The sequence below is a fragment of the Lepidochelys kempii genome, chromosome 9 (assembly GCF_965140285.1).
Source record: "Lepidochelys kempii isolate rLepKem1 chromosome 9, rLepKem1.hap1, whole genome shotgun sequence".
Lineage (NCBI taxonomy): Eukaryota > Metazoa > Chordata > Testudines > Cheloniidae > Lepidochelys > Lepidochelys kempii.
The window spans coordinates 9,766,038-10,011,201 of record NC_136388.1 but is presented as its reverse complement, the minus strand read 5'-3'; the positions used below and the strand labels follow the sequence as shown (position 1 = coordinate 10,011,201).

Genomic DNA, 245,164 nt, shown 5'->3' with positions numbered 1-245,164 from the left:
GGTTTTCTCAGTGCACTGGTGAGCCATCACCTACACTAGCTGTCTATTTTCCTGGTTTATTTTAAGGTGTCAGTTTTGACTTATATATCCCTAAAAGGCCTGGGACATACCTATCTCTATCCCCATACAGTACAGCCACAGCTGTACAGCCATTTCTAAATGGGAAATACCCTGCCAAAACCCCCCTTGTCTTTTATATCAATGAGGGTTTTGGCAGGGTATTTCCCATTTAGAGCTCTGCTCCTTCTGGAATTTGCTCCCTCCATCTTGGGTTGTAATAGCCTGAAGTTTGTTAACCCTTTGTTGCCCCTGGCTTGCATGGCTGGGGAGAGCTCAAGTTTTTCCAGGGTGCCTATATCTTAAAATAAATACTCTTTGTTTTATAAGGCAGAACTAATGGCCAGGAAAATTATAACCAATGAAAAGAAATGCTTCAAGTAAGTAGTCAGTAATTAAGTAAGTAATGCGGAATTCACTGCTGCAGAAGGACATTGTGTCAAAAGTGGTAAATATGATTTGATATTGTATCTCGGTTTACGTAAAGGTAATCCAATCTAATCTCCTAGCTCAGAATGTAAATTGATACCCCGCAGGAATCAGGAAGGAATTGTTCCTCAGGAATGATAACTAACATTTGATTAAGTATGCTGATATCTTTCTCCTTCTGCTCAAGGGACAAAGGGCAGTGCTTTTGGAACAGGAGGTTCTGAATTCTGCCCTCCTGGTCAAGATATGCAACCTATTGGCAAGAGTGATGTTTCTAGAGAGTTCTAGACATGTTGCAGTAGCTCAGTGGATCAGGCACTGGACTGGGATTTAGAAGCCCTTTATTTAATTGCCTGCTCTCCCACTGGACTGCTGGGTGACCTTGGGCAGGTCCATTGCATTCTCTGTGCCTCAGTTTCCCCATCCATAAAATGGGGATGTTACTTGCCTCCCTTGTGAGGTTATCTGAGATCTAAGGATGAAAAATGGTATACAGGACATAGGTGTTTTATGACTACATTTGACTTGTGTGTCTTGTTAAAGAAATGTATCTATTGTATTATGCAAGACACCTCTTCAAAGCTTACATTTTTTTTAGACTCCATCACTTTTTGCCATCCTGATGTTGAACTACTGTATCCCCGAAAGCATGTCTGTGTGCGTGGGGTGTCTTGGTTTTGATTTAGGATATCTGCAACCTGCAATCTTAGTGCAACAGGATTTGCCAGTCAAGCATGGCAGGAAAACAAAGGGACAAATAAGATGCAGATTCCTTTACATGCTCTCCATCACAAAGTGACCCCCCCTCCCCCAAAAAAATCCTTTTGCATCTCGTCTGCTTCCTGTTGGTCTCCTGTCATTAGGCCTCCATTCCCACAGCCATCAACAGTTTGCTAACATGACAAAAAAAATAAAGAACGCTTGATGCCTGGAGCAATCTTGGCAGCTCAGCCCCATTCCAAATGTGTTTTCTTAAGCATCACGGACATTTTTTTTCTTTCCCCGTCTTTATTTTTCAAGTCCAGACTTGACTGCTAGCGAGCTGGGGATTTCTGTGGTTGTGCTTGTCATGCTCCAAGTTTTCTTTGTTTGACAATGTGTGCAGAGTGTTGGTCACCCTCTCCTCTTACTAGATAGAATGCACTGGGATGAAGAGTCTTAATTGCCATCTGATGCCCCACTGAGTGTCAGAGTACATGGGGTATGCATGCTGCTCTTTAGTTTGGGTCATTTGAAATGATAGATGTTGGAGGATGGTAGATTAGCTTCTGTTGAAATCCTAGAGGCTGCCTATGTAGGTAAATGTCATCCAGTGCTCAGCAAATGCATTCAGTTGAAATCAACAAGACCTTGGATTTCAGACCTAAGTGACCACTAGAAGCACTGACAGCTTCTGCCCATGGCATAAACACTGCAACCTAATGGCACTTTCTGTAGCGTGCGCTCTCCCATCACTCCCTGTCTCCTCTCCTATTTATAACATTCCAAACTCTACCCAGAACACAAATACATTAACCTCCATTATAAGTGTCTTGTTAAGCAATTATATTATGATCAGAAGTCAGGGGTAGAGCTGGGTGAATAAGTTTTATGTTTAGGCTCAGTGGCAGCTCTGAAAAATAAAAATACAAATGTTCAGGTCAAAGTGAATCTGAATTTTTTCAGAATTTTTGGTGAATCAAAAAGCTCTGGGGTTTAGAGCTGTTCCAGAGTGGAGATTTGTACCTGGGTCTACCACATCTCAGGTGGTTGCTCTAACCACTGGGCTAAAGGTTATAAAAAGGGAATGTGGTGGCATCACCATAGCCACCTTCCTCCTTCCCTTTCCACCACCCCCACCTTGTAAATGGCTGGAGGGATTCATGTCCAATTTGCAAATAGTTGCAAGTTGATCAAAACTGCATTTCCCTCCCCCCGCCCACCTCGCTTTAGTGAATAAACTAGTCCTCTGAAAAACTTCACCCAGCTCTAGTCACGATGCTGTTTGACTGAGCTGAGTCACACAATCTTACTGTTTCCTCTTGTACGGAGCTTGGATTATAAAGTGTGGGATACTGATGGGGGAGATGCAGGACTTGGATATTGCTTCTCCTTATTGCAGTGGTGGGTAACTTGTCTAAGAGTTTTTCCCAAAAGAATCTTTTAGAGGCAGCGTGGTCAACTGTACAGTGTGCTGGGCTCTACCATGGACCTGCTGTTTGATCTTGGACAAGTCACTTCCTATCTCTGGTTTCCTCTTCTATCCATTGTGTCCTATCTATGTAGTTTATAAACAATTTGGGGAAAGGTCTCTTGCTATGTTTGTGCAGTGCCTTGCATAATGGAGTCCAAGTCTTGGTTAGGCCCTCAAGGTATTACTGTAATAATAATAATTTAACATAACGGTTAATAGTATCGAATAACAGCACCATTGTTCTTTATTTTAAATGGAAAATCAGTACAACAAAAAGGCTAAGGGAAACAACCATGTTTTGATTACACTCAAAATGATCAATAAGGTTATGAGAGTGGAGAATTATTTTTTCCCATTTTGTCGGTAGACCTTTCTCACTCTGTGCTAAGAGTTACACTCCTGTTTCTCCTAACTTGTAGAGCCAACTCTGCAATGGGGAGCATGTCAGTTAGAATTTAAGAAGCGTCTGATTTTGACATTAAAATAAATTAACCGAGGTTACATTGCTCTGCTGCTGCACCTGTTCCACTCATACACAGAAATGCTAGTGTGCGCTGTGGGGCTGCTTCACACTGGTGAGATTGGATGCCGTGATCACCCATGTGTTGATGAAATTATCCTTTTATCAGTAACTCCAGGTGGGATTGCTTCAGGAGCTGGAAAAATCCAGGAGGGGCCAAAGCAATGGTTTTCAGTGCTGGATGCTCAAGACAGCAGAGGTGAAATGGCCTGTTGCCCAAGTCCCGTATTTTTGGCACACGCAGATACTCATATTTGCAGTCCTGTGTCGATTGAAGCATCTGAATGCAGGCTATGGATGTGCCTGTGTTTCAATATTCAGCATTGTTGTCTTCTAAAATGGGATGTTACTGGCTTGTAGAGCTCTACCCAACTCCCAGTGGTTTCAGTAGGAGTCTTTCTATTGATTTCAGTGGGAGTTGGATCAGGACCTTAATGAGAATATCAAGTGGGTTGTAGGAGGGGGACAGAGAAAGGAAATGGGAATGAAGCAACGCTGAAATAAGAGTTGGATGCCTGAGCAGCCCAAGAGGAGAAAATGAAGACAGATGGGTCGCTTATGTAAGCGGGGGGATAATCCCGCTCTTGTGGGGAACTTTCCTGGCTTCTGGACTATCCCAGTGAAGTGGGCTAGCGAAAGGATCTGAGCCCTCGCTCCCACTTCCTTTACCCAGTGGCCTCCCTGCCCTTGAGGACTCTCCTTCCACTCTCCTGTCCTCAGAGTAACAGCCGTGTTAGTCTGTATTCGCAAAAAGAAAAGGAGTACTTGTGGCACCTTAGAGACTAACCAATTTATTTGAGCATGAGCTTTCGTGAGCTACAGCTCACTTCATCGGATGCATACCGTGGAAACTGCAGCAGACTTTATATATACACAGAGAATATGAAACAATACCTCCTCCCACCCCACTGTCCTGCTGCTAATAGCTTATCTAAAGTGATCATCAGGTGGGCCATTTCCAGCACAAATCCAGGTTCTCTCACCCTCCACCCCCCCCACACAAATTCACTCTCCTGCTGGTGATAGCCCATCCAAAGTGACAACTCTTTACACAATGTGCATGACAATCAAGTTGGGCTATTTCCTGCACAAATCCAGGTTTTCTCACATCCCCCCCACCCCCATACACACACAAACTCACTCTCCTGCTGGTAATAGCTCATCCAAACTGACCACTCTCCAAGTTTAAATCCAAGTTAAACCAGAACATCTGGGGGGGGGGGTAGGAAAAAACAAGAGGACACAGGCTACCTTGCATAATGACTTAGCCACTCCCAGTCTCTATTTAAGCCTAAATTAATAGTATCCAATTTGCAAATGAATTCCAATTCAGCAGTTTCTCGCTGGAGTCTGGATTTGAAGTTTTTTTGTTTTAAGATAGCGACCTTCATGTCTGTGATTGCGTGACCAGAGAGATTGAAGTGTTCTCCGACTGGTTTATGAATGTTATAATTCTTGACATCTGATTTGTGTCCATTTATTCTTTTACGTAGAGACTGTCCAGTTTGGCCAATGTACATGGCAGAGGGGCATTGCTGGCACATGATGGCATATATCACATTGGTGGATGTGCAGGTGAACGAGCCTCTGATAGTGTGGCTGATGTTATTAGGCCCTGTAATGGTGTCCCCTGAATAGATATGTGGACACAGTTGGCAACGGGCTTTGTTGCAAGGATAAGTTCCTGGGTTAGTGGTTCTGTTGTGTGGTATGTGGTTGTTGGTGAGTATTTGCTTCAGGTTGGGGGGCTGTCTGTAGGCAAGGACTGGCCTGTCTCCCAAGATTTGTGAGAGTGCTGGGTCATCCTTTAGGATAGGTTGTAGATCCTTAATAATGCGTTGGAGGGGTTTTAGTTGGGGGCTGAACCCCAACAAGGCTGGGCCCAGGATTCCTGAGGGGCTCGACCCCCAACCCTGCTGTGGTCACCTAAGACAGGGGCTAGCGTGTCCCCACTCCGGGGTACTCATCTGCACTGGGCACTTCTCTGACCCACTGACCATTACATACAAGTTAAAGCAAATGCAAGTTATTTAATCCACAATTAGTTTTAAAAAGAATAGGGAAAAATGGGAAAGGTTAAAAGAAACACGTCAACCCGCTCTGTGGCAGGGAACATCACAAACAGCATCTCTGAAATGTCAGGGCAGTTCACAATCTGCTCCTTGTAAGTCCCAGGCCCCTTCTCAGCCCTGGCTGTGCTGCAGGGATACTGTGGGTTGGACACTTGCTCTGGTGGTGGCCACACGCTCTCAGGCACTAAGTGGTAGGACCCTTCTGCCCAGTGTCGCCCCTGCCCTGTCGGGGTTATGATCCAAGCCTGGCCTGCAGAGCCTCTTGGCTGAGACGTCTCCCTGTGCTGGGCCTGCTGCCCAGGGTCCCCCTCGGTCTCCCCAGCTGCTCACCGCACCCAGCTCTGGACTGCTCCAGCCCCAGCTCCACCGCTCTGTCTCTGCACGGCTGCTGCTGCTCTGCCTCCAGCTCCCTGGGCTACTTCTTTGGCCCCTCTGGCTTTGGTTGCTGCAGCTCTGCTCCCAGGACAGGTCTGCTCTCTCTGGGCTGTGCCTCTGGCTTTGGGGCTGCAGCTCTGCTCCCAGGACAGGGTCTGCTCTCTCTAGGCTGCTTTTCTGGTCCCTCTGAATCTGGCCCAGCTCTGCGGCCCAGCTCTGCTGCCCAGCTCAGCTTGGGCCCCTGCTTTCTCCTTAGCTCAGCCCCGCTCTGTCTGACCCAGGCAAATCCAGCTCACGCGGAGGACGGGACCTCCTTGGCCTCCTGACTGTCTGATTAGCCTGCCCACCCTGTCATTCAGGCTTACCTGGAGCATTGGCCTCTCCCCATTGTTCCTGGGGATTATCAGTCTCAGGGTCCTGGTTTAGTACCGGGAGCTAGCCAACCAAAACATTCCCACTAAATGTTCGTAAGGGGGCAACAGTTCCCTTACACTTAGATTGGAAGGCCTTTGGGATAGGGACCATCTGTTTGTACAGGGCCTAGCACAGTGGGGTTCTGATCCATGACTGAGGCTGCTTGGCACTACCAGAATACAAATAATAAGTAATAATGAAATGGGCTTGAGCTGCAAAGCTCAGATCTCATTTTTCCCAATGTGGAGATCTAGAGTTTAGGTTGGGCTCACATCTAACGAAAGAACTCAGTCTCCAGATCTTCATGCTATCTGTAGAAAAGGGTGCTGTATAGGAGAGAGCAAAGCAGACTTAGGGAGAAGAAAAAAGAAAGCAATGGCTGAAGTACACTAAAAAGTAGAGCTGAGCAGGAAATGACCTTCCCATCCCATGAAAATTTGAGATTTCAGATCAGGATGAAACCTTTTTTTACTCCTCTTGGTCTGCTCAGTCAGCAACCTTTTCATCTCCGCATCATCCAGCTCTTCATTCTTGAAGAGAATCGCTTTCAACTGTACACACAAACTACAGAAAAGAAAGTTCTCTAATATAACACCAGTCGTTAGATGGCTCCTTTCCCAAAAGCAGCTGTTGGGAGCTTTCTTTCAGATGCTTATTAAGCACCAGCCTGATCACAGTAATCAAAAATGCGCAGAAAAGATTCAGTTCATTCCTGGGGAATGCCACTGGTGTTACATGAGGGATTAATTTGGCCCAGATCATTGTTTCTGAGCTGTATTGCGACTGAAGGGTTATACTTGCAGTACTGCCAACGCTTGAGACTTTATCGCAAACGTCCAACAATATTTGCATCGGGTCCTTCGAAAAATTTTCAAATGAAAAGACATTTCCAAAATGTTGAAGTGGGATACTTCAACAATTTTGAAAGTTCTTTCAAAATTGTTTTGAGTCAAGAAATTTGTTGAAATCCACCCTTTTCCACAAAAAGTTTTGGTTTTGACAGATCAGCATTTTTCAACAAAAAGTGTTTGTTTTCACAAATTCCTGACTAGCTCTACTAAGGACTAGTTGGAGGACCACGTCCCTCATGTTGAAAGATGTCATTCATAGGAATACCTACGTTCCACACAGATTTGGTATCCCCTTCCCTCTTAATGCTTGAAAATCATTTACATTGGAAATAGACTCATGAAACTGGAGGTACAAAATGTTACTTGCACTGAAGAACTATGGGACTCGTTCCTTAAGTTTCCACAGATGATTGTTCTGTGTTTCTCATTTTGGGTTTTTGTCATGCATGATGTCCTACATCTGAGCCACAGCAGATTGAGGTGTGGGTGGCGCACAGGAATAAGGAACAGGAACCACAATTTAATAAGCCCAGTGTTGGAGAGAATGTAATTTTAAAACACATTGTCCCAGCTAACTGATGCTTATAGCTGGAATCCAAAGACAAGGGTTTATACTTGGGAGAAACAAATATATATTGATTGGCCTTCTAGGCAAAAACAAAATGCCAGCCCCTATATCAACACATACTTTTAAGATTTTCACAGGTAGGGGATTGCTATCATCAGCCCAGACAAACCCTTCTCTTTGCTCCCCAACATGATAGCAACAGTCAATACACTGAGCATGCACAGTGGATTGTCTTTTTTCCATATATTCTGCTTTTTCCATGTGGCCACAGGAGATATATGGCTTGAGCTTGCAGATCAGGGGATGCAGGTGAAATCGAGGGCTAAAATTCATGTTCTGCTATGCCACAGCATGCAAATGGTGATGGTAGCTCCAAAGCCTGCAGAATTCCTATTGCTAGCAAGTGCATTATTTCCAACAAATCATGAGATTGGATTAAAACTCATGAGACTTTTCTTAATAAAAATACATTTTGGGTTTTCGGGTTTTTTTGCTTTCTGGTTTTTAAATTTTTGGGGTTTAAATGGGTCAACTTTTCTCTGTAACCCTGAGAGCTAGGAACATTTTTTTTTTTTTAATGAAAGCTGCAATTTTTACATATTCACATAACTCCAGGAGCAGGAGCTTCAAGAGAACAACCAAATATCACAAGATCTGTAACACTGCAAGTACAACCTTTCAGTTGCAAGACACCTCAGTAAAAATGATCTGGGCCAAATTCATCCCAAGTGTAACTTCAGTGGTGTTACTCCATGCATGAATTGAGCCTCATTTGCCTTTTCTGTGCATCTTTGATTTCTGTGATCAGGCTGGTGCTTATTATGCACCTGAAAGAAAACTCCCAACAGCTGCTTTTGGGAAAGTAGCCATCTAAAGACTGGTATTATGTTGGAGAATTTTCTTTTCTGTAGTTTGTGTTTACAGTTGAAAGCAATTCTCTAAGTCTTGAAAAGGATATAATTATTTGCTTTTACAATTAAATCCATATAAGGGGCGAGCTATTGTTGCATGCTCTTTGAAAACATGCTCTCTTTTGATTACTGTGATATTATTAATCAGTTAATTATCATCACTGAATTAAAATAAAATGCCCAAGTAAACAAATGCCTTTTCTGTAAGGAATGTATTTGAACTCTTTTGTGTTTTTGTTTTGGTTGTATTTGGTTTTCGTTGTCGTCTTTCTGGTTCTTACAGATGTGGTGCATGTCTCCCTGTCTCTGCAGAGCTCCCCCAAATGACAAACACGTGTGCATGCCTACAACTCTCGGAGATTGTGCAGGCCTCCTAAAGGTTGATGCTTTTGTAACAATTCCATCAGGCTTCACCACAAGGTATTTGTCTGTCAGCAATGGCCAGCTAAGTGATTAGCTGACACAGCTACTCACTATATGGGTCACTGGCAGAACAGACAGGTTCAAAAATACAAGACATTAGTTCCAAACCCTCCTGAATGCCTTGCCTATTTCATTAAGCTTTAAGCTCGGTTGTCTTGTGCAGGCAAAATAACACATGTTGGCACTTAAAAATAAAAATAAGCTGTTTAAAAATAGCAAACTGACCCCCTGGAGGGAGAGAAATTAATTTTTGAGGGTAGGGATTTTGTTTGTTTATTTTTGCCTCCTTTATTAGGGCTAGGCTGTATTTCCTATCTCTGTGGAGGGTTGAAATGCACCCCAGTTCTCCATTCTGAACATCCAATGTATTTATCTGAACCAAACTTTTGCCCCATGACTGCATTACATTTCTTGTCAATTTTGGCCTTAATTTTTGCATGCCATGTATATACCTCAGTTCTACTAAAACACAGACCAGCATCCCCCTTCTCTTTACTGCATACATGAAGTTAGTGCTAAGAAACAGATCCAGTATTTTAATTCCTAGAAACAGTAGATAGCTAACACTCAATTTTAACATGAGTTTTTTTTATCATTTTAATCTTTACACCCACACCCTTCCAAATGCTCTTCACTCAAGCACAATTTTTAATGAGTGCAGGACTGACAAGTATTGGCGACACGAGACGCAGATGGCATTTTAGCCCTTGAGATAAAGAATAGGTGTAAATGAGTGTTATGATTGTATACAACGAGCACAAATGCAACAAACCACCATAGGAAGTAGATAATAAGCAAAGTCTCTATGGAATATAAAAATCTATGGTATAACAGAGAGAGATCAGTAATCGAACTAATGGACTGAAAGATGGACAGCCAGTTTTCATTATGACGGGAAGGAGAAAGCAGAGTTGCTTTCCTATTAAAGCTGCATTTCATGCTGAAGTGGGAAGGTGAAAAGTTGCCAGGCATTTAATGTTTAATTTTTTTTTTTAGAATTACCCTAATGCTATTCAACATCAAAGTTTCATAAGGGCCTAGTTTCTTGGATTGCCTCCTCTGCACTCATATATGTGAATTTCTCTTGAAGTGGTAATGGCTGGTGATGAAAGCTATGGGATGGACTCAAGGTGATCCTGCTGGCCAAAAAAGTTGCACAGATGGAGGAAGTTAAAGAGCAGGTTTCATGAAATATAAAAGAGGCAAGTGTGATTGAAAGTCGGGGGATATATTTAGATGGAACAGGATCATATCCTAGTGCCTAGTTTCCATGGTGTCAAAGTCTTAGCTAAATCCTTATATCATAAAAAAAAGTAGACAGAAACATTCTCTCTTAAATTTCGATTATGTGTCAGAAGGGCAGTAGGATTTGAAGATCTTGTCAACAGACAAAACGGAAGAGTATTATCCTGTTGTGTAGGATTCAGCACAAAAAAGATTACAGCTCAGTTGACCACAAATAGAAATGCCAAGAGACACGAGCCGAAGAATAAACTGTACAGTGTGTGGAAAGGACTTTAAATAACTTACACTGGGCTTAAACTATCCAAAAAATATGTTCTGTTAACATTAAGGGTTTGACTTCAGCCTTTAAGAGCAAAGGAATTCAGAGTTCAAAGGCAAAATATCTGTCCCGTTGTGCCTCTGTACGTCAGCCCATTGGGATGGCTTGTTTGCTATTGCACTACAGCCATGTATGAAAATAATTCTTACTGGCAAAAACTACATTTTTCCACTGGTTTTGCAGAAAAACAATTTTTTCATCAGCTTTTTTCCCACCCATAAAAGTAAATAAGCACAGGTAAATAACACAAATTTGGGTCATTGTTTTTCCAATGAGAAAACAGCATTATTACTTTGTAAAAGTGGTGACCTTTTACCAAGAACCAAACTGACAAACGTCAGCATCTGGCACACTGTGATTCTGGGTGCTGCCGAAAACGAATGATAGCCCTGATTCTGCAAATATATATGCACATGCTCATCTGTAATATGCCAGCAGCCCCATCATTAGGACAGCTCACTCCATAAAGTTAAGCATGTGCATAGGTGGTTGCAGGATTGAGGACAATAATACATGATTTGGGGCTCAAGCCAACTATTACTGAAATCAATGGGAGCAAGATCATACCCTGCCTCTGGGAATATAACAGGTGGTGTTTGAGCTGAACAAAACTCATTCTTGGTTCAAATTCACAAAGTCTAACAACAGTCACATACTTGTATGATTTTAGCATTTTTCATCCAAGATGCTGCAAGTGAGGCACAGAGAAGATTAAGTGATTGCCCACTGTCAGACAGTGAGTTGTGGAAAAGCTGGAGAAAACCCATAAGCAGTGACTCCTGGTCCTTTTATCTAACTCCTATATCACCCTGCCGCCCTAGTCTATATCATGGGGGAAGGGGGATATATAGCCAATTAAGATACAACTTTTAAAAAAGGACATCTTTTGAGTGCTTCCCCCAAAAAAGAACCCCCCAAGAAACTAAAAATGCAAGGTTTCTGTATATAGTTGGTGGCCACATTTTCCCCATGGTTACATTAGTTGTTGCACCATTGCAAATGAGAGCAGAATTTGCCTCTTTGAATTTCTATGGTACTTCTTTAAAAGTCCTGGTTCTGCACCTTGCTGCTCAGGGGAACAGGCGTTGTCTCACACAGATCTGATTGCAAGATGGGTGCCTTAATGTGCAAGCATTCAAGTCAAACCAAATTTGATTTTAATTGACAAGAATTTTAAAAAAGTAAAACCACAAGTCAAACTCCCTCCCAGCCTGAATCCTTGCATGCCAAGTTTCAGACCTGAGTATATTTAAATTTTTACGGCCAAGCTATAAACCCTTGCAAAAATCTTATAATGGAAATGCTGACAGGCCCTTAACTACAGCAGCGCCAGCAGTCGCCGCTATAATAAAGATATTGCATGTTATCAATAATCCTCTTTTTGGCTGAATCCCTGCATTTCTAAAGAGAAAGGGCTTACTGACTTGACAAATCTATTCTATAAACTTTGTCTCGGCAAAAGAAGAACCCTATTGACAATGCAACTGAGATCAGGGAAGGCACCGCAGCCTGCCTGACTGCCAGACAGCAGCGAGCTGAGTATCAAAATGTGGCACTTATATTTTTATCTCTGCCCTCTAGAAGTGGGGAAGGAAAAACTCTTTTCTCTGAACAAGACAGAGTCAGCTGAGTTATACAAAGATTGAGTAAACTGCTGCTCTAGGCCACTGGGATGACTTTGATATGGAGAGAAAGTCTTCATATGCTGCTTTCCACTGGGCAAAGTTCTCCTAATTAGGGAGTGGATATGTGTGTTTGTTTACATAATCTAAATAAATATACCCCTGTTTCTTTGGCAAAGAGGAACAGGATGGTTCTTCCTTCATCCTGGACTAAAATTGAATATGCTAATACTTCTATTTAAATAACAATACTTATAGGAAACGCCAGCAGAAATGGATGAGATCTCAAGAATGACTCTTTTTATTCATTATTCTTTCTTTTTCCAGTAGGAGTTATTCTAAAAAGATGTATTTTTAGTTTGGCTAGATAGTGGATTTCACATCCATTACGTTATGTCTCATGCTTCACTTACTATACCCTGAGGCTGCTCAAAAGATTGAAATACTGAGTGAAATCTGCTAGAGTGAGGACAATGGATCTGATTTATCAAAGGGAAAAAATGTGTATAGTTGAGGTCTGATTCTTCACTGCTTTACTCCACTATGTATACCATTTACACTGGTGCAATTCCATTAGAACCCCCTTGGGTGTGGGGTTTTGTTTTGTTTTCAGATTTAGCAAATCAAGATGGCAGTCGTACTTGCTATTTGCCCCTAGCTGAATAGTAGCAAATAACTGTTGAATCTCCATATGGACAGGTATGTGGAACCTTTCCCCCAGTGGAACAGAACGGGCTGGATCTTCATTAAATGTCTGTTTTCCTGTGAATGCAGCAGTCTGGTGCCATGTTTTCTCTCTCCTGCATGTACTCTGCACTTGAATGGATTTAAAAGCTACACAAACAAGCACTCTCCCCTTTATCATACACCGCAGACCATGCAACCCATCCCCCCTTAGCTCTGCCAGCTTTCCATCACCCCCTTAACTGCCCTTCTGCACATAACCTTCTGCTAAACAACCGTCTTCCAGCACAGCCAAGTATATACCAAACATCAACTACTACTAACGGTGGGTGGGGAGGGTGTGAAAAACTTTCGGGTAAAGAGGCGTGTGCAGAAGGGCGAAAGGGGGACATGGCGAAGGTTGCAGTGTATGGTCTGCAGTGAGTGCTTAATCTGTCATGAAAGAGGTGCCGGGGCTCAAGTAATTTTTTTTACATTTATAATGGATGCAGCAAGCCCACAGGTGCCAGGGCTATGAACGGCCGAACCCAGAGGTGCCGGGGTTTAGCCTTGGCGGAAATCCAACACTGTCTGCGGTGCACAGTAGTTGTGGTGAAAAGGTGTGTGCTTGTGTGTGGAGGAGTAGCAGGGTTGGGCTGGTAGATGGATTTATTTTTCACTTCCTTGCTCTTGTGGGTTTGTGTCAGGTAGGGTGTGGGGATAGCAGCCCGAACTGCTTCACAACAAAGTTCTTTGTGTATTCATATACGTAGGGCAAAATTTCAAGTGTTCAGTATTGGCCTAACCATTGCTTTCAGGGGCAACAGAGTTAGGCCGGTGTTGGATGTGTTGGAAAATCCCACCCATAATGTGTATGGTTCTCCTTTATCATACCAATGACAGACTTTCCCCTCATTTTACCCAAAGACTAACGCTTACACAAAGCAGAACAGCAAGGATCACGTTCTGCCCTCCATAACAGCTTACCATGTGGAACCAAAGGCATCACGATGGGTTCCTGGTTCAGACAAGCAACATGGTCTGTGATTAGGGTTTCTAGCTGGTATGGTAATACAAATAATAGGGAATTTATGTGAATGCCATACTGTTTAAGTAGCATGTGAGTTTCATAAAGGACTTATGAGTTCAGTTCATAATATGAATAATGGTCCATTCTGTATATTACAGTCCATGTACATACGACATACTGGCTAGAGGTCTGCTCTAACTCCCATGGATGTTAAAACTAGGTCTTGATTTAGATAGATCTGGATCAAGACCTGTGTATAATACATGAAATATATATGTCCTTTCCCCCAAGGACTTATTGGGGGTAGCTGAAGGCATAACGGCAGGATTTGATTCTAGCTGCTCAATTTCAGCTGCATGATCCAGAGATATTTCTTAATGTCTTTGTAGAGAATATGCTCTAGAAACTGAGGAGAATGGAGGGAATAACGGAAGTGGGAAAACTACTTTGGGACAAATAAAAAGTGACTGAAAATCTGCATAGGAACTGACTCCAATCCCTTTGTAGAGGCTGTGAAGAAAGCACAGAACTTTTTTTTAGATTTGTATTTCACTCTCTTCCTCCTGGTACATTTCCTAGTCTGTGGGATGGCAAGTGGAGGTACCCCAAAAACGTGAGGGAGCTGGTGACTGCAGTATGTCTAATTCAACCAAGGAAGTACTGAAAGTCTTGTTAGGGAGCCTGGTCTAAGGACAATACTCTGTTCACTGTTTCCGCTAATGGCGTGTAGCTTCCAATAGTCCAGTTGAGCCCCGAAAGTCCTAGCTTTGGAACACCATCCAAGGGAACTGAAGCCCTGATCAATATCTCAGGGCTGTAGCAGTGGGAAGGCTTCTCATGCTGTTCTCTGCCCTCACCCAGCACTGCACTCCCCTCATGCAGGAGAAAATCCCATGTAGGGAAGAGGATGACTCGAAGTCTTTAAACTTAAACTCTGACATGTCTCACGTTCTCCATGTGAGATGACCTTTGACTGCTGAGAACTGAGGGGGCTTTCTCCACAGGAGTTGTGCAGCCAAGACCCTAAAGTCTAGTATATTTGCCTTTGAGTTTTGAAGACTAAGACTATAATTAGGAGGTGCTTTTGATGGAATTGACTAATGCCTTTTCTCCCAGAAGACACGCGTCGGGTTAGTACAGGGGTGGGCAAACTTTTTGGCCCAAGGGCCACATCAGCGTTGCAAAACTATATGGAGGGCCAGGTAGGGAAGGTTGTGCCTCCCCAAACAGTCTGGCCCCTGCCCCCCTTAGAATACCTGACCCATCCAACCCCCCCACTCCTTATCCCCTGACTGCCCCCTCCTGGGACCCCTGCCCCGACTGCCCCTGGGACATCCAACCCCCACTGCTCCCTGTCCCCTGAGTGTCCCAACCCCTATCCACACCCCTGACCCCTGACAGGCCCCCTGGGACTCCCATGCCCTATCCAACCCCCTCTGTTCCCCATACCCTGACCGCCCCCCCAAAACCTCTGCCCCATCTAACCGCCCCCTGCTCCCTGTCCCGACTGCCTCCCCTAGATCCCCTGACCCATCCACTCCCCCCTGCTCCCTGTCCCCTGACTGCCACCCCAGGACCCCCTGCTCCCCGCCCCCTTACCATGCCAGAGCCAGCCACGCCGTTGCGCTGCCTGGCAAGAGCAGCTGGCCAGAGCCTGGCAGTGCAGCATGGCACACTCAGGCTGCGGGGGAGGGGGAACAGCGAGGGAGGGGCCGGGGGTGAGCCTCCCCGGCCAGGAGCTCGGGGGCCAGGCAGGACGGTCCCACGCCCGGATGTGGCGTGCAGGCTGTAGTTTGCCCACCTCTGGGTTAGTAGGTAGTAGGAGATCAAATGTGAAAGTTGTGAGACACCAGCAGTTACAGAACTGGAGATTCTGCACTGGCAAACCAATAGCAATTGAAAATACCATCACAATTTCTGAATGATTTACACTGCTCTCGAATTTAACTGACCACACAGCACTGAGCGAGGAATGGATCACTTGGCACAAACAAGCCAGTCTTTGCAAAATCCTCATTCCAGAAATCACTGTTGCTATTTTGGGAAAGGCACAAGAAGAGTGGGGGGGCTCTCCAAAGTAGATCAGAGTTTCAAATGGCAAGGTATAAAACCCTTTATCCACTGTGATGGGGCAAGGCCAGATGGCTATAGAAAAGTACTGGGAGATAGATATATTAGCTCCAGGCTAAACAAATCCCTGGAACCAGGATAAGTGAAATGGCAGCTGCTCCAGGTCAATTAAGACACCTGGGGCCAATTAAGAACTTTCCAGATGGCAGGGAGAAGGCTAGGTTGATTGGGACACCTGAAGCCAATCAGGGGCTGGCTGAAACTAGTTAAAAGCCTCCCAGGTAGTCAGGTGGGTGTGCATGTCAGGAGCTGCGGGAGGAAGTTGTGCTGTTGGAGAGACTGAGTAGTACACACCATATCAGGCACAAGAAAGGAGGCCCTGAGGTAAGGGTGAAGTGGAGCTTGAGGAAGTGAGGGCTGCTGTGGGGGAAGTAGCCCAGGGAATTGTACATGTTGAGTTTCTAAAAGGTCAGCTACCATAGCTGATGCTATTAGGGTCCCTGGGCTGGAGCCCAGAGTAGAGGGTGGGCCCAGGCTCCCCCCCACACACACTCACCTTTGCCCCCGATTAATCACTGAGACTGGGAGACAACAGAGACTGTGCAAGGAAGGATAACTTCCCCTCACTTCCCTTGCTGGCTTATGATGAAAATGGCACAGTAGACTGAGACCCTTGTCTCTAGAGAGAGAAGGGTTACGTGGAGGGTTACAGTGAGCCTCTGAGGCTAGCAAAATCCACCAGGAAATGCGGGACCCATGGAGGCAAGGACAGAGCTTTGTCACACCACTTATAATGTTTTAGCAGTTGAGGAGGGGAGTGGGGTAAAAGGTGCAAGCACTGGGAAGAATTTAATAAAACCAGGTTTCAGAGTAACAGCCGTGTTAGTCTGTATTCGCAAAAAGAAAAGGAGGACTTGTGGCACCTTAGAGACTAACCAATTTATTTGAGCATGAGCTTTCGTGAGCTACAGCAAGTGAGCTGTAGCTCACGAAAGCTCATGCTCAAATAAATTGGTTAGTCTCTAAGGTGCCACAAGTCCTCCTTTTCTTTTTAATAAAACCATTAACCAAACCATACTTCCGGGATGTACTTTTACCCAATTCTTTCCTCTTATGTTTGATTCATCATAATTACACACTTAGAATCTCTGCCAGAGCCTTTTTTATTTTATTTTTTAGACAGTACCAATAGCTAGGTCTTATTCATGTTTAACTAAAAAAAAGTCTCTCTTTTTTCTTCCAGGGTAGTGAAAATATTGCACCATCTGTTTCACACAATCTAGTCAGAAAAAAACTAACTTACTAGATTTTTAGATCATTCCATATGTATTTAACAGATTAAATCATCTTTCTACATATAAACCCTCCCTCACGAACTATATACGTTTTACACGCACACTTGCACATACACAAACACCCCTTTTGATCCATAAGTTTTATCACACAACTCTTAACACTGCAAAATGTGTCTACACGATTGTTTTGTTTTAAATGTTTGAAATCCACTGTGCCTTCTTTTCTTTTTCCTCATGGGGACTATTTTGTGTCAAAGTATACATTTTAAGTCTAGGTAAAGGTGTCTAGGTACCCTGGAGATGAATACTCTGGAAATGTGTGACTGTGGTGGGGGGCGGGGGCGGGTAGAGTTATGTATGGTTGGTATGTAAAATAGATGGCAGCCCTCAGCATTAAAACGGATGCTAGCCATATCATCCTTAAAAGAAATTTCTTCCTCAAAGGGTTAAAAGGCTCAGAGCAATAAAATATTCATCACTGACAGTTTTAAGAAGGTAAAAGCATTTTCCCCGGGGGCATCTTGTGGTGCTGTAATCTTGCCTTATGCACAGTTTCCTATCTCTCACTTCCTTCCTCATTAGGTTGGTGTTCGGATAAAAGAGTAGAATGGGTCAGGAGGTCCTGTTCCAAGTAATTAGAGAGTTGCTTCTTTTATCTAAGTGTACCTTGTTAAAGTATATCAGTGTCAGCCAGGTTAATTGGAACTTTAATACATAATTGATGTTAATTTATGGCCCTTTTTGTTCCAGGATGCTCATGAGGACCCTACACTCAGGATACAGTTTTCTTGTTATTAATTATATACAGAAAACCAATATCCCCATGGGAAGAAACCAATGTCACCCACAATATATAAAAGATCCAGCATATCCATTAGAGTTATGCAGATCTTCTGCTCCTAAACCTGAGCTGCCTAGTTTACTGGTAATTCATGATTTACAAAAGCTTCTATTCAGTATTGGCTTTAAAAAAATGTAATTTCTGCTCTGGCCAGTTAACTCTGAGTTCAGTGGACCTACTCCCAGTTTCTACCATTGTAAGTGGGAGGAGTAAGATTGGACTCCAACATTATGGATTATTCAGTTAGTTTCATACATTCACAATCTATTTTCTCCCTGAATTTACAGTTATCCATTTGGCAGCAGCAACACCTTGGAAACTGATGAAATAGTGTACAAAACAAATTTTAACAAACAGTCCGTTTTAAGATCAAACCTAAGACCCGCTGTTAATTTCTATACCAGTCAATACACTATATAAATTCACTAATACCAGCCAAGGACCATCTCCAGCAATAGGTCATAAGAAAACAAGAAAAAAGAACTAGACTTCAGCTTTCCTATATTTTTTTCCCCCCTCCAAGCTCCAATTTACTCTGTTTCTGTCTTGCTTGGTTGTGAAATTGCACTGTGAGTGGCCTAAAACCCACCTGGCTCTGGTTTCTTGTTCTATTTTGGAGTGCAGGCTGATTGATTTGTCTAGATCCTAAGGCTCCTTCATGCAAACTTGATCAGCAAAAGAAGCACAAATACTGCCTTTAAATACCTACAAACTCAGGGCCATATGCCACCTTTCTGAAATCCCATCAGAGGGGAAATAACTTGTTGCATCGCTTCATGAACTGGAGTTGGGAGCCCCCAGGAGGAGACAGCAGGAGCACTGAAACTCTACAGATCCGCTTGTCCTAAAGGATAGCCATAGACTCAGCCCTGTGAATTCCAGGACATCCGTAGAGACGGCTCAGACCCTCTGCAGGGAGTCCTCCTCCCCGGCAGGAGCCATGCTGCCATTGCAAGAAGAAAAGGAGTACTTGTGGCTCTAAGGTGCCACAAGTCCTCCTTTTCTTTTTGCGAATACAGACTAACATGGCCGTTACTCTGATGCTGCCATTGGTTCACCCTGCTCTGTGTGGGCCTCTTTCCACCCCTGATATGAACAGAAGGTAGCTGGTGCTGGTCTGCCCAATACCAGCTCCCATGTAGATATCGTAATAGAAATCTGTGTGTGAGGAGCACACAGTGTGTAGAATGGCTGCTTCCCCTTCTCTCTATCCCCATAACCCATCACTCTAGCCCAAAATCTGCAGTTCCCCAGCCTCAGTGTGCATAGGCTCCCTTTGGAGGCAGAGTATTTTTTAGAGAGCCATGCTTTACCCTTTTCCCAATTTATCCATGTTTGGGCAGACTATCCTCCATTTTGATTCCCCTCTCCAGCAAGGAATGCATGGAGAACATGGTACTTTCAGAGTATGGTGCCCTCAAACTGATGGGGATGTACCCAACAATACCTTGAACGCTTACCATTCCAAGCTCAGCGAGAGCTTATTGATGCTGCTGACGTTCACTTTCTCCTAGAATCTGCCAAGTTTCAGACTGGAAAGACACGCTAACCCTGTACAACTGGTTTTCCCCTTTAATTTATATCTTGACTCATTTTGCTCTCGGAAAACCAGCTGTGACATAACATAACAAGCCTGTTGTGGCTCACGCTGGAGCATGACACAAAACATGATGTGTCTAGTTTCTTTGGAACCTTTCTCAGATCAGGTATCAGCCCCAAAGAGGTCATTTTAATTATCAGATGATTAATTAATTAGAGAGTTAATTGTCAGACAGATGAACCCAAAGATTATGTAGCACTCTCCCTGTATGTCTGTGATACAAAAGAAAAATTTTATGGTTTTTTTTTTTAAGCTGAATGAATAGAAAGAAAAGTGCTCAAAGTTTTTTTGGACATCCATTTTGATGATTTAATGGTTTGAATTGAAGCCTTTTATGTGAGGTTTGTGTAACATTTCTTAGGTATTATTGCATCTTATTGCAGGCAGACCTATTGCAACAACTGGTTGAACAATAACAAAAAAAATTGTGATAATTTTGCAAGTTAGAAATTGCATCTTGGTTCAAATACATTCCCGCCCCTTTTATTCTCCAATACCCAAAAGTTTATGCTAAGCAGCTTTTGTCTGTACAGATGCATGGGGCAGAGCATGGGTTTGTGTGAATAGGCATGTTGCATGAGAACACGGTGATTTGTGCCAGAAGTACTTGCCCCATTATCCCATGTGGATTTTCTTTGTGGGTCTGGAAGTGAGGTAGGTAGGAGGCATTTAAAACCAGATAATTCTGATGAAAATGCAGCAGTGATCAAAGGGAAGAGATGGGGCTAGGAAGGTGGATGTTTGAGGAACAAAAAGAAAAGTCTGTTGCTTAGTGATATTTTGTGCTCTAGCCCCTGAGCGTGCAGTAAAGTCTTTGAAGTGTGGCCAGAAATTGAGGCCAAGAGATCAGTCTCCTGGGACAACTACCCTTTAGGCCTACCTCTGTGTATGGCAGAAGAGTAGGTATATGTCTGTGCAGCCACAGAGTCACCAGTGGGAGGACTGTCAGGAAAGTTTGGAAGCTGGCAAGCAGCTCCAGTCAGGAAAGGGGCAGGTCCTCAGCTGCCCAAGTATCAGCAAGGAGAGCGGTAGCAGCTGCAATGTGGTAGAGTGGAGGCCTGGCACTGAGGCAATTAAACAAAAATAAGTGACCAAGCTACAGAATATAGGACTGCACATGTAATCGCTGTGTCAGTGACCATGGAGACGAGGGCTGAGGAGATCAGTGTATGCAATACCCTTGATATCGTTCTATGATGGCTATATAGGTCAGTGTTTAATGCGGCAAGCGGGACTTCAACCTCCAGCTTTCGTATCCACATGAACTAGCTTCCCTTTACTCAATCCTTTCTGGATGCCAGCATATAAACAGTAAGCCTCTTTCACAGGTTTATGCAATTTTTAGACAAGATGCCATCTTGAACAGCTTGGTTAAATAATGCAGAGTTGTACTGTGCCTTGTTAAATAGCTTTTAGGATGGAGTGCAGGTCTTAGCTTTAAGAGAACTAAGTGTCCACATTTTTTTTAAGAATCTGAATACTTAAAAGTGTTTTTTCTCAGGAGGGTTAAGGTTATGAGAAAAATCCAATAGACATCAAACAGATCTAGACACCATTACAATTGCATGAAAATCTCTTATGGCTTTTTATCGTATTGCTTTGTGCAAGAATTTCCTGAGAGAGCACTGAGCAGAACTGATTAACCTCACAGAAACTCCTTCAGGACTCAATATTCTCAAAGGAAAGTTACTAACTGGCACCGAAGGCTCTTACTGGCCTGTAGTCTGGAAACCATGGACCAGGAGTTGAACCAGGTGTCCTTCAAATGCAAGGTTTCAGTGTGGTAGCCGTGTTAGTCTGTATCCGCAAAAACAACGAGGAGTCCTTGTGGCACCTTAGAGACGAACACGTTTATTTGGGCATCAGCTTTCGTGGTTTTAACCCACAAAAGCTGATGTCCAAATAAATGTGTTCGTCTCGAAAGTGCCACAAGTCCTCCTCGTTGTTTCTTCAACTGCAAGTAGCTGTTGATGTAGTAGGGTTTTTTTGGTAGTGACTGCAACATATTTTCATGCATGCATGTGTCCCTTAGTACACTTTACTAGAGACGACACTCCACATGGTTGATTGTTGCTGCTTCAAATGGTTCAAAATCAATAGAATCAGAAAGACAGGAGTGCATTAGGGCCGCAGAAACAAAAAGAGAAACATTTGAAACCCTATGTGACCCTTATGCCTATTGCTACAAGAGAGATGTCTACCCTGCAGCTGGGAGCATGCCTCCCCGCCCAGACAGACACACCCGCTAGCTCTGCTCAAGCTAGCACCCTAAAAATAGTGGTGTGGACATTGTGGCCTGGGCGACTACTCTGGCTAGCCGCCTGAATATGAACCCGAGGGGTTGGGTGGACTTGGGTGGCTAGCCCATGCCACAACATCCACAGTGCTATTTTTAGCACACTAGCTGAGCAGAGCTAGTGCATTTGTCTACTTGGGCTAGAAGGCATGCTCCCAGCTTCAGAGTAGACATACTCATAATGATTTCTGCTTCACTGGTGTGAAAACTGAGAGATCTTTGCCTCTCTTCCTCGGTGCGATCTACCTATGCCACTGTGGCAAGTGATGCCGTCAGGATAAGCAGTAAAGGACAACAATCTTAAATGTAGGGATTTGTTTCTTTCTTTCTTTTTATTTATTTTTTTTTTTAAGAAGTGGCTGGGAACCCACAAGTCCCATGAACTCCACGCTAAGCTGTAGGCACTTAGCACTGCTGAAGATTAGGCCGATAGTGTTCAGCTACGGTATGTACATAGTGCTGCTACAAAAGCTGAGGGCCTGCTGGTGCAACCCTTGCATTGGTGATGACACAAGTAATCCTACCAATTTAAAGGCTGTACAGTTGAGCCCTGAGTTAATATAACATGTGCTTAGAATATGATTTATAACAGGGTCTTCTAGCTCATACCTGATTTTTAATGGCCCTGAACTTGTGCATAGAAAACACAGGTGAAATATCTAGCCACAGAGCTAGGAGTAGAAGCGTTGACAATTTAATCCTGGCTGAACTCCGCCTTTCCCATCTCCTCACTATCATTTTGTTACTCCTGTTGTCAAATCTGAAATTAAATTGGAAGCTCCTTGGGCGCGGGCCATGGCTTTTTATCTGTACTTGAAGACACCTAGCATGCTCCTGGCTGGGTGCTGAAAAGTAACGAAAAGAAAATGTTTAGGAGTAGATTGCCACAGACCTCACTTTGCGACAAACAGGAGTCCAGTGCCACCCTTATTCCCCCTGCTCACATTGCGACTGACTGGGGGAGATCTGGGGATGCTCATCTGATACTGTCCCCAGCAAGCAAGGAGGAGGGGAGGGGATAGAATAGGGTGGGCAAAGGGAGGAGCCCTGGGTCTGGCCACCCCATAGTAGCTTGCTGGGCCCATGATGAGGAGTATGTAGCTCCACACACAGAACTGCAGGGACTTATTTTTCCCCCCAGGGGGAGACTTTGTGAATTTGTGAGTCACAGTGTAGCCCATGATTATGTATCATGAAGAGGCTGAGTGCTGTATACTGATATTGAACAGGCACATCAGATGCTTTTGGAGCCCTGGGTTTAAAACTTGCATGGAATATGTGCAGCAGTGCAGAGGCTGGGATAATATTTCTACTGTCTCAGGTTAGAAAGACCTGCTGATGTGTGGTGGCAATCTGAAAAACCATTGGCTCAGATTCACGGCTGCTGTAACTCCAGTGAAGTGGAGTTCCCTGTGTCATGTTTTCCACAGGGGTGTCTCCCTTAGTTCTGTGTTACTGTAGCCGTCGGTGAGAGAGAGAGGCACGGTTGGAGCACTAGAATGGTTGCCATAAACTCCTGAATCTTAATCTTGATTCTCTTGCTAGCTTTGAGTAAGTCCCTTAACTTCAGCATCCCCATCTGTAAAATGGGTTAATGGCCGTTACTAACTGCATACATAGTAGTTAGGATTAATTAGATAGTGCTTTGAAAATGAGAAGTGCTCTATAAATATGTTGAGATGACCAGGCTGCCTTTTTACAAGTGAACACCCAGGGGCACGCTGAATGTTCAAGTAATGTACAATCAGGCCCTTTACCCAGCGTTGATTCCCCACTTGCAGGTGTCATCTTGCTTCTGACTTTGCAATGATGTCTGCAGCAATCAGTTGCCATGCCTCCAAGGATTAGAGAGAGGATTATGACTTCACTGGGGGGAACTAGCACTGGGGTAAATGAACCCTACAGAAACAAAGCTCCTGTTTTCCTACAAATTCCCTTAGTGATCAAAACAAGAGAAGGGAAGCACAGACAATCGAATGTACCTGCAGCTTTGTCTCTAAATACAACAGTTGGATTGGTGTGGCAGCGAAACCATAAATGGGAATTGCTTTGCTCTTGAGCTTGACAGAACTGCCATTAATAATGCTGATGTATTCTTATTGCGTCGTGCAGTAGGGACTGTGGAGTCCAGAATGAAAAAAAAATCCCCATCTATTCACGGGCCTGCCTAAGACCAAAAAAAATATAAACATTTGGTTTAAGGTGACCGGTTCTTAACCAGTCCATAGAGAAGTTTGAGGAGACTTGCAGGAAGAGGGGATAGATGAGACAGTTTCCCTTAAAAACAGCCAACTCCAGCCATGGCCAAACAAAACTGACTAATCAGTGATACTCCAGGAGGGTCAGAAAATGTTGGAAAGACACCACTTTTCATGCCGTGAGAACAGCTCCTGGTAAAGCTCTGTCACCCAGAATAAAACAAGCCAAGTGGGAAAATATTTACACCCCAAACTAACCACATTAGAGCCCTGGACATAAGCCCCTCACAACTGTCAATGTGGCTGTGGAGGACCTTTCTGGCTGTTAAACACCTTTTGATTTCACCTCGGGGACAGTTAAATCATGAGGTTATACTCGTCATGCACCATGGACTGCTGCTCCCTCAGGTTTGTAATGCTTCATTCTCAAATTGCAAACCAATTAGAGCTGTTTTGTTTTCCTGGTTACGTGAAATTCCAGTGTATGCTCCTCCCGGAGCTGCATACCTGTTGCAATGTGTTTACACTACCCAATGAGCATTGATCAGATTGCAAGTGCTTCATGCTGCAAACTGTGCAACAGTCTGATCTGAAATTTTATTTACACTGACTCTGTAGCTTTCAAATTCCTCATCTTCATCTCTTATAGGTGAACATTGCAAATGCTTTGGAAGCCACACCACTAAAATGTGAGCAAACTCCTTATCTATGTTATAAATGATGCTATATTGCTGTAAGCCGGGGCTTTAAAACAGTAGTCTTTAGGCTCAGGAGGTATGGGTTGGGTTTTGGGGGAGGTTTTTACGCCATATGCTAATAGATTTAGACTGTAGGTATTTTATAATGAAGTACTAATCCATGTACATTGTAAAAGCTAAATTCACCCTGCAAGAGTTCTGTGGTCCTGGGAAAGTATTGAGGGTCTGAATGAAATTTTCTGTAAACTTCTATTTCTGCCATAAAACTGCGAAGTTCCAAAAAAGGATCTGTTTACTACCCTTTTGCAAGTGCCATCAGGAACATTATCTGAACTGACTTTTGCTCACAAACACCACTGTAAATATTCCATTAATTATATGTACCTTTTTATCACAACATACTTTAGAAGCTTTTTTGCAATAATTTACATAATATAAGGAGCCAATGTCTAGTTCTGAGCCTAGAGCTCCCCTTAGTGGACTGAGCTGTGCATGCAGTTTATTAAATATATTGCTTCTAAGGACCTAAGATCACAGCTAGCTATTAGAGACAGAAATGACCCGATTTGATTATCCAATCCATTTCCCTAGCAATACTGGGTTGTTAATATAAGCCCCATTCTACAGATAGGGAAACTGAGGTTTCTTACGTGAAGTTTCTGTCAGAGCTGAGGAACAGATCCTACCTCTCTTGACTGCTACTTCCATCATTTAGCCACAAGACCAACAGTTCCTCCAACACAAGTCTCTGTTCAGCAACAACTTGGATTTCTATATTGGTCGTAGGTCAGAGACCTGCCCATTTCAACTGCTTTGGTTCCCATGCTTGATTCAGAAGCCCAGTTGCCTTCCTACATTAAGCTTATGCAGTTGGTGCTATTGGCACCAGTGACAGCTCTCTCCTTTGCCAGTAGATTTACAAAGTCAAATCTGCCCCACAGAAGCCAGCAGAGAGTGCAAGCAAGTGCTGGACTCAGATGCGTGGAGTGCTCTCTGTCAAAGCGAGGCAATTTCTGTTATCCTCACTGTCACAGCTCTCCACTGGCTGTGATTTAAACTCATAGCTAAGATGATGTGCTACTGACTTGACTGAACGAGCAGAACATGAACACTTGCGAGCGATCTCTCAGAAGCAGAGTGACCACAGCAATGTAGAAAATGACTCTTGTAGGGAAAAATGCATAGGGGTTATAGAATAGACACTGACTAGATTCTATTGCATGGCCTAGTGATTAGAGCATGGGACTGGGAGTCAGGGCTTCTGCATTTTATTCCTGGTTTGCCAAATGACTCGCTGTTATCCTGGTTAAAATCTCTAAACCTCATTGTGCCTCGCCATTCCATGTGTAAAATGGGTATAATTTAGCTACCTCACAGGAGGTAAAGCTTAATTAATAAACATAGTTTATTAGGCACCTCAGTAAGTGGTCTGATTTTCAAAAATGCTGAACATCTGGCAATTTCCACAGGAGTCACCCTTTCTAAGGGGGAAAAAAAAAAGGCTTGACCTAATGCTTTCAGAGTACTCGCTCCTGTCTCTGCTGGAGTCCACAAACAGCGGCGAGACCCTTTTACTGGTAAAACACACCCCATGCAATCTAGTTACCATATTAGTTTCCACCATCCTTATACACTATATAACTTCCGGAAGAGCAGTCTCTCTTTTCCTGCTTCCCCACCTTTCCCACTTCCTTTCTGTGCCTCTTGTGTCATCTGCCATGTCAGCTGCCTAATTAGCCTCTTAGTTCTCCTCAGCCCATCAGTGAGGCACAGCTCTTCTTACTGAGGTCTGCTCTGGAGCAATTCAGTAGAGTTGCAGTGACTAGAGTGCTGGATCTGCTGCTGTTGCCCAGGCCTCTGTCACAAGCACAAAACCCGGGGATGAAAAGTGATATGAAAGAGTTAAGTATTTTTTACCTGAGTGAACTGAACTATTCAAGTATTTACAATGGAAAACTCATCCATTACTCATCCAATCGGGGCACAGAAGCACACTATGATTTGTACGTCCAGTCAAAACTTTTGTTCTTTATTTGTACTGCAGTAGCACTTAGAGTCATAGACCAGGGCACCCCTTGTGCTAGACACGATATAAACACGGGACAAGACGATAGTCCCTTCCCTGATGAGTTTATAATCTGAAGTAGCCCACACATTTTGAGTCTCAAATTACATATAATTTTCCTGGACAAGTGAAGAGATGTAGCTCATGGCCTCTGTCAGTTCTTTCTTTTGAATTATTCAGATTGTTTCACTGTGCCTTATCTTCTACAGGATCTATTTTCATGCACAGTATCCAGAGGAAATGGTTTATTTTTACAGATTTGACTCCTCCAGTGTTGGGTTGTCTTTGTGTATCCGAGGCACAGCATTGGCCTCCATCCTGTGAGGTGATGAACACCTGCCGTGTGGACTTCAGTGAGGAACACGGGCAGCTCAGCACGTCACAGGAGCTGTTTATTATCTCACAGGATTGGGTCCCCTTTTTGTTATTAGTTGGCACTCTGCTTGCACTATATCTTCCCTTTCTACATTGTTTAAGTATTGTGAGCTGGAGATCCAGTGGCAGACATGCCAAACCTATGAAAAAAACCACAGAAATTGGGCTTGTTTCTGGCTTAATTGGCTTGTGAGTTGCTTGTTGGCTAGTTTTTAGCTTGTTGCTTGTTATAGCTTGTTGTTTCTTTTTTTTGATTGGCTCCCGGCAAGCAGGGGCAAGGGGATGGAGAGAGTCAGGGGTGCACATTGGGCCCATCACAGTCCCAGACTGCATGCCGGGGGAATATTACTCACATAGCGTATTGGGGTTCTTAGGGATTGGCTTATTTTGGCCTTGTTTTGAAATGGGATTCGCTTGATTTTTTGGCTTATTGTGAAAGTCGCAGTGCTTATTTACCACTTGAAAATTGGCAACTGTGTCCAGTGGTAGCATAGCAGCAGTAGGTATGATAAGACACACATCTGTATTACAGGTTTCAGAGGAACAGCCGTGTTAGTCTGTATTCGCAAAAAGAAAAGGAGTACTTGTGGCACCTTAGAGACTAATAAATTGGTTAGTCTCTAAGGTGCCACAAGTACTCCTTTTCTTTTATCTGTATTACAGTGTTGCATGAAGGAAGAACTTCCAGAAGAAGAGATGATTCTATTCAGTCTGGCCATGTCTTGGAACTTGTGTCCAAACAGGCCTGGCTCAAACAACTTGTAAATGGGATTGATGGCATATTAACAGATGGGCATCAATTTAGAGATAAAAGAGAGTTCATTGTCATCAGACTTGTTCTGAGGAAATTCAGGATTCCCACTAACCTATAAACTTTGTAGGAGTTGAATATGCACAAGATACGAGAGAGACAGAGAGATCTATGCCCAGGGTAGTGCAAGCTTCCCTGCCTGTGTATCTCCAGGTTCTGGTAGGGAGGATGTAGGTTTGGTCTCCATGCCCATTCAGTACTGGTCTTCTCTTTGGAGCTACAATTGTGTTGGGTTTGCTATGCAAGGCACCCAGTTGTATGTACGATTCCACCACCTAATGTCATATGGGTGACCGAGTAGCTATGATGCTCACTCCCTGCCAACCTAGACTGAATTTGGACCAGTGACCTACATGCAATTACACCATGCCCCATTCCCAATTCCCTAAACTATCCAGTCCCCACTGACTCTTCAATGTGATCCTCTTTCCCAAAACAATCTGTGCCCATATGATGAGACCTACTGTTAGGATTTAGGTAGTGAAGTAAGAGTAAACATCAATTTTATCTGAAATAGTGGCAATATTGAATTAGGTCCCTTTTTAGGAGTGAAATCTAAAATAAGTTAGCGGTCTCCCTGAGGCCCAAACCTAAGGTCTAGATTTGGATTGGAGTCTAAATTCCCCAATACCTGGGAATAGCCAGATCTAGGGTTTCCCTCCCAGCCCATCTCTAGAAAGGCCATTTGCATGGCAAAAGCATATTTTTGACAAACATGCAGAAAATTAGTAGCAGCTAAAGTCTGACTGAGCAGGTGATTTTGAAGGGTGGGGGTGGTTTCGAGGGAGGGAGGATAAGATCTTGGCAACGTCACTACTTTTGATAAACTTGTTTTGTTTAATTCCACAGTTTGAATATATGTTCTATCAACTTTTCATAGGCATTTAAATTGCATTTCATAGCCAGGCTAAGGTGTGTGTTGTTAATGCAGGATGGTGGGAGGTGTGCTCGCAAATCCTGTTATCAGATAATGGGATTAGCACGCATACCTCCTGAGCGCTGCTTTAAAAACTTACTTCTGAATCTACATATTCAGCGCCTATACCAGCCACACTATGGTACAACAAATAAAAGTGCTGGGGAAGCATTCTGAAGGCCCTCTATCGTGCTTATGATTATGCAGCAGTGACGGCAGGCTGAATGGAAGACAAGCTCTGGCAGCATTTAGTCTGGTGGAGGAGGTGAGCTCTGGCAGGACTGCTGAGGGGAAACAAAGGGGAAAGATCTCTTTGAACAGGAGAAAATGATGCAGTGATAGAAAGAATGAAGGGCCTTTTCCTGTCCCAAGTGGATTCAATTCTACTATTAACTTCAGTGGCAGCAGCAACAGACTCAAGGCGGGGGGAGGGGGAGCAGAAAATAGCTAATTTGAGGGTTTGGTGGGCCAAACCCAGGAGTTCTCACGACAGATTTTTTTGGTGGCCTCAGAGTATTTTTCCTAAAATACTTAATTAGCTTTAGGAAAAACAAATAAATAGGCCCATCAAAATCATGGTAATTTATTTTATTGCTCGCTAGGTAGTCTGCTGCTGTGAAAAGTGATATTTGTTTGTATGTTAATATTTTTCACAGCCTCCCAGCTAGCTACTAAGTCTGCTGGGAAAAGTGATATTAACAAACATACAAGTATCACTTTTCACAGCAGACTTACTTAGCCCTGGAAAGCCCGGGGACAAATTAAGCCCTGGATAGGGAGGTAGCTGGATAGGCTGCAGGAGCCAGGGGTGATCAGGGGTGGGGGAGGCAGTGGGGAGACAGAGTCAGAGCCTGAAGCCTTGGGGACAGGCCCCAGGAAGGAGCTTGAAGCCCTGGAGCTGTAGCCCAAAGCCCTGTGGCCAGGGGATGGGGCCCTGCGGCCAGGGGACGGGGCCAGAGCCTGAAGCCCCACGGCCAGGGCTCAGGGATGGAGCCCAAAACAAAGCTTGAAGCCTGAGCCCCACCACCCCCCGGAAGGTGGGGAACTTGCTGTCTGTCTGCTCCTCCAGCATTGTGGGGCAGGGGCAGGGCCCAACCCCTGCTGGCAGCCCCAGCAACCAACACCCAGGCAGCACATCCGGGAGTAACAGAGAGTGGGAGGGACAGCTGCTTTGCCACCCCAGTCACTGCCCATGTGGCTGTGGCCGCAAGAAAAGCCCCTGGTGGCTGCATGCAGCCACGGTGGCTGCATTTGAGAAACGCTGGCCTAACCATCAGAACTCCCATCAACATTGTCCTGTACAGCTGCCTTTTCCATGCCACAGCCCAAATCTGCCCTGCAGCACAACAGAAGCTCCCTTAGCTATTTCCCCTCGCCGGGTCAGACCTGCAGTGGAGTATTACCAACAACTGATCTTGCGTTCTTTGCCCACCTCAGAATTCCCATTAACTTCAAGGCCTTCTACCATTAGCCACACGTAGTTTACGGTTGGCAGCTTTTTGTATATGTAAGAACTGTGGTGATTATTAAAGGATTAATCTGTTTAGGAGCAGTTTTCTAACCTCACGATCTGGTCAGCTAATAAGAGCTTTTTCTGATGGTGTTACACCTCCTATCTTGTATCTCACTGGTTAGGTGTGTTTAGTGAGTGGAGTTTTGGTTTCTGGATTTTTTCTTAACTGCCCAGAAATACATATTGCATATTTACTAGTGTAGCCATTCTATACAATCCTTTCCAACAATGTTAGCCTAAAAAATCATAATCTGACTTGTATGTGTATTGATTACACATTTCTGTTTAAGATAGAGCTGGTCAAAATTTTTCTGACAAAGTTTTCTCATAGAAAAATAGGGTTTATTTGAAAACTACATTTTATACAGGAAAATATTAATTTTTGACAATTTCCTCAATTTTCTACACACAAAAAAAAAAAGCTTTTAAACACTTCCGGTAAATGTATCCCACAATGTGGAAACAAAACATTTTGTGTTTTCCACACTGACTGTTTCTCAACTGGGAAAAGTGTAGGGGAAAAAAATAATTTACCTGTTTCAAAAACTTGTTGCAGATAAACTGGAGTTTTCATAGGAAAGATCCTGTTGTTTTGTTTTTTTCACCCAGTTCTAGGATTAATCATGAAGCCTGAACCTAAACCAAAACCACAGAACCAAACACCTGCAAACATGAAAGTCTTAGAAATAAAGCATTAAAAATCCAGATCTGTATCTGAACTTTGTAACATGGACCCATATTTACTTTTTTAACAACTGACTCTTTGGTTCCTGAAAAGCAGAGATTACGAAATTGGTTCACTGTTCAAAGAATGTCCTACAATCTGCAGAATGAATTGGACTGTGTGCGAGGGGGAGAGAGAGGGTTTAACATTCTTATGGTGCATCTGTTAGTTTGTCTAGTAAAGAACATGTACAAGTTCGAAGATTATTAGCATGAAAACAGTAAAATATATTGTGAAACAGGATGCAGAGTCTTATGGGGGAAGAAGATTAGTGGATTTTGTCAAAAGGCTGCTGCAATAAAGGATGTACCAGGGTTTTAATAGCATAAGGAACTTACTCAGTTTATGTCTCCGTATATCTAAAGCTTTTGACTGAGAATTATAAAGCAGTTGAAGGGATTTGGACACACATCTTCCACTAATAGAATCAACAAACTGCCACTGGCTTAGAAGCTGCCTAGAGACTGAAGAAATCCAGATCCGGCTCCAATTCGAGATCCCAACTGTGTGACTCAGACCTATCTCTGTAACTGGCAAAACCAGAAACCAAGTTCAAATGCTTTTAAATTTGGGGGAAACTCTTATTCAAATCTTAATCCAGATCTGGATCCAGACAGTAGCTTGGGCCTAGGTGTATTATACACCAAAATAGAACAATGACTCCTGATACCCTCAAACTCTGGGGCAGTTTTGATCTGCATGTGAATCCAGAACGAGAATGTCACAGCTTGGGCCCATCTTTACTTAGAATTTGTCAGTGGTAGACTCCAGTTACTATTGATCTGTTGCTATGAGGCCAAATCCTGAGAAGGACAGCAGAGGGAAGGCCCAGAAAAACAATCACCAATAAGAAGCGCTTACCTCAGATGTGAAATTCACGTAATATATATAATGTCTCCCTTTAGTAGCTGTCCTGAGGAGCTGCAGATACTTTAGGAAATGTTCATTATGTTCCAGCAGCAGTGCTCACACTGACATAGGCACTAAAGTAGATATAACTCATGCTTTTCACATCATGGAATCTATGATGTCAAAACCGCCCCTGAAAAAGCTACCTAGGTGGGCTCCCCATCACAGGGGTTCCTTAGTGAAGGGAAAGATGCTCAGTGAAAACCCAAGGTTTCATGACACAGTATTGAAACGAACTGCTCAGAGCTCCCTAGCAGGATATATGCACTCAGACTTAACAAGAAAAAGGGTATCGCAGATGAGTTTTCTCTGAATCCTCCCCTTCCCCCCATAAAGGAACCAACATTCTAAATTCATAAGTTTGGGCAAGTAAAACGCCTGTTAAATTTCTTGCTTTTTAAAATGAATATAGATCTTTTGAAAGGTGGCAACCTTTTTAAATTCTGGGATGGTGGGTGGACTCCACAAAGAAAGGCTCGCTCCCTCAGAGGAGGGCGAACCCACAGAACCCAGAACTTACCCAAGTCTGGGGGACAAAAAGTGAAGATCAGTAAGGGGGACATGGGTCATTAGGGTCAACAGCCCTGCAGAATGAAGAACTCTATTTATCCTCTCAACAAACACAGCACAGAGCTTCCCCAGCATTGGCCCACCAATATGCCACAACCCCAAACTGCAGGGAACACCGGTAGGGATGGGATGATAATTCAGTTTCCATCCTTGACCACTTTGCTGAAACCACCAAGCAGGGTGCTAGTTGCGGAAGTGGTTGTCCATGGACTCTTGTCTACTAGGAAGGGCACTGGGATTCATGCCTCATTTCACATAGGTATCTGTGCTGCTCTTGGATGGTAACTATTTCCAGAGCTATGCTGCTCTTGATGTGGAAGGTCTGGCTGTGACAGGATGAATTCCTAGAGTCACCGTAACGTTGCACTGCTGAGCACTGTACTCTTTATAGATGGATGTGACTGCCAAACGAGGCCCAGGGGGACAAGTTCAGTGTAAATGAAAATACTGCTCTCTGCCCAGCTTTGAAATGGGAACATCAAACAGAATGAACAAATGCTTTCTTCTTCCTTAAACCCATTTGTCACTGCTTGTATGGCCAGCAATGGCCACATGGCATCCTGTCTCTGGCACTGTCTTAGGGAGTGGTGGCAGCAAGGAGGAGAACACATGAGAAACTGAAAGACCCCATGACAGTCCATTCAAATGGGCCATCCTGCTGGTGCCTGACAGGATAGCGCTGGGCAGGAAGCCATACTGCAGCATACACCGCTGATCCGTTGCAAAAGAGCAGGAAGCAGCCATGGCTATTGCATGCCACAAGCAGCAGCATGTGCCACTAGCTGGCTAGGGGTCAGCCATTCCCCTTACTTGTTAAACCACAAACCCTTTTGGGTTGTGGGGATAATTGATACCAGCCAGTTCAGGAGCACATCTGCCTGGCCAGTGTTTGTATGGGCCCCAGGTTTAGTAAAGCGCTTAAGCATACACATAAATTGCCCTCTGCAGGACTTAAGCCTGTGATTAAATGATTTGCTGAATCTGGATCTAGAATTCCAATCTGCATGCTGTGCATTGGGAAGATTATTATTATAAATGATCTTTTATTTTCAGGCAAAAATCTGCAAAACTCCAGATTTTTCATACAATTCCATCAGTGTCTGAGTCAAAATGTAATTCAACTCCAATCTACACCCCAAATATTGTAATGATATTGTTTAAAATATTTCACATAGCCCAGCAGGATTAGCTGTAGGATCTCTCCTGTTGACAAATATTTTCACTCTTTAGGCTCTGAGATCTTAGGAATTGTTCTAGAAGCCATAATGCGGTGGGGAGGTGGGGGGGGGATGTTAATTTGAGTATAGATCCCTTGTTGAATAGATCCAGTAGGCAACACTGCCTGCTGTGGGAAACTGTCCTGCTTCTTGGTTAAGATTTGGTTCTGTCAGAAATGCCTGTATAGATTTCCCCACAGAAAGAACAGAGTATTCCCCTGCGTGTGAATAAATCCAGCTCAGATGTACTAATTTTTTCTTCACTAAATACCATTTCCAGTGCAGTGAAAGTATCTTTACTACCATACTTTCTAACCCTGTATTCGATGTATTGGGGGATTTTTGCCTGGAAGAAATTTCTCTGATTTTTCACTAGATGGTGCTTTAATATCTCTTTACTGAATGACAGTGCTTTTTGGATTTTTTTTTAAGATGGAAATTCAGTCACACTTAGAAAGAAGTGAGCAGCTCAACTACTTCTACAGCAGTAAGTCTCCGTGGCCTCTGCTAATAATATTATTTTGCTTTACTGAAAATGGCAACAGCCCAGAGCAACAACTGTTGTCCTAGCTGGGTGGAAGGGGAAATTCCTATATATGCTAATGAAAACTCATAGAAGAATTCCTGAACTCATGTATTTATTCTTGGAGTATAGCCAAAGTACGTGTTATGAAGCAGTTTGTGGCAACATACTGTCCCTGATTTTTAAGTTTGCAGGATATCTGTGCTCCAGAATAACTTCCAGCCCTTATGGTTGAGAAGAGAATTATCAGCATTCCTACTCACAGACATAACACCTCCATGGTATCTGGAGACAGCGCTGCACTGATCTGCACCTCTGGCACCCCTGCTTTCTCTCCACTTGTCCTTTTGTCAATGTGTTCTGTGACCTACCCCTCCAGCCAGAACACTTCTCCAGACCCATCCCCTTCTGGGGTATCAAAAGTCTAATGTAATACATTCCAATCAACCATAAACAAAAAATATCCTTCTGCCCCTTTGTTGCCTGCGTCCTGTCTGTGACTTTTACTAAAAATACCCATGACAAAATCTTGGCCTTTCTTATGAGGCCCAGGTTTCTCATCATCTATCAGTCACTGCACAGTTGGGGAGTGTCTAACTTTTTTTTTTCCCTTCTCTGGCAGGTGATGGGGGAACCCCATCACAAGAACTTCCAAAATATGAACAGAATATAAACTGATGACTGAGACTACAGACAGCTTGAAACAACAGCAGTGAAAGAAATATGAACTCCTACGATTCATCTTGATGTGTGTTGATGCTGAGGCCTAATGATGGCACTCCAGATGTTAACATTCTCAGCGGTTTCAAAGCTGATCATTTTAGCAGACTCATGAGGGTAACAAATTTCCCCATTAAGTCTGGATGTTCTGGCGAGGTGTATCAGAATAACTGGTCACGGTCACGTTTTGCTGCAAGGAGAGGGAATGAGGGATTCAACTACTACGTCATATTTAAAGTCACACCTACAACTGCCCATAAATGGAGAAAGAAAAATCACCCCTTTCTCAAGTGCCAAAAACCAAAACGTAGATCCACACCTTCCGGTCCCCGCTCCAGCTGTCAAAACTGCCAATGTTTCCCCCATAGCTTCTATGCATTTCCAAGAGCATAATTCCATAGTGTTCTAGAAGGAGAAACGGGGACTGCAGAAGGGGGAATACACAGTTAGTGTTTCTATCAGTGATAGATGAGAAATCCTGAGCTGCAGAGGGACTTCAGTGTGATGGAGGGAAAAATAGACTCATTCTACCAAATCTACACCTCAGGTACCACGTGGGTGGGGATGGGGTTGGGGATGAGAATTGAACGCCACATTTCCTAATGAACTTACACGGGTGAAAAATGTGACCGCTGCAGTCTGATGTGGGTGACATTTAAGAGCCTGTTTACCCAGTTAAAACTTCCTTCTGCTCAAGAAGTTGTTTCCCCCCCATATGCGGCACAGCTAAACAGCTTGGGAAAGGCACTTTTGTTTTAACACTGCAGAGAGATGATGATGATATTATGTGGTGGTGTTGACAGTGCTTAATTTGTGGCAGTTCATAGCCCCAGCATCTCATGGCTCGGCAGTTCATAGCCCTGGCACCTCTGGGCTTGCCGCATCCGTTATGAAAGTAAAAAAATTACTTCAGGCTCGGCACCTAATTGCTTGAGCCCCGGCCCCTCTTTCCTTACAAACTGAGCACTAGGTGTTCTAGAATCAGTTGTATGTGACCGATTGTCACAGAAGACCCATAAAAGAGTCTGTCCAGTGCCCAGTTCAACGGGACCATGACCTAACTTTATTATAGTAATACAAATGATAAATAATAACAAAATAACTAGATAGTGCACAGGTCAAGTATATTTCTTCAGGAAATCTGAGACGGCAAATAATATTTCCAGTCTATTTTGTTCTAAATTTAAGCTACAGACACTAGACAGCCCAACAGCCAAAATTCAACCTGCCCTTCAAGCTGAATTCCAGACTTTCATGAGGTGTGTTTTTGTTTTTGTTTTAAACAGAAAGACCCTGCCTTCCTACCGAACAGGTGAAATGTTAAGGCCTCAGGTGAATGCAGTGAACATTCTGTTGTAAGAGAGGGTTGTATATTCTGCCTAAGACTGCATCTAAGATTTATCGTCCAAAATAACGTCTGACATCCTTGAGAGCACCAGAGCGTCTGAGATTTGTAAGCTGTTCACCTTTGTTCCTTCTGTGTATACCAGCATAGCTCAACTTGGGTGTCATTTTTCAGACTCTGCTTGCAAAATGCTTATTTGTGCTTGTTGAGTCTGAAATGATCTGCCTGCTTTGTGCAACTCTTCCCAGTTAAGGGCATTCTCAATTAAATGGCTTCCATTACATGAGCTTCTTGGATGTACTGATTTACAGTGATTAATAATGTATTCTGGGAACTGCCCAAACTGATGGATGAGCCTTTAAAATCCAGCCTCTGCCCTGATCTTTAGTCAAGCAAGTTCTCCTCTGTGGCTTTTTTTTTCCCCTCTTATTTTCTCGTCTCATATTGAAATCATTTATTTGGTCATAAAAGCTAACGATGGTATTGCTCGCTCATTGATCAGCTGATTTATAACTAATAGACTGCCAGTTTCCAGTGTCTCCTAAACTGTTCTGGAAAAGTATAACTTTGCAGCTGGACTGAAGGAACAGAAAACAATGTCACTTGAGGAAAGCAATGCAGTATTGATAAAGGGGTGATTTCTAATATGGATCGTTGTATAGGGGGGAAAGGTTGATTGGAAGCCTATAATGTAAAGATCTGACTGACCTCTTGCTTACATTGTCATAGCTCCTTTGTCAAGGGCACCTGCAGAGTTGGTTGCTGCACCGGAAAGGAGAGAGGAAAGTTATCCCAAGGTAATTCAGAAACAAACATGTATCACAGTTTCAGGGACATTCTTTAAAGTGGCTGCTTTGCATTTATAGAACCCACTTCCCAGGGAAAAATACTTGAACAATCTTGATTCAGGGTGGGATTTTTCAAAAGCACCTCAGTGGTTATGTGCCAAACACCCATGGAAAGTCAATGGGGCTTACGCACTTCTGAAAATCCCACCCTCAGTCTCACAACCTTCCTAACAGGGACCCACAGCCAAAACCAGACACAGTTCATTGCCCCCAGCTGATTCAGCAAATGAACCTAGCCTCCTGGTTGTGCCTGCTGGAGTCCTCAGCCATTCTTAAGGGCCTGCAGCAAGCCTGGATCCCTGGCTACTCAATGGCATTCTATGCCTCTAGCTATGTTTCTGGTCTTGTTCCTGTTTCCTCCTTGCTCCCAGTTCTTGTTCCTGGCTCCTGCCCCGGCTCTGGCTGATTCTCTGGTTTTGAGTCTTAGCTCTGGCTTCCTCCCTGGACTTGGTATTTGTTTCCAGACCTGTGGCTTCTGCTTTCCAGCTCTTGACTCTGGCTCATTCCCTGGGTTTAGTAACTCCAATCCCGATTTGGGTTTGGGCCACTAGGCCTGGTCACCCCTGTTCCAACCAGTAGGCCACCCTCCTATCTTGAGCATTAGGCAAGGCCACTGACAGCCTGGTCCTTAACACTCCCCAACAATGAGATAGGTAGGGATTGCCAGATCTATTTTACAGATGGGGAAACTGAGGCACGTAGGCCCAATGATTTGCCTATGGTCACACACAAAGTCAGTGGCATAGATAGAACGGAACCCACGGGTTCTCACTTTGTTCCCTGATATAATCCTTGCACATCACTCCTTCTCACAAGAAAATATTTTTATTCTTTTAAACAAATCTTCCATTATCTCCCAATAGCATCACTAATATCCACCAAGCTACAATTGTATTTTACATCCGTTGCCTGCCTTTCTGAACCAGTGATAATTTCCCAAAAGATTGTCAATTTACAGCATGGAAATTATTTAAAACATTTAGGATGTGTCAATTTTGTTGCAAACAACCCATGAAAATAAACAGAACTGAAGGGACCTAAATCAAAGATCTGGACTTGAAAGGATAGAATTGCTTCCAGTCATCTACCTGGAAGGAGGGATATTTGATAGCGTTTCCTCTGCTCTGCCACCTGGTTAAGGATGAATAAGTGAGTAACACAGCCTTTGTGGTACAGCTAATTACCTTATATGTTAGTTCATTCTTGTGAGCTGGTTATAGCTGGTAACTGTTTCCAAGCTATTCAGTTGTGTTCTGATGGGCAGCTGCAGTGAATATGAGAAATAGGCTTGGAGGGCACTAGGTTTCACCAGCTTTTTTTATCCCCCTGAAGTTGACTTGCTGAACCCTTCTCCTTTTTTGAGAATTTTTTTTTCCTAGAATGGAGATTCCTCCAAAAGCCCCAAGCAAACTGACAAAAGGGACTGCCTGCCCAGAGTAAAGGATGATGAGGAACTGCACTTGTGCAAGAACAGGTCGGAGCACTAATTGAGTCTGCGTTACAATTCCTTGCCTGCTCTCCCCACCTTGATCTTGGAGGAAGTAAGGGTTGCATTTGTAAATGTATTTAGGCAACTAAAGATGGATAGAGGCACCTAGGGGGATTTTCAAAAGTATCCAACTTCATCTTTAGACACCTAAATTTCTGGCCCCAAGTTACTTTGCCCTCTTTCATGGAGCCACCTACTTCCCCTTGTGCACCCAGCCAGCTCCTGGGGCTGGAAGGTCAGATGAGCAGAGCCAGGGCTCCTCCCTTTCTTCCTCTGACTTACTTGTATCAGTCAAATAGCCTATGCTTTTCCCACTGCAGAGTCACAATATGAGCACATCCAATCAGAGGAATAAGGCAGGGCCTTACTGCCTTGTGCAATCAGGTAAGGGCTGTGACAATCTCTTACTTGAGGAGGGAGGGAATATTCCATGCAAGTGAAGAGGACATAACTATAGTAAGAGGGACAAATACAAACAAAGCCACATGGTTCCTCTTTCTCCCAAAATCCTCTGTGCAAGGGCATAGTTTGAAAAATATCAATCTGCCATATAATTGTAAGATGAGTATTGTCAATGGTCATCAGCATGTCCTGATGCTTACATTGTCACATCATCTCAAGATATTACCATATTGATGATGGGCAGTTCCAATGGGGTGCTATTTATGTGTGACAAAAGTGACCTTGAGACTTGTAAACCACCAGGTTTGGTAAGGTCACTTGCAAAACCTGGAGTGAGGGCAACCCTTAATTTATAGGATCTGGACCCTCTACCAGAATAGTGGTTATTGCTAAATGTTGTACAATCTAACTGGAGAAAATGCATATAATATCAAAGTAATTTTTAAAAACTTCCCATTTTTGTACCAAAAAAGCCATGTTTTAAAGGTCTTATATACATACAGATAAAGGAAAACAATAGTACCTGTAAATTTGGTTATGATGGCCCCAGGTAGATTTCAGCAACATCAAACTGCATTCTGCTAGCTAATTATCATTGCTATTAAACATCTATCTTAGTGCAAAATACAGTTTAGGAGCTTTAGGGCTCAGACTAATCAAGAAGCAAGATTAACCACTGACGCAGGTCATCTTTTCCATAATTCAGTTAATACAAAGCTGCTACTCGTTGCTTTTTACCACACAATAGTTTATATTGGAAAAAATAAAAGGATATTCTCCGGTCTGAAATACTGGAGTAATTACATTTTTATTACATGGGGATCAGTCCCTGTATACCCATTCCATTGCAAACAAACTAGCTGTATAGAGGACAGAGAATTAGATTAAATCCAATGATGTATCTTCTAGGTTATACCTTTTATAAAAAGTGCTACATGGTTCCACCTTAAGTGCTCAACACATTGAAGTAACATTGAAAACATTATGTATTTGTATTACAGTAACACTTACACCAGACAATTGTGCTAAGCAATGTACAAATATATAACACATAGTCCCTGCCCCAAAGATCTTACAGTCTAAGAATTGGACAAAAGGTGGATCTAACAGACAGATGGGGAGCAACGACAGTGCAAGCTTCTCCATGCTGCCTTAACCAATGTGCCTCAACTGTGCAGTGGAGCCTCCCAGCCATGAGGTGTCTTGATACTCTTCATTCATGCGTAAAGCAAAGGAGGACTTGTGGCACCGTAGAGACTAACAAATTTATTTGAGCATAAGCGTTCGTGCGCTACAGCTCGCTTCGTCGGATGCTTAGTCTCTAAGGTGCCACAAGTCCTCCTTTTCTTTTTGCAAATACAGACTAATGTTGTACCAATAAAATAAAAACCAGCAGGATCTTATTAAAGGGAAAAAGGCAAAATACCACATTTATTGTGAATACAGAAAGAATCATAGTAAGCAGTTAGTTATAGCTATAACATTCCATTCAATCTCATATTTATTCACACATTCATTCATACAAACACACACACACACACACACACACAGGTTCTGCAAGGTTGTTATCATAGTTACCAGCCTTAGAGTTGCTCATGCCAAGCCACTGGCCAGGTGGCCTGGACATGAGGAGGGAGCAGGGCCTTGTCAGATGCTCATCTGATGCTCCTGGAAGTTGGTTTGCAGAATCAGACCCCAAAGTTCTCACTTTTTAGAGTCTATTTTTATAGGAATTTCTTCCTATGCCAGTCTATGGGAATTGCTTCATCATGCTGTTGCTGAATCAATCAGCAGATAGCACATTCCTGACGGCTCCAAGATGTTATCTTGTTCTTTGGTTCTCCCATCCTTGAGGCTGTTGGGTGGATTCCAGTCTGCCCTCCGGGGGGTCCTCTGGTTATTTCCACTTGACGCCTTCTTCAGCCGATGGACACTGGATTCTTAGGCTGGCACCTCCCTGATCATTCAGTTATTATCCACACCAAGCATCCATCCACATACATCCTCTATCTCTATTTTAATCACAATGGTTAATACAACAAAAGGGCAGGGAGTCTCTGGGTGCTGTTTCTGTTGTTAGAGTATTGCTTTGAGTCTCTCGCTCTGTGAATTGCTTTGAGAACAGACTCTGTCTTAGAATGTACTAACACAGTTAGCAGCTTGCAAGTTTCACACATAGAGGGAGAGAAAGTACCAAAAACCAAGAGACCTCTTAATTAGTAATACCCTGGAATTTAAACTCTGGGGAATCAAATTCATTTGTGATTTTAATACAGAACTTCTTTAATATGATCCAACACTAACACTACTGTGAAACCTTTCATTCATGCTTGTATCTCTTTGATGGGAGTGCCAGTTGTAACAAGGACGTGGGACTGAACCTAGGACATGACGCTGCAAACCCTTGTTCGCTTGAATATTCCCATGGAACTGAATGGAACTACTTACTGGCCTACAACCTCAGCTGGATTCATACCCTTAACCAGGACATGAAAGGGTCTGGATCCCATTACCAGTTCTCTGAGCCATCTATTCTTCCAGCCTTTCGCTGTTATGAGACTGTTCTCCACGCTAATAGATCACAGAAATGAAGAATGAATTTGCAATAAGTCAAGCATTTCTAATTTCTTATGTGTTCTGCTTTTCTGATTTGAAAGACCATTACAATCTACTTCAGAAGTTGTTGTTGCATCCATACTAGAGACCCAGTGAGTCACACAAAAAGCAACTGTACTATTTGTATAGGTTCTTCATATTATGAAAAATATTCTTACAAGCTCAAACTTTTTATTATTCAGTTTTTTGTAAATCATTACTAATTGATCTTTATGAACTGATTCTCCTCTCATTTCCACTGGTATAAATCCAGAGTAGCTCCATCTAAACCAATGAAGCAGATCCTCAACTGGTGTAAATCAGCAGAGCTCTGTTTTTTGGTGTTTTTTATTTTGTCTTTTGTTTTGAGGTATGCTAGTTTACAATAGCTGAAGATCTGGCCTGACAGCATTATACCTGTGCAATACCATTGTGAGAGGAGAATCAAGCCCCTGAATACAGTCAGCATTGACACTCACAAGATTAGGGAGTAATTCACACTCTTCTTGAATTACTCAAACAGGTATTTTAATACCCTCTTTGTCTAGTTTAAATAGCATTAAGGTTGTGACCCTAACTGACAAAAGCAAGGAAGTTCAGAGTTAACATTGTCGTTAACTTCCCCTGAGTTGGAAAGATGCCTCCATGACACAGCAGTGTAATCTAAGGACACAGAGGCAGCCGTAGGTGTTTACTTCTTTTTGCTTATGACTGTATAGATCTCTGATGTTTGTATAAAATAATAGACTTGGTTTTGCTTGTGAATTATAACCCATAAACTGATGTTTGAAATGGACTCTTGTGCAGAGGGCCAGATTCTGATGCCAGTTTCATTACACAGTGAAACTACACTGGATTTATATTGGTGTAACTGAGACTAGAATTGGGCCTGATACCTCATTCCTTGGACACCAAAACCTCCCATTGATTATTTTTGTGGGACTTCTGGGTGTGCAAGGAATACATGATTAGGCCCTAAATCTAATTAACTTTCCAATTACTTGATCTAGAGTTATTTTTAGTTTATCCTGACCTACCTGTATTGTCACTCTGTTTACAGTGCTTTGATAAAATAATTCAATCAGATGTGCAATTACACAGCATAATCCATAAAGTAGTATCGTGTGTAATAACACATGCACAGCCGATCAGATAGTTGACCAGTGAGCAACCATCTTCTTCATTTGTGGTTGTTAAACTTGTCATATGCAACTTTGGATAATGTTACATTGTGTTGCATAACTCGGGAATAAAAACAAACGAACAAACTCCCCATTGCAATAATACACCTTAATGTTTATATGCAGTGTTGTTATAGGCGTGTTAGTCCGAGGATACTAGAGAGACAAAGTGGGTGAAGTAGTATTTTACTGGACCAACAAAGAATAAAGAAGTGGTCCAATAAAAGATACTACTTCACCCATCTTGTCTCTCTCTTAGATTTATTGCTTCTAACCACCTTCACTGTATGTTGTTTGAAGTGCAGAAGAAAGAGTAAGAAAGGTGCATATTCAAAAATAGTACCTCAGCTAACAGAGCGGATCCCTGCCTGCCACATCTTCTTACTTTCCTGAAAAATGCAAGATGACAAATGTCAGACTGCAAAGCCAGCACAGATGTCGGCGCACTCTGGATTCTGTTGTACCTTCTGAATCGTTCACTGAATTGCCAAAAAGGGACTTTCAATTATTACCAGCAGGAGAGTGGGGTGGAGGGAGACAAAACCTTTTCTAGTGATAAACACCCATTTTTTTTCATGGTCTGTGTGTATAAAAACATCATCTGTATTTTCCACAGTATGCATCCGATGAAGTGAGCTGTAGCTCACGAGAGCTTATGCTCAAATAAATTGGTTAGTCTCTAAGGTGCCACAAGTATTCCTTTTCTTTTTGCGAATACAGACTAACATGGCTGCTACTGTGAAACCTGTCAATAGAAGTTATGTGCCTAGCCTGCTTTGGTGCTCTGTAAACCCTATTAGGCACCTTTGGCTTCTAAATACTTTTGTAAAGCTGGATCTTGATCCTGCATTTGCTGAAGTCATTGGTAAATTGAAGAAATATTAGCAAGACAGGTTGCAGAGTAGCAGCCGTGTTAGTCTGTATTCGCAAAAAGAAGAGGAGGACTTGTGGCACCTTAGAGACTAACTAATTTATTTTGAGCATAAGCCTTCATGAACTACAGTTCACTTTATCGGATGCATAAAGTGGAAAATACAGTGAGGAGATTTATATACACACAGACCATGAAAAAATGTGTGTTTATCATACACATTGTAAGGAGAGTGATCACTTAAGATGAGCTATTACCAGCAGGAGAGAGGGGTGGGGGGAGAGGAAACCTTTTGAAGTGATAATCAAGGTGAGCCATTTCCAGCACATTTCCAGGAGTTAACAAGAACGTCTGAGGAACAGTGTGGGGGGGGGGGGGGGGAAGGGAGGGGAGGAATAAACAAGGGGAAATAGTTTTACTTTGTATAATGACTCAACCACTCCCAGTCTTAGTATTATAACATTCATAAACCAGTTGGAGAACACTTCAATCTCTCTGGTCACTCGATTTCTGACCTAAAAGTGACTATTCTTCAACAAAAAACCTTCAAAAACAGAGTCCAATGAAAGACTGCATGTCATAAATATAAAGGGAAGGGTAAACCCCTTTGAAATCCCTCCTGGCCAGAGGAAAAAAACTCCTCTTACCTGTAAAGGGTTAAAAAGCTAAAGGTAACCTCGCTGGCACCTGACCAAAATGACCAATGAGGAGACAAGATACTTTCAAAAGCTAGGAGGAGAGAGAGAAACAAAGGGTCTCGGTCTGTCTATATGCTGTTTCTGCCGGGGATAGACCAGGAATGGAGTCTTAGAACTTTTAGTAAGTAATCTAGCTAGGTATGTGTTAGATTATGATTTCTTTAAATGGCTGAGAAAAGAATTGTGCTGAATAGAATAACTATTTCTGTCTGTGTATCTTTTTTGTAACTTAAGGTTTTGCCTAGAGGGATTCTCTATGTTTTGAATCTAATTACCCTGTAAGGTATCTACCATCTTGATTTTACAGAGGTGATTTCTATTTACTTCTATTTCTATTAAAAGTCTTCTTGTAAGAAAACTGAATGCTTTTTCATTGTTCTCAGATCCAAGGGTCTGGGTCTGTAGTCACCTAGGCAAATGGGTGAGGCTTTTTACCAAACCTTGTCCAGGAAGTGGGGTGCAACGTTTTGGGAAGTATTTTGGGAGGAAAGACGTTTCCAAACAGCTCTTCCCCAGTAACCAGTATTTGTTTGGTGGTGGTAGCGGCCAATCCAAGGACAAAGGGTGGAATATTTTGTACCTTGGGGAAGTTTTGACCTAAACTGGTAAAGATAAGCTTAGGAGGTTTTTCATGCAGGTCCCCACATCTGTATCCTAGCGTTCAGTGTGGGGAAGGAACCTTGACACTGCTGAATTGGAATTAATTTGCAAATTGGATACAATTAACTTAGGCTTGAATAGAGACTGGGAGTGGTTGAGTCATTATACAAAGTAAAACTATTTCCCCTTGTTTATTCCTCCCCCCCACTGTTCCTCAGACGTTCTTGTTAACTCCTGGAAATGTGCTGGAAATGGCCCACCTTGATTATCACTTCAAAAGGTTTCCTCTCCCCCCCACCCCACTCTCCTGCTGGTAATAGCTCATCTTAAGTGATCACTCTCCTTACAATGTGTATGATAAACACACATTTTTTCATGGTCTGTGTGTATATAAATCTCCTCACTGTATTTTCCACTTTATGCATCCGATGAAGTGAGCTGTAGCTCACGAGAGCCTATGCTCAAATAAATTGGTTAGTCTCTAAGGTGCCACAGGTACTCCTTTTCTTATTAGTATGACAGAACACCACTCAATTTTCAGATCCCCAGGCTGAATTCTTATCTATATTTAAACATACAAACACAAAAAGAACATTATTAAGTTTATGAAGCCAAGCCCTCAAAAGTTAGGAAATGGCAGAATTCAGGTTGCCTGTGTAACCTTCGTTTGGTCTCTTGTGTATATGGATTATGATGTGATCTTTAAGTACATGATCACAGGACCCCGGCCTCATTCAGAGCACAGGAACAAAAAGGTCACCAGAAATTTTTAACAAAGGAAAAACAATGTATTTTTCTTAGCTTTTTCTTGGAAACAGCTGAACTGTTTGGCTGAAATTTTCCAAAAATTTCAGCATGAAACAGACACCTGGCACAGGAAGTTCACCCTCAAACTGTTAAAGTTTGGCAAAGTAATAAGCAACTGTAAACAGGGTCTTATAATGGGAAGTGTCGGGCAAACCTTAATTGATGGAGCTACCTTCTCTGTCTCTAATAGGTACTTATGAAGCCCGCCTCTCACTATAGATAGTCTGAACACTGAGTTTACAGGTCTGGTGATTACAATAAACAGCTTTTGCTTTGTAAAATGGGCTCTTTTTTTATCTGGAGATCATTGTAAGAAAATAAGGGCCAAAGGTACATAAGCTAAAATTTTAAAATTAAGCACACAGGTCCCAATTCAGCAAAGCACTTAATCATGTACTTAAAGTCAAAGTCAGTGGTATTTAACCATGTGCTGAAAGTCATTCACTTTACTGAGTCAGGGCCTTAAATCCATATTTAGGTATCTAAATTAATAATAATTAAGACCAACCTCTTATATAAAACTTTTCATCAGTGGATCTCAAAGTGCTTTATAGAGGTGGTCAGTATCATATCCCTATTTTACAGATGGGGAAATTGAGGCAGAGAGTGGTGAGTAACCTGAGATTCTACATATGCTTATGTTAACATCAAACCTAGATCCTGTTGATGGAACACATTCCAGAAGACTAAACTACAGTGATGTGAAGTGGCTGAAACCTCAGTCACTGGGAGCTGTAATAAGCCAGCACAGGCCGAAAAGTAATTGTAGCCAAAGCACTGAGTGTCTGCTGATTCAGTGCTCTGACACATCTCTCATCATCAGTGCTCTTAAAAGAAAATGGTTGATTCTGTATCCTTTTAATTGACTCATTATTTTAACTGATTAGCCACTTTAAAAGCTTGCCCAGAGAGGTCTGTGCACTTTGACAAATCATTCTGAATACAAATAAAATCATCTTGTTGTTCACATGAATGATAAATGCTTTTAAAACCTTCAATTTATTTTGCTCAGCACTCAGATTACACTGTAGTTTCATGCAAATTCAGACAAATTTAAACTTTTTTTTCCAATCCAGTTATCAAACAGTAAATAAAATAAACTCCAGTCCACTCCCGTTATAATACCAGTCTAATGAGCAAAGTGCTTTGCGTGATATAAATAAGTGATGCATTGAGAGTAAGAGAGAGTTCAGTGCAGTAAGAAAGTGTTTCCCTCAGCCTCACAGCAGACTGAGTGTAACAGAACAGAGAGCCATGTAACTTTGTGGACTTGATTCTGCTCTGCCATCCACAGGTTTTACACCAGTATAACTCCATGGGCTTCAGTGGAATTACTCCTGATTTACACAAGAAAGGGAAGTTTCAGAGTAGCAGCCATGTTAGAATGGGAAGAGAGCCAGGCCCTGTGTGTTACAGGATGTTGAGATCCTTCAAAACTGTGATGTTAAATTATTACATGTGTGTGCTGGTTTGGAAATGAAAGGATTATTTACATTAGAATTACCTCTGTTCACATGTGGCTGAGTTCTGGCAGGGGTTCACACAGGTGTAGGCCCAAAAGGGTTAAAAAGATGGAGGAAAACAGCTGAGCACTTGATAATCATTGTACTGCTAACTTGGGGGTGGCGGTGAAACACAGCTGCATGTGAGGTTTCAGTATAAGAACAAGAGTTTCTCAAGGGGGAAGAATCAACTTAAAGTTCTGTGGTTGGGATATGACTAAACTACTCTGTCTCTGAGTTGAAATAGTAGCAAATGTGTATTGGAACATGCACTCACCTGTTTCACAGACCTGGTAATTAGACTTTGGAGCCCTGTAGCAGAGGTGGGTATTTAGACATAGACAAATATTTGGCCTAACAAAGTGACATTAGGTGCATATATGACTGAAACCTTTGGGGGATTATCATTTCATTGAGGTAGCACTAAGAGATTGCAGAATGGTTATGCTAGACACTGTACAAACATATAACAAAAAAGACAGTTCCTGGCCTGCTATGGAAGTTTTCACAAGGAGCAGACAGAATTTGGCCTTTTACTTTCAAGATGAATTCTGTTTTGCACAATGACAGGAGTATTATATGAAACAAACATGGAGCTAGTCTGGCAAAAGGAAATCCAGTATGCACCTCATCGTGCCAGATATGGCTTCCGCATTGTGGGGCAGGGAAGGATTCTGCCGGGAGAGAGCAGAGAACGTTGCCAAATACACCAGAACAATAAGCTGGGGAAAACCAGGTGGGTGAGGCAACCTCTTTTGTTGAACCAGCTTCTGTTGGTGAAAGAGACAAGCCCTGTGAAACTCAAAAGCTTGTCTCTTTCACCAACACAAGTTGGTCCAGTAAAAGACATTACCTCACCCACGTTGTGTGTCTCAGATCGTGGAACCACCAGGGCTACAACACCACTGCAAACAAGCAGAGGAAGAGGGTCTTAAGTTCTGTGAGGATCTCCACTGGAGCCTGTTGCTAGAGGCTGCGTTGAAGATGAGCTCATCTGGCGCGTTCCCTGGCTGTCCAACTTGTACTCCTTCCCCAGCCTATGGTGCCCACTTTTGGAGACGCAGCTGGCTGCCTGTAGCTAAACCAAGAGGCCATGGTCACTTTCCCCCAATGTAATCTCTCTTCCTGGTGAGCTTTTCGCTAGTGAGAGTCTGTATCTGGGTCTTCAAAGAACTTAGCCCATCATTTGCTTGTGTCATCAGTGCTATAGTTTTAGTATAATTATAAGCTCACTCCTGTAGAAGTGCCCTCGTTTATCACCTTCACTGGGCCTCTGAGCCAGGCACAGTTCCTGGAATAGCTCCATCCTCGTTATTTATAAATACTGTACAGAGTACAGCTACTTTGTGGAGGTTTTTGAGGAACTATATACCCAAAAGCCTGTAAAAAATGGGACTGGTAAATTGTGTTCAGACACCAGTAACAAAGACCTGACAGAATTATAGAATTCTCTTGTGAGCATAATGGTTTGAAAACTTCTGCGCTAAATGGAAGGCCAAAATCTGGGGGAGCACATAACCCCAGATGGCCCCCACACGTCACCTCTGTTCTCAATTAACTGTATGAGTAGCTAATTTTGTTCCCCTCCAATGTGCGTTACTTTGCACTTAGCAAATTGAATTTCCTCTGCTGTTGTGAGCTTCATTCACCTACCTGGGTTAGGTCCCTCTGAAGGAGCAGACAAACTGCAGGACAAACAGTTAATGACTATTTTAGTCACTTGTGATTAGAGCTGGTCAAAAAATGGAAAATATCTTTGAAAAACTTAGACAATTTTGAAGTCCTTTTTAGTCCACAGGTTGCAAAAAGAACCATCGTCATGTATTCAAAAAATTTTGTGAACTTTTTATCAAAAATTTTCAGTTTCAAAAAAAAAAATGGGGGGGGTCTTTTTTTGTTGCCATCGCCTCCCCCCATTTTCCTCCCCCCATTTTACCCTTTAAAAAAAGGACAAGAAGAAAATAAAAGATGAAAATAGGGAAAACCATAAACTAAAAGAATGCTTTTGTTTGTTTGCCAGTTTAATAATAAAAAAAAGTCACGATTTTTAAAGAAAATGTTAAGGCCATTTTGAAAAACTGGCCAGCTCTACTTGTAATACTGTAGTTTTTACACTTTACCACTAACCACAGTCCTGTTGAACTATTCAGCCTGCTTCTGATTATATATCCTTGCTGGATTTAATACCATCCTTACAGCAGGTGCAAAATCTGCAGAAGAACTTGAACAATTAGCACTAACATGATTCTTGGGGGAAATGGCAAGTGACTATATAATTTACTCAGTGGTGTATTTGTGCTTCTAATTACTGCTCAAGCAAAATATACACAGCACGTTGCATGACAGCACAGTGTAAAGTGGGTATATAAACTGAGCATATATACATCAGTGGAAATACTCTGCAGGATGACAAATGAAGTGCAAAATGCTATTGTTTGTTTATCATTGGTAGCATGCTTAAGCATTCAGTAATCTGTGTTTCAAAACGTAGCCTAATGTTTTCAGAGGTGTCTGTCATCCTGTTGATAATTCAGTTGTGCCAACATTGGGAAGCTAAGCAAGTAACCACGATTGCAATTACCAAATTTTTTTTTTCTTTAATACAGCATTCTTTCTTCACACTAGTGTCAAAACCCAGGGCCATGTTAGACTGGCCCTTGAATAAGCACAATAAGGGAGCACACGTGCAGCCTTCCCACACCTCTTGTATAGCCTGCACAGGTGCAGATCACAATAGCTGTCCCCACAAACCTCTGCTTACTGTAAACTACTTTCTTCCCCTGCCACTTCCCAAACACACTGCCCGAGAAGGGAAAGGGAGAAGTGAGGAGAAGACAAAACCATGGCCCTGCCTCCTTCCACAGTAGTTTATGGAATGGAGCTAGCACACGAGAGAGAACAATCTGCATCATCCTCATTAAAAGGTAGAATATTCTCTTCTGCCAGGCACAGAATACCTCAAGAGCCAGAGTCTCTCCTGGTGCACTGTCAGGAGAGGTGAACATTTACACCACCCTCTATTTAGGGTTGTATGTAAATCACACAATCTAGTCCGTAACATAGGCATCATGTGATCCGGTCATGTCATGTGATGAAACTATGCTTTGATGGAAACTGTTATATTACATTACCATTCTGAAGTATCGATGATTACACCCAGAAAACAATTGTGGCACCTTTACAGATTTTTCAATGACTTGATCATCTGTTTATTTATTTATTGCTACTCACTCTTCCTTTAAACACTGCTCCTTTTCAAGACATACAACTAATTTTTTTTCCCACTGAACGTATCCGATGAAGTGAGCTGTAGCTCACGAAAGCTTATGCTCAAATAAATTGGTTAGTCTCTAAGGTGCCACAAGTACTCCTTTTCTTTTTGCAAATACAGACTAACACGGCTGCTACTGTGAAACAACTAATCAAGAAATTAAAGCTGTGAGAATAATCCGAGGTCTGGAAAACCTGCTTTACGGTGAAAGATTTAGAAAGCTCAATCTATTTAGCTGATTAAAGAGAAGGTTAAGAAGTGACTTGAGCATGGTCTATAAACAGGGTTGGAAGGATTAGATTTTTATCGGTAAACATCAATTTCACCATATACACACAAACCAATGCAAAACAATTTCCATCGATAACTGAAATTTACAGATAGGCAAAGGAAGACAAATGCTGCTTGTGAACCTATGAGAGTTTGATTTTAAGGATATTTGCTTTGTATATTTTGACATGGAATGTTGATGGTTTGTCTTAATGATTATAAAGCTTTAACTTTTTGGAATCTCAGCCTCTACTGTCATTAACTGTTGTCTGCCCCTCCCCTGCATAATTTCCCATAACTGTGAAAATTTAAATTTATAAAAATTAAAAATGCTTAAACCCATCATGTTTCACAACTGTGAAAATTTCAGTTGATTAAAAGTTGAAAAAAATGCTTAAAATTGATTTTATCCATCAAAATTATAAAATAAAAATTTTATTGGGCTTGGCATAGTTATAAGTACCTATATGGGAAGAAGACCTCTCTAGGTAAAAAACCAAGGGATTATAAGGCCAAATGACTGGAAGCTGAAGTTAGATAAGGTGCACATTTTAAACAGGGTAATTAACAATTGGAACAAGTTACCAAAGGATGGGGTAAATTCTCTATCACTTGAAGTCTTTAAATCAAAATGTGTCTCTCTTAAATATGTTCTAGCTCAACCACAGGATATGGGCTTGATGTAGGAATCACGGAGTAAAATTCTGTGGCATGTGAGATCATCTGATGTGACCTCCTATATCGTTATGGCTTTGCAAGCTAGGAATCTATAATATTATGTACAGCTACCAAAACAACTGTTTGAAAAACTAACATAGTAACTCTATAATACATCTTTAAAAGAATATTAAAAGGTGAACTGCAGAGCTAAAATAAAAGTAGAATTAAGATGAGAAATAAGGGCCAAATTTCTTTACTCAGCAGGCTGTGGAGAAGCTCAACACAAAATAAATTAAGAACTATTTTTCACCCCCCATTCTGTGAAATCCTCTGGCACTTCCTGACTTGTTAGAGACACCTAAGCATGCCATCTTTTTATGGCACCTCTGACACAGCTTGGCCAGTGGGGCTAATGGTATCAGTGATGTCACAACACAGATTTAAAATTCAAGCTGAGTGAAAAGCAAAAACATAAACAAGCAGCAGTATAAGGTAAAAATAATTTGAGGCCAGATCATATCCTCATAGAAATACTCATGTGGGGACAGGAAATTCCATGAGGTTCCCCAACAGTTTCCTTTGAATTCTTCCACTGGGGCTGAGGGGGGATTTTGTCTCCTGCATAGAACGAACCCATGGTTCAGCCTGCTCGCAATCCTTGTGGATCATCAACCTGGAAACCCTGAATCTTCACATATGCTCTGACCCCCCGCAGTTCTGTACCCACAACCTGGCACTGAAGCTTCACTGGAGCTGTGCAGCCAAGAACTCCCCAGCTGGCATCTACCACTGGAAACCTCTCATTAAGGGGGCTCCCCAGCGCAGCCAGGGTTCCTCAGGAAAGTTAACATAACTTCTGCTTGCATTATCTTTCTGCTGGGATTTGTGCTGAATATCAGGTTGAAGGTGCATATCCCCCACTGGCCCTGATCCATGCCTGCACACTCTTTCCTAGCCCCTCACCATCCATATCTCCCTGAAGCCACACAGAACCCTCCATGGGACCCAGCAAATGAGGCCACAGACGCTGAGCCCCCTCACACACCCCATCTGCACATGGTGGTTGCTCTCTCTCTCTGAACACAGATCCAAACGGTACAATCTGGCCTTCATTAATACAGAAACAATTTTTAGAAGCTAATCTAGTACCAAAGCTATGGTTATCTGTCTGTCGTTGGGACTTTAAATATGGTAATGTCATTCTTAACCTGCCAGTAGAAGGTACAGTCTGTGTACTAATTTATAACATTTCCAAAGCTATGTATTCTTGCAGAAGCTTTCTCAAGTGTAGAATTACATGCCTGACATTTAATGATAGATCTACTAATACAGTACATACCATAAGGAACTGCAGAATACATTAAAATGAATGACCTTCTTCTGAAAAATGGGATATGACATCTACCCACCTTATCTGTGGTGGGACTAGTCGTGATATAACTTTAATTATGTATGTTTGTGGTTATTTTATTTCTCTAATTTATTTACTAATTTTGATTGATTTTGGTTCTGTTGAAAGTCTAGGGACTTTTAAAGTGTATAGAATGCTCTTCTTTTCTGTTTTAGTTTGTGTTTTTTATTATAAGATTTAAAGTTTAGTATCATGTCATAGTGTTTGGATGCAAACTGTCCCAAAGTTTGTGGATATTCAGAATCATGCTTTTTGATTTGGCCCTTTATATAGGAGCCAGATGCAAAATTTAGACCTGGATCTGAACTTCTGCTGTTTCAGATGTATCAGGATATGGTGTTTGGATTCAAGCCTATCTCTAATAAAATCAATACAGTTAGATTAATAAAAAATATATGTCTGAAACCTACTATAAGTTATGGAAGTCAAAGACTCGGATTCTGATCTCATTTATACCTCATTTATATTTATTTTGCATTGGTGTAACACCATTGACATTCATAGAGTTACACCTGATTTACATTGGTGTGAAAAGAATTGGACCAAATAACTTTTATTAAAAAGTCCATCAAAAATTATATAAAGCATGCGTAATGTATTTCTCTCTCTATGGACTTCAGCCATGCTTACTTACTATTGCAAACCACTTCTATTTAATTTGTGTCTTTAGTACTCCCTTGGCATCTGTAAGTACCTCTGCTCTCAACTCCAACTGATGCAGCTGTATCCATATCATGAAAAATTAATTAATCTGTTGCAGAATTACATCTTGATTGTTTCTGATTTAAGTAGCTCAACAAGGTATTCTAAAAGTAAAGACATGTTAAAGTAAATCTGCTTTTTAAAGACATTGGCACTTGGCTAAAAACCAGAACAAAGAACTGTTCTGTATACATTACAACAACAGGTTTTAATTACAATCTGGATGTCCACAGTTCTGGACTGAAATACTTGCATTTCTTTAACCCCAGTAATGGAATCTCTAGATCATTTGTTCAAATCAGGACTCAGTTCATGATCAAAAGTGTTGCCATCTGAAGATGAGTGGCTTGTGGTATGTGAAATGAATTTTGGTGTGGTCCTCGGTGGACTGGTATCCATATTTGATCACTAAAATTAGCAATGATTGACATATTTTTCTACACCGTCCTAAAAGAGACCAAGAATGGAATGGACACTAAGAGCTGGACTAACCTCTTTAGCCCTAGAGGTATAGTCCTTCCAGCTCAGTTAGTCCTAGAGTGCCCCAGTGTAAGCAAGTCTGTACTTCTGCTGCCTATAATGTGCTTTACTTGCTTTGTGGTTACAAAGGACTTCACTCCCCAGTGCTGCCAACCCAGCACCATTCATCTACTCTAAAGTTTACTCAAGAATATTCCCGTGATGGAAGAAACCAGCAGAACTGTTTCCCAGGTGCAGGACATCACCTTAAAGGGCACTGGCAATTAAAATAATTCTGACAATTTGACATCTCGACTGGAACATGATCCTGTGAATTAATCTACCTTGACAATCTGTTGGTGAATATTTAAATAGGTTGGCAGTCAACACTAGAACTGTGGAACATAATATACATTGACAGCAGGAAGGAGCAGGTAAACCCGATAGCCAAATTAAAGTGTAAATTGCATTCTTATTAGCTGAATCTCAGTATAAAAATTCAGTCCTCACATGAAATGAAATAATAATAATAATGAACGCTTTCCCTTTATATTGTGCTTTTTAGCCAACAACTTTCAACAGGAAAAGAAACCCATCTATTTGTTAAAATGCAGATTATATGCTGCATTCATTCCTTTGGCAAACCACCCATTCACTTAAACAGCAGTTTTACTTGATGAAAGATTTCATGATATGGTCCTCAACCTTCAACTCTTATTCACATGAATAGTCCCAGACAACTAGTCGATACTCAATTATTCACATGAATACAGATTTCAGGACTGCACCCATAGTTCTTACAGAACCGTGTTGTAATTTCCAATAGTCCAAAAAATCAGGTAGCAGGACACAAGACATTAACCTATAGGTTACTGATTCTAACCCAGCTCATGCCAGTAATGTCTAAAAGGTTTTGGCATAAAATGGCTGTTACATGAACGTGCTAAAGTTTCCAGTTTATAGGTATCTATTTCACAAAAGTGATCGTCACAATTATTTCTTGTACCTTTATTGGTCTCTCTGCAGAGCGGCTAATAGCTGAATGGGAGTAGAGACTAAACAACTCCTTCACCAATAAAGATGGTCCCTAATAAAGCAAGTTGGAAATAGTGCATTTTATTCTGATGAAAAAGGGGGGTTTTCTAAATGAAAATTTTTGTTTTATTCTAAAATTGTTAGTTTCAATAGAAAAAAACAAAATGTCCATGAAGTTTTTTGAAACCGGACCCCAAATTTTTGTTTTTTCTGTAAGTTTCCATGGAAAATATTTACTAATTTCTCATCAGCTCCAGGCTCTACAAAATCTGATAGTGTTCTACCAAAGTGCCTCTATGAGGGAGCCTGCACTGTCATTCTCTGTGCTAGGCTTCTGTTCTGGGAAAGAGAAGACTCTGAACTCCGGGGCCCTCAATCCGATACTAACTCTGCTAAAAACAACAACAACAACAAAAAGTAAAGTTAGCAAAAGAAGGAAAGATTGTAAATATTATTACCTTAGTTCATATCTCAGCTACTGTATGTGAAATCTAAACTCGTATACAAACTAGGTCACCCCAGGTATATTTCTGGCAATATTCAAAAAGACTAACTCAATTGGCACCGCACAAATGGAGCTGAAAGGACATCATTAAAAATGTACAAGATAGAGAATTCATTTTGACTATATCAGTTGCAGGTTTTTCATATGGCACCCGTCCAAAATCCAAACAAAGGGTAACACAGCGAATCAACAATGGCATCGTCCATATTATTCATTGGGATTGATGCATTCCTTTCCCAAACTAAAATCCCATGTACCTCAGAAAGCACTGAGCTTACTTTTGAAGGTTACTTAGTCCATTATATTGATAACTCTCTGTGGTTTTTAAGAACATAAACAAAATACAAGAAAACAGAAAAGCCTTAAAAACCATGAAACCAACAAGGTGCGTGAATCACACTACTCTTTCATTCTGTCAGCTGCTGTTCCCCTTTCAATATCTGTAGGGCCTTCATTTTCAGTTTTTATTTTATTTAATTTTCCCTGGGAATTTATCGTTATTACCACAACAACAAAAACAGGTGAAAATCAGTGCAATAAACTATTCATAATTTTTCTGGCTAAATACTGGGGTTTATTTTGGTGGAAGGAAAGACTGGGGTGTGGGAAGCATTCAGTAGATTAATGTTTTGAAATCCATTCATCAATGTGGTTTGCTGCAGAACTAAGAACTCAAACCACAATGCCATCTCTGAGTTTAAGAAAACAATACATCTCTAATCCCCACGTAAAACTTTTCATTTGAATAAATAGTTTACTGTTGTAGACTTAGAACTATTAGCCTATAAATATTTACATTTACTAATTGGCCCATACCATTTGAAGTGTATACATTCAACTTCATCCTTTTTCTCTTGTTTTTGTTTTTTAAAATTTTCAACTGCTTCCTTGTCTTCTGAAACTTTTTCTGTTACAGATTATCATTTTCTTCCCATTTTAGTGTGTCAAATCTTGAAACTGTTATCTGCGAACAGCTTGAAATGTGTATGTGGTGGGTGTGAGATTCATCAGTATGTTCAGATACACACACACTTCAGAGCTTGTGTGCGTGCCTGTTTGTTTATTGTGTGTATCTTCTAGACTAATACATAACCTTACTTCAACAGACAGCTTTGCATATACACACAGACTAATACATTATTGTAATATATAGATCTCATGCAATGTATTGCATTTCCCTAATAAAACAAGCTTTTTAAAATAGATATGAATAATGATACAAATGTAGGGTGAAAATCAGAAAAAACTGAATAATACTTTTTGTAAAACCCAGGAATTTTTCAGTAAAAATAGTTTTAAACTGAAAATGAAGGGGCTTAAATATCTTTCAGCTGTAAATTGTAAATATAGGCCTCAATTGCATATCTGTATTTATGTCAGCACTGAAGCACATGCTTACATCCACCCCTTTTTAGGACAGCAGTCCTGCTGAAGTCAGTGGAACATAAGCATATGTTTAAGTGCTATCCTTTAAATAGGTATGTTTTCCTGAATGGGTGCCTTCGTTTTTAAGCTCTTTGTGGCAGGGACCTTGTCTCTACTGAGCGGTAGGTGTTTTACAAACAAGTATAAAATCCAAAACCAAAATACTTGAGAACTATTTATTCAGAAGGTTTCATTATTAAATACAATTGCTTAATTGACTTATGGCTTCATAATCCCTTGATATATGTAATAGTGTCACTGTTTAATCCTTCAGCCTGTATTTTGTGGCTCTGCTTGTTAAATGAGCATAAGACAAGATAATACTACACATCATGCTTCAAGGGGCTATTTATGCAAGGTGACATAGCTACTAGAGATGGGTGAATACCACAAAAAAGTCCATAAATATTTGCATGAATTTTTTAAAATACATGTGTGTTGACTGTGTTTGGTCCCTTTTGTGTTCCTTTTCCAACATGTTCTAGCATACAAATTGACCGCAGAAAACAGCAAAGTTTTAAACAAGTGTTGGAGAATATTCACAGGACTCATACATTCGAAAATTCATAAACGTGAGTATTCACAGCAGAAAACTGTTTGTAGGAGTTATGTTTATGCAGCTAGGGAACAGAAGAACCATGTGTCTAAAGGAACCAATACAGCTCATATTTTGAATACTTGCAGTGAACTTACAGCACAAGAATTATTCACCAGTGGCTCAACACCAACTCCCATTGAGGCTAATGAGAATCATCCCACTGCTCTCAATGGGAAGTGAACAGACCTCACAAGTAGTTTGGCAAATAAGCTCAAATAACTACCATATGCGAAAATCATACGCTGTTTGTGCACAATCTGCAAACAGAAAGAAGCTAAATTAATTGAATAAGTTATTTATTGTGAACCCATTTACTTAACTCTGCTCATTAGTTCCTGTCTTATGCTCCTTCACACCCTTTGCTAATCAGTCATCATAAAATACTCCATTTTATTGTTCAAAAAAGAGACTTCCTCACATAAGTATGATCCAAAGGTATAAAAATTGCTATAAGAAAGTAAAAACTACTTCTTATATATATATTTTTGAGTAATAGGAGACATTTACAAAGCAGGTAAATTCCAAAATACTCAGTGGTGATACTTGGAAAGTTATTCACTAGTCTCTTGTTGATTTGGAATTCAGCATGTAGTGTCTGATCTTGCACAGTCCTGAGCCCCTCCTGGCCATTGCTCAGTGAATCAATAAAATCAACTCCCACCGTGTCAGTGGGACAAATCTTAAGATCCTTACTTAATCAAACTCCTGTTGATATCAATAGGAGTTTGAAGTCAACTGGAATTTGACTAAGTACTGAGTCAAAACTGTGTAAGGGCCTCTGGGTTTGTGCCAATGGGCACTTCAGCTACTGGGGCTTAACATCTCATTGGATCAGGTCCTAATATAGCAATAGCTTCAGTAGAATACCATTGCCCTGTTTCAGTTTCCAGGACACTAGGGAAGCAGGACAGAAAGCTACTCCCGAATGATAACAGGACCCCTCATTTAATTAAACCCAGTATCAGTTGAACACGCAGGCTTCCAGACAAAGGTGATCAGTTCGGATAAGAAAATAAAAATATCCAGGGAAATCAAATATGGGAGAGCTGTAGCTTTAGTGCTGTAGCAGGACTCGATGGAGAAAGTGAGATGGCAGAAAAGGGATTAGGATTGCTTATATACTTACATAATGTTTGGCCTAAATTTGATTACAGTACTCAGTAAAATCAGTATCCACCATGTACAGCAAAAGAAATTAATCTGCATCGGAATCATGCCACACGGTTGCATAACTAATTCAGCAGCAATTGTAAAATGTTTAATTAGGTAATGTTTGTGCTGCACTTTGAAGATGTAAAGCATTGCATACATGCCACATAGTAGCAGTAACGTTTGTTTTGTATTTCTGCAATGGCAATAATAATAATTTTCACATACAGAGCAACATTCCTGTAAAAATCCCACCCTGCATTACAGTTTGTTTAAGCCTCACGTGTCTGCATGGGCAATACAGTATTCTACTCAGTTTATCAATGGGTACACCAAGGCACACATAGTTTAAGGTCCAGAACAGTGGCCTTTAATTTTGGGAATCCAATTTTAGATACATAGGGTTTGTCTTTAAGAGGTGCTGAGCACCTGCCGTTCCTATTGATTTCACTTGAAGCTACTGATGTTCGTCATCTCTTAAAAACAGCTTCCATATCTCTAAAGTTTGGCACCCAAAATTAGAGACAATTTAAAAAAAAAAAAAATCTGGGCGAATGACTTTTCCAAGCCACTTGGATAGTCAAGAATAGGAATAGGATCAGGAGTGCCCTGCTTATTAGATAATACAGCCTCTCCTGGAAACTGACCCTTTATACACAGAAACACTGAGCTAAAAGTCACCCATTAATTACGGTCATCTGTGCTAAAGGCCAGTAAGATCACATTCCCCACAGTTACACTAATTATGCTGACACCAAGAATATGAGCCAGAAAAATAGCCCATTTACTGGGTGTTATTAAAAGGTTTCAGTAGCTCAGAAAATAATTATACGTAAAGAAAGGTGGCATACAGTGTCTGTGGAAGGGTGTGGAATGTCTGGTTGTGACGCAGTGGGAATGTTCTTAATGGTTTTTCTGAGTACTGTGTGGGTGCCTCAGTTTCCCTTTGCAGTTCTTAAGTATCTAGGTGGTGGGATAAGGGGTGTATGATTGTTGCAGAGCCCTAGAGGGCAGTTTGTTCAGGGGGCTGCACAGAGAATGGCCACACCTTGTCTCCTGGCAACTGATGGCCTGGGCCCCGCTTCCCTGCAAAGGCGCCAACTGAAGGTGTTGGAGAACAAAGAGATCAGATGACCTCCTGGCCCCGGGTAGACACAAAGGCCAGAGGAGGAACCTGGAGAGTGAGTTTGGAGCTGGCTGGGGATGTGTGGGGAGGCGCAGACATAGTCTGACCTCCCTGCCCCATGTTTGGAGCTGGCTGGAGATATGGAGGGAGGCCCAGGCCCAGGCGGGGCGCTGGGCTCCCTGCCCCCCCAAGTTGGACCTGACTGAGGGGTCCTGTTTCTTGCACCTACAAGCTCTGTTTTAGACCATGTTCCTGTCATCTAATAAACCTTCTATTTTACTGACTGGCTGACAGTCACAGTGAATCGCAGGAAGTGGGGGTGCAGGACTCCGTGACATACGTGCAACAGCAGCTCTGAGAAAACATGACGACACAAAATGTACTGATGGAGGAGATACCTATGACCTCCAACTGAACCAAGTAGTGGGAGGTAAAAAATTTCATATGCAAATGTCTGGGGTACACATTGCTAACTTACTTACAAATTAAAACTAGATCGCTTACATCTTTTCACACCGCTTAATCTGAAACCTGTCTTTATCACAAATTCTCTGGCAAAGAGCGCTGGACAGTGGCGGCTCTGTGTCCGTTTTAGTGGAGGCACTGAAATTTGTTTTTTTTAATCTTATCTTTTCCTTCATTGCTCTGCCCTGGCTGGCCAGTTATTCGATTAAGTCGTGACACTCTGGAGCCTCCTGCTGGAATGCGCACGGTGCAGCTAGCACAATGGAGTGGCTGCAATCCTTTGTGCCAGTTTTGAGAAGTTGGTACAGGGCAACAGCCACTGTATACCAACTACATCTTTTGCACCCCCTAAAAAGGGAACATAATATGACATGAGCTTCACCTTCCCCACAGCTTGTCTTCCTTTCTTTCTTCCTCTTCAACAGCTCTTGCCTCTTTCTCCTGTCACAGATGTTTTTCGTCTGCTCTCCTCATCTAACCCCTCCATTGTCCCAGTTACCCCATCCTATCTCCTGATCTTCCTTGTGCCCACTCTCATCCCCTCCCTTACTCTTCTCCTTGACCTCTCATTCTCCTCTGACTCTTTCCAGTCACAATACAAGCATTCTTACGTTTCTCTGATCTTAAAAAACGCACTGGAATCCAGGGACCCATTGGTGCCAACTGGCAGAGGGGGGTGCATAGGGTTTTACAGGGATCTGCATAATAGTTCGTCAAAAGCTGGCATGTGAGAGAGCCAGAAGCCCACTGCTGGTCATAATCTTTGCAAAATATACTTACAGATAATATTTAAGGAGTTATGTATCTATACTAAAAAGTATGTTCTTACAGTTTTGGAGTTAAGGTAGGTCACCAGGAGATGACAGACCTCCTGACTGAGAGGCACATTTCCAAGGTAACTGACACTTATCTCCCTGTCTGGCCATTTGTGTATTTTATACTTCACATAGTTTGCGTGTTTGGATACTGAGCCAGGCACGAATTGAGAGATTGTGAAACCTACAAGAGAGGAAATCTACAGGAAGAAACCAACAGCAGTGTCATGTTTATGAATAAAGACAAGGAATTGATCTGGTATATCTTAGAGTGCAAAGAAACACACTGAATCCTTTGCTAGGGAGGCAAACTGACCGTGTGTATGTCTCATGAAAGAAGGATCACAGCCTGCCTGGCTGTAAAGTACTGCAGGGATTGTGGGTGAGCAATACTTTCAGACATGAGTATCTTGTTAATTAAGTCTAGGCTCTAGAATGTGTTGTGATTTTTATTTTATATGTAACCATTTGTTTCCTATACTTCCACTTCCTGCAATTTGAATCTCTATGCTTTGTTAAATAAACTTCTACCTGATTTCAGTATAAACAAACGTATGTGCTGTGAATTAAGCAGAGTGATGATTTGGTAAAACTGGTAAGCTGGGGTATAGTGCTTCTTTGGAAACAGTAGATCAGTAAATACTGCAAGTGTCCAGTGAACCAGAGGTTGCATGCTCCAGGGAGATGCTCAGATGGCTCAAGGGTTGGAGTGTGTCTATCACTAATCTGTAGAGTGACAGTGGGACCTGCAAGGCCTAAAGGAGAGTGCTTGTGTTGCCTTTGGCCATTGACACTGGGGAGATGACCCACAGCAGGCACAGACGACGCTTCCTCACACTGAGGGCAGGTGGTACCAAGGTGCCTCACAACCTTGGGTGCCCCTGGAAAGCACCACACCCACTCTTGACCTCACTTGCTTCTCCAACTACTGCCCCATCTCCCTTTCATCTCTAAATTCATTGCACATTGATTACAATCACTGTCTGAAGTTCCTCTCCTCCAATTCCATCCTACATTCTCTCCAGTCTGGCTTCTGGCTCTTGCACTCAACTGAAACTGCTCTCACCAAAGTCTCTTTTTCTACCTAAAGATCAGAACCAGTACTCCATCCTCATCCTCCTTGAGCTGTCAGCTACCTTTGACACTGTTAACCATGCTCTTCTTCTTGAAATCTTGTCCTCTCTTGATGTCCATGACTCTGGGTCCTGGTTCTCCTCCTATGTCTCTGATTGCTCCTTTAGCATGTCCTTAGGAGGACCAACTTTCTGTGGGGGTTCCTCAGGGCTCAGTCCTTGGTCCTTCCTGTTCTCCCCATACACCTTATCTTTGAGTAATGTCTTCCACAAACCAAATTAAATTACCATCTCTATGCTGATGACTCACAGACCTGTCTCCTTCTATCCGAACAACTCTCAGTCTGCCTTTCTGACATCTCCTTGTGACTGTCTAGTCAACAGCTCAAGATCAACATAGCTAGAACAGAGATCCTAATCTTCTCCTCCTCGCAACCTCCTTGCTTGATTGCTATGGACACCACCATCATGCCAGACACTTAGGGTCATGACCTGCACATCAGATTTTCAACTCAGATCTATTTTCTAGGTCCTCATATCCAAGCTGTGTCTAAGTCTTGCCAATCTTTCTGCATAACATGTCTAAGATACAGCTTTTCTTATCCATCCACACAGCTAAAACTCTGCTCCAAGCTCTCATCAACTCACATCTAGATTAGTGCAACATCCTTCTGTGATGGGTTGTACCCCTTTTTGGGGTGCCACCTGATGTGCTGAGCCCACCCGTTCCACCAGCCTGGGCTCCCTCACCATGTTCCGCTGTGCCAGGCCCTCAAGCCTTCTCCAGGACAGACACACTGGTAGGGATACACCCAGCTGCAATTGGACACAGAGACACTAAGATCAGTTCTGTGTGGGAAGAATCAGATCAGGGATTTCCCAGCACTCAAGTGTACACCTCCTTTGAGATGTCAACCCAAAATTATATGGTCTTACACTGTATAGAGATCTATACAGCGTAAGCTCATGAAAATTGCCCCCTCCCTCAATGTGGAGGAAGATATACACAGCTTTCCCCCCACCCCTTTATGGATTGCAGAAATTGGGTTTTGGAATAAACAAAGAACAAGTTTATTAACTACAAAAGGTAAATGTTATGTGACTATAAGAGATAGCAAACAGAACAAAGCAGATTACTGAGCAAATAAAACAAAAACACATAAACTAAGCTTAATACACTAAAGAATACTGGCTACAAATAATAATTTCTCACCCTAAATGTTGTTTCAAGCAGGTTGCAGAGTTTCTTGAAGGTAAACTGCACTGCTTGCAGCTTGAATCTCCAGGTATTCCTTTTACAGGTTGATCTGTCTCGCCTGGGCTCACTCCCTACCTCCCCCAGCTTAGTTCCTTTTGTTTCTTCAGGTATTTTCAGCAGTCTTCCTTCTTGTGCAGAGAAACAGTTGAGAAGAGCCTAGATTAACTCACTCCCCAACCTTAAATAGGATTCACATATGGCGGCAATCTTTTATTTCCTAGCCCACCCCTTCCAATGGAAAAATACCAGCTCAAGATCGGCCCCTGTACCAGGTGACATGATCACATGACCTTGCAGTATTAAAGTAGCATCCCAGGAAGCGTCTCAGGAAGGTGAGAGATTAGTATCTTCAAAGTTCTGTTGTCCTTCTTAATGGCCCATCCAGGCTGATTGCCTACTGTCTGGTGGGAATTCCCCCAAGCACACACACAGTTGTATTGCTACATAGTCAATATTCCTAATTTCACATACAGAAATGATACATGCATACAAATTGGATAATCACATTCAGTAAATCATAACCTTTCCAATGATACCTCACATGACGCATCTTGCATAAAACATATCTTAGTTATGTCATATTCTTATCATAGCAATACTTTTTATGATGAATATGGGGTGCAGTGTCACATCTTCTGTCTGGTCTTGACAAATGCGATCTTGCCCCATTCCTATCCATTCAGAATGCTGATGCAAAGGTGCTGTCCTCTTTTCAAATGTTAAGGATTATCCACATAGCAACCTTAACTGAGATGCTACAGTATGGAAAGACCTCCTTGCAAGAATATATTATGATATGAGCTTTCATTAAGCAATCAGAATACTGAGATATGTCCTATGCTGTTTTGCATAAGAATAGGGGCTGACTGTAAAATACTGTATGACACATTCATCCACTAACTGGTGCTAATTATCAGATTATAAAATTTACAGGAGGGCAATTATAAAATTGTACCACTATGACACCTATATTCTTACAAATCATTAAAGAATCTGAAGATTAACCCATATTTCATATAGATATCTGTATTTCTTCTTCTTCTAGCCTTAGTTCCATCTACATGGGGTCAACTCTTTTTGAGTTTTTCTTCTCCATTCCCATCTGTATTGAAACGGTTCCTTGGAAATGCTGCAGCTAATCAAATCCTTTTCTATGACATCCATCCATCTAGTTTTGGGTCACCCAACCTTTCCTTTACCCTCCACTTCTCAGTTGAACACCCTGTTTCCTAAATACTCTTTCAAACTTCTTTTCACATGCCCAAACATCTAATCCTGGATTCCCTGATCTTTTCTATAATTGATACCGTCTTCACACTTACTCTAATTCATTTGTTCCAAACATGGTCCATTCTTGCAAAACATCCATTTTTAACTTTTTCCTTTCCGCTGTATTCAAGATCTGCTCCTGTGTCTTCCTCAGTAACCAGCAATCAGAGCTACAGGCATGCACTTTTGTAACTATCATCTTGTAGATCTTACTTTTCAATTTGAAAGACATTTTCCTATCACAGACCAGTCTGCTCACTTCTCTCCATTTAGTCCATGCCTTTCCTGTTCTGCATATAAGTTAGATATCTGTATGTACAGTGTATAATTGAAAAACAATATTAAGTAGCATAGATGGCAATTAATTGCCAAATACTAATATAACCATTTACAGAGTCCTATCTTGCAAGGTGCTGGGTGCCCTCAGTTCCACAAATCAATGAGTGTTGAGAGGCTCAGCACCTTACAGAACTGGGCCCAAAATTATTAGAGATGGGTAAATGTTTCTTTAAAGAGCTAGAGCTTGATTCTCTGTTCTGGCAGAACTATGCCTAATGTAGAAATGCAGGGAGAAGAGTGCTCTAACCTATCTTTCCACTGCCTCTATTCTGAGGTTCTTCAACTGACATAGGAACAGCCTTAGGACAAAGCCGAAGGTGCTCTGATGTGCACTCAGCTGCCTATGACCCTTAGGGGCCATTCTGGTAGCTGGGATTAACTAGAATATAGAACCCCCATCCCATGCCCACGAATATTAATTGAAAGTGGCTGTTACTTATCTGTTACAAATTTCCTACTGTGTGACCAATAGTACCCCAGTTCTGCCATGAGCTCTGTACAGATGAACTCCTTCACCCATGCCTGAAGGGAACAACTTCTAGGATTAGGGCCCTTAGTGATCACAACTGACAGTCTGAGGTCCACAGCATTTTAATTTTAATAAGGTTTTATTGAACTGTTACCAGGCTGGGTGAGAGTTCTGTTAATCCCAAAGATCTGTGACTCTCCTTTTGTTTGCTAGTAATAAATTAATCTCCTCAATTTGCCTTGTTATTAAATCAAATTGAGCAGATAAAAGTATATATATGTTGTGTCGGGATAGCAGTTGAAGCTTTACACTGTAAAACAGATTTTTCAAGTCTAAAAGCAGTAGTAGGGGGTGGGGTAAAGCAAAGGATCCAGCTTCCAATATACAAGAGCAGATGTAGCAAAAAGAAATGAAAAGATAAACTCTGTTGCATTTATATAATCTTGTAAATGTTGCTATTTAAAACACATATTACTTTTGTTTATCAGATCTTATTTCTTGCAAGCAGCAAAAAAGCAACAACAAGCTCGACAGAAGATTTTATTTTTTAAAAGCTCTATTCATTTGATAAGAGTCTCTTTGTACTTCTTCCTGAAGATTGATTGCCCTAGGCAACGGTCTGCATGTGTATTTAGATTCAGGGCCTTGTGACTGGAAATCAGCCACTGATTATCTATATAATTGGTGCTCCAGCCAGGTAATTGAATGCCTGCAGAATAAGGATGTGTTAAAGTAACCCTGTATCTCTGATGCAGACTTTTTGACTATGCTGTGATGCTGGCAGACTAGGTGCCAGCTCATTCCAAGGACCCTAGGCCTCACTGAACACTGACAAATACATAGGTGAGGCAGACCGGTTTCCTGCTATGTGTTAGCATTGTTAAAACAGATGTTAAGTTGATAAGACTGTCTTTAGACTTGATGAACTGATTCCAGGATGGTGTATATATTGATCTCATAATCTCTGTAACCCATGATATAAAGTTATATTGATTGCACTGTAAATCTCTGTAATTGTGTAACTCACCAAACAGGAAAGAAGCATGAATGTAAAGGGCTGGTCCTGCACACCAGAACACCCACTGAAACCACATGAGCCATTGCAAAACATCGAAGGACAAAGACTTTGTTTATTGCTCCCGCACACACCCATGAAGAAGGGACATGCACGTGAACTCATCCCATAAACTTGAACTCTGGGGGAACAGAATATAAATCAGGGGTGGTCAAACTTTTTGGACCGAGGACCACATCTGGGTGGGGAAATTGTACGCAGGGCCAGGGCACGTGGTTGGGGTGCGGGAGGGAGTGCGGTGTGCAGGAAAGGGCTCAGGGCAAGGGATTGGGGCAGAGGAGGGATGTGGGGTGTATGAGGGGGCTCAGGGAAGGGGGATGGGGTGCAGGAGGAGTGCAGAGTGCAGGAGGGGGCTCAGGGCAGGGGTGCAGGAGGGGGTGCGGACTGTGAGAGGGAGCTGAGGGCAGGGGGTTGGGGTGCAGGAGGGGTGCGAGGTGCAGGCAGGAGGCTTAGGGCAGGGAGTTGGGGGGCAGGATGCAGGAGGGGTTCGGGCTCCGGCCCAGCGCCACTTACCTAAAGTGACTCCGGGGTGGCAGCAGTGTGTACTGGGGACAGGGCAGGCTCCCTGCCTGCCCTGGTCACACAACTTGCCACTCCAGGAAGTGACTGGCACCACGTCCCTGCATGGCCCCTGGGGGAGGGGGGCATAGAGCTCCTCGTGCTGCCCTTGCCACACCGCTAGGTACCTCCCCTGAAGCTCTCATTGGCCGCGGTTCCCCGTTCCCGGCCAATGGGAGCTGCGGGGGGCAGCACCTGGAGGCAAGGGCAACGCATGGAGCCCTCTGCTCTCCCACTCCCCACCCCGGGCGCAGGGACGTGGTACCGGCCACTTCTGAGAGTGGCGTGGAGCCTGCAGCACCACAGGGGGCAATCCCGCGGGCCGTAGTTTGCCCACTCCTGATATAAATACTTGAGACCAAGGACCTGTATTGCTATGCTGCTTGGAATTTGGAGAGGGCAATACTTCTAAGCATAAACAAGGGATCCCCAAGCTGCTTAGATTGGGTTAGCCCTGAAGGACATATAGAACTTGCATATATAGCAACTATTACCACTTTTTGGAACCGAAGACTGTAAACTCATTTGCATATGTTTACCTGCTTTTATTTTATACATAACACTAATTTTTTTCTGAGTATTATAGGATTGGCTACAAGCATCTTTAGTTTGAGATCTGGGGTACAATTGACCTAGGGTAGGTAACTGGTCCTTTGGGACTGGCCGTAACCTGAATATTGTTGTGATTTTTGGTGGAAGGAGCCATCTGTCATGGAAGCAAGCTTGCCTAGGTGGGTACCCAGAGTACCCAAGGGGACTGTCTGTGACTCCATATTAAGGCTGTTGTAATGCTTGAGGAGCTCACGCTTGATACTTGATTGGTGAAATCTAAGTATAGAACACACAGCCAGATTGGAGTTTGTGGCCTGTTTATTAACAGTCTGCCCTGAGGTTGTCACTCATGGTCATGAGCCACTCAAGACAGTTTGACCTGTGGATCTGGAAATAAAATCACTAGTGTTCTATATATTTAGTACATAGGTTTTTTTTTTCAATTGGCATCTTAGTTGCCAATATAAATTTTGCAGATTAACATTTTCAAGAATTACAAAGTTATTAATTTTAAAATGAAAAAAACAAGCATTTTCCAGTGGGAAAGCATTGGATCCTAAGGAATCTTTACTGCCCCTGATACCGGGGCCCGCATCACTCAGGGCTGTGTCCTGCAAGTTTTTATGCATGCTTAATTTTATACATGAGTAGTACCATTGACTTCACTGGGACTGCTAATGTGCATAAAGGTTTGCAGGATTGTGTATCTGAACTCTAACTTCTTATATTTAATTTTTGAAAGTGTCCTTTTATCATTATACATTTTTGTTAATATCAGCGGACAGTGAAGTCCTCTGTTACTAAGTAAACAATTGAAAGCATCTTCCCCATGGATTGGGAAGCCTAGTCAAGCGGCTAAAGCATATGACTGAGGTTCAGAGTATCTGGGATCTTATTCTTTCCCTTCAGGATAGTTACTCATGTTGAAGTCAAGGTGGGTGGGACCTTTGTTCTATTTCTTACTTCAACACAGATTTACTGTGCAAAGTTGAGCAAGTCTTCAGATCAAAATGTTACAAAATCAGAGGCCACTTTTGTTCTCAGGCTATATCTACACTACCCTGGTAAGTCGACCTAAGTTATGCAGTTTCAGCTACATGAATAATGTAGCTGGAGTCGACATAGCTTAGGTAGACTTACTGCAGTGTCTACACTGCGCTGGGTTGATGGGAGACACTCTCCCTTCGACTTACCTTATTCTTCTCGCTCGGGGTGGAGTACCGGGGTTGACCAGAAAGCAATCTGCGGTCGATTTGGCGGGTCTATCAACCCCCAGTGCATCAATTGCTGGAGCATTGATCCAGCGGTTGTGTAGACGTAGCCTCAGTTTTTGGGTGCCCACATCCAGACAGCTGAGGCTTCATTATCAGAAGTGCTGAAGACTCACTGCCTTCTGCAAGTCAGGCCTTTAGTGTCTAAGTTGAGAACCCCCAAAAATTATGACCTGAAATCTCAGGCTCCGCTTTTGAAAATTCTGCTGCAGATCTTGTTTTACTTCAGTTTTCCTCTTTGGTAAAATGTGAGCCACACAAGTGGTATTGTGAAGCTTAATTCATTAAGATTTGCACATTGCTTTTGAACAACTCAGAAGGGACACTCCAGAAGTACAAAGTTTTATTTTTCTCAAGGGTAAATTTATTATGATGGATCAAGTGTTTGCTTAATATTGTAAAAGGTAGAGTGTTCAGAGCCTGTTATGGTAATTAATAACTTAATTCCACTAATGCACTTTCTTCCACTAATTTTTACTCCATTTTAAAGCAAAATATATATAAGTGATGTTGGAATCAATTAGTTTGTCAGGTGCTTTCAAGTTATTTTTGATGCAGTGCACTGCTAGAGTAACCTAACAGGAAGTGAAGAATATCTTCATCTAACCGAAACTGCAGGTTGAAATGTAGGCTTTCAGAATGTTGCTACTCTTATTTGAATTTGCTAAGGATATAACTAACGCTCTCATTCTTCAGAAAAACACTATGATCTTTAATAACTAGTGGTCAGGACCTTGTTTTTACTTCTTCCCTGAAAGACACCAGCACAAGAATGCTGATCAGATCAGTTAAGCTTTTGGCTGGAAGCTCTCCAATACGACTGCTATCTGGGCAATGTTCCACAGCTGTGAAATCACTTTGGTAGTTCAGAAGTGGATTGATTTAACATTAATTTAGTTTGTAATACTGTTTGAAATTCAACTTTGCTGTATTTGAATCTTTTCAATAATACCTAGCATTTAATATAGAACTTTACAAAGTTTGAGGTGCCTCTAATAAAAGTTAAGGATAAATATTTTTCTAATTATAAATTCATATCCTTAAAACTGCATGGGAGAGGAGAGATCTCACTACTCAAACCATCCATCAGCCACACTAAATGTCCAAAATAAGTTGTATTCTGCCTAAATCTCTAATCAAACGCTGAAACCTACACAAAAGATCTGTGACAAATACAGTCATCATGCAATACTGCACATTATTGTGTTGTACTAAAGTGGTAGGCAGGACTACATTACTCCTGCCTCAGCACAACTGGACTAGATGATCTCTCAAGGTCCCTTCCATCCCTACATTTCTATTATAGTAATTTGGAACTTCAGGGTAGCAGCAGGGATAGAATTCAGATCTTCCTTCACAGAGAACCTTTTTCTATTTTAATCAATGACAAAGCTCTCCTTGACTTTAATGGGAGCTGGATCAGGTCCCAAAAGCCCAGGCTTTTACTACTTAAAATAATCCTCTTTTAACTGTTTGCAGTAAAGAGCGTTGGAGCAAGTCCCTCATCCTACAAATACGTATGTGCGTATGGTTAAACATGTAAGTATTTGGAGGCTCGGGGCTGAATACTGTATTTAATTTTCACAATTAGACGTTCTATTTTTAATAGAACAAAACAGAGATTTCATGGAGAACATTACATTTTATGAAAATGTGTTAATATCCACTTTTAATCAAACAGTAATTTTTTTTTTAAACAGGCTTCTATAAATGTTTCAGTACAGATTAAGATGACGAACCAGTCAAACTCTCCACTGCATCACACTACTTTATACCAGGTAGTACAACAAAAAGGAGACGCAGGCCTAAAGACTTTCAATTTGCTTTTAAACATCCGATGAAGTGAGCTGTAGCTCATGAAAGCTTATGCGCAAATAAATCTGTCAGTCTCTAAGGTGCCACAAGTCCTCCTTTTCTTTTTGCGAATACAGACGAACACGGCTGCTACTCTGAAACCTTTTAAACATTGCTATATTAGTTTGAATAATTCCCAGAATTCTGCAAAACACACATTTAATAAAAAAAAAAAAATCAAACACACAGGCTGGCATTTCTACTCCAGCAAAGCCGAATGTTTTATTTTGCTGCAGCACATTGTACAGATGTAACTTTCTCTTTTCTCCATTTAACTTCTGGTCCCCGCTTCTTTCCCTCTTCCCCATGGTTTGCTCCCTGGAGGTTGCTATACTTTGCCTAACTGCTTCCTCTGCTTTTGGCCAGCTTCTTCCCAGCTTTATTACTTATGGTACTGTAGTGTTTAAGAGCCTTAGTAGTGGACACGGACCCCATTGTGTAGGCCCTGTACAAACATAGCACAAAAACACAGTCCCTGCCCCAGACTATACAATTAAGTGTGAGAGAGCGGACAACAGCTGGATGCATACGGGGGGGGTGGGGGGGAGTACATGGAAACAATGAGACAGTTTCCGTCAGCATGATAAGCAGTGGTCTCAGCACAGCAGCTGTTTACTTCTTGTTGAGGGTTTTGTAGGCATCACCCCAAAGGGGGTTTTGAAGCAAGAGGGGTTGATTTTTCAAGACGCTGAAAGGGAGCGTGAGGGGCAGCACAAACGCACTGGTTGGAACATGTTCCTCAGCAACCCCTGTTCCTCCCCCAGCGACCCCCACTCCAGCTTCAGCTCCCGCCCCCTCCTCAGCTTCAGCTCCCGCCACCTTCTTCGGGACCGACTTTCCCGCCGCGCCCCGCCCCGCCCCGCCTTTCTTCAGGCCCCGCCCCGCCTTTCTTCAGGCCCCGCCCCTCGCTCTGTGTTGCTGCTCCCGCGTCATTTCCTGGAGGCGGGGCGGACCGCAGGGAGAACCTGCCTCGGCGACCACAGCGGCTCTTTGATGGCGGCTGTCGGGCGGCCGCGGCCCCGCCGGCTCCGGGTGCTGGGCGGGCTGCGCCGCGCCTAAGCAGGCGCCGCGTCTCTGCGCCATGGGGAGGCGGAGCAGCGGCGGGCGGCTGCACTGAGGCGGCGGGACCGAGCGGCACTTTCGAGGGGAAACCCCACTCCGGGACCTGCAAGGCCGGGGGGATGTTACGGTGGATCCGCCAGCAGCTGGTAGGTTCCGGGCCGGCCGGAGCGAGAGGGGCCGGGGAGCGGCCGTAGGGCGAGGGGGGCCGCCCCGCCCACTGGTAGGCGGCGGGGGCGGCCGCCTTTTGCCCTCACCTCAGAGCCGCTCCTGAGGGCGGAACTTTCCCGCCTCGCCCCTCCACCAGCCCCACCCCCACGCTTGCCCCGTGTGCCTGGACCCCCGCCGGGCCTCCGGGGCGGCTGGCCCGCGGGGAGCCTCACCTCAGGTCCCGCAGTCCCCTGTTCCGTCTGAAGCGCGCCTGGCCCGAGCCCTTCCGCCCCAAGCGGGGCCGCGCCGAATCCAGGCGTCTCCCGCGGCGAGCGAGGGTGACTGGAGGCAGGGCTGAAGTAGTCCGGGACTCTCGCTCCTCAGCCTGTCTCACAGCGAAGGAAGTCAGAGGCGGGCTCCCCCTCCCACCATGGCAGGCGTGGTGCACTTTGACGGTGGTTAAGGAAACGAGCGAGTCTTTCCTCCTGAATGCGGGATGTGTATAAAATAGGGCTCGGAGGAGTGAAATGTGGCAGGGCGGCTGAAATCGGGGTGGATTTTTGTTTTGTCTTGAATAAGATATGTTCCTGCAGCTTTCAGAGTAACAGCCGTGTCAGTCTGTATTCGCAAAAAGAAAAGGAGGACTTGTGGCACCGTAGAGACTAACCAATTTATTTGAGCATAAGCTTTCGTGAGCTACAGCTCAGTTCACTGGATGCAAAGTGAATACTTCACTGGATGCAAAGTACGAATACGGACTAACGCAGCTGCTACTCTGAAAAATGTCATTTTCAGTGGCTGGACAAATTCTGGGACTCTCCTTTCCTAGCACAACACCTTTGAGTCTTCTCTTTTGAATCCTTGCCTGTCCCAGTTCTCAATACATGGGCTCTTAGAAGCTGAGATAACTGAATGAATAAGATTTTAAATCTGATTGGTAACCTAACATAAAACAAAATCTTCCATTTTAAGTCGGACACTCCTGATTAAAAACTGCATTATGACAGACTAGTGTAGAGAGACTCCTTCAAATGAGCAAGAGTTGGTATGCCTGTTGCACAGTACTGATAAGAACACAAGGCAACTGTACAGTAATACACACATTCTCTGCCAGTTCAGAAATAAACATAAATTGATGTTTGCTGTCTCCCTTTAAATCATTTGTCAATAAAATAAGTCAGCAGCCCTTGAATGCCTTCCAATTCATAATGCAAAGTGAAATGCAAACTCCCAATTAAATAAATGTTTTTGGAGTGTCTTGTGGGTAGATGCTTCTATTATTTTTAAACACTTATTTCATTGCACTTATCTTATGGATGGCATGCTTTATACAACATGTTAGTGTGGCTAGAGCTTCTCTTATTTATTTATTCTAGTTTGTTTAATTGCAAGCTGTCGCTTTTTTATGATGTAAAGAAAAACAACGCCAAGACTGGCTTGTTTGTGGACATCATTTGCTTTTTTTGAACTAGTTGATAGTCATGAAGAGACCTATGTTTTAGATTATTTCTGATTTAATTATTTGAAGCATAGAGCAGCCAGTGACACTATGATTGCCAGTTTGACTGTTTTTATTGCTTTGGTGTGATGCTGAAGTTTTATGTCCCTGGAAATTAATTGTTTTATCTCTGTTCTGGATATACACTTTTGTTTTATTGCATCCACACGCAAAAGGTTTACTAGTCTGTTTGTCTCATCAAGAATGAAGACTTCGATGTAGTGCAGTTGTCTTTCATGTTTACTGTGAAGATGGGATTACTGTAGAGCCTGCCTGTAAATAGGTTGGGTTTTTTTTAAAATGTCTAGTCTCTCACACTAAGTGTACCTTGAAATATCAGTTCTGGATATTAATATATAAGATATGGTTTTCTTTGTTCTTCAAGTGCACTGTAATACTGAGCAGTTCTTCAAAGATTTTTAGTCTTGGAGTAGAAAGGTAAATTGTGTCATAGTCTGCATGCTCAAGATGATCCAGTAGATTTAAGGTAACTGCTTAAAGTGTGGCTAAAAAGTGACTTTATATGCAAAACTTATAGCGCTATCCTAGATTTTTAATTACTTAACCTGCTGTTTATTTTTAAAGTTAGACGTTGGGTTGTCTGAGCCCACAGCTCAGTCACTGCAGGTATTGAACTTCATGTTGCAAGCTGACAATGGCAGTTTTCTTAAGAAGGTCCTTAATATTTAAAATACTGTAAACTAAAAAATAATCAGGTGAATTAAAGGTATTTTTTCAGATTATCTGAAGATGAAGCTGTGATCTCTCATTTCTATAAAAATAATAAATGGCCCATAAGATTCATTTTATTTGTAGTTTTTGTCAATGTTACTATGTCACTGTAAAACTTTATTCTAAAAGTACAAACATCTATACCACAAAATTCAGCTAAACAGTTATGTTTTAAAGAATGTTCTGAAGAAAAGAAGGGGTGGCTGGTCAACTTTGCTTTAACAGTGGAGGAAATCAGGAAAAGAGGAATCATGATGTAAGGGGAAAAGGATTGGGTTGAAAAAGGGTGCTAAGAAAGCAAACCTGAATGATGGGAAGGATGAGTCATGTTTCTTTTTCTTTTGTTTTTAACCTCTGCATGAGGTTTCATAAAAACTCCTTACATTGAAATTCAGTATATGCAAGCTGCCAGTCTGCATTCTCTCACAGCTCGCTCCCTCACTGGTGCCCGTACATACATATTGATCTAACTTTTTAATGTTAATAAAGGTTCAGCAAACAGTTCTATTAGAAGAGAACATAGTAGTGCTGAATAGCTGGGGTGAAATAGTGAGAAGGTATTAGGGAAACAGGTGAGCTGCAAGAGAAATAGTTTTGATTGTGCCATGGATGGCATAGAGGTTCAAGGAGAACTGGGGCTATTGTGGGGAGGTAGAGGCAGAATCTAATTTGATGTGGGTAGGAGGAAATATACTTTGTTTTGGCTATCTGCTGCACACGTGTTGGGTGTGGCAATGGGTCTTGAAACAAAGTATGCCTGTAGATGGGAAGTTTGGAACCTTGAGTGTCTGAGTGAGCCTTATTTCAGTGAGTGGGAGTACTGAAATAAATATGAAAGAAGAGTATGGAAAATAGCAGGGAAGCAGTGTGGGAATGGGTATCAGTGGACAGGGCAGATATCCTGCTAAGGCTGCATCTGTGTAGATTGTATGTGAATATAAAGTTAACAATTTTTGTTTTACTGACAGTCCAGTACTGCCTATTGTTACTGGTGAAATATGCAGAAATAGGATCACCGTAGTACCTGAACACCTATGTGCACAAGGAGAACAGCAGGAAGACTGGTGTGCCCTGAGATGTAGGAAGGATGGTAGGGGAAATGGGTTACTGATAGAACCTGATTCTTAGCTGAAGAATTAGATAGTAAATTCCTCAGAGTGGTGACTTTGCCTCATTTTTGTCTGTGAAGGTCTATGCAAACCTCTAGTTTTGTATAGCTAAGTCATTGGCCTAGATCTCTCGTGTTGGGAGGGCTGTGGAGCCCTCATGACTGGGAAGGCCATAAATAGAAATTAGCAGTAGCTTCTCAGGAGGACTGGATTTGAAGAGACTGAAAATGTAGTGTGTGTTTTAAAAAAAAAAAAAAAAAAAAATGAAAGAAGCAGGAGAAGCAACAACTTTAAAAAATGAACACAGTACAATGTATGATGAACTTATTAGCATTCATCACCATGAAGAGAGTAATTGTTCTACTCTGTCCCTCTGGTCTTTCAAGGTGTGTGTGTGTGTATACACACACACAAGTTTTTCATTATGGTGTATGAACATGTATGTTACCTTTCTAATGCACATGAACAACAAGCATGAGGGGGTATAAACAGAATAATTTGGAGAACTGTTTTGCAGAAAAGGAGAGAACAATCCAATTTGAAAACACTTTTGTTGTCGAGATGTAATCTAAAACTATTGTTTTAAAATATAGTTTTCCTTCAAGATAATGTTAGTATATTGCTATACAGTATTTCTCACAAGCCTATAAAAACTTTGCAGAATTGCAAAACTGTACCTATATCTGCATTAATATTTATACATTGTTTTGAATATGTTTTCCAATTAACTAGTCCTATAAGATAAGTGTTCTTAGAGATATTATTGATGAACACAGAGCAAGATAATGTTGGTAAGACTAGAGGTCAGTGTTCAGTGTACACACATGAACCTGTAATACCAATCACTAAGTTCTGTTCTGTTAGGTACTGTGCTAAATTTCTGCATATTACATTAATAACTCTCTGCGTTGTTAGCCTAATTAGTAAAACTTTAAAAAATGCAGTATCTTCAGTTGTTTTCATTTACATAATGCCAACATGCAACAAGTCATGAAGTAGGTTTCTAACTAGGTTATGCTACTAGCTGCCAGTTAACGTATATACTGGGTGTGTGGGAGAAGGAGGTGGAGGTGAGACCAGCGCAGTCAGTAGTGATAGGAATGGGCTATGGAGCGAGGAATGTGCTTTGCTATCTTGGAAGCAGCAGCAAAGATGCTGGTGCCCTCACTATATCTAATCTTTTGATTACACACACAGTCGGTGGGTGGATTTGTTGAGGATTCATTAATTTCATAGGTGCAACCAACTCTGCAGAAAAATGCAGCCAGGCTGGTAAAGAGCAGTTAATAGAACACTGCATTAACACAAAATGAAAAGTGTCACTTTGCTTTTAAACAGTAATGATGGTACTTTAAGACAATACATTTTTAAAGTTCTACATACTTCATTTGAAATGCTAGTGTTCTGGAGTGAAATATGTCAAATTTGAAAGCAGTTTAGTTAGTAATAATTTATAATATATTAAACCAAGTGTTGTAGTTCAAATCTTGCATATCTTTGAGTATTTAGATGTGAAAAATCAGACAGGTAGCCTGTCAGAAATTACTCTGATTTTTGGTGTAACTGGCTAAAAGATTTTTTTTTAAGAGTATGTGAATAATTTGAATATTTCCCATTGGGTTATTCAGTAGATGCTAAAAGAAAAGGAGTACTTGTGGCACCTTAGAGACTAACCAATTTATTTGAGCATGAGCTTTCGTGAGCTACAGCTCACTTCATCAGATGTTTACCGTGGAAACTGCAGCAGACTTTATATACACACAGAAATCATGAAACAATACCTCCTCCCACCCCACTGTCCTGCTGTTTCCTTTCTGGCAGGCTCTAGAATTGCCTATTCTTTGGTTTATATGTGATTGACCACTCTGTTGCATCTAAGTGAAGCATAAATATAAGTTTGTCATCTAGGATACTTGTTTCTCTTTTATCCAGAAGTGAATAGAAGATCTACCCAAGCATATAGGTGCAGTATGCGGAGTCAGATTCCTAATAAATGTATATTAATTGGTTTCAGAGTAACAGCCGTGTTAGTCTGTATTTGCAAAAAGAAAAGGAGTACTTGTGGCACCTTAGAAGCTAACCAATTTATTTGAGCATAAGCTTTCGTGAGCTACAGCTCACTTCATCGGATTGACTTTCCACAGTATGCATCCGATGAAGTGAGCTGTAGCTCACGAAAGCTTATGCTCAAATAAATTGGTTAATCTCTAAGGTGCCACAAGTACTCCTTTTCTTTTTGTATATTAAATATGTTCCAAGACCAGGTCTACATTGTAAATGTACATCAGTATAAGTGTGTTGCTCAGGGGCGTGAAAAATCCACATGCCTGAGTGATGCAGTTATACTGACCTACCTCCACTGTAGATAGGAGGGCTTCTCCTATCAACATAGCTACTGCCTCTCACGGAGATAGATTAACTATGCTGATGGGGAGAAGCTTTCCCATCTGCATAGTAGCATCTTCACTGAAGTGCTATGAAGTAGATCTGCCCTAAGATGTTCTTAATCATGATTTTGAACTAAAAATGTGGTTGAGAGAGGATGCCCTAGGACAGGAGTGGGCAAACGATGGCCTGCGGGCCACATCTGGCCCACCAATTGATTTAATCCGGCCCTCAAACTCTTGCTGGGGAGAGCGGTCTGGGGCTTGTCCTGCTCCTGTGCGCCAGCCGGGGAGCAGAGTCAGCAGCTGCTCTGCGCCACTACCAGAAGCAGTGGCATGGCCCCTCTCTGTCTCCTATGTTTAGGGGCATCCAGAGGGCTTTGCACGCTGCCCCCTCCCCAAGCGCCATCCCAGCAGCTCCCATTGGCCGCAGTTCCCAGCCAATGGGAGCTGCAGGGGCGGTGCTGGTGGATGGGGCAGCGCATAGAGCCGCCTGGCCGTGCCTCCGCACGGGACCCAGAGTGGGGATACAATGCTACTTCCGGGAGCTGCTTGAGGTAAGCACCTCCGGGAGCCTGCACCCCAACTCCCTGCCCCAGCCCTGATCCCTCTCCTGCCCTCCAAACCCTTCAATCCCAACCCAGAACACCTTTCCGCACCCCAAACCCCCATCCCAAGTCCCACCCCAGAGCCTGGAGCCCCAGCCCAGAGCTCCGTCCTGCATCCTGAACTCCTCATTTCTGGCTCCACCCCAGAACCTGCACCCCCAGCCAGAGCCCTCACCCCCCTCTTCACCCCAACCCCAATTTAGTGAGCATTTATGGCCTGCCATACAATTTCCATACCCAAATGTGTCCCTCGGGCCAAAAAGTTTTCCCACCCCTGCCATAGGACATAGCCAAGGATATAGCCATCATGTTGCCAATTTGGAGTTAACTGTCTAGTTTTGAAAAGAAAACCCTGTTTTAAAAAAACACAAACCTTCCAAAAAAGCAACCAGGAATATTATTTTCCATGATATTTCTTCTTTGTGGTATGCCTGAGATTAACTGGTGTATATCAGGCATTTATAAGGCATGGGATGTCTTATTCAATAATCATTATATTATGCTTGTCTCTATACAGCGAAGTACTACTGTAGTTCGCCTGATCCAGTCTGGATGAACAAGCTGTCATGAAGCTGTGGCTTTGAATATAAAGTTGTAGAAATGTTAATCCATTTATAGCAAGGGTTTATGTTTTTCAGGGTTCATTAATTTAGTTTTTCAGGTTTATTTTTCACAATTTTGACTTTTATGTAGAAGTCCAAAAATTAGGGAGCTTGGGGGCTTTGTCTTTGAGTATAGTGTAATGAGTAATCTCTTTTTCTAATGTTCTCTCATGCACTTTAATGTAGTACTGTTTCAAACAGCGCTATACTGAAGTGCACAAGGTAGGGTTGCCAACTTTCTAATCACACAACTGAACACCCTTACGCCGTCCCTGCCCCTTCTCCGAGGCCCCGCACCCCACGCACTGCATCCCCCCTCCCTCTGCTTGCTTGCTGTCCCCCACCCTCACTCACTTTCACCAGTCTGCAGCAGGGGGTTGGGGTGCAGGAGGGGGTGAGAGCTCTGGCTGGAGGGAGGGGGGGCACGGTGCAAGCTCTGGGGACAAGGAGTTTGGGGTGCAGGAGGGCTCTCCAGACTGCGGCTGAGGGGTTTGGAGTGCAGGAGGGGGTTCAGGGCTGGGGTTGGGGTGAGGGAGGAGGTGTGGGCTCTGGAATGGGGCAGGGATGCAGGAAGGGTGTGGGGGCAGGGAGGGAGTTTGGGTGCAGGAGGGTAGCTCAGGGCTAGGGCAGGGGGTTGGGGTGTGGGAGGGGGTTTGGAGTGTGGGCTCTGGATGCAGGTGGTGCTTACCTCAGGTGTCTCCTGGTCTGCAAGCCTAAGTCAGGCTCCCTACCTATCCTGGCTCCACATGCTGCCTGCAGGCGCCGCCCCTGCAATTCCCATGGGCCGTGGTTCGCAGCCAGTGGGAGCTGCAGACCAGCGATGGGGTGGGGGCAGCATGTGGAGCCCCCGTGGGCACCCTTGCGCCTAGGAGCTGGACATGCCAGTCGCTTCTGGGAGCCAGGGTCGGCAGGAAGCCTACCTTAGCCCAGCTGCACCACCGACCGGATTTTTAGCGCTGACCGGAGTCACCAGGGTCCCTTTTTGACCGGGCATTCCAGTTAAAAATTGGATACCTGGCAAACCTACTAGGGAGCCTTCAGTGCTTACCAGCAGTTTCTACATGGACAAATTCATAGATTCATAGATATTTAGGTCAGAAGGGACCATTATGATCATCTAGTCTGACCTCCTGCACAATGCAGGCCACAGAATTTCACCCACCACTCCTAAAAAAGACCTCACACCTATATCTGTGCTATTGAAGTCCTCAAATTGTAGTTTGAAGACCTCAAGGAGCAGAGAATCCTCCAGCAAGTGACCCGTGCCCCATGCTACAGAGGAAGGCGAAAAACCTCCAGGGCCTTCCAATCTGCCCTGGAGGAAAATTCCTTCCCGACCCCAAATATGGCGATCAGCTAAACCCTGAGCATATGGGCAAGATTCATCAGCCAGATACTACAGAAAATTCTTTCCCGGGTAACTTGGATCTTACCCCATCTAAAAACCCATCACAGTCCATTGGGCCTATTAATTAATTATAAATTAAATTAATGCACAACACATCAGTGTGTTGTAGAAATCACACCCCCATAATCCACATTGCTGCTCTATGTAGAGACAAACCTTTAGATCAATTGTTTTCAACCTTTTTTCATTTACGGGCTACTAAAAAATTTCAGATGGAGGGGCGGACCCCTTTGGAAATCTTAGAAATAGTCTGTGGAACAAAGATTGAAAACCACTGCCTTAGATACAAGTCACTATTTCTGCTGTTTTTCTGGTGTTTGTTGTGTAAACACCAATTTAATTTTTGTTAAATCAGGGGTGTTTTATCAGTGTTTATTGGTTTTATGAATATTTATAACTGTGTGTGGCCTGATTTGGCCATAGTGCTATTTGGGCAGTGTTTATGCATGTTTGTTTTGATAAGTCATTGCAATGTGAGCAGCTGAAAAGAATGGCAAACTTGTGATACTTTCATTAAACTGCCCTGCAAGAAGTCCTTTTGAAAACCCCCTGTCAGTGAGAAAAGCTCTCTGGATCTCTTTGCTAGCTGCTGCTCTGTGGAGTTCTTGAGCGTCTCAAGCTATTATATTCTTCCACTATTCAAATGAATTTAAAAAAAAAAAATCTACCTAGGAGCAGATCCAGGGAAGACGCTGAGAGCTACCTGGACTCTAAACTTTCGCAAGCAATAATCCAAGAGTACCAGCATGCTGCAGTTGGCAGAGTGTCTTCTTCCTGTGTCCAGCAAACCTGAATATTATCATGCACTGACAATGCATTTGACACTGTGCAAGACATGAATCAAGACAGTACCTGCCCTAGTGGGCTTATCTAGAAAATGGACAAAATTTATGGCGCAATCCTTAGGAATAAGTCAGTGTTGTGTGTTTTTTAAAATATAGTTAAAAATAATTTTCCTTTAGTACTGCCAGACTTAGATATTGTAACACATTCCATACTTTTGAGAATGGGAGTTGCAGGGTGATTGAAGACTCTTTTCATATTGGTAATTGACATTCCTAGCAGGCCAGTCCAAACTAGGAGTTTTATATTTTTCTCCTAGCAGACGGACACAAGAAAGGGAAAACCCCTAAACCTTCGTGACATCGTTCCTTGAAAAGGGTGCTGTAATATACGTCTATGCTTTATTTCCTGTATCCCTACATGGGGAGGAGATTATTTTTCCCCTACCACCTGTACTATTTAGTTATCTAATTTAATTTTAGTAAACTTCTTCATCTAGCATCTCAATTTAGTGATTATTACTTGGTTCTAAATTTTAGTTGCTGCTTAGCAAAGGTTTTCTTAATATATCATTAAATGGGCTTTCATCTAGTACCATACATACAACGAGCAAAGCCTGACTTGCTGGTAAGAGATGGGAAGGGGAGGTGAATCTATGTGTTGGACTCTATTTAGACTTTTTGAGTAGGGTGGAAGGAGTTATGAGGTAATTCGCATTTTTTGTACAACCTTAGCAAGTTGAATAGCATTTGGCCATATTGCCTATTTTGGCACTAAAGGCCTTTCATAGTAGTTTCATTTTGTCACTAAGTAATTTCACTGCTTTTATTTTTTATACATTGTTCTTATTTTTCTGTATTGTAGTGTAAGTGCTATATTTTGAACTAAAACATTATTAAGGATTCTTAATTTCTGAAGTCATCAAAAAAATGTCTGATTGCTCAGGTTTCAGAGTGGTAGCCGTGTTAGTCTGTATCAGCAAAAACAACGAGGAGTCCTTGTGGCACTTTAGAGACTAACAAATTCATTTGGGCATAAGCAGCTTCTTTGCATTGCCTGAGCAATGCAAAAGTGGAAGAATCTTGCCACCCCTGCTTAGCTGAGTATTCCCTCGGCTCAGCTTCACCAATTCATAGCTGGTGTATGATCGATCCCTCACAGATTATAGTGTTGTAAGTTACAGCAGCTTCTCGGCTCCTCTAACTTGTGTTGGGACACAGGCAGCATGAGAATCAGGGGGCTATAACCAATGCAAACAGTCTTCTTCGTGGATCTCCACACAGGAGAGAATCTGGCCCTGTGTCTTTGAATGGGCACATTCTGTCACCCAGTGAATATGTTGTCTTTTAATCATGTTACAAAAGTTGAACTTGCTGAGTATTTTCTCCTTCTAATTTCTCTTTTATTTTCTGTTTTAACTGCTGGCCAGGGTTTTTTTCAGTACAGAGTGTTCCAGAAGCATGTAGCAATGGTCCTATATTCAACCAGCTATCTGCTCCACAGAGAAACATCAGTTGCCTGCCTCATATGACTTGTATCCCATTTCATAAAACTCTAAATTTTAAATGGACTTGCAGAGCAGTGTGATTTTTGATGAGATTATTGTTAAAGAGGAGTTTCAAAACTGAGATTGGAGATTCTGGATAGGGTTTGGCATTTTAATTATATACTTTGGGGTTTTTTTTTTTCCACTTGTATCTTGTCTCATCTTTTGCTCTAGTCATGAGCCTCTTCTAAACATCAATCTCTAATTGTGTCAAACTTCTTTGGTTTTGATTTTTGTGACTTAAATGATGGATACTTAAACCAGTGACTATAGACTGTGACTATTACATAGATTGCGTGGCTCTGTGCGCAAGACTCCTGCATTGACCCAATCCTATCAAGTAGGTGTCCACTCTTAAGTTTATATTATGTTGTTGGCTAAAGTATTCACCAAAAATGTTACTCTGATAAAAATGAAGAATTTCTTGTACATTCTGGCCTATGCACACTATACCAGTAAAAATAAGTTACAGTAAATGGTTGTTCTACTATGTAAATTTGCTTACAAGGGAGGAGCTAGTTTTCAGTTTTGTAAAGCTTGAATAATTTAAGGTAGTGCCAGTACATCATTTTAAATCAGATTTGCAACTAACTTCCAGAACTTGGAGAAGCTTGTTATTGTTGCAGCTGCAGTTTCCAGTAAGTTTTAATTTTAAAACTTAGCTTTAATAGATTATTTAAGAGTACCCAGCCTGGGATGGGGGAAAAGCACCCTCTTAATAACAGTCAAAATATTTGAACCACAGATCAGTTTTTAATAGGTTTCTGTTATAACGTATTTCTAGTGATTAATCGTATGGGGTAGTGCCAGAAGGCCTCAATCTGGATCAAGGTTCCAGTGTCCTAGGTGAGTACAATCATGTAGAAACACATAGGCAGCATCAGACGTGTTAGACACTTTATAGTCAAGTTACAGGATAATGTGTTTGTCACAAGGAGCTTAGTCTAAACAGATTACTTGTAGATGAGAGATGCAATATAATAAAAATCAAGTTAATTTGTTAAGCTTATCAGTTTTTTCTTTTGTTCTTGAGGATCTCTTTGGTGAAACATTGTGTTTTTTTTCTTTTTTGAAAGGAGTCCTAGGAATTAGAGGCTTCATGGAAGAATGATTTTTAAGGTGGGACTTGAAGGAGAAGGTGGAGACACAATGCACTGGCTTCTTTTGCCTGGATGACAGGCTTTAAATAGAAGCTAAATTCTTGAGGGTCCCAAGAATTTCAAATTCTTGAAAAATGAGTAGTTGAAGTCCCTACACCTAATCATGTGAGGTTCGAACAAAAAATCCATTATACACTTCGAAAGTAAAAATTAATAACTGCACTAAAAAAAACCATAGAAAGCAGAAAAATAATTAAAGGATCACTGTTAAGGTGGGCAGTCCTAAAGTATAATCTTCCTTTAAAATAGCATGTTTTCTTTTGTACTACTGTACGTGGACTATTATATTAGTTCTCAGAATGGAAGGTGTGATGTATGAAAAACGCCATGTACCCAACTAGGTGAGTATATGGTGACAAACTAGGGCACTGGAGTTTACTGTTCTATAAAATCACTGGAAGATAAAAAGAACTATACATATAGTATACTCTAGCATATACAAACAAATACCTACTATACTTGGTCAGTCCATTTTGTTCTAGTGTGCAGGTAGGGTATTTATCCTGCAGTTAGAAAGCCTAGATAGTGTTTTTTGGATGAAGATAAGTATATTTAAAGTCCAGGTCTAGCAATGAACCCTTTTCTTTTTTTATATGGATTGACACAATGAATCCTAACTGACTCTTAGAACAAATATGTTAAGACAAAACTTTGTTTTACTAGGCTGTTATATATTCCTTAAGTATCTTTAAATACAAGGCCAAGGGAATATCTTTCAAAAATGTGAAGGTATGACCCAAATCATGCAAAACATGTATTAGCTTAATTCAATGTTACTGCAGTCTGGATTACAATTTAATTTTTTTTCTTTGAAATTACAGGCAGGTGTTCTTTGTATTATTATTTTCCCCCTATCATTTAGTCGAATATGCTTGCAACTTAAATTCTTGTTTCATTTTCCAGTGGAGGTGGGAGGAAGATGCAGAATATGAAATAATTCCTTTGTTATTTTAATTAAATTGAAAGAATCCTAACTTGCAGCAGTCAATAGTGAATTATTTGTGTCTGGTTTCTCTTAACTCTGCTGTTGTGTCCTGTATAGTTTTGACACCGTTTAACTAATTCTGTAGGAACCTGGCATTGATATCAATGCCTTGAAAAGGCACACAAAATCCTTTAGTTGCTTGCATGAAGACTTGAGAGCCAGCAGATAAGAGCGGTAAGAGTTGATCTGACAAAGCAGTTCTGGAAATACAAGGTCATTTCTGCTAGCAAAGTACAGGTGACAGATTTGCAACTAGGCTACATTGTTTTATGTAAATTTTTCTTTTCTTACCTCTCTTCCGTTGAAAGGATTTTAGGGAAAAACAAACTGTAGTGAGAATGAATAATAGGAATAACAGCAACAGTATCGTTTTTTAAAAAAAGTCTAAACTTATCTGGCCTCCAAAATTGAACAGGAATTTTTTTGTTTGTTTTTTCTTTAGGATCAGCTAGGGGGAATTTTCCTGTAAATGAAGTAAGAAAACCAGCGGTTTAGGGACATTGAGAGGGGGTATACCTTCAGCATGTTACATATTTATCTTCTGAAATGTTTTGTTTTTTATGAAGAAAATGGGAAAAGATATTTGTTCCTATACTACCAGGAAGCTTAAAATATTTTAAAAATTATAATTCTTATTAGGTAGCGTCTAACCCTCAGAGAACAGCGCTCCATCTGATATTAGTGCATTGTATATTGAAGACTAAAATTAGTATTGCCTTTTGTCTATGCAACATATGAACTTCAATGTAATAATAGACCGGGGTGGCCAACCTGAGCCTGAGAAGGAGCCAGAGTTTACCAATGTACATTGCCAAAGAGTCACAGTAATACGTCAGCAGCCCCGCATCAGCTTCCCCCTGCTCCCAGCGCCTCCCACTCACCAGCAGCCCTGCCAATCAGCGCCTCCCTGCACCTCCCGATCAGCTGTTTTGTGGCGTGCGGGAGGTTTGGAGGAGGAGGAGGGGGAGGAGCGAGGGAGTAGCAGGCTCAGGGGAAGGGGTGGAGTGGGGGCAGAGCCAAGGGTTGAGCAGTGAGCACCCCCCAGCACATTGGAAAGTTGGCGCCTGTAGCTCCAGCCCCGGAATCGGTGCCTGTACAAGGAGCCGCATGTTAACTTCTGAAGAGCCACATGTTGCTCCGGGGCCACAGGTTGGCCGCCCCTGTAATAGACAATTGCTGAGTAACTTTCATATCATAGAGCTGGAATTTAATTTTGGTGGGTTTTTTTGCAACTAAGTCTTCAGTTTATTATTGTCCAAGGCATGTTCCTCCCTCTTTTTATGCATGTATAACTTTATTCTGGTGAAAAGAAAAGGAGTACTTGTGGCACCTTAGAGACTAACCAATTTATTTGAGTTTAAGCTTTCTACCCAGAACTGTTAATTTCTCAGGATATTTAAATATCAACTTGGAAAAAAAAGAGTAGTCACAAAATGCCAAGGAAAGTTAAGGTTTAGCAAGCCTTGGGGAGGAAATTGTTCACGGACATGTCTGAAAGTAGCACATTGTACTGATATTTAAATATCATCATGGTTGAAATGCTGAATTAAAAACTGAGACAAAAGTGGCATGTTGATAAAAGAACAGAATAGGCTCTGAGCTAAATGTTAGGTGACAGTGCATCCTTTATCAAAGTATATTAAAAGGAAGAACTAAATTATTTTCCTTTGAAATTTGTTGAGCAATAACCATAAGTGCAGTTGCCGCTATAATTTGGCCTAAATTCGAAAGCTCTTCATTTCTTGTGACTGTGTCTAGGAATTTTAATCAGGGTAAAATCTTCAGCTCTCCCTTTCTGTGAATGAGGGAAAATCTGAATAGATTTTGGGGGAGAGTAGGAACTGCTTTACTTATTTCCAACTAAACATATTAGTCTAAATTATCTACTAAATTAAGACAAAATATTGGAAATGAGAACTATAAAATGTTTTTGGTGAGCCATTCATAAGTGTCTGTTTGAATGACCCATAGGGACATATAGTAATAAGCTTGTTGAGTAACACTGGGCTGCACAATTAGAGGATTTGTCTGGGATGTCATTCAGAAGTGAATAGGGCAAAATTGTTCTTTAGTTGGTGTTATCAACGTTACACGTAAATACTGTGACAAAGCTCTGTCCTTACCTCCATGGGTCCCATGTTTCCTGGCAGATTTTGCTATCCTCAGAGGCTCACTGTGACCCTCCACGTAACCCTTCTCTCTCTAGGGACAAGGGTCACAGTCTACTGAGCCATTTTCATCATAAGCCAGCGAGGGAGGTGAGGGGAAGTTATCCTTCCTTGCACAGTCTCTGTTGTCTCACAGTCTGTGATTAATCAGGGGGCAAAGCCGGGGGGAGGGGGAGCCTGGGCCCACCCTCTACTCCAGGCTCCAGCCCAGGGACCCTAATAACATCAGGTGTGATAGCTGATCTTTTAGAAACTCGACATGTACAGTTCCCTGGGCTACTTACCCCACAGCAGCCCACCCTTCCTGAAGCTCCACTTCACCCTTACCTCAGGGCCTCCTTCCTTGTGCCTGATATGGTGTGTACTACTCAGTCTCTCCAACAGCACAACTTCCTCCCGCAGCTCCTGACATGCACACCCACCTGACTACCTGGGAGGCTTTTAACTAGTTTCAGCCAGCCCCTGATTGGCTTCAGGTGTCCCAATCAACCTAGCCTTCTCCCTGTCTTCTGGAAAGTTCTTAATTGGCCCCAGGTGTCTTAATTGACCTGGAGCAGCTGCCATTTCACTTATCCTGGTACCAGGGATTTGTTTAGCCTGGAGCTAATATATCTATCTCCCACGATTTTTCTATAGCCATCTGGCCGTGTCACAATACATACATGAAATGAATGGAAGTGCATCCCCCTTTGTGGTTGTGCGTCTGTCATGGTATAGACCCAACAAGGTAAATGAATTTTTGCGCTATGAAATTGATCTCTGCAAGTGAAAAAGAGCTTGAAATTTCATTCTAATTTTAAATTAGAAGAAAGCTCATGGTATGGCACAAATTTAGATTGTCCTTTGTCCCTGTAGAAATTTTTCTGACTTTCAACACACAGGATGATGATAGCTGCCTGATAGTTGTGGGAGGAGTACACAATTGGATTTTTCAAGACAATATAATTATTCCAGATGTAGGAAAGATAGGTGTTGAAAGAAATGGATTTTTTATTACTGAGAAGAAAAGAAGGCATATTCTTTTATTCTTTCATATGCTTAGAAACCATGCAAGTCTTTCACCATATAACATGAGAGACACTACAAGAAGGATGTGAAAAAATTGGAAAACGTCCAGCGGAGGGCAACAAAAATGATTAGGGGTCTGGAACACTTGACTTATGAGGAGAGGCTGAGGGAACTGGGATTGTTTAGTCTGCAGAAGAGAAGAATGAGGGGGGATTTGATAGCTGCTTTCAACTACCTGAATAGGGGTTCCAAAGAGGATGGATCTAGACTGTTTTCAGTGGTAACAGATGACAGAATGAGGAGTAATGGTCTCAAGTTGCAGTGAGGGAGGTTTAGGTTGGATATTAGGAAAAGCTTTTTCACTAGGAGGGTGGTGAAACACTGGAATGCGTCACCTAGGGAGGTGGTGGAATCTCCTTCCTTAGAAGTTTTTAAGGTCAGGCTTGACAAAGCCCTGGCTGGGATGATTTAGTTGGGGATTGGTCCTGCTTTGAGCAGGGGGTTGGACTAGATGACCTCCTGAGGTCCCTTCCAACCCTGATATTCTATGATTCTATGAGCGCAAGGAAATATTAGAATAATAACACTTAACATTCAAAGTGCTTTGTGTATATTGGGTAATATTTTCAAAAGTGGCTATTCAAATACCAAATTTTGTGTGCCTAACTTGAGGCATGTTAAATGTGTTTGATTTTCAAGAAGTGCTGAACAGCCACATTCTGAAAATAAGATACCTTTCAGGTGCTCCAAGGTGAGCATCCAGAAATTGCTAGTCACTTTTGAAGATCTTGGCCATTATCTAGTTATCACACTCTTCTGGGAAGGAAGTTGTTATGCTGTAGATGGGGAAACAGGTTAAATTATTTGCTCGAGGGCACAAAGGCGACTGAAGATAGCACTGGGATAAATAATACCTAATTCTTCAATCCCAGTTGCAACGGTGGTGGCACCCATAAAATAAGCTTTTTTTTAAAAAAAACAGACATAGTTTAAATTTTTAATTTTAGAATTACTTTTGCATGAACTGTCATTGACAGTTCCACAATTTTTTGTTTTGTCCAAAGCTTTATTGGAAAATTGACAGGAACTTGTGTAAGGATCCATAGTTCCATATAAATGCCAAAATCCCTTCCCCAGAATACTAAAGAATTAGAGCAAATGTACTGATTTGTGATAAGACTTGAATAGATCTATTATTTACTGATAAAATTTAATGTTCTACATTATGAATGACCTTTATAAACAGTCATTTAATTCTTTATGTTCTTCTTTGCTATAAATTCTCATTTGACTCTAATGTTAACAAAACATAGTTTAGAAGAATTCTCAAATCTGTATTTTAGTTATGTATCCTGAATTCAAGCAGTTAGAGAAGTGTAGTATGGATAATTGGTTAATTTATATTACATGTGTGGTTGTGTTATACTGTACCTATTTAATGTTCTTCTAGAGAACTTAAATTTTTGGGTGGGGGAGAGATAGAGAAAGGTATCAGATTTCTGTTGGAAAAAAATTTGTAAGAGAAAATAGCTAAATTGTATGTGTATGCTGCCATATTGATTAAGGTAAAAACTTTTTTTACTATTGCTGCAGAGGAGTTTAAATGACTTAATGCTCTATAGAGTTTTAGGAATACAGTTTTGTTTTATTTTAAATTATGACTTTTTATGCATACTTTACAATCAGTCCTGGTTACCAAGAGGTCTGTGTAAACAGAAGCAGTCTCCCTGCTAAGATTGCTTTTTTGTTGTTGTTTTTGTTTTTAGTGATGTCAGAAATCCATTGTTTGACATCAAAATTATTTCCATGGCAAAGCTGCCAGAGTAAAGTGCAGCATCATTGAATGACCCTGAAGAAAGAAGGGTGGATCCAGAAGAAGCCTTACAGGGGTAATTTAGACAGGCAGTGGAGTTCTGCTTAAACTGGAATTCATCCAGGTCATTTTGGTTAACAGCCTTACTCTTCTTTTAAAAAAATTTAAAAAAAAAAGAGAGTCTACTAAACATCATCATAGATAGCAGTACGGTTTCCCAAACAGCATGCTGAGTTATTGTTCTCTTTTTCAGAATAGAGTACTGCCTACTGAATTTTCAGCCTCACTTCTTGGAACACCTGTGTTGCCCTCCAAAATGTCATCTGATCTTATGAGATACAATGTGAATTGGTTACAAAATGTAGTAAACAGCAATGATAGAGATGAGGAGGAAGAGGAAATTGCAGAAATAGTGCAAGATTGCTGCTGTGGATCTTTAGAACAGGAAGGAATATAGCAGTAGTTCTTTAAAAGAACAGGAACAAATTTGAATGAAAACACATAAGCCTGAGGGTACCTGGGGTTCTTCACTCTTTTTTCTGAAAAAACGAGCATAAGCTTTCATGAGCTGTAACCCACTTCATCAGTTGCATGGAGTGAAAAATTCTATGCATGGAGCCACTGAGTCAATACAAAAAATAATTTTCCTTCTGTTGATACTCACACCTTCTTGTCAACTGTTGGGAATTGGCCAAATCCACCATGATTGAATTGGCCTCGTTAGCACCCCCTCTCCCCCCACACTTGGTAAACCAACTCCCATCTTTTCATGTGCTGTATATTTATATCTGCCCACTGTATTTTCCACTCCATGCATCTGATAAAGTGGGTTACAGCCCACGAAAGCTTATGCCCAAATAAATTTGTTAGTCTCTGAGGTGCCACAAGGACTCATAGTTATTTTTGCTGATACAGACTAACACAGCTACCCCTCTGAAACTTTTTCTAGTTCTTGACACTGTGCTTAAAATTGCTGCAAGAAAGGTTTTTCCCTCCTCTATAGTAATCTTTGATCTGCCAAATTTTGTTTGACTTTAGTACACCAATATGCCTAGAAAAATTATTAGCTGGCTGTGTGAGTACAAATCTGTATAGACTGAGTATATGTGAGCAGATCCTTTCCTGATATAGGAAAACTAGTCATCTAAATAAAATAGTTTTCAGAAGATGGATTTTCTTACTCAGTTTTTTTTTTTAATTTTTAAAAAATCTGAATAGGTTCAGCAATCTATAGGCAGATCAGTGGACTGTTTCCCAGAGGGCAAGAGTTCAGATCCCATGCATCTTGGGTCAGAATTCCTCCCCTCCTTAGGGAAGTGACCTCTTGCAATGGTCTCAAGTTTATTCTCTTTTTGTTAATACGTAGTGGTGTTGAAGGGCTCCTGAAGGAGCTCTCTTTCCTCAGTTAGTGTTGCTGTTGTGCATGTCTTCTGAGTAAAGGAAGAGTTTCCAGATAAGACTTTGCCCTCTTCTTTTTTCGCCCCATCCACTTACACATGAAATTCTGAAATTGCCTTGTTTCTTTTCTATAACAAATTAGAGAGTCTCACACCTTTCTCACAGGAGTTTGAATGATCATCAGTAGGAGAATTACTGATGGAAGGTGGGAGATAATATAAGGTGCATGTAACAGGGCACAGGTTGGCCCCTCTATCTTCTGCCACTTCTGCACCCACAAACCAGCTGGAGACCTCTGCTTTGGTGCAGTCACCTGTGCTCTTTATTTACAGTACAAGTTCCCACCACCTTGTAGCCACAGACAGCATCAGGCTTACAGCCTCAGGGACTGCTAGCTTCTGCAGCCAGCCAGGGAGAGTGGCTTCTATCTCCCTTTCCTGTCCCCTGGTTTCCTTCCTGACAGCCTTTATGTAGCCCCTGGCTAAGGAGGCCGGCAGCTGTTCCCCATTTGCCACTTAGGCCTGGACTCAGCCAGCTCCAATTCCCCTTTCCTGATTGGAGCTGGCATGACAAAGAGCTGGTTCAGGGTTTCCTACCCAGCACCCTGTCACACGCCTCTCCCCTTATGAACTGCCACGTTCGTCTTTCGTCGGCCTTTCCGCCCCCCCTTCCGGTGGGGTTCATCTGCGGAAATCGCTTCCCCTCTTTCGGGTGATCATCTGCATCATCTCCCGGGGGATTTCTTCATCCCCCACCCGCAAAAAGTACACTGGTTGGGGGGTGGATGTCCCCATAGCTCTGCTGCCACCCACAGGTCCTCACACCAGTCGCACCCCTGCAAGCATCCCTTATCCCTTTTTCTTCCGGTAGGCCAATCCTGACCTCCTGCTGGGCACCCTGGGCCTCAGGTTCTCCCAAGCCACCAAGTGGGGTCCCTGTCTCTTCTCCTGGGAGCTGTGTTGCAGGGAGCTCCCGTTGCCCCTTTTTCCTCTCTAAGGGGCTTTGGCTGGCCATCTCCCCAGTACCTCCTTCCCCTCTGTCTACCCTATCTGGGCTCTGGTGTCTAGAGTTCTCATGTTCATTACCCTGTGGACCTTGCTCCTCTTCCGCCCCGGGGCTTCTCAGTTTAGGGGTCCCTGCCCCCTTCCTTGGGGAACCTTTCTTTTTGCCTCCCAGGGGAGGGCCCCAGTCCATACCTAACACAGTGGGGTAGGGTAAACCCCCTACTACTCCGACCCGCTTCCATGTAAAGCTGCCCCGCACTTCTAGGGGCACCTGGGCCACCAGGCAGTATCTCCTGTCCCTGTGGAAACATTCCAGGGCCATCTGTGCACCTGGAATTATCCAGTGCGGTTTTATCAGCCCCCTCTGGACGAGCAAACAGGCTGAAGCTGTATCCACCAGGCCCCTGTATGGTTTCCTCCCCACCCTCCCCGGGAAGGTGGACAGCCTCTGTCTCCTTGTCCATCCTCCAGTATTGGTCCAGCCACAAAATTCGGCCCACCTATATTCCATATCTGGGCATTCCCCATTTTTGTGTCCTGGTTGCTTGCACAGCCAGCAGACAATCACGCTGGCTCTACTGGGAGCTCCTCGGGGTTCCTCCTTCCTCTCGGGGCATTTCATCTTCTTCCCCAACTCTCTGTCTTTATAGGGTCGGCCCTCCCTTCGGGAAACGTCTGCCTCTGTGTAGTCCTCAGTCAGCTTGACTGCTGCATTGACCGTACTTGGCTGATGTCACCTGACTCGGATATTCTCGGGGAGGCCCTGTAGCAATTGTTCTAGGATGAAGGCGTCCATTATCTTCCCCACCGTTTGTGCCTTGGGCCTCAGCCAGCGGGTGGCCCAGTCCATCGGTTTCTGGGCTAATGCCTGGGGCCACACAGCCCCTGTCCATTGGGCAGACCTGAACGTTTGGTGGTATTTTTCCGCCGACAGGCCCACCCAGTCTAGGATGGCCATCCTCACCATCTCATAATTCCAGGCCTGTTCCTTACTCAAGGCCATGTAGGCTGCTTGAGCTTCTCCCGCCTGGTAGGGAGCCAGCCGTAGGCCCAGGTTGCCCTATCCCTTCTGGTGCCTATGGCTATCTGATTGAATGTACTGAGGAAAGCATCCGGGTCATCTGCCGGGCCTATTTTATAGAGTTCTAAGCCTGGTGGCTGGGTGCCATCCCCTGCTGCGGGACTCACCATTTGTTGCGGGAGTTGCTGCCGCATGCTGGCCTGCTCTCTTATAAAGTCCTGTAGGCTTTTCTGCTGTTTTGCCTGCCAGGTTAGCAAGGCCTGTCTCTCGGCCTGGTGGGACTGCTGAAAGCCTTCCAGGGCCTTCTGCATCTGCTCCTGCTGTTTGACGAGCCATTGCAAGGTCTCCTCCATCTCTGGGCTGCCAACCACATCCATTGGCTCAGGATCCCGCACAAGCCCCCAGAGATGGTCTCCTCTATCTTCTGCCACTTCTGTGCCCACAAACCAGTCAGAGACCTCTGCTTTAGTGCAATCACCTGTGCTTTTTATTTACAGTACAAGTTCCCACCACCTTGTAGCTACAGACAGCGTCAGGCTTGCAGCCAGCAGAGGAGAACGGCCTTTAACTCCCTGGCTCCTCCCTTTCCTCTCCCCAGCTTCCTTCCTGCCAGCCTTTATGTAGCTCCTGGCTAAGCAGGCCAGCAGCTGTTCCCCGCTTGCCACTTAAGTCTGGGCTCACTCAGCCAGCTCCAATTCCCCTTTCCTGATTGGAGCTGGCATGACAGAGGGCTGGCTCAGGGTTTCCTAGCCAGTACTCTGTCATAGTGCACAATATTTGTACATCACATGATGGCAGATAGTATACAAATGATAAATTTACTGTTCAACAGCAGATCCGTAAATATTCCTTTGTGTGTTCTATTATAAAGTTTGAAACATGGCTGCTGGTGTGTTGTACGCTGGCAAAGAGTTTCATATTTAATCAGTCTTAGTTGAGAGGATCATGACAGATTTTTTGTTTCAGGGCTTGTGCTGCTGTTTCAGTTGGCAGTGTTGTAAAATGTGTGTGTTGGCTTAATTGATAAGTGTTGCAATTTGTTAAACGTAATGCTTCTTTAAATAATAGTAGATGGTAAGGATAAAAAGTGTGATAGCTTAGCAGTGGATAACATCCACCTTCCCCAAAAAACTTTGGCTGTTGAGCTAGCATGACTTTAATTCGGTTGGCTTTTTTTCTTGGCTTGCATTTTGGGGGGATCAGTTGCACAGTTCTATTGTAGGTACCTTTTCCTCCTCTTTCTCTTTCGGTTTCAGAGGAACAGCCGTGTTAGTCTGTATTCGCAAAAAGAAAAGGAGTACTTGTGGCACCTTAGAGACTAACCAATTTATTTGAGCATGAGCTTTCGTGAGCTACAGCTCACTTCATCAGATGTTTACCGTGGAAACTGCAGCAGACTTTATATACACACAGAAATCATGAAACAATACCTCCTCCCACCCCACTGTCCTGCTGGTAATAGCTTATCTAAAGTGATCAACAGGTGGGCCATTTCCAGCACAAATCCAGGTTTTCTCACCCTCCACCCCCCCACACAAATTCACTCTCCTGCTGGTGCTAGCCCATCCAAAGTGACAACTCTTTACATAATCAAGTCGGGCTATTTCCTGCATAGATCAAGGTTTTCTCACATCCCCCCCACCCCCATACACACACAAACTCACTCTCCTGCTGGTAATAGCTCATCTAAACTGACCATTCTCCAGGTTTAAATCCAAGTTAAACCAGAACATCTGGGGGGGGGGGGGGTAGGAAAAAACAAGAGGAAACAGGCTACCTTGCATAATGACTTAGCCACTCCCAGTCTCTATTTAAGCCTAAATTAATAGTATCCAATTTGCAAATGAATTCCAATTCAGCAGTTTCTCGCTGGAGTCTGGATTTGAAGTTTTTTTGTTTTAAGATAGCGACCTTCATGTCTGTGATTGCGTGACCAGAGAGATTGAAGTGTTCTCCGACTGGTTTATGAATGTTATAATTCTTGACATCTGATTTGTGTCCATTTATTCTTTTACGTAGAGACTGTCCAGTTTGACCAATGTACATGGCAGAGGGGCATTGCTGGCACATGATGGCATAGATCACATTGGTGGATGTGCAGGTGAACGAGCCTCTGATAGTGTGGCTGATGTTATTAGGCCCTGTGATGGTGTCCCCTGAATAGATATGTGGGCACAATTGGCAACGGGCTTTGTTGCAAGGATAAGTTCCTGGGTTAGTGGTTCTGTTGTGTGGTATGTGGTTGTTGGTGAGTATTTGCTTCAGGTTGCGGGGCTGTCTGTAGGCAAGGACTGGCCTGTCTCCCAAGACTTGTGAGAGTGTTGGGTCATCCTTTAGGATAGGTTGTAGATCCTTAATAATGCGTTGGAGGGGTTTTAGTTGGGGGCTGAAGGTGACGGCTAGTGGCGTTCTGTTATTTTCTTTGTTAGGCCTGTCCTGTAGTAGGTAACTTCTGGGAACTCTTCTGGCTCTATCAATCTGTTTCTTTACTTCTGCAGGTGGGTATTGTAGTTGTAAGAAAGCTTGACAGAGATCTTGTAGGTGTTTGTCTCTGTCTGAGGGGTTGGAGCAAATGCGGTTGTATCGCAGAGCTTGGCTGTAGACGATGGATCGTGTGGTGTGGTCAGGGTGAAAGCTGGAGGCATGCAGGTAGGAATAGCGGTCAGTAGGTTTCCGGTATAGGGTGGTGTTTATGTGGCCATTGTTTATTAGCACTGTAGTGTCCAGGAAGTGGATCTCTTGTGTGGACTGGACCAGGCTGAGGTGGGTGGTGGGATGGAAATTGTTGAAATCATGGTGGAATTCCTCAAGGGCTTCTTTTCCATGGGTCCAGATGATGAAGATGTCATCAATATAGCGCAAGTAGAGTAGGGGCTTTAGGGGACGAGAGCTGAGGAAGCGTTGTTCTAAATCAGCCATAAAAATGTTGGCATACTGTGGGGCCATGCGGGTACCCATAGCAGTGCCGCTGATCTGAAGGTATACATTGTCCCCAAATGTGAAATAGTTATGGGTAAGGACAAAGTCACAAAGTTCAGCCACCAGGTTAGCCGTGACATTATCGGGGATAGTGTTCTTGACGGCTTGTAGTCCATCTTTGTGTGGAATGTTGGTGTAGAGGGCTTCTACATCCATAGTAGCCAGGATGGTGTTATCAGGAAGATCACCGATGGATTGAAGTTTCCTCAGGAAGTCAGTGGTGTCTCGAAGGTAGCTGGGAGTGCTGGTAGCGTAGGGCCTGAGGAGGGAGTCTACATAGCCAGACAATCCTGCTGTCAGGGTGCCAATGCCTGAGATGATGGGGCGCCCAGGATTTCCAGGTTTATGGATCTTGGGTAGTAGATAGAATATCCCAGGTCGGGGTTCCAGGGGTGTGTCTGTGCGGATTTGATCTTGTGCTTTTTCAGGAAGTTTCTTGAGCAAATGCTGTAGTTGCTTTTGGTAACTCTCAGTGGGATCATAGGGTAATGGCTTGTAGAAACTCGTGTTGGAGAGCTGCCGAGCAGCCTCTTGTTCATATTCCGACCTATTCATGATGACAACCTATCTACAACCTATCCTAAAGGATGACCCAACACTCTCACAAGTCTTGGGAGACAGGCCAGTCCTTGCCTACAGACAGCCCCGCAACCTGAAGCAAATACTCACCAACAACCACATACCACACAACAGAACCACTCACCCAGGAACTTATCCTTGCAACAAAGCCCGTTGCCAATTGTGCCCACATATCTATTCAGGGGACACCATCACAGGGCCTAATAACATCAGCCACACTATCAGAGGCTCGTTCACCTGCACATCCACCAATGTGATCTATGCCATCATGTGCCAGCAATGCCCCTCTGCCATGTACATTGGTCAAACTGGACAGTCTCTACGTAAAAGAATAAATGGACACAAATCAGATGTCAAGAATTATAACATTCATAAACCAGTCGGAGAACACTTCAATCTCTCTGGTCACGCAATCACAGACATGAAGGTCGCTATCTTAAAACAAAAAAACTTCAAATCCAGACTCCAGCGAGAAACTGCTGAATTGGAATTCATTTGCAAATTGGATACTATTAATTTAGGCTTAAATAGAGACTGGGAGTGGCTAAGTCATTATGCAAGGTAGCCTGTTTCCTCTTGTTTTTTCCTACCCCCCCCCCCCAGATGTTCTGGTTTAACTTGGATTTAAACCTGGAGAATGGTCAGTTTAGATGAGCTATTACCAGCAGGAGAGTGAGTTTGTGTGTGTATGGGGGTGGGGGGGATGTGAGAAAACCTTGATCTATGCAGGAAATAGCCCGACTTGATTATGTAAAGAGTTGTCACTTTGGATGGGCTAGCACCAGCAGGAGAGTGAATTTGTGTGGGGGGGTGGAGGGTGAGAAAACCTGGATTTGTGCTGGAAATGGCCCACCTGTTGATCACTTTAGATAAGCTATTACCAGCAGGACAGTGGGGTGGGAGGAGGTATTGTTTCATGATTTCTGTGTGTATATAAAGTCTGCTGCAGTTTCCACGGTAAACATCTGATGAAGTGAGCTGTAGCTCACGAAAGCTCATGCTCAAATAAATTGGTTAGTCTCTAAGGTGCCACAAGTACTCCTTTTCTTTTTTCTCTTTCGGGTTAACATACATGTATCCCCAATAGTACTTCCTCAGCAGTAGTGTGAAACTTGCATGAGGCAAGTGGGGGAGAACCCCAGTGGGAGGTCAAGTTCTCAGATCTGTTCCTGACTGTCATTGAGTACTCTGACTTTGGCTAAGCTACTTAAAATTTCCCCCCATGATTTTTAAATTCAGTGGATGATTGTGGGCTCAGCTTCTGCCTGATGTAAACAGCACAGTTAAAATCCCACTCTCCAGGTGTCAGCTGCTTGCTGAGTAGAATGTTTCGCCTCTGCACTACTTGGCTTTTGACAAATAGACTGATTGATGGTCTGGAAGGGGGACTTGAGATCCTTTACCTCCTTTCTCTTTGGTAGAAGTGGATAGATGCAGTGAGGAATCTCTCTTTTAACCACTGTCAGCCCCCAGTATCCTCTCATTGGTGGTGGTGGGGGGAGGAAGGCTCTTGGGTTTTTCAAAGAGTAAGCTGCTTGAGTCCTAAAATAACAACTGCTAGAGTAACACCTCTTTCTTTCTTTCTTTCTTTCTTTCTTTCTAATAAAGCTGTCTCTATAGCAGTGCTAGGAAAGAGAGAGGGAGGTGAATAGTGGCTCCTCAGCGAGAAGGCAGAGAGTAGCTTGGGAACAATAGTACTTTGGGCTTAATGCTTTACAAAGGTAAATAGGCTTCATAATGTCCATTTTTAGTGATGGTGAAATAGAGGCATCAGAGATCTTGTGACTTGTCTAAATCAGTGTTTTAAGAACTTTTTTTCTGGCAACCTAGTTGAAGAAAATTGTTGATGCCAATGACCCAGTGGAGCTGGGGATGAGGGGTTTGGGGTGTGGGAGGGGTCAGGGCTGGGCCAGAGGGTTAGGGGGTGTGGTTGAGGGCTGCAGGGTGGGGCTGGGAATGAGGAGTTCAGGGTGTGGAAGGGGGCTCTGGCCTGGGGCAGGGGGTCAGGGCTCTGGGCTGGGGGTGCAGGTTCTGGGATGGTGCTGGGGATGAGGGGATTGGGGTACAGAAAGGGACTCTGGATTTGGTGGGGGGCTCAGGGCTGGGGCAGGGGATTGGGGTCTAGGCTTACCTCAGGCAGCTCCTGGGCAGCGGTGTAGCCGGGGTGCAGAGGCAGGCTTCCCGCCTGTCCTTGAACTATGCTGCGTCCTAGAAGTGGCCAGCAGCAGGTCCAGCTCTTAGGCGGAGGCGCTCAAGCAGCTATGTGTGGCTCTCGCCCTCAGACACCAGCCCCTCAGCTCCCATTGGCTGGGAACCGGCCAATGGGAGTGCAGAGCCAGTGGTCGGGTCAGCGTCCGGAGCCTCGTGGCCCCTGCACCCAGGAGCCAGACTTGCTGCTGGCTGCTTACGAGGCGCAGCACCGTGTTGGAACAGGTAGGGACTAGCCTGCCTTAGCCGGGCCGCACCGCCGATGGGATTTTTAATAGCTCCCGGTTGGTGGTGCTGACTAGAGCCGTCATGACCCAGTGCCTTACATTCCGCGACCCGCAGTTTGAAAACCACTGGTCTAAATCAGGAAGGGTGAGATCTTGTATCCTGTTGGTCCCAAGAAAACATGCACTCCTCTAAAGTGAAACTAGGGCCTGGTCTGCACTTAAAAATTAGATTGACCTGGCCATGTCTCGGGGGATGTGAAAAATGTTGCACTATACTTAGGTCCACCTGACCCGCACTATAGATGCAGTTAGATTGATGGAAGAATTCTTCTGTTGACCTAGTTATCATGTCTCAAGAGAGGTGGATTAACTACACTGAACTACAGAAAAAAACACTTCTTTAGATGTAGGAAGCATTTGTGTTGCTAGAGCGCTTGTAGTGTAGACATAGCCCTAGGAGTGCAGTAACTGGCTGGAGAAAATAGCTTTGAAGTGTGTGAACTAGTGGGGGAGTATGTGTGAGATGGGATGGAGAAAAGAAACAGGACCCTACTTCTTATTTTGGAGGGAATCATATTTTTGGCATCCTGTAGAATAGGGAGAGGAAAGATAAGATCGGGGTGGAAGGAGAAACGCTAGTAACCTCTTTCATTTAAAAACAAAAACTCTCTTCTCTTTCTGTTTCCATTTCTGTTGAAATATGGTTGATAGCCACCTTTGTGAAGGGCTCTAAGAGCCTCAATGAAAGGTCCTATTTGAATCCAGGTATTACTCTTATTTCTTCTTATAAATTTATTGTGCTGTGACCTTTTGTACTGCTATAGAAGTATTAATATGCATAAACACATGACCCAGCTGACAGATGAGAAATTTTGTGGGATTTTCATGCTTGGTTAACCTTTTAAATATGCAGAATGGTACACCAGAAACTTTGAATTCCTGATCCTACATTCACTTTTAAATCCCTATGCAAAACATTTTCAATTGAAAATCATACTTCAGTCCATTTTAAACACAAATCTTTTTACTGTATGACTTAAAGAGCTTAAGGAAAGAAACAACTACCAGCAAACGGAACACTACTACATATATACTGCCTTTATTATGGATTGAAGGCATTGGCTTCATAGTTAAGGTTGAAGCTGGGCTTCCATACAAGCTCACTACCCATTCTAAAATCTACAAAAAAACAAACCCTATATTGGAAGGCTGGATGTAGGACTTGGCTGAATTGTTCCTGGAAAAAAGTAAATGACTCAGACAAAGGTTTCCTCAGCTATACCACCCTAAAAATAGAGCTGTAAAACAGTTCAGAGAGGGTTTTTTTCTGCTACTTTGAAGTGAAAACAAAGGAGAGATGAAATCCACTTTATTGGACTCTTCTAACAGTTATAGTGCTTAGGACCTAAATTTAATCGATTTTTAAAGTCAAATTACTGAAGTTAACATTTTCTTTGGTAATGACACTAGGGAGTCTGAACTTAGATTTGCAAGAGTGCTTTGATATCATATACTAAGTTTACAATTTTTTAAAATGAATCTAGTTGTTGTTCTTGTAGAAAGACACCTCGGAAATGTTTCATGAACGCCAGACAGGCTTATCAATAGGAGACATGAGATTTCCCCGCCCCCCGAGGCGTACATGGGAAACTGACATGTTTCTTAATGCTTAGTGGGGCCTCCTCAGGAGGTCTAATAGAAGGGGGATTATGCTCCCCTTATCTCTTTCCCCAAAGAATCCAGTTCTCATCCAGTCCCGTCTTCCTGAGGCTCTCCTGGGATTTATAATGGTGGGTACCCTGCTCATGCATAACTTAGGAGATCTGCAGATGGCTGAGAAGAGGGGATAATATCCTTAATGGTGTTCTTCCCTTCTTGTGGATCTTCTGAGGTCTGCAGGTGGGGACGAGTCCCAGCAAGCATTAAGAGGCTCACTGGGAGCCAACTCCAAGTCTTTGGCTCACTGGAGCCTGCCACATCCACCTGAGCTTGTGGGGGGGGTTACCCTGACCCCTTATGAACCTAATGCTGAGAGGGAGTGCTGGTCCCCAGTGGGCCCAATGATACTTATCAAGTGTTTCTTCCTCTTTCCCCTCCTCCAACCCTCCACAAACCTTAGCAGGCTTATTATTTCTTAGTGAGCCTGTTTTGGGTTGCTGGGGTGGCGGTTGTTACGGAGTTGAAGAGCCTCTAAGGGTCATGGGGAAGTTGGGAGCAGGTGAGGGAGTCTTCACTCCTTGGTGATTCCTACATTGGGCCATAGTAGAGTAAGGATGGGGGGGAGGAGGAGTTCACTCTTCATGACCTTGTCAGTGTGGACTGAGAAGTAGCAAGAGAAGTAGTGAGATTTTTTTCACCACCACCCTTTCCCAGTTACATTTTCCTCCATTCCTTTATACATCAGAAGTCAACAGGAGAGGAGCCCTTAGCACCTAGTCTCTGCAGTCTCTTGAGGATCTGCAGAGTTTGGCAAGATGGGCCGTTTTGAGGACCTTAAGTAGCCTACAGTTTCAGGGCTCCCCTACACAGGGCTATGGGTGAGTACTTTGGTTATCCGGAGGCATAGTGACTAGCTGATTAAGGCCCTAATCCTAGAATGACTTCTGCACAGCCACAGGGATCCACTTGCACAGAGTTCATTGCAGGGTAATGGCCAAAGGGTTTATACAGTTTTTAGTTCTGTTTTTGTAAACTTTAACATTCTTGACAGGTAATATTCAGTTAAACCACTGAGTCTGCACCTTAACCTTAATGAAGCTTTTGTGTGATGAATTTTATATGTTATCACTTGTTGTGTTAAAAAGGTTACATTTTCTTCATGGGTTAGCTTTTGTTTCACAGTGCTTATTAGAGTCTTGGCAAGTGTTGCTAAAGAAGAAACTTTAGTTTCTAAACTTCAAGATCTACAAAACCACAGCTGAATAGTTTGGTGAAAGCAATACACAGTTCCCTTTTGTGGAGGTGTTTAAAATTATGTAACACATAAATGTAAAAATGTAAAATGTAAAAGTAATAACCAGATACCATTCCTGTTTGTTTTAAAAATTGTATGTCTTTGGCTCCTCCTTCAGAGATCAGTGTTAATGGTTACTTATGTTTTGCTGTGGTGTTTAATGACAATATTATTTATTCTGTTTATTTGTATGTCTTTCTGAGAATTTTCTGTATTACTTAGTTGAATTCAAGTTCTGTCCATGGAAGAAAAAAAATCAGTGACCTGTATTCCAGAGGCAAATGATACATCATCTACTCCTGGGTGAATTCTGTGCCATTACGTGCACACAGAATTCATGTCCCCTGCAGATTTTTTTTTGCTTCCCCGCATAAAAATTACTTTCTGATGGGGAGGCAAAAGGAAGCCACAAGAGCAGTCACGCGCCCCTCCCCAGCAGTGTGGGCATGTTGTTTTGGGCACCTAGAGCAGCCACTGGGGAAGTAAATCACTGTAGGGGGGAGGGAGGGGCTAGGGACACCCAGGCCAGTGGCTTCTACCCTGCACTGGGCTCAGCTGCTAACCCCGGCAGGACTAAGGATTTGCTCTTCCCCTGCAAGGAATGGCCAGGTCCGATTCACCCCCAGAAACCTGCCCCAGCTGCAGGAAGCTCCACGCCCTCCCTTCCCGCTTCCTGCCCCCATCGCTCCTCAGCCACTTGGGGAGGGGGTCACTGTATGGGGAGCTGCTCCCCTGACAGCCCAACCCCTGTGCATCCCCTGCCATACCCAGACCCCACTGTCGAGCCTCACCCCCTGCATCTGGAACCCTCCTGCACTCAGACCCTCAGCGAGCCCCTGCACCCAAACCATTTCCCAGTGAGACCTCCCCCACTTGAACCCTCACCCCAAAGAGCCCCACCCACCCTACACCTAAACCACCCGGAAGAGCCCCCTGCCTCACTGAGCCCCAACCAGCTTCACACGGAACCCTATCCCATCAAGCCCCATTCAACCACATTGCACCACACAGAACCCTCTCACCCCACACCTGGATCCCTCCACACTTGGATCCTGCAGGATCCAAGTATTGTGGGGGAGATTATTAAAAGCACTATGGAAAGCTGGGTGTCTAACTTCCCTTGTGGCTTTGAATATTCCTCTGTGTATTATTTAATGTCCGTAGTTTTAAAAAAAACAAAACCAAGTAATGGCATGGTGAGACCATTTTATTATCAGAATGTCACCAGTTGTTATCTACTTTGGGAGTTTGCTTATTCTGCTTTTGCTACTCTCATCTTTTCTTTCTTTCGAATATAACTTCTTCAGACTAGAGACCAGGGCTTTATGTGTGGAAAGTGCCTAGCATTTTGTGGTTGCCATGCACCTTCCAAACAAAACAAAAAAAAGAAAAAAAATCTGTGTACGTTTTTCATATCTACCAGGTACGTATGCTTTCTTACTCACAAATATTTCAGTACTTAATATAGTTTAGTATACTTTAGTATAGTTTTAGAAATAGTTTAAGAAGTATTCATTCACAAGCTCCAGTTATCCAAAATATTGGTATTAAAAACATTCTTCTATCTTTTGTTCTCTGTCAGCATTCAAACAAAAATCCTTTCATTATCATTCTGTATTTTACCATCTCAAATTCATGCTTTTTAAACTTGTCCCTTACAAAGCTCTGAACAGCTTCTTCCTCTCTTTTGTTTCCTATATATGTTTCTAGTCCTTTCCCAGGACTAATCCCTTTGTGTATGTCTACACTGCAAAAAAAGAACCCATGGCAGTGAGTCTCGGAGGCTGCGTAAACTGGCTTGTGCTACAGGGCTAAAAATAGCAGTGTAGATGTTTTAGGCTCAGGCTGGAGCCCAGGCTCTGGGGCCTGCCACCCTCACAAGGATTCAGACCCCAGGCTCCAGCCTGAGCCCGAACATCTACACTGCTATTTTTAGCCCCACAGCACTAGCCCCATGAGTCAGTTGACCTGAGCTCTGAGACCTGCTGCCACAGACTCCTCCCTCTCCCCCCCCGCCCCCCCCCCGTGTAGACATACCCTGTGTGTTCTTGTCCTAGTTTTATCTTCATACCTTCTTTCTTGCCACTGTACATAGAACAGACTCTCACTTCTTGTCTGCCAAAAGTTTATTCTTCTTCAAATCTTTTTGTAAAATCTTCCTAAATTGTTCTTGCTCCTTTCTTTCTGCATTAGCTTCCTTCATGTTTTCTGAAGTAAATTAAGTTCTGCAGTACTTACCCATCTTTGTGTATAGTGCTTTTCAGATCAATGAATGAAAAGCACTGTGTAAGTGTATGACAAAACACTCAGGATTAAAGTATTTTGATTTTTATCCATGTTTTGTTGCATTTATATTTATCACATTGTCCATCACATATTTTTGCTGGCAATCAATTTCATGCTTACAAATTGAGTATGAAGGGATAGAGCTCTAATTGGTTTTGTAAAGCACTGAAAGAAATTTTAATATGACAGTTTTCAGAATACTTGACATTGCTTCTTTAATTTTAAGGTCTGATGCCTTTATTACCTATGATTATAGTTTTAAATCAGTAAGGAATCCTCTTTGAGTTGTTTTATTGCAAAAGGCCTCTTTATTCCCGCTACAGTTTATAAAGCAGAAGAATTGAACTTTTCAACCCTATCTATATTACTAGTGAGGCCTTGAAAAACATACCCAAATTTACTGGAATGAGCCTACCAGAAAAGTGAAAAAAATCTTACCTAAACTGGGAATCTGTGGAATACTACAAAGAAGAAATAATGAAAAACTTAGAGCATATGCTTATATTTTGCTCTGTGTTGCTTGTTTTACCTTGTTGGGTTTTTAAATTCAACACTTCTGTGGCTTTATTCAGGTTTAGTCTTGTCAGATTGTCCCCTTATTTCTCCAGTTCTCATTTGGTGTTGGTTTGTGGTTATTTCTGCTGGATTTGGACTAATTAATTGTTGCCTTCATTTCTTTACCCAGTTTATTCCATGACTTTTGCAGATAAAAAAGCTAGCGTTAGGCTATGTGTATTCTGTGATACCTTGTTGTTTGTTACTAACGTCCACATGAGATGTCTCCCGTCGTCCGCTGAAGGGCAGTCTAAACCAAGGGTTCTTAAACTTTATTGCACCGCCATCCCCTTCTGACAAAAAAAAAAAACAAAAAAAACTACTACACGACTCCAGGACGGGGGACCGAAGCCTGAGCCCCAGTCAGGCAGGGGGGCACAGCCAAAGCCCAAGGGCTTCAGCCTCAGGCAGGGAGTCTGTAACCTAAGCCCCACCAACCGGGGCTGATGCCCTCGGGCTTCAGCTTTGGCCCTGGACAGTGGGGCTTAGGTTTTGGCTTCAACCCTGGGCCCCCAGCAAGTCTAATGCCAGCCGTGACAACCCCATTACAATGGGGTTGTGATCCACTTGGGGTCCCGACCCACAGTTTGAGGACTGCTGATCTAAACTGATATTTGCTTTCCATCAGACCCAAAGGAAGTGTAAGGGCTACCTCAGACTCCCTCTGTTGGCTTTAAAAATCTACTCCCCCACTCTGCAGTCCAGTGCTGAGGATCTGGTAAGGGAGCCATAAAGGAACTCTTAGATATCACTCGTCTAGTTAAGCCCAATGCCAAATTTGTAGGATCAGAATTGTATGAAGTCTGAAAATATGGTGGAAAAGAAGTTCTTGGTGCTGAGACTTCCTCAGTAGTAAGCCTTGCTAAGAAGGCATGGAGCTGTGACTTGTAATCAGCCGCTCAGTGCTGAGATTCTTCTTCCGCAGGGCAGACTCACCTAAGCATTTCCCAAGAGTGGAGATGCATAAAGGCAGTTATTGAGGGGGAGAGATTTGTTACCAGTAAGAGTAGTTCTTTCCCCTTCTTGTCAAGTTGTTGTCTCCCGGAGTGTCTTTCTTTCCATAGCACTTGTAGGTAGGTTACACAGCCTTGCTGAGCTTGGGAGGTAATGACCAGCCCTCTGGAAAATTGACCAGAATGGTCTGACCTCAGTGGCACAAATGGCACCTGTGCCACTGTGAGTCCCCTCTCACCCCCATCCCTGCCTTGCAATTTTGGTCAGGATGTGTCCCCAAAATAATTTGGTCACCTTTCAAATTGTAGGATTTGGCCACCAAATTTAACTTTCTTGACGCATAATGCTTGCTGTTTCCTTGTGAGAACAGGCAAAAATGACAGAGCAGGCGAAAAGCAAGCTTAATCCCTGCAAGGAGGGAAATGGTTGTGGCATGCAGGAACAGACGGGGTCTCCTTCAATATTTCAGATGGCCAAGAGCAGTCTCGTAGCAGACTCCTGGTACTTGTCCCTGCTCAGCTGTTGGAGCAGCCATTGCACTCAGGCACTGCTGTCCTGTCCCCCTCCACCCACTTTTTTGATAGTGAGTCTTCCTGACCTACTACCAAAACTAGGGCAGCAACAGATACTGGTGTGGCTTTGCTGGATCTGATTCCAGAGCAGCTGCCAGTGTAGGCTACAGCAGCACCAGAAGTAGGATCAAGCTCCCAGGTGAAGTATCTGCTCTTTGAAGAGGCTTTGTAGAGGAGGCAGCACTATGGGATTAATTTTCACTTCTAAGATTTGTCTAACCCTGCTCAGCAAGTCTACAAAACACAGTGCTCCCACTGTTATCATTGGTGGACCTGAATTGGTGGTAACAGTGGGAAATTTTAGAAGATAAAGTCTCTGAATGTAAGCAAGGCTTTTATGCTCTTTGAGGCAGGAAATCATTTACTTACTTGGGAAAGAGGGAAAATAATTTTTCCACTGGTCAGATTATTTTTTTCAAACTTGAACCATAGCATTGTTAGTGTGACTCTCTTCTGTTTGTTTAAACTTTCTTATATGATTCAATTATGATCAACATTAGTATGGCTTTTAAAAGTACGGCTTTGAATATCTTTAATTTCCTCCTGTATTTTGGTTTCCATTTTTGCTTCTCTCTGCCTTACTCATACCCTCCCTCAGCCAAACTGCCATTTCTCTGTTTTGTTTTTTTCTGGTTTTACTGTGAGACAGTAACTTTTACCCTCATTTTTCATAGCCTGTATGTGCTCTTTCTTCTGATTCTTAAGATTTTTTTGTGATGTGTCCCCCATAAGGAATGAACACACTCCACATAAATTAAGGTTGTTTTCAGTTGACCATGTCAAATTTTAAACACAATAGGAAATTAAAAAAAAACACAAATTAATCAAAATGCATTTAAATGACATTAAAAAGCAAGCCTCCTAACAGCAAAATAATATATACTTTTTGGCCCAGATATGTTCATCTTTGTGTCCAGTTCATAATCTGCTATTCTAAGACTCTTGTTAAAATTTGGATCACAATTTCAGTTTAAAGATTAGCAGAATTTTGTGTGCCATCTGTGATCTGAAACGATAGTTTTGATGTAAAATGTCCTGCCTGTTGTTCAACTGATTTTTACTTTTACCTTTCAGGGTTTTGACCCACCACATCAAAGTGATACACGAACTATTTACATAGCAAATCGTTTCCCCCAGAATGGCCATTATATTCCTCAGAAATTTGCAGAGAACAGAATCATTTCATCTAAGGTAAGGATCCATGTACTTTGTCAAAAATATTTGATAAAAAGTAAACATCACTTAGGATGTTGTGGAGTATCTGTGCATCTGGTAGTGTGATGTGTTTTCACATCATTTAAAACAGCAAATGACTTCAAAACCAATGTTTAAAAAGTGAGGCCCCTTCTCCTCCTCCTCCTCTGCTCCCATCACCCTGCCCTTCAAAATACAAAAGCCTGATTGCACACTGACCGACCGTCTCAGGTAAAATTCCTCAGAAAGAAGATGGGTCTTGAACCATGAGATCCACTGGCAATTCCCTGTATCACCTCCAGATATTTACATCTGTACTTAGAGAGGGCATCTCTCAAATTGTCAAGCCTGTTATGTGAAAAAGAGCATGTTAGTGTAGAGAACATTGAGCTGCCCACAGAGTTTCCTTTTTGGTGCACAGTCTGGCCGTTGGTGGGGTGAATGGACCTAATTGGTCAGAATAAATATCTTAGTTGACTGGATGGTAAGAAAGCAATGTCTGCTGCTGCAGCAGCCTCAGTAAATCTTTCCCCCTTCCCAATAGCCATCTTGCAACCAGCTGATTGGCTCAGCAGAAGGGAGAAAGCAGTCCCCAGGGGAACCACTCTGACACCTCTCCCGCCCTCCCACCCACCCATGCATGTGCGCGCACACCGATACGTAGGAAGGTATCTTCAGCTGGCACTGCTGCAGCCAGCACAGCTACCTCGATGCCTGGGCTTCTCCTAGCTCCTGGCTTGTCTACAAGAAGGGACAAGCCTTGGCTCTGCCTCACCCCAAAGACAGAGAAGAGGGTACAGCACTTTGGGAAGAGGAGAATGAGACGGTTTTGAGGGATTTGTTGGGGAGAGACTGGGAAGAGATTGAAAAGTTTTTTATGGAAAATTTGTGCAATGTCATGTTATATAACCCCACTTCTCTTTTCTTTTCAGTATACGGTGTGGAATTTTATTCCAAAAAATTTATTTGAGCAGTTCAGAAGAGTAGCCAATTTTTATTTTCTTATTATATTTTTGGTTCAGGTAAGTTGAATAAAACTTATAATTTAATGAGAGAGACTCCATAGTCGGAATATAGAGCTGGAAACCAGGATTTTCTGGGTTATATTCTCAGTTCTGCTACTCATTCTCTGCCTTGTGCAAATCACTTAAACTCTGTCTCAGTTTTTTCATCTATTTTTTTTTAAAGGCACAGTAACTATTTCACAAGGGTGTTGGAGTCTTAACTACTTGGACTGCACTGGATTTAGGCTCAAATTTGAAATACTATTTTGAGTATTTGCAGCTACATGCCCTTGTAGGCAGTCTCATCATACCATCCTCCCCCATAAATTTATCAAGCTCGGTCTTGAAGACAGTTAGGGTTTTTTTGCCCCACTACTTCTTGGAAGGCTGTTCCAGAACTTCACTCCTCTGATGACTAGAGTTACAAAGGGATCTCGCAAAACTGGGTGACTGGGCAACAAAATGGCAAATGATAAATGTTGATAAATGCAAAGTAATGCACATTGGAAAACATAATCCGAACTATACATACAAAATGATGGTGTCTAAATTAGCTGTTGCCACTCAAAAAAAAAGATCATGGAGTTATTGTGGATAGTTCTCTGAAAACATCTGCTCAGTATGCAGCAGCAGTGAAAAAAGCGAACAATGTTAGGAACCATTAGGAAAGGGATAGATAATAAGACAGAAAATATCATAATGCCACTATATAAATCCATGGTACGGTCACATCTTGAATACTGCATGCAGTTCTGGTTTCTCCATCTCAAAAAGATATATTGGCATTGGAAAAGGTACAGAGAAGGGCAGCAAAAATGATTAGGGGTATGGAGCAGCTTCCATATGAGGCAGGATTAAAAAGACTGGGACTGTTGAGCTTGGAAAAGAGAGAACTGGCTAGGGGCAGCATGACAGAGATTTATAAAATTATGAATGGTGTGGAAAAAGTGAATAAGGAAATTTTATTTACTGCTTCACATAACGCAAGAACCATGGGTGGTCAAAGGAAATTTAATAGGCAGCAGGTTTAAAACATAAGGAACTACTTCTTCATACAGTGCACAGTCAATCTGTGGAACTCGTTGTCGGTGGATATAGTGAAGGCCAAAACTATAATGGGGTTAAAAAAAGAATTAGATAAATTCATGGAAGATAGGTCTGTCAGTGTCTATTAGCCAAGATGGTTTGGGATGTAATCCCATGCTTTGGGTGTCGCTAGCCTCTGACTGCCAGAAGCTGAGAGTGGACAACAGGGGTTGGATCACTTGATGATGGCCTGTTCTGTTCATTCCCTCTGAAACACCTGACATTGGGCACTGTCGGAAGACAGAGAACTGGGCTAAATGACCCATTGGTCTGACCCAATATGCCCATCCTTTATCCTCTTGGAAACTTGAGAGCATCATTTCTTTTCCTATCTGCTTTATCAAAGTAGATTTTTATTTACTACTGTTCATGGTCCACTTGGTTCTGCACAATCTTTGTCTATGTTACAGTATTCTTCTTGGTATAAGATATGTTTCAAGGCTGAAATCCTGTCTGGCTGTGTAATAGCAGAGCACAAGTTCTCTCGCTCAGACTGGAATTTGCCATATTTTTTTAACTCTGGTAAATTTGAGAGTGTAAAGATCAAGGCCCTGCTGTTGCCCAAGCTATTTTCTCTAACCTTTAACTTTTTAAAACTCTCTATGCAAGATTTATTTGGTAGTGCTTCCCAAGGCAATGAGTTAAATTTCAGGTAAACCTAATAAATTTCTTAAATTAATATTAATGTTTTCAATAACTGTTTTCCCTCTGTATCCTTTCTCTGCAGCCCTTTAATACAGTTAGTTTATCCTGTAAAGTAGCACTGTTCCTGCAGTAGAGAAAAACCCATACAGGCTCGTGCACACATGTTTAGTGTTTGCATTGAAGTTGGCACCACAACAGTGGTAGCACAAATTGTAAAATCTGCAAGGTTCTCTTATGGAAGACAGAAAGCAGTACTATGTGCAAGGGGATTCTTTAATTTATGTGCCAGAGATAAAGCCTTAGGAAATTTGTGCTTTCAGTTTTCAGTCTGAATTTAAGATGTCTTTTATCCTACTTTTTTTGTTGTAAGCTAGTTCTTTGTATGGTGTAAAAAAGCAGTTTCATATAATATATATCTTAACTCAACTTGGTAGGAGAAAATAAATGTAGTATGTCAGTATTGCCACCTTTTAGGAGAACTGCGTCTGACATCAAGGGGAGTTTTGCACTAGAATGACTATAGAATATGTAATAAAGAGCCTCTCTGACATTTTTGCTCATGTGGTGTAAAATAATTTTGCTCATGTGGTGTAAAATGTTATTGCCTTTGGTTTTGTAAGATTTTAAGAATAATCTGGTACTAACATTATCCTCATTCTCTTTTCCTATAGCTTATGATAGATACACCGACCAGTCCTATTACAAGCGGATTGCCATTGTTCTTTGTCATAACTGTAACAGCCATAAAACAGGTATGAAATTAGCCTAAATAGCATGATTCCTTTTTAAACAGTTTCTTAATCTTTTCTTTAAATAGTGTAGTCAGGATTTGTTAGACACTCTAAGCGGTAAAGCGCACACATAGTTTCTAGAAAGAAATCAGTAAATGTGTTTAAAATGTTGCCTGCTAGAAGCTTAAACTGGGGAGCTCTGCTTAGCTGTCAGGCACCCAATGGCTCATTGTAACATCCTTAAATGCACAGGAATGATTGTCAAAAGACATTTTTGTCTAGACTTTGTATATCAATTGTTATAAGACCATTTCCTAATGCCTCTCACTTATTCCCTTGGCACACCTCAGTACACATTATAAAGGAATCCTCGTACATAATACAGACCAGGAAAGAGACTTGGGGTGGGTGATGCATTAAAAGTATCTGCATGTTGTTTGGCAGCAGTTAAGAGAGCCCCAAGAGCAGCATAGAGAGCTTTTCTTGCCAGTGTAGAATGGTGCCCTAGGCAGGAAAAGCTTAAGTCCTCCCCTGGGGCAGAAATCTAGGCATTCACACAGCTGTCAGATGATTGGAGGTAATCACTTTACAGTTACATATTGATTAGAGGCAGAAAATCAATTAATATCCTAACCTTACAAAAATATTGTTTGTAACCTAAACAAAGAGATCTGACTATATTTCACTATCCCTGAAGTATATTAATGCTGGTAGGGCTTTTGGCAAGGCTTAATTGTTACCTGCAAAATAGGATTAAAATTCAACAACTCGAGATATCTGAGCCATTACTGATTATCTTTGAGAAGTCATGGAAGATGGGAGAGATTCCAGAAGACTGGAAAAGGGCAAATATATAGTACCCATCTATAAAAAGGAGAATTACAGACCAATCAGCGTAACTTCTGTACCTGGAAAGATAATAAAGCAAATAATTAAGCAATCAATTTGCAAATATCTAGAAGATAATAAGGTGATAAGTAACAGCATGGATTTGTCAAAAACAAATCATGTCAAACCGACCTGATAGCTTTCTTTGGCAGGGTAACAAGCCTTATGGATGGGGTGAAGCGGTAGACGTGGTATATCTTGATTTTACTAAAGCTTTTCATACTGTCCCACATGACCTTCTCATAAATAAACTAGGGAAATGCAACCTAGAGGGAGCTACTATAAGGCGAGTGCAAAACTGGTTGGAAAACCGGTCCCAGAGGGTAGTTACCAGTGGTTCAGAGTCATGCTGGAAGGGCATAACGAGTGGGGTCCCGCAGGGATCAGTTCTGGGTCTGTTTCTGTTCAATATCTTCATCAATGATTTAGATAATGGCATACAGAGTACTATAAAGTTTGCAGATGATACCAAGCTGGAAGAGGTTGCAAGTGCTTTGGAGGATAGGATTAAAATTCAAAATGATCTGGACAAACTGGAGAAATGGTCTGAAGTAAACAGGATGAAATTCAATAAGGACAAATGCAAAGTACTCCATTGAGGAAGGAACAATCGGTTACACACATAAAAATGAGAAATGACTGCCTAGGAAGGAGTACTGTGGAAAGGGATCTGGTGGTCATAGTGGACCGCAAGCTAAATATGAGTCAACAGTATAACACTGTTGCAAAAGACAAAAAAAAACGAAACAAAAAAAACCCACCATAATTCTAGGATGTATTAGCAGGAGTGTTGTAAGCAAGACATGAGAAGTAATTCATCCACTCTGTTCCGCTCTGATTAGGCATCAACTGGAGTATTGTGTCCAGTTCTGTGCGCCACATTTCAGGAAGGGTGTGGACAAATTGGAGAGAGTCCAGAGAAGAGCAACCAAAAAAGGTCTAAAAAACATGACCTATGAGGGAAGACTGAAAAAATTGGGTTTGTTTAGTTTGGAAAAGAGAAGACTGAGAGGGGACATGAAAACAGTTTTCAAGTATGTGAACGGTTGTTACAAGGGTGAGGAAGAAAAATTGTTCTTTACCTCTGAGGATAGAACAAGAAGCAATGGGCTTTAAATTGCCGCAAGGGAGGTTTAGGTTGGACATTAGAAAAAACTTCCTAACTGTCAGGATGGTTAAGCACTGGAATAAATTGCCTAGGGAGGTTGTGGAAAGATTTTTGGAAATTTTTAAGAGCGGGTTAGACAAACACCTGTCAGGGATGGTCTAGATAATACTTAGTCCTGCCACGAGTGCAGGGGACTGGACTAGATGACCTCTTAAGGTCCCTTCCAGTTCTACGATTCTGTGAACTTCAGAATTATATGCGGAATTCCCCAAATGGCAAGGGTAAGACGGTCATTCAGGATATGAAATACTGAAGTGATCTTTTTCTGTTTGTGTGACTCCCCACCATTTGCTGCACCCGTTTCAAGACACATCACAGAACTCCATAACTCTGTTAGACTGGAGCCAATCAGTTGCAACGTTGCAGTGGAGGGAGTAGAGGGAAGAGAAATAGTGCCTCTTAAAATTAGGGTATTAAAATACTTCAAGATGGTATGATATTTTAAATCCAGTAAGTTTTTGTGACCACTGTAGGCTGTCTCCAGTCTGTAGCAGGATTCCATAGTGTGTGAGGCATCACCAGCATGTTGTGGTGAAGTACTGTAGAGCAAGCTCTTTATCATGAAAATGCAACTTACAATGTAAAAACATTTTTGTTACATAACTGCACTCAAAACCAAAACAATCTAAAACTTCAGAGCCTACAAGTCCACTCAGGCCTACTTCTTGTTCAGCTAATTACTAAGACAAACAAGTTGGTATTACATTTCCAGGAGATAATGATGCCCGCTTCTTATTTACAATGTCACTTGAAGGTGAGAACAGGTGTTTGCATGACACGTTTGTAGTCAGCATTGTAAGATATTTATGTGCCAGGTATGCTAAACATTTGTATGCCCCTTCATGCTTCGGTCACCATTCCAGAGGACATGCTGATGATGATCGTTAAAAAAAAAGGCATTAATTAAATTTATGACTCAGCTCCTTGGGGGAGAATTATATATCTTCTGCTGTGTTTTACCTGCATTCTGCCATATATTTCATGTTATAGCAGTGTCGGATGATGACCTAGCACATGTGTTCGCTTTAAGAACACCTTCACTGCAGATTTGACAAAACGCTAAGAAGGTACCAGTGTGAAATTTCTAAAGATGGCTACAGCACTTGACCCAAGGTTTAAGAATCTGAAATGCCTTCCAAAATCTGAGAGGGATGAGGTGTGGACCATGCTTTCAGAAGTCTTAAAAGAGCAACACTCCAATGCGGAAACCACAGAACCGGAACCACCAAAAACAAAAATCAACCTTCTGCTGGTGGCATCTGACTCAGATGATGAAAATGAACATACGTTGGTTCGCACTGCTTTTGGATCACTATCGAGCAGAACCCATCATCAGCATGGATGCATGTCCTCTGGAATGGTGATTGAAGCGTGAAGGGATATATGAATCTTTAGCAAATCTGGCACATAAATACCTTGCAGTGCTGGCTACAACAGTGCCATGTGAACACCTGTTCTCACTTTGAGGTGACATTGTAAACAAGAAGCAGGCAGCATTATTTCCTGCAAATGTAAACAAACTTGTTTGTCTGCGTGATTGGCTGAACAAGAAGTAGGACTGAGTGGACTTGTAGGCTCTAAAGTTTTACATTGTTTTATTTTTTATTGCAGTTATTTTTGTACATAATTCTACATTTGTAAGTTCAACTTTCATGATAGACTGTACTACAGTACGTGTATTAGGTGAATTGAAAAATACGATTTCTTTTGTTTTTTACAGTGCAAATATTTGTAATAAAAAATAAATATAAAGTAAGCACTGTACACTTTGTATTCGGTGTTGCAATTGAAATCAATATAGTTGAAAATATAGAAAACATCCAAAAATATTTAAATAAATGGTATTCTATTATTGTTTAACAGCACAATTAATTGTGACTAATTTTTTTAATTGCCCAATTAATCATGAGTAGTTTTTTTTCTTCACTTGACAGCCCTAGTTCCTAATGTGTATTCTTTTTAGCAGTTGTGTTGCTCAGAAACAAGAGAATTTTAATGGCACTGGGATTTACATGACCCAAATAAGCCTTCTCTTCTTTCTTCTTCGTTAGAATCATAGAATATTAGGGTTGGAAGAGACCTCAGGAGGTCATCTAGTCCAATCCCCTGCTCAAAGCAGGGCCTACCCCAACTAAATCATTCCCAGCCAGGGCTTTGTCTAGCCAGGCCTTAAAAACCGCTAAGGATGGAGATTCCACCACCTCCCTAGGTAACGCATTCCAGTGCTTCACCACCCTCCTAGTGAAATAGTGTTTCCTAATGTCCAACCTAGACCTCCCCCACTGCAACCTGAGACCATTGCTGCTGCTTCTGTCATCTGCCACCACTGAGAACAGCCTAGCTCCATCTTCTTTGGAACCCCTCTTCAGGTATTTGAAAGCTATCAAATCCCCCCTCCCAACCCCCCTTCTCTTCTGCAGACTAAATAACCCCAGTTCCCTCAACCTCTCCTTATAAGTCATGTGCTCCAGCCCCCTAATCATTTTTGTTGCCCTCCGCTAGACTCTCTCCAATTTGTCCACATCCCTTCTGTAGTGGGGGACCAAAACTGGACACAATACTCCAGGTGTGGCCTCACCAATGCCAAATAGAGGGGAATAATCACTTCCCTTGATCTGCTGGCAGTGCTCCTACTAATACAGCCCAATATGCCGTTGGCCTTCTTGGCAACAAGGGCACACTGCTGACTCATATCCAGCTTCTCGTCCACTCTGCAGGTCCTTTTCTGCAGAACTGCTTAGCCAGTCAGTCCCCTGCATGGGATTCTTCCTTCCTAAGTGCAAGACTCTGCACTTGTCCTTGTTGAACCTCATCAGATTTCTTTTGGCCCAGTCCTCCAATTTGTCTAGGTCACTCATTGTTCCACACCCTTAAAGAATTGGGTTAGCCTTCTGAGTATTAGTAACATAAGACTGTAAACTTGGAAACACAGAATACGGTACTTCGGGTTTTTTTCTCCATTCATTAGTCATGTGTGGGATCGTCCAATATCAGGTCATTTTTTAAATAAAGTGTTCTGTTTCCAGGACACTCTTTAACCCGAAAGAAGAAAAATCTCATTCAGTGGCTGAATTAAGAGTATAATTGGGCAAAATGCTTATATTTTATGTATAATAAACACCATGTATGGAGGTGATATCAATTTTATAAATTAAGAACCAGTTGATAGATGATAAACCTATCATACCCCTTTGACTGCCTCAATAAACTTTCCATAGAAATATTTCCTCTGTCAACCCCCCCCAAATTAACCCTAGTCCAAGGTTCAGGACAAGCAAGATTTAGTTCTGTATCAGTAACAACTTTTTCTATATGTGAATATCAAAACATTCAGGTCCAATATCTTGTGGCATTCCAAGGCCAGAAACAATCTCATTGGGGTTGTGATATTCCCAGCATTTCAGTGAGACCCCATACTCCCTTCTAGGTCTGCAAGGTTCCAAGAAAGCAGACTGCTTTGTCATATTTTTATGTACGGAAAAGCAATAAAAATAGCTTTCCAGTTTTTTTATGGTTGCTTCTGACCTCTGTATAGTTGGAATCATGGTAACTAATATCCGCAGCTTTGCAGGTGGAGAGAGAAAGATGAAAATACACACAATAAGGCTTCTAAAAAATCCTCTAAAACATCCCTAAAGCAGATTTCTGTAATATTGCATATGACAAGTATAGAATATATGATGGTGTATAAGATGTGGTATAAATTTATAAAGATACTGAAGGTAGTACTTTAGAGTTGGTTGGCTGTTTTGTCCATTTGAGGCAAAGTAAGGTAATGAATCTGTTTTTCAAGCGTCAGTGGAAAGTGACTTCTCCATATTAAATGAAAATGCCCTTGAATATTTGTCTCACTGAATTTACTATGTTATCAAAAGTACACTAGATCTTCACAGAAAACTGTGACCTTTGCTTTAATCTTTAGAAGTAGTTGATGAACACACTTTTAGTACTTTGAGTAGCATTCAGCTTTTTATATAGAAATGGTAAATCTGCTGCAGGCTTCGCTTTTTATCAAGTCAAACTTTTTTAAATGTTCACATCTGAATTTTATGCACAGCTGTGAGCTTGCTTACTCGCTCACCAGGCCTACTTTGAATTGAGAGTACAAGACACATATACTTGTGAATAAAACATTGGTAGAAAAATTATTTAACAGTGAACCATAGCCAGAGTTAACCAAGAAACAGCAAAATACATTGCTGCTAAGAATTACTGGCTCAAGAACTTCTCTGTTATATACTTAGATTTTAAGCTTCTTGGCACAAGGACTGTCTTTTTGTTCTGTGTTTGAGCACCCTTAGCACAATGGGGTCCTGGTGCATGACTGGGACTCCTAGGCAGTACATTAATACAAATAATATTAACATTAATCTTAGTTAGCCGTTTAATTCATATGAATGCTGGACAATCCATTGCCTCCAGCATATCAAAAGTATCTTCCAGGATATACCTATTACTGTCTGTCCACAAATTTTTTGGGAGATGTACAAGTAAACAAGTAATATATTAACTGATGTACAAAGAAAATATAAAACAGGACATGTACCCTCCTTTGATTTTTTGAATATCTGGAGGGGAAAATGTTGGATTGTCTTCTCTATTAAAAATCCAGGTTGATTAGTCACTCTAAACCTTTGCCCTGGTACACTCTGGATGAATTAAGACTTTGTACCTGACTGTTTTTCTCACATACGCTGTCATTTCCACTTGCTCAACAAAACATGAATGTCAACTCCACACCATAGAAGTTAAAATCTCTTTACAAGAACAGGTGCCTCGGCTGTTGCTCAGAAAGATGCTAGAGCAAGCTCTCTGGGAATTGCATAGTTTAACAGAAAAGGGGGTTATTTTAATAAATCAGTAAATGAGACACTGGGAATGATTGTTTCTATTCCCTACTCAGTTGCCTTAATCCACTTAGACATTGTGAGGCTCTCAGGTTGCATGAGCAGTTGTTTTAACTCTTCTTATGGAACCTTCACCGCAGATATTTGTTTTAAAATAGTAATAAGATTCCATAATTCTACATTACATGTGCTATGTTTTTTTTATCTTTATTTAACAAATCTGAAACTAGTGAAAACCGAGGGTGCTTCGACTGCACAGTGATGGGTGCAGTCGAACCTGAATAGAACAGAGGTCTGGTGACATGCTTTTGGTCACACAGCTGGTTGCTTGTTTGCAAAGCTATGGTGCCTCAAACTACTTTGTTACTCTTAGAAAAGTATATAGCTGTTTAAAATATAACATTCAATCTTGTATTTCTGCAGGGGTATGAAGACTGGTTACGACATAAAGCAGACAATGAAGTAAATGGAGCTCCAGTTTATGTTGTTCGAAGTGGTGGCCTTGTAAAAACTAGATCAAAAAACATTAGGGTATGTATCTAGTAACTAGCAGAAAACAGTGCATTTCTTCTTTAGAACTATAGTTATGCCAGTTCATTTCAGCAAAATGCTCATTTGCTGCATTGCAATTTTATGGTGGTCTATTGCATTATAATTTTGAATAACTGTTAAAATTAATTCTTAATCTATTCTTTTTCAAAAGCATACTCTCATTTTTGTTTATCTTTCAGGTGGGTGATATTGTCAGAGTAGCCAAAGATGAGACTTTCCCTGTTGATCTTGTACTTCTGTCCTCCGATAGAGTGGATGGTTCGTGTCATGTTACTACTGCTAGCTTGGATGGAGAAACTAATCTTAAGGTTGGTAATCTAAACATATGCAGTTTTCTAGTATGAAATGCAACGTAGAAATAAGAGTCAAATCAACTTACAGCCTTTGCTAACTTAGTAAAGGCCAGCGTCCTTAAATTTCTCTGTTAATGACTCAAATAGGAGGTTTTGTGTGTCTAATTTTACTTTTTTTAAACATTTCTCACAGCTCCCACAATGTGCTGCAAGTATCAGGGGGTAGCTGTGTTAGTCTGTATCCACAAAAACAACAAGGAGTCTGGTGGCACCTTTAAAGACTATCAGATTTATTTGGGCATAAGCTTTTGTGAGTAAAACACCACTTCTTCACATCTGAAGAAGTGATGGTTTACCCACGAAAGCTTATGCCCAAATAAATCTGTTAGCCTTTAAGGTGCCACCAGACTCCTTGTTGTTAATGTGCTAGCAGTTTTACTAAAAGTAAAGAGAGTGTCTAGGTTCTGTACTTATCAAAATATAGTTAATTTTTATCTTAACTTATTTGAGCACATAGCAAGGCTATTTTTAATATCACGATACGTCATAATCTGCTGTTTTACCTTCTTGTGCTACACATAAGATCTTATTCTGCCACCCTTACTCAAACTGAGTAGCACCCAACCCCCCATTGAAATCAGTGGGCTTACTTTTTAAGTAAGGTGTACTACTCAGTGAGAGTAAGAATAGCAGAATCTGACCTTTAGTTATTAGGTGTATCTTAATATATCAGAACTGTAGTATCCCTGTTTATTTTATTTTTTGGTTTGAGCTGCAGTATATTAATAGGACCAAGAACCTTGCTTGATCTGGTAATGTAAGAAATGTTATAAATGGTAATTAACTTGGCCAGAAAAAACCCACATTAATCACTTTTAAGGAACATTATTGCAGTACTTTAAATGGTAGTTTGCAGTGTCATAATGGTGAAACATCTGTCAGTATACAAGATGTGATGCTTTCATATACAAAATCCATGACCCTTTTCAGGGTTCCAGAGGCTTTCCTTGACCAAAGAAATGCCAACAAACTAGTACCTTTCTGTATCATTGAGAAATTCTCATATATAGAGATGTGTGTTTTTTCAGACTCATGTTGCAGTCCCAGAAACAGCAGTATTACAGTCAGTTGCCAACCTGGACACACTCGTAGCTGTTATAGAATGTCAACAGCCAGAAGCAGACCTATACAGGTGTCATTTTATTCTTCATAATTTTGAAGTTGATTTAAACGCAAAATTTCTGATGGTGGTTAATTATATGGATCTTGCTGAGAGGAAAGTTTCTCTCTGTGTATTGTTGTACATTTCAGGTTTTATTAAACAAATGTCGGAGTTTGTATGTAAATCCCTATGCTGCTTAAAGCTGCAAAAAGGGAAAGAGCCTTCTGATTTTTATTGTTTACATTTTAACTCCAGCATGGTTCTACATCGCTTGTTAAGCAGTAAATTTGTTCACAACTTTTAAAAGTAATGGTGCTTGAGCAGGAATTGTGGAAAAAGACGAGCTGTACATGGTTCTGCCAAAACACTTCAGTCCTGAATATTTAACTCCCCTTTCTTTGGTTATAAATTAAAGTGTCTCAAATTGTGTGATTTTGTTTTGATTTTCTACTAAGACCATATACCCCAAAATTTACTTTCATTTACAGCCTAAGCAAGATTTGAACTGTTTCCCAGTAGCAAAAGAGTAGTTTAGTAAACCCTTACTACACCAACATGTCTCATTTAAAAGCTACTGTCAGCAAGCAGTGTAATAGACTTTTTAAAAGGGTGTTTTCCTAACAAATGTATGCTATGTGTAGGTCTATGACCCTGTAAATATTTCTTACTCATAGCATAATAGTAACATTGCATGATTTTTGTATTAATGACTAGCTTTAATAGAAGCTGATTACTAAAATGAATATACATGAAAGTTATCATATTATGTGGACAGTAGCTTATTTTAACTGAGTATTTGGATCCTTGTGGAATTTCAGATTCAAAACATGAATGTATATTTGCTTAACTAGTTATTGAACACTGAATCTCAAGTGGATTGTAAAGGTCATAGAATTAGTGATGTCAGTAAAGAACTAGTAAACCAATGATAGTGAACTTTTACAGTCATTTCATATCAGGGTGTTATAAGGCATACAAAATATTTTTGACATTTCAGTCACCGAAGAATTTGAAAGTAACTGGATAGTTTATTCATCTACTTTGTTAGATGTGAAATTACTATTCATTTCAGATGAAAAATATACTGGTAACTTTGCCTTTTTTTTTTTTTTTTTTAAAGGAATTATATTTCTTGATTGGAACATGTAATCATTTGGTAGGGGGAGGTTCAACCAACTTAACAAAAGATATTTTTTTATCTGATTTCATAAATTGAGTTGTATGGGTTATTTCTAAAATCACTCAGTTCATTTTCTTGAGGGGGGGATGATTCATAGCTCTTGTTGATGACTTCTTGAAGCATACCTCAAAATTATCACCAAGGTTAATGTATTGCCCATTAATAAAACAGACTGTAAATCAAGGATGGGATATTCTATCTGGCGCATACCACATTTATGTCATGCTTTCCTTGCATTAATGAAATAAAGACTTTTTTTATATTGGAGTTTGTACACCAACATTCTGGCATATGACCTTTTTTCATAGATTTGTTGGAAGAATAACTATAAGTCATCAAATTGAGGAAATTGTGCGGTAAGTAAAATGTTTGTAAAGCTAACTTAATAAAACTTTAAAAGCTAAGCTAAGGTGATCGAACATGACCATCATAAAATTATCATGGAATGGAAAAGGGTAATAGTTTATTATCCAGATGCTACTTCAACTCCATAGTAAAGGTTGAGTCAAGTAAAACTAGATTAGACAGTTGAAGTAGTTAAACCTAAACTTACTTGTTTTCCAAAGTTTAGTTTATAGTAATTTTAAGTGTTAGTTTCACCACTTGAATTAACTTGCTTTTTGTAAGGTTGGCATTTGAATGTTTTTAAAATGTGTGTATGAAGTTAGCATGTCATATTTGTGAGAAGTGTTGTAACTTACAATTCTATGTCTTGTAATGCAGTAGATACCCATGGCTTGATGATCAGAGGCACGGAGCACTCTCCGCTCCTGTTGCAATCAGTGGGAACTACTGGCTTATTACCCTGCTGGGGCTTTTTTTTTTTTTAACATTTAATAAATGTGCACTATCACTAGGTATTTAACTACTTAAATGTTGCAGAGCATATATATGCACAACACCTGTGGTAGTGAACATGCCTGGTGTAAGAGGTTTTCCTGTCCGTTGAAATAAATGGAATATGCATTTAAAATGCGGCAAAAATTATCAAAAGGGTCAAGCAGTAAAGAAGTTCAGAGATTTAAGACTGGATTTTCAACTGATATTAGCTCCCATATAGGCACCTAAAAGAAGTGCCCAGAGTTTCAAGAGTACTTAGCGCCCAGATTGAGAGTAGAGCTGGTAGGTGTTGAGACCTCTTGAAAAGTTGGTCCTCTCTATCTTTAAAATGTGCTTTCATACATAATAGATGTATTCATTAACAAACCAGTTCCTTCCTGTGACTTGTTTGATATTTTAATGCCCAAGAAGTTCATTTTTAATTGTTTTTGTTGTTCAGGCATAGGCCTTAGGGATGAAAGATCTATCTTCTGTCTCCACACTTCATTTGAGACTTTGGTCAAATCATTTATTCACCCTGTACTTCAATTTACTCATCTTTAAAACTGACATGTTTACTGAGCTCACAACCAAATTGGGAAGCTTACTTAATTAAATTAACGTTTAAATAAATTTTTATATCTTCAGATAGAAGGCACTATATAAGTGCTCAATTATAAACTTGTTAAAGAGATTATTCAGTTAAGTGGGAAAAGGGCCTTAAAAAATCAGAACCAGTTAAGAATGAACTTCTTGGACTGGTTCTGATTTTTTTTTTTTTTTATTTTTTTAAGGCCCTTTTTCCACTAACTGAATAACCTCTGAAACAAGTTTATATTTCAGCACTTATATAGTGCCTTTTATTGGAAAATTATAAAAATCATTATAAATGTGAATGAAGTGATGCTCTCAATACCTCTGTGAGGTTGGTAAATATTATGTCAGTTTTAAAGACGAGTACATTTGAATAAAGGGTGAATAAATGATTTGCCTGAGCTCTTTTCAAAGGTCTTGCATGAAGTGTGGAGACAGAAGACACATCTTTCAGCCCCAGAGCCTATGCCTGAACAACAAAAACAGGGCATTCCCAAAGGTTTTCTTTCGGTTGCTACCACATTTGCAGGTCTTCAGAATATATTATTGCCAAGCTTTTCATGTTCAGCTCCAGGATTAATCTCAAAATTAATTCAGTTGAAAAGTATAGCAGAACCAGTTTAAACCATGTGTGATGACACACTTACAGCTCCACCAGTAGACAGAGCTCATATCTCTTTACCATCAAAAAGAAACCAGGTTTGCTTGTACTGCACTGATTGAACTATGTATTCTGAGCTAGCTAAACTGCTTTTATTGACTGTAAAACCATTTGAGTCCAGCAATATGGATACGGCTTCTTAGGAGAACATAATTTACCTGAACATGTAAAATCTTCTCTTCTTCAAGTGTACTATATTGCTTTTTTTTTCCATTAAAACTTTGCAAATCGCCTAAGAAATATTTACATTATAAGAAATTTTACTCAGGTTTGGGTTGAATTCTTTCTAACAGTGATTTTATACCGGAAAAAAATTAAAGCAAATGTCACACGCTCAAGTGCATAATTTGCACATACAGTTACTGTAGTTGTAGATGCAACTATGGCAATTGCTTGTGTAGCTACAGTTAGTCTAGCATAAAAGTCTGTCTTTTGAGAACAGTTTTTTAAATCTGGGTTATGTTTTCAACTGAACTTGAAGGATCAGGTATTTTGTTTATGTAAATGGTAGTCATGAGCTATTGTTGCTACTGGTTATGAAAGAGTGAAAAATCAACACTAAACTGTACAGGAGGCTAATAAGCTGTACATTTTAGTGTTTAGTTTTTAATTCTGGTGTCTGCCTCTCCACTGGAGTTTTTTTCCATTTCAATTTCTGTTGGAACCACTTCAGGCAAAATAAGGAAATTTTACTTTTTTTGCTTGACTTTAAGCTAACTTTTTTGACAATTTCCAAAGATGGTCCAAACACTGGGATGGAACATATACATACCACTCTTACCTTAAATTAACCTTCCTGATAACTACAGCTGTGCTTTCCACAGCACCAGTTTCAGCTAATACAAATTAATTTAAAGGGATCCTTAGAATTCAAAATGTGTTGATGTCCTAGATTTTAAAAATAGCCATTCTTAAATATTGTGTTTTTAAAAAAAAATGCTGATGTATCTGTTTCTTTTTAGACCTCTTGGGCCTGAAAGTCTGTTACTTCGAGGAGCAAGATTAAAAAACACAAAAGAAATTTTTGGTTTGTAGACATCGAAACATTTTTAACAGTGTCTTCTTAAAACATGTTGATGAATTGTGGCCTAATTTTCTCCCTCATATTGAAGATATTTTAACAGTCCTACTGGGGGTTACCTGTAGATGGGGTATGATTATGGCTGAAGGGGAGGAGACTATGACCAGAGAGCCCTGTGGGATATCAAATTCTGTCTTTGGGTTTAATAATGGAGTAATGAGTCCATTAGATAGGTGGCTCTGACACTGCTGTCTGTTTCCAGTGTTTAAGACCTACTCTAGGGCATTTATATTCTGATCTCTATACCCTTAATTAATATCAGGGAACAGTACAGACCTAACATTGAGCAGTATTAGCAAGTGCTAAAATTAATTCCAAAACTCTGCTTTATCATCACAAAATGCCACCGAAAAGTCTAACTAGCCTCACCATGCTGTCTGAGTGCACATTACAAGTAGCAACCCCTCTAATTTTTGTAGAAAATACCAAGCTGTACCTGAACAGAAACTGAAGTATTCTGTGTTTTTCAGGTGTTGCTGTGTATACGGGTATGGAGACAAAGATGGCATTAAATTACAAGAGTAAATCTCAGAAACGATCAGCAGTAGAAAAGTATGTACTGTATGTGTTATACTGTCTTATTTATGTGTAGAATCTAAACTCGGTGTTTCAGCAGTAATTAAAAAAATTAATTGCCTATGTTTTTGTCAGTACATAGACAAAGAGAGCTATTGTAAATGCTAGGCCTTCTGCAGGCTGGTGTAATTGTAATTTAAATTTCATTTTTTAATACTGGTTATCTAATTTCATCACTTCATTACTTACAGCTTCATTTTGCAATAGTGTGCAAAACTAGTTTGATTGCTCGCTCTTACAAGGAAGGATTAGAATAATAAAAATAGGTCAGTTTTTCCTCTAAGGCTGTGTTGGGCAGTCCTCACACAGAGACTTTCTAAGGCCATAATGCTACTCCAGAGTAGGCAGGAGGAGATTATTCAAGAGATGTGAGGTGCTCCTTTCACCGGGGGTTTGGAGTCTGTGTTTTACAGTAGTCCCAACCGTTGTCACTCTCTTGACACATCCTTTATTAGGAGGTTGCATCCTGCGCTTGCAGTGGGATGAACTCAGTCGAAGTCTTAATTTCTATCTCCTGAATTCTGATTTTCTCCCCTTCTTGTTCTGTGTGGGTGCTTGTCCCTGTTACATGGTCTGCGGTATTATTAGAGAAGATGCAGACTCTGAAAAGAATGTCTCCTCAGGTGTATATGGAGCACTAACTATCTGAAGATACTGGAAAATGCAGTTTGCCATGAAAAAAGTATTTTTTGTTTAATTTCTGGAAAAAATAATTTACCCAGAAACATTATGTGAGGGATATTAACTCCTTATACAGATTGCAAGTTCTATTTTTAATTCTTGGCTTGTTGTCTTTCCAGTCTAAAAGGCTGTTAAATGTACTGTTTTGACATAACTACAAATGGAACTCCTTATACCAAATTTGTCTCTTAAAAATATTTAATTTGTTTTGTCTGTGCAAGTTGTTAAAAGTGCAGGCTGTCCTGCTGACATTCTTTTACAACCAAAGAGTTAATTACCATTTATACTCTATCATAAGCCGGTTCATTTATAAGCCGACCACTCCAAGATGAATAAGTAAAAATGGAAATTTTTTATGACCGATTCATAAGCCGACCCTATAATTCAGGGGTCAGCAAACTTTGGCTCTCGGGCCATCAGGATAAGCTGCTGGTGGGTCAAGATGGTTTGTTTACCTCGAGGGTGTGCAGGCACAGAGGTAAACCTAAGTAAACAAGGTGTCCCGGTGTGCCAGCTGCTTACCTTGATGGGCCAGGACAGCAACTGGTGGGGAAATTTTTTGAGGGGGAGAAACTGGGGATTAGGGGAGTGCTGCCTAGGACCCCCACACTCTCCCCATTCCATCCCTTCCCACCTTATCTGGGGAGGGCCAGGGGAGGATGTCTCTGGCCTGGCTGGAGCTGCTCCGGCAGGCCGGGTGCCACAGCCTGCCAGCCCCAGAGCTGCAGCTGCTTCGGAGGCTGGGGGGAGAGCAGCGTAGCCAGAAGCAGAGAGGCTCTGGCCCCGCCTCTTCTCTTCTGGCTCTGCTGGCTGTGCTGCCTCTCCTTGCCCCCTCTGTTCGGGGGAGGGGCTGTGTCCCACCTCTCCCCCCTGTACCCGTTCATAAGCCAACCCCCTTCTCTGGTGGTTCCCTTTTTTACTTAAAAAATTCGGCTTATGAACGAGTATATACGGTATACTAATGTAGTCAGACACAAACAAATCTGTGGGATGCACAAGAAGCTGCTGTATCTTTCCCTCCCGTCGTTTAACATTTCCCATGCACTGACATCAGCTCTGACCTTAATTGACAGGGTTGAAAGGTGGTCACTGTCCAGTCAAGGTACTGACAGGCAATGCCGTGGAACTGCATTTTCAGGTAGCAAAAAGGGAGTGGCCTTGGATTGGATTTCTGTATTGGTCTTCCTCACTTCCTTCATATTCTGAAGTGGTATTCGGAAGAGAGGGTGTCCTTGGAACAAGGATAATAAAAGTTAATTCCCAAAACTCCAAACAGCACCTGTTTCAGGAGACAGATTTTGATAGTGTTACACCTTAATCTAACCTTCAATTTACAATAACTGCAGAAATCTACTGTAATTTAGTATACATTCTAGTCAAATGTAGTATTCCATTCCTGTTTGCCATTGTTTCCATTTGTCGCATAAAAACTTTTCTGTTCTTTGAAACAGACACACTGAAAATATTTGCCAACAAAACATTTTTTCATAGTTAAAATTTAACATTGCTTTCATACATTAAGGAAAAAACAGAACAGAATACACTGAAATAGTATTTTTGTGTCCTCCTAGGTCTATGAACTCATTTTTGATTATCTATCTAATAATCCTCCTTTTTGAAGCAGTTCTGAGTACAATCTTAAAATATGCATGGCAAGCTGAAGAAAAATGGGATGAACCTTGGTATGACCAGAAAACTGAACATGAAAGAAACAGCAGTAAGGTAATATGTGGTTATGTAAAACTACATATTGAGTAAATACACCCATAGATACTAATAGTATGTCTGAACCTGAGAATACTGCCATTCTTGGATTTAGGCATGGCAGCTGCATAGTCTTTCATAGATATAGTTGGAAATCAGTATTGCTTTAATTTAGCCTTTGGAGGAATCCAGCTTTAGTTTTAGTCCTGTTTCTGAAGTGGGGGAGCACAAACTGTCATTTCCTAGACTTTTTGTTTTTTTTGGCAAGGCCTAGTTTTTGATCGTTTTGGTTTTTCGTAGGGTATATTCACAAGGCTCTGTCACAGGATTCTGTGTGTTCATCTCACATTGTTTGATGGTATCTTGCCCATCCTTTTATGTTAAAACAAAGGCATTTTTGGGATTTTGCCTATTTTGTGCACTGCCTGTTCCTGTGATTTTTATTATATTTTTTACTTTGGGAAATCCTGTCATGCTGGTATTCTTCAAGTAACTTCCCTTTGCCTGTAATTTCACTGCTTTGAAGACATTGCCAGACAGAATTCTCTTCCCTTTAGAGTTTGAAGGAATTCTTTGAAGAGATGTTCCATTGGATCTTATAGTTTACATCTCTGGAGGATATCCTTACTTAGTCATTTTTTTACTTTACTTTTATTTTAAATTTCTGACTTGTTTTGGGGGGCCTCCTGCTTCCCATGCACTTCAGGAGCTTATAGGAAAGTTTGAGAGGGGTTGAAATTTTCAGAGGTACAAACTGGAGTTAAATGCTCATTTCCCACTTACTTACTTTGGGAGTTAGGCACCTAACTTGCCTTTGTAACTTTGGAAATCTCCCCTCTAGACTCTAAGGCAGTGGCAGTTGGTGTGTGCTGACTAGTCATCATACAAATATGTAAAAGGATCCAAATTGTTGGATTGAAGAGAGTTCTCCCAAGTTTCACACTGCTGCTGTAAAATAAAATGGAAGGAGATATGAGGAGCTCTCATTCAGGAACCTACAGCTAATGTATTGGTACCTTTATTATAACACGTGACTTTCCCATGGGTTTATGATGTGAATGTTCTTCCAGATTGAACTGGAAAAACATAAACATCTCTTCCTGGATGTCACTTTTTTGTAAGTTACATTTACTGTTAAGTTGGGTGTTAAACTTATCAAATGCTCTTGTACTAGCTTTAAAACAATCTTATTTTAAATTTTAATTTTGCAAAGTATTAATGAAGATGTTTCAAAATTGCTTAGTGACCATCATTTTAGGATCTAAAACTACTGAAAGAATCTCCAGTTTTTTGAAGTAGTCAGTCAAGTAAAGGTGTTGTTTTTTTCTTCTTCTTAATTTGTATAAAGTAGTTGCAATATAAATGAGAAGAACTTCTGGAGCCATTGTAGTGTGTTGGGGAAAAAACAGGATAAGTATTTACTAAGCCATTCGATCCCCTCATCCTCACCTTCAAGGCTATATGTAACCTTGCCCCTTTCTTTGATGTCATTTCCTCCTACTTTTCCCTCTTAATCATCTCTTTTTCACTTTGTTGCTCCCTTTATCTTTCTTCAGTTCTTATCAGCCACCCGCCCCTTTATATCTCCATTAAATATGAAGTTTTTTAAGAATTCCTTCTAGCTTCTGCCGCTGCCTTTTCCCCCAAAATATCTTCACACCCTCCATTTTCTGAGCTACTACACTGTACCATGACTTTGTTTATCGTGTTTCTTAGATTTGAAAATCTTTAGGGCAGGGAGCCTCTGTTTTGTAAATCACCATGTAAACTTACAGTGCTGATTAAATAGTTATGCCAACATTCCCTCGTTAGGAAGAACACTTATTTTTATTAGCAAAATATCTACTACATTTCCACTCTATTCCTGCACATTGTTCTCCTACTCCAGTATATTTCAATGGAGTTAAAAGGTATGTTTCAGTTCTTCTTGTCTCAAATATCCCTTTTTAAGTTTTCAGACATTGGTAGGAATTTCCTCAAAGATAAGTTTATTGCTGAGATTGTCACACTAATTATCAAGATAATACTCAAAGAAACTAAAATTGCATTTCATCCTTGATTCACACCTTTTTCAAAGTATGACTGAACTATGTTGTCGTCCTTTAATATAGAAATTTCTAGCTTCTGTTACTTTGTAAAGCTACTTTAATGTGATCTTCAATATCAAGTGTAAATCATGAATACTATAGATAAATGGGTAACAATGTGGAATATCTGTTGCTTTTAACTTGTTTTGCCTTCATAACTTGTGGATTGTTAAAGTTTGTGATTGGCTGTTTTGTGCAGTATGTGATGTGAGTTGGTCACCTCAATCCAATTCCTAAAAAAAAGTGTTTGCATTACAGAATCATCAGCACACTTAATATTGCACCCTCCTTTACAGTCTCAGCAGAGAAGACATGGATTGATGGGCTTGAGAACTGAAATATCCTCTCATCACTAAAGGCAGTCTGTCTGCATCAGTCTTAAAGACACATTGCTGGGGCACTATGGTGAAGTCTGCATTGTTGTACCTCTTCTGTGTATATATAGAGGACTTCAGTCTCCTCCAGTACAGACAATCTGATACCTTTCATAATGCTGAAACACACTTAAGTGACCAAGTTCCGCTTAATGACTCTGATAATCCTTTCCTTCTCTCTCTCTCTCATAGATTCTGAGATTTATTTCAGATTTTCTTGCTTTTCTGGTACTTTACAATTTTATCATCCCTATTTCGCTTTATGTGACTGTTGAGATGCAGAAATTTCTTGGATCTTTTTTTATTGGCTGGGATCTTGACCTCTATCATGAAGAAACAAACCAGAGAGCACAAGTAAATACTTCAGATCTCAATGAGGAGTTAGGACAGGTAACAATGATGTTCATTTTTTACTTTTTGTTTAAATATCAGTGTTAAACAGTAAGGAAAAGTATTAGTGACTTCATATTGACTCTATTTTGAGCAACTCATAGGAGTTTGAAAATAAGATCTGCATATCTGACATGATGGCAGAAATACATATTTGAAGTCTCTTTTAATGTTAGCAAAATAAGTTTGTGATATATGGGGAGATGGTAATAATTTTTCTGTATTAAATGTACTTTATTCCAATTTGTTTTCTTTTATATTACCCTAGGTGGAGTATGTGTTTACAGATAAAACTGGTACACTAACTGAAAATGAAATGCAGTTTCGGGAATGCTCTATTAATGGCATCAAATACCAAGAGATCAATGGCAAACTAGTTCCAGAGGGGTTGACTGAGGATTCCCCAGATGGAATTAGACTGAGTCTTGTAAGATTTTATTTTTCTTCAAACTGAATAAATGCTGATGAATATTTCAGTTTAAATATTATTTCTTGGTGTGTTACGTAGAAGAAGAAAAATTTCTGGAAGGATTTCTGGTAGTAAAAATGGTTACAGAAAGAGTGGTAGATGTAAGGCAGTTTGAGAAATTTGATTTTTTAAATACCTTATTCTGTGGTACTGTAGAGTAATGCATCTTGTTTTAGAAAGATAAACTTGGCTTATGAACTGCTCTGTCTTTTTATAGATGAAAGAGGAAGAGCTTTTCTTGAAAGCAGTCTGTCTCTGTCACACAGTGCATATCAGTGCAGACCAAACCGATGGCATTGGTGATGGGCACTGGCGTGCCAATGGAATAGTGTCTCAGCTGGAGTACTATGCTTCCTCACCAGATGAGAAGGCTTTAGTTGAAGCTGCTAGCAGGTGAGTTCTAAGGCCAAAATTGTGACCGGCACAGCATGGCCAACAGCAGCTTCAAAAGTGAACAGGGAGATTTCACGGCCCTATGGCTAATTACTACAGTTTACTGCAAAGGGGTTTTATATATACCACACACCCACACACACCCCATCCAGGCATTTTTTTATATAGAGAAAGTTTTACTTCTGGATTAATTGATAGAAAGTAGGCAGCCCAGGGACATGGTCAATGGGGTCTCTACACATCGCGGTTCCACTGGGCCACTTAGAAACTTAGGCAGCTCACATCCTTCACAGGTAGACTATGATTATTAGCCTTCTAGCACAGTCTTAGACTAGATTAATAATGAGGCACTGAGACATTGCAGAATATTTTAATAACTGTTACAATTAAATACTTAAATACTCTGGCTGCAAATGTCTGTTTTAATTCTCTAGTTTATAATACTCCAACCTTAAAATTGGATTGCTGTTTAATACTTTCATTAGTTATTTTAAAAATAAGTTAGGATACGTTACCAGGACCTGTGAACACTTTGAATCAGTTGATCAAGCTTAAACAAAGCAGACTGTTTTAATTGTCATATCTGTGTTTTGTTAATATTTAGGAAGATGCTGGTATTGCTGAAATGCAGTTATAATTAGGCTTAGCAAATTAGTCTGTTACGGAATATGTAAAGTGTATGTTTAGAATAATAAAGCACATAGTATACTTTAAAGTAGACTAGATCTGTAGAAGATGTAGAAACCCCCACCCGATGTTAAACATTGGGTGGTTAAAAACATTTATAGAAACTAATTCTATCAAACTTAAATGGAGGGCATATTCCTCATGTTACTATGTTTCATACAGCGTTGCATCATCTTTACTACAAAAGAGGCATAGAAGTAAAGAGTATTTTTAATTTTCTGGAAATTAGATCTTTTTTCAGAATATGTAATACTTTTGCATTATTTAAAAAATGGCTCTTCCACAGACTCTCATGTTAATGAAAATAGTAGGCAAACCTGGTTTTTTTTGTTTTTGTTGTTTTTTTGCACATTTTAGAGTTGGTGTTGTATTTACTGGAACTAATGGGGAAGGTATGGAAGTGAAAAGCCTTGGAAAACCAGAAAGGTATTTCTTTCATATCACATTTATTGTGGTTCTCAAAGGACAGAACATTAATTCATGTGGATTAGTATAATATTGTACTTTTATATTATCTTTATCCTTCCTAGCTGGAAAGCACAGAATATTTTGTTCCTCTTGCTTTCCCCATAACTCCCTTTTTCTGAAACCTTTGCATATGATGTCCTTGAAATGGTAGTATTCAGTATTTTTTAATGAGAATTAAATGCATGTAACAATGGAAGGCGTGTGGGTGTGTATATATGAAGATGGCAACTGTCATACATGTGCATATTGATCATGTCTCAAATTTTTCAGCAAGCAGTTGAGAATATATGGATATTTGCATTCTCTGCGTTATACCGTAGAATATTTTTTCTTGGTCTGATCTATCTTAGTAATAACATGACTGAAGTCAAAGTTTTCAAACCTCTTAACTTCCTTTGGAGCTCTTAAATAACATTTTCAAAAGTGACTTAGACACTTAGGATCGTAAATCTTATTGAAAGTAAATGGGCCTTAGGTTCCTAACTGACTTAGCACTTTTCCAAATGTTACCCCTTAAGTTAATACAAGATAAGGCAGCAAGCTAGCAGCTGAAAGTAATTTCCAGACCCCAAGCTAGTATTCAGTAAACAAAGATTTCCATTGGGGAAAAAGAACATGGCGGGGAGGGATAGCTCAGTGGTTTGAGCATTGGCCTGCTAAACCCAGGGTTGTGAGTTCAATCCTTGAAGGAGCCATATAGGAATCTGGGGCAAAAATTGGGAATTGGCCCTGCTTTCAGCAGGGGGTTGGACTAGATGATCTCCTGAGGTCCCTTCCAACCCTGATAATCTAACTTTCGCCAGACAGAGGCTACCAGTACACCACTGCTGAAAAATAGCAGGTGAGAAAGCATGTATAATAGTCCCCATTTGTACATAGTATAGTTCTTATAGAATGTCTGGAGCAGAATAGGGGTTTGGGAGACATTTTTATAACTTGTATTTAGCTGTTTCCTACTGGCATTTGTTTCTAAGAAAAGCTGCTTTCCTTTCCCCTCTGTCTCCCCAGGTTTAAATTACTTCATGTTTTGGAGTTTGATCCAAATCGTAGACGAATGAGTGTCATCGTAGAGAGTCCCTCTGGTAAGCAGCCAGATCTTGCTCAAAGTTGTAATTTGTAAACTGCTAAATGGTGCATATGCTCAATTTTTACTCTGTTTTTTCTTAGGAGAAAAGCTCTTATTCACAAAAGGAGCAGAATCTTCCATTCTTCCTCACAGTAGAGGGGGAGAAATAGACAAAACAAGGATTCACGTAGATGAATTTGCTTTGGTAAGTCAAAATGTTCAAGATCTAAACCAACTAATAGATCTTGGTTGCTCGTGCTACTGCTCAGAAAACATAGTGGATGTGTACAAAAGAACTGTGGGCCTCTGTTATGTGGAAGGGGTATTGTATGTATGTGGCACAGCCTTTGCGAGATCTGAACCTGACACCACTAAATCAGAACAAATGAGTATGTCTTCTAATTTGGTTTGATTGATAACTCAGTGTAACTTATAAAACAAAAAAAAATTGATTTATAGTTTAAAACTCATTCAGATTTAAATTTGGCAATTGCATCCTAAGAAGTCACTGTTACTTAAGCCAGTTGGGAACCCATTCAGTCCTTTTCTGGCTGCTGTCTTTTAACCAATCCCCTTGAATCTCTGGTCAGCTCTTTTTGTTCCTTCCAATTACAATATGTAGGGTCTTAAAGCTGCATTAGTGGCTTAAACCAACCAAAAGCCTTAGTCTTGAACAGATTAAACCACTCTATCTAAGGCTTTAGATGAATTTAAGATGTTTATGCAGCTTTAAGGCCCTAGGTAGGTTTAAACTAGGAAAAATGTTCAAGGAAACATAATTTAGGGCAGTGCTCTTCACTATTTTTGAAGTGGGGGCAATTTTGGGGAAAAACCTTCAACATGAGAGCCACACTAGCCTGACACAGATGGTTGAACGCATGTCCGACACAGACGGTTGAACACTCTTTGTTGGTTGATATGGTAATATTACAGTTATTGGTAATATTGCTTGGAGTGCAGGAGAGGGTATGGGGGGCTGGCTCTTGGAGGGGGCTCAGGGCAGGGGCTTGGGGTGCAGGAGGGGGTGAGGGGTGCAAACTCTGGGAGGGAGTTTGGGTGCAGGAGGGGACTCCAGTCTGGGGCAGAATGTTCGGCTCCAGGAGGGGGCATGGGGTGCGGGCTCTGGAAAGGGGCTCAGGGCTGGGGCAGGGGCTTGCGGTGCAGGAGGGGGCTCAGGGCTGGGGCAGGGGCTTGGGGTATAGGAGGGGGCATGGGCGGTTGGCTCCAGGAGGCTGCAGGTTGGGTGGTGGAAGAGCTATTCAGAACCTGCCCCGGGGAACAGCACTTCCAGGAGCAGCTTGGGGCCGGGGCTGCCCAAAGTAAGGGACCAACCTGCACTTGTGGCCCCTGGAGGGGCACGTGGCTCTGCGTGCTGTCCCTCTCTGCAGGCACCGCGTCCACAACTTCCATTGGCCACAGTTCCCTGTTCCTGGCCAATGGGAGCCATGGGGACGGTGCTTGCAGGCAGGAGCAGCGTGCGGAGACCTCTGCTCCTCTCCTTACCCCTAGGGCTGTGGGGGGCGTGCTGGCCACTTCTGGGAGCGGCGTGGGGCTGGAGCAGTCAGGGAGCCTGCCTTAGCTGCAGCCTCACTACCATCGGAGAGCACGATTTGACAGTGAACTTCACTCAGGGTCCACGGGAGCCACCACTGGCTCGTGGGCCGTGCAGGAAAGAACACTGATTTAGGGGGACTAGTCAAGAGTGGAGAGGCACTTACATGGGGAGAAATTCTAAGATTCCATGAGTTCAAATGCCAGCAATTTGCAGGTGACACTGAGCTCTATTATTAACATTTTTATGCCAATGTCATCCTTGCCCCCATCTCTCCGAGGATCTAGGAGAGGAAGATTTGACTGAAGCTATACCCAAGCCAGGTAGAGGTTATGTTTGTAAGCAACAGGAAATGCTTAGAAAAGCTTCCAACCACACTGAGATCGTCTGTTGAGGGAATTTGTTCCCAAATCCTCAAAATAGATCACAGTCTGAGTCTTTCTAGACTCCTCAAGGATACTGAACTCTCATATAGTGCTGGCTGCGAAACTGACTAATTAGGAATCTCTAGCCTATTCTTTCCAATGACAGCTTTTCCTTAGCTGAACACTTTTGTTACCATCACACTGTACTACACAACTCAAAATGCATGTACAATTTTCTCATACCTGTGAGTATAATCTGCAGTGCTCTGTCACTAGTCAACATTTGGCCTGCTGGTGCTTTTAAAGTCAAATACATTCCTTCTGCCTCTTCCAGGCTTTCCATTATGTTTCCTTCCCTCAATGTCTTCTAGTTATTTATTTTTTGTCTTGTATGGTGCTGAGTGCATTTTTGGCACTTAACCAAATTTTAGCTTGGTAGTAGTAATCTGCCTTATCTAAAGCAACTGGTCAGTTTTTTAAGGTGTCCATTATGTGTATTTTTATAGGATATAAATATTGTACTTGTACTGCTTTTCATATGCTTTTAAATCATTTTATGAACATTATTATCCCTGAAAACGTACGACATCTTGTTTGGTTGCAGAAAGGGTTAAGAACTTTATGTGTAGCCTATAGAAGATTCACAGCTGAGGAGTATCAGGAAATAGACAGACGCCTTCATGAGGCTAGAACTGCCTTACAGCAACGAGAAGAACGACTGGCAGATGTATTCAACTTCATAGAAAAGGATCTGGAATTACTTGGGGCTACAGGAGTAGAGGACAAGTATGTTTTGGGACTTCTGCTGATTTCTCTACAAAAACAAAGCAAGCTTCTGTTTTATAATTCCATGATGGTGCACCCTTCTTTGTAAAATTGTCCCGACAGAGTAATAGATGGCTACTTATCTTCACTTAAATAAATGCACGCATACACTCAACGAAGTCTTAAATGTAGTAAACATGTTTTGCAACGTGAGACTTGGTAGTTCCAATAGCGTGCTATGTGCTTTACAGACAAGTTTTCAAATGTCTACCTTGTAAAGTGCATTCACAGTCAGACTGACTTAAATGTATGGTAAGGCTTCCAGATGCCTCCTGGGAAAAACCTGAAAAGTGAATACTCTTGAGGCCCTTCTACTTTTATGCTGTATTTTTTAAAAACTGTTTTAATTAGTCTCAAGATAAATTCTGATGATTCCCAATTTGAGGTCATAATCTCTTTAACAATAGATTGCTGAATAAAGTACTGTGATTTGTGTAAGATTATAATTTCAGGGTGCAGATAGAACTCTAAAAGGTTTTTCATGTATTTTATGGAAATATTGCTAAAAGTAAAAGAAAAATAGAAAAAGATACTGAATATAGGAAACTAAAACTTTTCTTATAAAAGATTTTTTTTAAATATATACAGAAGATCTCAGCTTAAAAGGCTTTACTGCTGCAATTTTGAAGTCATTTCACTTAGTAGAGGTAAACTTTAGATTGTACTTTGCTGAGGTCTTGATTAGACTGGGTGGAAATGAAATTGGCTGAATACATTTGTGAATAGTGTTAGGAAAACCCTTATTGCATCCAGATAAGCCAATTTACAGGTTAAATATCCTACCATATCATAACTGCCTATTTCAAATGTGATTGTGTACCTTTTTATCACACGCTTTGTTATAGTTAAATATTAAACCCAATCATAATGTGGACTGTTTCTTTGTAGTGTGTTCTACCAGTTAGTGAAGATGTTCTCTATTTTCAGACTCCAAGATAAAGTCCAAGAAACTATAGAGGCACTCAGATTGGCTGGTATCAAAGTGTGGGTGCTTACTGGAGATAAGCATGAAACAGCTGTCAGTGTGAGTTTATCTTGTGGACACTTCCATAGGACCATGAACATCCTTGAACTTGTACAACACAAATCAGACAGTACATGTGCAGAGCAGCTGAGGCAGCTAGCCAGGAGGTAAAGTACCATATGTGGCAATCTGAATGATGTTATAACTCTGGATTATTTATTTTTTATTTCTCAAGTTTTATGACAATTAGTCATTTTAGTTTATTTACATGCCTAATATATAAACTTACTCTGTTACTAATAAAGCTGTTGCTTCTGAAAGTCTAAGAGACCTTCTTTTTCTCAACTTGTGTGATTATTTGTTGTGAATATAGTACTTGCTTACTGTAACTAAATTAAAATACAATGTTGTTTTCAATATAATAATGACCTCTTTTTTCTGAATAGAATAAAGGATGATCATGTAATCCAGCATGGGCTGGTTGTGGATGGGACCAGCCTCTCTCTTGCACTCAGGGAACATGAAAAACTGTTCATGGAAGTTTGTAGAAATTGTTCTGCAGTGCTGTGTTGTCGCATGGCACCCCTGCAAAAAGCCAAGGTAAGTCAATATGCAATATTAATGGTTGTTTTCAAATATAAGAATGTTTAAATTTGTAAACTATATTGCATTGATTATGATGACATCCTGCATTCCAGAGCTTACTCTAAAGTTAAGTATTGTGAACTTCTTCTCAGAAGAATAGTTAGTATACCTGAAACCAGAGGCATATTGCATAATAAAGGTTTGGTTCTCAAGCATTGGCTTAGCAGTTTGGTCATCTAACAGCATTGTCTTTATTATTTACCTATTAAGTCTGTTTAAGTGGTGGTTCTGTCATTTGGGCAGCTGTATCACAGTGAAAAAGGAGAACATGAAATCTATGTGTAAAATTTAATTTCTAAATCTGTGCACCATTCACATCAGTTAATTTAACAAAATACCTCTTAGTAAGGATCCATGTGCAGCAGCTGCTCTAGTGCTACATACTGTACAGGACATATTCCAGTAGGTGGCTTCAAAGTAGCAGGACTTATGTGAACAGCCTTGCAGCCACAGCAGAGCAGTGGGGGATGCCGTTGCTAGTATCGCTAATTAATGAGTACATGGACAATTAAGCGTGATCAAATTAATGTCCCAGCTAAATTTGGACAAGGAGCCACTACAGGTCACTATTCACTAGAATTCCTGTAGCAGCATAATGTACTGGGTTTTGCTCATTTCAGATATTTCAACAAAAGACAAAAGGAAAACATTCTAGAAACAGTCTTCTTACAAATTTTCTTGTGTTTTTTGTTTTCTGTGAAGTGTTTGTAGGATATCGAAGTGACTGTGACACCTACAATACTTGTAATTACTAGTGTTTTGAGTATCTCAGCTCTTCAATGCTATTTTAGTAAAGACATAAGACTTTCTCAGTTACTGCTGACAGGAAGAGAGGCCAGTTCTATTAACCAGTAATACGGTTGAGACTCCTTCAAGGAAATCATTTCCATCTCACCTCAGTAGCTAAATGGAGAACTCTTCTTGGATTAAATTGGAGAAGCTTTATGAAGAAAGTACATCTGCAATTGTTAAAAGGTGTAAAAGATCTGGAAGTTTGTGTTTGGAGGGGGGAAATGAGGCCTAGCTTCTGAAAGAATAAGATCTCTAGTGGTAATGTGCCTTCAGACTTCCTTTTTTTCTCTGAAGCTGTCCTGATTTCACGTCTACTCATATTTAGGTCTTCATTGAATTTTGTTCAGCACAGTTTTAATAAGCTGCTGGATATTCTACAACAGTGGGTAGTGGCATCTCTCTGGCTGGCTTGGTCCTATCAAGCACATGAATGAAGTTTGAACCTACTATGATTCTGTTCAGACTCTATAGAAGAAAGTGGTTGCAGAAGTACTGGTAACTTATTACCACTATCCAGCCCAGAAATCCAGATGTTTCCAAAATTACTGTCATGGGTGAAATGTCATGTTTGGCCTTGGCTTGTAAATGATCCTCTCAGGAATTCCTTTGAGTAAATGGGAGCATGGCTAACCATCATGATAGACCTGTTGCTCCTGAGAGAGATTATTTTTCTGCTTAACGTAATGGGACTGAAAATGGGTGTATAATGTAAGAAAAAAACGTTGTCTAAAGAGAATCAGACACCTTTCCAATGTGGAACTAGTTTCTGGCCGTTGTGTAACATTATACCTATTAAAGGATACATGGAAATCAAAACAATTAATTATGGACCTGTTCCAATGTCCAGTGAAATCAGTGGGGTTCTTCTATTTAAGTTTCTGAAATCTCAGGAGAGGTTTGTTTCTTGATGATACGATTCCCCACTGGCTGAGATTATTCACTGGCCTGATGATGATAGTCATATTACATATTTTGCTTGACTTGAAATTTTTGTTGCCAGCCTGCATCTTCAGAGCATAGCTATCTTCCAGTTTGGGATCAATACCTGTTTAGTTGCTTTTGTATCTGTGAGGTACTTATTCTTGGCTACCAAAGAAGGTAGGTGGCAGCCAACAAGAATATTTTTTTACATCCTCTAGTTCCTATCTTCTCCTGCAAGTAGAACTTCCTTATTTATTATTTCCTTAGAACTTATTTCCTGCATCTTATCACAACCTATGTTAAAGTATTTTCTGATGGAACTGACTTGCCTTAGCCATCGAAACTAGTCAGATTACTCTGAAATGAGTACAGGATGAGGATAAACATGTTTTGTGGCAGCTTACTCTAGGCCTTTAAGGTTATATTCCTTCATTCATCATGCCATTCCTCTGCTTTCTTTTGCCCCGAGTGCATATTGATACATCAGGGAGTTGTACGATTTTCCGCTGGGAGATATTTTCTGAAAAGGCTTCTGTCTCCACATCCAACAACTTGAAGGCTCAGAACATCTGTAATTGTGTTTGTGAGGTTTATCCCTTTGAGCTAAAGCAGCAGTTCTCAAACTGTGGGTTGGGACCCCAAAGTGGGTTACAATCCCATTTTAATGGGGTCCCCAGGGCTGGCATTAGACTTGCTGGGGCCCTGGGCTGAATCTGAAGCCTGAGCCCCAGTACGTGGGGCGGAAGCCCAAGGGCTTTAGCCCTGCATGGTGGGGCTCAGGTTACAGTCCCCCTGCCTGGGACTGAAGCCTGTGGGCTTTGGCCCCCCTGCCCAGGGTGGTGGGGCTCGGACAGGCTCAGGCTTCGGTCCCCCCCTTGTGGGGTTGTGCAGTAATTTTTGTTGTCAGAAAGGGGTCGCAGTGCAATGAAATTTGAGAAACCCCTAAGCTAGAGCACTCTTTCTCCCCTACAGGAAATTAATCATTCATTGTTTCTTATTGGCAATGTGTCTGTTCCAAGGAATGCTTCTCAAGTAGGAGTATTCCTAGCTCTGGTTAGAGGGTTCCTGTTCAGAATGTGTTTTTTCTGTGTGCAGCAACGGTTTTTGAGGACCGCTGTTCTCAGGAATGCACGTAATTCTTGCATCCAAAAATACAATAGCGTTTCTCCATTTTACCTGTTCTGCAGTTGTCCTGCCCAGTAACTAAACTGGGACCACTCACTACCAGTAGACTTATTTTGCTTTGAAAAAGGAGGAACTATGTTTGTTAGTGTCATTCTTAATTGGCATTCCTGACGACTCTTTGACTTCTCAGATCATATTGGTGGTTATCTGTCTGTCCTTTTAAGGTATGTTTCTTATATGAACTTATCCTTTCTTGCATCCCTTCTAGTACGTGAGAAGGGTGCAAGATTTTCTTACAGCAATGGTATGTTCTTCTGGCACGGCACATCCTTTCCATTGTCTGTGCTAAAATACATATTTGATTACATTAGCAATTCCTTTATTGCACTGTACTTAAGTAATCTGGGGACACATCTGTACATTTGTGTGTTTTCCTTAGCTGTACTCATCATGGTTGCTTCTGTGGAGTATCTCACAAAAGTTTTAGCATTCCCTTCCAGGTTTCCTGTGTCTCCTGTTACATTACTAGTACCTTTCTAGGTTCTAGCCTTGCAATCAAAGACATAGGGGCTGCACCTCTCCTCCTGCACAAACCAAAGGCTGTTCAAGCTTGTCTAGAGGGCTTGGTCACACCCTTTATCCTTACACTAGACTCTCTCTCTGCCTCCATTGGTGCAAAGCAGCAGTTTAGCACCCCCTTCCTTTTCTATTGCAATCCTTAATGGTAGAGCAGTCCAGTTGGAGCAAACTGAAGATCAAGAGGTGCTTCATCTGCAAAAGAGACCTTTTCAGGAGTCACTTCTCTCCTAAATTACATGGAAAGGAGGAGTTTGTTAATCCTTTTCCATTAGCTTTTCCACTTAAGAATGAATATATATATATATACACACACGTCTTTTGGATGACTTTTTTAGTATATACCCCCTACTACTCAACTTGATACTAATGAAAAAGATCATATACAAAGGAATGTAGGGCAGGCCATATGTTATTGCCTTCATTTTGAGCAGTGTTGATCATGTCTGTGGCCGTTTACCACCTATTCAGGTATTCCTATGCTCTCCTGTTTGTTGTAAGAAGTTTGGGAAGTCTCCAGGATTTTCTGAGTTATAAGAAACATCCTTAGATTATTTCTGGCCCCTTTTATGATCTGGTGATTATTTGGTGGATACTTCCCTTCAGCTATATAGTCTCCAAGAAAAGGAATCCAGTTAATACTGTAGGTTTCAGAGTAGCAGTCGTGTTAGTCTGTATTCGCAAAAAGAAAAGGAGTACTAGTGGCACCTTAGAGACTAACCAATTTATTTGAGCATAAGCTTTCATGAGCTACAGCTCACTTCATCGGATGCATTCAGTGGAAAATACAGTGAGGAGATCGGATGTTCCTGTTAACTGCTGGAAATGGCCCACCTTCATTATCACTAAAAAAGGTTTTCTCTGCCACCCCTCCTCCCCCGCCACCCACCCACTCTCTTGTTGGTAATAGCTCATCTTAAGTGATCACTCTCCTTACAGTGTATATGATAACACCCATTTTTTCATGTTCTGTGTGTATATAAATCTCCTCACTGTATTTTCCACTGAATGCATCCGATGAAGTGAACTGTAGCTCACGAAAGCTTATGCTTAAATAAATTGGTTAGCCTCTAAGGTGCCACTAGTACTCCTTTTCTTTTTAGTTAATACTGTATTTTCAGAGAGATGAAATGTATTGTAATTAAGCTTTAAGAGCTGAGGGAACATATTCAGTCCTGTCAAATTATATGAAGCTAAATTCAGAGAAATTAATCTCTCCTTAAATCTGTACATACCACCAGATAAAAGTTTTCTCCATAACCTACTCTGCATAATCTTGAGACAGTATTATCAGGGAATTCAAATTTTGGATTATTCCCTGGTTGCATTTTCAATTTTCCCTTTGTTCAGTAGGTATGGAATGTCTGTGTTCATCCTAGTTATTTTGTATGTCTTTTTATGTGATAAAATACCCATTTTATAGTAGATATGTTTTTATATTATAGTTTTTTAATCAGTAGCCTGTGAATTAATATGGGAAAATTGTGCTATATTCTTTTCCCACCCATATTGAAAATATGCTTTTCTTATGTTGTGTGGGATGATTTATGTTATACAGTTCAACTCCAGGATCCAGTTGTGGTTTTTTTCCCCGTCTTTTTTCTTTTCTTATATTTCAAGTTTTTTAGCATTCAGACTTTTTTTCGTTTGCCTGTATTATGTATACACAGCATGATCTGATGGATGAATGAGTCTGGTTTCATAGTCCCCATGAAAACTTTTAAGAGAGTTAACTCTGTAGGTAACCTTTGAAGGTACTGTCTATCTGTTGCTCCCACTCCCTACTTGCATGAGAAGTAAAATTCAGTATTTTGGTTAGGTTAATAGTTGTAAAAGAGCAGATGGTTATGTGGGGTGACGGTTGTGTGTAATAGCCTGGAGGCGTGTGTAATTTCTGATTTCAGAGTATGTCCACACTGCAGTTGAAGGTGTGATTTGCAGCTCAGGTAGGCATGCCTTGGTTAGCTTTAATGTAGACAGCACAGCTTAAAATAGCAGTGAAGATGTGTCAGCATGAACAGTGTAGCAACTCAGGTGTGTACCCAGAGCTACAAGCAGCTTATACAGCCTGTGCTGAAGCATGTGTCACCAGGTCTTCACTGCTGGATTAAAGCTCACATAGGTATGCCTACCCAAGCTGTATTCACATATTTGATTGCAATGTAGACATACCTTAAAAGTTGTTCAAAAGCAAGAGGCTTTTCCAGTAGAGTTATGAATTTGTGACATGTCCACTTATGTGACGTGCTGGAGATACTCTTATCCAAGCATGCTTATCCCTGGGGTTCACTAGTGGGTGCATTTATTTAAGCTGCTCATGAATTAGTGACAGATTTATAACCTGAAAAACTAATTTTGAAACCTCCCCTTCCCTTCTCTTTTTTTTTTCTTTTTTCTCCTCCCTCCAGGTAGTACGACTGTTAAAAACATCTCCAGAGAAACCTATAACCTTAGCCATTGGTGATGGGGCTAATGATGTAAGCATGATACAAGAAGCGCATGTTGGCATAGGTACCTGACCTTTTTCAGAACTTTCACTTGATATAAATTACTAAATTTGTGTTCTTTATAAAGCATTCTACTGTATGTAGAATTAGTCTGTACTTGTACTTTTAAACTGCTAAACTTTAGCCATTTTTACACCTGAAAATAACAATACATCAATCTTCCAATCATTTTTAAACACACTTGCAGTTGCATGTTATATGTCAGAATTTCAGTGGAATCTAAAATGTAAGACCATTCCCTTCTGAAGACAATATTTTAAATATCAATAGCTTGTGTCTGTTATATGGCACATTAGAATCTAGGCCCCCATAAAGTATTGTTCTCTTAATTATCTCCAGTCGTTACTTAAGACACTATTAAACGTCTCTTGACACAGAATTGAAGCTATTCTCTCTATATAGGTAGCTAAAGTTTTGCCACCATTTCTTCTGTTACTACACATTGAACTTTAATTTGACATTGGTTAGTCACACCAATGTTTTCTTTCCATATATCTGTTTTTCTTGAATCGCCATGTTGAAAGGGGACCTTACCCAACGTCTAGTGAAAAGAATCCAAAAATTTAAAAATCATTTAGTTTTATGTTTCACTAATAGAATAATACTTTATCAAATAAGACTTCAGCCCATTTTACTAATCCATCTCTCTACTTTTTTGCAATATATAAATAGCAAAGCTATTAAGATTTAGATTTGGATATAATTACATGCTGCTTTAGATTGTCTTCCACCTCTTATCAAAAAGTGCTTAATTTTCCGTGCTGATTATATTTATTTCCTAAATTGCACCTTAATCTTGCCCATATACAAAAATGAAAGATAATAAAAAGAAGAGTAACATGAAAAGAATGAAAATCTTATTTCTGCAGTCATTTCTTCAAATCCTTCATTTTCATTCTAGACTATTCTGTTATATTCTGCATGAATAAGAGAGGTTGATTTTGCCATTTAAAAAGAACTCTAACAATCCTTTAATCATTTTTTATCTGGAAGTCTCTTGTAAGGCATCGTTCAGGATGCAAAAGTCCATTCCTGGGGTATCTTGGTTTGTATCTCATTTCTCTTACTTTCCTCATTTCATTCCTAAACTAACAAAATGTAACAAACTTTCTTCGCAAGGGGGTTTTTACTTGGTTTCTTTTCTAATCCTTTTTGAAAGGTCCTACTGGGACCTATGCTATCTGTATCCATTAAGAAAGCTATCTATTCAAAATCAGTATGGATTAATGGAGGTTTGCATTCCAAACATAATAGTTTTTCTGTTCCTTCGGCTGTTGCAACACGTGAACTGTTAACCCCAGATTTTTAAATTCCTGCTTTGTTTTATTTTCAACTTGTTTCCTCCTCTGTACACACCTGAGGAATTGTACTTAAGGCACTAAATTGCCAAGCTGTTATAGAAATGGAAAAGATTATCTTCAGCCAGATTCTCAGAGGTGCTCAGCACCCGTAAGTGGGGGCATATATGGGAGCTGAGCTCTTGAATTGTAAAATGTAGGCACCTCGGTTAAATAGCCAAATTTTCAAAACTTCATTAAGATATCTAAATAGGAACTGCTGGATACTAATGAAAGTTTGACCCCTAGACTATACTCAACCCCACACTTCCCACTGCCAGTGCAGAATTATACTTTGTCCAGTCTAGCTTTAAATGCTTCTAAGGAAGAGGCATTCTCTCTTTCTCTTGAAAGTCTGTTGCCGATCCACAGTTAAATATTGTAGATTTCACTGTTAAGACTTTTTTTTACTCTTACTGAGCTTAAATATTCTTTTCCTTAACTTCCATCCTCTTTTTCTGGAGTGAAAGTGGGTTATGACATACATGTGCCACTTTTCATTCTGTAAATCTTTGCATATAAACTAATCCCACTAGCCTCTTAAGGATTTCTGTAGCACCACCACCCTAAGAGTAACTGTAGGAAGAATTGTTGAAAGGTCTTGAATATCCTGATGCTCATCTAGTAGCAACTCTTTCTGTGACAAGAAAAAGCTACACAATGTTAATTTATTATGGTGACTGTGAAGAGCACAGGACAGCCTGCTTGAGAAATATACCAAGTAAATAGTAGATCGTCATCTATTGTTATAGTATGTGGTTAGTTCACATAAAAATCACGTAAGGAACATGAAATGATATACACTTGTCCAAGTTCCATTTGTAATTTGTGCAAATAATTCTAGCAGTGATACCTTTTACAACCTGTTTTTAGAAAAAAGCATCTCTCTAAAACTGAGCATAATAGGTAAATTCTAGGGTAGATGGTAGATTTGCACATTTTAAGTAAAAGGGTTTTTGTGATTCTGTATGCTTTATTGTTGCTGTGCGTTCCCTTAACATATTTCTTTGCTATAAACTGTCATTCAAGTATAAATACAGTAGTATTTTGGTCTAACTGGTCCAGGGGCCTTGAGTGAAGCTGATTCTCTAGTTGTCAGAAGTGTTACCTCCTATTGGTATCAATAGCTACTGGAGTCTTTTAAATGTGAAAGTGTATAGAAGATGTATATTTTCATCAATTTACTTTTTCTGCAGCGTTTACTCTAATTTCATTTATATTTTATGTCCTAAATATTACAGGAATCATGGGGAAAGAAGGAAGGCAAGCTGTAAGAAACAGTGACTATGCAATAGCAAGGTTTAAATTCCTCTCCAAGTTGCTTCTTGTTCATGGCCACTTTTACTATATTAGGATAGCAACCCTTGTACAGTACTTTTTTTATAAGGTAAGTCTATTCAATGTGCCATTGATGTTCAGTAGAACTAAGCATTCCTTTTCCTAGCATAAAATGTGTCTCAGACTTTAATTCTTGCAGTTAAATCATCAGGATATTAAATATCTCCCATTTGGGACTATCTGGGTGTTATACAACAGAGCACACCTGAAATGAGAGACCCATTTTGCTTCAGAATTCATGTGGAAAACTGCCCACTGGAAGTATCTTTTAATATTGTGGCAGAGTTCACCTAGGCCAGTGTGCAGCTGTTGTTACTTTACCAACTTGAAATCCAAGTAAATTTTAAAATGAGTTAAAAGTCATCTTGGGTACTACCCTGAGCCCAGTTCGTTCCTCTGTCAGTTTTTGTCATCTACAGTCATCTTTTCCTATTTTAAAAAAAAAAAAAAGTTTATTCTTCTACAGTCGATTGTCCCTTTTGTATTCCAATGAGGGATATGTGCATGTGCCCTTGTATTGCCTTGTGGTTTAGCCCAAGGCAATAAAGGGCAGGCCTGACCGACCGCATCTCCAGTTCCTTCTCAGTGCCACGTGGTCCAAGTTGGAGCTTCTGCTGATCTCTTGTCCTTAGTGATGCACTTTTGAAAATTTTTACCAAAATACTTCTTATTTTTTTTATGGTTGTAATTTGATAATTCCTTGGGACACCACATTGGCATTTTTTCCCACCAAATTATTCCTTCCCACACCACAGTTCCTAGGTCTGGGTTCTGGAGTATGCCAAAGATGCCAAGATTCAAAGTCTGTGCTTTCTGCCCTGGCTCATTTTCCATCAGCGACAAATGCCTGTACTGTTTGGGGGAAGCCCACATCACCTTCAGGTGCAGTATCTGTCTCTCCTTCCCTGCCTATCCATGGGAGGGCCAAGCTCTCTACCTCAAGAAACACCTCACGGAGGTTGCCATGGCGCCAAAGTCAGAACCTGGCCAGGGAACCCCCTTTGTACATCAGCCTGAACAATCCAACAATCCAGCCTGTACCCCCTACCACAGAGCTCCGTGTGGATCTGCCGGAACCAGTGCTACAGACTCCAAGTCGGGGTCTAGCCATCAGCCACAGAAATATGTGGAGAAGCATAGTAGTAAGTCTTCCTTTAAATCCAAGAAGGACGCTGCATGGTCCACAAGTTCCAGGCGTGGAGGAACTACACATTCCACGGTGCAGAAGAGAGACGGGAGGCCACACCGCTTGCCAGATCGACCGGTCCCAGCACCAAACCCCTCCAGCATCCTGTGAATTGTTGGTCCTGAGACGGATCCCTTTACTAGTTCCAGTCCTATCAATACACGGGTCATACCGTTGACTCCGGAGAGACTCAGAAGTGTTCCCAGCCCTCACAAACTGTTGGCTCTGGAAGGAGCCAGGTTTCTGCATGTTCCAGTGCACTCACCTCTGCAGAGGGCTCCATCTCCTTCCCAACATCTCCCGTCTGCTGGCCGTACCTCTCTTACACATCTTGTTCTGTTGGTACTCCCATTTGTGCAAGATTCCGACTCCTCTGAATCTGAGGGATCTGGACGTTTGGCACAGTGTGCCGCTTCCATTCCAGAAACATGACTACCAGAGGGTTCTGGTGGCTCTGTGGCAGTTTCCCCCTTTGCCTTACCCAAGAAGCAGATATCCGGCTCCTTGGGCACAGGTACAACAATAGGATCAATCGGGTTGGCCAAATTGGAGCTCCTTGCCCCAGTATTCGCCTTCGGAACAGTCTTGTCTGGCTTGTGAGAACTCCTCGGTTTCACCGCCCTATCTTTCATCCGGTAGATGTTTGGAAATGGGGTTAGACAAGGCACCGATCGGCCCGGCTCTGACAGTAATGGGGGATCCAGGGAAGATTCCCTTTGTCGTCTCCAGACGCGGCTGTGTCGTCGACACTGACCTCCCTGCTAGACGACTATCGTCAGTTTCAAGAACTCCTATGGAGAATAGCCAATACCCTTGATACCCCACTGGAAGAAATGCAGGACACTTACCACCAGTTACTAGACATTCTCCACACATCAGTACAGGCAAGGGTGGTCTTATCCATCATTGATGGGTTTCTTCAACCAGCACACATCATGTGGCATACCCTGGCCACATGTGCATTGACCGGAAAGAGGGCCAAGAAAAGGTACTACATTCTCTCCCCCCCCCCCCCCAGTCAGAATTTTTATTTTCACACCCTCCACCTAACTCCATGGTAATACAAACTCTGCTGGAGCAGACCAAACAACAACACCCATGCTCCATCCAGCAGACTGGGAGCGTAAGAGACTGGACCTCATGGGTCAGAAGGTCTTCTCCTTGACTGGACTACAATTCTGGATCTCTAACTACTTGGCACTGATGGCCAAGTATACACTCTGGCCGGATGGAGAAATTTGAAGATAAATTACCTCAGCAGGATCGTACTCAGTTCCAAGCAATTTTACAGGAAGGCAAGTTGGTGACCAGGACCATACTTCAGGCTGCAGTTTATTCAACAGACACACCCTCTCTTGTATTGGCAACTGGAATTGTCATGAGGAGTTAATCCTGGTAACACTCCTCCTCAGGTTTGCCTAGAAAGGTACAGAACACAAACAAGGACCTTCCCTTCGGTGAATCACACCCCTTCAACCAGAAAACTGATGATTTCTTATGCTCGCTTAAAGAACCAACTTATGATCCTGGGGTGTATATACACTGGCACCAAAGAGAAAATGTTATTACCTACCACCAGCCCAGTGCTATAGAACTCCACACTTCTACCACCAACAAGCCTACTAACCTTTTCAGAAGCAGCCTAAGGTACCCAGAACCCATCCACTGTTCTGGCAGCACAGACCTCCGCACAACACACTAAGTCATAGCAAAAGCGATATTTCTTAGTGCGCCTAGAGAGACATCAACCACTCCGTACACTGAGCTCTTACCCTCCACCCCTTTCAGGGATCGTCTCAAACCCTTTCCACTAGCTTGGAGAGCTATTACAACAGACAAGCAGGTCTTGGACATCGTTCAGTGGAGCTACACTGTGGTGTTTATGCCGACACCTCCTCCACATCCCCCACCCTGACCACCCAGAAGAGGTTTCTCTCACAACAGTATTCTTACCCTAGAGGGTGGACTGCCTTCTGCAGAGAGGAGCAGTGGAGCCAGTCCCTGCAGCCTTTCAGGACACAGGATTATATTCCAACAATTTTCTGGTACTGAAGAAGAAAGGTGGATGGAGACCAATTTTGGATCTCTGACACCTCAACCGTTTGATTCGCAAGCCATAATTCCATGTGGTCACCCTTGCAGCCATCATTCCCTCACTGGAAAAAGGCATATGGTTTACAGCTCTATACATGTAAGATGCCTACTTCCATATTGGCATACATGCGACCCACAGAAGGTTCCTGAGGTTCAAAATACACTAAGTGCACCTGGTATTGCTCCAGGGGAGGACTCGGTGCTCACTCTCTGGGCAATGCTCTGGTCATCAGTTGGTCAGACCAGACGAACTACACCTTCACCCATACACAGACTCCTATCCCGCATTCTCCATGAACTCTGGCAGGAGAGAGCGTCGGCCATTCTGATCGCTCTGTTCTGGCCTCGCTAATTCTGGTTCCCTCTTCTCCACATATCTAAACAACCTCCACTCCTACTACAGACATTTCTAGAACTGCTGAGACAACACAACATTTGACTCAGGCATCAAAATCCATGGATACTACACGTGACAGCATGGGTTTTGGATGGACACCTCCATTAGCACGAGAATGGTCATTAACAGTGCAAGACATCCTCTCGAATAGCTGAAAGGACTCCATAAGGTGATCGTATCAGGCCAAATGGACATACTTCACCTGCTAGGTCCAACAGTAAGGTCTTGCACCCGAAGCTGTGCGCATCCCTGTGCTCTTAAACTGTTTCCTCCTCCTGAAAACCTCGGGATGTGCTCTCAGCTCTGTCAGAGTGCATGCAGCCACCATTAGTGCTTTCCATCCTTGAGTGGAAGGGCGTTCAATTTTTACCCACCCCTTGACTGCCCGATTCTGGAAGGGCCTTTTGTGTAAATATCCACTCATTCAGCCTGTTGTTCCCCAGTGGGACCTCAGCCTATTTCTTATCTCTTTAATGAATGCTCCCTTTGAACTGCTGGCCTCCTGCCCTCTCTCTCTCTCCTCTCCATGAAGGTTGCTTTTCTTGTTGCTATTACCTCAACAAGGAGGGTTGGTGAACTGAGAGCTGTGATGGCACCACGTTCCATAAAGACAAGATCTCACTGCGACTGCATCCCAAGTTTCTGCCAAAGGTGGTTTCCCAGTTCCACCTCAACATCTGACTACCTTCTTTCCAAAACCACATGCCTCAAATGAGTAATGGCAGCTTCCTTCCCTCAATGTGTGTACAGCCCTACCTTTTTATCTACAAAGGACAAAGCCATTCCAGAAGTCTTCCAGGCTATTTGTCACCATAGCAGAGAGAATTAAAGGACAGGCCATTTCCACCCAGAGAATCTCTAAGTGGGTCTCAGGGTTCATTGCACACTGCTATCAATTGTTAGAGCACTCCCCTGAGATGGGATATGAGCCCATTCCAGGAGTGCGCAAGCATCAACCACAGCCACTCCTCACGACATGCCTCTTGTGGACATGTGTAAGGCGGCCACGTGGAGTTCAGTACACACCTTTTCCTCTTGCTATGCTCTGGGACGTGATTCTGTGATGGACACCTCATTCAGCACAGCAGTCCTCTGCTGTATGATTCCACCATCTTCCTCGCACCATCCTCTCTAGGTACTCCTGGTCAGTCACCTTCAATGGAATACAATAGGGACTAGCATTTGAAGAAGAGGAGGTTACTTACCTGTAACTGAAGGTTCTTTGAGATGTGTGGTCCCTCTCTGTATTCTAGGCCCACCCTCCTTCCCCTCTGCTATGGATCTGTAGGTCTGTGGTGAAGAAGGAACTGAAGACAGTCGGTCCACCCCACCCTTTATCACCTCAGGCGAAACCACAAGGCAATACAACGGCGCATGTGAAGGTCACTGAGCAATACTACTTTGAAAAGCTCTGGCTCTGGGCACATGGTGCATGTGCATAAGCCTCAGAAGAATACTGATAGGGACCATATATCTCAAAGAACCTCCACTCACAGATAAGTAACCTCTTCTTTCCTCTCTTGCTGTGTGAAAGTGCCATACCAACAGGACACTGACTATAGAGGAGTCGGAGTGAAAATACTCTGCACAAAGTGCTGTTAAATGCCCAAGTAAACAAGCTGGGATGGAAATTGAGATTTTTTTTTTTTATTATTATTATTATTATTATTATTCTTACATCTTTCAACAAGGGCTTGTCTACACATAGGGCTGGTCTATACTAATGCTGTAAGTCAACCTAAGTTACGCTACTTCAGTTATATACGTTATGTAACTTAGGTCAACTTACAGTGGTGTCTACACTGCGCTTTGTCGACAAGAGACACTCTCCCGCTGACTTACCTTCCGCCTCTCGGGGAGGTGGAGTACAGATGTTGATGGGAGAGTGCTCTACCATCAACTTAGCTTGTTTTGACCAGACCCGCTAAATCAACACTGCTGCATCGATCACAGAAGTGCCAATTTAGCCGGAAGTATAGACAAGCCCACACACAGTTTTTTGTATTGCTGTACCTATATCTGTTTAGAAACCTGTATCATAGAATCATAGAAATATAGGGCTGAAAGGGACCTTGAGAAGCCATCAAGTCCAACCCCTTCTGCTTAGGTAGAACCAAGAAAACCTAGACCATCCTTGTCAAGCATTTGTACAACCTATTCTTAAAAACTTCCAATGATGAGGATTCCACAACCTCTTTTGGAAACCTATTCCAGAGCTTAACTACCCTTAGAGTAGTACCCTTAGAGTTAGAAAGGTTTTTTTCCTAATATTTAACCTAAATCTCCCTGGCTGCAGATTAAGCCCATTACTACTTGTCCTACCTTAAATGGATATGGAGAACAATTTATCACAGTCCTCTTTATAACAGCCCTTAACATATTTGAAGAGTATCATCAGGTCCCCCCAAGTCGTCTTTTCTCAGAAGTAAGCATGCCCAGTTTTTTTTAACCTTTCCTTGTAGGCTGGGTTTTCTAAACCTTTTTTCCTATAGTTAAAGCAATACAACCACTGAGTCTGGACACAGTTATATCAGTGGGAAAGGTGTTTATATTGGTGTAAATTATTCTCATAAATATATTGAATCTTAGGTGATACCTGTGAGAATAGTAGATAGTAAGATGATTATGTTTAAATTGAACCTTAATTCAAAAACAAGATCTGGTGCAGGGTGAAGCTTATTACTTTGCTTTCCAAAGTGGAATGCCCGCTTCATAGAAGTCATTTTTTTCAGGTCTGAGTGTTGGGGGCATATACATTCTAGGACTAACAATCCTTTTCATTTTTGTTTTTCAGAATGTATGCTTTATTACACCACAATTTTTATATCAGTTTTTTTGTTTGTTTTCACAACAAGTAAGTATTTGATGTTTAACTTCTTTGTATATGGGAGGGGATGTTAAATGACTAGATAAATGGGGAGGAAAGCAGTAAACTTTCTGCAGAAATTTTGTACGATTTGGCAGCTGAGTAGGAATTTTTCTTTTTGTAAATTGCATATTCTTTAGCTTGTTGCTTTATTCTTTTTCAGATATGCAAAAATATATTAAATGATATGATTTTATTTCCTTTATCAAAAATGTCTGCTGGCTTTTAAAAATAATCAGCCACCTGTTTCTTAACATGGCACTTCAAAAAAAAAAATAGCTTTCTCTTCAGAAAAAGTGTCTGCTGTGTGACAGCTACTTTCCCACAATAACTGTATGAATCAGTAGAGCAACTTCATGGATATTTTATTTTTCTCTTTCACCTCCAAAGTTTGTCACTTCTTTAAACTGAATTGATGAGCTTGTTTTTCCCATGTCTAAAGAGAACATAATTGTGGAATGAATAAAATTACACTATTGACAACCCATTTTCTCTGACCAAAATATCTCATTTTTTGAGGGCATTTTTAACTCTTTGTAGTGCCTTTCCCGCATTATGGACAAATCAGCTTCTGCTGTACAAATGATGGACTTCAAGTGAACGCATTTAAGTATTACCTTAAAAATAGCCAGCCTCCATTTTAATGTTAATGGTCAGTAAAAAGCAAGGTAATTTTCTAGAACAAATCTAAAAAGTTCATTATGTCAGTGAGTTACTGTTTTCCACCCCAATTAAGTCACTTCTGCTTATCTGTCGTAAATTATTATATAGCTGTACGGAGTTTATAAAATAGCAGTTGCTAGAGGTTGGGGATCTGAACTTTTAAAGCTTTGGGCCATGCAGATTTCATCTCATGGGAAAGTGGTCTGGAGGACAGTGTGGAGCAGAATTAGGCACTAGTGGCTGAAGATCAGAAAACTGGGCCAGTGATGGAGGTCTCATTGTTGTCTCTGCACCACCTCTGACATCAGTTCCTGCACAAATAGCAGATTTTATTGTTAACATCATAAGTAGCTTGTTTGTTTTTTTCTTCCAATATCTAGTACATAATCATAAGGCTTTTAAAAAATGTAATGGTTTACTTTATGCACCAAGATTTGTTTAGGTAATTGGTTTTTGCATTTGAATGTCCCTGCTTTTATTGCTTACATGTAGTTTGTGTGTAAATTTAATCTTCAGATTATGCCAGTTTCACACAGTCTTCAACTTTACAAATCTTTGATTAGATTGTTTGGATATCTGTCAAAGCCAGTCATGTCACAAATCAGAGCTTGTGGGAAAACACACATCCTCATTCTCCTCTCCGCCCCCCCCCCCGGCACGGAATCAAAGGAGAGCTAAAAATCTCTCTTGCTCCCTCTTGGGAGTATAAATTCTATTCTGAAAACACCATCCCTTAGTATCCTGAAGACTAAGGCCAGGTTTACACTATAAACTTACATTGGTATAACTGCGTTACTCGGATGTGAAAAATCCACAAACCTGAGCAACACAGTTATACTGACTGTGACCCGGTGTGCTTGGGGCAGCCCGCACTGGAAATGCGAAGGGCAGGGCAGGCTTCAAAAGGGAGCGCAGATACTCCCAAGACTGGTGGATAACACTGAAATTAAACCTCCCAACCAGTCACAAACTGTGCTTCTGATCCCCACACTGGTTATCAAGAAGCAAAAAAAGAAATCGCACAGCCCTCTTATTGCATTCCAGTTCTCCGGTTCCCAGTTAATACATAGGTCCCGTACAGTGAGATGTTATTTTAAAAACTCTGCTCACATATACAAAATGTTCTGCTGACCCCAAAGGGTAAGCCACTTTACCAGCTCAGTATAGGTTTGGATCTTACCCAAAATACCACATTGTCAGCCAGTCCTTTAGTGTCTAAAACTAAAGATTTATTATAAAGAAAGAACAAGAAGAGAGTTGTTAAATGGTAAAACAGTCCTATACATACAAAGACTTCAAAGTCCATATATCAGGTTCCTAGTAGTATTGGTGAGTTTGCTGGCTTGAAAGTCCCTCTGGAGCACATCCACAGCTTGGATGGGTCATTCAGTCCTTTGTTTAGAGCTTCATTTGTAGAAAAGTTACTCCAGAGGTAAGAGGCAGGACTGAAGACAAAGTGGAGAAGATGCAGCTGCCTTTTATAGTCTTTTGCCATGTGGCCTGTGCTTCCTTTGTCACAAACACAAGCTGCCTAGCACATGGCTCGGAAGCCTTAGAGTTCTGTCCATAGGCATGCCTTGCTGAGTCATAAGGTGTATCCCTTGCCTTCTCTCAATGGGTCAGTTGTATAGCTGATGGTCCTTAATGTGCCATCAAGCAGGCTATGCAGTGCTGATGCCAAATTATCTGGGGATGTCACCCAGAAGCATAGCACAAGTTTTGTAATACAGACATACATACATATCCACTTAAATGTATACCCCAAAGGAAAAAAAAAGTAGTAAGAGAACCAGAAAAGAGCCACTGTGGCTAAACAACAAAGTAAAAGAAGCAGTGAGAGGCAAAACATCCTTTAAAAAGTGGAAGTTAAATCGTAGTGAGGAAAATAGAAAGGAGCATAAACTCTGCCAAATGAAGTGTAAAAATATAATTAGGAAGGCCAAAGACTCAAAAAGTAATAGCAAAACAAATGTTAAGTACATCAGAAGCAGGAAGCCTGCTAAATAGGCTGCTAGTGGGGCCACTGGACGATCAAGATGCTAAAGGAGCACTCAAGGACAATAAGGACATAGCGGAGAAACTAAATGAATTCTTTGCGTTGGTCTTCACAGTTGAGGATGTGAGGGATATTTCCAAACCTGAGCCATTCTTTTTAGGTGACAAATCTGAGGAACTATCCCAGATTGAGGTGTCACTAGAAGAGGTTTTAGAAAAAATTGATAAGCTAAACAGTAATAAGTCACCAGGACCAAATGGTATTCACCCAAGAGTTCTGAAGGAACTCAGATGTGAAATTGCAAGACTACTAACAGTCTGTAAGCTATCATTTAAATCCGCTTCTGTACCAAATGACTGGAAGATAGCTAAGGTGACACCAATATTTAAAAAGGGCTCCAGAAGTGGTCCCGGCAATTGCAGGCCGGTAAGCCTGACTTCAGTACCAGGCAAACTGTTTGAAACTACAGTAAAGAACAAAATTGTCAGACACATAGATGCACATTGTTTTTGGGGGGAATAGTCAAGATGGTTTTTGTAAACGGAAATCATGCCTCACCAGTCTACTAGAATTCTTTGAGGGGGTCAACAACCATGTGGACAAGGGGGATCCAGTGGATATAGTGTATGTAGATTTTCAGAAAGCCCTCACTAAAGGCTCTTAAGCGAAGTAAACAGTCATGGGATAAGAGGGAAAGTTCTCTCATAGATTGTAACTGGTTAAAAAATAGGAAACAAAGGGTAGGAATAAATGGTCAGTTTTCAGGATGGAGAGAGGTAAATAGTGGTGTCCCCCAGGGGTCTGTACTGGGACCAGACCTATACAACATACTCATAAAAGATCTGGAAAAAGGAGTAAACAGTGAGGTGGCAAAATTGCAGATGATACAAAACTACTCAAGATAGTTAAGTCCCAGGCAGACTGCAAAGAGCTACAAAAGGATCTCTCAAAACTAGGTGACTCGGCAACAAAATAGCAGATGAAATTCAGTGTTGATAAATGCGAAGTAATGCACATTGGAAAACATAATCCCAACTATACATATAAAATGGTGGGGTCTAAATTAGCTGTTAACACTCAAAGAAGAGATCTTGGAGCCATTGTGGATAGTTCTTTGAAAACGTCCACTCAATGTGCAGTGGCAGGTAATAGGTAATAAGGTAATTAAATAGGTAATAAGACAGAAAATATCATATTGCCTCTATATAAATCCATCATACACCCACATCTTGAATACTGCATGCAGATGTGGTCGCCCCATCTCAAAAAAGATATATTGGAATTGGAAATGGTTCAGAGAAGAGCAACAAAAATGATTAGGGGTATGGAACAGCTGCCATATGAGGAGAGATTAATAAGACTTTTCAGCTTGGAAAAGAGACGACTAAGGGGGCATATGATAGAAGTCTATAAAATCATGACTGGTGTGGAGAAAGCAAATAAGGAAATGTTATTTACTCCTCATAATACAAGAACTAGGGGTCACCATATGAAATTAATAGGCAGCAGGTTTAAAACAAACGGAATCAGAGTGGTAGCCATGTTAGTCTGTATCAGCAAAAAAAAACAAGGCGTACTTGTGGCAGATAATGCACAGTCAATCTGTGGAACTTCTTGCCAGAGAATGTTGTGAAGGCAAAGACTATAATAGGGTTCAAAAAAGACCTAGATACATTGATGGAGGATATGTCCATCAATGGCTATTAGCCAGGATGGGCAGGGATAGTGTCCCTAGCCTCTGTTTGCCAGAAGCTGGGACAGGGGATAGATCTCTTGGTGATTACCTGTTCTGTCCATTCCCTCTGGAGCACCTGGCATTGGCCACTGTCGGAAGACAGGATACTGGGCTAGATGGACCTTTGGTCTGACCCAGTATGGCCGTTCTTATGTTCTTCTATCCATAACCCAAAATACAAAGGTGATACAAAACACACAAATGAGATTATCATATCTGGCAAATTGTAACATCTTTGCAGATATCTTACATGGCATATCTGGCATAACTCATTGCAATTTTACAATATTGGTATTCATAATATCCTAAAGTGTTCCCCAGATTCCATACAACGTCATGCTGATCTAACCTCCAGAGTAGACAGCACTGTTTCGATGGGAGGGTTTCTCTGAGCAACATAGCTACCGCCTCTCATAGAGGCGGCTTAGCTATGCTGATTGGAGAAGTTCTCCCTTCGGCGTAGCGCCGTCTTCACTCAAGCACTACATCGGCGCAACTGCACCAGTGCAGAGGCGCCGCTGAAGCGTTTTTAAGTATAGACCTGCCTGAACTTGGAAGATTACTTCACATTTGCATAGGAAAAAATGATCACAAATGTCCAAGCTAGAACTTGCTTAAATTATTAATTCTTCGGGGTAGGGGACTGAGTTTTTGTTCTGTTTGCACAGTATCTATCACAATGGGGTCCTAGTCCATAACAGGAACTCCTCGGTGCTACAGTAATACAAATAAAAAATAATTGTAATAGGATTTAACACACAGTGGAATGCACTTTCATGTATACACTGTATATTAAAACAGATTTAAATAGTGCAAATTCACATGAGATTAGGTGGATTTGCTGCTACTGTTGCTTTTATATATCTGTTCTGAAACTCTTTCCACTCTTTCCATTTTTGTATTTAAAAACTTAAACTAATTAAGTGTACTTCCATTTACAGACGCTCTATGACAGTGTGTACCTGACTTTATACAACATTAGTTTCACTTCTTTGCCTATTCTGATGTACAGTCTTTTTGAACAGCATGTTCACCCTCATGTGTTACAGAGCAAGCCAACACTCTATAGGTATGCATACCCTTTGTAACTAAATGTGGACCTAGTAGAATGTCAGTAGTAAAACTTACTAATAAAGTAAAATAAAGTGATGTCTTCTGTAGTTATAGCTTAATGTGCTAAAATTACTGCATTTGCTTAGATTCCCCAGTATTTGTATAACTTAACAGCCTTCAAGAAAAACTTGTAAAAATGACGTTTCCAATATTAGATTAGTTTCCAAAAATAGTTTTTGTGATTCAACAGCCACATCTGTTATATCCATTCCCATGTTAAGATTTGAAAAGACTGAACTCTTCTTCGAATGATGGTGGTCCCTATTGTATTCTACTGAGGGTTCACACATGCGAGCCATGCATCCGGAGCCAGAGAATCTGAAAGCAGAAGTGTCCATTGGTTCGTGCATGTGTTCTTGCTTCTCCTCCTGGTTTTGTCTGAGGTGATAAAGGGTGGGGCGGACCGACTGCATCTCCAGATTCTTCTCACCATCGCATCGTCCAAGTTGGAACTACTGGTGTCCTCTCGTGTGTGACACACCTTAAAAAGTGTAGAGTTGTATATCATTTGATTTTCTTGTACTATTTGCTGATTTTACTGTTTTAACATAGTTTTAGCTTTTTAGTAGTGTTTTCGAGTAGAACTGAGACTTTGGGGGAATCTGTTTACTGGTTACCCTTCCCACCCACATACCCACGTGTGGGTACTGGATTATGCCAAAGACTCATGGATTTAAAATCTGTGCCTGCCTGCCTTCTCGATTAGCGACGAACATCTGTGCTGCCTCTACTGCTTGAGAGAAGCCCACATTTCATCCAGGTGCGGTATCTGCCAGTCTTTCCCATGCTGTACCCGTTACTCCGTTGGTCGGACCAAATTAACTGCGCCTGGCCTCCTTTACCACTCCTGCCACTAACACTCCACAATATCAGGCAGGAAAGAGCCACAGTCATCCTGATCATTCCATTCTGGCCAAGACGATTCTGGTTTTCCAACCTTCTCTGCATGTCAGCTCGCGCCCCACTTCCTATTCCCACTTTCCCTGAGCTGCTAACATGACACAGTGGCAGCATCAGACATCCCGATCCACAAACACCTAAACTCAGAGCATGGTATTTGGATGCGGGAATCTGCTCTAGAACAAGAGTGCTTGTCGGAAGTGCAGGACATCGAGCAGAAGGAAAGAGTCCACTAGGCATTTCTACCCGGCCAAGTACAAACGCTTTGCCTCCTTGGCCGAACCGAAGGTGCTTTCCCCAGAGGAAGTGGAGATTCCCCTTCTTTTGAATTACTTCCTATCCTTAAAGATATCAGGGCTTGCCCATAACTCTCTGAAGGTCCACCTAGTGGCAGTCAGCACCTTCCATCCCCCCAGGGAAGGATACTTCCTATTTACACATCCGTTAACTACTAGGTTGTGGAAAGGCCTCCTCTGAACGTTTCCACCTGTACAACCTATTGCTCCCCAATGGGACCTCAACTTTGTCCTGTTGACACTGATGAAACAATCCTTTGAGCCGCTGGGTTCATGCTCTATGTCCCTTCTTTCCATGAAAGTCACCTTCCTTGTGGCTATCACTTCAGTGAGAAGGGTAGAGGAACTTGGGACCATGATGGTGGACTCCCCTTTCACCACTTCCCATAAAAACAAAGTCTCCCTGTGCCTATATCCTGAGTTGCTACCAAACTTCATCTCTGTTTCATCTCAGCCTTGCGTGCTTTCTTCCCAAAGCCAACCATCCGCTTGCCTGCTTTCTTCCCAAAGCCTCATGCCTCAGAAGAGGAACGACAACTTCACTCCTTTGACGTACGATGGGTTTGGCCTTTACCTGCAGAGGACAAGATTGATCAGAAAGTCCTCTAGATTGTTTGTTGCAATAGCAGAGAGAGTTAAGGGCCAAGCACACAGAGAATTTCCAGATGGATTTCTGGGTGCATTATACTATGCTATCAGTTGTCAGTACTGTCTCCACTCCTCAGGGTGAGGGCCCATTCCATGAGAGCCCTGGCATCCACCATGGCCACCCTCCACAATGTGCCACTTAGAGAATATGTAGGGAGGCCACGTGGAGTTTGGTACATACCTTCACTATATGTTACGCCTTGGTGTAGAACTCTGCAGTGAATCCTTCGTTCAGCACAGCTGTCCTCCACTCAACCATTCCATCCTCATCCTCACACCCTTCTCCAAATTAGGTACTGCTTGTTAGTCACCCGAGGTGGAATAGAATAGGGACCATCACTTGAAGACGAGGAGGTTACTTACCTGTAACTGGAAGTTCTTTGAGATGTGTGGTCCCTTTCTATATTCCACATCCTGCCCTCTTTCCCCTCTGCTGCGGATCTGTTGGATTTGTGTTGGTGAAGGAACTGGAGACACGATTGGTCCGCCCCATCTTTTATCACCTTGGACAAAACCATGAGGCGAAGCAAAAGCACATGCACGGACCAACAGACACTACTACTTTCAGATGCTCCGGATGTAAAGTGCCCTCAGTGCAATTCAGATAGGGACCACATGTCTTGAAGAATCTCTAGTTACAGGTAAGTAACCTCCTCTTCTCAATCATTGTCGGCTCACATCTAAAATCAGTGGTGGGGCTGCAGGTGGCAATCCTTGCAGTGAAGGGCAGTTTGGGAGAAAACAGTGTTTATCCTTGTGTGACTCTCTTCCTATTGTCTCTCAATCTCAGCCTACCCCCTCAAATCTAGTTGTTACTATGTGCCTCATTCCTCTGCTCTCTGCAGTTTGTGCTTGTGGACTAGAATTCACCTAGTGGAAGCATGTGGTACTTCATTCTTCAGCACACTAACCGCATTACACAGTTGTGATATTGTTGGTGGTGCTTAGTCCCTTTAGCTTCTAATGATCAGCTGACACTTTCTAAATTATATTTAGTTATTGAAGGTAGTTTTGCGTATTGGAGACAGAAAAATGTACTGTAGCGAAAACTAAATTCACTCATGTCATCTCCAAAGATGTTTTAAGTAGAACCATCTGTCAAAATTTATTTTGTGGCGTTTTTTATTTGTATCAAGTAATAAGTGAAATAAAAGTATATAGACAAAATAGATGCTCAGATTCTACAGTAATGGGAGCATATAAGTACCCATAAAGAAAATACAATGCAGATTAAAAAATCTTTTAGCCAATATTTGATAGTAAGGTTACAGGGCCTAGGAGGCAGATCCTGCCACCCTGGGGAAGGAGGAACTTCGTTGTCTGCCATTCAGATACAATTGTCACTGACATTCCTGTTAGCAACTTTTTAATTGGACACCTGTCCACTAGAAAATGGGCTGAGACCAACTTTTTTTAAAAATGCTAAGTGGTTAAAGCGGGGTACTCGGAGTGAGAGAGCTCCCACTGATTTCTCTTATGGCCTGAAGCATATCATTTAACCTTTCTGCCTACGTTTTCCCATAAAATTGAGATAAAAATAATAGTCCACTCACAAGGATGTTTGTAAAGGTGATTTAGAGGTTCTTGCCTAGATGGGAAATAAATCCTATCAGTGGTTTCAAGGTTTCCAGTTACCTGTCCCTTAAATAATTGTTTTATTTCTTTGCATTTTTTTAAAAATGCATCTCAGCAAAGTTAGAGAATGAATGTTATTGTTTTGAGTAAATTGCAGTTTCAGTAGCTAGCTGATCGGTTATTTGGAGAAAATTTGAAATCTAAAATTTGTTTTATTTCCACAGAGACATTAGGAAAAATGCACTCTTGGGCTTTAAACCGTTTCTTTACTGGACCATTTTGGGGTTCTCCCATGCATTTGTTTTCTTCTACGGCTCATATCTTCTGATGGGAGAAGACACTTCTCTGCTGGGAAATGGCCAGGTAAAATAGTTCACAAATAGCAAGACAGTGTATTCAGTGATTTTTTTAATTTAATATACTCTGCACGGTTTCTGTAAAATTAGTGTATTCTAGCAGTGCAAAAGTCACACTGTATTCAGTAAATGTAAACAGTAAACCAGTAGACTTCTTTTTTCTAGACCTTAAGAATACCTTCTACGCTGAATAAATACAAAATGTGCTTTACCATTATTCCCTTATAGGCAGTAAAAGATCCTGAAATTAAAGTGAAGTAAATGCAGCAGAACAGATCATTCATATGATGATCTGTTGCTCCTTGGCTAATACCTGAATGTTTGTCCAAAATAAACTGATATCCTAGAAAGATCCCTGCTCATGGATTAGATTCTATCTGCTTTATTTCTAATATAGTAAATAATTGAAATGTTGAATCTTTGGATAGTGATTATGAAATACCATTGCTGTTCTATCTAATTACTGAACATCTGTACACTTTCTGGTTACATAACTTTCCCTTTATATAAGCCAGTGACAGTAGAATCACAGAGTTATGAACACTTTGGGAATGGAGGTTGATTGTAATTCTGAAATGTTCATAACTCTGAACAAAAATGTTATGGTTCTTTCAAAAGTTTACAATTAAACATTGACTTAATACAGCATTGAAACTTTACTATGCAGAAGAAAAATGCTGCTTTTAACTATCTTAATTTAAATGAAACAAGCACAGAAAGTTTCCTTACCTTGTCAAGTCTTTTTTTTAAACTTTCCCTTTATTTTTTTTAGTAGTTTACGTTTAAAACAGTAATGTACTGTATTGGCTGCTTTTTTGTGGGGGGAGGAGGGGGTCTCTCTTGTTGCCTGATTGCATACTTCCATTCCAAGTGAGGTGTGTGGTTGACTGCTCAGTTCGTAACTCTGAAGTTCTGCTCTATAAAGCAAATGTTCATAAAAGCCCAAACAAACAAAAACCCACAAAAAAATTAAATGGATTACTGAGTTTTTATATCACATGAAAACCTGTAATAAAATGTGTTTGAACTACCAGTGAATTATGACTAAAGATGACAGAGCATTATATAAATACCTCCACTCTTGGAAGTACAGAAATTCAAGCATTAAAAGAGAGATCCTTCCAGATGAGCATTTCTGGATAATGAATAAAAAACCCTGTGCAACTCTTAATTGTCAGAGTAATTCTGCATAATCGTATATCTTTATTCCAAAAAAATTGTCCCCCTCAGAGCATGTGCTGAAAGGCTTCTTTTGAAGTTGTTGCGGAACCAACATATTAGGATTCAAAATGTCATCGTTTAACATCTCTGTAACTTGAAGTCTTTAAATCATGATTTGACCACTTCAGTAACTCAGCCAGAGCTTTTGAGTCTATTACAGGAGTGGGTGGGCAAGGTTCTGTGGCCTGTAATGTGCAGGCGGTCAGACTAGATGATAATGATGGTCCTTTCTGGCCTGAATGTCTAACAGGACTCCTTTTGGTTCTGTGTAAATAATGAAATTTTAGACTGGTTTGGTGATTTAAACAATTTTTCAAACTCTTTATTCACTCTTCTAGCTAGTCTTTTATAAATCATTTTGACAGATTTGATAGTCTGTCGTTAAATTTATATGCGTGAAGTGTAAATAGTTTGTTTTCCAATAACATGAAGTCTTCAGCAAAGAAGTGGCTGTGGTATCAATGATGAACTCTCCTTCAGGGTCATGAAATGGAATAAGAGAGTCTAGTTTTCAATACTTAAAAGTGAAAATATGTCAGGAAGACTAAAACTTTTGTTTTAGTAGAATTAGTAGTATTTAATCTTTAACCTTTTTAAATTACAGGACACTAACACATCAATTCTTGGGATTTCTTTTTTTACTGCTAGACCAAAACAAGAAAAACAAAACCAGATTCTTCTAGAATCTGTCCAGGGTCAACTGGCCATTGTCCCTTTACCTCCATCATTACTCAACTTGCAGTGTGTTTGATACTAATGGGCAACTGCTGCTTCTGTGGGACTAGCATTTAGCATCAGAAAGTAGTGTTTTTTCTTACAGGTGGCTGTACAAATTAGGCATTTCTTACGTTTAATTACCTACTACCTTGTCCTCAGTGAGATTCATGCCTTGTGTACCTTAATTGTTGAATGCCAAATAACAGGAGAACTAAGTCCTATCCTAGAAGTTAGATTTTTTTTTTTCCTGCAGCAAATAACTTCAGCAAAGAGGACTGTTCGACTTAGTAAATTTGTAATGGAATATAGATCTCTTCTCTATGTCACTGATTCAAATTCTCCCCATCTCAGTGACCTTTTTCCATCCAGTGGCCAATGTGAAATAAGTTGGTGGTCTCTTTCTGTGATGATGTGGGGAAACTCACATTTCCACTATCCACATGCTACCTGTTCTATGAAGAAAGAAGATTTCAGTCTGTGAGGCTGTAACTGAGCACCTTTCACATATATACTTTGTAAAATAAATGAATTTCAGTGCATACAGTCATATTCTTTTATCTTGCAGTATGGCAGGTTTTTTAGGTCTTCCAAATGAGTGCTGCCACTGATGGCAGGAATTGTCAATCTGTTATATTCTGTATATGTCTGTCATAGACTTCTCATTCATTCTTGCTCAGACCTCAGTAAAACTTCCCTCCATAGCTTCCATTTATGGCAGTCAGGTGCTAGAAAAAAGACATCTGTTAAAGTTATTGAATGTTCCCATAGTCTTAAAGATGCCTTATTGTAAGAATGTGAGCTCTACCCCAGCTTCCTAAGCAAATGATACATATTTTCTGGTGAATGGACAATGGCCAAAAATATTTTGTGTGGCTAAAGTCAGAGAGAACGTGAAACAATTGCTAAATTCTGTTTAGAGAGAGCAGAATTTAGATAGGGTGCAGGCTGAAAAGTTAGTGGTGATAATACAGCTAGCTAGAGTACCCATCCACTTATGAGATGTTTGACAGAGGCATTAAAATAGTTGAACCTCTGAGCAAAATATCTTTACTAATTGAGATATGTATTTTCTCCTCTCGTGTAACATAGTAAAGACCATATGACTTTCTGCTTGTGCATTCATAGAGACCTTGCTTTTGTTGAATTTTATTGAATGGAAAAAGTTTTTCAATATAGCTTTTCCCCACTGGATCAATCCATTTCCGAGCAGTTATTGGTTCTGGTACATCTAAGTGCCTAAGTACAGACTTAATGGTAGACTTTCACAGCACCAAACGGAACAATTTACTTCGTATAGATACAACATATGGTTAGCTTCTAGAGCAGAGTATGTAAATGTGTGTTTTGAGGTTTAATAGCCTTACGTCATGACACGCTGTACTTCAACTTGATTTTTTAGTTCTACTTTTTCCCCCCTTTTTTCATGCTGTGCATGTCGTCAGATATTGAAACCTAACAGGCAAATGGTAAGATTTATGTTAGAAGAAGAGAAGGTGATACAAAATATTGTATCTGGTATTTCACAAAATTAAAGGATGCAGCATCTACTCTCTAAATACTTTCAAAAATAAAAATGGTGGCAAGAATTTGTTAATTTTTTGCATTGCAGCTATACAGCCATCAAGGGTAGTGTAAATTAAGACACTTTTTTTCATGGGCCACTCATAATAGCAGTAGTTTAATCTCATGGTTACCGAGCTGAAAGTTTATTTTTCTTCCTCATATAGCAAGGCACTGGGTGTAGGGGGGTCCACTTGAGGGGGGTTTTTGTTTTTAAAATCAGTTCTCTATGACAAGGGCTGCAACCATGTTAATCCTAGCTTTCTAGTTGGTGAACTAAACTATCAAATTCCAAAGTGATGAATTTGGTTGCATATCTGCAGGTAGTGTCTTCCTGCACTATCCATGCTTGCCTACTTCTAATGAATGGTAAAGAAGTGAAATTGACAAGAATTCTGTTCTCTGTCTTAAAGTATTTAGAGTGTCAGTCACCATAGCCTCTAGGTGCTGCAGAGTCTCTTCAGTTTCAGTACCTGCTTGTTCATGAGAATAGTACAGGCAGGCAAAGTAGAAGGGTGATATGTGTTTGTGAAGCATGTGGGTACACAGTTGAAACAAACACAGCATCCTCACCTGTTGTTAGAGCTGGGATTTTGACGTTGGAGAATTTGTTCCAAGGTCTGATAATTTAGTATATTGGGACGGGATGATGAAAGCGGTAGATTCTTTAGAAGTATTTTAGGGTTGGGATTAAATTTTCATTTTATCAGCCTTCGAGAAAAAAGTGTCTCTTTTCTTAATGTTCTCTTTGAAGAACATAACAGCACCATTATTTTTGAATTATGAAGATTGTGGTTTGGAAAAACTAAACCTTCCAATGATGCTGCATTTTAAAAATAACCTTTAATGTTTAAACTTCGTAATTGAGGAGTTACTGCTTTTACACTAAAGTGGAATACCTTCCCATTGATAGTCATGGCTAGCTGGATATTCACACATAATTGGTTGATTAGTAACTTCATTTTCCTACCATCTCATTTTTGGTTTGGTTTTGTCATCCTCTGCTGTAGATTTGTGGTGGTAAGGAAAAAGATTCCTTACTAGTGGGGTGTACATTTTGTGACTCTTAATAGGAATTATATTTTTTCTTTGCTTGTGGTTTGTGCTTTACCCTTCTTGCTCTACTAACTATACTTAGTGAACAATCACAGGTTTCATTAGTGTAGCTGGTTTCAAATAGCTATAATTTATTACAACTGCTATAAAATGATTTTGTGCAATGACTTCTGTTTTTGTATTTTATTTAGATGTTTGGAAACTGGACTTTCGGTACTTTGGTCTTTACTGTTATGGTTATAACTGTTACAGTGAAGGTACAGTAGTATAATATTTACTCTCCATTTTGGGAAATGTGGGCAAATACAGAATAATTTGTCAGTTTAAAGTTGGTTTTGATACTTATGAAGAATGGTAAATAATTTTTGTCTCTCAAGGAAACAGGAGGTAAAGAGGGCATTAGGGTTAGTTTCAGTCATGGCTTAAAAAGATTCATTTCATAGCTTCGTGTGTCTTGAAACGATGTTTACTGATTAAGTTTGAAAGTAAATCCAAATAATTTGAAAGTAATGTTGTCTTTTCATATTAATGAAGTAAAACAACGTAGATTAATTTTCTAAACATGTTCTTTGTTTTTTAGATGGCTTTAGAGACCCATTTCTGGACTTGGATAAATCATTTTGTTACGTGGGGCTCCATTGTATTTTATTTTCTATTTTCCTTGTTTTATGGGGGAATTATCTGGTGAGTGATTTCTCCTTTTGTTTGTGTATGTGCATAAAACAGGAAGATAAAGTAGAACATTGCTTTTAGTGTTTGATAGATCCTGCACTATAGCTATTAATTTCTTCATACATTTAAAACAGGAAAGGAAATGCCAATCCCAGCAATGGATTTTTGCCCTTTTCTTCAGACCTAGAGCCTGTTACTCCTAACATATAGTGTGTAACTTTGCAGCCTTGCATGTATTTATCCCTCATCTGAAGCAGACACATCTTTATGCATTTTAGAACTCTTGAAATTCTTTACGTTTTTTCTAAGTTTACTAGTTTTCTGGTTAAGTGAAACTGTAGTCATTTTGTGTAACAACCCAAATTTTTCCCTTAGAATGACTGTGTTTTCTAAATCTCAGCATCCTCATACTGTTTCTGGAGACTCTTTTTTACCTGCTACAATATTCCATGGATGCCATTCTCTCGAAGGCCATCTACCTCTTTCTGAAGAGGCTTCTGGCACCTGTTTCCATAGATATGAATGCTGAAAAATTTGGACCATTTTCTTTGTAAATACAAATTTTCACTTCACCATGCTGCACAATGCAAGGCTCACTGTATCTAATATGGAAGATGAACTAATTAAATATTTCCCAATTAGTTCTTCATAGAATTTAAGGCTTTATAATTTCTACATAATGTTGGTTTAACAATCAGAATACTGTAAAGACTACTCTTGTTAATCATGTCCCTTTTAAAAATCCTGCACTGTTCTCATTTCTGGTTCTACAGGGATGTGCAAATTGCATATAGCTCTATCAATATGGAACCTTACACAGCTGTGGGAAATCCATGACACATGGGGAGGCAATGTTTCTTAAGGGGCAGCCTTAAGGTATTCCAGGAGCTCCAAAGGAGCCCTTTCTCTTATAGAGGCTGCTGCAGGGATTAATTAAAACAGCACATCCCCAAACTTCCCTAGCCACACTCTTCTCCAGCCCACACCATTCACTTTTTAGCTGCCCTATGCCACTTTCAATTACTAGACTCCCCTCAGTGGACTTACCGGTGCTGGGGTCCTATACTCTGACTTCTTGTGGTGGATACCATAAAACAGAGATGAATTTAGCAAATTAGTTTTGTTTAATTTGTACTTCTAATATTTTCCTCTAATTATCCTTCTCTGATTTTTCAGGCCATTTTTGCATACGCAGGACATGTACTTTGTATTTGTTCAGCTGCTGTCAAGTGGTTCCGTTTGGTTTGCCATAATCATCATAGTTGTCACTTGTTTGTTTCTTGATGTTGTGAAGAAAGTGCTGTGCAGACATCTACAACCAACAAGTACTGAAAAAGCTCAGGTAACGTTATGTTTTTATATAGAACATGGTCAATAATTAAAAGAAGAACTTTATTAAATTCAATCCTGTAATCGGATAACCAAATAATCCTCCTCTGAATAAATGTCAAAATATCACTTCCTCTGCAAGAATTTAAATGGCTGTGATGCTTCAGTATGTAAAATAGTGCTTTCATTTGAAAGCTGTCATGGGATAAGGGGGAAGGTCCTCTCATGGTTTGGTAACTGGTTAAAAGATAGGAAACAAAGGGTAGGAATAAATGGTCAGTTTTCAGAATGGAGAGAGGTAAATAGTGGTGTCCCCCAGGGGTCTGTAGTGGGACCAGTCCTATTCAACATATTCATAAATGATCTGGAAAAGGGGTAAACAGTGAGGTGGGAAAATTTTTAGATGCAGATGATCCAAAACTACTCAAGGTAGTTAAGTCCCAGGCAGTCTGCAAAGAGCTACAAAAGGATCTCTCAAAACTAGGTGACTGGGCAACAAAATAGCAGATGAAATTCAATGTTGATAAATGCAAAGTAATGTACATTGGAAAACATAATCCCAAATATACATATAAAATGATGGGGTCTAAATTAGCTGTTACCACTCAAGAAAGAGATCTTGGTGTCATTGTGGATAGTTCTCGAAAACATCCACTCAACATGCAGTAGCAGTCAAAAAAGCAAACAGAATGTTGGGAATCATTAAGAAAGGGATAGATAATCAGACAAAAAATATATTGCTTCTATATAAATCCATGGTACGCCCACATCTTGAATACTGCATGCAGATGTGATCGCCCCATCTCAAAAAAGATATATTGGAATTGGAAATGGTTCAGAGAAGGGCAACAGAAATGATTGAGTAGGGAACAGCTTCCGTATGAGGAGAGATTAATAAGACTTGGACTTTTCAGCTTGGAAAAGAGATGACTAAGGGGGCATATGATTGAGGTTTATAAAATCATGACTGGTGTGGAGAAAGCAAATAAGGAAATGTTATTTACTCCTTCTCGTAACATAAGAACTAGGGGTCACCAAATTAAATTAATAGGTAGAAGGTTTAAAACAACAGAAGGAAGTATTTCTTCACACAACACAAAGTCAACCTGTGGAACCCTTTGCCAGGAGATGTTGTGAAGGCCAAGAGTATGATAGGGTTCAAAAAAGAACTAGATAAATTCATAAAATCAATGGCTATTAACCAGGATAGGCAGGCATGGTGTCCCTAGCTTCCGTTTGCCAGAGGCTGGGAATGAGCAACAGGGAATGGATCACTTGATGATTGCCTGTAGTGTTCATTCCCTCTGGAACACCTAGTATTGGCCACTGTCGGCAGACAGGATACTGGGCTGGATGGACCTTTGGTCTGACCCAGTATGGCCATTCTCATGTTCTTATGAAAAGGTAATTTAATTTAAATTATGTAAACCTATTTAATGCTATCATGAGATCCAAGTATAAGTAAGGATTTTACTCTTGCAAAGGATGGTAACTTTTGTACTAGAACTAATAAACCATTTCTGAATAAAGCGAACCTACAGACTTGCTGGAACACAAACTGTTCAGTCTTTAGCATCGACGTTTGTAAAAGCATGCCAGGATACATGTTTTGTAAAGAGGTGCGCTGCTTTAAGGTTAGTTGCGAAATTTACTCTTGTTGTTTTCTGAGGCTGAACAAAGTCTCTGGAGATGATATTGCCTTTGAGTGGCTGCTACAATGTAATGATGTGCAATAGTTTAAATGATTTCACTAGCATGTAGTTTGGCAAAATAGTTTTATAGCAAATATTCGTTAAGATTACTATACCGAAATACATACTTCTCTATTATATGCTGATAAAACATTCTCCATAATATAAATAGGGTTCCATAAAATCTTGGTTATGACTTATGCCTTATATAGACTATTTGAGTAAAGGTTATTGAGTTTAATAAAACTGTATTATAATGCTAGAAGGGACCACCGTTGTCATATAGTCTGACTTGCTGAATAACAGATCATAGGACTTCCCGAATTAATCCCCATTTGAACTAGAGCATCTTTTAGAAAAACATCCTATCTTTATTTAGAAATTTCCAGTCCTGGAGAATCCACTAGCCATTGGTAAGTTGTTCCAATGGTTAATTACTGTCATTGTTAACAATTTGCACCATATTTCTTGTCTGAGTTTGTCCAGCTTCCAGCCAGTGGATCTTGTTATACCTTTGTCTGATATATTGAGGTACCCTCTGTTGTCAAATTTGTGTTCCCCATGTAAGTACTGATTGATCTAGTCACCCCTTAATCTTTTCTTTGATAAACTTAATAGATTGAACTGAGCTCCGTGATTCTTTCACTGTAAGATATGTTTTCCAGTCCTTTAATCATTCTAGTGGCTCTTCTCTTAACGCTCTACGATTTCTCAACATCCTTGAATTGTGAATGCCAGAACTGGACATAGCATTCCAGCAGTAGTTGCACCAGTGCAAAATACAGAGGTAAAATAACCTCTCTACTCCTACTTGAGATTCCCCTGTTTCTGCATCCAGGAATCACATTAGCCAGCTCATGTTCAGCTGATTATCCACCATGACCTCCAAATCTTTTTTAGTCTCCTTGCTTTCCAGGAAAGTCCCCTATCTTGTAAGTATGGCCTAAGTTCTTTGTTCCTAGATGTATGACTTTACATTTGGCCATATTAAAACACACATTAGTTGCTTGGTTCCAACTTACCAAGTGATCCAGATCGCTTTGTATCAGCGACAGGTCGTCTTTATTTACACTCCCCTAATTTTTTTTCATCTGCAGACTGTATCAGTAACAATTTTATTTTCTTCCATGTCATTGATAAAAATGTTGAATAGTGTAGGGACAAGAACTGAACCCTGCAAAACCCTAATGGATTCACACCTACTTGTTGATGATTCTCTATTTACAATTACATTTTTGAGACATTTCTTAGCCAGTTTTTTAGTCCATTTAATCTGTTCCATGTTGATTTGGTATCATTCTGGTTTCTTACTCAAAATGTCTCGATACCAAGTCAAATGCCTTACAGAAGTTTAAGTATATTACATGAGCACTATTATCTTTATCAACCAAACTTGTAATCTCATTAAAAAAATCAAGTTCGTTAGACAAGATCTATTTTCAATAAACCTGTGTTGACTGGCATTATTTATATTGCCCTCCTTTAATTCTTGATTAATCAAGTCCTGTATCAGCCACTCCATTATTTTGTCTAGGATCGATGTCACAGGCCTATAGTTATCCAGGCTGTCGCATTGACCCTTTTAAAATATTGGCACCACATTAACTTTATTCCAGTGCTGTGAGACGTAGCCAGCATTCTAAGACTTAATAAAAATCAACCGTAATGGTCTAGAGAACTCTTGGATACAAGTTATTTGGACCTGCTGGTTTTAAAATGTCTGACTTGAGTAGCTGCTGTTTAACATCCACTTCAGTTACTATTGGAATGGAAAATATTTCATCAGCAAATGACAACATCATCTGGCTTTTTCCCAAATACAGAACAGAAATATTTATTGAACGCTTCTGCTTTCTGCATTATTGGCACTTCTACCACTTCCATCTAGTAATGCACCAGTTGCATTGTTACAGGATTCCTTTAGTTCCTAACAGACTTTATACACACACAAAAAACAAAACAAAAAACTTATTTTCCTTAACTCAGCTAGCCATAGATTTCTGCTTATGTCTTTTTTCTCCTCTTATGAAGTTCGTAGCTTCTGATTTCCTTTCATTATAATAAATCTATTTTTAATCTCACTTAATCTTTCAGTAAGATGTTTTTTGCCATTGTGATTGCATGCTTATGGGCCTGGCCTGTCATGTTACCTAAGAGAGAAGTATGATACTATCTCACATTTTTCCTGTGATAGTCTAGGTATGTGTTTTGGTTAGTGCATTGTATTTCTCTTTCTCCATTAGTACTGGGCAGTTTGGCAGCATCTGCATTAGTGCCACTGCGTTCTGCAGGAGTACCTCTTGCTGGGAAACCCCAACTCTGGTATCAACTGCATTAGACCATCAGCTAAACTTTGCAATAAAATCCATTAACTGTTCTGTAATTTTTAATGGTGGTAACAACTTAATGACTGACTAGCTGCTTTTTGTGTGTGTGCATGTGTGTCTTTAGAGGTGTAGTTATAGTCAGAAAAGTAAATTTGCAAAAACAGGACCTTACTATTTCATGGGTTTTCTCCTGCATACATTCATACATATACTCACCTTTTTCAACAGTTGCAATCTAAGGTTCAGATTTTGCCACTCTTTAAGAGCAAGTTCTTGGGACTAGTCTGAGATCATGAAATCAATGGGAGTTACTATGGAGTAAGGAACTAAACATGAGTAAAAGGGTGACCATTTTTTTTTCTACTTATTTTAGTTAGCTGTATTATCATTAAAGCGGTGCGGTATGGGATTGTTTTCAGGTTTGTACATCACTATGTTTGTTAAATAAATTCCAATTACAGAATGTTTTTACTGTGGATCTCAAAGCAAAGAAAATAACCCGGTTTGACTTTCAGATCTCACGTTGAGTTGGTAGGGATGACAACTAGAAAAAGTGTTGTTGTTTTTAAAACTAAGCAAATTTTGTATGGAAGCTATTGAGAGAATAAGTGGAACTCCACATTTCCATTGTAAACTCACTTTTCTCAGTACAACTGCATCTTACACGTGGCTGAATTAATTCCTGTGTACTTGCATCTTTTAAAAACAACTTAGCTCCCAATAACTGAGACTCTATGTGATACAGCAAAGTAAAACTAGTTTTAGGTCAGGACAAGGAAATAGATTATATGCAGTAATCACAAATTTTTAAAAATGGAGCTGTAGGGCTTTTATCACCTGCTGTCTTTCACCTTTAAATTCTAAAATATTTCACTGGGAGAAGAAATAAGCAAGCTTAAAGTACATTTTCTTAACTTGGTATGCAAGGGATAATAATTGTCCTGGTAACTCTGAAAATGAGTCAACAGATTGTCTCCATCTTTTTAAACAGAGATAATAGTTTACTTTGGAAATTATAAATACTAGTATCATCAAAATAATCATTCCCCAAAGACCAATTATTTTCTGCATGTAGTTAATTGTTTAGACGTCATGTAAGATCTGATAAACTTCTGCATGAGAGAAATAGCTGAAAAATAATATACACTGTTTCTGAAAGCTGTCTTAAAATGTAAATGTTAAGGTATTGTAATCGGGAACTACTGTATAAGAAACTCTTAGTTTTACTGCATTTTGAAAGCCTATTTAATTAAAAACTTAGCAAAATATGTAGTATGGCTTTACACTGGGCTTTCATAGTGGGACAAGCATGACTTCCCCCCCCGGTGTACTCTGCATGTGTATAACTTTTTGCCATGTTCCAGGATTTTCTGCCTGATACTACAATGAAATCATAATTCTGTGTCTGGCTTCTGTCAAATGACATGGAAGTAATTGCTTTGAGCTTTTGCATTTATAACTCTATGTGGGATCACATAGGAAGAAATGGCTACTGTGGGGGGACAATCCCAGTCAAAATATACATCTTTTGGTAAACAGCAGAAATTACAATATTAATGGAGTGTCAGGAGAGTCTAAGGACAGCTGGAGAAGTATGCCCCAAGTATTTCCAGGGTTTTTTTCGCCCATTATGAAACTTTTTAAACATGGCAACGGTGAAAAATAAATGATGTTGGTGCCGGGAACAATCTTGCAAGTGTCCATTTCATGTGTGTTCTGTGTATGAAGTATATTCCAGTAAATAACAGAATGTCTTTTAAAATCCTGTCCTGTATCTTTCTCTTAGAAAAATACTGTTACTTACTGACTTGTATGTTCCATCCCTTCTCTGTCCACTTATAGATGTACTCCAACAGAGTTGCTTTAAGTGATGAGTTCATTGCACTGCAGCCATTATCCAGGGCAAGGAATCAGCTGAGCAGAATTAGGTAGAGTAGGAGGGACAATTCCTCATCAACTCTTATGCATGTTGAAGGTCAACTAACCAGCATTGAGAGAAATGGGAAGAGGCATGAATATTAACGTGGGATGAGAGGCAGTATCTATAGTGGAGATTCATTCTATTTGGCATCTTTCTTGGCTTTGCTCGGTGTTTTTTCAGGCCAATTGCTTCTCATAAGTAGCATGTACTAGACAGTCTTATAGGAGAAAATCCCTAGCATGATGCTCAATTTGGAGAATACAGTTCTAGTCTTTCTTGCATCCATTTTTAAAATAACCACAGTTTCTAGCATGGTTCCAGTGCTCTTGCTTTGTGTAGTCAAAATTAACAGTGCTTTCTGCATGTTGGATAAATACAGCTTCATAAGACCACAACAGAAAGGTCTTTGTATTTTAGGCAGCAGTTTCTTGCCAGTTGTTTGCCCGTTTTAATTTGCTTTCGCTTGTGCCATAAGAGCATAGAACATGTCTTTTGCTTGGGTGTAAATATACATTTGTGCATCAACTAAGACTCTTGCTTTAGTTTAATGCATCTATCAAGTGAATGTTTATTTTCAATGTATTATGGATGTCTGTGTCTCAAGATATTTGGGTGTAAATTGTATGAAATATTCAAAAAGACTGAAGTTTGCCTGTCTGTTGTCTAGGTAAAGTACTAAGATGCTGGAACTTTTATAATGCACTCAGTCTCAGAGAGTGCAATGCTATAGGACTGCAATTTGACATTTTGAAAGAATAAAACATGCACAAAAATAAATGTTTTAGCTTGCAATAAAGATTAAGGGCCAAACCTTCATCCCAGCCTTATACAACTTTTGCAGCAACAAAAAATTAAAAACACAGTTTTGTTCATATAGTATTTGATTGTCTAAGTCTGGGATGGTGCCTGTAAATCAGGACTAGGACATCCATGTGACCTACATTGATGGAATGGATGTACATCCTTCAAAATAGGGGAAAAAGAGAGTAAAGTGACTTATGCCAAGGTAATGAATGCTATATTTTAAACAAAGAATTGCCACAGTTAACACCTAAAAACCTGAGAAATCTCAGTTGCAGACTCTGTGGTTCGTCTGCCCGGGTGAGTGACATCACCACAAAGAGAAATTTCAAATAACAATTCCATTCTTTCCCGTTATTACCATGTGATGGTACTTGTAATACGACTCACTCTAGCAGGAATACCAGGAAGTCTGCAACTCAGATTTCTGAATATCATAGGGAGTTAATCTTGTTGAAATTCAGTACAAAATTAACTTCTGAAGGAAGGTAAGTTGGCACTTACCTTCCATCAGGTTTTGAATGTGGTGGCAAAAGTTCAAAGTAAGTTAGTATATATGGTCCATATGAGTAGCGCAGGCATCAGCAGGTCTTAAGAGTTCTTCTATGTGGCTTCTCTCCTATAGACTTCACCCTGTACATGAAAATTGTGTGTAGTGGGGACATTCTAGTTGGGTGGCAAATTAAGATTTTGTACAGCAGAAGAGGAATCTAAGGGACAGGAAAGACTTTTTTATCCACACGGAATGCTAATGCGTGAAGTTTTAAATCTAGGAATTAAATGTTAACACTTTTTATTAATGTGGATAAAGCTCTGTCCTTCCATGACTCTGTCCCCACCCTCCTCAAACAATTTTGCTGTTGCCCCTTGTTTTCTCCCCTATCTCCATGCACTTCTACCTTTCCTAAAGCCCTCCATTGCAAGACTACAAGAGTATGCCTCTGTAGCCTCAGGTTTTAATGACCTGAACTGCTACTGTTTTTCTGACTCCTGTCTGATCCTTGTTTTTGTATTCACCATTATGTCTGCCTCTGGTCAGTAGCTGCTGCAGCAAAGCCTGGGGCCAGGAGCAGGTCAATTTCTATTAAATTTGTATTGTACATATTGTATATATGTTGTAATTCCACTGGTAAACCAGCCTTTTCCTCACCCTTCAGTGCCCCGCCACACACACACTAAGGGTCACCACAGCATCTCTTCTTAGCATGACAAACTTAGATTATATGCTCTTTGGTGGCAGGGACGATCTTTTTGTTTTTTGTTTGTACGAGGCCTACCACAGTTGGGCCCTGATCCATGACTGGGGCCCCTGTGGGCTGCCACAATACAAATAACAAAAATTATTTGGTGTTTGTAGACCATCATTTTGGAGGTACAACTGAGCAAAAAGCTTAGGAAATTTTTTTTATTTATTTATTTTTTAAAGTGGCATTTCAAAAGTCTCCCTGGCAAACTTCAAAATGTCTTTTTTCTAAATTTTGCAAAACTTTCTAGAAAAACTAACCAAGGATGAGATGTGGCATTTGAAATTTCAGGGGAATCAGTCTCTTGTTGGGGTGACTAGGAGAAGGTAAAAATGGGGCTCATAATGGGAACCTACTTTAAAGCTTCATTGTGGTGTTGCAATAACCATCTCATAATCTATTTTAGCTATTTACATAGCATAGATTATATTGGTATCTACGGCCTGGCTTCAGCGAAGCACTGCTTAAGCATTTGCTTAACTTTAAGCACATACTTAAATCCATTTCTTTTTAGCAGAGCACATAAGCATATGCTTCAATGAGATATAAGTGCTTTGTTGAACTAAAACCTGCAGGTGTCATTTGGCATACAGAAGACCCAACAAAATGGGAAAAGAATTGGAAAGACCCTTTGGACAAAAGCGCTAGTTTTAGACCTTTATTTGGGGGAGGAAGGGGTCAGAATTGAAAATTACTCATCTACATTCTTTGTAAGCCTTTAATTTGTTGACAAACTATACTCCTGTGGTAACGCTGATGTGCATCAATAAATAATTTTGTGATTTGTATAACTTTGATAACTTGAGAAAGTGATCATCTCTTCCTGCATAAGCAAATGTGCACTGTTCTATCAAGAACAAGTCAGTAGATTAAAGATTGGTTTAAAGATTACTGTTTTGAATTAAACTGATTGTGGTGTTTTATAAGATTTGTTGCTTTTCTGTCCTTCTAGATGGAAGAGGATAAGGGTTCAGTCAGCTCAGCATATGACTTTGCTGAAAGCAGGCACAGAGGGGAGGACAATAGGCAACTGCTAGCTGATCCATCTAGCCAGCAGGACAGTGCTTGCATTCACTAGGTAGTACTCCCACTGTACCCTTATGTATAGTCAGTCTTGGAATCATCTTTGAAATTCCCATACTTGTGATATTTACAAGGAAACTTACATGATGGCATGTTTTTTGTTTGGGCTTAACGGATTGAATCACTAATTGTAATACATAGTATTTAATTTTTTTCTTGATTCATTCCATTAAAGTTATCCATTCCCCTGGAAAACATTTGCATTACAATGATTTAAGATCCTTAGCCCTAAACCATACCTTTTCAAAACTTCTTTGCAGCCCAGAGATTAGTGTTCTCAGTTTTTTCTCTGCATATGTCAATCTTTAAGCAATGGCTCTTCCTGCCAGTTGCAGCCCAGTCAGGGATACACTTAGGATTGCCAGAGACTTTTTTGTTTTAAAACTATCTGTGCTCAGTACTGTCCACCTCACAGCATTCTGCATTGTTATCTTACCTGTTTTTGTCAGGTCTTAGTTTGGTGTCACACCCAACTATGATCAAATTTTGCACAGATATAAAATTGGAGAGGAAGGCTAGAGGAGATATAGGCAGTGAGGGGACATTCTGTATTAAAGTTAAAATCCTTATTCAGGAAAGGGATATAAAGAGAATGGATCCTAAACCAGGCAGCCAGTGCCATCATATTGAGTTTCTTTTTCTATTGTCTCCTTTACACTCTCCTAATATTACTTTTGATGTTACTAAGAGCTAGTTGGTACAGCTGACATAAGGAAGGTGTGGATTTGGGATTGCAAAGAGATCTCTGATGTTCACAGTTTACTCTGGAAGTACTACTTATAATGCTTCCACTCAGTTTTTAGTCTTTAAAGTGGGAGGTCTGTGGATTTAAAATAGCAAATATTAATTCTTCGCATTTATCTACATACCGGATTTTGGAAGGTCACTATTTTCAAATAGGTGGTATTAACCCTTTTAAGTCATGGTAAAACATTGACTCCTTATTAAGCCACTATTGTATTTCACAGAAACTGAAGGCAAAATTGATTTTAAGCTCATTAGAAATCAAATATTTTCATCTTAAGTAGATTTTTTTTATTTTATTTTTGCCTGTTTTTCAAAAATCCCCCCTTTCCATTGCAGTCATTGCTTTTTTTTATAGATATTATAGGCAGTTCAGAAATACGGGTGCATTATACATTAAAGATTGCACAGACAGAGCATAGGATTCTGGCATTGAGGGAGACCAAGATAGTTTTATGCACCTTTTATACAACCCTTCCTACCAAATTCTGGTGCCAACTGTTTCATCCCACAAGTGCAAATTTGTGCAGCCGCTTGGCTACTCCATCTTTGTGTCAGCTTGTAACATTCTCCAGTGATACCCAGCCATTATGCCAGCTAGGGATCATTAGAGCGCATTTGCACCCTGACTACTTCCCCAACATGCACCCTCTGCCAGGGGCTAAGGAGGCCATAGCTCTGCACCACCTGGATATTCCCTCAGCTGATTGGTGAAGTCAACTTTATGGCCCCAGAATACCGCAGAGGCCAGGTTCTGCTTCATACAGTATATATTAAGGGAAGAATCAATTCTGTATATAAAGATCAAGATTATAGAATGTGAAGTTAGCTTGCCACTGACCCAAAATTAGGGGTTATATGAATCTATTGCTAATAAAAGACCTGTTTCCGGAGAGACTAAGACAAAAATATAGGTACCTATGCCTCCATGAGTGTAGTGAGAAAAGGGACATGTATCATGCATGAATAAGTAATAATGGAGCTCTTTCATGTGTGATCAGATAGTATATAATGTTTTCCAATAATTTCTATGAGAGAGACAATTTGCCTTTAACTTTGAGCCAATTATAAGTAGAAATCTCAGCTCTTAATCTCTTTCATGAGACTTTTTAAAGCCCCTCTCCTGTGATTTACTGAAGCACCTTCTGAGAGGTTCTCTGTCCTCAACTCCTGCTAACTTCTGTTAATTTCTATATCTAAAGTGAGCAACATAAATTTGTAAATATTTGAATGTCCTTTTTGAAATTTTTGGAGCCTCAGAATAACCGATACATATCGTCCAGTCAGGAGGTACACTTCTGTATATTATTCATCTCATTGCATTGCATCTGTGATGTTAAGTGACTAATACAGTTAATGTGTTCTTCCCCCCTCACTGAATTTGTATAACTGCTTAACAAATAGTTTAATTTGGGTTATGTAGGTAGCTTCCCCCATCACCACCCTCAATAGATTTGTGTACCCTTTTAGAAGGGAGAGGTAAGCTGAAATGCATTCAAAATACTCTCGCTCCAGTTTTTCTGCAGTGCTAAATATTTGGAATTTTATGTGTGCTGCAGTGGAAAAATACTCGGATGAAGTGTAGTATGAAGGAATTTGTTAATAGGTGATTTGTAATAAAAACATCTTCCTAAACTCTCAGTATAACCTCTTTCAGTTTATTTTAGTCTGTTTTACGCATACTAATAAACCTTGTTGTGTTCATTCATAGTTATACTAACGTTCAGCTTTTCCTTATTCTTACGTGAATATGATTGATGTTAATTCTGTGTTTAAATTCAGATAAAAATCTGTAGACAACCTTTCCCCTCCAAAAGTGAGAGGTTAATTCAACTCTGTATCACAAGCTTTAATAATGGCATTCCCAAATTCCAATCCATATACTGGGTTTTGTAAAGGGAGGTTTATCTGGCATCATAGATGGTAACCTGGGATAAAATTTCAGAGTTATGTAAATAAGACAAGAAGGGTAGGTAGAAAAATTTACTCCTGACGTTTTTGTTCATGATTTAATGTTAGCCTAAAATAGTAAGTCTATTGCGAGTCATGGAACCTGACTTCCTTCAGAAAACTGCGTTCTGCAGTTCTTTTTGAATTGTTAAAACTGTTATTTTTAGGCAGGTTGCCACATCCCCAGTCTCACTTATTCTAAACCCTTTTTTTAATTATTATTGGGGAGGGGGAAGATATTTTGAATGGGGACAGATCTTGAGCTAGTGTAAATTGTCATAGTTCCATTGATGTCAATGTGGCTATGACAGTTTCTACTAACTGATGATCTGCCCCTATAAGCGTATTACAGGTAGAGCATTATAGCAGATGATTTGCCAGCCAGGTTACAACAGTAGTGGGAACTGGACATATTTTTATTTGCTGGGTGCTTGTGTGGGGTCAATGTTAAACAATTGCCATTTGTTCAATAAGCCATTTATTTGTTCAAACCTTGGCCACACCGAAGAGCATCTAGATCTCCATCTGTATGTTTCACATGGAGAAAGCAATCTTTCTAATCGAAGGTATCATTATGATTTTCCTATAAAATAGAAACATATTCTATTAACACTATTGAAATTTAAAATCTAGCCTTATTTAAGCATTGCCTGTGATAGCAGGACACTTTTGTCACAAGAATCCACAAATACTAATTCTTCTCTCTTTTTTCACTCCAGCTTACTGAGACAGGTTCAGGTATCAACTGCTTGGACTCCATGTGCTGCTTCTCAGATGGGGAAACAGCATGCGCATCTGTTAGAAGAATGTTGGAACGACTAATGGGAAGATGTAGTCCAACCCGGGTCAGCAGGTGTGGAATTTCTCTCAATAGCCTTTGCTGCAGACGATTCTCCTATAAACTGGAACCTGATGAGCCTGCAGCTATTGATGTCTAGCAAACCAGTTGCAGGTTTTGCGTAATTAAACAGGAAATGTTATTCTTTATAGGCTTTTTTGATCCTAAAAGATCCATTTCTTGCTTACTGGGAGTGCTTTCGTTAGGAAAAGGAAGAAAATGTTTTTTCAAGAAACAGAACTCTCTTCAAACTTTTTGTTTGGTCTTTCTAGTATGAGATCTTGTGTTGTGTATATATGGTATTTTCTCTGGGTTTGTACATCCTTCTGTTTAGAAGAACAAACCTCACTGTGCTGATTGTTTTCCTGATCCAGCTTTTTGCCTTCACAAATCAAGTGTTGTTTGTAAAGTCAAAAGGCTTTTCCTTTGATACTTAATGTATGTCCTCCAAAATAGTCCTAGATTAGCTTGAGTTACTTCTAAAGATATACAAAATGGTCGTATTTCCCCCAGACAATAACTCCATCATTAAAAGGAAAGTCTTTAGACTTTTCATCCATTGGTGGTTACTAAAATTAAATATTTTTTTGTAATATAACTTTTATACTCTATTTCTAGAAACCAGCTAATTTACAAAACAAAGCCTTCAAGTTGACTTAGTTTTAAGGATTTTTCTGTTTGTATCAAAAATGTCAGCAAAATCATGGGTGCCATTTAAAAATATGTGCTAAACATCTTCTTGAATTACATACACTAAAACACACATTGGTGGAAGAAAAACATAAGAATTATCAGAAATATTTGTAACAAGTAATGCTGACATCTTGCAACAAACGTAGCCGTGAAAGAAATTTAGAAAGTGATTTTGAGATCTACTGAAGTGAACACTTTCACATCTCCCCATTTCAAAAAACTCAGAGAACTAGGTAACAAATATGGAGGTATTTGGGGGTAAAAATAAAAAACCTTTTGTACATCATAGTCTGTCTTTTGCTGAATGATATCATAGTCCTCCATTATTCAAAAGCCAAACCTGGAAAAAAATTGCACTCTCACATTTACATGGGGTTTCCTTTAATATGTGAACAGCTGTCTCTTTTCAAGTTAAAGGATGTGATATCATTCATACAAAATAAAATCTTCTATGGGGAATTTATACTGACATGCATTGTCAGTTATGATTTTACCTTTAGGTGTTGACTTGGTATGTGGTACATTTTCAGTTTTAAAATTCTTGTGTTAACACAGTGTCTGTGATTCTAATCATCTTCTTTATTCTGGCTTGCTTATGAAATTTTGTTAGTTATTTCCATAAATCTAGGGTATAATTATGCAAAAATATCTTGTGTATAAGAAGGAACTGTTTATGATCAAGTAAATTTTTTTAAATCAAAACTCTTGCTGTATAGTAAGCAGGCATGATGTGTAAAATAAACAGTTGAATAGAATTTTTAAACTACAAGATGAGCATTTAATTGGTCTAAAATCAACATTTCTGTAGTGGTTCCTTTAGGTATATTTTCACTTACTGTTATCTTCTGTAACAAATGAAAACTATGTGTTGCAAATTAGAAACTTTTATTTTCTGTGCTGCTTTCTTTGTTCTGATGTCACCTAATAAGTGATGCGGTTTTTGGCCAAAAATTTGTTTATTGTGCAGGATCTCATAAAGGTAGGTATAATTATTTTTTCATTCTGCTAGGCATCTAGATTTTTTTACAATTTCCTCCCTCCTCCTTCAGTGAGATCTATTAATAATAAAAATAAAATATCATATTTGACAGAATATAAAGCACTTTTTCAATATTGTGCTATTTCTCAGGTTACTTGTCTGTTAACGCTTGTCATCTTTTTTTCCTAACGACTGTACCGTCTGAATAATTTTAGGGCCTGAAAGAGAGTTGTTAAAGCATTAGAATGAACATGGCTTCAAACAAATGACTATGCAAAACAATCTAGGTGCTAGTCAAAGGGCTTTAGGAGTTCCATGGTTGCTGCTGCAGCTCCAGGGTTTATATTGAAGTGGCTCTTCACAGCCCTTTCAGTTTCACCTTATGACAGTAACTGAAAAAGAATCTGCTTGCTTTATTTATTACCTGTTTGTCTTCTGAGTGACTCCAGCTCCTTCCCTTTAGCATTTCTTTTTAAAATCTAGTCTAAAAGTGGTTGGAGGATGTATTTACGTTCTTCCCCTCACTTCCCTTGCAGTACGTGAAAGTTGCTGAATACTTTTGTTGAACATACTAATTATGTAAGTCACATAAAACAGTTCTACCAGCTGTGAAATACTGAAGGTACAGTTAAGTACTTTTAATCCCAAAATATATTTACTGCTCAGTATTAAGCTTAGATGAGGCTTGGGTACAAATGCAATTTAGATTTTACTAAATAGCTATTGTCTTTTAGAAGATGCATGCAATCTCGAATGTAATAACTATTGTATAATGTTACTGGTGGTGTGAACCAACTGTTCTATTCCATCCCAGAGGTAGCTGAATATCATTGATGAATTAAGTGATACCTGTATATATGTAGCTTGTAAAAGTGCTTTGTAGTGCTTTGTAATGAAAAGCACTTTTCCAATTCTGTTGATATAGATAGCTTGTGTTTATATACAATATGTGCACCTAATATTCTGTCAAATATGATAATGGGATATGAAATTAGACATGCTATCAAATTTTGGATGGGAGCCATTTCTTTTGATCTCAAGGTGTACAAATGCTTGGAGTAGAGGGCAACTGGCATAAAGTATTGCAGTTTTATTGTTTTTTAAAATATAATCAAAATACATTTTTCATTGTTTCATTCATTTAAAATAAAATTGAAAGATTGCATGTTTCTTGCAAATCAGTAAAATGCATTTCTGTCTGTCTCTCTTCCATTAAACTGTCTGTCTACTCATCAGCCAATAGAATATTAAAAATTCTGGATCACACATAAGTTCTTATGGTAGAACCCATTACTGAATGATCTGGACCTGTCATTAGCCAATACACTTGTCAAGGTACATGTGTGTACTATTTTGGAGAAACAGCAGATTTCTGACAGAGGTGGGCTTTGGAGCATAAATTGTTTCCACTTTATGGCCCTCTTCCTTCTTACCCTTTATTTTCAACTTTTAATCTAATATGTTGACTTTAACAATCCTGCCAAAGCAGTGGCCTATATATAGGATTTATTCATCTAGGGAAATAACTTACTCTTAGGTGAAAAACATTGGTAGATCAAAAGGCAATGATAGTTTGGATATTTTTTTCACTTGTCATACATTTTAGTTTAAATCTAGTACAGCCAATGGTAAAATATATCTTAATGGCTATAGTTAAACTATTAGATGAAATTTGTTCCAAGTTAAGTTGCTCACAGCATCAGTATTAAAATATTTAAATAAAACACCAATATATTAGCATACTGCAATTAGCTATTTGTGTACTGAGAGGATTTGTTAGAATGATCTTACTATGCCAAAAATAAAATGTAGTATTCACTCTGCCTGATTTACATATATAATATTGAAGTTACCTCAAAAAGCCTAGAAGCCCCATATAATTTAAATTTATAGCAGATTAAATATCTTTTTAGTCATGGTATAGTGAATTTTTAAAATAAATAGTCTGTTCAGAAAATTCAAGAAATAGTTGCTACAGCATATTTTTGAGGGTTTGAATGAATTGCGGGTGTCAGGATGGAATTAACGGACTACAGTTTTAAAGAAAGGAATAATTTGCTTTATGCTCTTAGACCTTTTCTCCTCTCACCTAAAATTATAGGTTCCTAGTCAGCCAAACTTTTCTTTTATTGTTACTGTAGATCATGGAGCTCATCGGATCCCTACTATACCAACGACAGAAGCATCTTGACTCTCTCCACAATGGACTCACCCACTTGTTAACGAGCATTTGTTAGTGCCTGGTGGAAGCCATATGGTGCTTACATATTTATAATAGGTTATGCATGAGTTCAGTGCTGTATCCTCTGTCCTAGAAAATGTGCTAGCACAACAAAAACATCTAAATACAAACCTCGTGGTCTGTCTTGTAGCATAGCAAAACATACATGTGAAGGATAATCTCTTCCACTACATTTTTCTAATCTTATAACCAAATATTTGTATGCTTTTTCTCTGCCCATTTCCTCTTCGTGCTAACACGTTGGAATCCTGTGTTTGACATTTTATTTGAAATCTCAAGGTGAGGCAATGACCAAATGTTTCTGTTCCCAAGTAATTGATTTGAAGGTATGAACTTATTTTGAAGTCTGATTTTGTAAATTAAGCTGATTTCCCCCCCCCCCCTTGGGGGGAAGAAAATTTTTTAATTCTAAATTTGTATTGAAGCTTCTTGTTATGCTAACTTCTTAGTTTACAAATAAACAAAACTCTTGTTTTTTCCCTGGGCAAGTCAATTAATTAATATATCACTTTAAAAAAAACCTGAGCTGGTGAATTAGCTGTTAAGAGATGGAAATACCATCCGCATATCTGTACTGGTGTACAAATGGCAATATACTAGTAAAATATGACATAGCCCTTTTCAAAGTGGTGACAAAAGCATAGCATTGTGCACCCTTCAGGTATAATAAGAATCTCATGTTCTTTACAGGTAATATTTAAGAGCCAGTCATTCTCGTCCATAACCATTACATCCTACATGTTTTAATAACTATTATTGATCCTGACATGGAAAAATAGGTGGAAAACATGTTGAATGGATTGTACAGTTGTCTCGCTAGCATACGTATTGAAAATTTAAAGGGTTTAATCCTTTTAACATTGTTGCGGGGTTGCATGTTTTATTTTTAATATATTTATATTTGTTCATACTGTACTTTCAAGATTTAATTAAGCATTATCTTCATATATCTGAAGGATCTGACACATTGATGGCAATGGTTTGATATACAATTATCTCAATAAAAACAAAGTGCACAGATGCTACTTTGGACAGAATTATAAATTTTGCAGCTACATTTTCTGCTATAAATGTGTCTGAGTTCTTGGGTTGGGTAGGAATTTTTGTGAATACGTGTGTGTGTGCGTGTGAGAGAGAGAGAGAGAGAGAGAGACTAGCAGTAGGACTGAATCTACTGGCAGTAGAGAGATACAAAGAAGAAAGATGCAGGGTATCCATCAGTGAGATACACGGGATACTTCTCAATAGGATGTTGCTAGAAACCTGGTGCCCTGGGCCCCAGCACTGAAGCCAGGAGCGACGCAGGGCTGAGGCTCGCAAACCTCCCCCCAGAACCCAGGAGCAGTGGCAGGGCTGAAGCTGGGAGCCCCTGTGCACTCTCCCCACCCCCGGCTTAACCTGGGAGCTGCACTGGGAGCCCCTTGTGCCCATACACAGCCTTTAGCTATCCCCCTGCCTGCACCCTGAGCTATCCCCTGCCCAAACACAGCCCCTAGCTACCCCCTCCCTGCACCCTAAGCGATTTTCAAACTTTTGAACGGAGTCCCCCCTTTGAGTTATATTTTTTGTTTCCGTCCCCCCACAGCCCAGACAGGCTGGGTGGCCTCCTGAGGGAGTTGGGGGTGGAGGTGGCACAGGACAATGCTGTGCGGAGCTGGCTCAAGCCCTGCCAGCCCTTGTCCCCCCCACCCCCCGTATAGAAGTACAACTATGCCCATGCCCCAGGGTCCCCCACTGGCCTAGAGCCCTGTGCTCCCACCCCCACCAGGCGCTGGCATTTTCATAGCATGTTGAGGGGGGCCTCAGCAAGAAAAAGGTTGAGAACCCCTGTTTTAAATCAGCCTCTGGCTGCTAAGTCCCATAAACAAAATTTCTGCCCCCCTGAAAAGGAGAAGGAGGTGTTGGAAAGCTGCATCCACACTGGCAAAACTCAGACCTGTAATGATCTACCAGCGGTGGCAAAGGCGAATGCTGTAGCATAGGCAGTGGGCACAGACTTTCTTACCTAATCCAAGGTAGTGTAGACAAGGTGTGTAGGCAGGTGGGGGGGGAAGGGGGCAATTGACCCAGTGGGCCACAGGGCTCCTAGATGTGTGCAGGGTGGTACCGGCGAAGGTTGGCGAGCATGTGGAAGCCCTGGCCATGCTGGAAGAGCGTGCCCGGCAGCTCGCTGGGCCCCAGCCAGCCCAGACACAGCACCACCCAAATGTCAGGCAGACCGCGGCTTGTGCATGTGTGCACCAGCTGCCGCACATGGTCCGGCTCCGCGCCCATATGGTGACACCCCACCAGGCCTGGGGGCCTATTGACCGTTCTGCCCTGGGGCCTGAAATTGCTGTCGGGGGGGCCTGTGTGTAAGGTGGACAACACAATGATCTAAGTGCCTGCCCCTGTCTACACTACAGCTTCCATTATTGCTATCACCTGTTCAGCTGCATTAGCAGTGAATTACATGATTGATTTTTTTTTTTCATAGTGTAGACACAGCCTTGGAAGCCCTCTACACTATGGGGCATGGGCTGCTGCAAGAGAGAGATTGGTCTCCATTATTCTCCTCCTCCCCAGCTTTCCTGGATTCTGTGAACTATAGGGGAGGAAGTGTTAAGATGTTTCCACTGCTGTTCTCAGATTTTTGGGTCATCCTCACTGCTAACTCCAGTGCCTATCTCTGCTGCTGTTTATGGCTTTCCCAGCAATGCAGCATTTTGGTTCACATCTTGAATCTTCATTTTTGCAACAATAAAGACTAGAAACTTAACCGTTAAAAATTAGTTTAAATTCTTTAGCAACTGGCGGATTTATCAATATTCAATTGTATACATATACTTGGAAGTCTGAGTTAAATACTAGCACGGGTTTTGTCAGTGGTTTCTGTTCCTGAGACGCACAAAAAATTTATGCCATGGTTATCTGTGAAATAATCTTAGGCCACATTTTCTAAACAACTTCTCCTCAGGTATCTGTTGTTTGCAACTGTTACCTTTGTGTGTTAAGCCATTCTGCTTCACTTCTCAAAAGTAGCCGTGTCTGTCAAGGTCATTCATTCCTTAGCCAGCCCTCAATGGTTTTCAGTGTTGCCATATAGTTTTTCATTAGTTCTTGTGATTAGTATGTCATGTTTTGAAATCTAAATTATGGTAAATGGTTTTATTAAAAAAAAAAAGGGGGGGGGGGAATGCTTTGAAAAATAACCCTGCTCCAAGCATTTACAACAATTCCATACCACACATATAATGTTTTGACTTTTGTGGTATGAATAAAAGGTTGAATACATTTGTGCCAAGCAAGCAAAATGTTTATATTTGAAGAGTAATTTACCTCCATTATGGTTTATTAAACCTTCCACCTCTTCCTGCTTCCCCTCCCTTATCAGTGTGTCTAAGGTTACTGAAGAAATATGTATTTAAGCAATTCAGGAAGAGCTTAAGAATTTATATGTCTACCCCAGGTACACTTCTCTATTTGGAGAAAAAAAATTTCAGTAATGCTTATTTCTCATTAATGGAAATATGTAATTGGTTTGCATAGAATACAGAATTTTTATCTAATGAATGCTTAGGAGGAAAAACAACAATATTTTGTAATGTACCACAAATAATATAGAATTGGTTTTACTCAAGAAAAGTTGTTTTTGTATATACCTCTAACTGTTACAGTATATGCGATATGCTAGTTCTAGATTCGCTAGTATGTGGAATTTTTCACAAAGCGAAGTTAACCAAGTCTGTCGTCTTCAATTATCCAACTGTAACTATTGATCTTTCTGATTGAGAACATGAGGAAAAAGAATGTACAGTATAGAGATGTGTGTAGAGTTACCTTTACTCTTGAAATCCACAAAATGAAGGCACATGCAAAGGATTCCTTCTGGATTTTCCTTTTAGTGCAATAAAGGCTGCTCCAAACATTCTTAACTCACAGTAACACAAGTGATATTATTTTCATTCTTATTTTACTGTGCAGTATTTTTGATATCCTGGATGGAAGAGAGCACTTCCATAGCCACCTTTTAAAACTAGATAGAATTCTCAGCGAATCTTAATACCTGGTATAGGAAAAAGTCAATTTTTCAAGAGCATATATTCTTTCATGCAACATTTGGTGTCTAAAGCATACCGTGTAGAGACTGGGAACTGGAAATGACATAAAAGTCTGCTTACATTAAAAACACTTCAAGCTAAAATATAAATATTACTTAAAATACCCATTTAAATATAATATTATAGAGGGAGGCCACATAAGTGAAGAGAGGAAATGTTGAAAACTTTATCGTTTCAAAATGATCTCATTTGCTGGTGGAAAATGGTTATTTAAAACCGATTACACAATTTACAATACAAACGACCCAACTGTCACTCCTTAGTAGAAATAATTGGTAATTCTTTCAAACCCTTATTTTTACAATCGGATAAAACTGTTGTGTGTGTGAAAAGTCTCATTTCTAGTACGAGAAATCTCGCATCATAAAGCTATTGGTAAACAAGGATAGTCCATAGAAATTTTGATTGGCTGACAAACTCTCTTTTAAGATTAGGCTTTATGTACTCCAGTTGTATTTGTGAAGTGCAGTATTCAGAATTACTTACCATGTATGCTACCAAAATCATTTGTTCAGGAGAATCCTCTATCTTGCTATATTAGTTTCTCATTTTACAATATACAGTAGTAATGTGGCTATTTAACAGAAGTTAACCCATAGTAACTAATTGTTACTGCATTATCGTATGATCACCATAGTTTCTAATGGAGTTACATTCCTAGAGTTGGGTGATCCATTCATAATGAAAAAGTTGACTAAGTTATCCCTTTTCCCGTCACAAATTATCTACGGACAGACAATTTACAGATTAGTGTTTTATGCAAACATTTCAGTCTACGGCTGGTTTGCAAATTCCTTGCTTCTACTGTTTGTTTTCTAAGGTGTGTGATTTATCACCTCAGTCACTTATCTGGTTTCTTCTCCCTTTTTTGGGTTACTTAACTTTCATGAACAGGGAAAGGGAAATTGGAGATTTTAATATAGCTGTGTGAAAACAACTGCCACTGATCTTCTCGCAAACACATTCACAAAAGTACTTGCAAGTCTCTTCATTTTCCACGGAAACATTCCTGCAGCTAAATATCATTCATACAGATTGCAAAGGCAGTCAAATGAAAAATACACCCCAGGTGCTATCCACATTAATCCATGCTTTTCACTAGCATGTTCTCCATCACTTCCTTGAAATATTCACCTAGCTCTAGCTATTACCATGGTATAATGCAAGTGGTTTTGCAGTAATTGTAGACAATTGACATTACCATAGACATGACGTTTGTTTGTTTGTTTCCAGTATGTATAAATGCATGGAACTTAAATAAAGTCTGACGGGCTTGGGGCAAAAAGGCATCTGATTATATAGTACAAAAAGGTATTTGAGAGCACCCTAAAAATATTGCTAATTGTAACACAGAATTATTTAAGACTCTTTTTAAATGTGTCTAAACATGATCTAATGTAATAGCAAATACCATTCTTTATAGTCAACATTTTTAAAGGAAATTGTTTCGTACGTCAAAGGAGCCTGGTTGATTGTATTTTTCTTATCTTGGCCGTGGGATAAATCGTAATACGTTGCCCATGCTTCTTAAATATATACGTGCAGAATACTTTAAAAATGAGACTTTCAGGTATAAATAAAATGTCATTACTACACCAAAGAGTATATTTTTAAGAAAAATGCTTAATTATGGTCCCATTAAATGCTTCAATTCTTATGCACATGTAGAAACAGTGAATAAACTCTCCCCCCCCCCCCTTAAGAAAAGCATGATCAAGTGCTGCTTGTTTTGGGGGGGAAAACTTGAATGATACTCACGCAAGAAGTACTAGCTGCTGTGTTGCGATTGCTGCGGTTAGACAGTAATGGGCATTAACAACTGGAAACTAGCGATAATTAGTACAAAAAATTTCAGACCACAAACACTGTGCTGCCTCTAATGTTCTGCTTGACAGCAGAGTTAATACAGGGGGTTAAATGTACAGTTCTGTTAGTGAAGTTGTTTTTAAATAGTTCATGGAAATTATATTTATTAAATAAAACTTTCACTTTTAGCTGGGTTGGTTTGTGTTTAATTGTGTAATTAGCTTTGAATTATGTATATTTTAATGCATTTATACTACACCATTTATGAGCATGATTTCATAACCACAGTTCTGTCTTTAAATTGCCTTTGAGCTATTGTGAAAGTTACTTTAAAATCTTAATGCTCCATAGCGTCCTCTCTTGTCTACATTTGGGAGTTTTATTTAATCCCTCAACAGCCTATTGGTGCACCTACAGCAAACGGAATCTTCAGTACATCCTTCACCTTGGAGCTGCTAATTTTTCTGGTAGCCACAAATCAGCATCCAAGAATTGTAACAAAGAGAAGTTTTGTTGTCTGATAGCTGAGTCCTTTTTGTTGTTGCCAGCATTCTAGAGTAAGTAAAGTCATCTGCAAACTCGGGTATTAATTTTGTATTAACTTTATCTTCAAGACAAGTTTACATTTAGCAGAGCAGCTGCTTTTGTTGAGTTTGATTTGATTGTTTTGTTTTCTTGTACTGAAACTTTCCCTGAAGTTTCTTATAGTGTGCAAGCAGACTCAAAACTTCAAAAACTCTCCTGGGCTGCATTAAAAATTTAACAGCTCCTTTGTCCCTTGGCATCTCCTACCCTTTCAAATAAGAACATGCTGTGCATTGAATCAGGAATACACTTCAGCCTTATTTTGTATTGCATCTTTCATGCAAATTATCCCTCTGCTCAAGAACTGTATATCCTATAGAAACTTTGATTTCAGGTTGAATTTTAAGATGCGTAGAAGGAGAAGAGGAGATCCATGAAAACTGTTCCAGCTGACAGGAGTAACAAAGGTGAAGCTTTATTTGCAATCCTTGTGCCAGGATTGTGTAACGGAACAGAGAAAACCAGTGCTAGATGACCACTCAAGATGGCTTAGATGAAGTCACATGGTAGGCTTATAAAGCAAACAAGCCAACTGTGAATTAGAGCCTGAATTGGTGCCACTCTGGAGAGTATTATAAATTTTGCAATTGCTGGAAATGCCACACTTCATTTTTTTAAACAAAGCAGAGGAAATTGTCTGCTGAGAGAGTCTTCAAAATATAGCCTATTTTCTGTAATGTTAATAGAGCTAAATGGTGAAAGTGGCAGCCTATGAATTGCATGTAAATAGCATCTTACTATACAACACAGACAAAAAAAAAAAATCATAGAACTCTTCCATCTCAATAAGGGTGAGGGTTTTTCCCTTACCCAAATACTAATGAGCAGGTGCCCTAAACTTTTGAACCTTGGTATATCCTAGTAGGATGTGCTTTCATTTTATAAAGGGGAGAAGTATGGGTAAGGCCAGCAGCATAGGTAAAGGGGTGGATAAAGATAGCAGTAGAGGTAGTAAATTGGATGGTAATGAACTGGAGACAAGAGAGAGGAGACTTCAGGGCCACATGTGACACAAATTACCAATGGCAACATTTGAGCTGTTAAGTGAATGGGAGATGTCCACACACACACACACCACCTTGGGCAAGAGGCTGCTCCAGACTGAACAAAACCCTAAAGCTCCCAGGGAAGACTGAAAAAAGAAAAGGAGGACTTGGGGCACCTTAGAGACTAACCAATTTATTTGAGCATGAGCTTTCGTGAGCTACAGCTTGCTCTAACACGGCTGTTACTCTGAAACCTGTCACTATGCAAGGCACTGCATTTAGCCGTATGGAGTGGAAATCTATCAACTGCATGAAAAAACTTGTACAGATACAGACAGACATCATCTTCCTTTCCAAATGCAAACAGATGGACATCGTACCAAAAGGACTGAAGGTAAAAAATCCATTACAATCTACATACCAGCCTATGCTGACAGCGTGTGCCACACGCTCTCAAACCGATGAAGTGAGCTGTAGCTCACGAAAGCTTATGACCAGATAAATTGCTTAGTCGCTAAGGTGCCACAAGTCCTCCCTTTCTTTTTGCGAATACAGACTAACACGGCTGCTACTCTGAAACCAGGGAAGACGGAGGGAGCCAATATTAGAAGTGGGAGAGATGAGATCTCCCCTGCGAAGGTGCATTCAGCCCTGATACGGCTCCGGAGGCCAGCCTGTTGTTTGTTTGTATTGCAATAGTACAGAGCAGGCCCAAGTAGAAGTGGGAAACCCAGTGCAGCAGCAGCTCTGCAGAAGAACCCTGTAAGTGATTGACGTGGCTGGGAACAGCTTATGGTCTAAATAGACAAACTGAAGAGGGGGGTGACTATGCAGCCAAGAAGCAGTGACAGACGGTTGGGCCTGGTTTGTTGACTTGGGAGCCTGGGGGATGGTGAAGGGAGGGGTGATTTTTAAGGGTGAGATCCCAGTAAGGGGTATGTTACTGAGAGAGCGAAGGGGGGGGGCACTGTGAGGAAGAAAAGGGAGAGGAAAGGTCTGCAAGTAGAGGAATGAGGCGGGGTGGGAAAGGGACAGGGTCATGCTGCGGGTAAGCAGAAGGTTGAGACAGGCACGCATCAAAACAGCCCAGGACCCAGGTGGCTGGGGGGGGTGCTGCTCCTCTAAGTTTGTGGGTCTGCTTTCCCCTGCACACAGGGCAGCGCACAGCTGGCTGGCACTAAGTAACCCCTCGCCGTGAAGCTGCTGGGGTAGCACTGTCCGTGAGCTCCTGAAACAAGGGTGCTGGGGCGTGGGCAGGGAGCAGAGGAAGTGGTCACACAGGTCTTTGGTCCCTTACCATGCATGTGGGGCGTGTGGCCTTAAGCCCTGTGCCATCAAATGCTGCCCCTGCCTGAGAGCAAAGCTTTGCCCTACCTGTCCCTTCCCCACAGGCCAAGCCCAGAGCAGACCATAGTACCCACCGAAGATTGCAACAGCCGGGCATGGGAGGTGGGGAAGAGAGGCATAGCTGGGCTCCCATGCCGGCACTAGGGTGACCAGATCCTGGGGGCTCTGTCTTATACAGGCAGCGATTACCCACCCCGCTCTGGAATTGCCACCGGAGTTCGTGCACTACCTGCCTTCCCTACAGAGGCTTGGGGGGAAGGGGGGGGTTAACCTAAAACCTGAAGAAGGAAAGGGGCTCGGCCGGGGGGGGCGGGGGGGGGCCCTCTGCCCTCTGCCCTCCGCCCTCCTCTTCCGTCTGAAGCGCCACCCACCGCTCTGGACTAAGCCTCCCAGCCTGGTGGTGAGCACATTCCCCACCCCCGCCCAGCACTGGACCAAACCTGCCCCAGGTCAAATGGAGAGTCCGGGGGGGGGCCCACAAAGACTCTAGTTATCCCTGTACCCAGGGCTAAGGTTGATGCAGGGCCAGCCGGGACACACAGGGCATTTTTTTTCCCCTTCAAAGGCTGCCAAGAAGTGTATTTTACAATAGTCGGGCCAGCTGAAAGGGCCCTGAGGCCACCAACATAGTCTGCACATGCGCAGCGAGAGGGAGGCGGCTCAGACCCTCCACCATGTTGGTGTCCCCAGGTGGTCAAAGACAGCATGGGCAGAGTGCCCCAGGCCAGCTCTTGGCTGACCCACTTGTCTGCGCTTTGTCAGCCCTTTTCCCCTCAGCCTTCACTTTCAGGTGCAGCGGAAGCCAGCCACAGCTGGCATGGCATGTCCCATGAGACAGCACGAGCATCTCTGAGGGGGTCCAGGGAAAATGCATAGGATGCTGCGGGCCACATGGCAGGGAGTCACAAACTTGTGTTGGGTTAGGTTAGGCTGGCCGGCTCACTGTCGTCTTTTGTGACAGCGTCCCATTAGCTGTGTACGAATTGGGGGTGAGGGGGTTGGCTAGAGAAATAACAGTGCTGTGAGGCAAGACAAGTGATACTTAGGCAGTAGAAAGACTGTCTTTAATGAAAGAAGACTTTGTACCGTATCTCATTCTTGCCCCTCTGTTTTTCATTTTCTTTGGGCCTCGCTCTTACTGACTCATCAGTACGGGAAACTTTTTGCTGTGGGAGTTAGACCGTGCTTTAAAACTTGATTTTTCAGGAAACTACAGCACGTAGCATCTGCGTGAGGCAATACAAAATGGCCAGTTTACTAGTGTCTTATCACGGTGAGAATAGTGTGCTCAAGGTATATACGGTTTGGTCTTTAAGCATGCCTCAAGGTGGAAGGATGGATCATAGTCCAATGTCAGTGGCAGGCTCTTGCTTGACTGGGCATCAACATTCAAGTATTTCCCTTTCCCCTCTACCCCGTGGCATATGGAATGGGAGGAGGTACATGATCTGTGAGTACCAAAAACATTGTGAAGCGTGGGGAAGAATGTTCAACGAGGAGATGTCTACGCCAAGCTTTCTCCCTCAGTTCTGTGTCCTAGCCCTTCTGCACCCTCCTTGAAGAGGAGACCACCTTGGTCCTTCCTCTTCGGCATCACAGAATATCAGGAGGTCATCTAGTCCAGGCCCCTGCCCCCGCACCCTAAATAGCCCCCTCAAGGATTGAACTCACAGCCCTGGGGGTAGCAGACCAATGCTCCAGCAAACCACTGAGCTATGGCTCCCCTCTTGTTTAGCAAATGGTAGAATAAAGCAGAAACTCATATAATTTTTACTCAGCTTTAACTCCTTTTGACAGTAAAACTTTAGCAAAGGTAGAGACCTATAGTTTCAGATCCCCTCTTCCCCCTCCCCCATGCACACGCACTCTTCTCCAGCATCACTTCTTTGTCTTCAATATGACTGATTGAGGCAATCCCTGCACCTGTTGGTTGGCCCTGTATAGCACCCCAAGGGGAAGAGTTATAGGTCTATAGCCCAGCACCAAGAGAAGAACCCCAGCGGGGAGAAGAGGAAGGAAAACATCTCTAAGAGCCCCACGTCAGGAAGCCAACCAGCTAGCAAATGCTGGACGTACATAAATCCAGCTATACTGCAGCAGTTGTAGAACTGAAGAAAAAAAAAATTACCTTCCCCCCACATCAGAGGCACTGCATGTTCTAGCTCGTCTTCAATCAATCTTTAGACTATTTGAAAATCAACTTTGTTCATGATTAAGGCTTTGTGTTTTTCATGGAGGTCACGGACTCCATGACTTTCTGTGACTTCTGCAACAGCTGGGGTCCGGGGGCCACCTGAGCAACTCAGGCAGCCTTAGGGCTAGTCTACACTGGCAAGGGGGAAGGGCTGCCGCGGAAGCACTTCAACATGGCTTGGGTAGTCATAGCCGAGTGCTGGGAGAGAGCCACCTCCCCCAGAGGAATAGCTCCCAGGGCTGGGGCCCTGTCTACACGGGCGCTTTACAGTGCACAAAACTTGCTGCTCTCAGGGGGGTGTTTTTTCACTCCCCTGAGCGAGAAATTTGCAACGCTGTGAAGTGCCAGTGTAGACAAGCCCTTAGTCATGATATTTCAACCCAGGACATGATTGTACGGGACTTTGCTAGACAATAGAGCACCCTAGACAATGTCACTTAACCTAAAGCTCTGGACACTTCCCCGAGGAGGAGGGCTGGAGAAGTAGCTCCCCTATTCACGCACTAGAGACTTTTCCAGACACAGGATTACAGACATCTCCATATTAGCTACTAATTATTTGAGTGGGTCTGATCACAACACACCCACACAAAGTCCCACCCAGGAAAAACGTTGTCTAGCTCACGGGGGTAGAAATGCTTCATACTGTCCAAAATATATTTAAAGATCCAGGAGCAGGAAAACAAGTCAACTTCATCAAAGTGATTACAAGTGCGATGCCGTCTACACTGCTCCCCAGAACCACAGTGGAATCTGTGTTGAACAGCCCTAAGGCAGCCTGGGAGCTTAGCATTTAAAGTGGTGTAGACTGCAAGATCTTTGGGGGTAGAGATACTCTTTTCACTGTATCTGTATTGTGGCTAGCACCATGGGTCCCTGATCCTTGATTAGCAGTTACTACTGTGAGTTCTACTACTAGTAGTAGTAGTAGTAGTAGTAGTGAGTTCAAACAAAGTTAGGAGATGAATGGGCTAATGAGGAACGTAAGCATGCGAGAAAAGGCCTTGTCTGTAACACACTTCAACGTGAAAACGCTTGAAGTTAAAGCCGTGCACTCTGGCACATGCAAAATTAACGATTACAAACAAAATTACTGACATCAGAGGAGGAACAATGTCTGAACTGCCACTCACGTGCAGATTTAAAACATTTCAACAAAGGGAGAAAGAGTTAAACAAAACTGGAAGACAGAAATTTCTGATTGAGGACATCGCAGAGGCCTGGCGAAAGGCAACCCTGTCAGCCTGATACAAAAGGTAACTAAGGACCTGTTAAATAGGCCAAAAGAGCCCATTATTGAAAGTGTGCATCAAGTCTTTGCTCGCAGCAAGCAACACACCCAGAAATAGTTGTCAAAAAGCATCATTACAAGCAGGAGAGCAGAGAGGTCACAAAATACAAGGCTTCTGGGACCTGCCTGCCAGGACAGTCAGGGGCAGGAAGGGAGCTACTTAACAGAAGAAAGATATTGGGACATTGGAGAGATGAAGGCTTCCATTTAATCTTCTTCTAATCTGTTCTATGCTTTAAGCATTTTGAGGCAGGAACTTTTTGTTGTTGGAGCAACGCCTAGCAGAGGGAGGTCCTGGTCAATGACTGAGGCTCCTAAGTGCTACCACAATGCAAATAATCATCTCTGACTTCCTGTTGTTTTTCTAGACCATCATTTCAGCTGGGACAGACAGGGAAGTAGGGAGCCCTGCCCTTCAAACCTCCCTTCCCTGCCTTTTTCAGAGCCATGAGTCCGAGCTGTCCCTGCCTTTCACCAGGGGCCCCGTCCATTTTTCAGTTTAATGAGGAAAGTCGTTATCTAGTTTCTGTCCTGTGCCCTGTAAAGCAGTGCTCTCAAACTCTCCAGACAACTGTACCCCTTTCGGGAGTCTGATGTGGGTACCCCCACGTTTCACCTCACTTAAAATCTATTTGCTTACAAAAATGAGACAAAAATGACAGCACGCTATTACTGAAAAATTGTTGACTAATTTTTAACCATATTATACAATAAATCAGTGGGAATAGAACTATTGTACTGACAGTGTATAGGCTGTAGAGTAGTATAAACAAGTCATTGTAGGAAATTTTATTTTGTACTGACTTTGCTAGTGTTTTGTTTTAAAACTAGGCAAATATCGATAAGGGTTGATATACCCCCTGGAAGATGTACCCCCCTCTGCATACTCCCAGAGGTACAGATACCCCCAGTTGAGAACCACTGCTCTAAAGGCAAACCAAGTCTGGAACGCTGACTGTTTGAAGTGTCAACATGTTTTATCTGGAGATGTCAAGATTTTCAGTCTTCAGCCCAATCTTTGGGAGAGGTGCAGAGAGTAAAGGCACATGCAGTAATACTGGTTAACTAGATTAAAACTTCAAGGAGTCCGGTGGCACCTTAAAGACTAACAGATTTATTTGGGCATAAGGTTTCATGGGTAAAACACCACTTCTTCAGATGCATGGAGTGAAAATTACAGATTCAAGCATGACATAATGACACATGAAGGGAAGGGAGTTACCTCACAAGTGGAGAACCAGTGTTGACAGGGCCAGTTCGATCAGGGTGGATGTAGTCCACTCCCATTAACAGATGAGGTGTCAATTCCAGGAGAGGCAAAGCTGCTTTTGTAATGAGCCAGCCACTCCCTATTCAAGCCCAAATTAATGGTGTTAAATTTGCAAATGAATTTTAGTTCTGCTGTTTCTCTTTGAAGTCTGTTTCTGAAGTTTTTTTGTTCAAGTAGAGCTCCTTTTAAATCTGTTCTAGAATGTCCAGGAAGATTGAAGTGCTCTCCTACAGGCTTTTGTATATTACCATTCCTGATGTCCGATGTGTGTCCATTTATTCTTTTACATAGGGACAGTCTCCTTGGCAAAAGGGACCCACTGTCAGGGTTCTAATTGTCAGGACACTATGATCTGGACTATGATCACTTCCTGGGCTGAAGGAGAGGAAACCTCCGCAGGCCTCTTTTCACTAACCATTACTGGACTGACAACTATGTTTTTGTCAATCCAGTTTCAGCCATCATGCACCAAGATCAATCTTCAAATAAACTCCCCACTCATTCCATAATGGGAGTGCAAAATAGAACACAGGACTAGGGTACATGCATGTGCACAGCCAACTCAATTACATTAAGTATCAATTGCTGCATGATTTTCACCTATTTAGTTAGTGTTATCTTTCATTAACAGCAGGAGCTCTCAGTAAGTCGGATTGTTCCTGTTGCCTTTTTTGACATTCCTTTGTTTGAATGCCATAAAAGCTTTGTTGGGCACAAAGGGGAGAGAAGGCAGAACTACAAATGCTAATTATTGGAAATCTTTGGCTCAGTTAGACAGATTTTTCACTTGCCATTTATGTGATGCAAAGTCACTACCCATTAGTTAACGCTCATGGTTGTTTTTGTTTTTTTAATATATTTCTTACGGATACTCCCTACACGTGGGAAGAGGGAAAGCCGGCTCCCCTGAACAGCACGGCTAGAAGAATCACCAGAGTCATCCTGAAGAGAAGACTAAGGGCTGGCATGTCATTGGCTAAAATGAGAAGAGCCTGAGAAAACACATTTGAGATAACCTAAGAATCATCAAGCTTCACTTACATTGAGGTCTTATATGGCTCCATTTGCAAAATGGTACCAGACTCCTAGGGAAGCACATTCCCAGCTCACTAGAACCAAGGAAAGAAAGGATTGCCTCATTGTATCCCATTTACCTCCCATTGCCACCACTAGCTAGGTTTTACTATAGAAAATATTTGTACTATTGTAGCACCTAGGAGCCCTAGTGATGGACCAGAGCCGAGCCCAGCAGAGCCGAGCCCAGCCACATACACAGAACAGAAAGACACTTCTCATCCCAAAGCACTTACTCGTACCTTGGTCTCTTATTTTTTTTCCAGTATATGTGACAGAAGGATTTGAAGACACCTTTCGACACCGAAGCCACATTAAACTCTGCTAAAAAGCTAATACTGTTGAAAAAAGTAAGAGTATCAGGACGTTGCTTCTTTAAAGTATCTCTTTTAAAATAAAGACACCAGCACACACCGTTATCCCTTTTTAGATCTGAGAGAAGGCTGAGAAGTGACTTAATCATGGTCTGCAAGTACCTACGGGTGAAAGATTTCTGATAGTAAATGGGTCTATCATTTAAGGGCATAATGAGCTCAAATGCTTGGAAGCTAAGCTAGACAACTTCAGAATAGAAATAAGGAATAATTTTATTTTATTTTTTAAACGAGCGCCTGTTGGAAACATGGGAACAACTTACCAAGGGATGTGATGGATTCTCCATCACTTGAAGATCTTTAAACCAAGACTCTCATTCTAAAAGATATGCTCAGACAGAAAGGCTTGAGGAATAAGTGAGGTTCTCTGACCCCCTGTGCTACGCAGAAGGTCACAATGGATCATTACAATGGTCCCTTCTGGCTTTACAATTTGCTAATCGCTCAGAGATTTTTAATTTCATTGGAAGTTAACAGCCAGTGAATACTTTCTATTTAAAAATGGGAGTTCTCTCCAATTAAGTGTTTACTGATACTAACATGACACCACAAGTAAGTGTTCCTATTAACATACAAAATAAAACTTTTCCAGATGAAATCTAACTTTCTCCCAAGTATGCCTTTTATTAGATTTCTGTAGAGGTCAGATAAGCTATTGGCACCCAGTATTTAAAAACCTACTGACAGTCAATGTATCATGCTCAAATAAAATCTACAGAGACTTCTTGCAAAATTATATAAATAAGTGTGAATGACAAAAGTTTATTAAACGTATTTTTAAAAAATTATATCTTTCTTAAATAAGGATTTCTCAGTAAGGATTTCATTGTAAAACAGTTTTGAAGCAATTCATAAGTTACTTTATTTAATAACAGGTTGCTCAATAAAAAAAAGTCATTTACTTATATACTGTAGTCTTCAAACCAGCCATATTTAAACAAAGTACACTGCATGTACTTATGGTATTGTCCATCACACACTAGTTAATGTCAATGCAGCATAGCTGGATAAAAATAGCTCCATTTTGTAGCTGTAAACATTTAGATTAAGTGGCAGGCAAGATGTTGTATCAGTTCTTAGATCTTTCCCACCCCCCCAAAAGCTTGCCGTTTAGTGCACGTTTTATTCAGGACATAGTATTCCATTTTTTTTAAAAGTCTAGAAAAAAGTTTTACAAACAATACACTAAAACAATGCATGAGAAGATTTAGTCATGGCAATTTCACTGGAGCTTTATTGCCTCTATTGGTAATGAGAGGGATTTGTAAGAAATTACATTGAACTTACAGAGATATGCAGATGATGTTCTTTACTAAATATAATCTTGATCTTAAGTGTTTTATATCAGGGCACGTCTAATCTTGTACATTTTTAATGTATAAAAACATAGATTACAAATTTTAAGTGTTTAACCCTTTTTTTGACATTTGGCAAAATGAAACTGATCCATTAAGGGGAAATCATTGTCAAATTGAGGACTTAAGCACTTATGAATTAAAGCAATCCAAGTAGGTAACTGTTTGAATTCTTTAAAAAACAAAACAAAACAAAACACACCCCACACGCATATATAAAGGAAGAACACATGGCCACATGTCTGAGCACTTTTCAATACAAAATATTTCCTGTAACCAGGCATTCATCCTTAGAATAACCACACTGTTAAAATCAAGCTTGTTTCCAACTAGAGTCATTTGTTTCGTTAAATTCTAAGATGCCATTACAGCATGAATAACCTTAACTTTTCTGCTACATAATTATCCAAAGCTTTATGTAAATGTATTTTTGTTTTATAATTACACAGTAATTATAAGTGTGTAGTACCAAACTGATGACAACACTATTTTGTTGAAAAGGTCTCGCATTCATAAGGAACATTCTTTAAAAACAGCATGGCATTATGCCACTAACCAATATCAGATTTTTGTGAAGGTCATATCTGTATTGGGATAAAAGCTAATTAGAGCTCATCTCAAAACACAGCATACTTGAACTAATCAATCTGAAACTGTACCAAAACCCTTAAGACAGAAAACAGCACGCATATATACCTTGTAAAGTTTTCATAATTCAAGTCCCCCATTGATATTTACACAAAATTGAAAAAGGAAATACTGAAAGCAGCAAAACAAAAATCACACACATTTTTGGCATAGCCAATTCCAGCAGCTGGAGTAGAAATTTGCAATGCATTTTGTAGAACTGTATTCTTGAAATAAATGCATGACCGGACTTTGTTAAAAGGGCACCGCTATGAGGGAAAGCCTGCCTTTTAGTCAACTTCAAAGCACACAGGGTAAAAGTTTTAGCAGTTTAATACTTAAATTCTTCCTAAAATCTTTTTAGCATCTGCATAAAAGTGTACTGCTGTTTTAGTGCAAGTTCCACTTACTAATTTCAACAGTAATTACGACCTTAACATGGGACTGGCTGGAGTATTCAAGTAAGTACCCTATTCCTAATAATTACTATAATTTTTTTTTTTAAAGACATCCTCGTTTGACATTTTCTGGCTTGTTTTACAGAAGTTTTTATTTCAAGAAAACAATAACCTCTTCTTCATAAGTCAGCAACTGAAGAGTGAAAAAGCATTTTCAGGATGAAAGCAGTTCAAGGGCTCCTGTAATGTTAAAAAGCACACAACAAGATAAAATCCTGCTTTGAAGTGAAATCAGTTCTAATTTAGTTATGTGCAGTGAGACAAATTGAAGTAGTAGTGATCAACAAAATAACGTAAGGAAACAAAAGAAGCCAGGGTAGTATTTTGCATCTGATCTATGCTTGTTTTAGAAAGTTTTACTTTTAATATCTGTAATTGGCAACCACAATGACCTGTGAAAATCCCAAAAAAGTAAGTAATTGAGAAAATGGGCTTTGTCCATAAAGGCAGTACCTATATGTTGTAAAAATGTAACTTAAATGGCCCATGATAATCACTTCAAAACTCAGATTCATATCAGATTTGCCACCCTCTTATAAAGCAGGTTCATTTGTTATTTCATACCGCAACCATCAAAACCCATGTCTGAATTTAAAATACTGTATTGTGTACAAAACATAAGACACAAATTCAGTATATTGTTCAAGTTTTAGATTTCCACACAAATGAAAACACCTTCCTGGACAGACAGACAAGCATTTCAAAACTGTAATGAAATCTGATTAGATAATAATCTAGAGACTATTAGATTCTGTTATGCACGTAGCGTGTCTCAATGAAGCTCACTGGAGGCTGACTATAATATTAAACCAGGAGTGCTATAAGTGCACAGTAGTTGTGTAGTACTTCAACTCTTTTCAAAGACAGTTGACATACAATAAAACCTTTCGTATAGGCACCTAGATTTTCCAGTATCAACATTCTTGTTTTTGTTGGTTGTTTCTACAATTGTTTTAATCAGATACTCAAAACTCACTTAGACAATACCTGTAACTGCCATGAAAGAAAAAAAAAAAAATCGGACCCAGTACACTTAAATATATCACTCTTATAGGAAGTGCTATCAGTATAGTCTTTGCAACTAGCCCAAAGTGTATATTTAAGGAGTTTAAAAAAAACAAAACAAAAAAAAAAACATTTGTGATGTTGATCTGTATAATGCAGATGCCAAACCACAGTTGTCTCATGAAGACAGCATTGTGCTTTATGCGAAACCAGAAATCTCAAAATAATCATCATAAAGCTTCTAAGACTTATGGGAAAGTAAACAAAGGTGGTCCACAAAAATATGATGAAATCCACTATGCTGGAGTTATAACTGGCAAAAGTGGTTCAGACTAGAAGAGAAGCCCAAACCACCATTAGATGAATGAATGATATGGTCCAAGATGTATCCTTAAAGGTTTGTCTCAACCCTCAACCCTTATAGTGAGGATTGATCTTCAGTTCAGTCCAGCCAGCAGAAATTGACTGTGCAATTTTCCGTTGTATTTATTTGTACAGTCTATGTACATTCTAGAAGGGTCCTTTAGTGCTACACTGTCGTACTTTTTGTCCCAGCAATTTGAGGGCGTGCAAATTCCACAAAGTCATCAATAAGAACCGGCCATGCCCCTGAAAGCAAAGAACAAGCAAGAGCACATAAGAAATCAGATCAACAAATCCCCCTTCTCCGCCCCCCGCTTCCCCCCAATGTAGAGCTATACAGTTTAAAAAAACCTCTTTAAATCAAAACAGATTCTTCACATATTATCTTTCCTGTTTAAAGTTTTAAATGAATAAACCTCATTTGATTCTGTTTCTTGAGATTTAAGATCTGATTAATATTTTTTTCATCAACTGAGACCTCCCCCATGCCAACACACAATTTAAACATACCAAATTTTTCAGGTACCATGACATAACAATCATCTTTTTTTTTTTTTTAAACCGAGAAAAACTGGACAAAAACTCCTTTCAGAGACAATCAACATGATAATTGGCCTGAGGGGGCGGAGAGTAGACAGCACAATCTCCACAGCACTCATCTCACCTGGCTGACCAAAATGGGAACCAAAACTCAAATCTGGGTCTCCAGAATGGCAGCAAGTGTGAAGGAATTCTAGTAACCGTGACTGCACGCACCGCCCTAACAGCACAAGAGCAGCAAAATAATTAGCGCTCACAACAGGGTTCCACATTACTGTCATGTTCAGATGCTGACATCAGCATGCGTCACCACATTTCAAACAAAAAATTTGCTGCTAATGCAGATACCTTAGGTGGCCGGTCTTGAAGAAACCCTTGCAGATTAGAGGAATGTACCGGATGAAAATACGGTGCACTCAGTGATTATCCAATTCTAAATACTACCCCCTTCATAGGCCTTTCATTCTGTGTGCGTTCCCACCTTCATTTAAATAGAAGGTCGGAAATGCTGACAAATCATAACTGGTGGCTAAAGAACAAAAAAAACCTGTTCCTCTGCTGAGGAACAGCAGAAGCAGAGAAGCCATGCAAGGATATGGGGGGGGCATGAGGGGGGGGAAGAGAAGCACCATTAGTTGATTTGTTGGAGGAAGCAAGAACTGGGAAGGTAAATTTATTTTTATTTATGTGTGGTAGAGTTGGAGACAATTTGTTTTATGCGGGGAAGAGCTGATTTTGGGGGGGCAGGAGAGTGAAGATGTTAAAAATAAAAACAAAAAAGTAATCTCCTGGCTTTGGGAAGGGGCAGCACAAGTATTTTTTATCTGTGCTAGTAGGCTTAGTCCTCATCAGCTACGTGGCAGAGAACTGCTTCGAACCCCAGGAAAAGTCACATACTGTTTCGCAGATGTTCTGTTTGCGAGTTATTAGACAGATTTGCTACCCCAGAGACACACTGCTAAATGTATTATCCACAAAAACACACACACACAGAAACTGATGCAACAAAATGTAAATACTACCTTCCTCATCATAATTAGACATATCATCTGCTATCATTGTACTGAAGTCTAAAAGAAGGTTCCAGGTATCCTTAGGTATTGATCTTTTATGATGTTCCTATTTGGGGGAAAAAAATCTGAGTTTAAAAACCATGAACAAAAATTAATTTTAAAGTCTGAATATTCAATATTAAATCCCTGAGTATATGCAAGTCACCCTCAACTAAATTTTTTACAGTATTTGCCAAAACTTTCAACATCTATGCATCACAAAAGAATGCTCTGTCAAAATAAGTTATGTGATCTCTTCAAAGACTTTAATACACATGGATTCATCTTCCACAATAAAAAAAAACCCAAAAACTTATTGCAGCCCAATTTATATTATATAATAAGGTTTAAACTTACCAATAAAAATTTGTTCCACAAGTCTAGGAATTTAAATCTTCCATTAAGTACTAAATTCCAGTAGGCTATAGCCATTTCTAAATCTGTAATATTAAAAATATGTTACTCCTATAGATATATTTGAAATATACATTTTCTCCAAGCCTGATTGGACTATAAACTAAACTAATGAAGGTGAAATAAAATTCACTCTCAATGCAAGAATACTCTTAGGTTCTTTCAAAAATGTTTTAAAAAGGTAATGAAAACTGAGGAAACTGGTGGGTTTGTTACAGATGAACTAACCCTCAGATTTAGGTATGACCCTGGGGCATACAAGACCTGAAAATGTATTTAAATTGTCCAGGTTAATAATTACTCTGCCCAAAGCATACAACAGATTTTTCAACTTCTTTTTACTGTAACTTAGCAACTCAGTCCCAACTTTGCTCTACACAAAAAGAGATACCATTGACTTCAATAAGAGTTCCACATCATTTGCTGGATTAGGCTCCTTTAATCATATTTAATCAAATGCAATTCCCATAACCTAGTTTGCTATAATTTTATTTTTAAAGCAACTTTGTTACAGGTTTTAGAGTTGCAAAATGGTCTTGTCAAATTTTCAAATCGATAAACAGATTTCCTTTAGGACAAGTATCCCGGGAAAGACTATGTACATTAAGTGGTTGTCTTTATGATGGCCAATGTGGATTCCTGCCCGTTTTAAGTCTTTTTTCAGGGTAACTTTCAATCTCTCTCTATTTTGAGTGGGCCTGTATTTCTCAAAGCCAGGAACAAATCAGGACTACTGAAGTATGTGCATGTACCCAAAAACAACTTTATTTTATATCATCAATTAAGAGAGAATAAACTCTTCAAATGAACATTCAAAAATCTCAATACCACCCAGAGAGAGAATCACTGTCAGCCTAACTGGATCCACCTTCAAAGTGTCCACATCCAGAAAGTCTTACATCTTCTGGAGTGTACCAATTTGTTTTGTCCATAATCAATCCATACTTTAAGAAGTAAAAAGCACAGGCACACTGTTAGATTACTCTTTCAGACAAACCAATGAATTTTTTAGAATAATATTAAAGACATCTAGATTAAATATGTTTTTCTGCCAATATGAGAACCTATGCTGGTCACATCTGAAAATTCTTACTGACTTATTTCCTGTGCTGAAAGTCTCTCCCCCTTTCCCAATAACTTTAACAGTGCTCCTCTAACAAGTCTAATAGAGCAATCCACCTCATCATAGCCCCTCCAGACAAATACAGAGTGAAATCGTGGCCCCACTGAAGTCAATGGGAGTTTTTCCAGTGACTTCATTTGGGTCAGGATTTCACACAAAAGATATAAGTTGAAGGCTTCCGGAGGCAGATCAAAATTTTGATCTGATGTGTTTTGCTGATGGACACGATATGCCATTATAGTTGAAAATACCAAGGCTGCACTAAAACTTAAGAAATTTGAGTCTATCCCCACTTACTGGAGGAAGTTTCAGATATTAAACTGATGCTACACTTAAATCTTAGTTAAAAAGCTACTGGTGCCTTTCCAAGAAATACACACTTTATGTTTGGCTGGTCACACTACTTGAGGGTAAGAAGTTAGAAAAAGTAAGTATTACGATTTATAAAACGTAGTAGGCATACCAGATAGGTAAAAGCTGTCAAATTCCACGCACATTCTAGTGCTCTACAAACAAACAGTAATAATGAGCTACGCATTTCAATTTGCCTCCACGAGAACCATATGTTATATTCCTGTGGCCAATCAAGGACATTAAAACACAATTCTAATGGAACGAGCAGCTTTCATTATTCTTAAACCCAAAGCGAAAAAAAGCACAACCAACCAAACTTTTCCTAAGATAAAGGTTAGGACATGCATTAGTAACTTCACGGGAAGGAAGACATTTTAGGAAAATAATGGAAAGAACAACTGTTTAAAAAAAAAAAAAAGAAGAAGAAGAAAAAAAGTCAGGAAATTCAGATTTAGGAGTACATTTTTAAAACCCACAACAAAGAGTATGGAAACAGAGGTAAGGTCTCCCTAATAATCATCAACATCACAGAACAACAATACCAATGAACATTCCTATCTTCAGACTGTGTGCTTCATGTGTCAATTGTTGCATTCCCTGTTGTGATGGTGTAACAGATTAGTTCAGTGGTTCTCAAACTTTTTTTCCCCCGCAGACCACTTGAAAATTGCTGAGGGTCTCGGCAGACCACTTAATGATCTTTCCAAATGTTGTTTGTACTGTTAGCTAACTATTGTAAAGTGCTTTGGATAAAAACTCGATATAAAAAACCCTTAATAATGAACATTTTTTATTCTACAAATAAAAGCACAACAACAACTCATATTTTAGTATCAGTAGTCTTACCTTTCTAATGCAATGGATGTGCCCTCTTTCCCCCGCCATGGCAGCCCCTGAGCTGGGGCTGGGAAGGAGGGGGTCTCTCCCTCTCTTCCCCAACACAGCAGCCCCCGAGCTGGGGCTGGGAAGGAGGGGGGGGTCGCTCCCTCACCACAGCAGCCACAGAGCTAAGACTGGGAAGGATAGCCGTCTCTCCCCAGCAGCCACAACCCTGGAGCTGGGGCAAGTCACCTTTTTATCTGGCCGTCGCAGCCCTGCACATCCCAAAGTGCTCCCACCCCCTCTTCTCACCATCCTCTGCCCCCTGCCACCTACCCCTTATGCCCCGCAAGGCCACCACCTCACCTTACATGTGTCTTCTCCAGGGTCCAGGCATCTACTTAGTGGAGCCACGGCTGTGTGGCTCGACTAATTAGGTGGGTGGCCCTTCATTCTCTTGTGTGCAGCTGCCCAGGCCCGCACCTTAGAGAGAACTATCTGTAGACCACCTGAATGGAGCTTGCAGACTACTGGTGGTCCACAGACCACAATATGAGAACCTCTGGATTAGTTTAAATGCTGCAGGAGTGTACAATCAAAGTGTCACCTATAGCACTCCAATAAGTAACTCCTTTCTTATGACCTTATTTTATCCCTGAAAGTAAAAAAAATTTACAGGCTTTTCCATCTCTTTATCAAAAGTGTCCACACTCAGGACAATTCACAGAAGTATACCGTGACCAGATGCAGAAGTGTCATATGTGAGACTGACTCCGTATCTGAAGCTACAAACCACTTAACGGGGGTGTTTAAAAAAAACCCAAAACACCCTACTTAAAGTCTTTTATCAAATATCTCTGTCTCGCATGCAAGTTATGACAAATATAAAGGCATGCAACACAAAAAGGAATAGGAGTTGAAAGCTCATGGAACTACTGTATTGAAGAACAAATTTAATCCTCGGGGCATCCATGTGAGGTATTCCCATTTTACAGATATGGAAACAGAGTTTACGTGAGCTGCCTAGGAAGCATCTACACCCTGTGTCTCATTTTACCCATCTATAACCTGAGAATATGAAAGATTGAACATGTTGACAGGCACATGCATGTAGGTAATTATCCCCATATTACTGCACAGATGGGTAACTTACAGCATGAGGGGCGGAGGTGCACTAGTATATTAGACATGTGCCTAGAAATCAGATGTGGGTTCTCAGCCTAGAACATCAGCTTCCTGTGTAAAGTTGGACACATCAATTAACCACTCTGTGCTCAGGATTTTCTCATCTGTCATATAGAGATACTTGACATTTGCCTACCTCACAGGATGTTTTGAGGCACAATTAAACACAATAAAGTGCAAAGTATTAAGACCAGTAAATGGTATGAGTAGAACTAGAATTCTGCAACACCTTAATCCTGGCACTTCTATCAATCTACTTAACCATGTGTTTTGGATTTTTCAAAGGGGACAGCAATGAAGACCACCACTGGCTGATTTTTATACATCTGTACCAGCTTGGTGGTAGCATCTCAAATCATGTGTAAGTACAGGAACTCCTTAGGAACTTAAGTTGTTTAGGAGGCATGTAGACAGATTAAACATTTCCAGACGTGTACACATGCAGTGTCAGGAAACCTAGAAGCTGATAATGTAAATGAAAATAATGGCTACATAATTTTGCAATCTAATAACCTGGTATTTATTGGACAATACATTAAAACAAATTAGAAGTTTCTACAGGAAGCCATTTAAGTTGGATATTCCAAAAATAAAGTGTCCAAGAAGTGGAGTCCTTATTTAAGGAACCCCACAGGCTCCTTGCCCCAGCCTGCTCTGCACTCTCCCAGTTCTTGTCTCCTCTGCATTTGAATCAGGCAGCTTCCTCCTCCATATTGTCTATCCCAATTGGAGGTCCTATCTCAACAAGAGCACAGTAGCGAGTCTCCCTGCTCTCAGTTCAGAGAGCACATCTGGACCAGCACAGCCCACAGCAGCTCAGGGCTGCAATTACAGGGAAAGTCCTGCTCAGCTCTTGGCGGCACATGTCCAGTGTGGATGGATTCCTTGGGGAATTAAGCTGCAAAAATATAGGAAGTCTCTACTGAGCATAAAAAAACTAATTTTTTAAAAGCTTATAACTAAGGCTACATTTTAGTCACACGTATTTTTAGTAAAAAAGTCATGGACAGGTCATGGGCAGCAAACAAAAATTCACAGCCCATGACCTGTCCATGACTTGTACTATATATCCCTGACTAAATGCTGGGTGCTTGGGGGGGACGCGGCCCAGGACCCCTGCTGTTGCTGGGGGAAGGGGAGTTGGTGGCCTGGCTCCATGCGGCTCCCTGGAAGCAGCAACATGTCCCTCAGCTCCTAGGCAAAGGGATGGCCACAGGGGCTCCGCATGCTGCCCCCGCCCCAAGCACCGGCTCCACACCTCCCATTGGCCAGGAACCGCGGCCAGTGAGAGCTGCAGGGGCAGCGCCTGTGGGCGGAGGCAGCATACAGAGCTGCCTGGCCTCGCCTCCGCCCAGAAACTGAGGGACGTCCCTGCTTCCAGGGAGCCCCCCTGAACACTGCCCGGAGCCCTTACCCCCTCCCACGCCCCAACCCCCTGCCCCAGCCCTGAGCCCCCTCCCACACACAAACTCCTGCTGCTGCTGAGGGGGGGGAGGGGGGGGAGGGAGGGAGGGAGGCCCACAGTGGCCTGAGACTGCCCCAGCAACAGCCGGTGCAGCTGGCCCACTGCAGAAGTCCTGGAGGTCCCGGAAAGTCATAGAATCCATTAATTCCGTGACAGATTCATAGCTTTACTTATAAAGTAGTCAAATTTAGGCAGATTTTCACTGGGATGGCCAGAGGCATACTCCTGACACAAAGGACAACCACCCTTGCCAAATGTTGAGTCCCTGCTCCAAAGCACAGGGGCTCTAAAGCTTTTCAAAGAAAAGGTCACCAAATTTTAAACACGGGGGAAACAATGTATTTTTTCCTAGCCCTGTTCTCAGAAACAATTGAATTGTTTTGGGCTGAAATTTTCCAAAAATATTCAGTCTGAGCCCCACCCCTACCATAAAACATTTTAGCCAACAGTTAAAGTTTGGCAAAGTTATAAGCAACTTACAGTAATATCTTATACATGGGAAAATTAATACTAAGCAGTGCCACCAGCCCTGCCTATAGTAAGAGGATGAAAATGAACAATAAAGAGTTTTAGATTTTACTGGCATGAGCATTTAAAATGGTTGCAACACTCATGAATTTTGAAGCCACAAACAAATAATGCAAGTCAGTCCAAATAAGTGCAAATAATCAAACCTTTATACCACACTCCCATGTATTTTGTTTATGCCACTAATTTAACTAAAAGCTTTTAGAAATATTATATATTTGTGGCATAAACTGAATACATGAGGGGAGAGTTTTACTGGCACTCATTTGGAGTGACTTGCATAATACACATCATGCAACACCTCAGAAAAATTGTTGGAAATAAATTAGATGCAATCAACAGCTAATCTAGGTTCCATGACAAACAGCTAGCTCGAGCAGCAGTTTATCAAAACACTTCACAACATATTTTAAGTTTCCTAAAGGGATTCCACTAGATATGTATTTACCTTTAAGGAAGGTAAATTTGGAGGGCCAAACATATTGAAAGTGTCATTCAAGGACACGGAACCTATTAGAAAGCAAGCTTTCAGACACTGAATTTCTATAGCAGCAATCAGTAACAGTTGATGGGTCTCTTCTATTCCTCCATACTACACACATTTATAGATTTTGTTTTAAGATAGTAAACTCCAATTTTTCTCCCAATGCATACAATCAAAGCAAAGAGATTCAAACCCCTTCCAGACATGTCTGCCATACCCTGGTTAGAAAACTAAAAGCTTTAGAAGCATGTGTCTGTTCATGTATCACTTTACCTCTAGTAAACAGTTACCATGAAATCTTTTTAATGGGAGGGTGATAACTCCCAATACAGTGAGCAGGAAAAGGGAAAACATGCTGAGACTGCATTTTAATCAAAAGGCTTCCCCCCATAGCCTGATCTTCAGAGCTATTTATTACATAGAGAACTACTGTAATACAAATAAATAATTACTACAGGTATTAACATACAAATCTAAAAGTTATATTTTTCTATATCTTCTTTTTATGTCATTTTTAGAGGCTGGCCTCCCTGAAGAAGCTATAAGAAGGCGGAAGGAAAATGAAAAAGGATTATTTTTCTTGCTTAATCATTTTCACTGAGGTCTCAAAAACAAATTATCTATCGTTCCTGGGATGTTTAATTGATTGTTCTGTATATTCTCAGTACTATATGGAAATAAGCCAACAAGAAAAGAAACTACAGAGGAAATCAGAGCTGTGGTTTAAGCACAAAACTGGAAGTCATGAACTCCTATGATACACCCCCAGCTCTAACATGTGTGTTCTGAAGCTTTGAGAAAAATCACTTGACTTCTATGGCTCTGTTTCAAAATTATTTATATAAGGCAATAACTATCTCACAAGGATGTTACGGAGTATTAACGAGTTAACATTTGAAAAGCTATTTGAAAATTGAAACTATTATATAAATACTAAACATCACCATGGTAATCAGAAGCTATTGTTATGGTTGAGGTTGCAAAACTATTTCCATATTATCTCTCTCACACACACTTATACTCTTCTGTAAATTCACTGTTAAGGTTGAAACTTTCCATGTACAACCCCAATTCTGCAAGGGACTCCACATGGCAGTAAGACTCAGCCTATACATCTATACAACCGTGTTACTTACATCAACAGGTCTGTGTGTAGTGAAAACCACTTACCCCACTCTAACTTAAAATACCCAGCCAGGCCTACTGAGAGTACAGGAGAAGTTTGAAGATTGACACAGAAAGTATCCTCATGGAGAACAGACATTGCTAATTTATTAATATTTGGTTTTGATCTAACGAAGATTGGTCCAGGTGCAAACTGCAGATTTATCACATACAGTAGAGCGTAAACATATTTTCACCATGCACAAATGTAAAGTACTGTGCACATTTGTGGGTTCAAGAAACTTTCTCTGGTGAAATTAATAAAAGTTTGCAAGCAGCAAATAAAATAGCTGCAGATTTTTCATTGCCCTAATTCCCCCATTAAATGAAAAAAATTTTTTTTCCCCATTGTTTAACATTAAACAGTTCAAATGAAAGAAAATCAGGAAATATGAGTCGCTTTTGGAACCTTAACTGCACTGTACATATGGCCTATTTCTATTCCAGACTTTCTGATTAAATGAGTAGCTACACTGCAATGGCATAAATGCATATAATAAAACATACAGGATGTGCATCCTGGCCCAGTTAATACTGCTGTTAGAATCTAGCTTTTGCATTCCCTTAACTATTCATGCAGAATCATAAAAGTATTTCATTTAATTATTAGTAACAAACTACACCTTTTTCCCCCCTCCAATGACTTTTTCCTAGTGAGTAGTTCTTCCCCTTCACTCGGACACACGATGCAATGACTATCAAGGGGGAAGCAATGAAATAAAATTATAGAAATCATAATTTGTGTGTGTCATTGGGTATTATATTCTGGAATTTGTTGTCATTTTGCAATCTTTCTCCAAAGAGAAAAACTATAGATCCAGCAGGCCCTGAATTGTGCTTAAGATCTTGACTGTAGATGCAATGAGATGAAAATCTAATCATGCCTGATATGTGGAAATTACTTGGCGATACCTGAATTGTAGTTTGCAAAGAGATTTACATGTTTTTTTGGTGGTATGAGAGACTTTGTGCAAGTCTGTACCTATATGCAAACACACACTTACAAGTGAAAGTTAGGCTTTATATTTTTTTTCCTATTGCTCATGGTTGCAAATTCTAAAAGTTTTAATTATATTTTTATTATGAAATCATAATGTGTTAACTTTAATGGAATTTTGCACATACTGTACTCTGAAGGGAAGAATGCACCCTCACATGTTAAATTGAAACATTCAGTTCATAAGGCTGCAGAAAATTTCTATGAATTTGAAAATCTAGCACTGACCTTCAATTTAGTCCTGATATTTATCTTTTACCACAGTGAAGTATATTTTTATCCCATGGCTAGTCTAACTGGATCATAATAATAGTTTCACTTACTACGGTAAGTATTAGAGACAGTTACTAGTAACTATATCAGAAGTGTTTACAATTAAGAATACATACCTAAACCTTTCTGTCCAGGATTCTTTGCAAAGTTGAAAGTAAACTGATAAAAATCCTTAAATCTTCCTGGCTCTTTTAATTCTTGTTCCATTTTAGGAATCTGGGCCTTTAGTTTTTCTATGCTGTCACATCTGTATTTTAAAAAGCAAGTTTTTCTGTGTATTATTCATTTTGTCAAAATAACATGCTAAATTTATTTTTAAAACCTTATCTACTATGGACAATCCTTAGTTGCTTTAATACAGAAGGATTATGTAAACTAATTTCAGCAAGTCTGTAACAATTTCAGCTGCTTTTTAAAAAAAATGTTTCTTCACATTGGCATGTGAAGAAGCTGGTTGATAATCAGATTATATATATATAATCTAGAATAATTAAAGGTCTGTCACAATGTTCCTAGAAAACAAAAACTAGAGCTCTCATGTAGGGCAAATAAATTACATTCTTAGATAAACGGCCCTAAACATTTTGGCCTTTGGGCCAAATCCTTCTTTTACTCACTCGTTTTGTTGTAGCCAATGGGACTATTCGCATGTTTAAAGCGAGCAGCATTTTGCCCTTTATTTGGGTTCGCTTATAACTTCTGCCAAATTTATAGAAGATGTATTTCTATATTCATAGAAGGCAGATACTAGACAAATTTTGAGAAGACATAATTCAGTTCTGAATTGCTAAAAGCAGACTTTTTCTTTTCGTTCCAGCTTTCTCCAGTGTGTTACACTGCTAAGTTTCTTTTACCTGTTGCATACTTACCCTAATTCTGTCATCCCATCCATAAATTCCAGCTTTGAGAACTCACACTGTGTTGCAGCTCTGAATTTCCATGCAATGATCAGTACGCTAATACTGGCTGGGTCAAGTGCTAGGTCATCACAAAATTGCTGTATACCATCTATGCCAATTTTATTTTCATCTTGAGGATCTTTGGAATACAATCATAAAGATTAAAAACAAACATTAAATCTTCCATGATTTTGAAGTAATTTCCTTCACACATGAACAAACACACACAAACATGCACAAAATCACCTCTGGAATAAGCCACATTAAAAGAGGATATTTAACCACTTTTTAAAAATATATACTTCAGATTCAATTTGTAAGAAAACATTAAGGCTTGTGGCAGTTATTGGAATGAATGCTCTGTACAGTGAAATCCTCTCTCTGTATCCACTGAACGGATAGTGTTCTGCATTTTCATTAATTTTCACTGATAAATTACTACTTTTTTTAATTAAAGGAGTTCAGTTTTTACTGATTTACACCCATTTATTAATCCATTCAGTCTTTTTTCAGGTACTTATTTTTGTTAAACACAAAAGCTTTATATGATTGCTCTGTCCTTCAACTCTGAGACTGAAGCAGTTCCACAGTGTAAAAAAAACAGAACACACACACAGTGGAAGTTGAAAAAATCAAGCAATGTTAATATCGCACCACAACTGGCTCACAAGGACCTGCGGCCCGCCTATTTCTTTATATCCATTTAGTGTGGCACTGACTTAAGCAATCAATCCTCCACAGATAAAGATATATAATGCCCCCTATCCACCTGGATACCGCCTTTAGTGCCAATCTCCTTACAAAAAGAAAAGGAGGACTTGTGGCACCTTAGAGACTAGGTTAGTCTCTAAGGTGCCACAAGTCCTCCTTTTCTTTTTGCGAATACAGACTAACACGGCTGCTACTCTGAAATCTCCTTACAGGTTTGGATAAATGGGCCTGGGTTCTTCCATATCCCCACACAGTCAGTCATGCCCTTGCTGTGGCTAGCTCCAAAATAGCTTTTTTCCCCTCCAGGGGGCTCCCAGAGACAGCATCTCACACCCTATTGGTCAGGCTAGCTCTTCTTCTCAGGCCTTCTTTTGTCAATCATTTCACTCTGCCCCTTCCTCTGAGCAGGCACATCTGCAATCCTTCCACAAACCAACTGGGCCTCCTTTTCTAAATAGTGTCTCTCCTCTCTCCCTCTTGGTTCCCTAGCAGACTCCGAGTCTGCCCTTGGTTCCCCCTTCCTACCAGGAACAGTGTGCCTCTCCCTGAACTACCAGCATACAGAACCACAGGAACCTAGACAAGCTCCTTGGGGATTACAGATAGGTAAGGTAAAAAGGTAAATATGGGGCAAAAATGCAAATCTATGCCTGAAAACCAACAAGAAAACCAATGCTTAGAAATGTTCAATAAAAGTAAAGACGGGAGCAAAGAGGATGCATTGCACTACAAGTACTGCAGCACTGAGGTCAGTGCTCGCACTGACCCACTAAAGGAGCATGTTGAAAGCAAGCGACACAAGAAGCTTAAAGAATAAAGTGAGCTTCGGGATAAACAGTTAATATCAGGAGCTTTCATCTGAGCTTTAATGAAAGAGAGGACATAGGATGATTGTGTCGATGAATTTGTGTGTGCTCTTTGTTTTGCCGGACAATCACTGTTAATAGCAGAGGGGCCTATTGGTGACTTTGCATGACAATACAGTCCAGCTGCAAAACCCCTTCCTAATGCAGACAACCTCACTTGTAAGTATCTGAAAGAACATGATGATGCTTTAGTATCTAAACTGTTTGAATGAATTGATGGAAACGGGGTGACTAGTCTGATTTTTTACAAGTCTCCTGATGCTTTGGATCACATGCTTCTTGGCCTTTTGTTTTCATTTTTTTATTTCAAAGCAAATAAACTTGCATTGTTTTGTGCTGATGTGACATTCATCCGCTCTGCTGCCAGCTATTTTGTCAACATGTTTGAGATGTACCAACTAATTTGGGAAAATGTGGCCACAACTAACACAGATTCTACTTCCTACATGGCTAAGTCTGCATGGGAGATTAAACTCAATCAGAAACAGGAGTTGCTATGTATTACCTGTCCTGCTCATCTGATTAATGTTGCATTGTCAGCAGCTACTGCTACAGAAGAAGTGAAAGACATTAAATCTTGCATCACTGGATTCGGGGCTGTTTTCAAGTACGTGAACAAGTTGAAGGATTTGTTTTATGCAGTGCGAGATGAGTGCAAAGCCAGCTGCCCATTATCTACCCTTGTTGTGCCACATTGGTGGATGAGCTTGTGTTTTGCTGCCTGTCATGTAACTAATGTGAGGACTGTGCTAATGTGTCTCCTAGAACATCTTGATTTTGTTGGCTCTAAAGCAGAAACTCTGAAGAGACTGTCAAATAACCCAAACAACCACCAGATTCTGCGCACAAAGTTTTCAGTAATGTTCATTGCTGAAAACTTGGAATCACTGTCACACAGAAAACACTGGAGTTTTCTCTGACTACTGCTAACACGTTTGCCAATACAGATGTTTACCAGATCCTGACAACTAAAATCTCATCTGAACTGAGCACAAAAGCTGCAGGAGACACATACGATGAGAAAACCCAGCTGTTTCTGGAAATCCTTCCCATCCCAGAATACAAGAAATAAAATACATTCAAAATCTTCAACACAACACTCATCGAGAAATGGGAGATGACCGTGGTCCGTAATCTGAATCCTGAAGTGTTTGGTGCTCAAGATTCTTCTTGAAATGTCAGCCAGGTATTGCACCCCGTCCTCAAGGTGAATTTTGTAGCAGACTATAACCCTTATATCAAAGTGTTTCAACCATTTGCCACTAAAGATGAAATTTCAAATCTGAAAAGGGAATTTACTACTTACATGAACTTGCCTAACCCTGACAACATGAAACTCAGTGTGCTGGCTTTTTGGAACAATCATCAAGACACACTTCCTAACTTCAGCAGAGCGCACCCCCTGGATCTACTGAGGCAGAGCACTTATTTTCAAAGTTGGATTACCTCCAAGACAACAACAAGAGGCTCAACATGAGTGAGGATACTTTGAAGAAAATTATGCGAGCGTACACAAGCCAGGATTTCTGGAAAAACTACTAGCTCAGAGAGACAAAATATACCTTTGTTTGTTTAAAAAAAAGTTTCATTTATACTGTAGTAAAATGTGTATGCTACAAGTTATTTTCTTTTTCCCCTCCCTATTTTTAACCCAATTTCATCCCGGTTTTGATGTTGGAAAATAAACACTGAAAAATTCCCAGATTTTTTTTTTTTTTAAAACAAATAAAAACTGAAAATGTGGAACACTAAGCATAGGCAAGAGCAGTGCAAGTGCCCTGTGGACGTGCGCGCTCACCTCTAGGGTGCCCGCCTATTGCCCAGACACAGAGTTGCAGGAGACTTTGTCTCTTTCCCTCCCTCTGTTGGCTACTTTTCAGCTGCATTGATCACTCCCAACTCCTCCTTGGGGTATTTTGTGGCTTGACCCTCTGACCAAGCCAGGTTAAAGTCTAGACGTCTTCTGGAGTAGCAAGAATAAATCCAAATAAAGATTCAAATAAGTCTTCAAATTAACAGCCCCTCCACCCCCTTCAGGGTTCCTTACAGGTCCCTTGTTGTATCTGTCCTGTTAAGCCCTACTCCAGGGTATCTCTCCATCAGAGAGAGATCTGCCTTCTCTGGAGTCTCTCCAAAAAAAAAAAAATGAGCTCCCTCAGTGTACTTGTATGGCTTAACTCTGCCTCCACTATCCAGGAGGCAATTAGTTACTCCCAAGATTCAAAGCATAACTAGTTGGATGCCTTCCCTTGCCTGGCTGGTGATGGGACTTAACCCCTATCACCTACCCACTCCCCGCCCCGAGGCAGTACCTGTCCAGGTATTCTGTCCGTGTTACTGTATTTGGCCTTGCAGTCATTCCAGCTCTTCTTCCAAGTCATGCATCCAGATGAACAAAGTGTTTTGGTCATCGAGCACATCTTGATAACATTCCTTCCAGTATTCTTTATCTTGCACATGTATTTGCAAGGCTTCTTCAGCAGTGGCTAACCTACCTTGGAATTACTGAAACTGTATTCTTTCCATGGCTGCTCCGGCCTCCTGTATTGCCTGTGACGTGGCAGATCAGAGTCCATGACCAGGGCAGCTTCTCCCGTCTCCTCACTCAGAACATCCGATTCCCACAAATTTGCCCAATTTGATCTCTCCCTTGCATGGTCCTGCTCTTGACTCCCAGAGATTGAGGCCCCACTGTCACATGCTTCCATGATATACAGTACAGCTAGTTCTTTTCATATGCCAGTCTTGTCCAAACCAGTTCTCGCTCTTGTTTTACAGCCTTCTCTATTATTCTCTGTCATGATGCTTCCAGTTTGCCTCATAACTGAGTTGCCAGGGCTTGTAATTGACTTGATGTCTCCTCTCAGAGTCTTGATGTCTCCTCTCAGCTCCCCACAGCCCATCGACTCCTCACCCTTGCCACTGGGCCGTGCAGCCCAATACCCCACATCTAGGTGACGGTCATATTACGGTCAACAGATCCAAGCAGTACTCTTTCTCGTAATAGGGCTGGGAGATTAAGCCAGTCTCTACCCTCAATTATGGACCAGGAGAGGTGGAAGGTTGGACATATGACCAGGGAAGAGTATAAAAATATTGCTCGGGCATGTATGAATGAAATTAGGAGGGCCAAATCGCATCTGGAGCTGCAGCTAGCGAGAGATGTCAAGAGTAACAAGAAGGGTTTCTTCAGGTATGTTGGCAACAAGAAGAAAGCCAAGGAAAGTGTGGGCCCCTTAATGAATGAGGGAGGCAACCTAGTGACGGAGGATGTGGAAAAAGCTAATGTACTCAATGCTTTTTTTGCCTCTGTCTTCACAAACAAGGTCAGCTCCCAGACTGCTGTGCTGGGCATCACAACATGGGGAATAGATGGCCAGCCCTCTGTGGAGAAAGAGGTGGTTAGGGACTATTTAGAAAAGCTGGACGTGCACAAGTCCATGGGGCCGGATGAGCTGCATCCGAGAGTGCTAAAGGAACTGGAGGCTGTGATTGCAGAACCATTGGCCATTATCTTTGAAAACTCGTGGTGAACGGGGGAAGTCCCGGATGACTGGAAAAAGGCTAATGTAGTGCCAATCTTTAAAAAAGGGAAGAAGGCGGATCCTGGGAACTACAGGCCAGTCAGCCTCACCTCAGTCCCCGGAAAAATCATGGAGCAAGTCCTCAAAGAATCAATCCTGAAGCACTTACATGAGAGGAAAGTGATCAGGAACAGTCAGCATGGATTCACCAAGGGAAGGTCATGCCTGACTAATCTAATCGCCTTCTATGATGAGATTACTGGTTCTGTGGATGAAGGGAAAGCAGTGGATGTATTGTATCTTGACTTTAGCAAAGCTTTTGACACGGTCTCCCACAGTATTCTTGTCAGCAAGTTAAAGAAGTATGGGCTGGATGAATGCACTATAAGGTGGGTAGAAAGTTGGCTAGATTTTCGGGCTCAACGGGTAGTGATCAATGGCTCCATGTCTAGTTGGCAGCCGATGTCAAGTGGAGTGCCCCAGGGGTCGGTCCTGGGGCCGGTTTTGTTCAATATCTTCATAAATGATCTGGAGGATGGTGTGAATTGCACTCTCAGCAGATTTGCGGACGATACTAAACTGGGAGGAGTGGTAGATATGCTGGAGGGCAGGGATAGGATACAGAGGGACCTAGACAAACTGGAGGTTTGGGCCAAAAGAAATCTGATGAGGTTCAATAAGGATAAGTGCAGGGTCCTGCAGTTAGCACGGAAGAACCCAATGCACAGCTACAGACTAGGGACCGAATGGCTAGGCAGCAGTTCTGCGGAGAAGGACCTAGGGGTGACAGTGGACGAGAAGCTGGATATGAGCCAGCAGTGTGCCCTTGTTGCCAAGAAGGCCAATGGCATTTTGGGATGTATAAGTAGGGGCATAGCGAGCAGATCGAGGGACGTGATCGTCCCCCTCTATTCGACATTGGTGAGGCCTCATCTGGAGTACTGTGTCCAGTTTTGGGCCCCACACTACAAGAAGGATGTGGATAAATTGGAGAGAGTCCAGCGAAGGGCAACAAAAATGATTAGGGGTCTGGAACACCTGACTTATGAGGAGAGGCTGAGGGAACTGGGATTGTTTAGTCTGCGGAAGAGAAGAATGAGGGGGGATTTGATAGCTGCTTTCAACTACCTGAGAGGTGGTTCCAGAGAGGATGGTTCTAGACTATTCTCAGTGGTGGAAGAGGACAAGACAAGGAGTAATGGTCTCAAGTTGCAGTGGCGGAGGTTTAGGTTGGATATTAGGAAAAACTTTTTCACTGGGAGGGTGGTGAAACGCTGGAATGTGTTGCCTAGGGAGGTGGTGGAATCTCCTTCCTTAGAAGTTTTTAAGGTCAGGCTTGACAAAGCCCTGGCTGGGATGATTTAATTGGGGATGGGTCCTGCTTTTGAGCAGGGGGTTGGACTAGATGACCTCCTGAGGTCCCTTCCAACCCTGATATTCTATGATTCTATGATCTTACAATGCTGACACTCAGCTTACTCCTCCAACCTTGTAGTTCTGTCTCTATCGTCAGGTAGACCCATGTCTTCCAGGTACACATGAAACTTTCACTGACAAACGCCCATCTATTCTCACTATGAGGAGACTATTCTTCTCTGTCTGCACCCAGACTCAATCAGTCCTCTCATTTCCTGTCCAGCCACTTCAGCAGTTACCTGGGAGGCTGAAGTGTGCCCCCTACTGAGGGAACATCTCAAGCCGCCTTCCGTGACTGGACAAGCCTTCGGTATATCAGCCAGTTGGCCACACCAGAAACACAAAACTGGATTCTTCTGAGTGCTGCTACCTCCTCCAGTTTCTTAAGTACAGAATTGTCTATGAATTTCTCTCTCCATGCATCTCCCATGCCATCCTAGAGTCAGGGTTCTCTCACATGGCTTCCATCAGAACAGTCCCTTTGAGCTATGCCTTTTTTCAGATGGTTCAGCATTATCACCTACCACATAGGTCTCTGGACTCACCATGGCCTCATTAGCAGAAGTTGGCCGAAACTTTTGGAGTCAACTATGGGCCCCCGCAGACAAGATCCTTAGGAACTCTTCTACAAGTACAGGGTCCATCACTTTGTCTAATGAGTTTGTATCAGGATGCAACTAATGTGTTGCATAAATATGCTGCCACTCTAAGGTGCACCCTCAGGGGAGAGGCTCTGTCCTAAACATGTTGTGGTACACTTCTGGGCCCAGACCCAGTTTATCCAGAATATCTTTTACTATTTTGTATGACTGTACCTGCTGTCAAACAAAGCTTAGTAGGCCGCCTGAGCTTCTCCTGAGAAGAATGGGGCTATCTGCTGCGGTCGCTACCCTCTCAAATGTGTGCAAAAATCCCTCCAGGTCAACATCTGGGCCCAACTTTGCCAGGCCTAGTACCAGTCTGGCAGAATTCTCTTCTCCCCAAACCATTCATGTCCCGGGGTCTGCTTTTCTAGGCATTGCAGGAAATGTTCTTGCTGAGCCTGACCAGCCTCTTGCTGTTGTTGCTGCCCTTATAGTAGGTACAACAAAAGAGCATGCATCTGCTCCTATTGGGTCGCCAGCATGCAGACTATATACTCCATTGTCCCAGAAGAGAAAAAGAAAAAGACTCTTCGTCTGTTCCTCTACACTTTGCCTTAAAACAAAGTTGGTATCTCCTGCTTTTTTCAGACAGTGGGGTTCCAAATCCTTCTTCTGGAATCTCATATAAACATGTGTCCTCACCTCTAGAGCACCCCCTCGCGTCCGGACATGGCATTGCAGGGAACTTTAGCTCTTGTACCCCCTCTCTGCTGGCTACTTGCTTGCCCATGATGAGCACTTCTGACACCAATCAATCTAAAGAAGCCTGGATATCAAGGGGTCACGTGAGTAACACTACATGAAGTTCTAAGTTTAAGCCCCAATCTTGCAAAGACTTACACACATGCTTAAGTCAATAGTTCATGAAGTTAAGTATGTGTGTGTTTGCAGTACTGGGGCTTTACATAAATGGTATCTCTGCTTTTCTAGACTGGGCTTGTATTATTAGTTATACAAAAGTTAGTGTGTACAGATCAGTTTAAATTTAAGTAGAGTAGCCCAGTTATAAACATACGATGCATGTGGAATCTACAAATTAGCGGCTGCAAATAAAATAATCTAAAAAGCATAATTGTTAGAACTCACTGCACTCACCTTTGTATCTGTTATATAGTTGTTCTAACTTCTTTCTGTCCAATGATCCTTTAACGCTCTCTCGTATATAAAGTTCAGGATTTTGGAAAAAATTGTCTGTTGCAACATCTAACTTCCAGTCATTTTGAGATAGACAACTCACTGCAGTCTTTTCACTAGATTGAGTGAAGATCATAAACTGACGAACTTTATCTTTCTGTGACGATTTCAACTTGTTCTAGGAAAGTTAGAAAAAAGACAATACTGAGACGAACACTGGTTACTGGAAAAAAATACAAGTACCTCCAAATTCCATTACAACCTTCACAATATATTAAACTCTCCCTAACAAAAATTAAAACAGTCAGACTGCAACTTATGCTCTTTATACTTAATACATACCTTGTTTTTCTTACAATCGGTTATATGAAAAGATGCTTTTTTTTAAAAAAAATTACACGTGGACATATTTTTTAGGCAAATTATAATATATACAACTGGACAGGTATAAATAGATACTTTCCTATAAAACATTGTGGCTGCTTTCCTACGAGTGCACATCAACAACACTGTGTGCCCATAATCTTTACTTGAAGAAGTTAGCAGTGTCCTCAGTATTCTCAACCCCTTCTGGCTGCACAATGGAAGGGTACCTCGTACTCCATGTATACCATGTAATGGCAAAACTATCACGTATTCCATGTAATGGCAAAACTATCAACTAAATCATCACACAAACCATCCAGAAAATGTTAACATTTACAATATCATCTCAATATGCAATAAGCTGTAGTGATGATGGCATAACAACATGTGCACATGCAGTTCCTATTTAAAAGGCTGATCTTTTAAAACCTATCTTGCCTAGAAGATATCAAGTTCTCTGCTTAAAGCAAGAGCAATTTTGAATGTTATGTGCGCCAAAGAAAGGTAACTGAAATGCATAAAATTTAAAGTCTGCTGTAATTTGGGAAACTCATATTCCTCATGCAAAAAACCCCCCACCAGATGTTGACAGACTAATCTGCAACTTCAATTCAGATAATACTAGCATTTAAAAATAGTGAAAGCTGAAAATTGAAAAATGAAACATCTTCAAACATTTATATAGTGCTTTTTGTTTTTAAAGACCTTAACAATAACTATATAATCCCCACAACAGTTCCATGAAGTAGGTATTGTCTCTATTTTATAGAAGCAGAAACAGACTAAAAAAAAACTTAAGCAACTTGCCTAAACCAATACAGCGATACGGTTACAAAACTTACCCAGCAAAAAAAGACCTGCAGCAGTGAATCTCAGAACCCAGGTCAAAATGGAGCTCATGGGGCTTGGGCTAAGGGGCTAAAAATAGCAGTACAGACATTTGGGCTTGAGTTGGAGCCTGAATGTCTACACTTCTATTTTTAGCCATGCAACATAAGCCCTGCCAGCTTAAGTTGAGACGGCTCGGAGACTTGCTGTAGTGGTTTTGTTTTTTGGGTGTTTGGTTTTTTTTACACTGTGTAGACATACCAGGGTCAGTGTGAAAGGTTTAAAAAGGTTTCAGAGTAGCAGCCGTGTTAGTGTGTATCTGCAAAACGAACAGGAGTACTTGTGGCACCTTAGAGACTAACAAATTTATTAGAGCATAAGCTTTCGTGGGCTACAGCCCACTTCATCGGATGCAAAGAATGGAACATATAGTAAAACGATATATACAGACACACACACACACACGTACAGAGAAGGTGGAAGTTGCCATACAAACTGTAAGAGGCTAATTAATTAAGATGAGCTATTATGAGCAGAAGAAAAAACACTTTTGTAGTGATAATCAAGATGGCCCATTTAGACAGTTGACAAGAAGGTGTGAGGATACTTAACATAGGGAAATAGATTCAATGTGTGTCTTTTACTGAGAGGCCAAAGAGGTTGAAGTGTTCTCCTGCTGGTTTTTGAATGTTATGGATTCCTGATGTCAGATTTGTGTCCATTTATTCTTTTGCGTAGAGATTGTCCCGTTTGGCCAATGTACATGGCAGAGGGGCATTGCTGGCACAAGATGGCATATATCACATTGGTAGATGTGCAGGTGAACAAGCCCCTGATGGCGTGGCTAATGTGATTAGGTCCTATGATGGTGTCACTTGAATAAACATGTGGACAGAGTTGGCATCGGGCTTTGTTGCAAGGATAGGTTCCTGGGTTAGTGTTTTTGTTGTGTGGTTGCTGGAGAGTATTTGCTTCAGGTTGGGGGGCTGTCTGTAAGCGAAGACTGGTCTGTCTCCCAAGATCTGTGAGAGTGAGGGATCATTTTTCAGGATAGGTTGTAGATCTTTGAGGATGCGCTGGAAAGGTTTTAGTTGGGGGCTGAAGTGACAGCTAGTGGCGTTCTGTTATTTTCTTTCTTGGGCGTAGGTGTTTGTCTCTGTCTGAGGGGTTGGAGCAAATGCGGTTGTATCGCAGAGCTTGGCTGTAGACGATGGATCGTGTGGTGTGGTCAGGGTGAAAGCTGGAGGCATGCAGGTAGGAATAGCGGTCAGTAGGTTTCCGGTATAGGGTGGTGTTTATGTGACCATCGCTTATTAGCACTGTAGTGTCCAGGAAGTGGATCTCTTGTGTGGACTGGACCAGGCTGAGGTTGGTGGTGGGATGGAAATTGTTGAAATCACGGTGGAATTCCTCAAGGGCTTCTTTTCCATGGGTCCAGATGATGAAGACGTCATCAGTGTAGTGCAAGTAGAGTAGGGGCATTAGGGGATGAGAGCTAAAGAAGTGTTGTTCTAAGTCAGCCATAAAAATGTTGGCATACTGTGGGGCCATGTGGGTACCCATAGCAGTGCTGCTGACTTGAAGGTATATATTGTCCCCAAATGTGAAACAGTTGTGGGTGAGGACAAAGTCACAAAGGTCAGCCACCAGGTTTGCTGTGACCTTATCAGAGATACTGTTCCCAATAGCTTGTAGTCCATCTTTGTGTGGAATGTTGGTGTAGAGGGCTTCTACATCCATAGTGGCTAGGATGGTGTTTTCTGGAAGATCACCGATGGATTGTAGTTTCCTCAGGGAGTCAGTGGTGTCTCGACGATAGCTAGGAGTGCTGGTAGCATAGGGCCTGAGGAGGGAGTCTACATAGCCAGACAATCCTGTGCTGTCAGGGTGCCAATGCTTGAGATGATGTGGTGTCCAGGATTTCCAGGTTTATGGATCTTGGGTAACAAACAGAATACCCCTGCTTGGGGTTCTAGGCATGTGTCTGCACAGATCTGTTCCTATGCTTTTTCAAGGATTTTCTTGAGCAGATAGTGTAGTTTCTTTTGGTAATCCTCATTGGGATCAGAGGATAATGGCCTGTAGAATGTGGAGTTAGAGAGCTGCCTAGCAGCCTCTTGTTCATATTCCAACTTATTCATGACTATGACAGCACCTCCTTTGTCAGCTTTAACTTCGGTTTGAACAGAGACTGGGAGTGGCTGGATCATTGCATTTATTTCCCCATATTAAGTATCCTCGCACTTTCTTGTCATCTATCTAAATGGGCCATCTTGATCATCACTACAGAAGTTTTTTTCTCCTGCTGATAATAGCTCATCTTAATTAATTAGCCTCTCACAGTTTGTATGGCAACTTCCACCTTCTCTGTATGTGTTTTTTATCTTCTTACTATATGTTTCATTCTATGCATCCGATGAAGTGGGCTGTAGCCCACAAAAGCTTATGCTCTAATAAATTTGTTGGTCTCTAAGGTGCCACAAGTACTCCTGTTCACTTTTTAAAAGTATTTCGAGAACCTGAGTTTCAAGAGACTTCTTTTAAAATGCTCAAGAGAGAGGCTACGGAACCCTATAGCCTTTCCTGTATTTAACTAGAGACAGATAGAGTACTTGCTACCCCAATTCAGGTTAGCTAACATGCCTCTACCACAACTTGAAGGGAACATTCTAGTAACATGAAGTCAGTTAAACAAAAGTCTATCTGCTATCATTGTTGAAATAAAAAAAGACAATGAAAAGTGAAACAAATGAATAGACTGAATGTTCTAATAAATTCTATCAGCCTCTGGATAAGGAGAAAAGTACAAACTCAGATCTTTGCAGACCACTCCCTTTGATCAAAAATTTATGTGATGAGCATGATATAAGAACCTAGATAGATGTTTATGCATAACACTGACCATTCTGAAACAAATCTCTTGTGGACTGTTTGACACCCCTATTCTAGACAATTCACCTATTCGCCCCAATTCTTGACACCCCTATTCAAGTTTCATGTGGCGCCAAGAACCCTGTTCTTCAGCTTGCAACTTCCTCTGAAATGAAAGGCAATCTAGCCTAGAGGGAGCCACTAAGGAGGAAACTCATGCCTGACCACACAGATGCCTGTGCAAACAGCCACTGCTTGGGAGGAGCAGGAGGGCACAGGTAACACCACAAAGCCTGGCACAGAGAAGTTCTTTTCTAGCCTCGCCTTCCTTTTCTCTATCCATCTCTCTCAGACCTTAGCATTGGGCTCAGGGACATGGCATCTTCTCCACTTCACTCCCTAGTACCTCCTGCCTCCAAAGAACAGGATTTCCTAAAAGAGGGTAGGAAAAGAGAGAAATTCCCCCAGAGGAAAGGGGGAAGAATGAAAAAAAGTCTTATTTATGAATTCTAAGTGAACACATTTTCTTTAAACACAGTATTTAACTTCACTAATGAGACACATTATGCAATTGCACAAGACTGCAAAATTTGCTTATCAGTGAATTTTTGCTCCTGCTCCCAGCAAAAAATTAGTTTGACACCCCCGGTCTAGTTGGACAGAGTCTCTGACAGTGGCCAATACTATACTGCTTCAGAGAAAGATATAAAAGCTCCATAATACATTTAATTGGGCAATATTCTCTAATTATTCCTCTTCTCTGGCCCCTTGACATGATCAGCCTCACCAATCCTTATATAACAAAGCTGCTAAGATCAATTTGCCCATTCTGACCATGTCACTGCTCTCCCTTTGAATCCCTCCAACCGCTCTCTACTTTCAACCACATCAAATTCAAACTTCTTATCCTCACTAGGTTTTGACTTCCAAATATGGCCACAGTCTTGAAAGGCTTTGAAGGTGAGGACAATAGGAAGGCACACAAATTCTGGCAAGTTAAGCATAAAAGTATAAGAATGCAAACCAAGAAAGAAGTTGAGAAGTAACATGCTAAAGACGCAAAAGCTGACAGTAAGAATTTTTTTTAGTACTTAAGAAGCAGGAAGCTTTCCAAACAGGCAGTGGGGCCATTAGACAACTAAGGAAGCACTCAAGGAAAACAAGGACATTGCAGAGAAGCTAAATGAATTTTTTGCATTGGTCTTCACTGCAGAGGATGTGGGGGAGATATCCACATCAGACCTATTCTTTTAAGGCAACAAATCTGAAGTACACACATGAACAGGTTAGTAGAAGAGGTTTTAGAACAAATTGATAAATTAAACTGTAATAAGTTACCATGATCAGATGGTATTCACACAAGAGTTCTGAAGGAACTCAAATACGAAACTGAAGAACTACTAACTGTATCAGAGAGGTAGCCGTGTTAGTCTGGATCTGTAAAAGCAGCAGAGTCCTGTGGCACCTTATAAACTAATAGACATATTGGAGCATGAGCTTTCGTGGGTGAATACATCCAATATGCCACAGGACTCTCTGCCACTTTTACTAACTGTAGTATAACATAACCGATCACTGAAACAAGCCTCTGTACCAGATGACTGGAAAGTAATTCCAATTTTTAAAAAGGGCTCCAAAGGTGACCCTGATAATTACAAGCCAGTGAGCTTAACTTCAGTACTGGGGAAATTGGTAGAAACTATAGTAAAAAGCAGAATTATCAGACACAGATGTACACAATTGTTGGGGGGAAGAGTCAACATTGCTTTTGTAAAGGGAAGTCATGCCTCACCGATCTATTAACATTCTTTGAGGGTGCTAACACACATGTGGATAAGGGTAATCCAGTCAAGATAGCATACTTGGATTTTCCAAAAGCCTTTGATAAGGTCCCATACCAAAGACTTTTAAGGAAACTAAATAGTCATGGGATAACAAGGAAGGTCCTCTAATGGATCAGTAACCGGTTAAAATATAGGAAACGAAGGGTAAAAATAAATGGTCAGTTTTCATAATGAAGAGAGCTAAGCAGCAGGGGCCCCAAGGATCTGTACGGGACCTGTGCTGTTCAACATTCATTAATGATCTGGAGAAGGGAGTGAACAGTGAAGTGGTAAAGTTTCCAGGCAATACAAAATTATTCAAGATAGTTAAATCCAAAGCTGACTGCAAAGAGTTAAAGGGGGTATTATAAAACTGGGTCACCAGGCAACAAAATGGCTGATGAAATTCAACATTGAGAAGTACAAAATAATGCACATTAAGAAAAAATAATCCAAACTACAATGGTAATTAGCCATTACCATTCAAGAAAGATCTTGGAATCATTGTGGATAGCTCTGGAAACTCCAGCTCAATGCGCAGCAGCAGTCAAAAAGGCTGGCAATAATATTTGCAAACTCATGGAAGATAGCAGAGGTCCTGGAAGACTGGAGAAGGGCTAACATAGTGCCCATCTTTGAAAAGGAGGAGCCAGGGAATTACAGACCAGTCAGCCTGACCTCGATATCTGGGAAGCTACTAGAGCAATGTATAAAACATCCAATTTACAAGTACCTGGAGCATGAAAGGGTAATCACTAGCAGCCAGCATGGATTTACTAAGGACAAATCATGCCAAACTAGCTTGATTTCCTTCTTTGACAAGGTATCTGGTTTGGTGGATATGAGGAATGCAGTGGACAGAATATACCTGGACTTCAGCAAGCCTTTGACACAGTCCCATAGGATATTCTATTAAGTAAGCTGGAGAAATGTGGGCTCTGCGGAAGTACCATTAAGTGGATATACAATTGGTTAAACAAGTGCAATCAAAAAAGTAACTATTAATGGAATGACAGGTTTCAGAGTAACAGCCGTGTTAGTCTGTATTCGCAAAAAGAAAAGGAGTCCTTGTGGCACCTTAGAGACTAACCAATTTATTTGAGCATAAGCTTTCGTGAGCTACAGCTCACTTCATCGGATGCAGTGATGTGATGAAGTGAGCTGTAGCTCACGAAAGCTTATGCTCAAATAAATTGGTTAGTCTCTAAGGTGCCACAAGGACTCCTTTTCTTTTTATTAATGGAATGATGTCAGACTGGAGGGAGGTCTCAACTGGGGTTCCACAGGGACCTGTTCTGGGTCCAGTGTTATTTAGCATCTTTATTAAAGATCTGGATGTAAGAATAAAGAGCATACTAATCAAATCTGCAGATAGCACAAAGCTAGGGATGTTTGCCAATACTTTGGAGGCTAAAGCTAAAATTCAAAGGGATTTTGATAAATTGGAGAACTGGGTGACAGACAACAAAATGAAATTCAACAAAAACAAATGTAAGGTGCTACACGTAGGGAAGAAAAACTAAATGCACAAATACAGCATGGGGGATAACTGGCTTGACAGCAGTGATGCTGGGAAGGATCTGTGAGTTGTGGTGCATCACAACCTCAACAAGAGTCAACAATGTGATGCTGTTGGGGAAAAGCAAATGCAATTTTAGGTTGCATTAACAACACAAATCATGGGAGGTGATAGTACCTCTCTACTCGGCCTCAGCTGGAGTACAGTCTCCAATTTTGAAAGGATGTAGAGAAACTGGAAAGGATCCAGACGCAAGGTGACAAAGATGATCAAAGGGATGGAATGCAAGCCATATGAACAAAGGCTGAAGGAGCTGGGTAAGTTTAGTTTGGAAAAGAGGAGATTAAGGGGGGACATGATAGTCTTCAAATACTTGAAAGGCTGCCATAAAAAAGATGGAGAAAAGTTGTTCTCTCTTGCCACAAGAGGGCAGGACAAGAGGCAATGAGTACAAACTACAGCATAGCAGATTTAGATTAAAGCTCAGGAAAAAATTCTTAACAGTAGGACAATGAAACAGACTGCCTAGGGAGGCTGTGGAAGCTCCTTCCCTGGAAGTTTTCAAAAAGAGGCTGGACAGCCATCTGTCTTGGACAGTTTAAATACGACAAATCCTGCATCTTGCCAGGGAGTTAGACTAGATGTCCCTTGCGGTCTCTTCTAACTCTATGGTTCTAAGATTAGGGCTGCTCATCTTAGAAAAGAGACAATTAAGGGAGATATGACAGAAGCCTATAAAATCAAAAATGCTGTGGAAAAAGTGAATAGAGAAGTGTTATTTAACTTTTCCCACAATACAAAAGGTCACCTGATTAAATTAACAGACAGCAGGTTTAATACAAACAAGAGAAAGTTCTTTTTTTACACATCATTCAATTAACCTGTGGAATTCATTGCCATGGTATGCTGTGATGGCAAAAAGTATAACTAAGTTCAAAAAACTTAAGATAAGTTCATGTAGGATAGGTCCATCAATGGCTATTAGCCAAGATGGTCAGGGATGTAACCTCATGCTCAGGGTGACCCTAAATCTCTGACTTCCAGAAGCCAAGAGGGGAAGACAGGGGTGGGTCTATCCAAAACTGTCCTGTGCTGTACGTGTCCCCCAAAGCTCTGGTACTGGCCACTGTCAGAGAAAGGATACTGGGCTAGATGGACCATTGGTCTGACCCTGTATGGCAGTTCTTATCTTCATCCTTTATCAACTCATTTCTTGTCATGTGACTCCGCTTCCCTCTCCTTCCTCCCCCACACTGAAACAAAGCACACAGATCATGTCTTCTTGCGTGTTTATATAGCTCTTTGAACGATAGAAACTTAGATCTTAGTTGTTGCTTTGGGGAACTATGGCAATACAAATAATTTTTTAAAAATAGTTCCCACAGCCACCAACTCACCATCACCCTCGTATATCGGACTTAAACATTTGCCAAACACATAATAGCTAGATCACTAAATAAAGATGGGGGCCCTGCTGTCTAAGATTAACATCCATGTGAGAAGTCAACACCCCTCCTTCCATGCTGCTTAGAAACGGAAGCATGGACTTCTTTCCAGTACGTTGCCCCTGGAACTTCCCCAGAGGTTGTGTGTAGTCTCCAGCTATTTGGCATCTGATCAATTTGAAGAATCCCCACCCCAAATCCCTCTGGCTTCCAGAAGGTAGAGAGTATTTGTTCGATTACCATCTCCACCAAACCAATATTCTGGCCCATGTGTGATGGGAGTCTCTGCTATTCTACTCTTCCAAGTGTCACATTTTGGATGCCTACCTCTTCTTGTCAGTTTCACAACTACCCATAGGGGTCCCAATAGCAGCAATGAACACTCATAAAACTCCAGCCAGTTGTCAATCTGCAGTTTAGAAAAGCTCATAGCAACCGAGGCACTGGAACTTATTTAGAGGTTACATCTTTAACTATAATATTTGTATACCTTTATTAGGCCTCTTAAATTAGGGTCTAAAAAACTCACATAGATGTGATGCATAGGAATCTTTTCCAAGTAAGGAGCATCAACTTCTGCAGAATCTTGGCTTGCATTTTAGAAAAAGATCAGTTCTTATGTTAAGGATACATAAACTGCCTGTAAACCCTACAGAGTAATCTGCATGCAGGAGAGGCCCTTACACTCATATAGAACTCCAGTCAGTGACTTCACGTCAAACGCTGAATAACCTGAAGGCACTGTATGCAGACATTAGCGTCTGCAGGTATGATCACCTTTCAGCTCTGGGGTTCTGATTTGTGAAGTGTTCGTGTGCACATTAATGGGAGTATTCTTATGGTCACAAGAGCATTTCTTCACTTTTCTTTAGAATCAAAAGCATTCAGGGTTGTGCTACAGCCATCAAAAGAATGCATCAGACACTTGCAAATAACCATAAGTGTTCTTGTTTGTGTTTATTAATATATACAACTGGTAAAACATAAAAAGCAAAGTCTGATCAAGGTGTATTTTATTCTTCATATTTGTTGAGAGCATAAAAACTGATCACAGAAGTATTTATTACCACAACAAGCTATGCATTTACTGAGGGATAATTTATGCATCTAGTGCCATAGCATATGGGTGCATAGCAAATCAAAAACAAATGCAAAGTCCAAGTTGAAGGGTAGCACTACCAAAAATCAATCCCCACAGCATTTTCTGTATATAGTCATATCTTGCTAGTCAATAATAATAATCATATCCTGATAACCTCCTTCTCTTCTCAGGTGTTTGGGGAAAGGAAGATAAAAGGAAGAGAGCAAGGACACATTTTCTTTTCTTTTTTTTAAATTGTATTTTAAGCTGAAATAAGATCCACTCATTTTCAAGTCAGCAACACAAAAATTAAACATTCACAAGGTCCAGCAACATAAACCACTCAAAGAAAGGGTGCGAACACCAGCAGGGTTATCTTGAAGTTTGCTGACATTCCTTGATTTGTTTTACAAATTTAAGGTTATTTCAATTAATGTGTGTGTGTAATTGAATAATCTTTCACTGTAATTTATACAATTCTTACCTAGCTAACCAAGAGAATGTAATAGCTCTGAGAGTCACTGAGGTAATTCCGATTTAGGGCACGTCTTCACTAGCAACGTTAAAGCACTGCTGCGGCAGTGCTTTAATGGGGCTGTTTAGTCACGGCACAGCGCTGGGAGAGAGCTCTCTCAGCGCTGTAAAAAAACCAAACAAACGAAACAAACAAACAACCAACCAGCTGTAGCACTGTCTACAATGCCACATTACAGCACCGAAACTTGCAGCACTCAGGGTGGTGTTTTTTCACACCCCTGAGCGAGAAAGTTGCAGCGCTGTGAAGTGCCAGTGTAGACAAGCCCTTAATCTGGCAGGCAGAGTAAGTGCTGAATTCAGGCCTTTTTCACTTCTGCCCTAAAAGCAGGTGCACAACAACATTATAATATTTGCACCCATAATTCTGGTCCAGCCTAGAAGCATCTATACAGCCCCTATATAGCTGCTTCCATAGGACACACTTCCACACCGCAAGAATGTGGTCAGAGAATCAAGGGCTACACATTAAATCACACAATGCTCTGACAGTAGCCCCTATTCCTGAACAATCTTAAGATAGTTCTGGTGAAAAGAAACTACATAAACATGAATCCAATGGACTCTTTGGAAAGCTGGGAAAGGACACAAAGTTGTATATCCTTTGGCCATCTCTTTTTAAAGATGCAGATGAAGTGGCCTGAATTGATCCTAAATGCAGTTGCTCAATCTACAAATGTTACTTCAGGAAAATGAGCTGGTTTTGAATTTGATGTGCAAACAAACTATTTTAAACACAAATATTCACCACATAGGTACCAAATAGCTGTATGAAACAATCATCTTACAACGTACAGGGTGATATTAAACTATAAAATGATGCCATGAACTGAAACAAGATAGTACAGAAGATAATGTCAAACACTAAGAATTTCAAGTTGTACAAGAATTTCCGTTTCTTGTTGCTGCAAGAAGTTTGTCATAAGCAACTGTATATTTACCATTTTATCACAAGAGAAGTTTTTCTTAGAGAACATGTGCAGATACACAAGACAGTAAACAAAGTAAGTTGCTGAATAAAGAGTATAAAATTAGTCTGTAGGCTTCAGTGCTGCAAATACTTAGGCATGTAATTAACTTTAGTATTGTGAACAGCCCATTGATTTAAAAACAAGCGCATGCATAAGTGTTTGCAGAATCGAAGCCTTTGTACCCAAGTAGTATAACAAGAAATCCTAACCATTTCATAATGAGGATGTGTTTTTACTTTGAAGTTCATGGTGACATAAACAAACCATTGGAACTTAATTGTAGAATCAAACAAGTTGGAAAAGACCTATTTGTAGAGTGCCTAACACAACAAGGCCATGGTCCATGACTGAGGTGCCCAGGTATTACTAGAATACAAATTAATACAATAATAAACCTATTAGATTACCCAGTCCATCTTGACAATACAGCATTGTTCCATACAGAATGTTTTCTAGTCTTCTGTTCAGTGTAGTTTCAAAAGACCAAAGTAAATAGGCATCCGCCACTTCCCCCAGGAGACTATCCACAGCATAATACATCTCATTGCCCCTCTCTTGTATTTAAATTGTACGAATGCTTGATTAAATTACAATTTCTAATCATAAAGCCGGGTGTTGATATATGCATACACAGCCAACACATCTGATGTGTGGTTATATGGCATATCCAGGTTGTGTTGTGAGACATGAGGCCTAAAGCCAAGTGCCTTCAAAGACCTAAGCAGTACAGGTATCTAGTTTAACTGTACTTCCTGAGGCCTTAACAAGATGCTTTTTATAAAATGAAAAGGAGTACTTGTGGCACCTTAGAGACTAACCAATTTATTTGAGCATAAGCTTTCGTGAGCTACAGCTCACTTCATCGGATGTTGCACAACACTGCTGAGGTAACAATTAGCTAGTGCAGTGGCTTTCAACTGAGTGGCTGACTATGTCTGAAGGATCAGCAAAAGATTGTCATTACCACAAAACAGTAGTTTTCAACCTGTTGTCCGCAGACCCCTAGGGGTTCGTAGACTATGTCTAAGTTTTCAAAGCAGTCTGCACTTCCATTTTAAAAATTTTAAGGGTCCACAAATGAAAGTGGTTGAAAACCATTGACCAAGTGAGTTCCAAAAAGCATGTTGTTATACTAAGACTCGTGAACAACCTCACCACCCTTCAACAGTAAGATCTCTCTTAAAAAACCTGTTTCACACAAAAAGAAACTTCATCCAACTGCTCAGTATAAGGTTTCAATTTTTATTAAGGATTTCTAATGACAACAAAAAAGTGAAGTGCAAGAGGTCTAAATGCCACACCAACAATCTATGTCCTGGAATACCACAGGGTTTTACACAAGTCTATGTCGGTGTGATTTTTTTTTTTAAAATGATAGTTATGCTAGTACAACCCCTAGTGTGGATGCAGTTATAGCACTGTAAAGGTGCCTTATACCTTTATAGCTTATTCCCCTTCCCACATATTTATAACAATAAATCTACGTCCTTACTAGGAGCAGTGTACCACTTTAACTATGCCAATATTGTTAAAGTGGTACAACTTTTGTGTGAAGATGAGGCCTTAGAAAAAAGTATGACACTAAAACATGTTCACTTGGGTACACAAAAATGTGTGAGAGAGACAGTCAATATCAAGATACTCTCATATTTAAAAAAATAATAATTAAAACAGCACACTGTATACCAGAAATCATTAGCTATTACCAAAATAAATCAGATTAAAAAGTGTGAATGGATAGAACGTCCTTCGTGATGCTGATGTGAAAGGGATCAATCCCCAATCTATGAAGTAAATGCCCACAAATTCTCCAGGAAGGCTCCAGTTTGATGAACCTCAAAAACCTCCATATCATCAGTGAAGCTGCTTTGCTACAATGGGCATTGAGCCCCAGGAAAGCATCCCCATTAGCTCCTCATGTATGCTGGGATCTGAATCCACCCAATCCAACAAGGACACAAAAAACTGAACCTCCCTAAAATGCCCATGAAGCTAGTAATCCCTGACCCTCTATACAAAGGGACCTGAATCCACCCCAAAAAGTACAGGGATTCCCCCCCACCCCACCCCGGACTCCTTCCTAAGGAGCGGCCTGGAATACTCCCTACCAAACCCTCCCTGAGATGCTGGGTCCCAAAGTCCCCCCAGGAACTCACAGACCCCCTCCCCTAGCCCTGAGGTGCAGTTCCTGCTCCCTCCCCACAGAGCCTAGTTACCGCTTCCCCGCAGCACTGAAGTGAAGGGTCCTGAGCCACCCTCCCCACAAAGGAGCCAGTGAGCCCCACAGCACCCTCCCCTGCATATGCCATTCCAGGGGACCAGTGTGCCCCCCCCGCCACCCCAGCTCCTGAGCTGAAGGGGGTCTGAGCCCCCCCTCCCCCCCCACACCCCAGCTCCTGAGCTGAAGGGGGTCTGAGCCCCCCCACACACACACACACCCCAGCTCCTGAGCTGAAGGGGGTCTGAGCCCCCCCCGTCCCCAGCTCCTGAGCTGAAGGGGGTCTGAGCCCCCCCCGTCCCCAGCTCCTGAGCTGAAGGGGGTCTGAGCCCCCCCCCCCCCCACACACCCCAGCTCCTGAGCTGAAGGGGGTCTGAGCCCCCCCCCACACACACACACCCCAGCTCCTGAGCTGAAGGGGGTCTGTGCCCCCCCGCCCCACCTCCCGCCTGAGCCGAGCCGAGGCCCCGCAGCGACCCCCAGCCTCCCTTGCTCTGTCCGGCCGGGCTGGAGGCTCCGCCTGTGCGGCGCTGCCCCCTGGTACTTTCTCCCCCCCCCCCGGCGCCACCACGACTAGGCCCCGGCTCCCGCATAGCGGCGCTGCGCGGCGGCGGGTGCCCGGGGGCCGGCGCGCGGCCCGACCCAGGAGGCTGCCCCCGGCGCTCACCATGTTGGGGGCTGTGCAGGCCTCTCCCCTCCCGGCTCAGGCGGAGACTGAGGGCGGCGACGGCGGCTGCTTCCTCCGGAGGCGGCAGCGGCTCCTCCAGCTCCGAGTCCGGCTCCTCACGGGCCCTTCCGCCGCCTCCCGCTCATGCGCAGTGCGGCGGCCCGGCACCGGGTCCCCGACTCCCTGAGGCGCCCCCCGCTGGGTCTGCCCCGGGCGCTCCCCGCCCCTCAGGGGGACACCCCGGCTCCTAGCGTTGGGCACCGGCTGGCTGTTGGGAAGGGGCCCCCTGTCCCCTAGCAACCATTGGGCTGTAGGGGACTAGGAAGGGGGCGCCCCTGCCTCCCATCGAGATTATTAGGGTGCACAGGGTCGCCCCCCAGTGCCACAGTTTCCATGGGGTGGGGAGGGAATAAGAGGGACACCTGCTGAACCCCCCTGGTGGTTATTGGAGTGCAGGGCGAAAAGGGGAGCCTCCCGCAGTCCTCCTAACTCAGTTCTCAACCTTTCCAGACTGCTGGACCCCAGCGTGGAGTCTGATTTGTCTTGCGTACCCCCACCTCATTGAAACAACGTCTTCCTTCCCAAATCAGACATGAAAACCCCACAGTGGTCCGGCGCACTCTTACTGAGACGTTGCTTCCTTTCTCCTTTGTACCAGACCATTCTAAAATAAAGTGGATCGGAATATAAATACTGTACTTACATTTCAGTGTGACGCAATGTTTTTCACTTGTGAGCCTTTTCTGAAGCCTGAGCCCCGGGGCGGCGGGGCTGAAGCATGTAACCTAGATTCTTGGGGTCCCCGGTGGCATGGGGTTCCAGGCAATTGCCCTGCTTGCCTCCTCCTAATGCTGGCCCTGCACTTGTGACCCCCCCAAACCTGTTCTGGGACCCCCCTCAAGGCTGCAAACCCGAGGTTGAGAAACACTGATCTAGATGAGATGAGTACCTCTTGGAAGACCTGTAAGGTATGGGTACCCCTGGTCGAGAAACACTGCTCTGAATCATAGAATCATCATAGGAGATTAAAGAATCATAGGAGATTAAAGTTGGAAGACATCTCAGGAGGTCATCTTGTCCAACACCCTGCTCAAAGCAGGACCAACCCCAACTAAGTAGTCCCAGCCAGGGCTTTGTCAAGCCGGCTGTTAAAAACCTCTAAGGATGGAGATTTCAGAGTAACAGCCGTGTTAGTCTGTATTCGCAAAAAGAAAAGGAGTACTTGTGGCATCTTAGAGACTAACCAATTTATTTGAGCATGAGCTTTCGTGAGCTACAGCTCACTTCATTGGATGCATACCGTGGAAACTGCAGCAGACTTTATATACACACAGAGAATATGAAACAATTTTTTTTGTTTTGTATTGTTTCATATTCTCTGTGTGTATATAAAGTCTGCTGCAGTTTCCACGGTATGCATCCGATGAAGTGAGCTGTAGCTCATGAAAGCTCATGCTCAAATAAATTGGTTAGTCTCTAAGGTGCCACAAGTACTCCTTTTCTTTTTAAGGATGGAGAGTCCACCACCTCCCTAGTTAACCCAGTCTAGCTCTTCACCACCCTCCTAGTGAAATAGTTTTTCCTAATACCCAACCTTGACCTCCTGATTGATTACTTGATTACTTGGTGCTGGGAAATAGAAGATTGGTTATTATTGGGATGTAATGGGAAGAGAGGGACCCTCTGAATACCTTAAAATGATTGTTGACTGCAGCGGAAAGGACATCCCCTAGAATGAGGGGGCTGGGTGACAAATATCTCTTGTCTCCCAGAATGGCTACTGTGGTGCAGGGAATAGATTAGGGTCACCTCACTCCTGGCATTGTACTGGGGTACAGTGGGAATGGGAGAGGAACATCTGTTAGGATACAAGGATAGGGAGGGACCCTCCAGGGAGCCTCCCCTCCCAGCCGTAAGTAGTGGTTACATGCACATGAGTTGAAGCGGACATCCACTTCTCCTTTGATGTGAACTTGGGGTACATATACTCAGAAACGCTAATCAAAGTCATGGCTGCCATTTCCCAGTTCTCGGAGCCATGGGTGCTTTATCCATCTGCACTTTCTGGCAAACCTAAGAGAATGAGGCTGTCATTTAACTGGTTCTGCAAAAACTTATTTTATTTTTAATAAATTATTAAAATAAAACATTTACAACTGTTGCTTGAGGACATGGGTGGGGGAAGTAACTGCAATCTCAGACATCCTTCCATTCACAAGAATATTTCTTAATATTTATTGAGGGCTGACAGTTTGCTTTGCTCTGTACAGAAGGAGAACCTGTCCCGAGGTGCTTACCATTTTTAAGGCTTGAATTTACAGAGAGGTTAGTGGGAAATGTGATCAAATAAAAATGGCACCTTCTCTCCCAACATATGTATTCACTGTGTGTATTCAGAGTCAGAGCTCCTTACATTATTGACAGAAATAAGTTTGCACTACTTTATGCTACTGTCAGCTCTGCAGACTCAACATTCATAAAGAAGAATGAGCTGAATTATCTTGTAATGTTCTTATGATCAACAGAATTGTTAAATAAGTTTCAACAGCAGACTTTTTATTATTGGTGATAATGCATGACCCAGAAAGAAAGCAGATTGACTTTTGGATCTCAGGGTGAGTTTGCAAATCAGGCTGGACACATTTGCTCTGGAAACAGACGGAATGAAGATGGAACCCCATGTTACCATTTTTACGGTCACTTTTTAGCTTACACCTGAAGGGCACAGTGAGATTAGAGATCTGTTTTTCTGATCCCTGTTCTTCCCTCCAAACTATACAAATGCTAAACAGACAGAGACATTGGAATGAGCTGCTGAAGGGAGTTTGATAACCCAATATTGGGGAAAGGGTAACATCCCAGAGTTGGGAACTAAGTTAAAGAAATATAAAGGAAACCTGTAAGGATCATGTAGTTGGACACTACAATCTAAAATATTGCACAGAATATATAGGCTCTTACCAGACTCAAGAAAGTTTGTCTTTTGCTATCAATGTATCTTGAATGTCCAGAGATGCTACATGTCCTTTGCACATATAGCATCCTCTCACTTAATCCAAAATAATTTAGGGGACCTCTAGTGGAATCATTGGAGTTAAACTGCTGTGGTGGAGAGGAGAATCAGACCCTACGGTGGGAAGTGTAGTGTTCTGGAACAGTACAATTGAGGGTCAGTTTGATATTACAAGTGGACATAGAGTTGAGCCTGAAGTCAGTTATCCTGGGAGACACTAGTTGCCTGGATACCTTGAAACCTTTTGAGAAGCTTGTTTGTGAGACCAGTGATTGCTGCTAAGAGACTAACTCTCTCATAATGCAAACAGCCCTGTACACAGCACAAGAGTAAAGTACATGTGAGCAGTAACTTGGAAGCTAACTTTGAAAAATTACTTCCTCACATTAGCTAATCATCATCATTATAAAGTCAGGTGGCAGCCCTTATGCAGTCTGGAGACATATAAATTAGGCTTCCTTGAGCATTACTGCAACAGGTAACATAATCTGACAGATGAGTTCTAACTGTGATGTGTCCTTTAGGACAGAGACAGGATTTGGGGTGATTGTTAGGCATTTTCTCCTCTTCCATTAGTGGGCTGTTGTTTCTCCTTCATGCCCATGACTCTTCTTTGTATTTAATAGTTCTTTGTTATTTTGTTTGTTTTTCTGTTTGTTTCCTCTTAATTAGTAGATTGGGGAAACAGAGGGGTAGTCCTGAAGTTATGTAATACAAATATTCAAAAATATAGGGCTGTCAAGCGATTAAAAAAATTAATCATGATTAATGCCACTGTTAAACAATAATAGAATACCATTTATTTAAATATTTTTGGGCGTTTTCTACATTTTCAAATATATCTATTTTTGATTACAAGTATTTGCACTGTAAAAAACCAAAATAAATAGTATTTTTCAATTCACCTCATACAAGTACTGTAGTGCAATCTCTTTATCATGAAAGCTGAACTTACAAATGTAGAATTATGTATAAGAAAAAACTGCATTCAAAAATAAAACAATATACAATTTTAGAGCCTGCAAGTCCACTCAGTCCTACTTCTTGTTCAGCCAATTGCTCAGACAAACAAGTTTGTTTACATTTGCAGGAGATAATGCTGCCCGCTTCTTGTTTACAATTGAAAGTGAGAACAGGCATTATCATGGCACTGTTGTAGCTGGCATTGCAAGATATTTATGTGCCAGATGCACTAAAGATTCATATATCCCTTCATGCTTCAACCACCTGTCTGTAAAGTGCTTTGTACACTTAATGTGCTGTACGAAAATAAATATAATTCTGTTAAGCAAAGGACATCACGAGATGGAAGGCCAATTAGACAGAGCATCTCTGGAAGACAGGTGTATAAGTTCAAAATGTATTGTCTAAATTGAATTGACTGTCTATTATACTGCTATATGGCTTCAAACAATACATCAAACGGATTCAGACGTGACACAGAACTATGCCATTTGCAAACAGGATGTGCACATCAGAGGTATACACAGTACGTAAATAGTGCATTGTGCAATCTGTCCACCATATACTCATAATGACCATTGCAATATTATGACTTCTCTTGCCTAAGATGCGGCTGACACCTCGACACTCATTGTTTACTACCTGACCCAGTCTTGTTTTTATCATTTTATATGAAAGCCAATTGAGGTTACACCAGAACCAGTTTAAGTGATTTTCAAATAAAAGTGAGTGTGGCTAGTGACAAATAGATAGCCCTGAATAGGGCATGGACCATCCGTGCTTCCCTATGTTGACTGACCTGGACTTTTTACTTCAAGGGGTGACAGGGTAGTTTGGAACATAGGAACGGTCATGCTAGATCAGCCCAGTGGTCCATCTAGCCCAGTTTCCTCTCTCTCACAGTGTCCACTCCCAGATGCTCCAGAGAAAAATGTATGAAGTCCCATAATGTACAATAACCTATCCTAGAAGCTTTTTCCTAACCCCCATCAGTTAGTGCATGGTTTATACCTTGAAGCATGAGAGTTCATAACCAGGTCCAGGGCCTAGTAAGTTCTTGATCTCTCTATTAAAGAAGCCAGTTAGTTGTGTGTGTGATGTGACTACCTGACCACTAGAAAGTGAATTGAAACTACCAGTTCATTTTATACAGGGCAAAGAGCCATAAGACCTAATGACTTTGTCACCCATCTTGCAGACACTTGCCACATGTTTAACTTTAACTTAACCTGAGAGCACAAGGCCCTATGGACTGTCCTCCAGAGAGAACGCTGTTCTGCAGCAGAGGCCTCAAGGTACCTGATTCCCCAATGTTCATAGAGAGACCCAGCTGGCCTGCTCCCCCAACCCCACTCCTACTCAACTGACATTGTTAGAGTGGCCCTTTTGGATCCCATAGCTGTTGTTTTAATGAAAACGTCTTGGAAGGTTATAGGACAAGTGAGGAGGAAGAAGACAGTCTGATTTCTCTGTTGGAGGCGTCTGTGTGATTTTACAAGGAGATTAGCTATAGCCCATATCTGAAGGTTGTAATTAGTACGTCACATACAAGGGTGTTCACTCTTTATTAGGTTCCTCATCATCTCTGCATGACATAAGAGCTTGGCATAATTTATTATAACCAGTTTGTGGCATTGTTCGGAAGCTAATATCAGTAGATTCCATATGACAGTGTCACTGGGAGAGAGCAAAACAGATCAGTATGAAGTAGTGACAGAAATCAGGTCAGTGAGTCTAAGGAGATGTTTGAAAGCCTCTTGTCATACAGCTAACTCCTTATCAATTTGAGGTGACTTTACAGAGGATGTGAATAAATCCAGTCTTTCTATGGCAATATTCTTAATACTTTTTAGCACTGGTTAGCCCCTCTGAAGTGAAAAATGTATCTGAAAATCAAGGCACTTCAAGTGGCTACGTAAATTGCGAGGGGTTAAAGAATTTGCTATGACAGTGATAAATCCTCAGAGATGTTATCTGAAGTAAACAGATCTGAGCTTTTTCTACTTTAGTTCAGAATTCTTGTAAACAAACTGTATCTAAAGGAATGATCACAAATCTGGGAGCCAGAATTTCCTGAGGTATACTTCTGGCTCTGCCTTCCCACCTATGATTGTTTTCTGTGTACTATACATTTAAAATGTAGACAGTCTTTCTTCTGCTCTGCCAGGGGAGTAGGCTTGGGATGGGAGAGAATCTTGCAGATTGAGAGACAGTCTGTTTTCCCTGTCATGGAAGTTTTAAACTTGTACTTTCTTTTGTTAAGTATCAGAGGGGTAGCTGTGTTAGTCTGGATCTGTAAAAGCGGCAAAGAGTCCTGTGGCACCTTATAGACTAACAGACATATTGGAGCATAAGCTTTCGTGGGTTAATACCCACTTCATCAGACGCATGTTTCTTTTGTTGTTTTCCTTACTCTAAAATAAATCACCCATACTAAAAGTGCATATTTTTCTCTTTGTGTATAGGAAATATAGTAACTTCATTGGGAGTAATAACTCCAGGCTGAAGATGTGTATTCAGGATTCTGTTAATCCTGTAAGAGTTGAGTAACACAGACACTCAGAGCAGCAGAGGGGCAGAATAGCTCCCAGCACATTCATCAGCTCCTGCCTGGGTGAAACAGAACCCACACCTGTTTTGGCAGGAAAACGACCAGAGAGTTAAGGTATGCCAAAATGGATACTTACACTCCTAAGCTATTCCCTCCAAAAATGGGTCTTTATTTGCACTTATCTCCTTTAGCTGTGTGAATGCGCACACACATAATTTAACATTAAATAAGAACAGCATATACACAAAAACAAAAATACATTTAATTGATTTATTAATATATTTATAGTATCTAACAAAACATTCTCTTACATAAGTATACTCTTTTGTTTCTAGCAACAAAGGTTGATACAGACAGAGCACATCATTATCTTTATTTCTTAAACTTCCATAATGGGTGCCGTGCTGCACAAAACTAAAATATATGCTTTCTGTTCTAATGAATTTACAATCTAGAACCCTGAATCTGCCACGCTTATCCTTTTTGAGTAGAACTTTATTATGAAAGTAATCCTATTGATTTCAGATGAAATTTGCAG

At 41.1% G+C, this 245,164-nt stretch overlaps 2 protein-coding genes and 1 long non-coding RNA gene across 9 annotated transcripts; 2 read left to right on the top strand and 1 right to left on the bottom strand.

The window, feature by feature from the left end:
- Positions 1 to 34,201: 34,201 nt before the first annotated feature.
- LOC140917135 (uncharacterized) lies at positions 34,202 to 37,629 on the top strand. The gene is made up of 4 exons (XR_012160712.2): positions 34,202 to 34,257; positions 34,916 to 35,130; positions 36,300 to 36,466; positions 37,088 to 37,629. It is a non-coding gene; the product is annotated as an uncharacterized LOC140917135 (long non-coding RNA).
- A 34,265-nt stretch (positions 37,630 to 71,894) lies between these two features.
- ATP11B (ATPase phospholipid transporting 11B (putative)) lies at positions 71,895 to 190,713 on the top strand. Of its 7 annotated transcripts, none has more exons than XM_073359279.2 (31): positions 71,895 to 72,168; positions 107,784 to 107,900; positions 108,836 to 108,925; positions 111,310 to 111,390; positions 118,696 to 118,803; positions 119,004 to 119,132; positions 120,206 to 120,309; positions 121,768 to 121,815; positions 124,496 to 124,560; positions 125,085 to 125,166; positions 127,443 to 127,593; positions 130,229 to 130,426; positions 130,695 to 130,853; positions 131,113 to 131,288; positions 132,333 to 132,401; positions 133,452 to 133,525; positions 133,611 to 133,714; positions 136,031 to 136,212; positions 137,179 to 137,382; positions 137,662 to 137,815; positions 143,683 to 143,785; positions 146,360 to 146,505; positions 152,928 to 152,987; positions 158,335 to 158,462; positions 162,150 to 162,288; positions 165,662 to 165,685; positions 167,027 to 167,092; positions 167,416 to 167,519; positions 168,684 to 168,849; positions 181,317 to 181,450; positions 185,249 to 190,713. In XM_073359279.2, the coding sequence occupies exons 1-31, from the start codon at positions 72,142 to 72,144 to the stop codon at positions 185,328 to 185,330; spliced, it is 3,474 nt and encodes a 1,157-aa protein (XP_073215380.1). In that variant the 5' UTR covers positions 71,895 to 72,141; the 3' UTR covers positions 185,331 to 190,713. The 7 variants fall into 7 exon arrangements, with proteins under 7 accessions (XP_073215380.1, XP_073215384.1, XP_073215382.1 ...); XM_073359283.1 differs by lacking the exon at positions 185,249 to 190,713 and adding an exon at positions 177,773 to 177,898 and having other exon boundaries at positions 181,317 to 181,404; XM_073359281.2 differs by lacking the exon at positions 165,662 to 165,685.
- A 10,879-nt stretch (positions 190,714 to 201,592) lies between these two features.
- On the bottom strand, positions 201,593 to 238,286 carry DCUN1D1 (defective in cullin neddylation 1 domain containing 1). Its single transcript, XM_073359276.2, has 7 exons — positions 238,100 to 238,286; positions 223,738 to 223,954; positions 215,452 to 215,620; positions 214,699 to 214,829; positions 206,134 to 206,216; positions 205,747 to 205,843; positions 201,593 to 204,430 (listed from the first exon to the last, which is right to left on the bottom strand). The coding sequence occupies exons 1-7, from the start codon at positions 238,100 to 238,102 to the stop codon at positions 204,351 to 204,353; spliced, it is 780 nt and encodes a 259-aa protein (XP_073215377.1). The 5' UTR covers positions 238,103 to 238,286; the 3' UTR covers positions 201,593 to 204,350.
- Between the last annotated feature and the right edge of the window lie 6,878 nt (positions 238,287 to 245,164).

Excerpts from the sequence above, each read along its gene's own strand:
- DCUN1D1 (XM_073359276.2), bottom strand. Across the intron at positions 214,830-215,451 it reads GATGGGATGACAGAATTAGG|ATGTGACAGCATAGAAAAAC; the intron begins GTAAGTATGCAA and ends TTTAAAATACAG. Across the intron at positions 205,844-206,133 it reads TGTGGAACAAATTTTTATTG|GAACATCATAAAAGATCAAT; the intron begins GTAAGTTTAAAC and ends TCCCCCAAATAG.
- ATP11B (XM_073359284.2), top strand. The coding sequence starts at position 75,772 with ATGAAAGAAGCAGGAGAAGCAACAACTTTAAAAAATGAACACAGTACA. Across the intron at positions 133,715-136,030 it reads ACGTAGATGAATTTGCTTTG|AAAGGGTTAAGAACTTTATG; the intron begins GTAAGTCAAAAT and ends GTTTGGTTGCAG. Across the intron at positions 136,213-137,178 it reads GCTACAGGAGTAGAGGACAA|ACTCCAAGATAAAGTCCAAG; the intron begins GTATGTTTTGGG and ends CTCTATTTTCAG.